Genomic DNA, 224,653 nt, shown 5'->3' with positions numbered 1-224,653 from the left:
CAAGCCACAAGGTGACAAGGGGACATAAAGACCAAGGAAAGGGGAATGAAAAGAAGTCACAGACACCGGATGTCAAAAACACATCCTAACACATGTGTGGAAGGAAACAGTGGTAGAGCCTCATTGCCATGAGGACACTGGTTGAGTCAGAGGAAATGTGAAATCCTGAGCAGATTATCCCAAAGGAAGAACTCGTGTCTCATCCTTACATCCCCAGGGTCTGGTACAGTGTATGCCAAGCTGCTGGGGAGTTCTAAGCAGGAGTGACTAAAGGGCTGCTCTTTTATCTAAGGGGAGATGTCAAGCTCTCTTGTTTCAGTCTCACGCATACAGCCCAGGTCTAATCAGCATATTCACTGAAAGTCTATGGCCCAAACACACACAGAGGTCATGTGCACACAGAGGTCATGCACACACAGAGATCATGTGCACACAGAGGTCCTTCACACATAGAGGTCATGTGCACACAGAGGTCATATGCACACACAGGTCTTACACACACAGAGGTCATGCACACACAGAGGTCATGTGCACACAGAGGTCATTCACATATAGAGGTCATGTACACACAGAGGTCATATGCACACACAGTTCTTACACACACAGAGGTCATGAACACAGAGAAGTCATGTACACAGAGAGGTCATGCACACACAGAGGTCATGCACACACACAGGTCATACACACAGAGGTCATGCACACACACAGGTCATGCACACACACAGGTCATGCACACACAGGTCATGCACACACACAGGTCATGCACACACACAGGTCATGCACACACACAGGTCATGCACACACACAGGTCATGCACACACAGGTCATGCACACACACAGGTCATGCACACACACAGGTCATGCACACACAGGTCATGCACAGAGTTTGGGCTGTCTTACCCGAAGAGCATGCTTGCTGGCACAGTACCCACTGGAAAGGGGCACAGAAGCAATTCCCGCAATGCTGTTCACAGTAACAATCTTCCCTTGTTTCCTCTCTACCATGTGAGGCAGAACACACTTGGTCAAGGACACCGTCCCTAAGTAGTTCAGATTGATCAACTCCTTGAAGACATCCAGGTTGGTTTCTAGAACTAACGAACGTTGGCTTCTTCCACTATTGTTGACCAAAATGTCAATCTAAAAATCAGAAAATGGGTACTTAAAGATAGTCTAAGAAAATGATTGTGTCATTAACTTGAATAGTAAAATGGGACAGTGATGTGGTTCTAGTGGCAGCTATAAAAATAAAATAAGCGCCGGGCGGTGGCGGTGCACGCCTGTAATCCCAGCACTCAGGAGGCAGAGGCAGGTGGATCTCTGTGAGTTCAAGGCTAGCCTGGTCTACAGAGTGAGTTCCAGGACAGGCTCCAAAGCTACAGAGAAACCCTGTCTCGAAAAACTAACAATAAATAAATTAATTAATTAATTAATTAATTAATTAATTAATTAATAAAATAAGCAAAGCCAAGTGTGGTGGTGCACACCTTTGATCTCAGCACTTGGGAGGGAGAAGCAGGCAGATCTCTGAGTTCAAGGCCAGCTTGGTCTACAGAGTGGGTTCCAGAACAGAGGTACATCAAGCCTGTGTCAAGGCGGGTGGAGAGAGGAAGGAATGGAGGGAGGGAGGGAGGGAGGGAGGGAGGGAGGGAGGGAGGGAGGGAGGGAGGGAAAAGCAAGAATTCACCTATAGAATCTGCATTTGAAGACACCAAGTGGCAGGAAAAAGAAAAGCCTCAGCAGATGTTAACTTCTCTCATTCTTCATAGAGAACTCGTTCTTGGGAAGGGAGAAGTACTAAGGAGCTGAAGCGGAACAGCCTAGGCCTGACCTCACCGCATGCGCTCCGTCTGTCTCCTTCCCTTTGAAGGGGATCCACAGTTGGACATCTCTTTGGCTGTTTGTTTGTTTGTTTGTTTTTGTTTTTGTTTTTTGATAACAGGTTTCTCTGTGTAGCTTTGTGCCTTTCCTGGAACTCACTCTGTAGACCAGGCTGGCCTCGAACTCACAGAGATCCGCCTGGCTCTGCCTCCCAAGTGCTGGGATTAAAGGCGTGCGCCACCAACACCCGGCTGGTTTGTTTTATTTTCAAAGACAGATAAGCAATGCCATTCATGCTTCATGGATATAAAATGCAACTTACTTTACCAAACTCCTGCAGAACAGCTTTGGTAGCTGCCTCGTGGGAACTCGTGTCGGTCAGGTCAAGGGGCAACACCAATATTTCTTTTTCTTTTAAATTGCTGTTCTCTGAAAAAGACACACGAACAGTAAGCAAGACATTCTCCCGTTCCACTGAACTCAACTTTCCAGTTCAATTAAACTTCTATCCCACAAAAAGGTGGCAATGAACTCATTCTAGGCGACTCTGCCAAAGCACCCCTCACTGAGCAGGAAAGAGGACCAGTGATGTTACAATTTAGCTGGCTGGAAGCAGTACAGCATGCTTCCCCTTGTCTATACACAGTGGGACTTTGTAAAGAACAAATTGGATGTGACGACGCAGCTAGAGTCCCAGCACTTGGAAGGCAGAGGCAGGACTGCAGAAATGAGTTTATTCTGGTCTACACAGCAAGTTCCAGATGAGCACAGGCTATGTGGCAGGACCTTGTCTCAATTAATAATAATAATAATAATAATAATAATAATAATAATAATTATTATTATTATTATTATTATTATTATTATTAAGAAACCAAGGAAATTCAGCCAATCGCACATAGTGGTCCACAATTGCAATGTACTCAGAGCACGGAGCCAGGTAGACCAGGTCATGAGGCCAGCATAGGCTGCACATCAAAAAGAAACAGTAACTCCCCCCACAAAAAAAAAAAAAAAAAAGGAAAAATTATACAACAGGGTTTTGGGTTTTTTGTTTTTTTTTTTTTTTTACAAGTATAGAGCTACTTTTCTTTTATCAATAGACTGGTCAAGTTCAGTAGCTCATGCACCCACATTTAAAACAACAGTTTAGAGCTAGAGAGATGGCTCAGTGGTTAAGATCAATTCCTAGCACCCAAAAGCCGGGCGGTGGTGGCGCACACCTGTAATCCCAGCACTCGAGAGGCAGAAGCAGGTGGATCTCTGTGAGTTCGAGGCCAGCCTGGTCTACAGAGCTAGTCCAGGACAGGCTCCAAAGCTACAGAGAGAAACCCTGTCTCGAAAAACCAAACAAAAACAAACGAATAAACAAAAACAAACAAACAGACAATTCCTAGCACCCATCTCACAACCATCGATAATTACAGCTCCAGGGAGAGGGGGCACCTCCAAGAGCCCCTGCACTCACATGTACAGACTGACACATGTGCATGTAATTAAAACGAAATCTCTTCTTTTAAGCTCGTAGTATAAACCTATAAGAAGCCGAGAAGACCAGTGTGATGGGAGGTAGAAGCTTCTCTCTCTAAGCCAAGGGTCCCAAGAGGTAAATAAGGAAAAATACTCAGTCCTTCATACAATTCCTACCCAAAAACGCTCGGAGACTGTGACAGTTTGAATGTAACTGGCCCCCAGAAGCTCACAAGGAGTGGCACTGTTAGGAGGTGTGGTTTGTTGGAGGAAGTGTGTCACTGCGGGGGTGGGGTTTAAGGTCTCCTATGCTCAGGACACTGCTCAATGTCTTAGTCAACTTCCTGTTGCCTGCAAGAGGTAGAATTCTCAGCTGCTACTCCAGCACCACGTCTGCCTGCATGCCATCATTCTCCCCGATATGATAATGGACTGAACCTCTGAAGCTGTAATCAAGCCAGCCCAATGAAATGTTTTCCTTTATAAGAGTTGCCGTGGTCACAGTGTCTCATCACAGCGATAGAGACCCTAACTAAGTCAGGGACATAATTGATCTTTGTATTTCTGGTCACCAGTGGAATAGTTGAAATAAATTATTCTGGACTTTTACTTGAACCTAAAGTAATAAATGCCAGTAAGAAAAAGTAGCAAGTACATAGAACGTGAGAGGAACAGAAGTCTTGTGGGCAAGGAGATGAAAAAACATCATGAAACTTTTTAAAAAATGGAAAGGCTTGTACCAGTGACCACACAGAGAAAAGGGGCCCGTGGTCCTCACATCAGCTCAGCATTGCTGCCATGATTTATCCTCTCTGCTAGGGCAGGCCTTACAAGTCACAGAGGCGGAGGACCAATGAAATAAATAAAATTAAAAAAAAAAAAAAAAGCACAGAACTAAAACACAAGAGACTTTTGAAAATAACGTCATGAAAAGAACCATGTGGCGTTATTTACTGGGGCAGCGAACCCTTTGGGTGAGTGCGGTCAGCAAAATGAAAGAAAAATAGTGAAAGAGTGACAGGCAGAGAACACACACGCACACGCACGCGCACACGCACACGCACACGCACACGCACACACACACACACCTGCCCATGACTTTACTATCTGACATAAAGCAAAACCTAATAAGGATCATTCCTGACTATGTTTCTTTGGATGCACACAGGAACACTGTGGACAAGAGCCTATGGTGATATTTTATTTGTACTGAAATGTGATTTTATTTGTATGTTAATAAAGTTGCCTTGGGGTCAGAGCAAGCCAGAGCAGAAGCTGGGCAGTGATGGTGCCACGCCTTTAATCCCAGCACTTGGGAGGCAGAGCTAGGCGGATCTCTGTGAGTTCAAGGACACAGCCAGCATGGAGACACACGCCTTTAATCTCAATACCAACCATAGAAGACCTGGAGGTCTGTACAGACAGGCAGTGACGAGGTCATGTGGCTGGGTTTACAACCAATGAGAAGGCAGAACAGAAAGTCTATATAAAAGACAGGACAAGGGCTGGAGAGATGGCTCAGAGGTTAAGAGCACCGACTGCTCTTCCAGAGGTCCTGAGTTCAATTCCCAGCAACGACATGCGTTCACAGCCGGTTGGGTGTGTTGCTAACGGTGGATGTTTCTCCTGGACAACCCTGTTACCATTTTTCCTTCTGTCTTCCAAGGATACCATCGAAGGAAGCCTCCTCGTCGAGATATCAAGCCTTGCCAGCCTCAGCCCCCGCTTCTGGGTATACCCGATGGCTGGTGTTTAAATAAAATTAGAATGAGTTCTTTCTTGGGAAAAAAATAAAGAAAAAAAACAAAAAGAAAAAAAAAAAAAAGCAAAAAACCAAATAAAAAATAATAATAACCACAAACAACCATATTAAAAGAGACAAAAAAAAAACAAAATATAGAGAAGAGAGGAACCTGAATAGGGAACTACTGCAGATACCAGGAAGGAAGCATGAGGTAGTATGAGATCTCTTTAACAAGAGAAGGGAACGGAAAAGGAAAAGACAATCAGAAGCACATCCTATCTATGGGTTGACTCCAAAGAGTAGCAAAGTCTCGTACTTTTTGAGGCTGTTTTTCCAGACAAGAGGCTTATAAATGCCCTTCAGTCTGCTCCAGTCCAGCTATTGCTCTGACCTCTTGGCTTTTAACTCTGCAATAGATGGGCTCGTGTGCTTTCCTTATTTAAGTAGACAGTTACAATATCTAAATACAATAAACGGAGAAGAGCCTCTTTCTCCTAAAGCAACGCAGTCTCTCAATTATAAGTTTTCATTCTCATCTCGCATCCATTTTTTAAACCCAGTCGAGCACTTGGAAGAACTGTGCGGGGAGATATGATTTCTCACTCCACCCCCTCGACATTTTCAAAAAGTTGGGATAATAAAAGCAACAGTTGTGAGCAGCATAGGAGGTAACCAAGCATGTGTGCATAGGTGGCTTGCACGGCCTTAATTACCCGGGGAGCACTCAGGCACTAAGTGGCGAACAGAAGATAGCTGTTTGGATCTCTTTGCTGTGTTTGTGCATGCGGCTCAACCCTTGGCTCAAAATATCAGTAATCCGGTAATAGAGTGGTGCCGTAGAAGCTTCCTGGAAAAAGGCGGCCAAAGCAGACAACAGGAGAAAACGCCGCTTGGTTATCTCAATATATATTTAACTAAAATCAATAACAAAAAAAGGAAGCGGAATCAGTTCGTTTGCCTTTTTTGAACCTCTTATTCTAAAAGAAATTTTTTTTTTGTGTGCAGTCTAGGTGTAATTTAGAAAGGGGGTAAGCAAGACTGGCCTGATTCTCAGTAGCCCTAAGAGGTGATGAGTGGACTGGTGTTGCACACGGGACACCTCTGGATGGCAGTACGAGCTGCGGTCAGGACAGGAGTCCCACCCTTCCCTTGACCTTCACCTTTCCCGTAGTAGCTGCACTTTGGAGTTGATCCCACTTCCGTGCGCGCGCGCACGGTCGTGGGGTTTGGGACGTCAGGTGTAGCGAGATTTGCACATTTCCCCCCTTTCAAGGACCAACCTATCTGTTCACCCTCCCTTTTCTTCAAGACACCGAATCCCATTCTTTCACTTCTACCATCCGCGTCTTCGCTGAAAAGGCAGGGCTGCGCGTGCACCCTTGCTGGCTGACTCATGTGTTCCCTCCCAACAGGTCACCAGAGAGACGCCCAAGTATTCGATAACTGCAGTAGGGAGTCCGTCAAAGGTTGCGCTTTTTCTCAATCCCCCTCACAATCGCTCCTGCCACTGGTATGCGCCAGTTCACTCCACTTACTGTACTAACCAAATACGCGCCCAGTACGAGTGCGTCCTCATGTTTCTTCTGGCTTCCGTCCAGCCAAAGGGGGAAACCTTCACTTTCTGAGTGAAGAGTTCGAGTTGTGAGGGGGAATGGTTCCAGGGGTAGGCCCATGTAGGGAAAATAATGGTAGAAGCTTGAATAGCAGATTACAACCTATATGCACATGATTGACTTCTATGGAAGTTAAAACATGAATGAAATAAGTAAACTTTTTTTTTGGGCGGGGGGGGGGATTGCGAGACAGGAGTTCTCATTAGCTTTGGAGCCTATCTGGACTAGCTCTCCGTGAGACCACCCGAACTCACAGAGATCCACCTGCCTCTGCCTCCCGAGTGCTGGGATTGACAAGCTAGCCAGCCGCCCGGCACGTGAGAGACAGGTCCTGCAGCCGGGTGGTCAGTCCTGGTCAGGTCTCTATTGGGGAGCATGTGACTCTATTTCTTATGGTCTCTTTGGAAGAAGACCATCTGATCAGGGCAGTGACAAGCTTGATTTGTGTTATATATCTGATGAGGCATAAACAGTGGAACTGAATGAATTTTTAATTTCGGCTTAAGAGTAAATGTGAAGAAGTATGACAATAAGGCAACTCTAAACGTATAGCTCATGTCTCAGAAGGAGAGTTTTAGTGGCACATTCTACCATTGGCCGAATGAGAGACAGTGACGCAGGTCATCATGCTTTCATGGAAACTGAAGTTGTGGCTCAGCAGGACCCATCTCTACTGTACAGAACAGGTAGCGTCAAGTAATGAAGGGCTGCATCTGGGATGCTTTCCTCAGACTTAGTAGGGGGCTGTCAATCAACCTCCCCTAGAGACAGTCCCATCTCAGACAGGCAGATGCAGCGGAGAACAGACCCCATCTGTTGGTTGTTGGCACTTGGTCTAAGACCTGCAGGAGGCTGTCAGTAGAACACAGCTGGAGCTGTCTGCTCTGCCCACTGAGACTCTCTGTTTTGAGTTCTGGGTTGAATTCTCTGACAAAATGCAGGCAGGTAGTGCGGTAGCTCCGTAACTGAGAGCTGAGACTAGGAGGCTTTTTTGTTTGTTTGTTTTGAGACTGTCTCTTGTAGCACAGGCTGATCTCGAGCTGTATACCCTGCCTTTATAACCCAAGAGCTGGGATCACGGGTGCACACCACCATGTCCCAGGAGGCATTTTTAAAGAACACATTTCCTTCTCATATTCCTGGACGTTACAGTGAGCTTTTTCTTTTCTCTTTCCTTCTTTCCTTCTTTCCTTCTCTCTCTTTCTTCTCTCTCTCTCTCTCTCTCTCTCTCTCTCTTTCTCTCTCTCTCCTTCCTTCTCTCTCTCTTTCTCTCTCTCTCCTTCCTTCTCTCTCTCTCTCTCTCTGTCTCTCTCTCTGTCTCTCTCTCCCTCCCTCCCTCCCTCCCTCCCTCTCTTCCTTCCTTTTATTTTTTTTTTGAAGAATGTATTTTTATTTTATGTCTATGCACCACATCATGCAGTACCCAAGGAAACCAGAAGAGGGCACTGGATTTCCCTGGAACTGCAGTTTCGCACAGCTCTAAGTGTTGTGCTCAGGTCGCAGGACCCCCAAGCAAGACCACCACAGAGTCAATATCCGATACAAGCACACAGAGGTTTTTAATAACAAGACAAGCAAGCTTGGTCCGGGTCCAACATCCAACACAGCGGGTGGAGGAGAACAGCCCCGAGCACTCACTTTAAGGGGTCTATATAGGAAAGGTTTACATGCAGTTTGGGATTGGATGAGGGGCTAGAGGTGAGGTAGTTCTTTGACGTTACTGGCTGAACTATAAGCGTGAGGTTACTGATGGCTAACAGGATGCAGGGTATCTACAGAGTCATAAATTTTTACTCCCTATGTCCTGCTTTTGCTGAACCCGGGATATATACATTCAGATTTATTGTTCCAGTCCCACTCTCCTCTGAGGTCAACTTCTGGTCAGTTCAGCCCGTTACTCCCCATGTCTTGTTTTTCCAAGTCCAGGATATATAGATTTATTGTCCCAGACTTATAAGTTCAACTTCTGGTCACTTCTAAAACTGCTGGTCAGCAAATACCTTTGGGGAGGGGAGGGGGAAGTATCTCTCAAGATGGCTACTGCCTTTTCCCTTTCATAAGCTGCCATGTAGGTGCTGGGGACCAGACCCACAAGAGCAGCAAGTGCTCTTCACCGCTGAGCTATCTCTCTCTCCCTCTCTAACAATGAACTTTTTTTTTGGTTTTTCGAGACATGGTTTCTCTGTGTAGCTTTGCGCCTTTTCCTGGAACTCACTTGGTAGCCAGGCTGGCCTCGAACTCACAGAGATCCACCTGGCTCTGCCTCCCAAGTGCTGGGATTAAAGGCGTGCGCCGCCACCACCACCACCACCACCACCGCCCGGCTTAACAGTGAACTTTTAACCACTGTGTGTCCATGATATACTAGAAGATTCAGTGTCTGTGCTGGTTGCTGGGTCCCCTCTGTCTTGCTACAGAGGGAAAATATTAAATGTACAGGAGTTCTTCATTCATTTACCAAGCATTTTGTTTTGGAGCCTCTCTGTGTGAGTGTTGTATGATACCATTTCTGGGAAGACATGAACAACATCTGCTCATCCCAGATAGGGATCCTGTGACAGACCAACGATAGATACTATCAAAGTCCAGCTTGGTGAACCAATGAGATTTATTGGAGTGACTTCCAGGAATATGGGTGAGGGGTTACTTCCAGGAGCAGAAATGACCAAAGACAGCTGCATCATGAAGTCCACCCCAGCATGGGCGACAGCTCACAACAGCTGGGACCCTGGTGCACACTGCACAGCCTGCAGGCAGATCAGCAGGTTGGAGGGTTTCTTCTCCAGGGAGCTCAGTTGGTCTGAGCCTTTCCTAGACAACTTGGCTTGTCTGAGAATGACTCCCAACAGTCCCGACAGCTTATATATGCTTAGGGTGGGAGGGGCCTAGTGAATCTGGTCAATTTCAGGGACTTCCTGAAGCTATTTTGAGTTGTTTGCTTTCTGAATTTAAGGAGCTTTGCTGTGGGATGGAATGCGTCATTTCCCCCTTAGACCATTCTGTTTCACCTCCTTTCAAACATTCTACATCTGAAGGGGCTTCCCTCCAAAGTGGAAGGTTTTAATCCCACCTTCCTGTGTAACAACCAGTCTGTCAGCAGGAACCCCCTTCACTTCTGTGCTTGTTAGGAGTCAGTGCTTAGGAGCTGACAGATATTTAATGTTGTTTGATTGTGCAGGAATGGATCACAATTTTTTCCTTCTTTTTTTTTTTTTGGTTTTTCGAGACAGGGTTTCTCTGGGTAGTTTTGTGCCTTTTCTGGAACTCAGTTTGTACACAAGGCTGGCCTTGAACTCACAGAGATCCGCCAGCCTCTGCCTCCCGAGTGCTGGGATTAAAGGTGTGCGCCACCACTGCCCAGCACAATTTTTCTTTTTAGGGTCATTAGTACTGTTTCATTTGTTTGTTTGTTTTGTTCCCCCCTCCAACTCCCCCTCCCCCCCTCCCGCCTCAGCCCGACCAGTCTCCTGGGGCACATGTTGGCCTCTAACTCTCTTATTGGCTGAGGAGAGCTTTGAACATCTGATCCTCCTGCTCTCCCTTTCTGCTGAGGGGTAACAAGTGTGAGCCACCATACCCAACATCTGGTCTTTTAAAAATAATTCAGGAACTTTGCCTAATTAAGGAAAAGAAAAAAGGGGGGGCAAATATCTGCTTGTTTCTGTTGCTTTGGAAATAACCTGTATCATTGAGTACAGATTTATCTTGGTCCTTGGAAGGTCCTGCAGTGGGTGGTCACATCATATCTGTACTAGTCATATACTAGTCATTGGCTAGAGAATGACTAATTCTACACTAAAATTGAAGTCGATCCCTCTGCCCTGCCCTTTGAACACTGGGGGCTTCCTCCCAGAATCTGGATTAGGCACAAAACATACCCAAATACCTGTTTCCACAGATAGATTCTTTATAAAGGGGGGAAGAAAAGTTCAAGTGGCCACTTTCTGACTCAGGCAGAAAACAGCAGCAGATGACCTTGCAGGTGTATTTTTAGTTTAGTTTAGTTTTTCGAGACAAGGTTTCTCTGTGTAGTTTTGGTGCCTGTCCTGGATCTCACTCTGTAGACCAGGCTGGCCTCGAACTCACAGAGATCTGCCTAGCTCTGCCTCCTGAATGTTGGGATTTAAGGCATGTGCCACCACGGCAAAAAGGGATGTCTGTGTTAGAATAGACAGGATGGAGGTCTGTGTTAGAATAGACAGGATGGAGGTCTGTGTTAGAATGGACAGGATGGAGGTCTGTGTTAGAATGGACAGGATGGAGGTCTGTGTTAGAATGGATAGGATGGAGGTCTGTGTTAGAATAGACAGGATGGAGGTCTGTGTTAGAATGGACAGGATGGAGGTCTGTGTTAGAATGGATAGGATGGAGGTCTGTGTTAGAATGGATAGGATGGAGGTCTGTGTTAGAATAGACAGGATGGAGGTCTGTGTTAGAATAGACAGGATGGAGGTCTGTGTTAGAATGGACAGGATGGAGGTCTGTGTTAGAATAGACAGGATGGAGGTCTGTGTTAGAATGGACTAGGATGCAGTGGTAAAAGATAAGGGATGAAGGAGGAGGGAAATTTGTCCCTAAGGGACAAAGGACTGCCTCTGGATAGAGGGAAGACAGATGTGGCCCATAGAAAATAGGCTGTTTATAAAGGTAAGGGAGAACCCCTGTATTAGGAGTGTTTAATTTCAATTGGACATGTATTTGAATAACATATTATACTTCCTTTTTTTCTTTACTTTATCCTTTCTTTTTTTTTTCTTATGTTCTTGCTTTGTGGTCCTCAGGGGTTTTTCAATGCTCTCCAATGTGAGCTTATCAAATATCCAGGAATAACATTTTGCAACGTTTACCCTGGGCCTGTGCAGTCCGACATTGTGAAGAATGCCCTAACTGAAGAAGTAACTAAGGTAAAAATTCTAGAAGGGAAAAATTGAGTCCTACACTAGCCACGTTTGCTGTATCTTAAAAATCTGGTGCCTATTCAGAGCTACTTATGAATTGTTCACAGAAAGTGACGGCATTAAGAAAAGTGTTCAAGGGGTTGGGGATTTAGCTCAGTGGTAGAGCGCTCGCCTAGCAAACAAAAGGCCCTGGGTTCGGTCCTCAGCTCTGGGGGCTGGGGGTGGGGACTACAAAAACAACAACAACAACAAACAAGAAAAACAACAAAAAAGAGAAAAGCATTCAAGTTACTTGGTAGTACTTCCGTGTCTCATTTTAACAATGGCTAGTGACATTACCAGAGTGTCGTTGATAAGTAGTTCACCATTACAGACCCACCACTCTTATTAAGAAAGTCCTTTTATCTTTTTCTATTTCTTCCCTATTATGCCACTAGTTAAATATAAGTTATTTTTATGTTGTGTGGTGCTGGGGATTGAAGCCAGGATCTTATACATTCTAGATAATCATTTTTATCTCTGGACTGTACATCCTTAGCCCCTAATGGAAATCTTGGTAATTTGATATTTCTAAAAATGCGATAATAAAGTAGACTTTGGTGCCCTATTCTGAGATAATTATAATTAAACGCAAAGAGCCTTTAGCATGTGCAATCTTATCTGATGAATGCATGACTTAGGCTCTTTGAAATCATAAATTATAAACCTCCAGTACCTCCTGTGAAGACTCTCAGTTGACAGGTCACATCCTGAAAGAGTCTCACCGATAGATGGCCTCTGGGTCCTTCCGGGTAAACATTCACATGGAATCTCATGGAATGGTTTGGAATCCTCAGCACCCACTTTCCTTTGACTTGCAGCCCATGAAAAACGGCATAGATCAGTCTTACAAGATGTCCACGAGCCGCTGTGTCCGGCTGATGCTGATCTCCATGGCCAACGATTTGAAGGAAGTCTGGATCTCTGATCACCCTGTCTTATTGGGGGCATACATATGGCAGTATATGCCAACCTGGGCCTTATGGCTAACCTCCAAATTGGGGAAGAAAAGAATACAAAACTTTAAGGATGGTCTGGTAAGAGCAATTTATATCTGTCTTCACAATACGTATGAATCCTGTGAAAATCCAGTGTTCCGAGTTCTTAAAGATTTTTTTTTTCTGACTCCATACCAGTCTCATGATTAAAATAGAGAGAACGTGGAAATATATTCTGTACCCACACAGCATATATGATGGTTTACCACACGGTTTCTAATCTGGAAGAGTCAAATTTTTATAAGGTGAAAGTAAAAACCAAGGCTGTCAACTGTCTCTCTTCCTCACTCATCAAGGTCATGTTTCAAAAAGTCCCTCACCCTGCCTGCTTCATGATTTTACTTGCTTTATGACTATTTCTAAATAAGCTGAGCACTTCTTATTTCCAGGCACCGTTTCCGGGTGATAATAACATCCAGGGCAGTAGCCACACTCCATCTTAGAGTATCATTTTTTTTGTCTGTCTTTTGTGCCAATTCTTGGATGAACAAATGCTTACCCTTCCCAAATAAAAGCCACATTTAGGGGTTAACAAATTGCCTTGTTTTATCTTGTAAACAGTGTATTAGAAGTTCATAAATGATTTTAGAGTAACACCCAAATATTTCTTTTCTTTTACCTTTCTTCATTTTTTCTCTCTCTCCCTCCCTCCCTCCCTCCCTCCCTCCCTCCCTCCCTCCTTCCTTCCTTCCTTCCTTCCTTCCTCATTACATATTTCTGGCTACCCTTAGGATCCCTACATAAACCAAAACTGTCCTTGAACTCACAGAGACCTGCCTGTCTCTGCCTCCCAAGTGCTGGGATTAAAGGCGTGCGCCAGCACAATCAGCCAGATATTTAAATTCTAGACACTCTGACCTATTTTGCACATGGTTAGGCTATCTATCAGTAGGTGTGATCCAGAGGAGTAACAACAAGAATACTCATTATTTAAGTAATTCTTGCCACGTGGAGCAGATAAAAATACTAAGCCATCGGGCAATATTTGCATGCAGATCAAGAGTTTGGGCTGTGATATTTTACTTCTAATTAAAGTGTTTGCCCAAGGATTGCAAAGATCACTGTTGGTGAGTGATGATACAGTACATACAGCTGATTAAACAGAGGAGCTTGGTTGTCAAAAATAGGTACAGAAGAAGAAGGTCTAGTTCATGTTACCGTCATTCTTTTACAGGACCCAGACTTGTCTTATATACTGCGGAAGACAAAGACGGATTGAAACAACCCCTTGGGATGGATGTCTGAGCCACTTATTGAGAATGACGGGCGGTCTAAGTAAGCGTCACGTAGAAGGCGGGTCAGTGACTGCTTTCTGGGTTAATGTTTTTATACAAACATCTATTCACTATGTAATGAATAATAAATATACCTTGTCCTGTATCTTGCAAATGTGTGTGAACACGCGTTACCTGCTTGAATAAAGGAATATTCACAGTATTTTAGCACGCAGACTTAGAATCCTGGTTAGCAAACCTAACCCAGGAATTATAGCTGTATGGTCAACATTGTCTTAATTCACTTGTGCTTCTAAATGAAATTACCACTGATTGGCTCCCTGTAGACCGTATTAATTTGCTTTTCACATTTCTGGGGCCTGGGAAGTCCACAATCAAGACATCAGCAGCACCAGAGCCCTGTGATTCTGACTCATTCTAGCTCCAAGGTGGTGGTATGCTGCTGTGTCCTCCAGAAGTGCTGCGTCCTGATCTGGTAGAAGATTTGGAAAGGCAGGGCAACTCCCTTCACCAAGCTCATTGCTTTGTTTGTCTCTTTTTCATTTTTTAGAACTGAGGGCTGAATCTCGGGCCTTTACACATGCTAGGCATACACTCTACCACTGAGCTGGACCTTTAGCCCATTAAAAAAAAAATCTTGTGTGTATGATATATGTGTGAGTACAGGTATGTGCATACCACCAGGTGCATGTGGAGGTCAGAAGACAACCTGAGTATCAGCCTCCAACCTTCCACCTTGTTTCAGAAGGGACTTCCTGTTTCCTGCTGCATACAATAGCTTAGCTGGGCTGAAAACTTCCAGGAATTCTTTCTCAGGCTCTCATTTCCCCATCAGAGCACTGAGACAACACGTTCACTGATGAGGCTGGTTTTACATGAGCTCCATAGATCTAAGCTCAGGTTCTCATGCCTCCGTGACAGTGTCTCAGGGTCTCATGCCTCCATGGCAAGCTGTTTCCCCAGTCCTACTACTCATTCACTTTTCACTTTTATCTTGAGTGTCACTAATTTGTTGGAACTGGCCTTGACCTTGACCTGTATCATACTCAACAGTCAAGCTGGCACTCTTCCTGCCATAGCTTATCATGGGGCTAGGATTAGAAGCCAGGGCCATCAGGTCCTGTCACTAAGCCCTTTTTATAAAAGCAACGAATCCCACTCATGACTCAGTCTGCTCTGACAGGCCATGCCTTTTGGTTTTTGTTTTTTGAGAAAGGGTTTCTCTGTGTAGTTTTGCGCCTCTCCTGGAACTCACTCTGTAGCTCAGGCTGGCCTCGAACTCACAGAAACCCACCTGGCTCTGCCTCCTGAGTGCTGGGATTAAAGGCGTGCACCACCACCGCCCGGCTGCCATGCTTTTTGCTATATCGTTGGGATTTTCAACGTTAATTTTGAAGAGAACAAACGTGATTCAAAACATAGCAATGTGAGTTATTGTACACAAAGTAGGCTGCTAGGCAGTGAGTGGAGGTAAAGAATTATTTGGAACAGTCCTTCATCCAAAATGCTTCCAGTGTCTTAAGGAAAGTTGGGAGGGACAAATGACTAGCTTGTAGCAGCCAGTAGGATGTATAGTGGCCTGGGATATGCATCCTTATTAAACATCTGTGATATACCATTTGGTACACTGGACCGCTTCCCTCACTCCACATAGCATTCACTAAGGTAGGTGATGTTTCTACCTGTTATATCCGCAAGAGATGCTTAAGGCAATGGCGTGTAACTTTTTCAAGATCCCAAAGCTATTTAGGCACAAGTAAACATCCCAGGAAGAACCCACTGGCAACTCCTCATTGGGATTACCATCAATTTTGTTTTAGCGTTCAGCACCATACAGTCCAAAGTAAAACCAGGCTAGGATTGAAAGGCTGCAGAAAACCACAGCTGTTTCCAAGCACTTTGCTGTTTAGCTGGGATTGAATAGCACACACCCAACAACTATAGAATAGTTGTTAAGGCATGTGGCAGGCTACTCCAGGGTTATCCTTGGGAAAGGGAGAAGGTGACACATGGATATACTCCACAAAGTACAGTCGATAGAAACATGGAATAAACATACACACAGAGTTCATCCTAGAAACATAAAACAATGCAGTTTGCCAGAACATGAGCAGAACACAGGCTCATCTCCTGAGAGAACGTGCAGTAGCAGAATCCCCATATTCCTACTGCAGCTGTGTTATTAGTTGCTTAGGATGGGGATGGGAATGAGGTGTGCCATGTGTACACAAGTAAGAAATGAGAGAGGACTGTTGTATGACCAGTGATAAAAATGGGAGACATGATTTATTGCACATACCACATCTTAGGTTAAAAAAAAAAAAAATGAGCCGGGTGGTGGTGGTGCACGCCTTTAATCCTAGCACTTGGGAGGCAGAGCCAGGCGGATCTCTGTGAGTTCAAGGCCAGCCTGGGCTACCAAGTGAGTTCCAGGAAAGGCGCAAAGCTACACAGAGAAATCCTGTCTCGAAAAACCAAAAAAAAAAAAAAAAAAAGAGAACAACACTACCATGTATGTAGTTGTTTGCTTCCTCCCTCCCTCCCTCCCCTCTCTTTCTTCCTTCCTTCCTTCCTTCCTTCCTTCCTTTCTTTCTTTCTTTCTTTCTTTCTTTCTTTCTTTCTTTCTTTCTTTCTTTCTTTCTTTCTTTCTTTTTCCTCTTTGGAGGCCCACCACCCAGCTCCCAAATAAATACACAGAGACTTATCATTACTTATGAATGCCCACCCTTAGATTGGCTTGTTTCTAGCCAGCTTTTCTCACTTAAATCATCCCATTTCTCTTTAACCACGTCTTGCCTCTGGGCTTTTTGCCTTTCTTTATTATGTATATCTTTCTTTCCTTCTTAGTCTGTGATTGGCTGTGTGGCTCAGTGGCCGGCCCCTGGCTGGCATCTTCCTTCCTTCTCCTTTTCCCACTCCTCCTTTTCTTATATTTATTCCCTCTGCCTGCCCACCTATCCTTTCTCTTGCCTAGCTACTGGTTGTTCAACTCTTTATTAGACCAATCAGGAGTTTTAGGCAGGCAAAGTAACACAGCTTCACAGAGTTAAACAAATGCAACATAAAAGAATGCAACATGGCCAGGCGGTGGTGGCACACGTCTTTAATCCCAGCACTTGGGAGGCAGAACCAGGTGGATCTCTGTGAGTTCGAGGCCAGCCTGATCTCCAAAGCAAGTTCCAGGAAAGGCACAAAGCTACACAGAGAAACCCTGTCTCAAAAAACAAAAAAAACCCACCACCACCACCAACAACAAAGAATGCAACACACCTTTGAATCATTAATCATTAAACAAATATTCCACAGCATTAACAAATGTAACACATCTTAAACTAATATTCCATAACACTAGCATGCAAGAAATAATAGCACATATGTCATATGTTAGGAAAATCCATCATGGTGGAATAATTGAAGTTGTGGCATGATTGTCCCATGATCTTGAAGGAAGGGAATAGAAACAGATAAAGAGCAGTTGCTTCATCTTATTTCCAGTTTAGCATCCCTCTCTGAAGGAAGTCAGGGCAGGAACTGAAGTAGAGAGTATGAAGAACTATTGCTTACTGGCCCACCCTCTGGCTCATGCCCAGTTAGCTTTCTTACACAGCCCAGGCCCACCTGCTCAGGGATGGTGCTGCTCACAGTATCCTGGGCCCTTCCATGTTGATCATTAATCAAGGCAGTCTCTTACAGACATGACCCCAGGCTAATTTTATGGAGGCAGTTCTTCAGTGGAGAGTCCCTCTTCCCAGAGTTGTATGTAGGTTGATGATAGGTTGTATCAAGTGAAAACAAAACAAAACAAAACAAAACGAAACAAAAAAAAAAAAAAACTAAAATAAAGCAAAAACAAGCAATACAGCAAACAGAAACAAAACAAACAAAACCTAACCAGGACAGGAGGATTATGTTGTCCACAGTGCTTGGCTGGTATTGTGCCGATGTATTTGCAGTGTGTGAAGCAGATGTTGGGCAGGCATTCCTTGCCTCCAGAGAACAGACCAAGTAGGAGAGGCTTGAAAAGAAAACACGGTTGTCAGTTTGCAGCACTCCTCTTTCTAGGAATGTACATACAAACCAACTCGAAGAGTTTGTGCACTTTCCCATGGTTTATGATTTGCAAACCCGAGTGCTTGGCATGCTCCTCCCTTCTCCCTGCCAGGTGTTCATGCTGCACATTTACGGATCATTACCATTTAAAAAATAGTTTCCCTTACCCAGCTGAGGGTCAACCCCAAGGTCTAGCTCATGCCAGCAAGTGCTTCAGGACTGTGTCGCCCAGCCGCCCAAAGCCCCAACAATTACCTTTCATGGCCCTTTGAAATGAAGGAAAGGACTCACTGGGCCATCCGTGAAAGGGAGGCATAATTGTTTTTATGCAACGGGACAAACACGGGACAAACTGGACAAATGGGCACCATGTGAGACTTACAAGTTGCCACTTTTAGGATTAGTCTGCATAACACTGGCTACACCAGTTAGTGATTGGAGACCACAGTTTATAATCACTACCAATTATTTCTACCCCCTGTACCAAGGAACAATGAATACACGACACAGAAAATACATAAGTGTCCATTTGGGAAGATCTGACCTATACGTACACTCGCTGGCCTGGAAAGATGGTTCAGTAGTTAAAAATACTGGCTGTTCTTCCACAGAACCTGGTTCAGATCCCATCACCCCCGTGGCAGCTCACCACAGTCTGTGACTCCAGTTCCAGGGGATCAGATGCCCTCTTCTGGATTCTGTGAGTATGTGGTGCACTTACCTTCAGGCAAAACACCCAAGCACATAAAATAAAAACAAATCTTTAAAGGCTACTGACAAGGCTATCACTATATCAAGAGGACTAACTTATCCATCCATCAACCTGTGAAGCTCTGCTTGTGTCCTTGTGAATGGCTTCCAGTTGGAGGGTCTGCTGTGTGTGTGTGGGGGGGGAGGGTGGACACCGAAGCCTATTGTTATTTGGGTAAGAAATTTATTAAAAGCATTATTCACTCTATAAACAGCACAATGTCAAAGGCTCTTTGAAAAAAAAAAATAAAGCCAATATGGTACAGTCTTATCTTATACATTTAAGAGAAGGGAGGAAAAAAAATATATATCACATGACTGATGGGCAGTCCATAGTATGTGCTTTGTGGTCAGGTTACCTGCCATTCTTGTCTGGTGGGGGGTTGAGGGTGTATAAAAGGGTGTTGAGTGGAAGTAGGGTTTGTTAGCCTGCAGCCCATATCAGCCAGGAAGATGAGGAGAGTAGGAATCTAGAGGGGAAAAATTAATGGAATTGCTTTCCAATTGCTGTGCCCAGATTGTGACCCCCAGAGAGACCACCAAAGATGCACCCCAGAATGCAAAAGCAAGGCTTTATTGGAGAGCAATACAAGCCTAGGCAGGAGCCCAGTCAAGCACATCCAACACCAACCTGGCTGTCACCCTCACCACGCTGTAAAGCCTCCATTCCATGACTCCCTGAGTGAGCAGGGTCCTGGCTCTGAACCCGCCACACCTGCCAGACTTACTGCAGTGCATCCTGCCCGATGCCTGCAGAGAGCGAGGAAACAATGGGGGAACAAAGCAGTTCTGTTAATCTGTCCCAGTTCAATCAAAGGGACCTCCTTCTGCTGGCCATCCAGCCCAGGAGCTGCAATGCACACCCAAGCTTAGGCATAAAACACGCATACATGCGGCCACACTTTTTACACACTCGTACATTTATATAGGTAGGACATTCCAACAGAAAGGTAAACAAAACTTTTTACAACGTAAGACAAGACAACAAAACAGCTCTCCTGGCACCTGCAGACAAAACCAAAAAGATGACAGCCTCATGCTGGTCCATGGGAGTGACCCATGGCATCTATATTACAGATGTGGGGTTCTACTACAGATGTGGGATTCTCTGCCCCCACTAAGCCCACTAATGGGGTCTGAAACATCTTTCAGTTCCTTTGTGATCACGGTCTGCAATACCTCAGGGAATGAATGATGAGCAGAAATATAAGAAATCACAATGACGAACAAGACAGTCAGGCAGAAAGGAAGAACAAGGGCCCTTAAAAAAGTTCCAAGGCTGACAAATGGTCCAAGCAGACGGGTATATGGAGAAGGAGCGTCGGTTATGCCAAAGACCATACGGATGGAATGGGGACAAGTCAACAGGGTCTACCGATCCCCAGAGTTCTTGCATACACCGACGGGACCTTGTGGGTCCCTGGCAAAGTGGTCTTAACAGATCCCCCAGAGGCCTTCCATGTTAAGATACACAGAGCCAAGGATCGTACAGACGGCACTACAGAACTCTAAAAAGGGTTCCCAGCCCCCTTCACGGGTTTCACAAAACAGACGGATCCCTCACAGGCGTCCTCTAACGAGGGGACCATGGGGACCCCACATCCTGACAAGGGGTCTGGACATCTCCCAACAACTCCAGGGTCACCTTATAGGTGTGTCTACCAAGGTGAGATCCTATCAGATTCAGCTGCCAGCTTCAGATAAGAAAATTAAAGTAAAAAGGAAAGCAAAGGAAAAACAAAAACAAAAATGAGTGCTCTTACTGATTGGTACTGACGGACCTCCGGAGCCCTTAGGGGTCCCAGTAGGGGTCTCTGGGGATCCCGGATGAGCCCCCAAATGTTGTGCCCAGATCATGACCCACACAGACCACCAAAGATGAGCATACCAGAATGCAAAAGCAAGGCTTTATTGGGGAGCAATACAAGCCTAGGCAGGGACCCCGACAAGCACATTCAACACAGTGGAGGCTGGAGGAGGTGCCCACCCCTCTGCAATCTCAGTTTGCAAAGGCAAAATCCACAAGGTTACATCAGTTAGGGGTGCTAGCACGGGTACAATTCTGATTGACTCGCTTCTGGGGACTCTCCAGAAACCTTATCTTTATCTTACTGTTAGGTGGGTGTCTGTTTGTCAGCACTTCTCTTTGGCTGCCTGGGGGTTGGAACATTCTATGGTTAAACAATCACCCTGGAGACCAGGATGGAACATTCCAATGGTCACACACTCACCATCACATAACTAACTTGTTATTCTATACATTGTACTTCCAGGTTCCCGGAACTTGGGTCAACTGTGGGAACTCAAAACCTAAACCTTGAATAGATTCTTACAAACTGGAGGCCTTATTTTAAAAATGGAGGAGCTTTGGTCTCACATTTCCCCCTTCTCGTGTGCCTAATGGCACCCATTCATGGGTTTGGGGCAGTTAGCTTGTAAGTATCCCTTTCTAATATTGGCCATGGATAGTTGGCCATCTTGCCTTTATGCCAGGGAGTTTCCTTTTGACCCAGAATTTCAGCCTTTTCTGAACAGGGAACATGGGATGATGTATTCTCTTCTGGAACTGCTTTGAGCTTTTGTCAGGGTCCCCAAAAGACTGAAAGGCTGGCCAAAGGTTTGGCAATGAGGCATTTGTCAGAGGTGTGTGGCTCTCTGACCCTGTAGAGACAGGGAACAATCACGTTGGGTGGGCTGGTCCACATCAGCTTTTAGTAAGTCCGGAGCTCACAGTCCTCTGGAGGAGTGGAGTCAGCAACTGAAACTTGGAGGTATCTACCAGCCAAGTAGAAATCTGTTGAGACAGACTTAATCTAGGAACAGAAGTTACAATTTATATTTATTTGGAACACTTAGGCCCATATCCTTATTAATTGGAAAAAGCAGGAGTCCCAAGACCAGGAGAGAGAGAGAGAGAGAGAGAGAGAGAGAGAGAGAGAGAGAGCATCCTTAGGAATAAGCTGTATTTATCTGGAGTCCTTATGACCTCTGTGAAGTGGATCCAAGGTTTATGACTCTTTTAATCCTCTGAGGCCTACACAAACTATCTTATAAAATGACATAAAATTTTTTAGATACATTAGTATTACCAAACTGTACTGAAATCCATATCACAGGCAAAGCAGGTAATGGGTATCTGTAAACAGAAGGAGTGGACTCATACCTTTGAGCCCCAACAAGAACTACAAATTACAATAAGCTGTGACCTCTGTTTACATTTTATAATCACTTGCCCAGCAGATGGAACCAATTGTGTGCTTTGCAATAGTATAGATTTGTTTGTGTTGTACCCAGAGTCCACCAAAGACCACCAAGAGACCAAATCCGATGTAAAAACCAAGAGTCTTTGTATTGTTATGAGTTAAACTCAGGATTCTCTATCTATATGATGCAGCAGCAGAGCAGGAAAGACCCTGAGTAGCAATGTTTTTAAAGCAAAGGGGGCTTGGGGGTCTACAGACTACATAGGAACAGACTCAGGATTGGTTGTGGTTACAGTTACCATTTTTGGGCAGGCCTGGACAAGTCCCAAGCTTTGTCCTTGAGCTGCCATGGAGACTGACTGGCCTAGCAATGCACTGACTGTGGGGGCTGATTCAGTAGCCCAGACTCTGTCCTTGAGCTGCCATGGAAGCTGGCTAGCCTAGCACGTACTGACTGTGGGGGCTGACTCAGCGGCCCAGGCTCTGTCCTTGACCCATGCACTGTAGCTCTAAGTTGGTGAGGGGTCCCAGACAGAAAACACCTGGCTGAACCTTGAGCAGTCAGAGAATGTGCAGAAAGGGAGCTACTGCAAGGACTATGTCTTTTGTTCATGGCCCCCCCAGAAACTGCTTGCTTACGTCTCAGGAAACTGAAACTGAGGCCTGATCTCTGAGCGAAGACTAAGCAGCCTGCTATTGCGTCTGCTCTGTCCTTTTACTTGCATCTTATGTAAAATTAGTAACCTAGGGATTATAGGCCTGGAGATTTTCCTTTCTTTCTCTTCTTGGTGTGACAGAGTCTTGCTATATACCTCAGGCCAACCTTGAACTTGTGACAGTCCTCCTGCTTGAGATCTCTGAGCACTGGAATTACAAGCACACACTGTCATGTCTAGCTTTAGAAGTTCCTATTTTCAGAAGATTTAAAACTATTGGTTCAGTTTCTCAAATGACAGCAAGGCATTCAGATTGTCTATTTCATTTTTTAGTTGAATGTTAATCATTTGAAAGAATGAGAAAACAACAAAAAATACTTCAGTATCCATTTACTAATACTAAATCATTAAACACAATTTTCTTCCTTGGCAATTTTTTCAACCAAATGAGGAAGGTGAAAGTAAAGGAAAAGTAGTAAGCCAAGTGGTGGTGGTGGTGCATGCTTTAATCCCAGCACTCGGGAGGCAGAGCCAGGTGGATCTCTGTGAGTTCGAGGCCAGCCTGGTCTACAAAGCGAGATCCAGGGCAGGCACCAAAACTACACAGAGAAACCCTGTCTCAAAAAAGAAAACCAAAACAAAAACAAAAACAAGGAAAAGCAGTGATTTGAATGAGTTGTCTCCTACGAGTCTCATGCATTTGAATTCTTGGTCCCCAAGGGTAGCAGGTAGGAGAGGACTGGGAGGCATGGTCTTTCTGGAGGAGGTATGTCAGTAGGGGTCAACTTTGAGGTTTCAGAAGATTCTAGCAATTCCCAGTGTGATCTTTGCTTCCAGTTTGTGATTGGAAATGTAAGTAAGCTCTTAGATGCTGCTCTGACACTTGCTGCCTGCATCCCACCATCATGGATTACTATCCCTCTGTGTTTAGTTAGGGTTTTATTGCTGTGAAGAGACACCGTGACCATGGCAACTCTGATAAAGGAAAATATTGAACTGGATCTGTCTTACAGTCCACAGGTTTAGTCTATTATCATTGGCAGGTAGCATGGTGGCATCTAGGCAGACATGGTGCTGGAGAGGTAGCTGAAAGTTCTACACTTTGATCAGTAAGCAGCAGGAAGAGGGATACTGAGCCTGGCTTGAGCATTTGAAACTTCAAAAGTCCCCATAGTCTATCACAGTCTCAGCAATGTTTAAAAGTTCAAATCTCTTCTGAGATTCATGCAGTCTTTTAACTGTAATCCCCTGTAAAAATCAAAATCAAAAAGCAGATCACATACTTCCAACAGATAATGGCACAGGATATACATTACCATTCCAAAATGCAGGGAAGGGAGCATAGTGAGGAAATACTGGACCAAAGCAAGACTGAAACCAGCTGGGCAAACTTCAAACTCTGCATCTCCATGTTTGATGTCAAAATGCTCTTTAGATCTCCAACTCCGTTCAGCTTTGCTGACTACAACATACATCTTTCTCTTGGGCTGGTTCCATTCTCTGTTAACAGCTTTCCTTGGCAGGTATCTCATGACTGTGGCATCTCTAACATCTTGGGATGCCCAAGGCAATCCAGGCTTCAACTTCACAGTTTCGTGCAATGACCCCTCTAGGCCTCCATTCAGGGACAGCCCTGACACATGCCTGACCTCATCCTTAGTCTCAGGGGCAAATCCCACAGCCTCATTCTTCTATCCTTAACTCCAGAACTATGTGGATGAAGCTGCCATTTTCTGCTGCTTACTAGGGCTGAAACATGGCCCCCTTGTTCAATTACATCCTCACCAGCTATCTGTCCTTCATTCCCCAGGTTGGCTGTCCTGGCCTTAAACTCAGATCCACCAGCCTCTGCCTTTTCAGTGCTGGGATTAAAGGTGGACACCACCATGCCCAGCCCTAAGCTTTCCCCTAGTTCCTTTTCATAAGTTGGAAGCTTAGCTGGGTGTTTGTCTTGCTCTGAGGTCACCACTCCCTTTATTCCACTTAGCATCAGGCTTTCCTTTAACCTGTTTAGACTTACTGGGGTTCCTTTTCTCCTCAAATGGTCCATTTTGTATTTTTCCTTGCTCGATTTGCTCCTTTTCATTATAGCTCTGCATGAGCATGGCCACTTGCAACCATATGACATAGTCTACACTAGGCTGCTTGGAAATCTCTGCAAACATAATGAACCCAAAACTTGTCAATTTAGTCTTAGGACGTTTTTTGTTGTTGTTGTTTTGACAAGGCCAGAAGGCAACCACATTCTTCACCAAAATACCATGAGAATGATCTCTAAGCTACGTACTAAAATTCTTCTCCTCTGAAAGACTTTGTGTGTGGGGGCCCCATAGTTCAAATCGCCTTCAGTAACACTGTCTTCTGTGCTCCTACTAGAATGGTCCATCAGGTCCTGCTTAAAGTGTCCAATAGCTTTTCCAGTCCAAAGTCCCAAAGTGTTCAGTGTTCATTATGTTTGTTTCCAAACAAAAGCATGATCAGGCCTATCACAGCAGTACTCCAGTCCCTGGTACCAACTTCTGTCTAAGTTAGGGTTTTTATTGCTGTGAAGGGGCACCATGATCATGGAAACTCTTATAAAGGAAAACATTTAATCAGGGCTGGCTTACAGTTCAGAAGTTTAGTCCATTATTGTCATAGAAGGGAGCATGGTGGCATGCAGGCAGACATGGTTCTGGAGAGGTAGCTGAGAGTTCTATACCTGGATCCACAGGCAGAAGGAAAAGAGAGTGACACTGGGCCTAGCTTGAGCATCTGAAACCTCAAAGCCCACCCCTAGTGATACACGTCCTCCCACAAAGCCACACCTACTTCAACAAGGCCACACCTGCTAATAGTACCACTCCCTAAAAGTCTATGGGGGCCATTTTCATCGAAACTGCCACAACCCATAAACCAAAAATAAACTCTTATGTAAGTTGCTTTGGTCTTGATGTTTTATCACAATAATCAGAAAGTAACTGATAAAGAAGGATCTGCAAAATTAATGTTTGTGGGGCTGGAGAGATGGCTTAGTGGTTGAGAACACTGACTGCTCTTCCAGAGGACCCAGGTTCAAGTCCCAGTACCCACATGGCAGCTCATATAACTGTGACTCCACGATCTGACACCCTCACACAGACATCCCAGCAGACAAAACACCAATGCACATAAAATAAAGGTAAATTATTAAAAAAAAAAAAGAAATAAAAAAGTCAATGTTTGTTCTGTATCATACTAAAAAGAGATCTCACTGATAGCAGTGGTTGGCATAGGAGGTAATCAAGAGACACAAGGAGCTCTATAGGACAAAATGGTCCATTAGATGGACAGAGAAAGAAGGAGCTTCAAGCTCCATCATAGTAATTGCAGTTCCCCTACGTCTGGATATTAACTGTACCTAGCTTCAGACAGGTTGCAGCCAGTGATAAAGCCTACTCAAACCAGTTGGTGGGTATAGGTGGATTTTTTCCATCAGAACTGTCAGCTCACCAATAATGACATGGATACTTACTATTAATTACGAAATCTTGGCCGGTAGTTTAGGCTTGTTTCTAACTAGCTCTTATAACTTAAATTAACCCATATCTTTTAATCTACATTCTTTTACGTCTCTCTATCACCCTTTGTAATTCCCATGCTGCTGGCTCTGAGTCCTGGAATCTCTGCCTTTCTTTTTCCAAGCATCCTCTGTACCTGGAAATCCTGCCTAGCTATTGGCCACTTAGCTCTTATTAAAACAATCACAGGGCTGGAGAGATGGCTCAGAGGTTAAGAGCACTGACTGCTCTTCCAGAGGTCCTGAGTTCAATTCCCAGCACCCACATGGTGGCTCACAACCATCTGTAATGATATCTGGCGTCCTCTTCTGTGTACATAATAAATAAATAAAATCTTTTTAAAAAAGGGCAGTATTTATGTCAGGCAGTGGTGGCGCACACCTTTAATCCCAGCACTCAGGAGGCAGAGGCAGGCAGATCTCTGATTTTGAGGCCAGCCTGGTCTACAAAGCAAGTTCTAGGAAAGGCACAAAGCGACACAGAGAAACCCTGTCTCGAAAAAACCAAAACAAAAAAAAGTCACAGTGACATATCTTACACATAGTCAGTGTAAAGGAATATTCCAGAATAGGTGAACACCTCTACATCATGATTTTGTCAGTGCTGCCATTGATTGTGGTAAAGTAATCAACACATTCAGGCTTTGTAATACCATGACTAAGTTCTTATCTAGAGTAAATAATACAGAAATAGGTCTTAGATCTCTCAAACATCAGTGCTGAGAGTTCACCCCACCCACCCCACCTCCTCATTGCTGAGAATTTTAAATGTTAACTTTATTATTGTTTTTACATTTTATTTATCTTGATGTGTTGGGGAAGGAATGTGCCAGTGTGTCTATATGGAGGAGTCTGTTTCTTTTTCCATCATGTGGGTCCCAGGGATCAAACTCAGATTGTCAGGCTTAGTGGCAAGTGTCCTTGCCCCCTGAACAACCTTACCCCCTGAGTCTAACTTTGAAGCAGTAAAGGAACTACAGTTATAACACAAAGATAAATTATTCAGATTGTTTTTCTTAGGGTTTCAACTGTGTGAAGAGACACCATGACCACAGCAACTCTTATAAGGAAAGCATTTAGTTCACATGGATAATTTACATTCAGAGGTTCAGTCCATCATCATCATGGTGGAGAATTTGGCGGTGTACAGGGAGACATGGTGCTGGAGAAGTAGCTGAGAGTCCTACATCTTGCAGGAAGTCAGCTGAGACACTGGACAGTATTCTGAGCACAGAAAACCTCAAAGCCTACCTCCACAATGACACACTTCCTCTAACAAGGCCATACCAACTCCAACAAAGCCATACCTCCTAATAGTGTCACTCACTCCCTATGAGAATATGGGGGCCAATTACACTCAAACGACCACACTGTTTTATTTAAATTTATTAGTAGCTGCAGCCATGCTTTTTTATTTTTGGTCATCATTGATGTTTTGTTTTTTTTTTTTTCACAATACACAACAGAATCCACTAACAAAAATCTTATCAAGACAAAGAGAAAGGGATAGATGTGATCAGGCCTGTGGAAGGACATGTGTGAGAAAGAGGCTGGGGGAACATGGGGCCACCTTATAACGGCCAGGACACACCTGTTCCACACATGCTCATAGATCATGTGGTCACGTCCACAAGACAATGTGACCACATAACCATGAGGCATGGGTCACGCAGGATATATGACCTAGAAATGACTAGGCAGAGATGACTAAGTACAACCATGGGGGCATGGTTGGAATTCCTATCAATCATCATTATTAATTTGTCACTGCTGGTATTTAATGGTTACAACCTAACACTTTCTTTCAACCTATCCTACCAAAAGATTATTTCTTCAAATCATCCTTTGTGTCCCACTACGTTCTTAATATAAAATCACTATTATGTGTTTTGTTTTGTGTCTTTTTAATTCAAAAGGTTACATTTCCCAAATGCACTCTGTGTAAACAAACATGGTCGCAGCTTACCTGTCCCTCCCTCTTCCTGAGATCAATGGGCATAATCATCTCATTTAAGTCTTATATTTTAATCTTGAAACATTTGTGTCTTCTAGGATAGTTAACAATTTTAAACTATGACACTGGCATGCCAGCCAACTCTTATGACTGGAAATCTGAAGCCTCTCCAACTAATGTGTACAATAGGGAAAGCATCTCCCAGTTACCCATTGACTGCACAGAAGCTTGATGGGAAGCTTGATCATTGCTGTTTCAGTCAGAATTTCTATTGCTGTGATGAAACACCATACCAAAAAGCAAGTTGGGGTGGGGGAGGGTTTATTGGCTTACACTTCTAGATCATAGTCCATCAGTGGAGGAAGTAAGAACGGGACCTCAAGCAGGGCTGGAACCTGGAGGCAGGAGCTGATGCAGAGGCCACGGAGGGTGCCGCTTACTGGCTTGCTCCCCCTGGCTTTCTCAGCCTGTTTTCTTACAGAACCCAGGACCACCAGCCCAGGGATCATAGGCTATCCCCCCCCCCAAACTGTTCACTAATTAAGAAAATTCCTCACAGCTGGATCTCATGGAGGCATTTCCTAAACGAGGCTCCTTCCTCTCTGATGACTCTAGCTTGTGTCAAGTTGACAAACAAAGCCAGCCAGTACAATTACCCTCCTGCTCCCTTGAAAGGGATGTTGGACATCAACACTTGATGTCTTAGGGTTTCTGTTGCTGTGAAGAGACACTATGACCACGGCAACTCTTACAAAGGAAAGCATTTTAACTGAGGCTGGCTGACAGTTCAGAGGTTTTCAGTCCATTGTCATCATGGCAGGAAGCATTGGCGGCACATAGGCAGACATGGTGCTGGCGAGGAGGAGCTGAGAGTTCTACATCTGGATTGGAAGGCAGCAGGAAGAGAGACACTGGGCCTGGCTTAAGCATTTGAAACCGCAAAGGCTACCTCCAGTGACACACTTCCTCCAACAAGGCCACACTTATTCCAACTAGGCCACACCACCTAGTGGTACCACTCCCTGGAGACCAGGCATTCAAACTCAGTGGGGGGGGGGCTTCTATTCAAACCACCACATTTGGGGAAGACTTGAGGATGGAGACTAGGAGACTGGGACACAAGGTTCTCGAGATTAACACATAAAAGATGGCAGGAAGATGACCAGCTTCCCTGGGCCAGAGACACAATATGGAGAGAGGAGAATCAAAGGATGGAAGGGCTTCAGGACCCCCATAAAAGGTCAGTCCAGAGTCCATGGATGGAGGGACAGCCCTGTGCCCCGCCCTTCTGGACAGGGAGTTTTGCTCTTTGCTTCTGCTTCAGTAAGTATGTGGTTTTCACCTCTCCTGAGTGAGGCTATGTACTTTGTTTGCCTCTGAAAGAACCTGGAAACATGAAGAGGATCATGGAAATCAAAAAACCCATTCCCCCTGCTGGAGGGCTGGGGGTTTGAACTGATTTTTAGTGGCTTAGGATATGTTTCCCTCCTCTTAGTTCAGATTGATCAGTTTAGACAAAAAACAAGTGGGGTGGGGTGGAGTGTGGGATGTTGGTGACTGATGGGCCCACAGCTTCAGATAAACAAGTCCAGGCCTGACCTTGAAAGTGTCTTACTTGGCTGGATAGGAGGGAAGGAGGCAGGGCAGGCCTTCAGGCAGAGAAAACTTTCACCAGGTCTTTGTATCAGTTAGGAGGGTGAGGGAGAAGTTGAAGTTTGTCATCTGCCCGTGGGGGTCTGTGTAGTTCCTAGACTCTATGCCTTCCTTCCTCCCCCCACCCCCACCCCAATTAGGTGTTATATCTTACACAAAAACACAACAGAAATGGACTACTGAGCAAGAATACCACAAATAGATTCAACGAGACAAATTGTCCTAACCACGTAAGAACGTAATGTGTGTGTGTGTGTGTGTGTGTGTGTGTGTGTGTGTGTGTGTGTGTGTGTGTATTTGGGTCAGGGTTCAGGGATCAGGGAGGGGGAAGCGGGGAAAGGTCTCTTTTTGTAGTCCTGCTGTTCTGGAACTTGCTATGTAGACCAGGCTGGCCTCGAACTCACAGAGATCCGCCTGCCTCCGCCTCACAAGTGCTGGAATTAAAGGCGTGCGCCGCCCTGCTGCCACCACCACCCAGCTAAGAAAGTAGTAGGAGTCTTCACGGTCCCTTAAAAGACAGGCATGAACTGCTCCAGATAATGGTGCCTTTATAACACATGTGCCCATTTGTCTTACATAGATAAATAAAGTCTGCAAGTAAAAAACAAATCCTAAGAGCCTATTTATTCTATTGCTATAGTATTCCAGGAAGTACAACTACACCACCGCCCTTCCCTAACAAAGGACAGGCTCAGTCTGAGAAAAAAGGTTACCACACACCTCCTTGCTATGGATATAAATACCTTCTGTCATTCACCAGCACGTCCACAGGAAAGAAATCTACCCCACCTAGGCTGAACTCCAGTTATCCCCTGGAATAGCGTCTATCTGTCCCTGCTGAATCCTTACAGCCTCCACACCACGCTAAGGATCCTGGGATGCATTCTAACACAGCTTAACCCCCCTGCCTGCTACAAACAAGCAAAAACAAACAAGAAAACCTCTCGAAGGTCTAAGAAATAAAATCTGTTGGTTTGTTTTCAAAACTGCTTGGTGTGCTTTTAATTTCACGTACAGATATTCCTGGACTTCTACTGGAGTCGGATGCTCTGATGACCCCCCACCCCCCAATTACTAAATTCCCAGCCAAACTAGACATTTAGAGTAAAAAATTATTAACCCCCAAACTTGCCTGCAAAGTCCTATGTCTGACAAGCGTTAAAATAAACAGGTTGTAAAATATTTGGACCCCCACACAGTTTTTACTGAGGGAAAAGAAGAAAGGTAAACTAATGGAATGTAAGATTATATAGCCTGATTACTCAATGAGGGAAGGTTTTACTCATGCATTCAGGGTTATTGAGATCATTTCCTGACTCAGTCATTGCCCTTACTTCACATTGTGGTCTGTATCTGACTTTGCAAAGCCAAAACGTAACCCATCTCTAAGGGAGGATGGTTATTCTTGCTAAATGTTTCTTGGCACACATACAAAAAGCACTATAGGACAGAGTCCACTTCTAATTTATGTGTGGCCCTAAGTTTTCTTTGCGGTTTGGTGTGCCTCCTTGCTTCCTTTAGGCACTGACTGTTGCTATGAGACACACCCAGTAATTAGAATCTCACACTATTTTCCTTTAATCTAGTCTGTCACCTGACTCCTTTTAAAATTCATATTTTATGCTTTGCCAAAATTTTGATATTTGGCTCTACATATAACTATCACTACATCTTGGGTGTAGTTTTTAATAGTCCAAGAGATCTCTCTTTAAGAGCTAAATGACATAAGCAACTGTACCACAAGGCTTACTTGCCCTTGCCCTTCTACATTAGCGCAAACAACCCGCGCCATTATTAAAGAACCTCGACGCCTTAACACCTAATGTAGACACCTTGACACCAGGGACAATGAACCCGGCAGTCCTCCAAAGTTTAAATACTGCTCTCTGTCTGTCAGACTCTGACTTACGTTTCCATGATTGAGTAACATTGTAGTCTCTCGCACCCTAGAATAAAGAGGCTCTGCTAGTTTTGGGTGCTAATCTGAGAGAAAGTTCATTTGAGCACTTGATTTGCTTAACAAGTCTTGACCTAACGATGGGTTTGGACATTCCAGCAGGTAGAGAAACCAGAGCTTCACTCTGACAGCTCCAACCTGTTGCTCCACCAGCTGAAGGGAAGATTCCTGCCTCTTTCTGTACCAGGCAGGGTGTCTTTTCCTTCAGTGTACTGAGCTAATTTGTTACTGATAACCAAATAGTTCGCACTTCAGGCAACCAGGAACACCGTCCATCATTCCACGCCTCACTGTCAGTTGTACCCTGGGTTCTAGTGGGGGAAATTACATTGGCTTCAAAAGATCCAGTGGAGCCCTTGTATCTTGATCATACCCAAACCCTACTCTAACCTCCAACATGGGGGTTGTCTGCCTCCCTTCCACATTCTGGGGGTTGGTTAGTTGGTTGGTTGACTGATTTTTTTTTTTTAAATAACCCACTGCCTTCTGGAATGCTGACTGCCCTGTTTGAGTGGACCTTGTGCAGCTCTTACATAAGTAATCAGAGCTGCTGCAGTGAGTTCATGAGTATAATGGCCCTGTCATATAGAGAAGACCCATCATATTTTTTTTTTTTAAAGATCCTGAAGATAGAAAAAAAAAGTCTGTTAGCAAAGTATCCATTTCCCCGAATAACGAATAACATATGTTTTGCTCAGTTCATCTAGTTAAGAAGAAGTCTCTGGCGGGATGGAGGCTGCTGGGAGTACTGGGGTACCTACCTACCCAGCATTGGCAAAACCCTGGCTTCCATCTCCTCCAGGGGGAGGGAATTGAGAAGAATGGAGAGCTCTGGGCCTCTAAAGTTTGGATATTTGTCTTCTACCAAAGTACAGACAAAGCCTTGAAAAGAATTCACCTGCAAAACAACTCTTAAAGTGATCATAGATATTTGTAAATATCTTGTAACCGTTAATCAACAATTTTTTGTAACAAAACGGTTACAAGATATTGACGAACTGTTCATCACTGAGCCAGTAGCAGTATCCTTAAGTCGTTCACGTGATTTTGCTCTCTTTGCAACATTTCATTAGACATCCAGTCAGTGTCTGTGCTTGCTCAGAGCCAGCATCCCTCCTCCTTAGATTCCCTAGGCGGTGCAGTCCAGGACAGAGCCTGCAGTGTGCACCTGGCAAGCCAGGGACACTCACCCCTCCCATCCGCCTGCCCTCTGGGCGGAGCCAGAGCTCAGGCAGTGTACTTAGACTCTGCGGGAGCCAGCGGTCCCCAGAGCTGCCTTCCAATCGCTGCGATGAGCGGGGAGCTCTGGCTGTGGGCGTTGTGCGCCTTGCTGCCAGCCTTGTGGCTGCTGAGCTTCTTGCGCACCGATACTGACCTGATGCTGCTGTGGGCTGCGTGGCTGGGTCGGCGTCCAGGTGAGGACCTTCTATGGTCTCCAGCTTCAAAGCGGGAGTCCTGATCTCTGCTGGGTCCGGGTCCTCCAGGGCCAACTCTGGTTATTGAAGTCTCAGTGATGCCAGCTTGAGGTTTGCCCAGGGTTGGGGGTCAGGGAGGAAGAGACTGCGCAAAGTGGGGCAGTTTGGCGTTCTTATAGCTTGTCTTGATCTAGAGGTGGAAAGTTTTCGCCTTCTAGGCTGGGAAACCTCTCTAGAGGTTGCCAAACTGCTCCCTAAAGAGAACATCCTTATGACCTTGCCTAACCGGAATTCCAGAGATCCAAAGCAGTATCAGACACTGTGGGGAACAGGGAACACTGCCCTGCTAGGGTGCTTCATTGGACAAAGGCTCAGGGTCTCTTCATTCCAAAAGAGTTTGTCTTAGGCTTCTCACTCTGCGAAGTTTTGAAGTGGAATCTTAGACAACTCACCCTTTGGCTGCTTATAAGCCTAGAAGCTCAACGTAAAGGATCCAGGCACTTTTTCTGAAGTAACATGATTTTTGCGCGCTAGTGGGGATTCTGCCTGTTGCCTTTTGGTCTATGTCTTGCTTCATGTTCCATGGGACTCTACACCTGTGGGTTAAACACCTATTCGGGGTGGCTAAACACATGCTGTGTGCTCTGTAGGCAGTGTGCTCAGCGTTTCCCAGCCTCCATCTCCACTCAATTCAGCACAACTCTCCAGAAGCTGCTTGGCAAACCAGGGGATCACATCCCAATGAATGACATGGCATGCCCACAGGTAGACTTCGAATCCTAAGAATTCAACCAAATTTTCCTAGTCTCTTATACAGTACCCAAAGTATGTTGTGACATTTGTTTTGGAAGTGATAGCTCAGATGACACTGTTTTCTATGCTAAGTGGGTGAAGATTGGCTGGGGGCTCTGGGGGAGGGCAGCACACAACTGATGAGATGTTTTTGTCTTCCTGTCTTCCTGCCAAACTCACCCTACAGGCCAAAATCTTACTACTGGATGTTTCATTTGGGGGTCATAACTTGTGCAGACTTGGCAGCCAGAAAAGCTTAGGGGCACAGATGGCTGTGCTAGGTGAACTTTCTCTGTCAAATGGAAAGATCGACACCCCTTTCTTATTTGATAATAGAACCTTCTCTTGATCAATCGCTTTGATTAATAAGTTCTGCTGCCAAAGGCTCATGGGTGTTTCATGTTGGGTGATTTTGTGTACACTTGGACTTAGAGAAGGAAACAAAATCATTTTTTTTAAATTATGTAACTCTCAAAAGTCATTCAACCCATCAAAAGAAAAACTGTTGATTAACGGTTACAAGATCAAGAAAAATGAATTATAAGACATTAGTTTAATTATAATATATATTAATTATATAGTGTCAGGAGTCATTTAGAAACAAGTCACAAAATATTAATAGCTTTTAAAATTTAATTCAGCCAGGCAGTGGTGGTGCACACCTTTAATCCCAGCACTTCGGAGGCAGAGCCATATCTCTGTGAGTTCGTGGCCAGCCTGGGCTACAGAGTGAGTTCCAGGAAAGGCGCAAAGCTACACAGAGAAACCCTGTCTCGGAAAACCAATTAAAAAAAAATTAGTCATTCATAAATGTACATTGATAACAGAGTAAGTTTCATCAAATTTCCTACACACACACACACACACATATATGAAAACATAGTTCTATGTATAGAATATAGGTGAATAGATCATGCATTTGTGGGATTAAAATTTCATGGAGACAGTTTTAGGGAAAAATGTCTCAAGTAAACTCAGGGTGGGATGAAGGTTGAAGAAAATAATACAAAGAACACAGAAAGAGACACAGATTCCTAAAGCAGCATAGACTGGGGTATGGACATGGTTTATGAAGATTTTAAAAGTAAAATACGAAATTCTAGAATACAAAAGGATAAACAGTAAAAAGCCCAACACTCTCCCGCCCTGGCCTCCTACCTCTCAGTATGCCCTCTCTAGTGGTAAACTTCATTTCTGCCTCTTTTGAAACCTTCTGGAAAGAGTTTCTGCATCCCCAAGCCTGAATCTCACCGGTAAAATTGAAGATTTGTTTTTAATGATAAATACAGTTGGCATTTCTTCAGTGCCAGCCTAATGCTCTGAGAGTTTTGCAGCTTAAATTTATTCTGCCAGCAGTCCTGTGAGGGATAATTTATTATTTGCTCTGCAGTTGTGAGAACTGGAGAGCCCGAGCATACACTCAGGACAGGTAAACTGCTGTGCCCTGCCATGGAGCTGGAAGGTGAACCTTGAGCAGGCTCCGGAGATATTCTGTTCACAAGGCAGAATTTATTAAAACTCCTTTGGTGAGTCAGTTCCAAACAGCACACTAGATCCCAGATTTCAACGCCTCTAAACCCAAATCAGAATTGGAGTATATGTGACTTTTTTTTTGTTGATTTGGGTCAAATCCCACTTGGTTTAAAAATACTTTTATTAATTTTTTTTAGGAATTCCATGCACACAATGTATTTTTTATCATATCCATCTTCCATCCCTTAGGTTCTCCCAGATCCACCCCATCCTTCCCCAACATGATGTTATCTTTTTCTTTGCCTTTTGTTTGTTCTCTCTCCTCCCAGCCCTGCTCCCAACCCACTGAAGCCAAAATCTGTGCTTCTCATATATTTATGGGTATAGGGCCACTCACTTAAGCCTGGTTGACCTCCCATGGGGCCATATCTTTAAAGCACACTGACTGACCCTTCCCCAGAAGCCATCAGCTGTCACTAGCATGTAGACAAATTTCTAAACAATCTTATTAAATAAGAAACACAGAGCCAAATACAGGGAGAATAGCTGAAGAGATCAGAGAAATAGCATATAGCCACTGTAGGGCCTGCCAACAGTCAGCTGGGTAGCTGGGTAGAAGCATGTGGATTGAAGAGACAAGACAGAAAAGCATTGAGAGGTCTGCCTGTCAATGCCGGACAGCCCCGAGTTGATTTCACAGCCGGCTTATATACAGATTTGAAGGACAGAGGTAGAACAATGCACAGCACGGGCATTCAACCACTATCTATTCTGCCTTGCACCAAGGAACTGATAGTTTCATTTTCTATCTCAATGTACCTCTGGAAGGCATCAACAGCTTGCATCTAGCTAGATAGTGTGTTCCCTCTTATGGACTAATCAGAACTTTCTCACAGCCCTTCAAGGAGACTCTGTGGGCTAATCAGGACTTTCCCACAGCCCTGGAGCAAACAAGCTTGAACTCTGTATTGATTCAGAATAGACTTCAGATTCAACTGGTAAACTGAGTCAGTTGTGGGCTCCTACAGTTCCTCCTTTTTTATTTATTTCAAGACTCCCCTGAGTCTCTCAGATGACTGTGCCTGACTTAGGTGTTTCCTTATCACACTCCAATCTTACCCATCATGGGAGCATGAATTCCATCATCCACGTCCTGTTTTAGGTTGAGAGGAGGCAAAGAAAACGTACCCGTCTTTGGCTACCAGCCTCTGGTGTCAAGTCAGAGGAATGTGTGTAGTTTTACTCTGTGGAGTTCCAAACCCAATCTCCATAATGAGTTCAAAATCAGCTTGAGAATCAGAAGCAAACAGATTGTGCCTACTCAGACACATGCTCCAATAGCTACAATACGACTCAAGAGTGAAGTAAATGATGACCATAATGGGATAGCCCCTTTAAATTGTTCTAGAATATCTTCTGCTGTTTTAGCTGCATCCAAATCCAATTTGACCTTTCTCATTTCTAATATCTCTTGATGTAATTTAGCCAAATCTAAGGATTCATTAGAATCATGCCAAATTCCTTTAAGATGTGCCTTAACCCTTTCCCATCCAATAGCACTTTCATTATACACAGAAGATGTAACACAAATCCATTCATAATTAGCATGACATTTCTAATGCACTCTAGCTTTGGAGTTCATCTCCCCAAAATTGTACCGTATCATATAAAGCATTCAATTTATGCTACATTTTTACATCAATGCCTTCTTGAATCTCTAATGTCAGAGACATGCATAGACAATTGATTAACAAACCCTGCTGTCTGAATGGATTGAGACAAAGCCACTGAAGCAACCGTAGTAGTAGTAAGCAAGCATAGTAACAAGAGCTGCATTTCCTGTTATAACTAATCCAGCAACACATTTCTGCCTGCTTAAACCTTTCTTAATTTCTTCAATCACTTGTAGCCCTTTATCATCAAACCATGGATCATTCATATATACTGGCAATATAACAAAAGAAGCTTGTTTTAACACTATTACACGAACATGATTATCCATTTTGGAAATACAATTGGTCAAAATACAATTAAGACATGATACTTTAAACACAGAACCATTCATAGAAATACTTGCTTTACCAACTAAATGAACATAGGGCATTTTTAACACAAGCAAAACAATTCCTTTCAAAGGACAAAAGGTTTCGAAGGACTGGAATGTCCTGCTAGTGTTCCCATGGCAGCAGCAAGTTTCCACAAACATAAGTTTGTGGAGATCCAGTACTGGAATACCAAATTCCAGCTGAAAGTCCTTGGTCACAAGATTCTGCTGTAGACACTGTATAAGTCACTATAATCTTCCTGATTTCTGGACCAGTCAAGAATGTGCTGTTGTCTCCCTGTGATGTTGTGCCTTAAAGGAACAATGCCAGTACATTATCTCCAAAACAAAGTTCTGTTAGACTTTCACAGTTCTTTTGTGCATGGAGGAAATCATTGAGGGCGTGAAGTATTATTTATCCAGTCATCTTGAGGAAGCAATCCAAGACATCCCTCCAAAGTAATATATATATATATATATATATTACAAAACATACAGGAATCCCTTTACCAATATCCAATATAAGAAAATGGTGAGCAATCTGGAACTCCTGGGTGGTAGGTTTATCTAAAAGCCTGGTATCTTGCAACCACAATTTCTTTTCCTTCCCAAGTTGCAGGACGTAAAATTTATGTATTAGGAACATAGGCCCAATAGGTTTTACTCTGGCATCTCTGGATGGTCATCAGCAACATCAGGATCAGCATCTCTCTGCTCCATACACTGCAACAAACTTTCAGACAACCAACAAATTTTGTTTTCATTCTGTGAGGAAACATAAACATGCCTTCATTCCCATATTAGACAGGGTCGGGGTCCTTCCATAAGTCAGTACAAGGATCTTTACGTTTAACTTGAGAAGATTTTGTGGTGGTGCCTTCATGCCAAAATTGATCAGCTGCAGATTTTCCAGCAGCATCCACATTTAAGTAATTTAAAGCAAACAAGGCATGACTTAAAGCACTGTGTGGTGACTGGGGGTATAACTCCCCCTTCTTTAATTTTCTAAGATGTATTTTGAGGCTGCTGTGAGCTCTCTCAACAATGCCCGTTTTATGTTCAATTTGCCATTGAAAACAAAATTGATAAAAAGCTTTACTAACATATCCAGTTCCATTATCAGTTTTAATAACTTTGGTATCCCCATATAGGAGAAACATTTCAGGCAATGAGCAATTACATACTTAGTAGCCTCACCAGTTTAAGCAGTAACCATTAAAAATCCCGAATAAGTATCAATTGTCACATGCATATATTTCAATTTTCCAAATTCTATAATGTGATGACATCCATTTGCCATAAATGAAAAGGAAGAAGACATCGAGGATTTACTCCAAAATGAGGTACAGTTGAATATTGAGGACATGTAGCACATTTCTTAACAATTTGGTGAGCAGTTTCTCTTGTTAAACCAAATCGTTTTCTTAAGCTTTTACTATTCTGATGATGTAAAGCATGTGCTCCCTGAGCAAGTTCAACTTGAGATAAAGCAATCAACTGAGTAAATTTATCAGCTAAAGCATTACCTTCAGCCAACGGACCAGGAAGATTTAAATGTGCTCTTATATGTCCCACAAAATACGGCGTTTTTTTTTTTTTTTAATGAATGGTATCCTGAATTTGTTGAAATAATATTCTTAATTGCTCATTAATAGTTTTAATATAAGAAACAGTTTCTATATTGAAGAGCTCTATAAATATATTGACTATCTGTATATAAATAAAATAAATTCTCTTTTTTAAGAACTTGAAAAACCAACAGCTCAACTCAACAACTTGAGCTGAATCAGTAGTTTGAAATACATATCCTTCACCATTAATCACCATTAATAAGCTGCTTTCCTGTTAGAAGAACCATCAGTAAAAGCCAAAGCAGCATCTTTCACTGGAGTATGCATTAATACTTTAGGAAAAGTAAAAGAATGCATCTGAGCAAACTGTAATAGTTGATCAGCAGGATAATGATTATCAATTTCACCCAAAAACTGAGCAAAAGCAACTGCCCAAGAATCATTATTTTGAAATAGTCAGGTTGTTGTTTAGTAAATGGAACATTTATTACATTTGGTTCCTTTTCAAAATACCTTCTAGAATCAAGCCTATTCCATTTTTTTTTTCTGTAGCTCCTGCTTCTCATAGCCAACATCTGGCAAAACTGCTAAGATAAATGCCCCTCAGCTGTTTCCCATGATCACTTCATATCTTTAAAACCATTATCATCTGGGATCCTCTTAAATCGCGAAGTTTACCTGTCAGAGTAAAATGCATTCTTGTGTATAAAAGCATTATAATATTTTATAAAATAAATGTTGTTTTAAATCCTATGTTATTAAACCTTATATTTATGACGTGAAATATCAGATAGAAATCTATCCTAATCCAAAATATTTGAGGATTGTTGCATCTTTAGTCTAAAAGGAGATACAATGAATAGATTCTTTAACTTTATTTAAAGACTGTTGCCAGCCATGTGGCTGCCTACTTCATGATGAGGTCACCAGCCAAGATGGAGGAAGACCATGTGATTGCTGTTTAAAATTAAACAATAGTTACATGCACACATACACACAGTTGGACCCAACTTTCATTCATACCCATAAGTCACATACATGTCCACATACATACACATGTATATATTTCCACTTTTAACATAAACATTTATCAGTGAAGAATCATCAGCTATATTTAAAATGAAGAAAACCAGAGTTAACATAATATGGTTAAATTCCAAATATATCTTACAGTTTTTCTTCACATTCACATTCACATCCCCTCTGACCTTTTACAACTTACCTACAGGTCAGGCCCTTCCCTATATTTGCTCTTCTGGTTCAGCCAGACAAAGACAAATTCTTTTTTTCCCTTTCCTATCATTATTTCAATCTTTCCCCTTCTCTTGCTTTTCAGACAACATGCAAATTTCCACCAAAGTTCTTTTTCTTGTAGTTTCTTCCCAGAAGTTTAGAACATTGCATAGGTATAACATTTTAAACAAGAATAGAAACATATAGATATATGCATATATCATAACAAAAAACTTATTTTTGCATTAATATATTAAAAACCTGTATCAATGTGAAACATTTCAGATTAGCAACAGTTTTTCTTATCTTAACCAATAAAAGTTTGTAATCAATTCTCTTAAATGATGACAAGTATTTGTAACCCATTGAACTCAAATGATCATAATCCATGTATTTTTTTTCTTTTCCTGTGGAGGCAAAAGAATAATTTTTTCCAAAACATCAGAGTATGCAGGCTGGTAATTCAACATTTTTTTTCTCAAGCAGTATAAGGAGAGAGAAGGCTTAAAGTGGGTTAAAGTTGGAAGTTGTTGGCCAGCAGAAGAGACCTTGAGTTTATCATAGTGAAGAACTTGGCTTAGAAAGGAAAGGAGGTACAGAGTGTGTCCTTGGCTGCCAGTGTTCCTTAAAAAAAAAATAAAATTAACTTTTCTGAGTATAGTAATTAACAATTAACATCAGATTCTCTTTTCATCATTTGTTCAGCTTGCCAGTTGTAGGAACGAACTCCCTGCCACTTTGTCTGCAGCTTCCGTCTCTGCTCTTTCTGCTCCAAGAACGCATACCCTCACCCTCTGAGAGCTGCTGGCAGGCTGCAGGCTTCTCCTGCTGGCCAAGACCAGCTCCACTCATGCTGCCGGCCTCATAGCAAGACAGAAGGAGGCGGCCCTTGCCATGCCTCTCTCTCCTTCTGTTCCAGGAAAATGAGGGAGATTAGTAGACAGAAACAAGTAACAGTGACCTAGACATAAGAACCGGTACATCAGCACTGAGACAATGGCCTCACTTGCTGTTAAAGAGTCCGGTCTAATAGATGACTTCTCTTGCAATGCATAAGCCACACCTGGCAGGAGCTGCCTGCTTATCTCAGTTCAGTGGGGGACCCAGTCCCCTTCAACACATGGAACAGAACAGTAACATAGTAACAGTCAGAACACAGACCAAGACAAAAAGTGTTTGCATTGACATTTATCAGCTGCAGTGAACAGATCTGAAAGTGAGACACTGGGCTAATGCTTTGTGGTCACGACCTGCTTAATCTCTCCAGATGGACCACTCATAGTCAGGAATGGAGGTGGGGGAGAATCTTGAGGTGTGAGAGAATCTTTATTATAACACTTAGCAGGTCATTGTCATCAAATAACTTTGTAAAAGCATCTGCATAAAGCGGTCTCTCTGACAGAGCAGAATGTTTAGTTTCAGTTACTACTTCATTCAGGAAACACTTTACGCTTTTCAGGATGGAGGTCTAAGTTATCCTGAATGTCCAGAGACTGAAAATATCTATTAGAAGTTTTTCTGGACCATGTTATCATAATACTGCTGTATCTTAACTCCAATATGTTCTACAAATTCTAAAAATTTACACAATTGCTTACAACCTACTTTTAGTATCTCTAACCTTTAAGATATCTTTAAGTAAATGGACAAACAGTTGTTTTCTATTTCCTTGGCCCATACTTATTTTTACACTTGTTCACGAATTTTTTACCGTGCATCTGCTTATTTACACATTACTTTTACTCTCGAGTTAACTCACACAGCTTCCACTTTCATCGAGTGCTCTCCTTTTTCATCTGTGCTGTCTGTCATGGACTCCTCTGAACCGGCCCCCTCGCTGGGCGCCACTTGTCGGGCCTGCCGACAGTCAGCTGGGTAGCTGGGGAGAGGCGTGTGGATCGAAGAGACAATGAAGACAGAAACGCATTGAGAGGTCTGCCTGTCAATGCCGGACAGCCCCGAGTTGATTTCACAGCCAGCTTATATACAGTTTTGAAGGACAGAGGTAGAACAATGCACAGCACGCGCATTCAACCACTATCTATCCTGCCTTGCGTCAAGGAACCGGCAGTTTCGTTTTCTATATCAATGTACCTCTGGAAGGCACCAGCAGCCTGCATCTAGCTAGCTAGTGTGTTCCCTCTTATGGGCTAATCAGGACTTTCTCACAGCCTTGGAGCAAATAAGTTTGAACTCTATTGACTCAGAATGACTTCAGATTCAAACTGGTAAACGGAGTCAATTGTGGGCTCCCACAAGCCACGACTAGCTTTAGCTTACCACCGCGCAGTAGCTTGCCAAGAGAGAGCTTCTTCCTGTTTATCTGCGGCTTTTACTGCTTTCCTGTTCTGCCTTCTCATTGGTTCTAAGCCCAGCCACATGACTTCCTCATCACTGCCTGTCTGAACAGACCTCCAGGTCTCTATGGTTGGTACTAGGATTAAAGGCACATGTCACCATGCTTGGCTGTGTCCTTGACCACACAGAGACTCTACCTGCCATGTGATTGGATTAAGGGCGTGGGCTACCACCACCTGACTTCTGCTTAATGGCTCGATGACTCTGATCTCCAGGCAAACTTTATTATCGTACAAATAAAATATCACATTGCAGCACAAATAAAATATCAGCACACTAGCACCCCAGGATGGAGGCACATGAACCCCTTCCATGCTCTAATGCTGATTGATCTTGTTGTTCAGGTCCTGTGCAGTCAACCTCCGATGCTGTGAGTTCCTGAGTGCACAGGTTCTGCCACACATAGAAGACAGCTTCTGTTCAGGTCTTCTGAGACCTCTGTTTCCTACAATCTTTGTCTCCTCTTCCTTCATGGTCCCTGAACCATGTGCACAGGGTTTTGTTTTGTTTTGTTTTGTTTTGTTTTTGTTTTTCTTTAAGCTGGGGTCTCATGTAGCTCAGCCTAACCTCAAGCTTGCTCTGTATCTAAGGAAGGTAAGCTTTGATTTCCTGATGTTTCTGACTTCACCCAGAGTGCTGGGATTGTAGGTGTGTGCCACCACAACCAGCTTATATAGTGCTGGGAGTTGACACCATGGACCTAGTACATGCTAGAGGAGAATTCTGCTGTCTGAGGCACTAGTGCCCCCACAACTCTGACTTGTTTAAAGACAAGCACTGCACACCACTGTGTATTGTTTGGATGCTGCATCGCAGATGCTTCAGTAGAGAGAGAAGCTCACCAAGATGCTAAGCCTTCATTTTCCTACACAGCAGAGGGGTACAGCCTTCTTGGAAAAGACTGACACCCAGCTAGCTTACTCCAGTTACTTTATTACTATATATACAAGGTTAATAGGGCCTGGGAAAGGTTCCAACTACCAAAGTCACCTTCCTCTTGCTGCCCGCGAGAGCAGACAACCCAAATAAAATTATGGCAGTGCTGTGGAATGTCTTTCTGTATGCTGTGAATATGTGTTGCTCTGGTTGCTAAATAAAGCTGCATTGGCCTGTGGCAAGACAGCTTAGAGGCAAGCTGGAAATCCTGGGGGAGAGACAGGAAAGAGAAAGGCAGAGGCGGGCGGAACGCCAGCCTGCTGCCCAAGGAACAACATGCCAGCAGACCGGTAAGCCTCAGCACATGTGGCAAAACATAGATGAATAGAAATGAATTAATTTAAGACATAAGAGCTATATGGCAAGAGGCCTGCCATAGATCATACAGTTTGTAAGTAATATAAGCCTCTGTGTGTTTACTTGGGTCTGAGCAGCTGTGGGACCACAGGTGAGACTTATTTGTCTGGACCGTGGGGAGCAGGCAGGACTGGAGAAAACTTCCAGCTACAAGGCAAGCCATAATCAAAAGTAAAAACTCCAGGTCTGCCAGGCGTGTCTTAGGACCCAGGTCGGTGCACCTGCAAGCTCTCAAGTAGCACCAAGTTCACACTCTCCAGAGAGACAATTCTTTAAGGTTTAAATAGTTTCAAAACAATTTCTCAGACTCTACTGATTAACCCAAACATAGCAAAGGCTTCACTGAAACATTTCTTTCAAAGCCTGACACAAGTCTCTACTGTGCATTTCAGTTAAAGGTGTAATAAAGGCTTTACTTACATATCACTACAATTGTGGTCTAAGTTTCAGAAGGAAGTTTCCTCCCCCACCCCCCACCCCCCGCCTTTTGTGTGGCTACTGTATTATTTTGGCAGTCTTTCTAGGGACAGAAAGGCTTGGGGAACGTGTATCACATTTCTACCCCATATAATACATCTTATATGAACTATTACAACCTCCTAAGGTGACAGCATGTACATTGGGGACTTGTTTATAATATGATATTGCCTGAAAGATATCAGATATGATTAGCAAAAAAAGAAAATACTACTTTTAAGTGCAGGATGATTGTATCATACCATTAACTAGAATTTGGTAAATCCAGATCCTTACCAACAGCCCTACCACAAAAATTTGGAATAACAGAACTGAAAACTGGATAGAAGTCAATTATGTAATCTGAATCTCTCATTAAAAGGGTAAGACAATTGAGTCCAGGCAATTAGTTTCTACTTAGCAGCTTTAATTTTATCAAATATATACTGAGAAATAGAGTCTTAGTTAAATGAAACTATTGGAGTTAGAATAAAGTCTGAAAAACCAAGAATTTTGAAATATACAAAATATTGGATGGGTAGGAAACATATTTGGCTTTTTAAGAAATCGTAGGAGATTTGAAATTTTAAGTTCTGCATAATAGGTTGTCATATTTAATAACATGGTTTAAAGTTTCTTTATTCATTTTTTGTTTGTTTTTATTTTTTGAGACAAGTTTTCTCTACATATCCCTGGCTTTTCTGGAGTTCACTATGTAGACCAGGCTGGCCTTGAACTCACAGAGATCCATCTGCTTCTGCCTCTCAGGTGCTGAGGTTAAAAGTGTATACCACCAACCAAGCAGTGGTGGTGCATGCCTTTAATCTCGGTACTCAGGAGGCAGAGGTATGCGGTCTACAAAGCGAGATCCAGGACAGACACCAAAACTACACAGAGATACCCTGTCTCAACAAAACAAAACAAAACAAAAAGAAAGGAAAAAAATAAAATGTGCACCCCCCCCCCCACCACCACCACCCAGCTAGCTTATGTTTTGCTTCTCTTTGATGTATGAGTATCACTATCCCAGGCATGTTCCTGGAACTCTCCTTTTTCCTCCACAGAACAGGTGCTGACTTGTGGCATGGTAGTGTGGGTGACTGGTGCATCCAGTGGCATTGGTGAGGAGCTGGCTTTCCAGTTATCGAAACTGGGCGTCTCTCTGGTGCTGTCAGCCAGAAGGGTGCAGGAGCTGGAGCGGGTGAAGAGACGGTGCCTGGGTGAGTCAATTCCCGACGACAGCCGTGCGCCCCGGAAGTGGGAATCCAAACTCAAGTGCAGCTTCGGGAAGTGAGGGGAGGTGGGACTGTCCTGCGCAGCTCGTACTGCCTCCAGAGTGTCGTGTGCACAGTCCATCTCCTCTTCTGTCACCTCTTAAGCAGCTGCGCTTGCCTGCGTTTCCTTCTTTTCGGCCATCTTTCTGCCCTCATTTTTGCACAGATTCTTGCCAGTTCTCTCAATGCTGGTTAATGATCAAATGACTTAAAACTTGCTCGAGGGGGAAAACAGTGACCACTGGAGTACAGCTCAAGGGGCAACCATACTATTTTTGCTGTCTTTGAATTTTAAGGTGATCGTGTTCAACTAGAGAGGAGACCCAAGTACAAAAGTTATTGTTACCTACAGAGCATCTTGTCCCCAAATTGAAATAATTTTGAATTTTTCCCCAGAATATATTTTTGGATGACTCCTTTTTCTTTTCATTGTTGACTTTTCTGGCTGAGCTATCTACCCAGCAATTTGATTTTGCTGTCCTGTCACTGCTCAAGGAGGTCACACACTTCTCTCCTGATCCTGCTTTCAAGGCCCTGGCACCCCTGGCCAGTGCCGGTTCTTGTGATGATCTGCCTTACCTTGTACTTCCTGCTCTGCTGGAACAAAGGATATATTTTGGCCGTTCTTAGCTGGCTTTGGGGTGAATCAGGAGGTATAGCCTTTTGGTTGCTTTTAAAAAATGTTTTACATTTTTGAAAGGTTTCATACAACTGTATTGTATGTTGCATGTATTCCCTATGTCCCCACACCGTTCCTTCCTCCGCCCCCACTTTCCCGTTAGTTCACTTTCTGTCCCTAGACAGTTTTACATCTACTTTCATGTCACACACACACACACACACACACACACACACACACACACACACACACACCCCTTTATATCAGTTCCTTATTTCTAGTTTTATTTCGTTATGTTCTGTAAAAATACAAGTTCTTCTGAGTTTTTAATATCAGTTAAGAGCATTTTAATGGTCTAAAATGTTGTCGGCATTTAGAGAAAGTATGATGGGAATCTAATAAGCATGCGTATTCCACAGCTAGTAGGTGGAATGGCCTGCAGACGCACATCAGTTTTATCTGAGGTTTTGTTGCAGTTTCTTTCTTGTCTTGTCTTTTCTTTGGGGTATTAAAGTCTCCACTATTATTTTATCTGGACCTAGCTTCCCTTTTATGTCCTGTTATATAAGATTATATACCCCCTTATTCAGTTCGTAGATATTTATACTGCTCTTTGTGTTGTATCATCCCTTTTAGATTATAGTAATCTTCTTCTTAAATTCTAATTTTGGCTCAAGGATCCTTTATCAGATACATATTGTCTTAGTATTCTATGCTGTGAACAGGCAGCTGGTCCCATGCTACATAGACTCTCCAATCAGTTCACTTTGGAGTGACTTTATATGCAGGGCATGTCTCCTGGCTTGTGTGGGGCTTGAGGAAGGGAACAGAACACTGGCATCTGTTCAGGCTGTCTAGTCTCCATGCTTCATTAATCACTTCCTTAAAGGCTTGGGAGAGAGGTCTGTGGTAGAACACCTGCTTAGCATGAGTGAGGCCATAGGTTTAATCTCTAATTCTGCAACATAACAAAATGCACTTCCTAGTGTCTGGCTGTTTTATGTATAATTCAGAAAAGGGGCTCTGAACTTCTACCTAATCTAAATGTAACTCACTGACTTTGGAACTGTGTGAAAGAGCAATGAAGTGTTGAGGGGTGGGGATTGAGTACTGTTGTAATGTGCTTCTTGGCTGGTATGAAGTTCTGGGTTCAGCTGCCAGACCAAAGAAAACAGAAGACTAGCAATGATACTTTGTGAGAGTGTTTCAAAACAAATATGACTCTATACTTCTAAATGCACTGTGGTGTTTTTACTTTTCTTTTTTTCCCCTTTGGTTTTGTTTTGCTTTGTTTGCTGTGGGATAATCTTTATTTTGCTGGCGTTCTTTTACAAGCTTCCCTAGATCCATCCACCCCTTTTGGAAGGTTCAGGGATAGATGTGGAAAGCAGGAAAGAGCTTGATTGAATTGTAGCCTGGCTTTCTCACTAAAGTGTTGATGTGTCTTAATTTAGAGAATGGCAATTTAAAAGACAAAGACATACTGGTTTTGGCCCTTGACCTGGCTGACAGAAGTTCCCATGACACGGCTGTGAAGGCTGTTCTCCAGGAGTTTGGTAGAGTAAGTAGCAGTTTGTGTTGATAGAGTACGCATGGTATCACTTTTCCCAGCTTGGTTAAAATTGTCAGAGATTCTTGTCTGTGGAGTCTCATTCGAAGAGATCCAGGCACAGGGGATGCACTAGTGGGACAGGGCTGTCACTTGGACTTACGTCATTAGCATGTTTCTTGCCTTTTAAACTCTCAATTCCTATTGAAGGCAAAAAGAGCTAAAAATTCACCACAACTTTGATATTTATGAATTTTGCTATACTTTGTGAAATATTAATTAAACTGAAGAGGTGAATTGTGTTTATTTATCTTCTTTTTTTGTTTGCTTGTGTTTTATTTTGTTTCAAGACAGGGTCTCAGTATACAGCTCTGACTGTCCTGGAACACACCATGTAGACCAGGCTGCCTTTGAACTCATAGAGCTCTGTCTGCCTCTGCCTCCCCAGTGCTGGGATATAAGGCTTGAGTCACTACACCTGGCTTGATTTTATCTTTTTATCGTTGACTTTAGAAATGTAGTATTGCTCTACTGAAAGATCAAGTTAACAACATAACTACTATCTCTAGGAATTCCGTCAGTCCATTTGTAGACCATCTCTAAAAAGTTCTCTTTCTGATTTTATTGAACTAGATTGACGTTCTGGTCAACAATGGTGGAATAGCACATTGTTGCTTTGCTGTAGATACCAACGTGGATGTCTTCAAGATGCTAATAGAGGTGAACTACTTAGGGACGGTGTCCTTGACCAAGTATGTTCTACCTCACATGATGAAGAGAAAGCAGGGAAAGATCGTGACTATAAATAGCCTTGTGGGAATTGGACCTTTACCACTCTGCAGTGCGTACGCTGCCAGCAAACATGCTCTTCGGGTAAGGCTACTTGAACCCAACTCTGTTAGTATTGACCACGATGTACATGAGGGAAGTGTCCATCACTGGGTGAGGTCTGTGGCACTAAGAGAAGACCTTTGAGAGGACAGCACCAGCAAATGACCAAAAATATTTGAGCTGCACATGCTTATTACTTATTCAACAGATTTTTATTGTGCGCCTGCATGATGCTGCACTCTGAGATGAATTCTGGGGAGAAAGATTACTTCTGCTCCAGCAGGCATATATTGTATATTGCTTGACCTCTTTCTCCACTGCATTTTTCAAGGCAAACTGTGAGTCTGGTCTAATTCTGTCTGCATGACTACCGGATGATTGATCCCAGGCTCCATATCCCTCCTAGGGAAACATGGACTCTATTCATTCTGGTTTCATGGAAAGAAGAAAAATCTGATCAGGGCAAAGACTAGGAGAAAAGCCTGACCCGTTTTATCTTAAGAGTAATAAATATCAGAACGGAATGATTCTTACATTGGCTTAAGAGTAAAACTAAAGACATGATAAGGCCAGTGTTTAATGAAACATAAAATTTAATTCATCCCATTAAAAGTTAACCCTTCTCCCCCTGCTCTTTAATTAATTATTTGTTTATTAAGTCAGGATCTCATTCAGCACCTGTTAGCCTCAAATTCTCTATGTATACAAGGTTGACCTTGAACTCCTGGTCCTTCTGCCTTCAGCTCCCAAATGCTGGGATTATAGGCGAAGGCCAACACTTGTGACTGGAAAGTAAGTTTCAGTGGAACATTCTACCATTGGAATTGTATGATGGAGTGGTTCAGGTCACCATAGTTCCATAGAAATTGAAGGTGTGGTCCAATAGGAATCTCTGTCACACAGGGCAGACAAGTGCCTAATGATGAAGGGCTGTGGCTGGGATGCTCTCCTCAGATTCAGTAAAGGGATGCCAGGCAACCTCCTGTAGAGTTAGACAGGCAGGTGTGGGGGAGTGTGTATCCTGTCTGTTGAGACCCAGGCTTATAAGACATGTAGAATACCTTTTGTTAAGAAAGAAAGAAAGAGAGAGGGAGAGAGAGAGAGAGAGAGAGAGAGAGAGAGAGAGAGAGAGCTGCCTCACCTGTTCCCAAGGCTCTGTTTTAATTGAATTTAATCAACTGGCAAAATGTGCCCAGTTGACAGGCCTATGAGCTGGTGTAGCTGATAAAAGCACTTGCCCTGCAGGTTTGATTGGGTCACCTGAGTTTAATTCCTCAGTGGTCAAGGTAGAGGAGAGAACCAACTACCCAAACCTGCTTTCTGACCTCCACATGCATGTGGAGACGCGTGCGCGCGCACGCGTGCGCACACACACACACACACACACACACACACACACACACACACACACAATTATAAGTCCAGTTTTTGAAAATGTGACTGAAGAGTTTATTAGCTGTAGCAGAGGTTTGGTGGGTGAACACTGAGGTCAGCAGGCTCGTAAAAAGCACATTTTCCTTCTCAGTTCCCAGGAAGTTTTAGAGTGAATGTATCATTGGAGTTTATACACCATCCTTGATATGGTTTTACACACAGAGAGGGTTCAGTGCTCCTGGGCTGGCTGATTGGTGTTGCTTTCTTTTGCTACAGACCAGCAGAAGCTAAAGGTATGGGGGTTTTCCATACCTCCACAGGTCTTTTGTTTTGGTCCACCTCTGGGTCATCAGTCTCTGAGCACAGACGCCTTCACCATCCCTGAGCTGTGTGGTGGGGGGAGGATGTCACATTTACTGCCATCAAACCTTTTTTTGGGGGTGGGGGGCGTTTCGAGACAGGGTTTCTCTGTGTAGCTTTGGAGCCTGTCGTGGAACTCACTCTGTAGCTCAGGCTGGCCTCGAACTCACAGAGATCCACCTGGCTCTGCCTCCCGAGTGCTGGGCTTAAAGGTATGTGCCACCACTGCCCGGCACCATCAAACCTTTGAATGTTACTGAATCAGATACGGATGCACATTTGGTAAAGAGCAATAGAATGGGCTGGATGTTCATGTTCAGTACAGTTAAGAACAACACACACCTTTGTACCCCTACTCGCTTTGGCTAAAAGCTCCTTCTCTTCTATGGTGAAAAGCAGACACTTGCAAACTATCTTAAGAAAAACAAATACACACAGAAACCACTTGAAACCTTTTTCTGCTCTGCTTCTATAAACATGCCTAACCACAAGGAAGCTGGCCCTGAATTTTCAAGGCCATCTGCAGAAGGTGACATAGATTACACTTGGAATCCAACAACATCACAGCAGTTAAAGTAACCAACACTGGAGACTTCTCAATTCTATGTGCATCTATAAGCCAGGGCTCAGTCTCTCCGAAGATCACAATGAGTTCTCCAAACCCCACAACTGCTGCTTGTATTTTCTAGAACCTGCTTTCCCATACACCTTGAGTAAACAATTTAGTCATTTCATTAGCTGGCCTAGTGTTCAAACAATGCGGCAGTCTGGGAATAATAGTTCCTACTTTAGAAACAGATGAGGAGAAACAGATCTTTGTTTATTCATAGTTGCTTTACAATCTCCAGTATCTTTAAGTCTAGAAGGTCTAGCTAGCTATTCTTTTTTTGCATATAATATTTTTATCAAGTTTTTTTTAAAGAATTTCATGCATGCACACAAATGTATTCTCATCATATGCAGTCCCTGTTCCTCCCTGTGATTCCTCCAAGATTATTGCCACACTCCCCAACTTCCTGTGCTTGATGATTGCTTTTCTTTCTCCTTCCCTCCCTCCCTCCCTCCCTCCCTCCCTCCCTCCCTCCCTTCCTTCCTTCCTTCCTTCCTTTCTTTTTAAAACAACTCACCAAGTCCAATTTGTTATCTACAAGAAGCTTCTCTGCTGAGGTCTGAGAGCTGTATCAATCTATGGATATACAAAATATGCATTGGGCTGGGAGGTGGTGGCACTTGCCTTTAATCTCAGCACTCAGACGGCAGGTGGATCTCTGTGAGTTTGAAGCTAGCCTGATCTACAGAGCTAGTTCCAGGACAGCCAAGGCCACACAATGAAACCCTGTCTTTAAAAAACAAAACAACAACAACAACAACAACAAAACCCTAAAATGTATATTGGTGTGCTTTGCCTGAATGTATATCTATGGACCAGGTGTATGCCCAGTGCTTGCAGAGGCCAAAAGAGGATGTCAGGTCCTTTGGACTGGAGTTACAGATGGTTATGAGGTACAACATGGGTACTGGGAATCCAACCAGGATCCTCTGGAGGAGCAGCTAGTGCTCTTAACCACTGAACTGTCTCTCCAGCCCCTAGAGATACACATTTAGAGGGCAATTTGATACTATGTCCCTATAGCAAAATAATATTAGTGGGTTCATTCCTGGTCTAGCCTTTTTAAAGAGTCAGTCAGAAGGCAATCACATTGTAATCATGACTAGCTATGCACTAGGCCTCAGACAACATTTGCTTCATGTAAATTAATTCACCAGTTAAAATGGTGATATAAATTGAAAACTGGATTTAGCTATGGTAGTTATTGTAAGGTTCTATTCCTGTTTTTTGCCTTTTGCCCCAGCTTCTTTTTAGCCTCGTCTTTTATGCTAATCTATCCCTGGAATAAAGAGATGCCCTCTGCTCCTCCCAGGGATCCTCTGTAAACCTACATATTTTTGGAGTGGGAAAATGAAGATTGCTATGAGGAGGGTATACGGGGTCTTCAGAGAAAAGTCTAGTTCCTGCTAAATGCTTGTCTGCTGTAGAAGCTCTGATGTCAAAAGCTACTGCTAGCATCCTTTGAAACCCTGGGATCTGATAGCCGGCTTTGGTTGTTTATGGTCCGTGGCCTGTGTGTATACTACCTGTCCCTTATCCAAGCATTTTAGAATATAGTCCCTCAAATCATGAGGCTATGAAATGAGACCTGTATCTATGTTTAATTTCCTTTTTCTTTCCTTTTCTTGCCTTCTAGGGGTTTTTCAATACCCTCCAAACTGAACTTTTCAACTATCCAGGTATAACAGTGTCTACCATTTACCCAGGACCTGTGCACTCAAATATTTTTGAGAATTCTTTTACTTCAGATGTCACTAAGGTAAATGGTTAAGAAATAGTTGGAATGTTTTACTATTTATCCCACAGTGTTGAATCATATAGGTCAGGGTCTCTGCTAGAAGGACTTACAAATTAGCTGCATAACTTAGATTGTTATGAAACATGCTAAATTTAGCTGGCAATGTCTGGCTTCCAGTTTTTATAAGGCTAATGAGATTGTTACAGTATCAGTTCTAAGTTGGCTGTCCACTGCTGTGCAATAACCTTGTAGTCGGCAATAAAATCCCCTTTACCTTCTTCTCTCTCACCACAAATTGGGGAGGGGGTTTCATATGCTTTTTGAGGTGATAACAATCGTTAGCCACGGTTACGGTGATTTTTTATTTGTACTGGAATGTGATTTTATTTGTATGTTAATAAAGTTGCCTTGGGGTCAGAGCAAGCTATAGCAGAAGCTGGGCAGTGGTGGTTGCACGCCTTTAATCCTAGCATTGCAGAGGCAGAAATCCATCTGTTCAAGGATAAAGCCAAGCATGGTGAATCACGCCTTTAATCCCTGGGAGTGACCGCAGAAAGAGAAAGATATATAAGGCGTGAAGACCAGAAACTAGAAGCATTTGGCTGGCTAAACTTTCAGGCTTTGAGCAGCACAGTTCAGCTGAGATTCATTCCGGATGAGGACACAGAGGTTTCCAGTCTGAGGAAATAGTTTAGGTGAGGTAGCTGTGGCTTGTTCTGTCTCTCTGATCTTCCAGCATTCACCCCAATACCTGGCTCAGGTTTGATTTTATTAATAAGAACTTTTTAAGATTCCTGCTACACGTGGTAGTAAAGAAAACGGAGGAACTTTGACTTTTCAATTAGCCAGAACAATCTCAGCCAGTTCGTACATGATTCCTATGAGGGATGGTGGAGTACCATGGAGGCTTATGACTCCCGCTAACACCTGGAGAGACTTGTAACAGGTGCAAGGCTCCACAATTGCATGGGCCTCACTGGCACCTGGACTTTGGCTCCTTCTTAACATTTCTGTAAAATAGCTTGATACATCTTCAGCATCCATTTTATTTTCAATATTTAGGTTTTAGGGAATAAAGCAGATGATCTTTCCAAGATGGCAACAAGCCGCTGTGCCCGGCTTATACTAATCTCCATGGTCAATGATTTGAAGGAAGTCTGGATGGCTAAGCAGCCTGTCTTGTTTATGACATATGTGTGGCAGTACGTGCCAATCCGGGACTGGATATTTTCAAGGAAGACATGGAAGAAAGTTGTTGAAGGCTATAGTATGGAAGTGGTAAGTGACTTGCTTTTTTTTTTTTTTTCTTCTAGCAGCATGTATTCATCTTACATGAAAACACAGTCTTCAAAGACTTTAGAATAGTTTTTGCTGACTTCCAGACTAAGCTCATAATACAAATACCCAAAAACATGTAAGAAGTATTCTATCACCACACATAGCTGATGAGTTTCCATAAACTGCCAGTGGTCTAAGTGCTCCAGAAGGTTCTGCAGGGCAAGCCAAGGCTGCCATGTTTTCTTCTATACTTACTGCTTGGGAGAGTAAGTTTCAGGAAACTTCCTTCTCTGTTCCCTCCCATCAGCTCCTACCCAGCTTCCCCATCTTAGCTCAGGAGTCACTTTCTTGAAGAGATGCCTTCTCCTCCCCACCACTTCTCCTGGGGCAGGTGCTCTCAGCCCCGAGTTTTCCACTTTCAAAACAACCCACTACACTAAGACAGATACACACACACACACATACACACACACACACACACACACACACACACATACACATGCACATACACACACATACACACACATACACATGCAATACACACACGTGTGCACACACACATATACACACTCACACACTGACACACACTGTGCAGTTATTTCTTTCGTCTCAGCTTGGAAGCACTCTGCACACCCCAGATTTGTAGGGAACAAGGCTGGTTTCTCCTTCTTTCCACATCATTCCTACAACACTGAGAGGGGAATATTAACTGTTTCTTTCAAAAAGGAAAAAAAAGAGAAGAGTTTCATGGATACACATCACAGCAACTATAATGAGTTAAGCTTAAAATCTCTAATTACAGTTACACATAAGAGGCTATGGTCGCAGGTTGTTTTCATTTTTCTTCTGTATGCTTTGTTACAAGAATTTTTTTTAAGATTTGTTTTTATTTATGTTTGTATATTTGTATGTGTATGTATTTGTTACATGTATGTGATGGCCAGAAGAGAGTATCAGAACCCCTGGGAATGGCTGTGAGCCTCCTGCTCAGATTCAAATTCAGGTCCTCTAGAAGAGCAACAAATGCTCTTAACTGATAAACTATCTCTTCAGCCCTTGTTACAAACCATTAAAAAAAAACTTAGTTACTACATAGGTGGGTATGGTGGCACACCCCTTTAATTCCAACATTTGGGAGGCAGAGGCAGATGGATCTCTGTGAATTTGAAGCCAGCCTGGTCTATGTGAACTAGCTTGTTCTTCATAGTGAGTTGTGAGTTCTGGGATAGCCAGGGCTACATAATGAAGAAACTCTGTTTAAAACAAACAATCAAAACAAAGCAAACTAATCAAACAGGCAAACAACAACAAGCCAGGTAAATAAACAGCACTATAAAAGAGGGTTATACCTTTCAGAGTGTATCTGTCAGTCATAAAACAATCTAACAGCTAGTTACTTCTATTTTTCTATGTTGTAGTAAAAATGAATCAGGTGACAGCGAGCCAAGAGAAAACTTTAAGAGAATGCTTAAAGATATTAAGATTATAAAGCATTTACATGGTGTCCTAAAATGTAGAGGTTGAAATGTCCTGATTCGTTTTGGGTCTTGGTGACATGAGATGGTTCCAATGACAGGCTTCACGGAAAGCTGCCTGTGCTTTAAATCAGGAGGATGGTTGAGGAAGTGGCCTGGAGCTCAGTGACAGAGAAGCCCTGGGTCAGAGCTGGGGCCTGGTGCTGGGATGTTTGGGTTCAAATACCAGGTCTAAGGCCTATTTGCCCATGACCTTAGGCAGGTGACCCCTCTGACTTAAGTGGCTCCCCTACACAATGGGTGGTGGATGGCCGTAACAAGTCACAGGGTCATGATGGGCATTAAGTAAGAACAGAGGGCAGAGGCACTTTCTAAGCACAGCCTGGAGTGTTGTCCAGGCTGCTGTCTTTTTAGTCTCCATTTCAAGCTGGGTTTGGGAGTAGCCAGGGTGGATGCTTAGGTTGTTTCTCTGTTCTGACTCTTATGAACCGTGACAAGAAGATGGTAGTGTCACATTGCTTCACTATCCTGGTTTCAATTCCTTTCAGTATGTGCCCTGATACCCTTCAGATAGGGTTTATCCTTCAAAGCTTTGTTCCCATGCTGAACCTCCTTTAAGAGGCATCATCTGATATGAGGCCATGAAGGCATCACCCTTGGAAGGCATTTATGTTTTTGTTTGTTTGTTTTCCACGGGATTCTGGCAGTTCTAGAGAGAGTGAGTTGTCATACAGCATGGCTATCTAACATGCCTGGTTTCTTTTCCAATTCTCTACAGGATGACCTAGATGACAATTGCCACAAGGGGCTGAGTGAATGAGGCTGCCTAATCTTGCACTTTTAGCCATCAAATTGGTGAGATGAAAACTAATTTGCCTACAACCACAGGACTAATAGACGAGTGTGATTACTGAAATGTTATGTCACACCATTCCCAGTTTGAACAGTTGGGAGGAATTAACATACTGTTCACACAATCTTGATACCAGTTAATGTTTTCAGTGCATTGTGATAAGACGGAGAAAGGAGACATTGAAAAGACTGCCCATCAGAGGGAAGAGGGGCCAAGCACGGTGCTTTCAGGTGCACAGTCTTTCAGCAAGGTGCTCCTCAAGGCTATTCAGAGCATCTGTTGTAGTTGCTTACTTTTTACTCTTCACTCTTTGGGTCTCGGCTCTTTGCTCTTAGGGGGCCAGCCACCCAGCTCTCAAACACACACACACACTCAGAGACTTTTTTCTTACTTATAAAAATGCCCGGCCTTAGCTTGGCTTATTTCTAGCCAGCTTTTCTTAAATTATCTCATCTTATCTTTTTCCTCTGGGCTTTTACCTTTCTCTATTTTTGTATACCTTTCTTTACTTCTTCCTTCATGGCGGGCTGTGTAGCTGGGTGGCTGGACCCTTGAGTCCCCCTCCTTCCCTTGCTCCTCTATCTTTTCTTCCCAGATACCTCCTCCCTTTTATTCTCTCTGCCTGCCATCCTGGCCTATCCTTTCTCTTGCCTAGCTACTGGCTATTCAGGTCTTTATTAGACCAATCAGGTGTTTTAGACAGGCACACTAACACAGCTTCACAGAGTTAAACAAATGCAACATAAAAGAATGCAACACATCTTTGCATCATTAAACAAATGTTCCACAGCATAAACAAATGTGACACACCTTAAAATAATATTCTACAACAATCTGTCTATAAAACATAAACATCACACAGAATACTTTGCTTTGGGTTTTATTTAGTGATTTCAAAGGATATAGTCTTTTCTTACCCAGATCAACTCTTTCTTTTTTTTTTCTTTTTCTTTTTCTTTTCCTTTTTTTTTTTCTTTTGGTTTTCAAGACAGAGTTTCTCTGTGTAGTTTTGGTGTCTGTCCTGGATCTTGCTTGTAGACCAGGCTGGCCTCGAACTCACAGAGATCTGCTTGGCTCTGCCTCCCAAGTGCTGGGATCAAAGGCATGTGCCACCACCACCCAGCTTTATTTTTATTTTTTTAGAGAGGGTCTCACTATGCAACCCTGGCTGGCCTGGAACTCAGTATGTAGACCAGACTGGCCTCCAACTCACAGTGATCTTCCTGCTTCTGCCTCTGCCTCTAGAGTGCTAAGATCAAAGGCATACACCACAGTTTTAAACAGAAGAAAAAAGACAAAAATCTCAGATTATAAAACCCATCCCCTAAGAACAAATTTTGTTTTTAAAAAGTCAATTTTCCCAAGTGGTCAATGAGACAAATGTATTCTGTGTCAACATTATCGTCAATAAATGTATTGAATAAATGAATGTTTCTTATCCTTCATCACTGCTTTTTATGACACACTGGACATTTTCTCATTTCTCAGTATCATTTCCTGGGTATGATGCCTCATTTTAACCCAGCACCAAAGAACAATAGTCACAAGGATTTTTATTTTGCATGATTTTTAAATTGTAGCTTTTCTTGGAGCATATTTTTGGGGAAGGCAAATGGTGTTATTGCCCCAAAATACAGTCACATCATGGGCACATGATCAAAATTGATTGTTTTGCTCTTTACATAATATATGAAAAACTTACACATGTTTTATTATTTTTATTTACATTTGAAACATTAAAGTATAATTACATTTCCTTCTTTCAACTCCTCCCCTGCAATCCCCTTTGTTCCTCTCAAACTTTTTTTTACCTCCTCTTCTTTGGTTATTATTGTTAAATACATTTACATGTAAAATTGTTATTATTGCATGTATATATACATAAATATATAGGTATATTCTGCTGACCATTTGGTATTGGATAACCAATCAGAGGACTCCTCCCTGGAGGAAGACTGCCTTTCCCTTGGTGGCTGTAATTCTTTGTTTTAGGGTAGGACCCTGTAATTTTCCTCTTCTACATCACCATGTATACAGGTGCTGTCCTTGTTCAGGTAGACTTATTTTTTAAAATATTCCAATTCTAAAGACTCAAAATCATTGCATGTATTTAGAAGGGCAGTCAGCATGGATGTGATGTACAAACTAGAACAAAAAGAATAAGAGAATGCTTGAAATGTCGTGCATAGACACTAATCAATAGTGTTTATGCCACATACAGATTATAGTGATGCTAAGCCCAGGGGTGATATTTGTGTGCCAATCCACAGTTTTGAATGTGGTTTTAAAAATCCAGTGTAAGCATTTGAGCAGTGTTTTAAATATTCTTGTTGTTTTTAAATTTTTTTTTGGCTGCATGTATGTCTGTCTGTGTGAGGATATTATATTCCCTGAAACTGGAGTTACAGACAGTTGTGAACTTTTATGTGGGTGCTGGGAATTGAACCCAGGTCCCTTGTAAGAGCAACCAGAGTGGTCAGTGATCTTAACTGCTGAGCCTTCTCTCCAGTCCCAGTTTAAGTATTCTTAACAGAGAATGTTAATGATGTAGATCAACTGGGCAGGGTTACATTTCAAACACTGGGTGAACAGGAGGGTCTTAGTCATCTTACCGTCAATATTTTACAGATTACAGACTCCTCTTGAAGTCTGGAAGACAAAGGATGATTGACAGGAGCCCTAGCCATTTCCAAACCACCAGAAAGGAAGCTGGGAAACATAAATATATTGTTCTCATGCATAGAAGACTGACGGAGGACTGAAGTATAATTTTATGTTTGTTATCCTTCAAAGGAAGTTTGGCCAGGTAGCCCAGGCTGGCTTCTAAGTCAGATACTCCAGCCTCAGCCTCCTGAATGCTGGGACTGTTAGCATCCTCTTACGTGCTTCATTTTGATTTTTGACCTAACTTCTTCAACGTGTAATAAATAAAAAGTAAAATGTCACTATGAAGATTGAAAAAAATGATGATGTATACTACAAAATCGAATAAAGTAACAATTAATTAATATATGTGTATGTGTCCATTTACGTTTGTAGGCCTGAGGTCAATCTCAGTTGCCATTCTTCAAACACTATTCACCTTTTTGTTTCTGTTGCCTTTTAATTTTTTAAAAAAATACTTTATTTTATGTATATGGGTGTCTGTGCATCATGTGTATGCCTGATGTCCAAGCAGGCCAGAAAAGGGTGCCAGGTCCCCTGGAACTGGAGTTATAGACGGTTGTGAGCTACCTTGTGCATGTGGGAATTGAACCCAGGTCATCTGGAAGAGTAGCCGGTGATCTAAACCACTGAGCCATCTCACCAGCTCCCACCTTGGTTTTTGACCTGAAGCTATTGTCTAGGCTCGGCTGGCCGGCCATAAGCCTTAGGGGTCCACTGTCTCAGTTCCCTTGCACTGGGATTACAAGCATGTACCGTGTTTGGCTGTTTTTTTACATTAGTTCCTGTGGTGATTCCCCACTGCTGGCTTTGCGGCAGGCAGGGGAAAACAATCAGGATGAGGGAAGACTGAAACTCGGCTCGGCCCAGCTTTATTGTAACCAGTGCTGGACCAGGACTTCTAGAGTCTGGCCCAGGTCATTCTACTTTAGTTATTTTTAAGCACAGCATAATTTTGGAAAAAGTATTTAGGCAACAATTAACTCAGTTCCAAGTGCACAACACTTTAAGACATGTTTATACTGAGATTCCTTACAATGTACATCTGGCTTCCTTCGAAAGAATGGGTACTGTTGACTCAGAGACAGTGCCCACGATTAAGGGTCTAGGGAGCTTGACGGAGGTAAACAATGCCTGTGGGTGTCAGGGTTGGTCTGGCCCTCAGATAACACAGAAGTCACTTAGGCTGTTGTAAAGCACAGGTGACATCACACCTAAGAATGAGTATATGGTCTAGAAATAATACTCAAGGTTTTCAGGGGAAAGATAAGTAAAAACAAAAATTCTGGAAGATGCAGGCAGTGTAAGCGAGTGTTGCAGCTCTGGGGGAAAGGTATCCTGACTGCTCAGGGAGCTGCTAGGACAGCTCTCGCAGCTGGAGCTGCAATGGGACCAGCTCAGCTCTGGAAGGAAACGTATCCTGACTGCTGGGGGAGTCATGCTATACCTGTAATTGGGGTGCAGTAGGGGATGGTCTCCCCTCAGAATATAGCAATCCTGCTTTGTTGTGGTCACATTGCGAGACCCCCGAGCAAGACCACCACAGAGCTGATGTCTGATGCAAAATACACAGAGGTTTATTGATAATAAGCAAGCCCCAGCTTGGTCTGCATCCAACACTCCACACAGTGGGTGGAGGAGGATGGCCCTGAGCTCTCAGGGTGAGGGGTTTTTAAAGGGAAAAACTGCAAACAGGGTGGTACAAGCCTTGGCGTCATATGATTGTTTGAGGGTATGTAACCTTTGAATGTACAGGTTGGGGATTACAGTTACCATTTTTGGGCAGGCCTGGACAAGTCCCAGGCTTTGTCCTGGAGCTGCCGTGGAGGCTGGCTGGCCTTGCACATACTGACTGTGGGGGCTGACTCAGTGGCCCAGGCTCTGTCCTTGAGCTGCCATGGAGGCTGGCTGGCCTCACACTTTCTCATTGACCCGTGCACATAGCTCAAAGTTGGTGAGGGGTCCCAGACAGTAAATAACTGGCTGAATCTTGAGCAGTCAGAGTACATGCAGAAAGGGAGCTACTGCAAGAACTATGTCGTAGCCCTCCCAGAAACTGCTTGCTTAAGTCTCAGGGAACTGAAATTGAGGCCTGATCTCTGAGAGAAGACTGAGCAGCCTGTTATGGCGTCTGCTTGGTCCTTTCAGCTTCTCCCTTGGAGAGCCGCTACAGCTGAGCTTTGCTCAGTTCCCACTTAGGGGGCCTTCCCTGCAGAGCTCTGCTTCTTTGCCAGGCCAATATGTTGCTTCTTTTGCTTCACTTGCTAAAGGGGAGAATTGTTACTTGTCTGCTCCGCCTTGCTCAACCTGCTCAGGGAACATCTCTGCAAGGATTTTTCTCCTCAGTCCCCTAAGGGATGTCTTAGCAAGGTTCTTCTTCTTTGCCCCGGTGAATGAAGATCTTCACATTCAAGACTCTTTGGAGAAAGAGATTTTTTTTGGGAAGGAGGAGTCCAGAAGCCACTATCTCACAACAGTCTTGCACAACCTCACCTACATTCTCTCCACTCTCACTTCCAAGATGACCCCTGAGCCCTAGGAGGAGAGGATGAAAGAGATGTCCTATTTTGGTACAACTCAGCAATCTCTTATTCTCTGCACTTCACCAGTTAGGAGTCTCTGCATTAACTGACATCTTCTGCAAAAAGGCGTTTCTCTAATGAAGGTCGAGAACTGCACCAACCTTTGGATATAAAAATAAGTGCTTAGGGCAGTGGTTCTCAACCTGTGAGTCGTGATTCCTTTGGGGGTCAAATGACCCTTTTACCGGAGTCGCATATCAGATATCCTGCATATCAGATATTTACAATTCTTTTTTTTTTTATTTTGAGACAGAGTTTCTCTGTGTAGTTTTGGTACCTGTCCTGGATCTCGATCTGTAGACTGGGCTGGCCTCGAACTCACAGAGATCCGCCTGGCTCTGCCTCCTGAGTGCTGAGATTAAAGGCGTGCACCACCATGGCCTGGCTACATTACAATTCTTAGTAGTAGCAAAATTACAGTTATAAAGTAGTAGTGAAAATAATTTTATGGTTGGGGGCCACCACAACATGAGGAACTGTATGAAAGGGTCCCAGCATTAGGAAGGTTGAGAACCATTGGTTTAGGGGGTGGTTTAATGCCATGTTTATTTAGCAGAATAATACTAATGGGTTCTTCCCTAGGGCCTACAACTTAATCCACCATGGATTCTTGGCCCAGTTACTAGTACCGTGCATGAATTCTGTCTTGTGGAACAGGCCTTGAATTAAATTAGAAAGCTTTTAGTTTCTTTCATAATATTTATGCCACTATTGCAACTATGGCCATAGCATGCCAGGTCAGTTGTTATTATAGTTCACAAGGTTCACAGCTGGGTAAGACATTGACTTCTCTTCTCCCCCACGTGGTATTCATAGTACCTGCTGGCACTATGAAACTAGCCAGTAGGGATGAAGCATCCAGGCCAATACCAGCTTAATTTTTCCATGTCCCAAGACTCTAGTATATGGTGTCTTCAACGATAGGGTCTTAGCTGGGTGTGGTGGCATGTACATTTAGTCTCAGCACTCAGGAAGAAGAGTCAGGATCTCTGTGAGTTCAGGGTCATCCTGGTCTACAAAGCAAGTTCCAGGCCAGCCAGGGCCACATGGTGAGACCTTGTCTCAAAAAAAAGGGGGGGATGCGAGGGGTGTCTTATCAAGTTTTGAGGAAAACCAAGAGCCAGTGAAAGAAACACTTTATCCCTGAACCCAGAACCAAAGAAATATGCTCTGGCTCTGAAACACATGCCAAAGAAACACATTTTGTTCCTATAATCAGAGCCAGTGAAAGAAATATGCCCTGGCTTTGGACTTAGAGCCAAAAAGCCAAGAAAGGCCAGTGAAAGAAACACAGTTTGGCTCTGAAATCAGGGCCATCTCCAATTTATTGTTGGAGCCCGTCTGGGTTTCCTGGTGGCTTTGCCCAGCAGGTCTGCATAAATAGGATGATTGGACCATGGGCCTGAGTTTAGGTGTTTGGAAGGGTCTACACTTGACTGTATCTCTCGAGGGGGAGGTCTTTGCTCCTCCCCCTTGGTATTGTGATAAAAGGCCCTTTGGAATAAAGTTCAGGGCTGGTGGGTTGAGACCCAGGCCCTCCCGAGGCTGTTGTGTGTTTCTGTCTTTCCTCTCGTGGTCTAGGTCTCTCTAGCTAATATTTCTCACTTCTCCCTACTCAAGACTACCCTGGGTAGTAAAAGTGGTGGCTGGTCCGCCACAGTTTGTTTCTTTTTAAACCTTCACGGTATAAAGAATGAGCTTTTTAGCATCCCTTTTGTACATAATAATGCACAGGCATGTGTGGGTACACACATGCATTATACAGTGTATCTATGGGCTTAAAGTTTAACAGGGGAGTCTAAAGGGTGAAATCATTTCTACCAGGGAGTCTTAGTTGGGGAAAGTTTCTCCAAAGACTCATAGTTGGGTGAAAGATGAGGAAATACTGTGAAAGGGCCACAGATTCTCCTCAAAAGCACACACCAGAAGTTTGAAACCCTCCTTCACGTGCACTCCCAGCCACTTTTTATTATATACATTTTATATTTTTATCCTATATAAAATTCGATTATATATAAATATTTTATTTATTTATAAGTATGTATTTGGTCAAGTTAAAAAAAACTAGACTGCATACTCATGTAAAATCTAAAAATACAAATGATATGTAGTGTTTTTAAAGCGCCTTCCTCCTCACAGTATGCCTGTCTGGAAGGAACCACAGCTCCATCCTCTCCTGTGCCTTCTGTGGAATTCTCCACCATTCCAAGCAGAGGTCTTGCACGGGAAACTGAAAGGTGCCTGATTTTCCCTATTGTTCTCAGGTTCAGCACAGCCTGTGGGACAAGTCCTGAGTCTTGCAAAGAGCAGGGAACGACCACCTCGGTGACAGCCGGATGAGTGGCTGACAGAAAGGACAAGGAAATTCACCCGAGGCTACAACCGCCTTGGCCTAGATTGGGCCCTCATGGACTATGCCATCTGAGTGACAAGAGAAATGTGAGGCATCTTACCCTGCAGTGCCCTGTTCAGGCCCCTCTGGCACCCCGTGCCCTGTGCTGGCTGGCTCCAGTCACTTGGAGATTTGACCAACCTGACTTAGGCAGAGGGGTGTGAGAGGAGTTTGGAAACCTGATGCCATGTGATGTGAGGACAGCTAGCAGAAAGTGGATTATGTTTAGCCGTACAGAAGCCAGAGGTGACAGGACTTAGGGAGGATATGTCAGCTGTCTTCAAGTCTATGAGGGATTGCCATGGGAATGACAGGCTGCTTTGTTCTCTCTAAGGCCAGCAGGCAGAGCTACCATCTGCTGCTTCCAGAATTAAAGGCCTATCGCATGAACAGGACAGAGGGAAGACAGAACCCTTGAAAATGCAAAGGTCACTATTTCCCACGTCTGCAGAGGAAGGTGGTAGGAAATAGCCAAGGCCCAAGCAGAGAATCCCTGAGGGCACTGGCTCTAGATCTCCTTTCAGCTCTTAAGAATCTGCTTCCAGAGGAGCCTGTGAGGCAGCCCTTGCTTACGCTGGCCTCAGTGGAACTGGTAAACAAGTCGATGCTGAAGAAAGACATTTCTGCTCCAGGGTTGGAAGAGAGGTGGCATGTCTGTAACCATTCCAGGGCAAACAGGAGCATGGAGACGTACAATAGCTGCTTACTGATGAGGACATGAAGAAATCTTTGTGAGCTGGAGGCAAGATAGGAAATAATTTGAAAACTTTAGTCACTGCAGTTTTGGGGACTTGTAAAACTTTGGGATAATGAGTCACTGATAAGTTAATAAACAGCCTTCTGATTTCACTCCATAATTGCTGTAAAAGCCTCTCTCTAGCATGCTTGGATACAGAAGTATATTACAGGAAGGACAGGTTTGTACCCTAGACCTTGGATTTGGGATAGCTCCCTTAGTTCTTTTTTTTATTTTTATTTATTATTATTATTATATTTGTGTTTTAATTTTACACATCAGCCATGGGTTCCCCGGTCCTCTCCCCTCCCGCCCCCGCCCTCACTTTCCCCCCCTCCCCTCCCCTCCAATCCCATCTCCTCCAGGGCCAAGACTCCCCTGGGGATTCATTTAAACCTGGTGGATTCAGTGCAGGCAGGTCCAGTCCCCTCCTTCCAGGCTGAGCAAAGTATCCCTGTGTAAGCCCAAGGTTCCAAACAGCCAGCTCATGCACTAAGGACAGGTCCCGGTCCCACAGCCTGGGTGCCTCCCAAACAGATCAAGCTATTCAATTGTCTCACTTATCCAGAGGGCCTGATTCAGCTGGGGGCTCCACAGCCTTTGGTTCATAATTCATGTGTTTCCATTCGTTTGGCTATTTCTCCCTGTGCTTTTTCCAATCTTGGTCTCAACAATTCACGCTCTTACAGTCTCTCCTCTTTCTCAACAATTGGACACCTGGAGCTCCACCTGGGGCCTGGCTGAGGATCTCTGCATCCACTTCCATCAGTTATTGGATGAGAGTTCCAGCTTGACTGTTAGGGTGTTTGGCCATCTGATCACCAGACTAGGTCAGATCAAGCTTTCTCTCAACCATTGCCAACAGTCTACAGAGGATGTATCATTGTGGATTTCTGGGGACCTCTCGAGCACTCTGCCTATTCCTGTTCTCATGTGGTCTTCATTTATCATGGTCTATTATTCCTTGTTTTCTCTTTCTGTTTTTGATCCAGCTGGGATCTCCTGCTCCCCTTAGCTTTCTTTCCTTCGAACCTTGCCCTTCATTACTCCCACTGTCATCCAGGTTGTTCATGTAGATCTCATCCATTTCTCTGTCATTGGGTGATCCCTGGGTCTTTCCTAGGGTCCCGTTTTCTAGGTAGCCTCCCTGGAGTTGTGTAGCAGTCTAGTCATCTTTGTTTTACATCTAGTATCCTCCTATGAGTGAGTACATACCATGTTTGTCCTTCTGAGTGGGTTACCTCACTCAGGATGAATTTTTCTAGATCCATCCATTTGCCTGCAAACCTCATGATGTCATTGTATTTCTCTGCTGAGTAGTACTCCATTGTGTATATGTACCATATTTCCTTTATCCATTCTTCAGTTGAAGGGCATCTAGGTTGTTTCCAGGTCCTGGCTATTACAAACAATGCTGACATGAACATAGCTGAGCAAATGCCCTTGTGGTATGATTGAACATTCCTTGGGTATATGCCCAAGAGTGCTATAGCTGGGTCTTGGGGGAGATTGATTCCCAATTTTCTAAGGAAGCGCCATATTGATTTCCAAAGTGGCTGTACAAGCTTGCATTCCCACCAGCAGTGGAGGAGAGTTCCCCTTGCTCCACATCCTCTCCAGCATAAGCTGTCTTCTGTGTTTTTGATCTTAGCCATTCTAACAGGTGTAAGGTGGTATCTCAGAGTTGTTTTGATTTGCATTTCCCAGATAATTAGGGATGTTGAGCAATTCCTTAAATGTCTTTCAGCCATTTGAACTTCCTCTGTTAAGAATTCTCTGTTTAGCTCTATAGCCCATTTCTTAATTGGACTGTTGGGCATTTTGATGTCTAATTTCTTGAGTTCTTTATATATTCTGGATATCATCCCTCTGTCAGATGTGGGGTTGGTGAAGACCTTTTCCCATTCTGTAGGCTGTCGTTTTTTTGTTGACCATGTCCTTTGCTCTACAAAAGCTTCTGAGGTCTTCCCCAGAGTGGCTGGTGCCCTGGGCTGTGACCCAGGTGTGGGCCTCTCTGGATGTGACCCCAGGCACTCATCTCTGGTCCAGGTGGGAGTTCCAGGGCAGGATGGAAGCTGGGGCTGGTCTCTGAGTCTCAGGAAGTGGCTGGGGTCTCAGGCAAATGGGCGTGGGGTCAGGGTGTGGAGACTGCAGGGTCTGCCTGCAGTCTTGGAAAAGGGGAGCTTTCCCGCAGGGCCCCCCTTAGTTCTTTACATGTGTTTTTCTCCTTCTCTCTAAGGACAAGTTCTGTCTCTTCAAGTCTAAGATACAGTAGAGCTGTAAGACTCTGTCAGATGTGGGGTTGGTGAAGACCTTTTCCCATTCTGTAGGCTGTCGCTTTGTCTTGTTGACCGTGTCCTTTGCTCTACAAAAGCTTCTCAGGTCTTCCCCGGAGTGGCTGGTGCCCTGGGCTGTGACCCAGGTGTGGGCCTCTCTGGATGTGACCCCAGGCACTCACCTCTGGTCCAGGTGGGAGTTCCAGGGCAGGATGGAAGCTGGGGCTGGTCTGAGTCTCAGGAAGTGGCTGGGGTCTCAGGCAAATGGGCGTGGGGGCAGGGTGTGGAGACTGCAGGGTCTGCCTGCAGTCTTGGAAAAGGGGAGCCTTCCCGCAGGGCCCCCCTTATTTCTTTACATGTGTTTTTTCCCCTTCTCTCTAAGGACAAGTTCTGTTTATTTAAGTCTAAGATACAGTAGAGCTGTAAGACACTGACTTTAGGGTTAGGAGTGTAGCTCAGTGGTCAAGTGCTTGCTCAGTGGACATGGAGCCCCGAGTTTTTGACTTGCAGCAAGAAAAGGTGACCATATTTGAATGTGTGCACCGTAGAGTTCTGGACAGTGGATATGCTGGGATTCAGCTCTCAGCCTCCAGGGCACTTGGGTGTATGGAGTCCTTTCCATGTGCCATTCTCTTTGCTAGGGACAGAGACCACAGCACGTGCAAGTAGAAAGATTCTCCCCCTTGATGGAATTTATCGGGTGCTGCAGCAAATTAATCTCTGTGAAACCATTTCCTTTTTCTGCAAACCTAAGATAATATCACAAGAGCTCTATGAGAATTTTAATCAAGTCTATGTTAAGTACATAGGAAGTGATGAAGAGAACATTAGACCGTGAGTGTTAGGAACTTTCCCATTTCTGGCTGGAGGAAAAAGAGGTTACCGCCATTGACTGTCCCAAGTGCTGTGGGATGGCTTTCTGTATGCTGTGAATATGTGTTGCTCTGATTGGTTGATAGATAAAGCTGCATTGTCCTATGGCAAGGCAGCTTAGAGGCAGGTGGGAAATCTCAGCAGATATATGGAGAGGAAGGAGAGATGCCAGCCGCTGCCCAAGGAGAAGCAAGATGCCAGCAGACTGGTATTGCCCAGCCACATGGCAACTTATAGATGAATAGAAATGGGTTAAGTTATAGTAGCTAGCTATCAAGAAGCCTGCCATAGGCCATACAATTAGTAATTAATGAATTATTTTATAAGCGGCTGTGGGACTGTGGGGCCGGGTGGGACCAGAGAAACCTTCCCACTATAGCAAGGTTTTCTTTTTCCTCCAGTTGTGGTAGTTTTTCTAGGTATCATATCTGGAATGTCAGCTGTGGTTTCTCAGAACTTGAAATGCACTCTTCCGTTCCCTTCTGGCTTTCAGGGTTTCCATTGGAAAAGCAGCTGCTACTCTGATGGGCCTGTCTGCCTATGTGACTCTGTCCTTCTCTTTTGACACTTTAATTTCCCCTTTTTATTTAACTACTACTACTTTGTGTAAATGTATGTGTGTGGTGTCTATGGTGCCTATGTGCACATGTGTGTGGATGCATGTGCCCATGTGTGTGGACAAGGAAGCCAGAGGAGGATGTCAGGTGTCCTGCCCTGTCACTGTCCTTCTATCCCCTTCAGACATGTGCTCACATTGATTCTGGAGCTAGGTTGGCAACTACTAAACCTCTGTGATGCTCTGCCCAGCCCCCCCCCCCAACACACACACACACACACACACACACACACACACACACACACACTGTTAGAGTGACAGGCTTACGTGGCCATGCCTGGCTTTTTATGTAGGTTCTGGGGATTTGAACTTGGGTCTTTATTCTTGTACAACTCTATAAGTCAGTTGTGAGGACATTTGGTGCTGATTCATGGAGAGGGTAACTGAGGTGGGCCCAGCTGGGAAGCCAGAATCTGTTCTGTGAAGCCAGGGGTATGCGAGCATGAGACAGGTGGTCACATGCTCTGATCACATACGCCAGGATGCTTCGGATAAATAAGTGTGTGCTGGAGGCAAAGGGGAAGGCCATGTCCTCTAACTTAATGAGTCAGAGTGAACTCTCTGTGGCAGGACTCGGGGCTGGGGGTGTTGGGTGTTAATGCATCCTCTGACTTCACCCACTAGGTGCTCAAGTTGCTGTGGGATTATAGGTCAGGGACAGATGGTTGGGAGTGCTCTGATCTCAGGAACCAGAGCATACACAGTGCCAGGGATGGAGGGGTTTAGGCATCCTCTAACTTCACCAGCTGGGGTGCAGAATGTGGGAGGAAACTGGGTCCTCTGACCTAAGCAGCTGACATATGAGACATGGCTGAAGTGTACACCAGGGACTGGGTATATGTAGGTACTCTGGGTCCAGTCCTCTCACCTCAGCAGTTTGCTGCAGGTATGCCAGAAGCAAGCACGAGGGCGGAAGAGTTGCATGCTGGTTGACTTGACCAGGAGGGTTAATGTGGGGTGATGAGAGTGTATGCTGGGGAGGGGCCTGGGGAGTTGGTGGGGTGTCTCACATTCTCTGGTTTCACAGCCAAGGTGTGTGCAGTGTGGCAATGGTGTGTGCAATGGTGTGGGAAGTATAGCCTCTGACTTGGACAGCCTGGCTGTGTGTGTGGCATATGGTATATGGGGTAGGAGTGTGTGGGTGTTCCCGGTGTGGCAGACATGTGCCTGGAGCGGGGTGGAGCGTGTTGTTGGTGTGACTTGCACACTGATAGGCTTTTCTATGGGGACCCCTGTCCCTGCAAGCTCTATGGCCAAACTGTTCAATATGACTTCAGTTAGCTGGCACCGGTCCAAACTTCTGGAGTCCGACATCATAATTTTGGAAAAAAGTTTGCTGATGACAATGAACTCAGTCCAGGTTGTACAATGAAACTTAAGGCATGTTTACACTGAAATTCTTTACCAAGTACATATGGCCTCTTCCATAAAGACGGGTCCTGTTGACTCAGAAACAACACTTCAGATAAGGAACTAGGAGCATTGACCGGGGTATACACAATGGCTGTGGGAGTTGGGATTGGCCTGGCCCGAAGATAACACGGAAGTCACCTGTGAAGTACAAGTGGCATCTCTCACAAGGAAGGGCTTTATGGACTGAGAAGCAATGCTCAAGATTTGGGGTCAGGAGAGTCTGGGTAAACAAACATAATAATCTGGGGGATTGTGTGAATACTGGCCCTCTGGACAGCAAGAGATCATCAAGTTGTCAATTACATCTTTCCCCAGAGTTCTGGGTGGAAGACAGACAAGAATCTCCTTCCTTTGAAGAGACAAGCCTGCATGTTTAACTTTCCTGGCTTTAGTGCTTGTGTGGTGCACAAGGACCTCTTATCCTCTACATTTTCCCTTAGAGAATAGCAATTTCAAAGAAAAAGAAGGACCTGACCAAAGTTCCCACAATGCAGTTACCGTAAGTTACCTTAAGTAACACTTTGTATCAATAGAGCATTGTCTGCTTTCTCTGAGCTAAATGCTGCGGAGTATCTATTCTGTCCGTCTCCCTCAAAGGGATTTAGGAGTGCAGGCAGTAAGGTCCGCTCTATGACTTGGCTCTTGGCCATTAGGTTATTCATATTTTCAGACCTTTATAAGTAATTCTTCAATGTAGGACAAAAAACTCCTCAAATTTGTTGCTACTTTTATTTCCATGACATTTGTACTTCTCACAAAAAGTTACTAAACTAATATGACTTTTGTAGATAAATTTTGATTTTTCTCTCTGTCTGCCCATCTTTCTTGAAGGTCAATTGCCCTCTATTATCTGAGACAGGGTCTCTCATGGACCCTGGAGCTTGATTTTCTCCTGGACCAGCTAGCTAGCAAGACCCTGGGATCTGCCCGTCTCCACTGGACCCTGGAGCTGGGGTTACGAACACACAAGGCTGTACCCAGCTTTTAAGTGGGTGTTGGAGATCTGAACTCAGATATTCATGCTGGTAAATCAAGTGCTTTACCCTCTGAGCCATCTCCTTAACTCCATTATGTATTTTTATTATTGTCTTCTAGAAATATAACAATGGTCACCAAAGTTAACAATATGACTAGCCATCACTAAGAATTCTATCACTCATTCCACAGACTATCTCCCCAGGAGCTCTTTCTGATTTTATTTAACTGGATTGATGTGTTGGTCAACAATGATGAAAAGATCCCAGATTTCCTTGGCTTTAGATACCAACCTGGATATCTTCAAGGAGCTGATAGAGATGAACTTAGGGACGGTGTCCTTGACTGAATGTGTTCTACATCACATGATAGAAACAAGGGAAGTGTGTCACTGTGGGAATTGTATCTCTGTCCCTTTCCAGCGTGTACTGTGCCAGCAAACATGATCTTTAGGTAAGGCGGCCCAAACTCTGAAGAAACCAATCTGAGTGTATACGAGGCATGTTGACCATGAGTGGGAGAGGTAGTGGTCTCCATCCTTATCCATATTTGTCATACCTTTACAGAGGATTCATGGTCTGTCCCTACTGTCTCCTACACACACCTCAGTCCCCACATCTGTGACTTCTTTTATTTTCCCTGACCATAAACAGGTATTTCCTACTTGATGACTGATCCCAGGCCCCATTACTCTATTGGGAAATACACTGACTCTATTCACTCCGGTTTCATAGGAAGAAGAAATCCAGTCAAAGACTAGAAGAAAGCTTGATTTGGGTCACCCATCTTATAAAGTTGTAAATATTAGAATGGAATCAACTTTTATTATTTCTGCAATGCTTTCAGTGAATATCACTATAAGCCTACCACACTCCCCCAATCTCTTACTTTTGGAATTCTACACTGAAATTTTTCCTTTCTTTCTTTCTTTCTTTTTCTTCTTCTTCTTTTTTTTTTTTTAAATCTTCCAGCCTTCTGTATTTGTTGGAGCCCACTAGGTTTCCTAGTGGCTTTACCCAGCAGGACTGCAGAAGAGGTTGGTTGGACCACGGACCTGAGTACCAGGTGTTTGGAAGGGTCTACACAAGGCTGTATCTAGCAAGGAGGAGGTCTTTTGCCCCCGCCCCCATTGTTATAAAAAGCCCTTTGGAGTGAAGTTCTGGGCCAGTGGATAAGGATCCAGGCCCACCCGAGGCTACCCTGCATTTCTATCTTTTTCTCTCCCCTCTATTTCTATCTAAGTCTCTTATTCCTCACTACTCAATAGTCCTTGGGGTAAATATATATATTCCTCTATTTTCATGTCTCTTACAAAGAGCAGTTGTAAGTTTTGTTTCTTACTTCTTCAATCTGATGATCGTTGCCTTTAATTAGTTAATTCATACCTGATTCCTACTTGTCCTTGTTATTTTTTTTCAATCTTTGTTCTTGCCTAATTGTTACCCCACCCTGCTCCTCCACAGGATTTGAAGTTATACACTCATTAATGTTAGTTTTGCCTTCTGACAATCTTTTGTTACTCTGCAGATAACGCAAGAAATTGTTATTACTTGATAATTTCAACTTCTCTGGATAATGTAAAAGGAGCTTTAAACTCTAATACCAACTTATATACTGCCACTGCCATACAGTTCCAGCTAGGCACTTAACGTTTGTTATCATTTCTTTTATCTGAGATTGGTGGAGGCTCGTTCCCTCTGAAGAATTTCCTGCACTATTTTCTTTAGTGAAAACCTATTGAACTTACTATGTTTAGAAGTAACTATCTTAATTTTTGAATTGTTCGGAGGACTAGGCATAACATCCCATGTTTGCAGTGGTCTTCTTTTAGGACTGCAAACAGCTTTCTGGTGTTATTCCGTTGCCCCTTTATGTTGAGAAGTTAGCCATCATTTTCATGAAATTCCTGCTCCTTGGATGTCTTTTATGTCTTCTGGGCTGTTCTGGTGACACCCCCTCTTGCCACTGTGTCCATATGTTTACGGCACACAGGGCTGTGGTTTTATTTTTATTTCTCATGCTTAGTTCTTGTGGGCCTTGGTATTCCTTCAGGGTTTGGATCTGGGTGTATAGTGTTGTGGTAGACAGCCAGTGTGCACAAAGTTCTAGGTTCAATACTCGGGAATGCAGAAGAGCTCCGTTCCCTGACTCCTGAAGCTTAGTTAACGTCATTTTTATCTGGGAACTTGCCCACTGATTCTTCTTTGTAGTTTCTCCTTCTTCGCTAACATTCTCAGCCCTGTTTTCCATCTTTAAACATACTACACATCGCCATTTTAGAGCCCGATCTTGTAACTATTGTTTGGGTTCTGTCTAAGTTTTGAAATGTGTATTTCCTCTGCTGAGATCATCAACCTATAAAGAGAAAGCTTCACTTTGGCCCATAGCTTTGGAGTCTACAGTCCATGGCTGACTGGCTTGGCTGTGCTGGGCTTATCTGTGGTGGTATTGTGTTCCCCAAAATAAACTTATCTGGGGTCAGAGAGCAGGACGGCCACAATATTAAACATGAGGATAGGCAGTGGTAGAACACGCCTTTAATCCTAGCATTCCAGAGACAGAAATACCTCTGGATCTGAGTTCAAGGCCACATTAGAAACAGCCAGGCATGGTGACACCCGCCTTTAATCCCAGAAATCCAGCCTTTAATCCCAGGGAGTGACGGCAGAAACTAGAAAGATATATAAGGCGTGAAGACCAGAAACTAGCAGCATTTGGCTGGTTAAGTTTATAGGCTTTGGAGCAACACAGTTCAGCTGAGATTCTTTTGGATGAGGACTCAGAAGCTTGCAGTCTGAGGAACTGGTGGGGTAAGGTAGCTGTGGCTTGTTCTGTCTCTCTGATCTTCCAGCAGTCACCCCAATAATTGGCCTCGGGTTTGATTTTATTAATAGGACCTTCTAAGATTCATGCTACACTTATCCTGGCACATCTGGTGGAAGAATGCAATGGAGTAAGGTGTTTTTGTCTTAGTTGAGGTTACAGGGAGAAGGGAAGGTGTGGGGGATAAGGAGAAACTGGGTTCCTCCAATCCTCTGTGAGGACCCATCCCCCAAACTTCTCACTAGGCTCCACCCACCTATTAGAAGTTCCTTCACTTGCCAATGGTGCCACTGTGGGGAACAAGCAGTTCGTACATGGGAGGTGATGGCAGACTGGAATTCTGCCAGGTGCTCTATTTTGAATGGATGGTCCAACATTGTGGTGGTTTGGATGAAAATGGCCCCCATAGGTTCATCTATTTGCCTGCTCAGTCCCCAGCTGATGAACTGTTTGGAAAGGTTTACATGGGCCTTGTTGGAGGAGGTGTGCCACTGGGGTGGGCTTTGAGGTTTCAAAAGCTCAGCCAGGCCCAGTCTCTCTCTGCATGCTGCCCGTGGATCAGGATGTAAAAGTCTCAACTACTTCTCCAGCACCATGCCTGCGTGAGTGACGCTGCTACCATGCTCCCGCCATGGTGATGGACTAACTTTCCGAAACTGTAAACAAGCTCCCAATGAAATACTTCCACATTTGTAAGTTACCTTGGTGATGGTGTCTCTTCATGGCCACAGAACACCCACGAAGGCAAATATTAAATATAAAATATTGTAAAAACAACTTTTAAAAGTAAGTCTAGAGAGGACTTACATTCCCTGTGTGGTGACAAAAGAATCTAGGGCCACCTTGACCAGTTTACAGGAGTCAGGATTGAAACTGCACTGCCTTGTTCCCGTCAACTTTGAATGTCATCTCAGCCCCATGTGTGCTCAGTTATTCGTATGCCCCACTTCACTCCTGCCTCCTTGGAAAGCCCTGAGCTCCAATTCTTGTCCCAAAAGTATTTCCTGGCGCCTTGACTTCCAACTACCATTTCCCGAGCTGTCGCAGCGTCCAGGAGGAGGCAGCCCACCCACAGCAGAGCACATGGTGTGGGGACAGCCCACAGGCAGGCGCCTTAGGGGCTGCAGGAAGGACTCACATGTGCTCAGGCGCCATTCAGAGGAAAGCAAGGTGAAGACAGGGCAGAAGACAGCCAGATGTTTGACACACAGGTCCGTAACAACCTCAACCTTTGTTTTTGGGGAAATCAGAGATGGAATCTAGACTGGAATGGATTAATAAATGATGAAATGGGGAAATGTGATCATTTTAGGATAAGGTCAAGGGAAGGCAAGGCTTGGCATTATGTTAATGATGAAAACCTTCTCATTTCCAACTGCTATCTTTGGGGATAAAGTCCAATGCAGCCTGTTAATGCAGTCCTTATAAGTGACCATTACGCCAGGCAGTGATGGCGCACGCCTGTAATCCCAGCACTCGGGAGGCAGAGGCAGGTGGATCTCTGTGAGTTCGAGGCCAGCCTGGTCTACAAAGCAAGTTCTAGGACAGGCTCCAAAGCTACAGAGAAAACCCTGTCTCGAAAAACCAAAAAAAAAAAAAAAAAAGGGGGGGGGGACCATTACAAAAAGAGTTTTTAACCGCATAAGAACATTTTTCTGCATGAAAAAAGTTATAATATTGTCCATCTAATAAATTGAATCAGATAAACCACAGCCAGATGTCTAAACTAGTTTAGGGTGTAACCTAAAACTCCATTTTACTACACTGTAACACCTGCACAAATTCAACTCAGAAATTCCTTGGATTTTATTAACTAAAATTAGTCCCCAAATAATCTTTTTAACACAGATGGAATAAACTGGTCCATATGCTAAGTAACTGGGCTAATAGCAGACTACAATCAACACACTTTAATAAGCTGAGCCATTTCTAAAGGTAACTACTGTCTTAGGGTTCCAGGAGTTCCTGTACAGTTAGTTAGAAATCAAGTATGGAATACAGCAAATTCCCATCTGAAGGGTACATGTACATTGTCCTTTTAAGAGTCTGTAAAGCATCCCTGAGCAGCAAGACAATGAAAATGAATCTGATCACTTTATGGGAATTTCCTCTGACCTTCAATTTTGAGTTCATATACCTAAGACACTAGGAGCTGGTGGCCCCATTGGGTTGCAAGGGTTGTGTAAGGAGTCAGAACTATGGGATGGCCTCTGGTTGTGAGAACACCCATGGTGAATGAAGAGTACCGTTTTATTTAGACATAATAAAAGATATTTGGAAAGATTGATAAGATTTTACTGGAGCGAGACTGGGATGGTATCTCAGTTGGTAAAGTGTTTGCCATCCAAGCATGCTGACCTGAGTTTGATACCCAGTACCCATGTAAAAAGCCAGACAGGTGGCATGGACTTCTAGCTCCCCTCCTGGGGAGGTGGACACAGATGGGGCTCATTGGCTGGCCAGCTTAGCCAACTCAGCAAGCCCCAAGTCTCTGAGAAAGACACTGCCCCAGGCTGACCTCTGGTCTCCACAAGCATGGGTAGGCACCTACACACATGCAAACCCCTTTCCCAACACAAAGAACAAGATTTTACTGGTTATATTTTATTTCAAGTGCTTACGGTTTCTAAACTGAAATATATGAAAAATGAATACACTGTATGGGACTGTTCACACCATGTTAAATGTTAAAACAGTATGACATTTGAAAATACTAAAAAATTAACTACATTTCAAATAAATATATGTATTTGTTGTTAACCATTAAAAGAATTATTATTTAAAAACACTGATATGAATGTCTTTTAAATATGTAATTATACACCTGTTGACTTTTAAAAAGACAAACTACTTTTCAGACATTTAACAAAGCAGTAAAAAACCACCTAATCTTGTACAAATGTCTTTAGCTACCAAAACCTATACAAAACTCATACAGCACAAATATTGGCCAACTACTTCTACCCGTGTTAGGCACAGAGGAGCTGCTGTTTGAGTCATTCAGACGGCTGAGAATCAGCTTGACAGACCTCAGTGTTTCTCTTGGGCATCCCTGGGGCAAGAAGAAAGTCTAGAGAGGTTATACAACTTAGACTCTTACTATTGTGCCTCCCCTGATGTCCTCACATTGAGATGTAAAAACGGACTAACACAAATGTATATATATAGGGAGAGGTTTTGAAGAGAAAATTGGATACCCTAAGGGAGGGTCAGCAGCTTGTACAGTGAGGTTCCTCAAAAGGAGTGGGTGAGCCTGGATACTGTACCGCTCCTCATCATCGTTGGTGGCATAGAGCAGTTCCCATGAAAGATTGGCCCACTGGCCTCGAACAGCCTCAGCATTCAGCTTCCCGATGTGGACCAGGAGCTCCTGAAGCACCAGGACCCTCGCAGTGTAAACACCCTGGAAGTGTAAAAGGGGAGGGAAGGTCACCGAACACAAAGCAAAGCTGCCCACCACACAACAATAGAGACTGGCCTTTTAAGACGCACACGAGTTGCTTAGCTTTTGAATCAAGAGTCACCTTTGTTTTCTTAGCACTCTAAATATAAGAAAAATTTCACTTAATTACTATGACAACATTTCAGGTACTTAGTGTCTTTTAACTTTGACCCATCACTTCACGTGGCCTTGGCAATGCACAGCTGTAAATGTTAGTGGATAGATCTGTTACTTTCTCATTGATGAGACAAAAGACTAGACAAAAACACCTTAAGAAAGGAAGGGCTGGAGCTGGAGAGATGGCTCAGTGGTTAAGAGCACTTCAATCGGGTTATGTTTTTATTAGAGTCTATATTCTTTACATATTATAGTAACAAATCTTTTATGAGATAGGTAGTTATTTTTCCCATGCTGGTTTGTGTTTTCACTTTCTGATGCTATCTTTTGAAACACAAGGTTATTTTTTCAACACTGTTTTGCTTTGAGGCAGGACCTCAGATAGCCCAGGCTAGATTCAAATTCTGCACTCTGTGTAGCAGAGGATGACCACGGAGTCTTGATCCTCCTGAGGATAGAATATATGAAAGCCCCCCCCTTTTCTCCTCCTCTTCATAAATCTTTTTTTGCTGTATTATTTGGGTTCTTTTTCAACATTTTTAAGATTTACTTTATTTTACATGTCTACTATTTTACCTGCATGTGCCCAAGGAGGCCAGAAGAGGGATCTGGACCCCAGACTAGAGTTACAGATGGCTGTGAGCTACCACATGGGTGCTGGGGCTTGAACCCATGTCCTCTGAGCCATCCCTCCCCTCCCTTGTGCTATTGTTGAGGTGGGCTCTTACGTGGCCACAGATGTGGACTGTGAAGTCCTCTGGAACCAAGAAGGACTCTGAAGTCTTGAGCCTCTGCTGAGATTACTTATGTGTGACATTTCAAAGAATGTTATTTTTGGTTAGCTGGCTTTTTTTTTTTTTTAAGACAAGGACTGGCTTTGTAGCCCAGGTTGGCCTCAAACTTGTGGCAATCTTCCTCCCTCAGGCTTAGGAAGCCACTAGACCAGCAAATATAGGACCTTTCTGTTCATCTGTTTTTCTTTTCTGATACAGGGGTTCAACTTGTACGAGGCAAACATTCTATCAGTGAACCATTTCCACACTGCTGGTTAACCTATTGACTTTCTTTCTTTTTGACACAGGCCTCACACAGTCAGGATGAACGAGAATCTGTGTTATAGCCATGGATAACCTTGAACGTCTGATCCCCTTGCCTCTACTTTCCGAGTAACTAAGTTACCCTGCTGGTTTTATGTAGGGCCTATAGTTCGGAACCTAGGGTTTCAAGCATCCTACGCGAGCATTTCAACAACTGAGCTGCATCTCTAGCCTCAAGGTTTCACTTCAGTTCTTTTCATTCTCATTTTTTAATGTGTGTGTGGATGTTTTTTGCTTGGTGTATATCTGTACACTATATGCATACAGTGCCTGAGAAGACCGGAAGAGAGTGCTGGGTCTCCTGGGAGTTCCAGATGGTTGAGAGGTGCCACGTGGTTGCTGGAATTGAACCTCGGACCTCTGGAAAATCAGGCAGTGCTCTTCACTGTTGAGCTATTGCTCTATCCCTTAAACATTTTTATTTTTGATGATGTATATCAATGTAGTTTCATTTGTTCCTCATACTTCTGTTATCACGTCTAAGAATTATTTTCAAGTTTGAGGTTATGAAAATTACGCTCACATTTTCTCCATGTTTTTAGCTGTAACATTTAATTTTAGCTGTAACATTTAGTTTTTTTATGCAATGAGGTCAGTTATTTAATATGGCATTAGCTGAGATCTTTAGTAGACAGAACAGCATCTTCAAATAAGATGAATGTATTCCTAACCCACAGTACCTGTGAATATGACCTTTATTGGAATGGGTACTTGCCAATGTAACTTTGCTTACAATGGATACTTTGCAAATGTAACTAAGGATTTGGAGATGCGATCATCCTGGATTTACATGGATCATAAGCCAATGTCTGGTTTCCTTATAACAGAAGGGAGCAAGAGGTCACCTCGGGATACAGAAAAGGCCCCCTGAAGATGGAGACTGGCGTTACAGCGAGACAGGCTGAGGAGACAGCAGAAGCAGGAAAGGTTAAGGGAAGCACTCTTCTCTAGAGCCTTCAGAGGGAGCATGGCCTCCTGACTCCCAATTTGCAGAACTGGGAGACAAGAAATTTGTTTTTTGAAGTCATCCAGTCTGTAGGAATGGCTTTGTGTAGCAGCCATGGGGAAATGGCATCCACAATCTATGCTTCTCTTAATGGAGGGCACTCCACTGTCTCAGCTGCCTTGTTGGAAATCAGTTGGACAGGACTATTCTTATGTCTGTTTCTCACACTTACACGCTACCTTTATGCAGAACCACACAGGATCAGATAGCTTTCTGGAGTATTTTGAAATTCACAGGTCACCAATTTTCTTTTTAAAAGACTTTCCTGGCTCTTCAGAGTCTCTTGACATTCCATGAGTTGTAGAAAACCACTCTGCCAATGTTCACAACAGGCAGACGGAACTTAAATGGAGCTGTGTTAAGTCTATAGATTAATTGGAAGAGTATTGCCATTTTAAACTTAGAACAATTTTTTTTATGTGCATCAGTGTTTAGCCTGCATGTAGGTATGTGCACTATTTGCATGTCTACTGCCCATGGAGGTTAGAAGAAGGTATTGGACCCTCTGGAGCTGGAGCTGCAGGTGATTGTGAGCCATGGGAGTGGTGGTGGGAATTGAACCTGGGTCTTCTAGAACTGCCAGTGCTCTTAACTGCTGAGTCATCTCTGCAGTCCCAGGTAATTACCATTTCAACAATATAGTTTGATCATAAACGTGGGTATTTTATAAACATGAGTCGTTTTACTTAGGTTTTTCATTCCTTCTTTCAACGGTGGTTTACAGTTTTCAGAGTAAGTACATGTTTTATACTTATTACGTTACTGTTTGTTTGTTTGTTTTGGAGACAGGGTCTTACTATACTAGATAGCTGAGAATTCACGGATCCTCTGGCCTTAGCCTTCTGCATGTAGAGATTCAAGGCATGAGCTACTATGCCTGTCTTGCATTTTGTTCTTCAATTTTATTTATTCATGTGTGTACACAGACACATGTCACGGTGGACACACGGAGGTCAGAGGGCAACTTTTGGAAGTTGACCTCTTTCACAACACGGGTCCTGAAGAGGGGACTCAAGTCATCAGATTTGGTGGCAGGCGTGCCCCACCTGCTAAGCCATGTCATTGGCTCTCTATTCTTTTTGGTGTAATATAGTGGGATTTTGGTTTGTTCATTGCTAGTATATAAAAATACAAAAGATTTTTATACTGCTCAACCTCGTATCTCCTACAGTTACCCTGAGCCGTTTTAAATGGACTCCTTACATTCTGAACGCAGACTGCACCACCTGCAATAGTGTCCTTCTGCTGTTCTGCTCCAGATGCGTTTCCTTCTTTTCTCCGCCTCATTACTGTGTCGTCATAGCTCAGTGTTACAGTGGATTTATGCTAAGTACGGCGGTACAGGCCTCCAGTCCTTGCAACCTGAGTGATGGAGCAGGATGATCACAGAGCTTGGGTTTTTATAAATCCCACAACTAGCTGGGCAAACTAGTGAGACCTTGCTGAATGGTGGGCAGAGAAGAGAGGGAGGAGAGAGAGATGAATCGGGGTTTGTTCTCTCACTGTAGAGGTGGGGAGGCTGTGGTCAGAGTCCACCATGGTTAGGCTGCAGCGAGGCCTTTTGGTAGCTCTTCCTCTGTCTTTAATGTACGCAGACAGAAGGTCCAAGGTCACCTCGTGTTACAAGGCCCTAGTCACACCACATAGTTCAAGATTTATAACCTCATGAAATTGTAATTACTTCCTAATACACTGAGGCGAGGGTTTCAATATGAATTTGGGACAGAAACAATCAGTTCATTACATATAGACATAAATTCCAGCACAATATTATGATTGTAATTATATTTAATAACTAATAACCAATTGCATATCTCAGTGTATCTATACTGTGGCTAATGAATCATTTCTTTGGGGGAGCACTTCAGAGCTCAACTTTTACTTGATTTTTTTTTTTTTCTGATTTGCTTCTCTTGCTATATATTTTAATAACAAATTCAACTGTTAGAAAAATGTTTTTACTATGAAAGGGTATTGGATTTTGTTAAATGAGGTTTTTTTTTTTCTTTTTTAATCTACTGAGATAATTATGGAGCATTTGTTTCTTATTCTGTTGTTACTGTGTATGACATTAATTGGCTTTTTTTACATATTAAACAAATATTATATACTATTCTGGCACAAAAGTTATTTTTATAGGTTGTTGGATCAGTTTGCTAATATATTGTTGAGAATTTTGTACCCATAATGATGGAGTTAGTTCTTTGCCCAGTACAGCTTGCTCTGCTGATTTCTTTTGTGTAATTCCTAGAAAGCACTTTGCCTTCTGTTACAAGCCCACATCTTAGTGTATCCACACCCTGGCTAATGAATTATTTCTTTTGGGGAGTTCTTCAGAGCTCAACTTACACTTGATTTTCATTTATTATTTTTTTTTTTTCTGATTTGCTTTTCTCACGGGGCAGGATTCCTGAGGCGGAACTCTGGATCTGGAGATGTAGCCATCATAGGTTGCTCCCTCAGACACAGTCGGGACAACACTGTGGTGGGCAGAGGGAACCACAGGTCTTTTCAGCTCATCTCTTTCCATGTATAGCCTCCATCCAAGGAACAGGCAAGCATGGTCAAGGGGTCGAAGATAAAGCCTCCCGTGAGGAGGGCAGGCCAGAAAGGACCCCACTTCCTGACTGCGTCTGGAGTCTGGCCTCAGCACTTACTGTGGGGAAGAGAATAAGAACACTCACGTCCTGGTCCCACTGCCTGGGGATGTGAGTGTCTTTAGTCTCTTCCCCACTGTAAGTGCTGAGGCCACACTCTAGACGTCCTCGTGCATGAGCTGGTGTTTTGGAACCTGGGGCCTATGCTGAGACATTTTGCTCAGCCTGGGTGAAGGGAGGAGGGGACTGAACTTCCCTCAACTGAATCTACCAGGCTGAGCTGAATCCCCAGGGTAGACCTTGCCCTGGAGGAGGTGGGAATGGGGAGTGGATTGGGGCAGGGAAGCTGAGGGGTGGGAGGAGGGAGGACAGGGGAATCCATGGCTGATATATAAAATTAAATTAATTATACAATTTAAAAAAATTAGAAAGAAAAGAACACTCACGTTCTAGCTTCCAGAGACACTTCTCCTTTCCCTGGGAGTGGAGGGGCGAGCCTTGTATCCTGAGTGGTGGCCCTCTAATTCTGTCTCCATTAGAGGAAGGAGGTAACAGCAGAGCTTCAGTACCTGGCTTCCTGCTGTGCTTGAATGTTGGTGTTTAGGAGACTTTTCTAAACTAATATTTCTTTATTTGCTATATGCCTTAGGGTTATAACCTTTCAAGGTAATCTCCCCCACCCCCCCCTTGTGCTAGTTAAGCACTCTACCACTGAGTTAAATCCCCAATCCCTCAAGGTCATTTAAAAATTTTTTTGTTGGCAGAAAATGATGAATTCCTTTTATTCTTGCCATAATGCTAGATAGACCTGAAACCCCAACTAGGCTAATTCCATTTTTCATATTGTGTTCAACCAAGGATTTTTTTTTCCTGAGACAGGGTTTCTCCGTGTAGTTTTGGTGTCTGTCCTGGATCTTGCTCTGTAGACCAGGCTGGCCTCGAACTCAGAGATCCGCCTGCCTCTGCCTTCTGAGTGCTGGGATCAAAGACATGCCACCACCGCCTGGCCCAATCAAGGATATTTTTAAATGTAACAAGAACACATCCTAAGTGTTTTTAAAAAAGTCCTCTATTTGAAGAATCTCCGAATTCTCAAAGGTTAGGTTTGATTTAAATGAAGCATATATGTCGGCAGAAGTAGTAATTTGCCACTTACAAATTAATTTCTCTTTTTGGAGTTAGCACTAATGTAGTAATTCTTACACTTGAACAGGGCATAAAAACCCAGAGTATTTCATCAACTATGCTATACAGCAGATTGCATACACTGGCTTTCTTACAGACCAGCTGCTGTACAGTAATTCCACAACAGTTTCCACTGTGCACTATTTGGCTGACAAAAGGAACTCAACCAGCTATTCTAGATGTCACTGCCTGATCATACAGCCGTGATTATAAATGCCTTGCAACTGCCATTAACACGTCATTAACAGCTAGATTGCACACCACTTACCAGTTCAAAGATTGTACATTTCCCAATCTTTGCGGTTTAGTCATGAAAATGCCTTACCATACTAGACTCGTAGCCCAGGGAAAACAGGCATGGCTTTTCTTCTAGAATTGCTTCTTTCCACTGCTCTTCAGACACTAAACCAATGTACCAGTCCCTCTCGTATTCTGTGAGGCAGTTGGTCAGCTCTTCAAAGTCTTCTATTGGACCCAAACTTGCTTTATCAACCATCAGTTTCAGTGTATACCTAAAAAACGGAACCCAAACAATTTCAGAATAATTCATAATACACTTTAAAGATGAGAGATATCTCTTGACTATTTTTAAGACTCTGAAGTGAAACTTCTCATTTCAAGAAAACTCTAGTGGTACATGTGTACCAACCAGCAGGGAAAAGGTGAGAGCACAGTGACCAGGCATCCCTGGCTCTCCAGAATGAGCTCCAGGGCAGCCTGGGATCATGTCTCAACAGCCAGCCTCCCCTAAAATGAAATCATCCACTGCAGATAAAAACTGAGGGAAATGGGGCTGGAGATACAGACCAGCCGCTGTGGACTGGCCTACCATGCACAACTAAGCCCTGGATTTGATCCCTAGCATCATGTAAACTAGGTGGTAGTGTCTCATACCTATATGCACTCTGGAGGTGGAGGCAGGCTATGCAGGTTCCATCCCCAACACTGAGAGAAAAAAAAAATCAGCAAAACCCTCAACAAACAAAATGAGGGAGAAATGAAAACAGCTGAAATGAAGAAATCAAATAAGTCATATTAAAAATATCTTCTATACAGCTAGGCACTCAGAAGGCAAAGGCAGGTGGATCTCTGTGAGCTTGAGGCTAGCCTAGTCTACAGAGTGATTTCCAGGACAGCCAGGGCTATTACACAGAGATACTTTGTCTGGAAAAAAAAAAATCCTCTCCACAAATATAAAAATTGTAGAAATTAATCTGTTTCCAATCAAATCATGCTATAGACAAGCCTTTTCTTTATATTTATGAAAGCAATAAAAAAAACTATAAATGAAAGAATCTTCTAGTGATTAAAAAAAAAGAAGAAGAACCTGTGTATAATAAAAATGAGTTACCTGAATGCTTTCTGAACTAGTTGGAAGAGTTCGGGTTTTTCTGAGAGCCAATCCAAGGTACCAGAGCAGGGTAAGCCACCACTGTAGACTCTTAGTATTTGACCAGGGCTAGGCCCCATGTTGTCTATTCCAAATAAACCAATATAACACGCCATCACTGTATGGACATACACGGCTTTTAAAGCTTTATCCTTTGCGATTTCTTCCAGTACACCTGACTTTTCCTCTGAGTGGAAACACTCCAACCGCCTGAGAACGAACTGATACCAGTCTTCTGGAAACAAGGGGCTTGCCTCCGTTATTCTGGAATGGGGTGTACAGTTAGACCTCCACTCTTCGGGTACACTCAACAAGTGTGACTGTGAACAACTGAACTCCACGAGAGGGATGGATGCCATGTCTTCTCGATGGCCCTTGTCAACAGCAGGGAATCCCAACAACATCGTCCTGTACAGGTCATTCTGGGCATCTGTGCTTGTGGAACCGGCATCTGCACTCTGGGAGTCAACTGACCCTGGGATGGGCAGATTGGTACCTGGTCGATCTTTGAACTGAAGTTTTTCTTTTTTGTTTTTGATAGTTGGTTCATCATCAAAAATACAATCATCAGACCAGTCATGGAAAGTGTCTGAATTTAAACTATCTGAGTCTTCCAGGGATTTGGGGCACGGTGATGTGTTCAAGGCAGGCAGGACCACTGGTAAGGTGTCTCTGTTAATTTCAGTTTTGTGACTATTCTCCTGAAGGCTGGGCCTTTTAGAGCAGTGCTGAATAAGCACCCATATGAGCACTTTGACAAGGTCATCTTTAAATTCCTTCAAGTTTTCATGAGAATCGATTATGCCAGTTAGGACACTCTTGGCATCAGAGTACAGTTTCACAGGCAAAACAGTACATGGTGTCAAGACATTGCCCAAGTGCTCATTCAGGGACCACGTGCGTGGGGGTTCTTGCTGAAAAGCACTTTCAAACACTTCGTCTACTCGCTGGGCTTCAGCAGTGTGGCAGGAGGTCTCCTGTAATTCTAACCCCTAAAGAGGAAAGAGAAGCACTTGGGTTCACAGCTGTCTCTTAGCCAGGGAACAGAAACCAATCTCCTGAGTGCAATGGAGTATCTCCTCACACAGATATGGAAGAAACAAAAGCAGACTCCACCCAAGTCCGGAGCAGCTCCCACTTCAATTCTGTCATCTGACACATCTGATGTTGCATAAAGAGAGTAAAATCAAGGCTACTTCGATTTTAAAAGACATTATAGAAAATCCCACAAGAAGTTGGTCACTGAGTATGGCCATACTTTCATAAGATTATCTGTTGTCAAGGTGGAGTCACATATGAAAAACTTTTAAGCCAGACTTGCTTAGTGGGAGGGGAAGTAAAAGCATGACTGTAAAATGTGTGCTAATAGTTCTGTATTTTTTCACCTTACTTTTTTATGAGACTAAGATAATTATTCTAATGTATGGAAGTACCATAATTTATCAAATCATTATTTTAATTTTTAATAACATTCATTTGATTACTGTCTGTCTCAACCAAATGCAGCATAAATTTCTTAGAGCAGCTGTCTGTGGTTATGATTGTATTCCCAGTGTCTAAACCAGTCCCTATGAGGAGATGATTTGCATAAGCAAGTGCTGAACGAATGTGTTCTTATCTCAATTTTAGACACATTGATTACATCTTGAAGAGGACGTATCAGTTCACTCTTCACTATTAGAGCTGTTAGCTTTTTATGTATGTTACAAAACCACTAGTACCTTTGTAACCCATTTCTAAACCATGGCTCCACACCACACCATGGGCTACATAAGGCCTCAAGCAATCTGCCGAATTCTCCAAGGTTCTTAATATTTCAGAGGAAAAAAGCCAACTCTAGAAGGTAAGTGAGTGTGGAGTGTTCAACCCTAAGTGGGCATCTATATCACACCCACTTCTCCCACAGCTTAAGAGACTATCAGCAAGACAGAGCAGAGGGATTTTAGGAACCCACGCTGGGAAGGACTGCTGCAAACCAGTGTCTTCTGGACACGACAAAGCTGCTGCTCTCCCGGATCCACAGGTTGTGGTTGGTGGCCCACGACCAAGCAGTCAACGTGGACTGCATGGACAGAGGGAAGGGCTCATGATGCCCACCCCCCGCTGAGGAGCTTTTGGTAACTGATGATTGCCAGGGGAGGGAGGATCAGCTTTCTGTGGGGTGTGGCCCACACAGGTTGTCAATGCTCCAGCACATGGCCTATACCCATGCATATTTAGCACACTAGCAGCACTGACTGGACTCAGAGAGTTATTTAAAAAAAAAAAAAAAAAAGACAGATGTTGGTTGGGGTTCTTGATGGAGGAGGGTCTGCAAAGAGTTGGGGGATGGAGTGGGTGTGGATATGATCTAAAAACATTGTCTGCATATATGAAGTTACCAAAGTGGGGAAATAATTCTAGCAAATAGGTTGATGAAGATTAAGTTTTGTAACCTCCAAAGTAACACAATGTTAGTAAGTGGTAAATCCTAATCAGTTTGGTAAAAAAAAAAACAAACCTAAAAAAAAACCAAACAAACCAAAAGGGTACCTATAAATATTTATGTGAGAAAATCACGAAAGACCATTAAAAGGATTTATGTAAACCGTGACTTAAAATGTAATAAGGTAAAGGAAAAATACTCATGATAATCTGCGAGTACTTTCTTTCCTTCTCGGCTGTGCACAGATGACACCAGAGCAAACTTCGGGTGAGTCGGAATGACGTCAGGGCACTTTAAAGTACACCACCAGACTGGCCTGCGGCACCCAGCTTTGGATTTGGTAGGTCCAGAGTTGAATCAGGCACTGCCTCTGGCAGTTAACGTCCTCGGCTGGGGACTGAATTCTGGGAGCCACTGTTGTAAAGGGACAGCTTTTTGGTCACTAGCACTTTCATCCAATCTCTGTTAAGACAAGGAATGGACCCTTTCACTCCAGACTCCCGACTATTTATTAGAGGTCTGCTCTGTGTTAGGAACTATTCCAGGGCCTTGGATAAAAGCATCAGCACTGTGTCCCTGTGATATTACATTAGTGAAGGACACAGACAATCAATAAGAAGCAATCATTTCTTTATTTCTAGAAGGTGTAACGCAGGCCAGGCAAGGGCTGGGACTGCGGGGTGGAGTGGCCGTAGTTTTAAACACAACAGCTACAACACCTAGATGAAGTCTCGAAGGTGTAAGGGATTCAGCACCATGACTGATTACCTGAAGGGAAAGGAGACAGGCAGGGCGCTGGAACAGACGTTAAAGTAGCACCCGAGGTCAAAGGAGAAATGAAAGCCTGGCTATTCAGGGCCTTGGCTTCAAATGAACTACAGCAGCAGCAGTTCTCAGCCTTCCGAAAGCTGCAACCCTTTAACACAGTTCCTCATGGTGTGGGGACCCCACCATAAAATCATTTCACTGCTACTCCATAACTGTAATTTTGCTACTGTATTAATCATTCTATAAATAAATAGCTGATATGCAGGGTATCTGATATGCGACCCCCAAAGGGGTCACAACAGATTGAGACCCGCTGCACTGACTGATGGGTTTCCAATAGAGAAGTGACCTGACCGATCTCATTTTCAAGGTCATTTTGGTTGACAATGGATTAAGAAGCTGCTCCAATCCTCTGGGGTGGGTAAGGGATAAGCAGGGTGGTGAAAAGTGATGGAAACAGATACAGTTCACCAGGACAGGGAGTCTCTGCAGACAGCATGTAGGAAGCACAGAGGTATGCATTACTTTAGACCTGAGCAACCACAAGAACAGTTGTCTTGGAGGTCTGCCAGGCTCTGGGACTCTGATGTGAAGAGGTCACATTAAAGACAACTCATGAAACAAGAGCCTCATGTCAACTGCTGCTGACTGGCCGAGTGGGGCGGGTCTGAGGATAAACACAGGAGTTAGCTAAGTAAGTCACTGAGGAAGCTGACAAGGGCAGGTTTGGTAATAGAGTCAAAGGCCTAAGTAAGGTGAAGACAGATGGGAAGAAGGGAATTGGAGACTTAGAGTAAACAATCTGAATAAGGCACTTGGCCCTTAAAAGGAAGAAGAATGGTGTAGCACATAGGGTAGTGGGGTGCAGGGAAGATCATTTTTAGTAATCCAAAAATGTTTATATTGATACATGTGAATTTAAGAAACCAGTGGTTCATGTTTTTGAGATGCTCAACTAGACAGATGACAAGAACAAGACTAGATGTGGCTGGGGAGATGCACAGCCATTGAGAACACTGGCGGCTCTGCCAGAGGATGCAGGTTCGATTCCCAGCACCCACATGGTGGCCCATAACCATCTGTAACTCCAGTTCCAGGGGTTCTGATGCCCTCTTCTGACCTCCACAAGCATCAGGCATGCACGTGCTCACACATGCAGGTAACACACCCATACACATAATAAAATGATAGCAATAAATTTGTAAAAAGACTAGAAAAAAAGTCAGTTTTGTTCCTGTGCTCTAGGATGAAATCAGCATGAGTCAGCTACCGATATGTGCTTATTGAAATATACCTTTAAAAATCATCAGGTGTTTTCATCAACCAAGATCGGCTTCTTTCAAGCTAAGTAATGCTTTGATGTGTACACAACAGGTACATTTTAGGTATGCTCTATAAAAAGCACTGGGGAAGGTTCCAGTGATACTGACCTTCACATTAATGCAGCAGTAAGAATAGCCATGCTCGAGGACCATTATCCATATTAGCCGATCCTCAAAACGGCCCACGTAATGAGAGCCAGGGAGGAGGGGGCCTAAAAGAAATCAGAAAAGGGAGGGAAAAGTAAGAAATAACTCTCGCCAGGCGGTGGTTGTGCATGCCTTTGATCCCAGCACTCGGGAAGCAGAGCCAGGTGGATCTCTGTGAGTTCAAGGTCAGCCTGGTCTACAGAGCGAGATCCAGGACAGGCACCAAAGCTACACAGAGAAACCCTGTCTTGAAAAACAAAAACAAACAAACAAAAAAGAAAAGAACTAGCTCTCTGAGCTTGTTTCAGTTCGTTCTATGAATATTTAAAATTAAGTATCTAGAAGGCTATTTCAATGACTTGGCCATCAATAGAAAGAAGGACCTGCTGCATATCGTGAGGTGTGAGGCTCTTCAGGAGTACTCAGAAGAGACAACATATTGGTGACAATACAGGAAAACTTGGATATGTTTGTCAGAAAAAGGACAGGTGTAAACTACTGAATAGAATGCCAGACGCATGCGTCAGACATATTAGGGAAAGTATGATAGGAATGCAAGCCAATTTCACACTGATCCAAAAGACAAAATATAACAATGTTTTATGGTTTTGAGATTTTGTATAATTTATACAAAATATATAAATGTATACCATTCATATATTGTAACATATAAACGTAACGTATATCATTCATGATGCATGAATATTTTGAAAGCTTAGGTCCTCTTTCAACACAGTAACTCTGTTGCCTGCAACCAGTTCAAGTTCATTCACAGCTGTTAGAATTCACTATGTGAATACAGTTGAATCTGAGTACTCCTTTCCTGGCTGATAAACAATTCAGGGTTTTCATTTCTTTGTTATTAGAAGTAGCAGTTGTAGGAGTTGGTTTTTCTAAGTGTCTTTATTCAGCTGTGGCGCTGATGAGTACACTCAGCAGGACTGGCTGCCATCCTCTGCTGAGTGGACCTTTCATTGTCGCTCATTGTTTGTACTCAGTACACCTGCTCTCCTGTGCAGGTCTCCTTGCTGGGATGTTCTACACAGGGTGACCCACACAGCATTTTTATGGATGGAACCTATGGTATCATCTGACAGAAATTCACTAGAAGTTCGTGGAAGTTATGAGCAGAAAAGTGTTTTTATGTTTCAATGGTGAGCCTGTCATCTGAGTTTATTTAAGCAAATGTTTTCCTTTTCAAGCTGTCAAATCATGCTAATGAAATTTTCCCTAAATATTTTTATTTTATAATTTTATCTCCAAATAAGCAGCAGAGATATTTCTATTTCATAGTTAGTCTCTGCCTATACATCAAAGTACTGGAACCTGTTTTATGGCTGGATCAAAAGGATTTTGTGGTTTTTTTGGTACCTCAAATGCATCGGTAAGAACTTTTGGGGCCCAGCTCACCACTCACCCAAACTCCCAGCTGCCATTGCAGTCTGTAGGGCCGCGGTCAACCGGGGGACCATCTGCTGGTAGAACGCCGTGTCTGTGCACATGCAGGCTGTGGTGCCCACTGCTCCCGGCCAGCTCTGAACCGGACGAGGAAACCCCACCAGGAAGACAGGAAGAGTGAAGAGGGGTAGCAGAGGGGATGACAACAGCGCTGAGAGAGCTACAATGATCAACACAAAGGGGGCGAATACAGTGTTGAGGACACACAAAGTGGTTGTTGTTTTTCTGTGCTGTTTTTTTTCCGTCCACGATGCCAAGAGTACAGTCATGGCAAACTGCAATTTAGTGATGAACTGAAGCACACGGTCTCGCACGACACCAATCTGTGGATACACAAAAATCATTATTTATCTCAGCAAATGCCTTATGAGTTTTCAAAAGTCACATAAAGGAAAAAAATCACATAATAATTATATTACTGCCTCAGTATTTTGAGGAAATAGCCCTAACATGCAATTCCTTGTTATAATTTTCTGCAACCTCAAAATTAATAAACAAGAAACGACATTTAGGATTTCTATTGCTGTGAAGAGACACCATGACCATGGCTACTCTTATATTGAAGAAAAGTAAAACATTTCATTGGGACCTGGCTTATAGGTTCAGAGGTTTAGTCCATTATCATCATGGCGAGAAGCATGGAGGCATGCAGGCAGACATGGTGCTGGAGAAGGAGCCAAGAGTTCTACATCCAGACTGGCAGGCAGCAGGAAAAGAGTGAGACACTAGGCCTGACTTGAATATCTGAGACCTCGAAGCCCACTCCTAATGACATACTTCCTCCAACAAAGACACACCTAATAGTGCCACTCTATGGGCCTATGCGGACCATCTTCATTCACACCGCCACTGTAAGTTCTTGTTCTCTCTTCTCTCTCTCTCTCTCTCTCTCTCTCTCTCTCTCTCTCTCTCTCTCCTTCTCCTCCTTCTCCTTCTTCTTCTTCTCTCTCTCTCTTCCTCTCCCTCTCCCCCCCCCCCCGCCCTCTCTCTGGGGCAGGATCTTATGTAGCCCAAGCTGGCCTTAAACTTGCTATGTAGTTGAAGATGACCTCCTGAGCAGTCAGGAATACAGACCCCTGCTGGTGCTGGCAGGTTCTGGGCATGCGTGGGATCTTTCATTCACACTCATTACTCCACCAAGTAGGCTACATACTCAAGCCAAGTTTGGTCTTTCCAAAAACAAAACCAAAAAAACCTAAGTTACACTACACCACTTAAATCTTATGGGTAAATAATTAATCGTAAGCTATAAAGTTAGGTGACTAGGCTAATCTCTAGGAGAACACACTTACTGAAGCTAAATAAAGAAGGAAAAAAGACTAGCTTGATAACAAGAGTGAATTAGACGACACTGAATTAACTAAGATCAAACTAGTAGTTTTATATTTAAAGTATAGATGTACTAGTTAGATATATTTCATTTCTAAAATGTAGTGCAATAACTAAAATTTATGACTCAACATGCATTCAGCTAAGTAGTATTTTGTGTTACTGCTATTTTTTCTTTTTCAATAATTAATTTTCTTTCTGACAATTTTATACATGTGTACAATGCATTCTGATTTCACTCCCACAATCCTCTCTTACCTCCTCTACCCTGTCAGGCCCCATTCTTCACTACAAATCTTTCCCCCATATTCATGACTTTTGGTTTTGTTACCTGAGTTTAAGCTGGGGCATCTGTGTGACGCTGGGTTTGGAACTGTCCACTGGAGCCTGATGGGCTTGCCAATGGGCACACAACTGAAAATAATGACTCCCCAAACTACTCACACAGAACAGCTAAGATTTGGATGCCTTCAATATTATGAAATACTATAAACTGTAAAACACCTAAATATTAATATTTACTGGATGTTATAAAACATTAGGAATGATCAATACCAATCTTTTTCCAGAGAACAAAAGTGTATGGAATATTGTTAAACTCACTTTATGTGGTCCTGATATGTAAACCAGACACTATCACAAGGAAAGGTAGCCACAAATACACATATACACCTGGCTTAGACACACATCTTGAAAATATAGATAATACCACCACAACATATGAAAAATGTTGGACTGCATGGCCAAGTAGGTCATTTGGGAATAGAAAGTTGGTTTAACAATCAAAGCTCAACACATCACACTATGTTAAACACAGAAAAAACCAACTGATAAACTTAGCACCCTTCATGATACAAACACTTAGCAGTGAAGGATACTTTATAAGGTAGAGAATATCTATGCAGAATATTTAAGACTGACATATTAATAGAGGTTGGACACTTTCTGCATGAAATGCCTGCTTTTTCTCTTCAAGTGAACATGCTTCTCAACATGAAACAAAACAACAATAACAATAACAAAAAAAATCACTGCAGATGGCACTTCACACGAGTATATAAAATAAAATAAGTAATAAAAACATCAGGTAATTAATGTTGAACATTAGTTCTCTAGAATGGAGAACAGCTGGGGAAACCTCATATAATGCTAACTGTGTATTCCAAATGGTATAGTTAGGATGGAAAGCAATGTGCCAGTAGCCTGAAGCATGAAATGTGGATGACTAGATTTCTACAAATACACCTGTCTGCCTGTCTGTCTCTCCATCCATCCATCCATCCGTCTGTCCATCTACCTACCTACCTATCTCCATGGGAAATAAAAAATACATTTGTACAAAAATATGTACACAAATGCTCACAGTAATATTCCTGTCAACAGTGAAAAGCAGAAACCTAAATATCTGTCATCTGATGGGTGTATGGACCAGAATGGGGTATACGGACACACTGGAATTTACTTGACAATAAAGCAGTACTCAAATACGCTACATGAATGAACCTTGACAGCATATTAAAAGGTTGAAGAAAACAGATGCAAAGGACCACGCATCCTCTGACACCACTCAGGTAATTCATCCAGAAGGTGAAAATCAGTACAGAGAAAAGCAGATACATGGGGGCTGGGTGTGGAACACAGAGGATAGGGAGGGCGTGATGGAGAATGAATGGCTGATAATGCCATTCATTTGGAATGCTGAAAATGTTAGATGGCAATGATGGCTGCACTACTCTGAATAAAAAGCCTTCCAATGGGTGAGTTTTATTGTCTGTAAAAACCCAAATACCTCTCGACAGAACTGTTAAAAACATACTCACCAATAACAGTCTGACGCCTGTATTAAGGCTCCTGTTCCACCAGCAGTCTGGGTGGGATACCATGCAGACTGCCCACACAATCACAGTCTCTAGTAAAGCATTTTCTGTGTTCTGCCACACCTACAGTATATAAATTATCCACTTTTATCAGGCAGAATTCAATAATCAAAGCAAACTGTTGAATAAATACCACAAGGACACACCGCCACAGGAAGGGCTGTGCAATGCATGCTGGGATTACCATTCTGAAAGCCCTGGAGAATCCAATGGAGACAGTCACAGAGTGTAGCCCATGTAAGGAGCTATCCAGTGCGAGGAAGGCCACCATAGCCAAAGGAGACACTGAAGCAAAACAGACAAACTTGGAGTGAATTTGATTACTGCAGAACCCTCTCCTGCCACAGTTTATCTTGGTAAATAGCTTTCATGAGCACACTTAAGCAATTAACTGAAAAACTAATGAATAACAACAAAACCAAAACTCAAACATAACAAGCAGTAGGTATACAACATACATGCGAGGATTCTTTCCTGACTATCATTTGTAAGAGCCAGTAGATTGAAACCTCCTACCTATAGTTAGCAACATCCATCTGACTGCCCCAATCTTCAGGAGCTTGTTCTGCTTTTCAAGGAATATAGACACAGCTTGTATATTCTTTGGATAAAAAGGGTTTCGAAAAATTCCAAAGATGTAGATGCTTTGAGTTTCTCCCAGTAGCCACAGTATTGAAAGTAACGCCATCAGAACATAGCCCAAGATGGACTGAGAGCTGCTTCTGGAAACCTGTGAGACGCTGGCGTAGTGATGCAGCAGCCCGGCCTCTAGGAGAGCCACACCCAGCACAAGGATGCACAGAAGGCATCCCTTCCTCCCGAACCGCTGTCCACAGCTGCCTGGGGAAGCCTCGTGACCCCTTTCTACTCTGTGCCTGGCCACACCACGCCTGAAGAGCAAACTCAGGTCACTTAGGTTAAGACTCAGTAAGAATCCAAGTCCAGTCATGAAAAGCACCACACCAACGGTGCTGGGAATGAAGTAGGACATGACTGGTGTTCCAGCAGAAGTGATGAACATTGCCAATAACCTGTAGGGAAAAGAGGAGAGAAGATTTACTTGAAAGGCCAGCAGGACGGCTCAGTGGGTACCTGAGTTCCATCTGGAAAGCCCACAGGGCAGAAGGAGGGAAAAACAGACTCCTGTAAGTGTCATGGCAGCACATGAACACTTACCCCCACGCCACAATAAATAAAGAATGAAAAAGTAAAAACAGAAGTTCCATGGAACTTCAAAAATCAAAACCAAACAACTTACCGTAGGTGAGATGACATGGATGAGCCTCCAAGACCAAACTCTAAAACCTGCTCCACTGCCCAGAAGAAAAGGGCGTCGGGTGGGGGGAGAGTCCCAAGTGCCCAGAGGAAAGGCAATAACACAAACAAGATGTGCAGAATCTGATTCACTTGCTCTAGAGCTGGAATATTTACAATAAACCTGTAAGAAAGAGAAAGTACTTAAATCATAAAAAGTACCAAGTAGATCTACAAGATAGCACATACCACAAAAAAGCAAGCTTACAGTAAAGGCCAACTCCCAGATATCTGTGTGTATTGTGTCCACTGTCCCAAAGCAGGAATGACCTCACTTGTGTACAAGCTTTACAGATATCTGGATTCAAATATGCCAAGAGAGAAACTAATACAGGCATCTGCAACACCGAATGCAGAGATGTAAAAAACTGAGTAAATGAGCCTGGGACATTCTCCCCCTAAACCTACACTGGCTGAAATCCCACCAACGATTCTTCAGACTTTACAACTGTAAGTAACCCCGGGGAGCCAAAGCTGTAGTAACATGCATTTACCAGCAGCCTCTCTGCTCTCCATCACTGTCCTTCTCGGAGGTCTCAGATTTGAAGTAGATAATAGCATTAATAGTCCACTTCTATTTTAGACCAGCAATGTTATGGGCTGAAGACATATCTGTATAATACAGTCTCCTCAGAGCAGGGGCAGCCCCTCTTTAAATGGAGATATTGATATTCAGTAAAACATTTGGAGTTAAACATAACAAAACAGATTTAAATGGTTGAATAAAAATTCAAAACATAGGAAAACATTCTCAACCATATGTTAATTTTTCAGAATAAACTTAATCAAACACTATGTCAAGGGGCTAAAATGGTAATAGTATTAATGGAGTACTAGAGATTTTGAAGAGAAAAAAAAAAAAAAAACAAGACTCAGATTTATAGCAGAATTGCACTTGAATACCTGAGCTGTTGAGAATCAAAATACAACTGTCATACTTCACCTTTAAGTTTCCAAAGTCTGAATGCAACCATACTTTAACTATGGCTATAACAATAGTCTACACATATTTGCTCATGGGCATGCCTGGCCTACCCCACTCAGCATACTACTTCACACTCTCTGCCCTTCTTTTGAACTGTTGTAAGCAGGGAGCAAATGAGCTCAAGATTAATATGCTCAATTAGAGGGCACTCTTTCCAGTGGTGGAATTTGAAATAAAATATACTCCATACTGAGAAGAAATGTCCAATGAACAAAAAGAATTAAGCAACACATAACAACCTACAGGGGGTAACGGACACCAGGTTAGTCTCAAAACCACCTTCCTCTTCAAAATAGACTCACAAGCAGAACTGCATGAGAATAACCATGCTCGGCAAATGTTTAACAAAATAAAGTTCTATTTTGAAATACTTTCCTTAATAAGCAACGTCTTAGCAACAGTACTTACCAGATATTATAAACAAATATAAGGATATTATATAAGTAAAATTAACCAAATACAGATTATTTTATGCCACATATAAATTGACCTCCAAAAGATGGTTACTGTAGTTAATTACTTTATATGGGAAGATACTTAATGTTTCTGATAACGTAACAGATATTTCCTAGGATTAAAAACATCAGGTATTAAGAAAACAAGGTTTTGAAATTAACAACTATAAAAAATATTTTGAATTCTATGTATCAGAAGATCCACATGCCAGGAAATAAAACATGCCCATACAGTGGCTAAGAGGCTATAAATGTATATCATTTCTACCGATAATCTCAAGTCTCTAAGGTGAGTACTATAGATTTAACACTTGCTTTTCATAATCTAAAGCCCATAGAAAGAAAGCTATTTACCCTTATCACAACCCAACTGTACTCCAGAGAATGGGGGAGAGAAGTTACTATGGGTTGCATCTCTTCAGCCTTCTTTGCTAAAACTTTAGAGATAAAACTAAGAAACAGTTTGGTATTTCTGTCCAGCATGGGAGAGCATACACACTTTATATACAAGCTAGCTGTGTCGTCATACCTACTAATCAAAGACTCAGTGTCTTTGTTATCTCTAAGGTATTGTTTTAAAAATGAAAGGTTAATTGTTTCGCATTGAAACTGTCATTTTATTCTTTAAAAACAAATGTGAGGCTTTCTTTGCCTTATGCTTTAGTCCTAGTTAAAAAAAAAACTGTAATTATGAAACCTTTAAACATTGAAACAATACATTAAATCCAACAAGAATTTAGCAAGAAATATTTTATTCACTTCTATTTATAAATGAATAATGCTGTTTTTAAGAAAATGCAACAAAATAACAAGATTATTTAAAATGCAGAGAGATACTACAGCAGGCATTAGTTTCTGACTTCAGAATTTATTTATTTATTTATTTATTTATTTATTTACTTATTCATTCATTCTGAGACAGGGTTTCTCTGTGCAGTTTTGGTGCCTGTCCTGGAGCTTGCTCTGTAGTCCAAGCTGGCCTTGAACTCAGAGATCTGCCTGACTCTGCCTCCCAAGTGCTGGGATTAAAGGCATGAGCTACCGCTGCCCGGCCTGACTTCAGAAATTTATAATAGTGGGATAGTAATTTACAAATTTGTATTCTGACTCGGGAGGTGTTATTCCCATAGATGTGAAGAGAAAGGCCACCAAACCAAATATGGCTAAATTAATTTTAAAAAGCTTTATTCATATACACAGGCTGTTGCTAAGGTGGAGTTCAAGATATCAGCATTGAGTGTGGGGAAGATAAGTTTTTTAAAGCTCAGGAGTATGGAGTTTTCCAAAATGGGGATTTGGTAGGTGAATAAATGGGGGGTCCCAGAAGCTGAGCATAAGCATGACAAGGTCATAAAAACCTTTATTTCAGAAGGTTTAGAAAGTTGCCATTTCCTGGAACAGGCAGTACAGACCATGTGCAGTTAAAATTATAGGTAGGGCATAGCCCAATCCTTGAGAAACAGATTTAATCACAGAGAGCAATGAACCGAGTTTGCCTTTACTATAAAATCGCTTTCAAGCCTAAGATAAAGGCAGGCTGGTTTATCAGAGGCAGAAAGATTTCTGTGAGTTTGAGGCCAGCCTGGTCTACATAGCAAGTTCCAGAACAGCCAGGATTACTTTGAGAGACTCTGTCTCAAAAAACAAAAACAACAACAACAACAACAAAAAATATATTCTGAAAATTCTGAGTCTTATAAACTTGGGGTTTTAAAAAAGGTTGTATACATGCACTCAATTTTATAGCTAACTTTTAAAAACCAAGCATTTAATTGTAACTTGTTAGTAAATGATGCTACCAGAATTCAGCTAAACTTCCCATTTATGCTCCTCTTAAATATCTGATTAGATAAAGAACTACATAGGTCTTACATTGTCCTCTGATCTATAAATGTAGATTAAGAGTTAAGGATATCTGAGGTCAAGTTCAGCACATAAACTGTCCTTGTATTTTCCAAAATCAACTTAGACAATACAATACAACTTACACACAATACAATAGACTAGATGGCTTAAAGTAGTATAAATTTATATTCTAAAGGTTGAGAGAGTGGAGGATGCGGACACCCAAGATCCCAGTAAAAATGAGAATGAGCGATTTTCTGCACACTGCAGATGAAGCGGCTCTGCTGTGCCCCTTCTAAGGGGCCTCATCCATCAGATCAGGGTGCATGTTCCGACCTGGTCACTCTCAAAGGCCTTCCTCCTAACTGCATTACACTCAGGGTTGTGCAACACACAACTCAGTCTACACTGCACACCTGCCCAGTCCACAACGTAGGCTCTTCTTGAAGGATAAAAACCAGCACAAGACTGCTCTGTGGTAGAGAAGTTTATTGTAGTTACGAGGGAATAAACAGCCAGAGGTATCTGGAATGGTCTATGGAGGACAGGGGAAATGGAGAGAAGAAAGGAGGAGGCCAAGAGAAGAACCAGCAGCCAAGAGCCTAGAGAACCATGAGGGCATGTAGCCAAGATGGCTGAGTTACACAGGAAAGAGAGGCTGGGTAAAGGGAGGTGCAGCTCAGGGGCCAGGGAGGTTTAGGGTAGGAAGCAGGGTATGCCAGCCAGGATGACTCTGTAACAGGTCTGCAGCCAGTGTCTGCTCGGATTTGTTAAAGAGACACCCCAGTTAGCCATTTGTCCTGAGTTTCTTTAAGACCTCACACTTCTCACAGACAAAAGTACATTTGTGTCCCAATGGTTCCCAAAGTCTTAACCTTTTCTAGCATTGATTCTAAAACCTCATCTAGGTATTACTCAAATGACCACCCTAAATGTGCCTAATCTATGTACCACCTACATTTAGCTATGGGTGATGCTCAAGGTACAATCCATTCATCCCATTCCAACTGTGAACCTGAAGAACTAGGTTGAGGACTTTCCACAGAGGATGGGCAGACAGGCTAGGATACTCTCAACAGCAAACGGTGAAAGGGAAACAGAATGGGTGCCTGGACCCAAGGAACTTCAAACACCGCAAGACAAATGGCATTATCTTTTAGCTTAGGGGTAATTCTTTCTGGATCTGTACTTGGCCTTCTCACACCCTGGAGTGGCTGTAACCTGCATAGCTCCAGGCAGAGATCATTTTCCTGGCTCTGAGGAGTGACCCTGTCCACGTGGCTCTACACAGAGGCTATTTGGTCTGAAGCTGAAACAATGGTCCTGATGATTTCAGAATCACTCTGCACATTCCACACCGCACATCCACAGTTGAGTAATTCTGTCAATCTAGGCTGCAAATTCTAAGCTCAGTAGCTTTCCTTTACTTTATTATCATGTTTCCATTCCTTTAATTCAAACTGGCCACTTCTGGGGATGCAATCTGTACTAACTGACTAAGAGACGCTGCAGCCTCACCCTAGGGTTCACATCAGAATTTGTTACAAAACAGATTGGGAATTTGCCAAATTTCAAGTTCTAGCTTTTTTTTCCTGATTAACGTTTTCTTTACCTCTTTCCTTTTGCATTTTAAAGTAAGAAGTCAGGGTGAACATTGTTTCTTCTGACATTTGTTTCAAAATTTCCTTTCACAGATACCCTATTATTATATCACTTACAAGTTTTGCCTTCCACAAAATGCGGGCAGTTGGCCAAGTTCTTTGCCAATTTATAAAAAAGGATTACTTTTCTTCTGGTTTCCAAGAATATGCACCCCATTTCCATTTACAATCCCATCAGAATTAGCCTTAATGTCTCAATTTCTGGCCTGCACACCCCAATCTTCCAGCTTCTACCAACTGCTAAGTAACCTCCATTTTCTACTTAGGAGTTTGTTATAACAACTATCCACTACCTCTGTCTGCTTGGGCAGCTACAACAAGACAGCACGGACTGGGTAACCAAGGCAACAGAAATGGGTTTTCTCATAAGAGCTGGAAGTCCAAAATCAGGGTGCCAGAGTGGCGTGTGGTGAGGGCTCCTTTTCTGGCTTACTGATAGTTATTGCTGTTGCTCACAAGTTCTCCCTTTCAAAGGTACCAGTTCTACCAGACCAAAGCCCACCTTCATGACATCATCATCTTTCAAAGGCTCCATCATGAAACACCACCACATAGTTTAAGGCTTTAGTAAATGAATTGCTTTCACACACAAGTATTTGCTCCATCACATGTCCGTACATTTCCATCTGTCCACTAACCTGGTAGAGAAAGCTTTGATCTACAGAAATAGAAACTAGATGTAGAAAAGACAAGCAAATTTATAAACTGTTTGCTTCAAAACAGTCTCATTTTCCTTCTAGAACTAATTTAAAAACCATCATTCTGTCTACATTCTGTTACAAAGATTACAAATTTTCTATTCATTAAATTTGCTCTTTATATAATAGTAAGTGTATAAATTTTAAATTCTCCTCTCCCTGATTTAAAGTTTCTCTTCTTTCCCAGGTTATCACATTAAAAAAAATTAATAATCTTGATTTAAAGTGAAACACCGGACTCAAAAAATTACATACAGAATTTCTACAAATCTTTCAATACAGAATTTCTCTGTGTAGCTCTGGTTGTGCTGGATCTGTAGACCAGCCTGGATCAACACTTTGAACTCCATCTGCCTCTGCCTCTAGAGCTGGGATTAAAAGTGTGCCCCCTCCACCACCCAGCAAAGTTATGTATCTTAAAAAGTATTTTTGTGGGGCTGGAGAGATGGCTCAGAGGTTAAGAGCACTGACTGTTTTTTCAGAGGTCCTGAGTTCAATTCCCAGCAACCACATGGTGGCTCACAACCATCTGTAATGAGATCTGGTGCCCCCTTCTGGGGTGCAGGCATACATGGAGGCAGAATGTTGAATATATAATAAATAAATAAATCTTAAAAGTATTTTTGTTATGTTTTGATTCTTCATTAAGATTTAGCTACTTCTTTATAATATGAAAATTTTATAGAGATCATTCCAAAAAGATTAATCATCAAAATAACCTAAGTATCCCAATGGTTTGGTCTGACTTTTTAATTCACTGGTTAATCACTTGTAAACACTAAGAAAAGTTCTCTTGCCAGGTACATGTAGAAACAAAGCAAGTTATTAAGTATTCTCTAAGTTTTTACCTGTGTGCAAGGTCCATAGAAACAAAGAAAAAAATATAAAGTGGTCGCAGGAGAGGAGTGATTTCGTAGGTATCCTGGGTCTGAAATGTTGCGGTCTCTGTGGCGGTGTTTACAATTAGTGAATATTCTGCTATGCAAAGTGTTATCCACCCAAAGACAAAAAGAGCAGCAGTTGCCCCAGGGCTGCCATACAGCAAGGTAATTCTGTTTGGGAGCAGATACCATGTTCCAAGACCACACACCAATCCAGCCAGAACAGAATGGAAAACTGTATTGGCTACGTATTTTTTGCCAGGAATCAGAAATCTGACAGTCTCAGCACCAGCACAACTTGTAAATTCATGCTCGTCTTCCTCCGCTAAGATGTTCCTGGCTGTCATCCTTTTGACCACCACAGACTTGCTCTTGGCGTGAGCACTTGTTAGCTGGATGACAGCCGCCGTGATCACCATCAGTCCTCCTGAGAGAGCTGCTGCCGAGTAGTCTCTCAGGATGTCCAGCTGGTGCAGAAGCGTTCCTGTTCCACCTAAGGCCCATGGCATCAGGAAGAGGACAATCTGATTAACGTATATGTAAGGAGGGGCACAATAGCCTAATTTGAGTCGAAGGCCTCCAAGAACAGTCTGTGGAAAGCGTTTCAGCAGGAAGTCCTGTTTGTAATCATTTAGCAGAGGAACATCTGGACTCATACTTCCCATTCAGGACTGGTCAAAAGTCACATCCTTTTCATAACCAGCAGTATCTGTGAAAAAGAAAAAACAAATCACCGTTCAAAAATACGACACTACAGACCTGGAGGAAACAGTCCATATTTCCACTTGATTTCCTTAGTCCCTTTACAGGCAGGATTTCTAACCTTGGTTCCTAGTCAACCTTCACAATATAATTGGTACTAAGCTTGTTCTTTTCCCAAAATAAGCATGCTAACTGATTTTTCTTAAGAAATCAAATTCTTGGGCTGCAGGATGGCCAGCACTCGGGAGGCAGAGGCAGGCGAATCTCTGAATTCGAGACCAGCCTGGTCTACAGAGCGAGCTCCAGGACAGCCAAGGCTACACAGAGAAACCCTGTGTGGGGGGAAGAAATATTCTTTATTAATGTACCTAGCATATCACTGTTGCCATGAGATTGAACTCTCAGTTTCGATTCTAGGCCAAAGGAAAGGACTCTCCTCAGCTTGCTGGCAGCCCTACTGTTACCAATGAACTGTTCTGTTAGTCTTTTCCTTCTGCTACTGGGTCAGCCAACTCTCTCTAAAATGCCAGACAGTAAATACTGTCAGCTTGTTGAGTTCTGTTATAACAATCCTATCTTGTTGCTATACCATAAAAGCATCCATAGACAATACACTATGTAAATTGACGTGAGTGGTTGTATTTTCTTAAATGCACAGTATGTATCCAAATAGGCAATTATAGACTGTCAATCACTACTGTCTAAATAATGATATTTCTCTGTTATTCTCTGGGAAACAAAGTAGAAAATATAACAAGCCAGGCGTTGGTGGCACACGCCATTAATCCCAGCACTCAGGAGGCAGAGGCAGGTGGATCTCTGTGAGTTCGAGGCCAGCCTGGTCTACAAAGCGAGTTCCAGGAAAGGCGCAAAGCTACACAGAGAAACCCTGCCTCGAAAAACCAAAATAAATAAATAAATAAATAGATAAATAAATAAAAATTAAAAAAAGAAAAGAAAATACAACAACTAAATGTTCTGTATATCACTTAATAATGATAAGATTTTCAAATATTTTAAAAAGTCAAATCTTATAAAATTAGTAGCAATTCAATAAAAACCTATCTAGAAACTGGGAGCTCAAATGTAGTCGGGAGCCAGGCCTTTAATCCCAGGATTCAGGAGGCAGGGGCAGGGGCAGGTGGGCCTCTGAGTTCAAGGCCAGTGTGATCATCCAGGGCTAGTTGTGAGGACTTGTCTTAACATCGTCTTCATCACCAACAACTGCAACCCATAAGATAGAGTAGAAGAAAAACCAAGATGGAAACGAAGTCAAAGTAGATGCTTATTTTTAACAGCTATCTTATCACAGGCAAGCTACTTCATAACTCAAGTTTTAGTCTTTCTAGTGCCAGTTTCTAAATATGCCAGAAATAACCTGTGCATCCTTTACATCCTTAAATGTAGGTTATTTCTACTCAGAGGTCATAAAAACCTTAAGTATCAAGTACAGTGGATTCTATTTACTTTTCCACAATATCTTATTCAGAAAGTAAAACAAAAATAAAAATCAAACAACAACAAAACCAGTTGCCTGATACAAGATTAGCTGGAAAAATATTACCACAGTGCATCATTTGTTGGTTTAGAAAACTTAAATACCTTAAAACAGCCCTTTAAACTAGTCTGGCTAATCTGTGGCAGGCAACACCTGTTTGCTACACAGTTAGCTTGCTCTTTAGACTGCAAATATCTGCTCTTACACCTTCAGTCAACTGTCCTGAGTTCAGTGCAGAACTAAGCGCAGATTTTACTTAAGTAGCAGCCTGGTACAGTCACAAGGAAACAGGGCAGGAGAGACACCGTAGTGATGGGAATGAAAATGGCCACACAGGCCCCTAGGGAGTGGCACTATTAGAAGGGATGGCCTTGTTGGAGTAGATGTGGCCTTGTTGGATGGGCTCTGAGGTCTCAGATGCTCAAGCCAGACCAGTGCTACTCTTTCTTCCTGTTGCCTGCTGATCTGGATACTGACCTCTCAGCTCCTCTCCAGCACACTGTCTGCCTGTGTGCCGCCGTGCTTCCCACCTTGATGATAATGGATTAAACTTCAGAACCTGTAAGCCAGCCCCAATGAAATCTTTTCCCTTATAAGAACTGCTGTGGTCATTATGTCTCTTCACAGCAAAGAAACCTTAACTAAGGACAGAAATCAGGGACTGGGGTATTGCTGTAAAAGGCCTGACCATGTTTCTGCCTGGAGGAATATGGAACACTATAGCACGAATCCTAATTGGTCTTTTTTTTTTTTGTTTTTTTTTTCGAGACAGGGTTTCTCTGTGTAGCTTTGCGCCTGTCCTGGAACTCACTTGGTAGCCCGGGCTGGCCTCGAACTCACAGAGATCCGCCTGGCTCTGCCTCCCAAGTCCTGGGAAAAAAGGCGTGCGCCACCACCACCCGGCTCTAATTGGTCTTAATTAAAAACCCAGAGTCAGATATCAGGGTGAAAGCTGAAAGATCAGAGAAGCCGAGTAGCCAGCCGCTAGAGTTCTTACCTCAGCCTGAAAGGACTCTAAGTTCCTGTCTCTTCCTACCTTGTATTCCTTTCCCTGCCCAGCCATATCACTTCCTGTCTCAACCTCCCTAGTGCTGGGATCAAAGGAGTGAGCCACCACTGCCTGCTCTGTTTCTCTTTTAGACTAGATCAATCTTGTATAGTCCAGGCTGACCTTGAACTCACCAAGATCCGTCTGCCTCTGCCTCCTAAGTGCTGCGATTAAAAGTGTGTGCTGCCACGGCCTGGACTCTGATCTTCAGGCAAGCTTTATTTGTTAGATCACACACAAAACATCACCACAGAACACTTTGGGACTTTAGACTAGAAAAGTGATTGGACATCTTAAGTGAGATTTAATGGGACTTACTAGTAGGAGTATGGAAGACAGTAGTGGTGAGTGTGATTTGAACTGTGGGGGCCTGGTCAAGAGATTTCAGAGGAGAAGAATATTAATGTGTGGTCTAGAGATTGTTCTGGTTATATTTTGACTGCTTTCTGCCCTTGTCCAAGAAAATCTGTCTGAGGCTAAACTGAAAAGTTATGGATGAACAGCTTTGGCAGAGGCAACTTCCAGACAGCCTAGTCTTGACTGTTGCTTGGTTATTAGTGGCCACGCTTATGCAGATCTACAATGAAAAGGAGCAAGCTGAGCAAGCAAGCAAGCAATCTGAGGAGAAAAGGAGCACCAGGAAGTGTAAACAGGTCAAAGAAAAGCTTGATTCTGAGTGGAATAAAGGGAGTGGTAACCTCAGAACAAGACCCTACACAGCTAAGTTTTCAATCTGTGAAAAGGAATGAAAGAAAAATTTAGGGCTGGGCATGGTGATGCACACCTTTAATCCTAGTACTCAAAGGCAAATATGGGGACTTCTGAAGTTGGACTATGATATGGCTACAAGTCTGTGGGGGCCAGAGAGTAGAATGTGGTGATGTGAATGAAAATTGATGGGGGAATGTCTTTCTGTATGCTGGGAATGTGTTGCCCTAACTGACTGATAAATAAAGCCATTTTGCCTGTGGCAAGGCAGCTTAGAGGCAGGCGGGAAATTCAAAGAGAGAGCCAGGAAGAAGGCAGAGAGAGACCCCAGTGAGCTGCCCAAGGAACAACATGTAATGGGATGCAGGAAAAGCCACGGAACATGTGGCGATACATAGATTAATAGTTATGGGCTAATTTAAAATAGAAGAGCTAGCTAGCAAAAGGCTTGACCCATGGCTATGCAGTTATAATTAATATAAGCCTCTGTGTGTTTACTTGGGGGAGGCAAGTGAAAAAGATTTGTCTTAACCACTGGCAGGCCGGGACACAGGAAATCTTCCGACTACAGAAAACGGCCCCCATAGGCCCACAGGGAATGGCACTGTTAGGAGGTGTAGCCTTGCTGAAGGTGGTGTGTCACTTGGAGTGGGTTATGAGGTTTCAGACAACCAAGCTGGGCCCAGTGTCACTCGCTCTTCCTGCTGCCTGCCACAATACTCAGTTCCTCTCAAGTGTCATGTCTGCCCACAAGCTGTCCTGCTATCCATCATGATGATAATGGACTAAACCTCTGAACTGTAAGTGAGCCATCCCAATGACATGTTTTTCTTTATACGAGTGTGGTCACGGCATCTATTCACAGCAACAGAACAGACTACGACAGGGATTCTAATACTCTAAGGTTCTTTTTGTACCTTTCCCTCTGTAAAGCCTTATGTGCCCCAGTGATGTTAAGCTTGCTGTTCTGAAACAGTCTCCTAGTGTCACAGGGTCAGAAGGTCACACTGGTGAGATGGGGGTAAACATGCCAGTATGAGTTATCTATGGCAGATGCCATTAGTCAAGACAATGCACTTCACTGGATGGTCAGGATTTTAAAGTCTGAAGCACCTAAGTTTTCTCCATGGAGTTGAGTAAACTCTCCTCTTGCCCCAAGAGAGAAGTCAGCAAACAGAATAGAGAAAGGGAGACAGAAAAGTGATACCATATAAAGCTGATTATTTACGATACTAACCACATCCATTTTCCTTCTGTAGTTCTGAACCTTTTAGAATACTAGATTGTCAATAGGGAAACATGGAAAGACACTTATGAAATGCCAAAGAATAAAATAAATAAATTGTTGATGGCATCTATATTAAAAGTATACATACCTGTATATTAGAAGGCTGGATATTAATTGCATATGTATTAAAAGTGTGGTTAAGGATACTAATTTTTATAACATTTGGTAGTTCTTCAAATTATTAAATGTCCTTCAAGCTCTCAATGCCACATCCTGGGAATACATCCTGTGCATTTCCTCCTAGATGCCTCTTCTTACACCCTTTGCTTATGATCTTCTCTTTTCCTTCCTCTAGTCGGTAATTTTAGTCAGCTTTCATGACTCAATCTAATCATTTCTAAACTCCTGGCAAGCACTCTGGCTGAACTGTGTCTCCCTTCTCTCTGCACCTAGAACAGCTGGTTCTGCACCACTCCTACCATCCACCAGCTCAGAGGCAACCTCGGAGTAGGCGCTCACACTGTTCAGCTATTCACACATTATCTGCACATATGTATTTCTTTTCTTTACTTGTTATCTGTGGCGAGGGGCCCAATCTGGAGATTCATTTAATTCCTCAAACTCAGCAGAACACCTTGGTATACAGAAGCATGTAGTTAGTATGTTAATGGCATAGCTTAAGATGGTCACGTTGAAAAACAAGATGCCTTCCTATTTTAAGGGAGGAATTCAGAGTCACCATTTTTGAGCTTTCTCACACTGTATTTTGTTCCAATCAAAATATTAAATCCATAAATTGCTTGTTCCCTGTTTTGGAAGATGGAAGGCAAATCCCATTTATCTTTATTACGGAATAAGTTATGGCTGTTATTGACAATATCCTTGGCTCAGGGAAGACTCTGCCTAAGAAGGTTATCCCACAATAACAAAAGAACAGGACTGGGTGTGATGGGGATTACACAGTAGTTTTCTCTTGCGGGCAAGGAAACAGCAGGAGTAATATGCTAGAAAGAAATGCAATGTGAATTCCTTCCTTGTACTATGTTACAGTTTAATCTCTCATCAGGACAGTGCAGACTTCAGACTGAGAAACCAGTCAAGGAGAAATGCCATGCAGATGTACACAAAGAAAAAATTATGAAACCTGATAGGCAGAATGTCAGACATAAACGCTGATTGAAATCATAAATACTTTTAAATAATATTGTGAAGATTTTAAAAACTGCTGTTCATTTCCTAACAATTCACTAATGATCACTATGGCAGAAAGGATATAATAAGCAGGTCCACTAACTTCTAATTTTCATTCTAGACCATAGAAGCTTAAAAAGATTTAAGTATTTAAAATATATATTGAGGTACCACCAATTACGTTTATGTGGAGAAATATATTCTACATGCTAACCTGGATTATTCATAAATATAATCAGAACAACTAAACTCATTCCCCAAAAACCCAGCATATGCTTCTGAAGGACTGTTGGTCCCTGGAAGGACAGATGACGTTTATATGGTCCCCACCTCTAGCATGCTCAAATGAAGATAGCTCCTGCCTGAGGAAACAGAAGCTGTGATGAAGACTGCACCACAACACTGGGTTGGGCCATATGCTCTCCTCATATGCTACTCTGAAACTGAGCCAACCAAACAGACTCTGAGAGGTTGCTATATTTGGAATCTGAGTCACAAAATTCCCACAGGGGTAAGAAATGGTACAAACTGGCAATCTGCTGGGAGGGAATTCTTAGTTACCAAAACTACAGCTCATCAATCATATGATAGTGACTAAAATCCCTTGAAACAAAGAAAAACACAACAAAAAGTAGTAGTTTGAATATATGCATGTGCACATCTATATACAGTTCTCTAAGGTCAGAAGAAAGAATTTTCTAAATAGCACTTTTGGCAATTGTCTGGATTTTATTTAGGTTTATTTTTTTTAATGTGTCATATTATTATTCTATGAATACAACATATTCATCCATGCCCCTACAATATATTTCATAAAATTTGAAAAATATACAAAAGTTTTACTTTTTCAAGCATCACTGCACTTACTAATTTTCAAAACAAATACTTTATAATCAGTACAGAAATAAAATGACCTATACCACTGTACTCAAAAAACATGAAACAACTCAATTCTCCATAGATAAAAATCAGTTGTTACCACTACAGCAGTTCCAAAAGCATACAGATGTGGAGAACCAGCTTGTTTTGGAGATAGTTAAGTGTAAACTGCTAAATGCAACAGCTGGAATCCAGAGATACAATGCCAGCTGCCACTCTATATACTCTAGGGATCTTAACTGAATGCCACATCATGAACAAATAGTACATTCTTGAAGAGCCTTTTAAAAGACATTTGATGCGGAAGTATAACACACACACACATAGTGCATAACACACACATAGTGCATGCTGTGGCTCAGAGTACATGTGGCTTCCTCCTCCATCCACCACAGAAAGAAAATTGGTCCAAGCCCCTGCAGAGTAATCATATCTCCTTGAATCTATAAAACGACATTTATTAAGACTTTAGGAAGGTCTTTGAAGAGGTGTTTTCCCCCCAGTAAATTCATAGGTGTGGTCTATAAAAATAACTGTAAGCCAAGTAGCATAGACCTCTAATTTCTGCTACTCAGGAGGCTAATGCATGAGGATCTCAGGTTCAAGGCCAGCCTGGGTAATACTGAGACCTTCTTTCAAATTTTTGAAAAGTAAAAAAGAGGTCTGGGAACAGGGCTCAGTTGCAGAGCACTTACTAAGCATGTAGGAGGCCTTAGGTTTAACCCTTAGTACCCCATCCCCTCCCCCAAGGGAAAAAGAAAAACCTAAAGTGGTTAGAGGAGACCAGACAGTTCAAACTGGCAATGCTTCACAAGCAGTACAATGAGTTTAACATTCTGTTTCATTTTTCCCAATGTACAACACCAGAACATAAATTAACAGCTGTCTTGGTTAGGGTTACTATTGCGGGGATGAAACATGACCAAAGCAATTTGGGAAGGAAAGGGTTCATTTGGTTTACACCTCCATATCACTGTTTATCATGGATGGAAGTCAGGCCAGGAACTCAGACAGGCAGGAAGAACCTGGAGGCAGGAGCTGATGCAGAGAGTTGGGCCTGTAACAGGGATTCAGACATCAGTAGGCCCCAGACCTTGGCACAATTGACTCCATGATGAAAGTACCATTTAGGCTGTAAAACTCAGAAGGTAGGCAGCACCACCTGCCAAAACTAAAACAAAGACCTGATCCATCAAGTCCATAGTTATGGGAAAGTCTCCAAATGTAAAGCAAGGTCAGTACCTTGCTTTTTGGCTTCTGTAGTTCGGCTTCTCGCTAACTCTTCTAGTTAACTGAAGTGTGTCAACTCAGGACACGGATTTTGTACTTAAAAGCTCACCTTGAGAAAGGTTGTAGTCACTGGCTGGCTATTGGCTCACACCCATGTCCAAACAGTCTTCTCTGGTGGATACCCCACAACAAGCACCCCCATTCAATCACTTACTAAAAAAAGCTCTACAGGGTTATCCACAGGCCAGCCTTACCCAGGCATTTGGGGCCCCTCCTCTCTGATGACTCTAGCCTGTGTCACGTGGACACAAAATGAAAGCAGCATTCTACTACTCCCGGAAACCAAAAATGGAAAGAAATGGCTGAAAATTCCAACCACCCTCCCGTCTCTCACTCATTCTAACAAACTCAATTGGTTTGACAACGCTTTCTTTCATAATGAGGTATCATCAGAGTCAACCCTGACACTATACAAATCACTAGAAATAATTGTACTAAAAAGCAAGAACCACCAATATCAACAACTAAGATATAAAGTGGCAAACTAGGTTTCTGAATCATACCAACTTATTGTCGAACAAAAGTGAAGTTTGTTTTGAGGATTCTTGAATGGTGGACTTGGAAGGACTATACAGAGTGTAAAAAGGTAAAACCTGATACCTAAGCTCGCATGAAAGTGTTCAAGAGTCCTCACCAGCAAGGAAGTGAAACAATCCACAGAATAGTAAAAGGCTGTATTTAGAGATTTGTATTTAGAATACATAATGAATTCTCCTAATTCAATGATGAAAATACAACTTGGTTTTTAAAAGATGAACTAAGGATAAGAACTGACAATTTCCAGGTGATGGGCCGGAGGAACGAAGGATGAAGCCTGACACAAGGAAATGGAAACCAAACCTACCATGAGAGACTTTCAGTTCCCTTGATTGGCTAAAACAAAAATGAAAGAAAAAAAAAAGTATTGGTGAGGTTAATTTAAAACCTTCAAACGCATCTGGTGGGGATATAAAGGGGGTGTAATGCCTTGGGAAAACCTGCCAGTTTCTCAACAGTCTAATCAAGAGAATTAGCATATGACCCACCTATTCCATTACCAGGTGTTATATCCAAGAGAAATGAAAACATGCATACACAAAAATGTATACAAAATGTCCACAGCATATTATTACTGCCAAAAAAGGGGGGAACTCCATGTCTATCAATGGCTAAATGGATAAATAAAGCACATCTGCATAACAGACTTTTATAAGATAACAAACAATAATGAAGCTCTGACACGGGTGAGCTTGAGAGCATCCCTCTAAGGTGAAAGAAGCTAGATGCGTGCATTCAAACCACGTATTTTATTTTATGGTTCTGTAGAATAAATCTGGAGAGACAAAAAGATTTGTGGTTGCCTAGGACTATTGTGGGCAGGAATATTGGGGAAAGGTGAGAAAAACAGCTAAAAACACACAGGTTTTGGGGAGGTAATCAAATTGTTCCAAACCTGACTGTAGTGATAGTTGTGCAATTCTGTCCAGATACTTGAAACCAAAGAGCTGTCCACTTCCAGACAGCTGTATCTCAAGAAAGCTCCTAGATGGGCTGGAGAGATGGCTCAGAGGTTAAGTTCTAACTAAAATAAGAAAAACTGTATACAAAAGTACAATAACTATATACCATATATGCAAGCAATAAATACCTAAAAAATGTCTCGTCCATTCGTATTTGACAAATTTGGAGAAAATAATTCCATTATCTATCCTATTTTGGTAAGTCCAAAATGTACCTGATTCACTTTCTATCCTAACTTATATTACTAACGGAACTGTCTTATAACATCTTTCAAATTTATACACTTACACCTCTTAGTGAGTTTCTTTTCTGAAATTCTTAACAAGGAAAACTATAACTCTAACTAACTGATCTTCAACTCCCTTAGAGACCCAAGAAGTAAATAATATTACCTAATCAAAAATAAAAACAGGAAGTACATGCAAGCAGCTTCCAAAAAAAAAAAAAAAAAAAAAAAAAGTGAGTTGACAGAAACAGCCAGCTGCCTGGAGAGTCACCTGAGGTTTCTCCGCAGTGTTGGGGCATCATCTTCAGCCTATAGGCTTAGCGTATCTGACAGACTCATTTGTGAACTAGGATGTACAGAAGGTCAACAGTTCGACCTCACATTTGATGAGAGCAGTCCATGTACCAGAAACACCTGAATTCCATTAGTGTCATGTCATGATTCAGGATTTTAAATTCTGGAAATTATTGATGTTTCTTCAATTCAGCTGTCTATTTTTCTTGGCTGTGTATATGTGGCTTCATCTCGGCATCCTGTTCTTCTCCACATCCCTCTATTAAATGCCAGTCTACTATTGAGAGGGGTGAGTTTAGTTATTCTTCAAGAATAACTGTTTCATCTGCTGTTCCATTGCACATCAGAAGCCATCAGCCCACTGCCTGTTCGGCTGCCTTTGAAGAAAAGGGCTGTTCTTCCAGAGGTCCTGAGTTCAATTCCCAGCAACCACGCGTGGTGGCTCACAACCATCTAGAATGAGATCTGGTGCCCTCTTCTGGCGTGCAGGCATACATACAGGCACAACACTGTATACATAATAAATAAATAAATCTTTAAAAAAAAAGAAAAAGAAAAAAAAAGAAAAAGAAAAAAAAGAAAAAGAAAAGAAAGCTCCTATAGAGAAACATGAAAAGGTTTCCTGTCCAACATTTTCCACAGCAGTTAACAATCAATAGGCATCTCTTTAGGTAGGAAAGGAAAACTTGTACACAGCATGGGCCTCAAACTGTTAAATTAGTAAAACGGCAATATCTGAATTGGATGCTGTGAGAAATGATGGGTGAATGGGCAAGATGGAAGCTGAGAGAAATATGAATGTTCTTTCTAAATGCAGAAACTTAATGAAACAAAACAATAACGAAAAATGAGTCATGAGAGGCACAGAGCAGATGATTCAGAGGCCTAAAAAATAACAAACAGGAATGGAATTCATTTAAACAAATTCTGGTCTTTGACATGCAAAAGATTAAGTGGAGACAGAAAACCTGGGAAGTGAGCTATGCGTATCCAGGCGGCCAATGAACAACTTTGGGGGAGGAGGGCTTGAGATGGAGAAAACCAAGAAATAGTGAACTCTACCTAAGGGACATAGACCTTGTCCTTGATTAGGGTAACATGCTCATCCCTCATCAGGGCCAAAGAGCCGCTCTCCAATTCACAAAGGCCTGCAAAACACTCTCAGTCAAGTTAAAAGCCACACTGGATCACTACCTCTACCAATTCAGTTCACCCTGTACGTTAGAATGAGCAACCATTGCATTTAAAAGCTTTCTAACGGAGAACGGAAGACGTTTGTGGTCGGTAATAAAAGCCGAAAGAAGAAGCGGGCAGTGCCCAGGCGTGGAAACTAAGGCAGCCACGAAGTCCCAGGTGTTTCTGGTACAGACATTACCTGGGGTCATCCGAAGGGAAAGGCGACGCGAGGGCGTCCCGGGACCACATCTCCCCTGGGGAGGTCGGTTGGGAGCTCCAGCCCCACGATGGATGCGGCGACGCCAGCAGCTGACCCGGGGCCTCCAGGACCGCTCGCGTTTCCATGGCTAACATCAACTGCGCTCGCGCCTCCCAGGAGGCAGTGCGCACGCGCGCTCGGAGGCGGGGCTGCGCGTCTCGCCCCGCCCCTGTCGCCATGACTCCGCCGGGTGGGCGTTGTTTCCTCCGCGAAGGGGCCCGGCGGGCTTAGAGCTGTGGGCTTTGCGGGGACCCAACTGCCGCTCAGGATGCTTGATGACCCACCTCTGAACTCTCATCCGGACCACGCCCAGACGCAAGAACGTGGTTGCCTTGGTGACGAGGCGTTCCTGCTCTGGGAGCCTCAAAACTGGATAGATGCTTGACCATCACCGTTTTGGGAGCCTAGGATCTCTAAGATTGGCAGACTCGTGATTCAAGAGTGTGATAGGAATCCAATCCCCTAGGGTCTTGAGACCTCCGTTAATGACCACAGAACTATGGCCATCCAACAGCCTCAGGGTTCTGAATGATTTTAAATGGTATCACGTGCCCTATTCTACTTAGATTTGAAACCAAATACCTGTTTTCTTGCACTACTAGATACTGCCTTTTCCTGTTTACAAAATGAAGTTTCATGACCACAGCAAGTCTTGGTACCATTTTTTCCAACTACATGCGCCTACTTTTGCATTACATATTGATAATTCTCAAAACATTTCAAACTTAATGTGTGTATTTGTTACATACATGATCTCAACTCAAATGTTTCCACTCTTTTGTTTTTCGAGACAGGGTTTCACTGTGTTGTATAGCCCTGGCTGTCTGTCCTGGATCTCACTCTGTAGACCAGGCTGGCCTTGAACACACAGAGATTCACCTGCCTCTGCCTCCTGAGTGCTGGCATTAAAAGTGTATACCACCACTGTCCGGCTTGTTTTAACTCTTAATAGTATACTACTTTGGGAGCGTTATAAACTATAGCCATATAACAGTGAACTTAGCAGTGGCTGTGGCCAGGGACCAGGGCACAGGTTGTGCATAGCCACCTTAGCAACGGAGCTGAATTTGCCACTAGAAAAGAATTCTAGGGTGGGCCTGTATGAAGCAGAGTTGAGAGTTTGCTAATGATTTTAACATAAAAGTAATAGTTAATAGGTATGCTCAATGTCAGGGTAAGACACATGAAAGTGCAGGTGCTTTTCTCTGCATAGTCACATAGACAGTTTTGGTGGCATCTGAGGTTACACAGAAAGCTTTGCTAAGCTCTTGGAGTGATATCAGGAGGTTCCTGATGTCCACTGGATCCAATTACAGCTGATAAGGTAAAAAGGGTTTTAAAAGATATGTTTATAGTCTTGTTTGTGAGAGTCCCAGAACTTTTCAGGTTTATATATATTTGGAAAAGAGTGAGGTCATAAATACTCAGGCCCTAAGCATGACTCCTAGATATTTAAACATTCTTATTTGAAATGCTTCTACATAAAAGGAGTATTGTCTCTCTGTAGGCAACCTTCACAGAAAATTTTAACTGCTGGGACTCTTTACTTGCCGGGCTCTCTCACTTCAAATGTCAAAACAACTTTTTCAGATTCTGAACTCATATAAAAGTTTTACCTATAATCAATGGGTTATTAAGTGTTATATCTTAAAAATCAACATGTATATCTTAATTACAAAACATTCCCTTAGGGGGCTGTAGAGGTGGCTCAGCAGAATTCGTGTTTTGGCAGTTCTACAGATTTGGTGATTTCATTTTCCTTCCACATCTCCAGCGTCTTTATTTCTTGAAACAAAACAGTGTTGGATTTGAGCCAGTTGATAACTCTGGAATACTCTCTAGGTGGGCAGTGGAAGGGAAGAGCTGGGGAACTCTCACTTTAAATCAAAAGCTAGAATGACGAAGCTTGGTGAGACAGGCATGGCAAAAGCCAAGACAGGCTGAAAGCTAGGCCTCCTGTGTGTGTGCTGGGGGGGTGGTGGTGCCCAAAACAGCTGACCACACAGCTGCCATGACAGGCTTAGAAACTCAGACACAGCTTCCGGCAGGCGACACCTGGATCCAGGAAAAGCCATAAGCTGACCCCACCCAGGGAAGGCCTGCATCTAAGAGGAAATACCTGACATTCCAAATATTCCCTATATCCCTAGACAAATGTCAGCCAATCAGGGTCCTGAACCCTGGAAATCCCCTCACCCCAACCTCTGCTTGTTAGCTCATTTAAAAGAAAATGTTCTAAGGTATGAAAGTTTAAATAAGTCATAAAGGTTAAATATGGGTCTGAAAAAAAAGGTCTGAAGATATGAAAGTCTATGCAAGTTTTGAAGGTCTAAGAATGTTTTAAGATATATATATATATATATATATATATATATATATATATAAGTCTGAGTGTATCTGACTTTTGAGGATCTCAGAAAATGATTTAGATTAGGAGAAATGTTTCAGATTGTTCTCTCCTTCTATGATATAAAAGTTCAGAGCTTAACATTTAATAGAGTTCTGATAAGCTTCTAGAACAGTGACTACTTACTGTTCAATCACAAGCTCAACATTTTAGACTGATTTTGGTTGTCATCTAAATATAAACTTAAAATGATTCTCATCAGGCAAAAAAAAAAAATCCTCTGTCTAATTTATACCTGACTTTCTAGACAGAAGGAAAATGCACATGTTTTTAACCCCAAATCTATAGTTCTTGCTAGGACTCAAAGGTGTGAGTCCACTTCTGCTGTTTTGCAGATACCTATCACCTGCTTTGTCTGTGAGTACCAATTGGTAATACTAATGTATCTAAAACTTTTATGTCATTTTGTAAGATAATTCATATAGGCCTCAGAGAATTAAAAGAGTCATAAAACTTGGATCCACTTCACAGAGGTTGGAAGGACTCCGGATAAGTAAGTCCAGCTTTCATTTTCCCAACTTGTTTATTCCTAAAGATGGTATTTTTTTTTTCTCTCTCCTGGACTTAGGACTCCTGCTCTTCCCAATTACTAAGAATATGGGCCTAGTAATTCCAAATAAGTTCATGAATTTTAACTTCTGTTCCTAGTTCAAATTTGTTTCAAAAGGTTTCCACTTGGCTAGCAGACACCTCTAAGCTTCAGTTGCTGACTACACTGCTCTGGATGACTATGAGCTCTGGACCTGCTGGAGACTGACATGGACCAGCTCAGCCAATGGGATTGTTCCCTGTCTCTACAGCTAGGTCTGATAGCCATATGCTCTGACAAATGTCCCATTGCCAAGCCTTTGACTAGCCTTTCAGTATTTTGGGGGGCCCTGACAGCCACACCCCAGTGCCAGCTCGAAGCAGTTGCAGAAGAGAATATATTGGCCCATGTGCCCTGCCCAGAATAGACTGAAATGTTGGGTCAAAAGGAAACTCCCTGGCATAGGGGACAAAGTGGCTAACTATAATGCCCATTAACATACCAGAGAAATAGGTTCAGAGTTGTCAACTGACTCAAAGACCAGAACTACAGGGTTTTAAGAATGACAATAGACACAGATGCCACTGTCCTAGAAAAATCTGTTAGCTAATAGTTCTTAGATCCCAATACCCTTGAACCACTGGACAGGTAGGACTCATGATTACGTCCTGTCATTGGTACTTGTGAAGAGGGGGATGTGAGGGAGCCAAAACAGCTTGACCAGTCAGCTGCCGTGACAGGCTTAGAAGCCCAGACACAGCTTCTGGCAGGCAGCACCTAGACCCAGGAAAAGCCATAAGCTGACCCTACCCAGAGAGGGCCTGCATCTAAGAGGAAATACCTAACATCCCAAACGCCCCCTATACCCCTAGACAAATGTCAGCCAATCAGGGTCCTGAACCCTGAAAATCCCCTCACCCCAACCTCTGCTATGATAAAAACCCCACCCTGCCTGGGCTCGGGGCTCTCTGTTCTCACTGCTGTGTTAGACAGGAAGACCAAGCTCCAAGCTTGAAAATAAAGGCTCTTTGCTTTTACATACAGGATTCGGTCTCGGTGGTGGTCTTTTGGGGGTCCCCATGATCTGGGCATAACACCTGGAGCAACCAACTAAGTTGTAAATGAAAAGTTCTTAAAGGGAATTAAAAGTGATGCTAAGAAAACACACAGATGAAAAGAAATAGCTGTTTACCTCTAACGTGGAGAAAACCTTAGTGGTCCGGATGGAAAACCAAACCAGTTACACTCCGTTCAGTTCTATGAAGGCTGAGAGAGGTAATGAAATTACAGAAGCAAAGGTTGAAGCTAGACTAGGCCAGTTCAAGATGTTTAAAAAAAATGATTCTGTAACACCGCCTGGCAGGGGGGAGCTGCAAGGACTAATAACACAGTGGCAGGGAGTAACCTGGAAGAGCTAGTGTAAGGAACATGTAAGGCCTAGGATGAACAAGCCTGGTCAGGAGTGATAAGCAATAGAATGACGTAAGAAAACCACAAATGGAGTAGTGATAAGCTATAAGCTATGTGTGGAAGTAGGGATAAGACTAGAAACCTAGCCAGGAAAGAATATAAAAGATGAAGCCCCAGACCCGACCAACGGAGTTCGTCAGGCCCTTGCGTGAGATGACTCTCCGCCAGAGATGTGAGATCCTGTCCCCAGTGCAGACGTGGCTGACCAGGGGAAGGCTGACCCAAGATCCAGAGGAACAGACGTGGCAAGTCCGGATCTGTACACCTGGAGAGTTACTGCTGCTTCCATTTGGAAGACAGGATAAATATTGCTTGTAATCTTACTGTGTGAATAAATGAGTGTTATACCAAGTCTGAATCAAGAGTGATTATTCCTCCCCCGTAACCGGGGTATGTGTTCACTATATCTAGTTAAGATATGGAAGGTGGTCACACGAAACAGCTGATCTTAAGTTTAGAAGCAGAACCTGGAGATGTGACCAAATTACTTTAATCCCATGGTAGATTTCAATGATGAGGAGCTGCATCTTAGGAAAGAGCAGGAAGGAGTAATTTTAAGACAGGACCCACTTCTGGAAAAGACACTAATGTGTGCTGAAATGACAGCAAAGGATTCAGAATATGTAAGTGTGCTTGAACAGTAGTCACAAGGTTTGAAAGAGTCAACTCCAATTTTGGAAGAAGTTCTACTGTGGCTAAAATGTTATCAAATAGCATTTCATGAAACCTTTTGTGAAAGCAATGTATCAGTGCCGAAAACAGTTGTCTGAAGAAATTGCTCCAGCCACTCCCCAACTTTAGTGGCCACCACTCTGAACCAATCAGCACTGAGATAAGATTCTCTGCTAGCAGAGATGGTTCTGAAGGATCACATAGTTATTAGCAATTCATTACCAGTAAAATATATTACATTTTATTTTAATTTTAATTATGTGTTTATGTGTATTTCTGAGTATGGATTTTTGCATTTCAGTGTAGTTTCCTGCTGAGGCCAGAGGAGGGTGTTATGTCCTTTGGCACTGGAGTTACAGGTCTTTGTCAGCTGTGCAGTGTGGGAACTAACTGTGAGAAGCTAGTTGTGAGGAACTCAACCCAGGTCCTCTAGACGAGTAGCAAGTGCTCATAACTGCTTAGTCACCTCTCTTGTCGCCCAAGGAAGTATTTTGTAATTAAGGTACATATTTTGGTTTTAGATACAATGCTATTATACATTTAATAAGCTATAATATAATCAGATAAAACTTTTTTGGGGGGGGAGCTGAGGATTGAACCCAGGGCCTTGTGCTTGCTAGGCAAGCACTCTACCACTGAGCTAAATCCCCAACCCTAAAACTTTTATATGTATTGAGAAACTGAAAAATCTGTGACTCTGTTTTGACATTTGATTTACAGAAATGGGCCATGTAGGGTAATAGGACCAGCCAAAGAAACACACCCTGACACTGAAACCAGAGCCAAAGAAACACACTCTGGCCCTGACACCAGAGCCAGCCAAAGCAACACACCCTGGCCCTGAAACCAGACCCAGTGAAGAAAACACACCCTGGCCCTGAAACCAGAGCCAGTGAAGGAAACACACCCTGGCCCTGAAACCTGAGCTAAAAGGTTAAAAAGGACCAGTGAAAGAAACATGCATTGGTCCTGAAACCAGAGCTAAAGAAACACACTCTGGCCTGACCAGTTGAGCACAAAACTAACCAATCCCTGAGCAGCAAAACCAACCAGTCCCTGACCATGAAACCAACCAATTCCTGGGCACAAAATCCAGCCAAAATCTCTGAGCTTGTCTAATCTCAGGGACTGAATTCTCACGGTAAAATCTTCACCCTGGAAAAACCCCATCCCTACGAAGCCCTATTGAACCCTGTGCCTGTTCTGTTGGGAGCTACCCTTTCCACCCTGGTAAAGGCAGTCACTCTCCTGGATTCCTCACTCTCAATACATCTGTTGAATGAGGTTTGGGTGATGACCTTTCCCTGGAGTGGAACAGAGGCAGAGAAGCAATGGACAGCTCTGGGGTTGGGGGGCTTTGGCAGGGGGAAGTGTTCCCCCTCAGCAGAGTGAAGCAAAGAAATAACAATGTTTGCCAGAGCAGAGAAGCAGTGGACATCGCTGCTGGGAAAGTCTCTTAGCAGAGTGGAGCAGAGCTGAACTGCAACCTTTCTCTTGGAGAGGAGCAGGATTGTTACATCCTGCAGGGAAACCATCCACCACTGCAACACAGTCAGTATAGCCTGACTCCCAACAGTCAGGATACCTTTGTTTTCAGAGCTGTAGGTATATAGGATACCTTTCCTTCATAGCTATAGGTATAGCCTAGCTCCCGACAGTCAGGATACCTCTCCCTTCACAGCTGTAGGTATCCAAGATACTTTCCCTTCACAACTATAGGTATAGCCTGGCTCCTGACAGTCAGGGTACCTTTCCCTTTGGAGCTGTAATATTTGCAGGCCAGAACTAAACATGAAGTATGTACAAGGTATGCTTTATATGTGGAATCTTCTCTTTATTATATTTCTTTTTTTTTTTCCATGAGTAGTTTGTAGCTGCATTCTTAGGTATAGAGAATGGTCATAACCAAAACATATTACTAGCATGCTTGTTTTGTTAATAAAGGAAAAGTTCTTATCTTCCAACTATTTCCTAAAAGCAGTGGATAATTTTTTAGTGCGGCACTCATTTCAGATGCAGGAATCTTTAAGACCCACTATTCTTGTTAAAATTTTACCTGTACCTTCAACATCTACCACACGGATTCTTCTTCAGCCTTATTTCAAGTTGTGGACATAACCCGGACACATTCCAGCTTGCCAGTTGGGAGTCCTCAAGGTAGCTCCTGAGAGGTTTCATGTTCATCTCAACGGACTCATTATTCAAGGGAACTCTGAAGCCAAGTTGTTGTTAGTGTAAGGGCACTTGTCTTTCTTTGTGTCAATGATAGTCTGCCACTTTTATACATTTGACACTCCCAAGTGGCTTCAGAACTGACATATTTGGAACTTAACCCAAAAATTATAAATGGAAATTAAATTTTTCCCTCTAACTTATACAGCCATTGAACCTTTAGGCTTTCAAAATATAATGAGCTAAAAAAATTTGTGTTAATAGTGAAAAATAAAGCATGACTTACTTTAAATGTAAATTGTAGTCACTGAAAGCACATGGAAGAAACCTGTGAGATAGCACTGATATGCAAATGATGTGCAAAGTAAAGACACAGTTTGCTGAGAGACTTACAGTTCAGTGTCTTCATAGTTTGAGAGGCTATAAGGAGATACAGTCCTGGTCTACCCACATGACTCCCTCTTTGTTGGGGAAGACAAGCTCCATCACTCCTGGTCGGAGAACCAAGTTAAGTATCTTTGAAACTGCAGTCACCACTAAGAAGTCCAAGGACAATGTGGTTAAGAGGAGATACGCCAGAGTCAGGAAGCCTAGACCAGAACTCTGACATTATCATTCATTGCTCATGTGATTTGGAGGTTGCTTCCTTTCTTTGGTCTACAGTCTCCATGTCTTATAAAATAGAAACAATAGGTGGTTTAACCCACAGAAGGCTACACAGATTGAGTTAAATCATTTACCATAGTAACTGGCAAAATTTAAGTACTTATTAAGAGTGAACGCCTGGGTTTTTAATTTTTTAATTTTATTTTTTAATAAAGAGGCTTTAAAATGCTCTTTATTCTCAGGAGTACTCACTGAGACCCAACTGTTATTGGTGTTGAAACACCTGCTACTGATACGTTTTTGTTTTTCCAATCTCTCTAAATATTGCACTGTCTTACAATAAACTTAGTAGTATATGGTACAAAGCTGTTAGCTACTATTTGTAAATACAATAGCCATCCAATGGTTATTAAAGTCACGGTTCTTATTTACCAGGAGCCACACTGCTTCTTGTAGCTAAGAAGTCAAATAAAATAAAATAATTTTTAAGGGTCTAACCAAAATGTATCTTGGGAGATGAACAAGGTCATTGATAGTTACAGGAATTCAGAAGTAGGACACAAAATATTCTGAGCAAATAAAGGATGGCTGTAGTCCAGTTATGAAAGGCAAGTTGAATTAGTGGGATCATGATGTGACAAAGGATATACTCCCAGGTAATACTTCATTCTTAACAAGATTGAGGTAATATAGAGGTAAGTGCTTCTATGTACTTCACTTACTGGTAACCCCACAAGGTATCTGTTGTTAATCTAATTTCAAATACAGGAGTCTGGATTTCAGAGAAGTCAAACAAATGAAGTCTGGAACTGAGTCCATGTCTGTATGGGCTTCATGATTCATCTATTTTTCTTTTTTTACTACCTTGATGATTCATATAAAATAAACGGGTGATGAACAATATGGAACAGCTGCACTGCCGAAGAAAATGTGTAGACATCTGTAATCAGGGTACAGGTTTTGTGTGATGGTACAATGGCAATGCCTGTTTTCAGTTCACACCAAAGAGGCATACCGTATGGAAAATAATGCAGAGCTGCAGAACCAGGGGTAGTGGGATAAAGGCAAAAAACAAAAAAACTGACAGTTCATGGAGTGTATTAAGAAACAGCTTCTCAGTTAGAGGTACAATCAGTTAGGACGGTTAATGATTGGGTTGGGTGGGAATAAGAAGACTCAAGAAGAGAGAGTGAAGATGGGTCCAGACGTCAAGTTCAGGGTCCACACCAAGTCTGAAGTAACATAAAACACACAAGTAAATAAATAAATACAGCAATGAGTAAGTAAATGAAGAAGAGCCATCTTGAGAAGAAAGATAACAAAATCAATCTGAGATGTTTCTGAAAGGCTTGTGGGCTATTCAGGTACATAAAAAGTAGCTAGAAATATCTATATCTATATCTACATCTATCTATCTATCTATCTATCTATCTATCTATCTATCTATCTATCTAAACCAGTTGAAATCATGAGATTGGGAAAGTTTAGGTAACCAAGGAAGAAAAGCATCAGAAAAATAAGTGACAGTGTGACAATTTCTTGGTTTGTTGAAATTTATTCACTTCTTTATATCACAGATCATGACATGCTCATTTGTTTTTGAGACAGGTTCTTACATGTTATACTGTCTGATCCCAACTCCCTGTGTGGCTAAAAATGACCTTGAACTTATCCTCTTGTTCTAATGCCTGTGTGTGGGTTACAGACATACACCACCATACCTGGTTAATGTGGTGCTAGGGATCACGTTCAGGCATTGTGCATGCTAGGTGAACACTCTACCAACTGAGCTACACCTCTGATACACATACTTTTAAAGTGATCATGTGATAGGTAGAATTTTACATCATCTCGTCATGTTGACAGGCATGAGAGGATGTTACATGACATGGAGTTAACAAGGGTTTCATATTGAAACACCTTTCAAAATAGAACATTTCATTTCCCCCAACACACATATGACTGTGAAGTAAACAATGACTAATACAATTATAGCTCTGACTTATTTGGTTTTTAGCATTCTTGTAAGATATATTTTATTGTTCTGAAATTTACAGTAATTCTTGATGGGGAATGTTACAGGGTTAAAAGGATAGCTTCTGGATTTTGTTATCAAGAATTTAAAATCTTTCCCAGGGTTAGTGGTGCATGTCTTTGATCCCAGCACTCAGGAGGTTGAGGCAGGCAGATCTCTATGAGTTTGAAACCAGTCTGGTCCATACAGAGACTTCTAGATCAGCCAGGGTTCAAATATTGGTTGTAGTATTAAGGCAACTCCATGTAGTTAAAAGGGAGGTTTATTTTGAGGGGTAACTTACAAGTAAAGGGGTAGGTTACAGAGTCTGGGAAAGGTGTAGCACAGTCCAGTGGTGTTCTCTGGAGAACTCTGCTCGGTCTACCTCCAGCGTCCAGGATCCAGGAACCAAGAGCGCCGGCACATCTGGATCTCAGGTCTTAAGGGCTCCTGTCTCGGCCGCACCTTGTAGGCATGACGGTTACTGAAGCCTCAGTGGGGGTAGTACTTCCAGGTCAAAGCTGGAACAGCTACCCATTACATTCAAAGTGAGATTTTTTTTTTTCAAAGGAATTAAATTTCTTGGATAGTTCTTACATTTCGCTGTCATTTGCCATCAATAACTTTTTTGTGGTTGTTGATATTGTTCTTGCTTTTATGACAGGCTATGGTACAGATGGTCTGAGCCCCTAGCAGTCTTCATATGTCTGCCTCTCAGGTGCGAGGGCTACAGGTGTGAGCCACACATGCAGCTTCATTTTTTAAAGGGTATTTATTGTTTTGAATGATCGCTACTGGAAATTTGAGGGATATAGTGGTTCAGAAAGAGAACACAGAACTATTTGTATACTGAAAGCAATGACTGGTTTGTTTATTTATTTAAGAGTGTCTCATTGTGAAGCTCTAACTGACCTGGCATTCACTATGTAGACCTCAGATTCACAGAGGCCCATCTGCCTCCTGCCTCCTGCATGCTGGAATTTAAAGTTGTGTGTCACTATGTCTGGCCAGCGTTGTTTCACTTTTAAATTATGGTACATTTAATTTTTAAAAATGTGAAGGTAAGTTCCCTGGACCTTCAAATTTTAATAGTATACTATTTCCTTAAGTATCGATGTATTTGCAATTTATGTCTATAAAATTAAGTCACACACATCTGGATTACAGAGATACCCCTTTATTCTGCCATCTGCAGTGGAGTTGATTATGCAGATTTCAGTCCTTACCCCATCATCAGAGACTGAGATTGGAGCACAGCAGCTTCTGTTGACAGGGATATCAAGGATATAACTAATGTGTAGTGGATAGCCATCCCAGCATTGGCCTGGAAGTTCCAACCCCCATTGAGGCTTCAGTAATGGTCACGCCTACAAGGCGGGGCGGAGGAGGAAGAGAAAGACCGAGGATTGAGAGGAGGACTCTCTCTTGGTGCTGGGACCCTGGACGCTGGAGGTAGACTGAGCAGAGTTCTCCAGAGAACACCGCTGGACTGCACTATACCTTTGCCAGACCCTGCAACCTACCCCTTCATTTGTAAGTTACCCCACAAAATAAACCCCCCTTTTAACTATGTGGAGTGACCTTAATAATTTCACCAATACTAATGCCTTGTTATTAATGTTAATCTCTAGAATTAGAGCTATGGTGACTTGAAATAGCTATTCTTCTGTAACTGGTTTGCTCCAGTCCTGCCCAGCCCCACGGACCCCGCAGCCACTTATAAAATAATCACTCAGAAGCTTATATTAATTAAAACTGCTCAGCCATTAGCTCAGGCCTACCACTGACTAGCTCTTACACTTAAACTCAGCCCATTTCTGTTAATCTGTATGTTGCCACGTGTTCTGTGGCTTTACCTGTGTGCCATTACATGCTGCTCCCTGGACGGCAGGCTGGTGTCTACTGACTCAGCCTTCCTCTTCCCAGAATTCTCTTTGTCTGTTTATCCTGCCTATACTTCCTGCCTGTCTACTAACCAATCAGCTTTTTATTTATCAACCAATGAGAGCAACACATTCACAGCATACAGAACATCCCACAGCATCTTTCCCTTGGTATTTGCCTTCTAAATTCTGATTATAAATGTAATTAGAGTCCTGTAAACATTATCTCCTCTTTTTTTAAAGACCTATCTTCACTTGCCTGGAAAAGCCCACATTAGTTTGAATTACTTCTTATAGTTTATATGGTGGTGATGTCTTCAGGATAATATAAACATTAAAAATTAGAGGTTGCTCATACAGTTATTTTGAGGAAGGGAAACCACACTTAAAAAAGAAATTTTATACATAAAATATAAGTTGTAGGTCAAAAGATCAATTATTGAAATTTACCTTGGCTGCAACAAAATTTAAAATACCTTTCTACTTAGAAATTTCATCTCTGGAAATCTGCTTAACAGCTACCTCACCTAAGTGTGTAATGATTTTACAAAGATATGCTTAAAACATTTGTAAGCAAAAAACATAAACATTCCTTCATTGGGGAATGGGTTAAATTAGATGTTTTTCTAAAAGTAGACCTTCAGGTAGTCCCATACAGAGATATCCAACTTGTGTTAAGTTAAAAAAAATCAATTTGTACAGTATGTTTAGATCTAGGTAAAGTGGATATAAGCCTGTATGTGCTTGGTATGTGTTTATTTCTGGAGGATAAAAAGAAACAGGTAGAATTTAGCCTCAAAAGGTGAAGTGGGTCTTGATGAGAAGAGGAAGATGTACTTCATTACCTTTTGTGTTGTTAATAATAGTTTTAACCAAAAATTAGCAATCTTTAACTCATAAAATTGCTAACAAGGATTAGCAAAAATACACTAAAAAAAAAATCCCTGCAAGCTATTAAATGATTTGTCTATTGTGCCTTTGATAATAAGTCATAACGGGCTGGGCAGTGATGGCTCACACTTTTAATCCCAGCACTCAGGAAACAGAGGTAGGCAGATCTCTGTGAATTCTAGGCCAACCTGATCTATTGAGCAAGTTCCAGGACAGTCAGGGTTACACAGAGAAACACTTTCTATAAAAACCATATGTATATATCCACAGTGGAATTTCATTTCCATAATGGTACTTTCATACAGAAAGCAATTTGGAAAGTAGCTTCTGTAGCATGAATCTTAACAGTTCTTATTAATGAAATCAAACCTGAAGCCAGGTATTGGGGTGAATACTGGAAGATCAGAGAAGCAGAACAAGCCACAGCTATCTCACCTCACCAATTCCTCAGCTGATCCTGCTTCCTCAGACTGGAAGCCTCTGGATTTCAGCTGACTGCTGCTAAAAGCCTAAAAGCTTAACCAACCTAATTCCTGCCTTCTATACCTTTCTGCTTTCTGCCATTGCTTCCTGGGACTAAAGGCGCTTGTTACCATGCCTGGCTGTCTCCAGTGTGGCTTTGAACTCACAGAGATCTCTGCCTCTGGAATGCTAGGATTAAAGGCGTGTGTGCCACCATTTCCTGGCCTCTATATCTAGTGGCTGTTCTGTTCTCTGACCCCAGATAAATTTATTAGGGTGAACAATATTTTGGGGAACACAATATCCCCCTTTTTGTCTAAGATTTAAAAAAACTTATAACTAATACAAGAAAAACTATATCCAAAAAGTATATACAATATATACACTCAAGAATTACAGTAACAATGTCTAGTCCATTATCATTAGACAGATTCAGACAAAAAAAACCCTCTCCATTATATATATTAACAATGTCCAGTCCAGTAACATTTGATAAACTCAGACAAAAAGTTTTTCATTACTTATCCTATTTAAAACAAGTAGTTCCTTTTAAAAAGTAGATTTAATAATCTTCCTTCTTATCTTACCAAGCTTCCCTGAATAAAGAAATAATTATAGCATTGATAATTCCATAGGAAGAGGAATTCTATATTTTTGGTGCCATATATTAATGTTGAAAATTACTATAAATCATTGGTATACCAGTAATTTGGGGCCTGATGATCAAGATCGCTTAGATCCTGGACCAGTGTACAATGTAGTGTTGTATCAGCAGGTTATCCTCTGAACTCCTAAAAATTAGTATCGAAAAATGAGAATAATTCTGACTTATTAGTTTTCAAATGTTGCATACCCAGAGTTTTAGCACATATGCAAAATATGTATATTATTGTATATACACAGATACAGATGTAAAACATTTGCACATATGTAAATATATGTTATCTATAACATAAAAAGTAAAATACACGGAAGTCTTGTTAAACCAAAAATGACTAAGTATCACTAAGATAAATTTCCATATACAGCTTCTCTTTAGCAATGCAATTTTAAATATAACAATTTTAATTAATTTCTGCCAAGATTTTATTTTATTAGAGTGCCTTTTTAGGGTCTTAATTTCAATAAAAATCGAAGATAGAAATGAATATTGGGATGAGCATTTTAACTAACTTTATTATTTATTTGCCAACAGGAACTTGTACTAAAAACATGTCAAGAGCCAGTACAAGGGAGACAGTTCATGCGCCCTGTAGATGGCCAGGCTCCGCCCTAAGTGCGCCATGAGGGTCAGCTCACCAACAGCTGGAGCCATGCAGGGCGCTGCCAGTGCTGCTGCATCTACAAGGGCTTTCTGCTGGGCTTGGAGATGCCAGCCTCCCACTCGCTCACAGGGTTGGAGACTTGGATATATCGTGGGGCCAGAAGTCATTACAGTGGGGGCAGTGTGGTTCAGAGGAGGACTGGGCACACTTGGCCATGCAAGGGAAATGCATACTAATAATACCCATGCCTCTCAGCTTTGACCATGTATGAGGGTGCTGTGGCAGATCATTGCATATCTTCACTGCATCCAGGCAGGTCTCTTGGGCGAACTGCTCCATCTCCAGGATGGCCGGGCCACGCGGGGTGAACTCCCCTTCCTTCTCAATCAGCTACTTGCTCTGTACGAACTTCTGCAGCACCAGCTCTGCTTTCTTCTTCCTCATCTTTTTGCCTTTGAGTTAGTTGATCAACCAGATTCAAAATGTTTGTAGAAGAAGCAAAGGCAGTTTCTGAGTCAATGATCAGTTCCAAGATCTTTCCAAACAGATCCAGCCTGTTCTCTACAAAACCCGTGGCCATTTTGGAAAATGAAGTTGTAACAAGATTCACCAGTGCATAAATAAATGGGTCTCCTTTATCCCAACATACAAAGACTCCAAGACACTGTTGGTACTGTTGATGAAGTCCTCCAGCTTATCTACAGTAACATTTAGGTCATGGATCTTGTCACAGGGGTTCTGCAGGTGCCTAACTTCCCATTCCTCCAGCCCACGTGAGTCAGCGGTGCTGACACATATGATGGACATCCGTCAGGGCACCCACTCTTCTGTGCTGCCCTGCATGTCCCAGGGAGCCCATGCCTGGAAGCTGGCCAGTGGCTTAACTAACTTTAACACTAAGTAATTCCAGCACATTTCCCCCAAACTCAGGCTTTCATCTGCCTCATTTATGTGTAGTTTACAAAATTTACAAATTAGTTTGCTGATAAAAAAATCTATTTTTAAACTCAAAAAACCTTTATTGATTTCAAGCTAAATACTAGATACTTGTTTTTACACAGACATTTGCTTCTTAATATTTAGTAGAAATTGTGTATACAATTAAAGAAGAGCACATACAGAAAATGCATTTACTTATATAGATGACTGTGTATTAAGAAATAATGGATCATTTTTATTTGTGGCTTTTATATAAAACAAGCCCATGGACTTATTTCCCCTATAAACTTTTTCTTATGGCATTATAATAATGAAAAGAAGAGCATTTTAGAAAGAAAGCTTCTTTTTTTTCTTTAAAGATGTATTTATTATGTATACAATGTTCTGCCTGCATATATGCCTACATGCTAGACGAGGGCACCAGATCTCATTACAGATGATTATGAGCCACCATGTGGTTGCTGGGAATTTAATTCAGACCTCTGGAAGAACAGCCAATGCTCTTAACCTCTCCAGCCCAACAAAGCTTCTTTCAAGGGCATATATGCATTGCTTTAACATAAAATAAAAACACTCATTTCCATACTGCAAATGCCAAATGAAAATTTTAGTCTCAGTATAGAAGCATATACTCTGTATAAGCATATACTCATATAGAAGCGTATACTCTGAAATTCACAGCTTGCCCCCGAGTCAGCTTGTTACTATGTTATTTGTTTTCCCAATGGTGCTCTAGAAGAGAACAGAGGGGCTGCGAAAACATTAGTTATATTTCTTCTTATTAAAACTCTGTTTCATCAAGCCCCTTCTCAACAAATTGTTTTAACGCGTGATGTTTTTAAAATACGTATCAGGTGAGCTCATCCAGAGGGAGTTTTTATTACCTTTTCTACTGATGCACAGAAGGCAAAGCTCCATGAGAAGCACCTCAGAACAGGAAGAGCCTGAGGTGATCGTCTCCCTTTTGCATGATGTCTGTATGCTATCACTGCCTCCTCCTGAGGAAAATTGCTGTTCCCATTCATGCACCAAGCACCCCTTCCTGAGCATCTGGAACCTCATCCTCTCTGCACAATCGCCATTTACTGGACCAGTATTTCCTTATTTCTTATCAAGCATGAACTAAGTAACTGATTTTTTTTTGGGGGGGGGTGTTGTTTAATTAATGATCATGGGTACTTTATTGAATTTTAAAATGATGAAAATTTTAGAAAAACATTATTCTTAACTGGAGGAAAATATTGACTTTCACAGGGCTATGGAAAACATTTTTGGTAAGTACTGCTGTCTGAGTTCTAGTTTACTATCTACTGCAGATTTGATCATTTGACCCTGGGAAACCTCCAGACTCTCCAGTCTCCAGGCCAGGGTAACACCCAGTGGTGAGAAGAGATTGAGGTACAGGGCTGAGTTTCCAAGTAACTCTGTTTCTGCTCTTTTATTTATTTATTTTTGTTAAATGGATCATATTTATGGGTACAAATAAAGGTGAATTTATAAAACGTTTAGTGAAAGTAATCTTTTTCCCAGAAGGACAAACATGGTATGTGCTCACTCATAAGTGGGTTCTAGATATAAAGCAAAGAATAATCAGACTGCCACCCACAGAACCAGAGAGGCTATATAGCAGAGGGGACCCTAGGATGACTGTGGCTTATAATATTGGTTTTACTCAATTACTGGGCAAGCCTCAATGAAACATTTCACTATTAGGATAAGAATTTGTACTGTAACAAGCTGATAATAGGAAAAAAATAAATAAAAAAAAAAACAGAAAAAATGCGTAGCTTTTCTAAATAGCATAGTTTAAGAATGAGCTTTATCTATTGCTATACAGACCAAAATCAGAGGAGATCGGGCGCATTCAGGGTGGCATGGCTGTAGACCAGACCGAAATCAAAACAGGACTTGTTTATAACTCTGCTAACTTTCTCTGAAACAGTGACCTCAGTCTTTATTAACACTGGGTAATATGCCAGTCAATCAGAATTCATTAAGAACCAACAGTTTACCCACTGAGAGCTTTTTCTTTAAGGTCAATGGAATAAAAATGTTAAAGCTGGCCTTGTGACTATTTACCCCTTGTAATGGTGAAGTTACTTTATTTTTAGCCTCCTTTTGATTAAAACTAGTGGTCAAAGATGACAAAGCCCCCACAAGGGATTCTGAGGGTAAAGTGCCGGGGCTACCCAGGCTGCAATCACAAACAATTAGGAAAAACGTACCAAACACTTCAGTTCTTTCTCCAGGCTGCATGGCAAATTGCATTTCACATTTCAGGCTTGTTGCATTTTAAAATAAGGTCTCAAACTAAGCAATTTTCAAGACAACTTCAATCAAGAGATATTGCTTAAATTTTGTTATTGCTATAGAAATGAAAAGACTGATTGTCTGTGTGATTAGCCTTGAAGATTGCTTTGGGAAGAGTTTGACAGTCCTTATAACATGTCTATTATCATTTACAATCTGTGTAGAATTGAATACTACATTGACTCTCAAAGACAGATTTATAAGGCTTCCTCTTTATCTGCTAATTTTAATTCCACAATTTTAACACGAATCAATCCTTGTGGTGTTAATGTGTAGATAATGTACTTTTAATCATGAGTAAAATTTTTTCCCAGTCATTAAAAAAATAAACATACAGTGGAATAAACTTAACCCAATTGATGCCTCCTATGTGCAAAAATTTGTGCTAAAGAGTTTGGCAGACAGATATATCCAACGTGAAGAAGTTGTGGTTTAATGACTAAAATTTACAAAAAAGAAAAAAAATGAACAAAATGAGTTAAGAAAAAAATTGGTGCTTTTGTGTTCTTACGGCTTCTTTGTGTATGTGTGTTTCTTATAATTTTTGTTTCTTTTTCTTAAATCTTGAATTTTAAAAACTTTGCTTATTTTCTAGAGAGAGAGAAAGAAGGCATGGAGCTGGATGGGTGGGCAGTTGGGGAGCTTCTGGAAGGAGATGAGGAAGGGCAAACTGCTCAGAATATATTGTATGAAAATTATTTTCGATGGTAAAAAAAAGAAAAGAAAAACAGCACCAGCACCAACTGCAAGTAAGTTGTGTTGAATATTGCCTGCACTACCTCATTTGCTATATATAAAGTAAATCATATATGGATTAAATTGGCCTTATGCTGCACAACCACAGAGGTCACTGCACGCCCACTTATTTTGTGTTTCTTAGGTGATAGATAATGGGTTAGAGGCGTAGTGCTTCACAGAAGAATAGCAGCACCTCCTGACGTGGGCTCTTCCGTTTAGGATAGTGGGATAATAGAGATGAATAAAACAACTTTGGAAAGAAATTTAGTATTAGCAATGGTCAAAAATGCATATCTTTTAACTGATTAATATTTTCCTATGGGAATTATTGAAAGGGAGTATTTATCCAAAAATATGTTTTTATATACTTAGAAGCCAGAAAATAATTTTAACAGCTGGATGGTGGTGGCACACAACTTTAATCCCAGCACTCAGAAGGCAGAGGCAGGCACTCAAACTCTCCGTGAGTTTGAGGCTAGCCTGGTCTACAGGGCAAGTTCTAGGACAGCCAGGGCCACACAGAGAAATCCTGTCTCAAAAAATAAAACAAAACAAAAAATTTAGCAACTTGAATGTTGCATCCTTTTATAATTGAGAAAACCACAGTATTTTTTTTTGGTTGAACATAATAGACCCATTAAAATCATAATCACTGCCAGGTGTGGTGGTGTACTCCTTTGGTCCCAGAATTTGAAAGGCAGAAGCAGGTTGGTCTCTGTGTGTTTAAGGTCAGTCTAGTCTCTGTCACACACACATAAAAGATGGTTATGTTGTCTTTGTAATATCATGGAAATATTTATATAAATAGTATAAAAAGTTGTATGCAGTATTCTAATTCTGTAAAAATATGCAAATAAAGAAACTTGGAAAAATTTTTAACTGACAATTTTGCTAACATCATGTGGTGATATGTTGTGTCCCCCAATATACTGTGCACCCTAATAAACTTTATCTGAGGATCAGAGGAAAAAGCCAGTCACTATGGATAAACATAGAAGTCAGGAAATGGTAGCACATGCCTTTAATCCTAGCGTTCGGGAGGCAGAGATCCGTCTGAATCTCTGTGAGTCCAAGGCCACAATGGGGAACAGAGCCAGGCATGATGACACATGCCTTTAATCCCAACACTAAGAGGTCTGGAGTAAGTAGCTGGGCAGAGAGAGGAAGTGAGATGCAGAACAGAAAGGCATATAGGCGTGGGTAGACAGGAAGTAGGTCTCTCTTTGGCTGAGGATCTCCAAGTGGTAAGAACGTGGCTGGCTTCTTTCTGCTTTTCTGGTCTCTCAGTTTTTACCCCAATATCTGGCTCTGGGTTTTTTTTTTTTATTAATAAGCCTGTTTAACAATTCATCTTAAAACATCATGATGATGTCTTGATGTCACTTTGAACAATCATTTAATGTTTTTTTTCTAGGCATCACATATTATTTTGATAAAGTAAACTATTGTGCAACAGCCTTTGTGTGCATTGCTGTGGGGATGTAAAGGGATACAGCTGCTGTGGAAAGAATGATGGCTCTTCAAAAAAATTAGAGCTACCATATGATAGCAATTCTGCTCTGAGTATGTACTAACAGAACTGAAAACAAGGACTCAAGCAGATATTTGTACACATAGTCATGGAAAGGTCACTTAAATAACCCAGAGGTAGATGAATTGCTAAACCAAATGTGGTGTATGCACACAATGGATTCTTAGCCATCTCTAAGGAGGAGGAAGACTGTGACACACACTGCAGTATGGATAAACCTCCAGAGCATGCCTGGTGAAACAGTCCACTCACACATTCGTTACACCGATATTATATAACTACACTTATAGAAGTTATTTATAGTAGTCAGATCCATAAAGACAAATAGCAAAATGGCAGCAGATACTCTTGCCTAGAGGAGAGGAATTTATTTCATGGGGACAAGGTTTGGAGCTTTTCAAGATAAAATGATTTTAAAGATGAATTACGATAATGATGATGATTGGAAGTGAACTGTATGCACACTTAAGATAATTTTAAATGGTAAACTTGGTGTGCGTTTCAATCTACAATCTATAAAGACAAAATGGCTAAGATGGGAGGAGAGCTGTGCTCGGTGGTTGAGTGCTTATCTGCATTCAGGAGGACCTGGGTGCTATAACCCAGACATGGTAGCACACACTTACTTAGCACTCAGGAAGTGGAGGTGGTAGGAGTCCAAGTTCAAGGTCATCCTCTACCTAAAGAATTGGAGACCTGCCTAGGCTTCTTGAGACGCTATCTCATAATACATACATACATACATACATACATACATACATACATACATACATAATTATGTAACATGTAAATTATATATAATATTATCAAAAATGAAAAAAATGTTCTATGTATTTCATTGCAATATTTTCAGAAAGGGATCAAAAGCAGGGTCTTTTCTGATAGAAATAAAAAAGGGGTCTAGTTTACAAAATAAGAGCACACTACAATTAAAATTTTTTTATTTATAGAGCAGCTTGACAAAGAATCTTACATGTCACCAAATTATATTCTGTATAAACTGAAATTTGTCATTTTAAACCTGTTCTACTTGAGTATTTTCTATGCCTTTCTTTTCCTTAGTCCATAGGTAGTAGCAGAAAATGTAAATGTCAGTAGGGAGTATCGAAAAATGTAGTTGTGAGACTAAAATGAACTTTGAGCATTCAGTTACAACTTTAGAGGTGAAAGATGCTTACATGAGAGGAAAGGAGCTGGAGGTCCAAAGCAGTAAAGACTACATAAAGACACAATTACATAAACTTCTTATATAGTTGCCTGTTTCTATGGCTCTGTTTTGGGGATGTTATTTTTATATTCTCATAAGTTTTTTTTTTTTCTTATCGTTTTGAACCTAAGAGAGGTTGTATTCTCTTTACTTTTAGGAATAATACATTCGATAAATTTGTTTTACATGCCTACTACCACATTCTTGTCTTAGACAACATTCTTCAAAGTATCTGAGATTCAAAATGAAAGTGATACTTTGTACCCCAGACTGAAGTTAGGCATCACACTAAAATCATTTTGGTCTCAAACCACAGCAGTTTAATTGCCCCAGAGGAACTTACTAGCTATCTAATTGGGAAGTCAAATGGCACATCTAAGACATTTGGAGACTCAAATACTACTGCCAACAATATACTTTGTTTTCATTGCCTTATTCTTCAAACAAGCTCTTCAAGTGGCAGGCAAATGGCTACCAGAGACTTATGTCACTTCCTCACAGTTAGCCATTGTCGTGAAGGACATAAACTGAGGAAATCACTCCCTAAGTCCAGATCCCAGCTGCAGGCTGTGTGTGCCCACTCCTGTGACTGGTAATCCCAATGTTCACTCATAGAACAGGGATAGAGTTTCAAAGAAGAATGTGGAGAGGGGCTGGGAAAATTAGGCACAACAAAAGAACAGTTTCACTGTCCACTGAGCCAGTGTTTCCTCACTTTATCATGGACGCTTCTTTATTTAGACCACTGACCACTCCTGCTCCTGTCCAGTCCACATCTCAACCAACCGACTGCACAGTTGTCTTCCTAACATTTGAGTTCCTTTCCTTCATGGAACTTGCTTCCAGTGGGAAGGCCAACCCCATGTCCTGTTAGGGAAGGTGGAAAGTGCAAAGGCTTTTCTTAAGGTCCTGGGATTTTCGATGGAGACAGGCTAGGCAGCATGGAGGCAGACACAGTTCCAGTTCTTTTTGATGGCAGCCAGTACTGCTGGGGCCAGGAGCACTCAGGCAGGATGCACTTTGTCTGGGACAGAGAGCAAGGCGCTGGCAACCTAATTAACAAACAACTTAATCCTGATTGTGTCACTCAGTTCCTGAGGGCTCATACGAAAATCCAAGTTTTCCAGCCTTTCTGTTATGAGAGCTACACAATGACATCTATAAAGTAATTTTTTTTTTTCTTTCAGCCAAAACCACTGCTTGGTATACAGCTAATTCTTAGTAGTTATTTTGAAGAATAATTATTTTCTTCAAGATGCTAATGATGGGCGAATGATCATGTTTCTCATATATTTAACAACTTCAAATTCTAGAGTTTATTATTTCATGGCACCTCTTTTATGATGATATTAAATTTATTAAAGCAGGAAAGCATATCAATACATTTAAGAAACATTTTTTAAAAATATAGACGGATACAACTCTTCTTTCAACTAACTAAAGCCAGTCAATATTAATACTTCCATGTTCTATCAGTAATGTGTGACATCTAGTTTGATTCTCTGTTTCAAGCTTGTTTAACTGTACACTTGCACCTTTACCATTAATATAAATTAGCATCTTTTTCTTTTGAGTGGGAAGGGCTTGACATAAGTACAATGATTGTTATAAGGCTGTAGAATTTTCTAGATTTATATGAGCTATGTTTTCCCTTATACATAGAAATGCGTATACATGTTTATAAAATACCAGGTGTGGGCTATGTTCTTTCAAAATTCTAGTGGTGGCAGTTTAAACACTGTTTTTGTTGTTAATAATGGCTCAATACCTAAAGTGTCCTTCTAAGGTAAATTAACCAGGGAAATGCGCCAATTTTGACTTCACTGTTGAATGACTGCATTCATCCCTTTTAGACTTAGCTCTCCATTTGCTGCTCCTCCGCACTCTATAGAATTCCAGCTTGCTCCGCTTTTCACCTACTTTTTAACAGTTTAACATAGACGGTTGGATCAAGTCCATTGCTCCAATTGTGTGGAGCTTTAAAAGCTCTGCAGTGCCTCCCTCCTCTTCCCATTGTGTCTGGCTTCCCTGAGTGCTCTGCGCGCTGCGTTTTGCTTGGGCATTCTCTTTTCTAAACCTATTTACGTCCATTCTTTCAGAAGACACTTGTTCATCTGCGATCTCAAATTGACTTCTCCCTATTCTCTGTCCTTAACTAAAAATGCACCATTAACGGTGATTGAGCTCTTGCAAAGCTCTCCATAAAGTGTGAAAGGCTGTGTGAGACGAGGCCACAGTGTTTGCAAATACCTGTCTGAGCCAAATTGAGAGGAAGAAATGAGAAATAATTGGAAATGTATAAATGCTGTTGATATATATATATATATCACAAACAGATTAGTCTTTTTTGGCTGTTCATAGAAAGAGACAGTTGTAAAACATTTTGGAGGGAAGAGAGGGAGCCCCATGTTACACTTAAAGATGGAATAAAGAATAAAGGCAAGTCAGTAAAACTATCACAAGAGTTTATGGGGAAAAAAAACCCTCATTTTACAGCAAGGAAGGTGTAAAGAGCACATAGGTCATGGATAATATCTAAATGTCATCAACTTGATTTTTTTCAAATAAAGTATAACTGTTGCAGTTATGACTTATACAATAGTAAGATTGTTGTCTTTTTTCCTTTTAAAAACAATTGCTGTTAAGGCCGGGACACTTTGCTCAGCCTTGTTGTAGGGAGGGGCCTGGACCTACCTCGGCTGAGTCTACCAGGCTGGACTGACTCCCCAGGGGAGACCTTGCCTTGGAGGGGGTGGGAATGGGGGGGTGGATTGGGGGGAGGGCTGGGGGGTGGGAGATGGGAGGACAGGGGACTCCGTCGCTGATATGTGAAATTAAGTTAATTATAAAATAAAAATATTAAAAAGGAATATTTTTACACATTTAGAAACTAATCAGAATCATAAAATTCAAATGTAGAAGAAAATTTAGAATTATGGGTTTACATTTACATAACTGTAAAATCATACATTTTAATACTCGTGAAAAGCACTCACACTTGTTTATGGTCTTTTGTTTGGTAAAAATGTAGTACACTTTAATGTAGTGCCAAGATGTTTTATTCTGGTGCACTTTTCCCTCAGGACCAGGAATGAGAGGCCCTTTTACGCTTTTAGGCCATTCAGCAGCAGTTCAGCTGAGATCCATTCAGGTGAGGACTCAGAGGCTTCCAATCTGAGGAAACCAGATCAGCTGAGAAATTGGCGAGGTGAGGTTAGCTGTGGCTGGTTCTGTTTCTCTGATCTTTCAGAACTTACCCCAATATCTGCCTCCGGGTTTGTTTTTATTAATAAGACCTTTTAAGATTCATGCTAGAGAGAGGTACATTTTAAATAGTTTACAAAACTAAGTTAAATTAAAAATTTAAAGGTTAATGATACGATGGTATAATTAATATTTTTATGAAATAAAAATGTGTAGAAGCAGATTATTTTCAATAAAATAACTATGTGTTCCTAGCCAGTCTAGTTTTAAAAAGCAGCTATGAACTTAAATAGCAATTTAGTATTGATTTTCTTAGAAATATTTTAATGATGAAAGAAAGTCTAGAAAGATGAACAAGAAAATAGTTAAATGCTCCAAGGCTCTTTGGAATCTCTAGGGTTTCTGCAGAGGCAACTTTTTTTGATGAAAAATCAGTTTCTAGTCCATAAACAAACTGACTTGATTAGATCCACTTAATAACCAAAGGAATTTGACCATAGGTGCTGTCGCTACTCATAACTATGAATAATTTATTTCCTTTTATGTCAGTGACATTTAACTGAAGCTGTAATTAAGATCTAATATTATAAAACATTGAATGCTTCTTATAATGCGTGATAGCTTATGGGTAGGAACATAATGCACATTGCAAGTCTAGGATTACTTTAAAGACAGTTGTTAGTGGCTATAAACATATATGCACTGTACACCTGTACAACAGGATATCATGCATATTTTAGACAAAAATATTTACAATCATAGTTAATTCAGTAGAAGACTCTAGTGTTGTAAATTAGAGTGAGCGATAAGATCCTTACTGAACAATTATAATTACAGTTAATTGTCATCTGTAGATAGCAGAAGATTGACTTACCATCATCTACTTTCAATTCAGCAAAGTAGGCTCCTGCTTTGTAATTAAAATGTGTTAATTTCTCACATTCCCGATTGCTTGTGGGATTGAAAATCAAGTCATAATACATTTGATCGATTGCATGTAAAAATATGTCCACCAAGGTATTTACTGAGAACAAACAAATAATACTTGCAATGTAGAAGTTATACTTTTTATTCAAGCCAAATATATTGGAGGAGAACGAAATAGTTTGTAGTCTTTATGTACATTAGCTATTACAGAAAGCTTGCACAAGGTGCTGGATAAATAGCATGTAATTATTAATTACTAATTCATGTGTATTTGAAAAAGCAATGGATTTGGAGTTGAAAAATCTAAGATTAGACATATTACATACCATCCTTTTTGAATGCCACACATTCTTTAAAGAGATAGTTCATACCATGCCTATCTAATAAGAGTATTAGAATACGTCATTCAAAACGTGTGCCAGGAATAGAAGACATCTACAATCACTCCTATAAAAACATCAGTTACATTCCTATAAAAACATCAGATATTTTTTTTTGTTGTTGTTTTGTTAAACAGGAATGGGATGGAGACAAGTGGATTGCCTATGAATAACATGTAGCTTTGCCTACTCGATAGTCCCAGAGGAGTTGTACATCCCATCAGTGACATCTGCTATCATGGCAGGAAAAAAGTATGATCTGCTGTGCCGAATCATGTTCAGAATCACCCCCTTATTGCTTTCATATAAAATCACCATAATTTATATGAAAGGCTACTGAAGGCTGGCTATGTGTTCACTGTACTCTGTACAGTGCCTGGCAATACCTAAACTCATGTTCATTATTATTCTTTGTATCACCATTAAGTTATGTATTAATTATTTTATGTTCAATAAGAAATTCAGGTGTAGTTAAAATAGCATTTATAAAATATCCCCGAATTAAAAAATAAACATAAAAATAAAACACAACATTTATGAAAAATCCATAGGAGAAAAAGAATCCCAGAATGTTAAATAGATGTGGTGTAAATTATTCTTTTTTGTTTTATATTTCTCTGTTCTTGAACACTTTTCACCAGTGAAAACCTATTACACATATTTGTCCTAGTATTTTAAAAAGGCACATTTTATAAAAGTTTGATATTCGTTTTTATCATAAAAGGAAACAAAGAGCATGGAGTCCTAATTTCATAGTGGGTGTGCACACCATCAGACATTGCAATGTTGGAACTGCAGTGTAATCCAGACACCTTCTGGACATCTTCAGAACTGCACAGTTATTCTCCGAACAAAGGCCCTGAATGCAATAACTATTTAAAAACCACACATCAAGAAGTGCAAAATCAATCAGTAATTAGGTTTAAAATTTAACACATTACATGATTAATTTACAAAAGCTAGTATTTAAAGGATTAAAAAGCACAAAGTTTTTGCATGTACATTGGAATGATAGTTTTCAAAATACCTTTGGAACTATTTTCAGGTAGATTATAGGGTATGCACAGTCGGATAAAGATGCCTTATGTTTATACAAGTAACATTGCAGTACTAGGAAATTATATGCAATGTAGAGTCAATACTTTGAATATAGGGTACTTTCTAAATTGTGCAGCCTACTTATATCAAAATATGACTGGCAACTTTTTTATCGTTTTTTTTTTTTTTTTTTTTCTGAGACAGGGTCTCTTGTAGCTCAGGTGGGCATCAACCTCACTATATAACCAAGGATGACCTTGAACGTTTCATCTTTCTGCCTCACTTCCCTGATAACTGTTTGCCACCATGCCTGGTTTATGCTGGGACACGGATTGAACCCAGGGCTTTGCTCATGCTAGGCTAGGCAAGCACTCTGGCACCTGAGTCACACCCCCAGTCTGTTAGTCATCAACTTAAAAAACTTTATTTAACAACCAAAGTCAAACCCATATTTGATTGTTTTGTGTTATTTTAGACAATATAAAAGTTTAGCAAAATTTCAAATGAAATGTAATTATTAAAGGTCAAAACTTAGTTTTGAATGTGTATTCTTTTAGCCTGAAACTGCTTGTAAAATCATATCACTACAGACACAATTGTTAAATAGGAATTAAGCCTCAACTGTAACTCTGAGTGCCCAGAGCTGGCTACATTTAGGAGCTAGCAAATATGCCCACTTTTTACATTGATCTCTACACGGGTTTGACAGCTGTCCTGGTTTAAGGGTCTTTCTTTCCTCCCCTTGCAAAGAATAGCACTAAAGAGTGGCAAAACTCAGCTAGCAAGGGTTGGGGATTTAGCTCAGTGCTTGCCTAGCAAGCGCAAGGCCCTGGGTTCGAACCTCAGCTCAAAAAAAAAAAAAAAACCCAAAAAACAAAAACCAAAAAAACAAACAAAAAACCAAAACAAAACAAAAAACAACCAAAAAAAAAAAACAAAACAAACAAACAAAAAAACAAAACACCTCAGCTAGCAAAACTCTCCTTGCTTTAGCAATGGTTCACAGTGTTTGCTTTGCTGGCTCCTGCTCTCAGAGTTACAGCAAGCTTATTTCCTGTACAAACAGTTGTGTTTGCAGTGGTATATGATTGGACAAGCAGTCTCAGGCTGAAAAAGACACGTTCAAACTGAGTTTTGACCTTTAATAATTAATCAAAATTCCAATGAAATGGAGTTTCATGTAATTCTAATTGAGTATCGATTCAACAGTGAGTCTTCATAGTACAGACCACAATGAGATTTCAAAACGAACTGCTTCTAATACTGGAAGCAAATGTAGATTTCTAGAATTTGTTTCATGTCCTATCACTTTTATCTTCTGAGATTGTTGTATACTATAATAAGTAGCTCATGACTGTTACAGAAATTGGGGGCAAGTGCCTAAAATACTCATAAAGTTTAAGGCCAATGGTATGAAATCAGATTAACCAAGGGCAACATCTTCATATGGAACTGAAGTGCCTCAGCTATATCAGTAACGTAAGTTTTTTGTTTTTGTTTTTGTTTTTGGAGACAGGGTTTCTCTGTGTAGCTTTGCGCCTTTCCTGGAACTCGCTTTGTAGACCAGGCTGGCCTCGAATTCACAGAGATCCACCTGGCTCTGCCTCCTGAGTGCTGGGATTAAAGGCGTGCGCCACCACCGCCCGGCCAATAATGTAAGTAGCTGACTACTGCCTGCTAGCTTTTTCGTGACAGCTAATATAAATGTTTACTGGTTCATGCTCATTTTATTTAGGTAGTTATACCTGATTTGATCTGAGAAAGTTACTCCCAGGAATTTAAAAGCAAGGTAGGTATCAAATCACACAATGGCCGCTTACCAACTTAACGATTCAGATAACTGGAGGTAACTCTGCAGTCAGTGGCTTCTGCACTGTCTATGCATCCAGTTCCCAGAAGACAATGTGAAGGACAGAACCTCATTTTGATTCTTTAGAAACTATGTCAGCCTGGAGATTCACTCAGACAACTGCAGCCAGGGAGTGAGTGCAGCAAGCTGGAGCTGTGGGGTGGAGCTGTGAAGAGGCTGGAGGGTGGGCAGCTCTTGGAAATTCAGACAGGGAGGTGTTGCACAGTGGAGCCCACTCCAAGCGAGCATGAAGTGGGGACATTCTTATGATGGAGTTGGGCTGGGGTGGTGGGTCAACACTGGAGACAAGGTGAGAGGGAATTTTAAAGAAAGCTTGGAATATTTACAAAATTCTCTGCCTTCACAGTTTCAGAGTGTCGAATTTATTTGCTGTTTAAAATGTACGTGAGCTGCATTCCACACTCCTTGGGTGTGGTGAGTGGAGAGACAACCCAACAGTGACTGCTCTGGAGTTATTTTGATGTGCTCTCATTAGTGACTACTTCCTCTGTTTGGATCATTGTTCATTCTTAACTGTCATTTTAACCCTTTGAATTGTTATACAAAACTATAACAAAGTTATATAAAAACCTTTTGACAAAGGTTTCATGTATGTGGGAAGGAGGTCCTATGCTAAGAGATTTTTCCCAAGTGAGCAAAGTAAGCTATAACAATAGCCACTATTTTTATACATGGCTATCGAGTTTGGAGAGTTTTTACACAGAGAAAAATGCTAACAACACACAGATAGCTTTCCCCTCCTTCATCTTGATGGATCTGGTACATTCTTGCAGTTGGAGATGTAATGTTCTGATGTGATAAGAGAGGAGAGAGATTATTTCTCTGAGTTGTCACAAAACTGTTTCTCTATGGAAGCTTCAAAGATTATTTTTCAGGATGTTTCTGGTTTTTGTTTTGTTTTGTTTTTGTTTTTTGTTTTTGTCTGAAATCAGGAATTCAGATAGTTAGGTTATAAAATAGTAAGGAGCATTAAGCAGTAAGTTAGGTCACCCTTAAGTTCAATACATGCTATATGAGTTTTATAATATGAATTCCAAATTTCAAATAAAAATATGAAATTGGGTTGGGAATGGAGACAAAGCGAGGCAGGAGGATGGAGAGGTTACAAGCTAGTTTGTACTACACAGCTTCAAAAACATACACAAGCCATGAGTGGTGCCTCTCGCCTTTAATCCCAGCACTCAGGAGGCAGAAGCAAGTGGATCTCCATGAGTTTGAGATCAGCCTGGGCTACAGAGTTCCAGGACAATCAGAGGTATGTAAAGAGACATTGTTTCAAAAACCAAACAAACATCCCCCCAAAGAAAAACAAAAAACCTTCTAACAATGTCATAATTACTAATACTCAGTGTAGCTTACATTTTTGCAAACTAATCAATTTGATGTTTTGTTTTTTTTTTTTTTCTTTTTCTTTTTGGTCTTTTGAGACAGGGTTTTTCTGTGTAGCTTTGCACCTTTCCTGGAACTCGCTCTGTAGCCCAGGCTGGCCTCGAATTCACAGAGATCCGCCTGACTCTGCCTCCTGAGTGCTGGGATTAAAGGCGTGAGCCGCTGCCACTGCCGCCACCACCACCACCACGACCTGACTCAATTAGATTTTTTTAAATTCAAAGATATCCAGAATTGTGTGCTGTCGTAGGAAGTATACACAGAACTTGGCCATGCTTTTCAAACTAAGAATTTGAGCAGTATAATTGGAAAATAGCAGAGTAAGGAGTTTTCCAGAAAATTCTAAAGAACTGCTGCATGACAAATCTTGAAGAACAAAGACAGAGTCAGGGCTGAACTCATTCAGAAGATAAATCAGCATCCCCAAAGATGACATTATACGCTCAAAGAGACTGAGAACAATTTGACAGGTCCAACTGTGTGTAAGCAGAATCTTTTGAATAAAAACATAATAAGCCTCATTATGACTAAAATGTTAATGTCATAAAGATATAGAAATATGAAAACTAAGATAAATGCCACAATGATAAATTATTCTGAGTCTCTCTATTACATTTATTTCTGAGTGTGTGTGTGTAGGTAGGGGTGTGGGTGGTGCATTCAACAATGAGTGTGTGGTGTTCAGAGGACAACGTTCAGGAGTGGTTTTCTTGCTCCATCATGTGCGTTCTGGTCCTCAGGGTTGGTTTTGCCCATTGAGCCAGCTCACCAACACTTGGTTTCTTTTAACAAGCTCTTCTTTAAATGTTACAGCCATGTACAGTAATCTCTTGCTCTTAGTAGGCTCCTAGATAATTTTGTCATTATTGTGAACAAAGGGGGAACCTAAAAGGAATGTGAGAGAATCTCTCTCAAGCAGGGACACTATCCCCAGCTGTTCAAAAACAGAGTGAGTGAGGATCTGCAGTTCGGGAACAGGCTTCTTCTAAACCCTAACTAAAACGAATATCCTCAAATATTTTCCATGCCCTGTTCTTTTACTCTAGTCCATCCTTAAAGCCCTGGTTCTCAAACTCTTCCCTCTTGCCAGCCTCATGAGGCCCTGATAATCCCGAGGGAAATGCGCTCTCTTTGGACGACACTGTGTCTCTTTGAAAGACACTCTGTGACTACAAGGTTCTGTTATGTTTTAAATTCTCTGATTTCTGCTTTTAGCAGAATTCTCTGCTGGACTGATTTTGGTGGTTGTTTACTATGACATGCATGAAATATAAAATCGTGGGGAAGAAGTCAGGGGGTTCTTGTCCACACTGTGAGAGCAGTTCAGTCTCAACCCATTCGTAGTAATGTAGAATATAAAAAAAAAATGGCATGGTATTTGAAATCGGCATGACCACAGACAACCTGCCAAAATGTGTACTACCAAGACTGCAAATTAAACCATGTAATTTTAAGTTACATTAGAAGCCAAATGAGATTGCTTTTTCAAATTTTTTTTAAAGTTTTTTATTGTTGTTGCTGCTGTTGTTGTTTGTTTGTTTTTACATTCTCTCTGAAACTCTTTGTAAAAATACCTTCAACTTCAGGAGTTAAGGTGAAGTCAGGTCCCAAGAAATGGCTAAATCCAGCAGGCAGAATAACATTGGTTATTTTAATGGGAGAGGCTTTAACGTGGCAGAGGGATCCACCATCTGTAGGAGAGCTGGTAACAGGCACGAGCTACATAATAAAATAAAACAGTTAAGAGCATCTTACCACTGAAGTGGAGATAAAAAGGCATCCTTATCACAAGACACACTGCACAATCAACTTAAAAACTTTTAAATGCTTGCCTCAGCTCAGGACTGGTACCTCTGTAAATAGGGACTGAGTAGAGCCCTGCAGGCATGGGGCTGACATCCCTCAGATATTTTATATAGTCTGCTTTTTCAGACTACGTTGTCCTCATCACTAGGAACCAGTGTTTGATGGCCTATCCTACTTCCAAAGCTCTTTTCAGGGAAGAGCAAAGCTGTGGACACAAGAATGTGTTTCCTTTGTAACGGTTCTTTTTCTTTCTTCAAATATGTATTTTTTTTCTTTTGTGTGTATGAGTGTCTCGCTTGCTTGCATGTATGTATGTGCACCACATGCATGCTGGTACCAGCAGAGGTCAGAAAAAAGTGGTGAATCCTTTGGAACTATAAACAGGTATAAGCCACCATGTGGGTGCTGGAAATGGAACTGCTTTCTGCATAATGTATGGCTGCTCTATTTCCTCAGTGCTGTGAGCTTGTTTAAAGAGATGAAGTCTGAACATATGGTTTGATTTATTTAGAGATACAGGCCTTTGCTATTTGTGGGAAGTAACCAACTTGACTTCAGCAAGCACTACCAAGAATGTAGCTTTGGGTGGGCACCTAGGCCCTTTAACTAACGCCATGCAGTCCTCAGTGGGCCAACAGCTCACTCATGGGAGTTCCTTTCTGTCACTAACTTGGCATGCTGTCAACTTTTCTATTAAAGCCAAACCCCTAAAATTCTGAGGTGTAAGTGTTTAGACTGTACTTCTTTGCCCTTCTGCTGTTAAAAAGAAACAGCCATAACCAAAATAAAAAAAATCCGAACTGAGAAACTTGAAATCTTTTCTATTCTTGTTTATTCTAAATACCTGAAAGAAATAATAGCTCAGTTTTGTTCTAGCCATGAAATAAAGAATTATTATTAAATTTTAAAATACATTCTTTGTAAGACAAATATTTTAAACACTTCACTTATTTTGCTGTGTATAGATGGATCAAAAATAATTTTAAATAAGATGTTTGCTTATGTAACAAAAGTAGATATTTTTATAGCACTATTCAAAAGGCAAGAATAGTTATGTTGAATAAATCATTATAATGCTAGAATAATGGAAAATAGAAATTCATGAGAGAAAATACACAAGTAAACACTAATGAAATGAAATGCTGAAGGTTGAGTCTACATATTTTTTGATAAACTAAGCCAATTTCAAAATTATATATTAAGAAAAGGGTGTCTTAAAGTTATTGTAAGTGATGATTTGCTTTAAAATTTAACAATACAACTTTAAAATAGAGCTTACACATTTTGACTAAACAATAGTTCTTCTGCGGGCCCCTGTGGGACCTCACATATGCAGTGTGGTAGAGGCATCTTCCCCTAGATGACCACTAGCCTCATCTCTAAGCCTATGAAGACCTTACCTTACATGGTAAAGGAGCTTGCAGGTATGACTGAGGTAAGGACTTTGAAGTGGGGAGATTACTCTGGATTATCTAAAAAGAGGGAGACAGAGGGTCAGGGTGTGAGAAGAGCCGGGAGGATGGAAGCAGAGGGTGAGGGAGGCCACGGCTGGCGGAGGGCACGGAGCCGTAGTCAGCTAGAAGCTGGGAAGAATGCCAACTGAGTTCCTTTCCAGAGCTTCCAGAAGAAACGCAGCTCAGCCCATGCTTCCCTCGAAGGCCCCATCTCAGATTTCTGAGTCAGTCACCGCCTGCTACGTCAAGCAGTGAATTTGTGATAATTGGAGGCAAGAACAATAGAAAAGTATTTCACCGGGCATGTGTTTTTTCAAGAGGTGGCTTGAAGATCAAGGAAGAGGGCTTACTCACTGAACTAAAGTTCACCTGATCTGCTCTCTTTTGAAAGAGTGGCATCTACAGCAGGAAATTGAGTGCATGGCATTAGACAGCACTATTAGCTACATGGGTTGTTAGAAGTTAGAACTTCAAGTTTTTTTTAACCTATAGATCAATCTCTTTTTTTAAAAATGGTTTTTCATTAACACTGAACAATTGTGAGCCTCAACGTCCCTATATGTCTAACTCTAACTTGTCCTAGAAATGCCTTTATCAAAATCTGTCAAGATGAATTTTTAAAAATTGGAGTTAAAAAGTCAAGGAATCATTAAAAATTCCAAGAAGGGGTAAAGTTGTTACTGAGTGGTAGGACACTTGCCTAGCATGACCTGTGTTTGTTCCTCAGCACCACAAAAAAAGATTAAAAAAAAAAAAAAACCAATATAATTCATATTTGTCTTTTAACAAAATTTCAAATGTGCATATGTTTGATGAAGAAGAAATCTCCGCCTCTTTGGAGGCAAGCTCTCAGGTAGCCCGTGCCAAGGATGGCTTTGAACTTCTGATCTTCTTGTCTCCCAAGGGCTGTGGCCCTACCTGTGCCCCACCATGCCTGGTGAAGGTCATCTTCTAAGCGAGGGTCTATGACTGATGTGTTGCCTAGCTGGCCTTTAAGATTTTGCTTATAGTTTCTTCTGCTGGGTTCTTTAAGACAGCACAAATTTAAAGACATGGAGAAAATTTGGAGACAATTCTCTAGATTTAAAATTAGTGTTCTTACATAGTTTCTCTAAATTTGTATCTTTTCTCCTGCATTTTATAGCTTTTTAAAACCCCATACCCAGTTTGACTCTGTGTGTGTGTGTGTGCATGTGTGTGTGTGTGTGTGTGTATGTGTGTGATTACTCTTTATCTAGACTTTCCAAAGTATTGAAGTTTTCATATGAACATAGAAGTCATAATTTAAAGTTTGAACTTGTGTTTCATCTGTCGACTTAATATAAACCGCACAGCGGGTTTTTGAAGAAACCGAGCCACCTCTCCAGGAGTGTGTGATTCTACTGCGGATGGGAGAAGTAAAGCCAGGAATGGTGAGTAGGATCAGAAGCGCCATTGTTTTATGAAGGGGCTGAGGAGGACCTGTCCGTCAGCACATATTCATCCCGCACTTGAGCAAGAGCCCAGTAGGAGGGTATCTGTCTGGAACAACCTCACCTGTTCCTCCTTCAAGGTCCTGTTCTCTCTCTCTCTCTCTCTCTCTCTCTCTCTCTCTCTCTCTCTCTCTCTCTCTGTGGCTTGACAGAATTTTTCTGATACTCTGGCTGTCCTGGAACTCATTCTGTAGACCAGGCTAGCCGCGAACTCAGAAATCCTCTTGCCTCTGCCTCCCAAGTGAAGATCTTGTTCTTAAGGAAACCTTGGATCCGTGACTCCACTGTCCTTGGATTTTTGCTTCTAGGTACATTAAAGGTTCGATTGTACCCCTTCCCCACCTGCTCCAGGTCTTTGTAACATCTCCTTGATTGCCTTACAAGTTTCAACTGGTCCCCCTTCCTCCTCCATTTCTTCTTCAAGCTTTGCAAAAGTTCAACTCTGGGAATTCTACGTGTCTGTTAAAAAGCATCATCCACTACGCTAAATTTGGTCTTTCGAGGATGATCATGAGCAAACAGAAGTGGCTATTGATTCAATTCCTAAAGAGCCTGTTTTTACTGTTTCTTCATTCTATATTTTTGTTCCTGTCATGGTCAGGTACATTTTAGGGCTCATGGGTAAAGAGCCCAGCACTCTTACAAATCTGTCAGAATAGCAGCACACATCTCTATTAGGTGAACTACACAGTCCAGAAAGTTGAGATCAAAATGCCCCTTCTTCCTCTCTGCCTAAAGTGAAGCAATTTTATGGTTAGTTCTATAAAAATAGCATGTCCCAGTTTCTTAACTTCTAGTATCATCTGAGTACTGAACAAACAAATATTAAATAATATGTCTCATATTAATGCATTAATATAAGGAAAAAGAGCTGTCTTTGATAGTAGTCACTAAGTAAATACTATAATTTACAAAAACACATATGCCTAAACATTTAAGTCAAAATGTACATGGTGTAATGTTCATTTACAATAATCTATAATAAACAGAAAAGTGTAAATAGTGTAGTTACCGAATTTTTCTTTGCTTGTAGTTCAGAGAGATGAAACTCAGCCTTTGCCCTATCTTCTGCATTTATAGGAATTCCATCCAACATCTGTAGATTAGGCAGGCGGAATATGACCATGTGGCGGTGTACCATTTTTCTACAAATCTAAAGAAAGGTAAAATAATAGTTTATTCCCCCAATCCCTTTCATTAAAAAATTAACCTTCAAAAGAAGGCAGTTTGGGAAAGGTCACAAAGATGATGCATAACAGCTACTTTACAGTCTTAGGCCAGGAGGTGGTGGTGTACACCTTTAATCTCAGCACTCGGGAGGCAGAGGCTGATGGATCTCTGATTCTGAGGCCAGCCTGGTCTACAGAGGGAGTTCCAGGACAGTCAGGGCTACACAGAGAAACCCTGTCTTGAAAACAAAAACAAAAACAAAAACAAAAACAAAAACAAAAACAAAAACAAAAACAAACAACCAAACCAACAATATTAGAAGCTACAGGTAGAGACTTTTTCCTGAAGGTTTCTCAATCCTCTGTGATGTCCAGTGAAGACAGAAAGTATTTCTAAACTAAGACTGCTCTTAAGAGGTTTCGTCTTTCTCCTCTGCTTCTTCCTCCTTTTCTTCCCCCTCACTTTCTCCCCCTTCCTCTTGTCTTTCCTCACCCCCTCCATGGATCCAGGGCTGGTTTGAACTAACTGTCCTCTGGCCTCAGACTCCAGGTGCTGGAATCACAGGTGTGTGCCCCCAGAATCACAGGTGTGTGCCCCCAGAATCACAGGTGTGTGCCCCCAGAATTACAGGTGTGTGTCCCCAGAATCACAGGTGTGTGCCCCCAGAATCACAGGTGTGTGCCCCCAGAATCACAGGTGTGTTCCCACAGAATCACAGGTGTGTTTCCACAGAATCACAGGTGTGTGCCCCCACACTCAGACTGCCATCCCTCTTAAGTCTGTAGCATTGCCCATTAGCTAGAGAAAAATCTCAGCTTATGGATAGAACTCTATGAAAGTTCATTTATAAAGAATTAGTTTATGTGAGATTTTTCCAAAAGGCCCTATTCCATCCATTTAATTCAACATCTTCTGGTTGGTATGATTGGTCTTTTCAAAGCGTTAACCTGCTTTAAAAATATTGCATATATGCAAAAAAGGTAGGTGGAAATCTTCAGTAGAGTGGTCTGTTGGCGTTGACTTTAGAAGGCTCTGCTGGCAAGGATGGCTCTTACTGGGGGTTTGGGACCTGCACCTGGGAACGTGCTTATTATTCCTTGGATGATAAGGGTAGGTGACTATGTCTTGATAATTACTAAAAATAGTAGGATTTGTACTCAACCTTCCCCATCTGGAGTTCGCAATTTCAGTTCCTGATTGGGAAAGGGTGCCTATGTAATCAGTTATTGGAATGCTGAGTCTCTAAGGGGCTCCCTTGAATAAAAACGTAACACCTAAGAGAAGCCATCTTTGTGGCTGAGTGAAGAGTATGCTCTGTGTCCCCTGCCATGGGACAGAAAGCACAAGGAAGAACACACGCAGAAACTTCCAGACTCGACCTGTCTCTTCCTCAGACCCTGTGGCTGTGGATCCTTACTACGCCATTGCTGCCGATCTTGGCCACAAGGAAAACATGATGCTGACTGAGTCTCTCTAGAAAATCTCGGAAATGGTGGTGATCTTGGGGACCCCTAACATAGAAAGAATACAGCACTGTCTGTAATAGCAAAGACCAACAAACTCTTGGAGACGGATGACTAAGCTGGGGCCCGGTGGCTCATGCCTATCATCATAGCAGGTTACAGCAGGAAGATTGCCATGAGTTAGAGGCCAGCTTGGTTTCTATGGTGAGTCCAGAGCAAGCTAAAATAGAAAGAAAACAATAAAACAGAAAGGAAAATGAACAAACTGCTTGAAATGTGGTAGGGGCATGCTCAGTGATGGAGAAAGACCTCTAACTCATATAACAGCCAAACCAATCACTGACCACATTCTAGGTTACAAAGCAATTTTCTTAAATACCAAAGAATACAGAGCCTGCTTCATCTGACTGAAATACTCCAGAACTGGAGGAAAAGGATGAAGATACAACTAGGAACTGGAAAGAATAGATTTAAGATGAATAAAAACGTATGCACAGCCCTCAACAATTTACACATGAAAATGAAGGCTTTTGAAGAGAAGATTTTGAGATATGCAGATCAGTGAAAGCAACAAACATAAAAACTTTCAGGACATTGTTAGAGCAGCACTGTGTACCTACAACTTACTGAATAGAAACATATTGAAAATTAATATTAAGTTAAAATGATGATTGAGAAATATGAAAACTAAAACTTCCTTTGAAAAATTTCAAGAAACAAAAAGAAGAACACGAGAAAGAGTAGATGTTGATGAAATGGAAAGCAAACAATGCCCCTGATAAGGAAAACTACGGAACTCTAAAGAAGCAAGCAAGGCTCCAGCAAGATTTATCAAGAATAAAACGCAAAAGCAGAAATTGACAACCTTAGGTAGAGAGGGATGACAAGCTATGTAGAGTGGAGAATTAAAAGGACATTGCGAGCTTACTGTGATAGCAATACATTAAGAGTCTAAAGAATAATATCCAAACAAAATTAACTTCCCAATGTGAGCTTCTGAGGAAGTAGAAAATATTATGGGATTTATACTCGTGGAGGAATTAGAGTAAGCAAGTTAAAGTTTAGATTAACAAATAACTTGGGTCAAGCTGTTTTAGAGATAAGACCCAGTTACTTTTTAAGGTCTTTAAACTATTCATAGACTAGGAATAGAAGGAGTGTTCCCAAATAAATCTCATAAAGAAAAAGACATTATGCCAGATTTAAAAGTATGGTATAAAAAGACAGAATCATAGCTTTTATCTGCATAGATGCAGATATGCTACATCAAATACTATCAGATTGAATCCAGTAAGATTTAAAACATGAACAAATTATATTCACACTAAGAATTTAAGGAGCTGGGCAGTGGTCACACACCTTTAAACCCAGCACTCGGAAGGCAGAGCCAACTGGATCTCTGTGAGTTCGAGGCCAGCCTGGTCTACAGAGCAAGATCCAGGACAGGCAACAAAACTACACAGAGAAACCTTGAAAAACAAACAAACAAACAAAAATATTAATCTAAAAATATTACAGAAAGAATATTTACTTCCACACAGAAAAAGATTTATATTTTTCCATAAAGGTTTGAATCATATTTGATAAGATTTATTCTGTTGTTTTAATAGCTGTTCTAATTAATTCCTTTTTTATAGTCTTCTAATTATTTATTGTAGGAGTAAAGAAATTATGACTTTTGTATATTTTTCTTTGTCTAGGCAGTTTGCCAAGCCCTGATTTTAGTTCTAATGGTTTGTAAAAACCTTTGACATTTTTTCTATATACTATCACACTATCTGTAAATAACAGCTTGTCTTTTCAATCTTCATATGTTTATTTCCTATACTTCTCAGTGTGCTGATTAAGACCTCTAATGTAGTATTAAATAGAAGCACTGGATAGTAATTTAATAATTTCAAAAGAATGCTTCCAAGTTGTCTCTATTAGAGATGATGTTTACAATGAATTATGGGAAAGCAACTTTCAATAGTTTAAGGAAGTGCCTTTCTAGTTCCAAATGCCTGTTTCATAACAAATGGACATTGGGTTTTGACTGATGGATAATATAGTTTCCTTTTTATTTTGCTGGTATACTAAATTGCATTAACAAACAGTAGATTAAAACTATCCTTAAATTCTTTTGTTTGTTTGTTTGTTTCCCCACAAACTTTCCCAGCACTATAAATTAAAAAACAAACAAACAAAACCCCCAAACAAAACATTAGAGCAGCGTGTGAAGCTTTCCAACTGGATCTGGATGCCACCACTAACAGGAATGAACCTGACCTCTTTGATCCCAGCTAGAAATGAACTGTTCTGGCATAGACGAAACACCCTTTGTCCTAACCATCATATGACCCTCCCTCTCTGGCTCACAGTCCTGCTGCCCTTGACGGCCTTCTGGGAAACCCTGGATCTGTCTGCCCCGTGGCCTTTTCAGTCTTACGCCTTCTGCTGTCTGTTCTTTTTGACGGATTTTGCTGGAACACTCGGCACACTACACATCAGGCCATCGATCGCTCAGTTGCCATGTTTCCCAGTTTGCTTAGAAGTTAAACGGGCATGGGTGCTGTTTATTGGATCCCTTCAAAGACTCCAATAGGAAAAGCAACAAATTTTTCCCAAATTAACTTAAAACAAGTGCAATTCGAATTAAAACATCAACAAATTTTTCCCTTAACTTAATTTGCTTCTTAAATTTCACAGGAAAGTGAAAGGGTCAAGAATAGTGAAGAGCCGGGTGGTGGTGGTGCACGCCTTTTTTCCCCTGGGAGGCAGAGGCAGGTGGATCTCTGTGAGTTCGAGGCCAGCATGGTCTACAGAGTGAGTTGCAGGAAAGTTGCAAAGCTTCACAGAGAAACCCTGTCTCAAAAAAACAAAAACAATAGTGAAGACAGTGAAGGCTCTAATTAGAGAAAAGACGGAAGAGGAGATAAGGAACAATACTCTCCAAAAATTTAGATAATACAAAATGTTAGTAACTAACACAACATAATATTATGGGCACAGCAACAGGCAGGTAAGTCAAAGGGTGTAGTGCAGAATGGGACACACACATGCTTCCATTGGACAGTAATGGTTGGCAGTGCCATCTTGTGGAGACAACACTAAGCTCCACACTGTGTTGCGTTAACTAGCTATGTATGTAGAAATAGAAAAAGCAAATCACTTTCTCATATCTTATACAAATTTACATATGATAATCAGGAAATTACTAAGTTTTAAAAGTAAATACTCACTGGATTGCCATAGACAGTAAGCTCTCTGAGAGAAGGGATGACATCAAGTTTTTCCAGTTCTGTGATTTCCTGTGTAAAAGGTAAGGAATTATCATTTGGTTGGCTCACCTCTCCTAACGTAAACCTCTCTGAAGTAGTTTTACGCAAATTTTAGATTTCAAGTAGCTCCAATTGGATCCTCTGAGTGAACCCAAGTGAAGACTGTGGACTCCCAACACATGACTTGCAAAGAGCACTGTGATGTGGAAAATGAGCCACACAGCAGAACTTGCAAGAGAACAGCAAATTTCCTCGAAGAGGCATGAGCCACCCTAGGGCTTAGATGATGACCTTAATAATAGAAGAACGTGTGATACTGGCTATACTCTGATACACCAGCTGTGAAAGACAGAACAGATTACAACTGTTTCTCTGGTTAAATGTTCTGCCCTCCACAACGCCTAGGACTACTTATTAGTATCCACTTAACATCACTGTAAATTTCTAACAGTGTAGCTTTGGCAAACTTTTAAGAAATACTTATTTTTATTTAATGTGCAATGAGTAAACGGGCTAGAAGAAGGCTTCAGCTGGGCCTCAGAGCCCGCCTAGACCAAGAGCATTGAGAACTGAGTGCACACTCAGAGAGAGAATTGGTGAGACCAGCTTTAGAACTAAAGTAAACTAAACTAAACTAACATCAGTGGGTGGGTGCGTACTGTCTGGGTTGTAAGTCTAGACGTGGCGAAAACGTCTTTGTATCAGAGTACACAGTGCACGCCTTGTGATATGCCTGAGACAGACTTCACAAACAGTGGTTACAGCATTCTCACTGGTGTACTTGGGAGCTTTATGTTCACACCACAGAGGATTTCAGCTACATAAACCTCAAAACCACAACACCCCCAAAGAATGTTACCTGGATTTTATTGTATCCTAGGAAGAGTCTCTCCAGTTTGACCAAGGACTGCAACTTGCCCAGATCTCTCAGTCTGTTTTCCTCTAGATGGAGGGTCAGCAGGGAACTCGGCTTGGCGAAAGCGCTGTCATTAAATGCTCGGATGCGGTTATGGTCGACAACCAGCTCCTGGAGGACGATCAAGTTGTCCAGCCCTTCCACCTGGCTGATCTCATTTCCTAAACAGTTATGACATGCTGCATGAGCCCCGACTTCCAGAACCAAAGTCTATGTACCCGTCTTTATTTCAACTTTATCAAATGACTTCTAAAACTAAAAGAGAACATTTATTTTGATGTCTCAAAATTGTAACACACACTGGTCTTTCCCTAACCTCTAATGAGCAGCCTTTCCCCCAAAAAACTATCTAGCCTTAGCAATCCAATTTATCAGTCTGTTTATTCAGTTACAAAATAATCTTAGACTAGTTTTCCTCTCTTCTTGAAATACCTAATTAGTCATTTAATCATAATATTTACTCCTTTACAACTGACTTTTAGACTTACCATTTCTATTGATACCACTGTGGGCCAGGTCATTATTGGTGTATGTTAATGCAACTCTGAATCTAAACTGCATATGTTTTCAAGTCAAACAAACCTAATTACCGTAACACATTGGTGCAAACTTGGGTACATTATTTAACCACATCAAACCTCAATTATTTCTTCTTCCCCACTCCAGGTGTCCAAGAGCAGGGAAATAGCTAAGAAAGTATGATAGATAAATATACAATAGATTTTTTTCAGTCATAAAGAAGAACAATATTATACTCTTTGCAAGGGAATGCATTCAACTGGATATAATCACATTAACCAGATTGCAAACTTCATATAGGAAGTGGAACTATCTAAAGGAACAAAGGGGACTGACTAATGAGGGCCAGAAGGGAGAGGCAAGGGAGGTAGAGAAAACACTCAGCCTACAACGTAGAGTTGTATGAAAATTTCCCTATAGACTAGTACCAGGTTCAATGAGTATATGCAATCAATTGTTTAAAACAATCTTATTGGATAAATTTTTGTTGTCAGTGATCATTAGAGTAATTGATAATGCTTACACTTGCTTGTTAAAGCAAGATGATAATCCAGTCAGTTTACAGAATTTATCAACGCATGTCCACTCACCCTGTAGAAAGAGGAATTTTAAGTTTCTCAGTCGGTTAAGTTGTAGCTGGACTAAGTTACAAATTCCATTGTATCCCAAATGAAGAACCTCTAAACTTTGCATTATTGGAGGCAAATTTTCATTGCTTATTGAATCTCTGAAACACACAGTTATGTCTGAGGTCATAAACTTGATTTGAAAGCATTTTTATCATAAAAGAAGGTCTGAAGCATACTTACTACAAAGTAGAAGTAAGATAAAAATTTGCATGAACTTTTGTTATACGGTAGTTGAGTAGTGCTTTTATAATAACAATAATTTTTTTTTTTTTTTTGAGACAGGGTTTCTCTATGTAGCTTTGTGCCTTTCCTGGAACTCACTCTGTAGCCCAGCCTGGCCTCAAACTCACAGAGATCCACCTGGCTCTGCCTAATAATAATTTTTATCTCTTAAAAATGTTTATAGGGAAAAGAGTAAAGTACAGAAAGCCACAATGAAAAGTGAAGTCAATATAATCAGGCAAGAAAAAGAAAAATGTTGTATTCCATTAGAAAGGAATAAGTACATTTACCTTTTTTCTTAAAGGACATAATCCCCATATGTGTTAAACTCTAACAGATCTACCAAAAATGCTAATTGAGCTAATAAATTACTTCATTAAAGCTACAAGATAAAATAATAAAAGTGTTCTGAAGTTCCAATGCCAATAAAAGATTTAAAAATGAAATAAAAAAACAATTCTTACACTTTTTACAACCGTGTAAGAGAAAATAATTTCAGAACACTTAAAAATAAATTTGAGAAAAGAAGCACAAAATTTATATATAGATTAAATACACACAAGTGAATGAAACCCATGTATCAGTAAGTAAAAACTTATTTCATGTTTATGGATTAGAAGTCTGAATATTATTAAGATGGCAATTCTTTCAAATTGATGAGTAAATACACACTCTATCAAAAGCTCTCTAGGAGAAAATGAACTGTCTTAAAATTTATAAAGAACTCAGAGAACTCTGAACATCCAAAACAATATTGAAAGAAATAAGCTAGGTGGCTTGCACTCTTATAATCTATATATTGAAACAGTGCACAGCAGGGTGTGAAATTAATCACTGGCCCTGTAGTGACAAGGGATAGGTCTCAAAGGCAAGCTAAGTGAAAGGAACTACACACAAAATGAAAGCAAAAGGAGGGCTTGGAGGTGGAAGAAGTGAGCAGTGGGATGGAGCAGGATATGATAATAGGGGGATGGAAATAACCAAAGTATGTTATGTACACATAGGAAACGCCATAATGAAACTCATTATTATTATTATTATTATTATTATTATTATTATTATTATTATTGGTTTTTCGGAACAGGGTTTCTTTGTGTAGCTTTGTGCCTTTCCTGGAACTCGCTTTGGAGACCAGGCTGGCCTTGAACTCACAGAGATCCGCTCTGCTTCCCAAGTGCTGGGATTAAAGGTGTGCGCTACCACCACCTGGCAAAACCCATTATTTTTTACAATTAATAACTGATAATGAAGTGAAAAAAGTATGCTGTGGGATAATGCTTTTCTACACTGGTTTAATAAAATGCTGATTGGCCAGTAGCCAGGCAGGAAGTATAGGCAGGATAAGCAGACAAGAAGAAATCGGGGAGAGGAAGGCTGAGTCAGGGAGCAGCATGTAACGGCACACAGGTAAAGCCACAGAATATGTGGCGACATATAGATGAACAGAAATGGGCTGAGTTTAAATGTAAGAGCTGGCCAGTGGTAGGCCTGAGCTAATGGCTGAGCAGTTTTAATTAGTATAAGCCTGTGTGTATTTACTTGGGTCTGAGCAGCTGCAGACCAGCCAGGACACAGGAAAACTTCCAGCTACAAAAGTACTTACTATGTAATTCCAATCTTACACAATTCTAGAAAAAGGCAAAGTAATAGGGAAAGAAAGCAGATCAGTGGCCATTGCCAAAGGCTGGGATGTGGGGAGCGGGTTGCAAAGAAAAATGAGGGTGTTTTGAGGGACAGTTACTTCACACTGTGGTGTCAGCTGTAGTTACAGGGCTGAATACATTTGTCAAAAACCATTAAATGGCACACTGAAGGTGGTAACTTTGTTATATGCAAACTACCTCAATAAAGATAGCAAACACAAGGAATGTTCTTCATTGAGAAAAATGAAAATGAAAAATTTTGACTTGGTGATACACACACACATTTCACATACGCATGCACACACATCTCTGTCAATCTTCCCATCTATCTATCTGTCCATCTGTCTATCTGTCTAGCCACCCATCCATCCTTTTATAGATGTATAGGAAAGCAAGACATATGTCTTGATCTTCACAAGTGATATCTTTTCCATTAATGTTAGAATTGGGGAAAAATGACAAAGACTCCCTTTTTATTTATGAAGTTTATTTTTGGTATATAGTTTGTTAAAATAATTCTTTAAATCAGCCAAATATGTGTATTAGATTGTGTTACTTCTTTGGTTGTTTTTAAGTGTGACAAACTAGAGAATTTTAGAATGTACCTGTTTAGTTTTGAGGCTCCTTGCTGTCCATAGCCACTTGAAGGCACTTTCTGGTAGAGTAGCTGTCTGTTGCTTAAGTGAGTCTGAGGTTTCAGTCTAGGTATGATTGATTCAATATGATTATAGTTGAGGCATAAGACCTACAGAAAGAACTTCTTATTAATTAAATGTCCGTGATACATTGAAGTGGCATGACTAATACTTGGAACAGAGAACATAATTCATAATATATTATTGTGAAAAATAAAAAAAATATCCCAAAGTATTTAGATTTGGCTTTAGATTGTTTTTTAACAATCTTACATGTTGGAGAATCACTACAAATAAAATATCCAAGACACTAGCCAGCCATTCGGCTTTCTCAAACTGCACTCCTGGTGTGTCTAAGGCTGATACAGATGAAATAATTACTGAGGAAGTATTTTTGGCTTGTGTTTAGATGCTGAGAATCACCTCATTCTCAAGTTCATTTCCTAAGTGCTCACTAGAGACATGGCCTCTCCTCCCATCTCCTACTGAAGAGTAAGATCTGTTTGTAAGTCAATGGTGTAAGATAGATGGTTAAAAAATAAACACTCTGGAAGGTAGGACTAAGATTTTTTTTTTTTTTTTGATTAGTGAGAAACAAAATAAAATACGGTTTAGGGACTAATTTCGACACCTTAATAAGGAAATACATTTTAGTGTAAAATGAAGACTAAAACTTGTGCGGAAGTCTGTGAGAGCAAAGACAGCTTTGCAGCAACATGCCTTCACACTGGGCAGGTAGATGAGGCCGCTGAACGAGGTGAGGTTGTTGTTCTGCAGGTTCACGTTGCACACATTCCTAAAGTGGTCAACTGGAATCAGATCCACAGTCCTGAATTAGAAAGCAAATACAGTCATTATTTTAACAGGACAGGGTGAGCTCCACCGTAAACGACTCCCAAGTTCTATGCAATGTCAAATACTAGAAATCCATGTCCAGCTAAGTGTATATTTTTGTTGCACAGGTATGAAGAAATTGACATAGAAAGTTGATTACTTAAAAAATACCATATCTATAACCATTAAACAATTACTGTAGAAGACACTTATACAATAAACATTTCCAGTTGATTCACGAATTAACATACAAGTTCATGAAATCACAGCAGACTTGATAAAGTAAGTCTATCAAGTACGTAAGATAAGCAGGTCGTAAGCGTCCACAGACATATGTGAAGTAGGTGGTTCCCGAAGTGGCAAAAAGTGGCAGGAGTGGACAGGAGTGGACAGTAGTAAGGGCGTGGAAACCAGACTTTTCTGAGATCTGTGGAAGACCTGCAAAGCATTGGTGTTGACACTCCATTGAGAATGGTGATTGCGGCCCACGGTCATTGAGAGGCTCTGGAGCCACGTGCCTGAAAAGTCGGAGCCTGAACATAATAATTCCACATTCGTATTCTGTCATGCATCTAAGGATCCCATTAGAATTAACAAGATGTAATTAAAAGTGTTAACAGTTTTTTGGTTTTTTTTTAAACTAATTTTGATTTTCATGATTTTCTTCAGATGTAATTATGTTTTTGCTATTCCTTAAAACAAACAAACAAACAAAATAACCAATATATAAGTAGTAAACCTAATATGACTAGTGGTAAAAGAAATAGGTGAAACAAAATCAGATGAAAAACAACCCTTCATGATAACTTTTTAACCATAATTTCTGATAATAAGATTTATTGCATCATTTCAAGTGGTGTCTGAGATAGACTAGGATAATTACTGAGTGTATTTGGAAAGGAGAGTCAGAAAATGTGGTGATAATTATACTTGTAATTATAATGACAAATGGACCCAATAAAGCGATTGTACCTGATGGATGATGAAGTCCAGTTTAGCTCTTGCATTTGGACAAAGTTGGAGTGTCCTTGGCGTTCAGCAATCATGTCAGACGTAAGCCTGCCACCAAACAGATCCTTTGCATTCTCGATCTCCGGAGGTTCCTTGAGGGACATTGAGAAAGTGATGGCCTCCCTACAGTAGACGACCTCTGGATACAGATGTAAATGGCCTAGACACTATTACTCTCTTTGGCAGAAACAGCTGCTTCCACCCACCTAGCACACTGAATGGGTAAAATACACACACAAGATGACCAGGGCCCTAGGGACCTTGGGGCCTGAGGAATGACACCTTGATTTTTTATTTTTTATTTTTTATTTATTTATTTATTTTGCCTCATATATGTCCGACTGGGTGCTGGGGAGCCAGAAAATACAAGAAAGCCCATAACCATCCAACTTCCTCTAGTCGGCAGACAAGCAAAGGGGAGCCTGGCATGACAATAATTGTGAAACCTTTAGATACTAATAGACCTGTTCCATCCAGCACCAGAAACTAAACTTGGCCCGACCCAAAATTGCCCACTGAATAATAGAAAAGTCTTCTCTCATCATATTAAAAACCAAGAAAGCTCTCAGTGCGAAAAGACAATCAGCAGATCCTCCGGAATGGCATAGATATGAGTCATTACTGACAATTAGGCCTCACCAAAAGGCTTCAGCAGTTATGAACGCACTTACATCAAATGAAAACACAAACTATCAGCAAGGAAATAAAATAAAAGGTATGAAAAAGTGAAAGAAATTTCCATATCCAAAGTTAGTCCCATGATTTCAACTGCCTGCATTATATTCCTAGTCAGATAACCTAATGTCTCATCAAACGTGCTATGTCTGAAAGTGGCCATCTCCTCCCGCAATGCTGCTTTTCTTCTGTCCATATTGCAGTATGAGGTCTTTGGCTACAGTCATCTTGGAGAACATCAGGGCTCTGTTGAGGCTCATTAGGGGAAAGCTATTTCCTCCTGGTCAAAAGCATGGAATCTACCTCTGGCCAGAGTGGAGACATGAGATACCATTATTTCCTCCCCTAAGAGCTAATTCACAGAGATCTGCCTGGGCCGGGCGGTGGTGGCGCATGCCTGTAATCCCAGCACTCGGGAGGCAGAGCCAGGTGGATCTCTGTGAGTTCGAGGCCAGCCTGGTCTATAGAGCAAGATCCAGGAAAAGGCACAAAGCTACACAGAGACACCCTGTCTAAAAAAGAAAAAAAAGAGATCTGCCTGGCTCTGCCTCCTGAATGCTGGGATTAAAGATGTGCGCCACCACCACCTGGCAACCACGTTGATCTTTTAAAATCTTTCCACCAGAAAAGTGAAACTTTCTCTTTTCCGTTTCTACCACTTTCTTTTGGATACTAACCAAAGCCTAAGCATGTTTCCTCTGGCATTTTGGGTTTTCTTACTCCCGTTCTGAAGCTGGTTGTCATGTGACTGGTTGTTGACCTCCATTGCTGAAGGTGTCAACCTAACTCAGAAGGCATGGCTTTCTCTCTTCCTACATTTCATAAGCCTCCCAATGGCTGCCAAGGCCTATAATTTGCTTGCTATGCTGTTTTCTCTTCAATGTTAGTAGTATTGACCTTGAGCATCCTAGTGAGGCTCTTTTAAGATTCTCTTTGGAAGGCTAAGAACCCAAAGAGGTCACCCCAACTTCCCCATAACACTTTTATTGTAGTTGTGAACTTTGTAGCCACCTTTCCGAGTTTGCTGCCCAGGAATAATCAATTCTGTTAATTTTCTCTAGTATTTCTCTCAAGTTTCAGCTTTCTGTTTCTGTTTGTTTGTTTGTTTACTTTTTGAGACAGGTCTCTTTACATAGCCCTGGCTGCCCTGGAACTCACTATGCCAACCAGGCTGGCCTCTAGCTCACAGCCATCTGCCTGCCTTTGCCTCTGTCTCCTGAGTGCTAGGATTAAGGTGTGCACCCCCACACCCAGCCAGCTTTCTGAGTCACCTCCTTCTGCTTCAGTGTCTCATTATTTTGCTCCTGGAATATTTTAGTAATTGAAAAAAAAAACAGTTATTTCCTCTACTTCCATTAATACTGTTATTAGATGAAAGTTCTTATTATATGGTTCTGGATATATAATCACTCTTCTGAAAAATATTCAGTGTATTCCCATTCTCTTTAATTTGAAGTCCAATTCTGAAGCCCTTTCTTCATGTTCCATTATTAATTCATAGATTTTTGACCTACCCCATTCTACAAAGGACATTTAGCAGCTTATAGGAAACACAATACATAAGAAAACAATAAAAGAAAAAAAAATAATAGCGAATATCAAGACTAAGAACAGCATAAGTTAGAAGAGATAAAAATAGAATCAGAGAGAATACAAGTGTCTATATTGAATCATAAAATTGGCTCTGAGCTTTTGAGATGCTAAAGTGAGAAAAGAAAAACTTACATAATACCCATCCTCAGTGAATAGAACAAGACTTTCCCCCTACATTTATCTCTAAAAGTATTTTCCCATGACACCCTTCAAATGAGGGCATGTAAATAAGAGGCATAAGAGCTCCAACACATTTAGAGCAAATGCAATATCAGTTATATAAGACTGTACATAACGAATCCACCCCTGGTGAAAGCTAGTGCCTGAATAAGCCAACATACACAGTTCTGGAGAATTTGCATTGATTGGAATGAAGATGCTTTATTCAGTGGAACCCTGAAAAATGTGGGGCTAGAATTAGTAATCGTTTCAGAGTGTTTCAGAGAACTAAACTGTCAAGAGTTGTCTCTCAATTTTCTAGAATATCTGATGCATGTTTTTGTTTGATGAGAGCTAGGTAACATTACACTAGGAAACTGTGTTCTTCCCATGTTTCCATGTTTGTCAAGCACTTATCCTATTACATGGAGCTTGGGAGACCTGCATGAACTTGCTTGTTATAGAACCTGGTGTAGTATGAAGCTTAAAGGTACTTATTAATAAGATCAAACCCAAGGCCAGTTATTGGAGTGAATGCTGGAAGATCAGAGAAGCAGAACAAGCCACAGCTACCTCACCTTGCCAGTTCCTCAGCTGATCCTGTTTCCTCAGACTGGATGCCTCTCAGCTGAACTGTGCTGCTCAAAAGCCTGAATGCTTATCCAGTGAAAAGCATCTACTTTCTGGTCTTCACGCCTTATATATCTTTCTGCTTTCTGCTATCACTCCCTGGGATTAAAGGTTCACTTTCTGGGATTAAAGGCGTGAGTCACCATGCCTGGCTGTTTCCAATGTGGCCTTGAACTCACAGAGATCCAGAGGGATTTCTGCCTCTGGAATGTTAGGATTAAAGGCGTGTGCTACCACTGCCTATCCTCATGTTTAATGTTGTGGCTGTCCTGTTCTCTGACCCCAGATAATTTTATTTGCGTGCACAATATTTTGGGGAACCCAGTACCGCTACAACCTGGGTCTTCAGATAAGGAGTTTGTGTTTATCCCTAAGTCCTGTGTTCCCCATTTACTGTTTGTAAGTAATCTTGCCATACTACATTTGTTGGTTCAAATATATGTTCCATAATTGTTAACCACTGTATTTTTCCAAGAACTAAGAAGCAGTTCTTAAGCCTAGGGAGCGATGGTGCTCTGGCGTATGCTTTTCCTACTCTGCTTCATGGGACTGTGCCTTGCCTTTTGCAGTGTTTACTAGAAATTTAACCCAGGACATCACACATTATGAAGTTACCAATCACTAAGCTGCACCTCTAGCCCTTACTCTTCATTCTTTTGGAGTGTGTGTTTGTGCCATGACATGTGTACATGGAGGTCACTGGGCCTTGCCTTATGTCCACTACTGAGCACACCAGGCTAGCTGGACCATGAGCTTCTGAGGATTCTTCTGTCTCTACCCCCATCTCACTATGGGAACAACTGGGGTTACATTGTTTAGCTGTACATGGGAACTGGGGATCCCAGCTCAGTGCCTCATGCTTGTGCGATGGGGTCTCTGCCTGCTGAACACACTCTTCACTTTGGAGGCACTGAATTCACTGTACAAAAAGGTAAGCACCCTCTTTCTTCTCTGTCTCATGTAAGACAATTAAGAATTGGCCAGGTGAGAGAACTGTGAAATCCAGATCCCAAAAGAGCTTTAGAGATGTGGATTATAATGAGCACGGTGAGGTTTAGTATAATACCAGAGGTAAAGCAATGTTCAAGATGCTTATGACCTATGAGTATGCAAATACATGCACTGTGGATCAAATGTTATGATTCACAAAAACAACTTACAATTGAGATTCCATCCAAGGCCTTCAGTTCCGGAAGATGAAATATTACAAATAACCGGTAGTTTTCTTGGTTCCATATAATAATGTTTCCATACATGTCTAGAATGACCAAGTTGCATAAACCCTAGATAATAAGGATACATTCAATTTATGTATATATATATGCAAATCACACTTCAACAAGTTATTTTTCCAGGGGTTAGACAACCTTGAATTTTAATATTTGAATTATCTATAATTTCATAGAATTTGAGTGCTTTTAATCATACTTTAAGTACAAGGGTTTCCCTTTAGACTAGTAAGATGTAATTGTGTGCAACATTTCTGTAGTCTATGCTATGTATCATGATCCCTTTTAGGATATTCGTATTAGATGTATTATCATTGGCAAAGGTGTAGAGAAAATGTTCATATACTTAAAGCTATCTATATACCTTGGTCATGGAGTAATGGCCTATGAGGTGGTATGTTTATGTATTCACTATGTAAAGGGGATGAAAAACAATATCACTTGAAAAGAAGATCATCTTGAAGTGCATCATCAGCTCTCTGAAAAGTTAGGACAGCCAATCTTATGGGAAAATTTGCCTTTACAGTAAAGGAATGGCCCTGAGTAGATATGGAAGGAGGAAATGAAACTTCTCAATACTATGGTGGGCTTGTTTCCTGATGACACTGTGAGTACCCAGTTTGCCTCTGTAGCTTTAGAAATATATTGGGGAAGAGGATGGAGAGAAGGCTGAATTTAGGGAAAGACCGATACAAGTTGTTGGAAGGAAATACTGTCACAGCAATGAACCAACGTGTCATTCCTAGGAAGTGCCCAGGAACTGGAGAGACAATGAAGTCACACGTCGCATTTGAAGCTAATCCCTTCAGTAAAGCCTGTTGTACAGTAGTTTCGAGTTAGTGGTTTCTTTAGGAAAGTTAAAGAGATCAAATCTGAATAAAGGGCTGGGGATACAGCTCATGATAGCACGCTTGCCTAGCATGCTTGAAGCCCTCAGTTTGATCCTCAGCCCAGTACTAGAAAAACAAAAACAAAGCAAAGCAAAATCCAGTAAACAAATAAAACTGGCCAGAAAAGTGCAGAGACACTGATAAAATACCACAGCCAGCTATGGAGAGCTTGTACTGAGAACAGGACTGGTAAAGAATGCCTGGTTTGGGAATCTTAAGAACTGTTGAAGAAAGCATTTGTCTTACTAGGTTACTATTGCTGTGATGAAACACCATGACCCAGAGCAACTTGGGGAGGAAAGGGTGTAGTAGCTTACATATCCCAAGTCACAGACCATTGAGGGAAACCAACACAGGAACTCAAGTAGGGCAGGAACCTGGAGGCAGGAGCTGACCCAGAGGCCATGGAGGGGTGCTGCTTACTGGCTTGCTCCTCATGTCTTTCTCAGCCTGCTTTCTTATAGCACCCAGGACCACCAGCCCAGCGGTGGCCCCACCCACAAAGTGTTAGGCCCTCCCACATTTATTATTAAGTAAAAAATGCCCTACAGGCTTGCCTACAGCCTAATTTTATAGAGGTAATTTCTCAATTGAAGTCTCCTCTTCTCAGATGACTACAGCTTGTGTTAAGTTGACATAAAGCTAGCCAGTACAGAAGATATGGGTTCTTATATTTGAGCATGAAAATGGGATTGATTTCAAACTACTTTGAAGCCATAATGAAAACAAACAACGGAACAAAAGCTAGTGTGGTTCTCAAATCAAAACAGACATGTAGATTAGTGGACCAGAACAGAAGACCCAAGAATATGCCCGTGTAGATGCAGCACAGCCTTCTGGATCCAACAGATATAGACATTATGTGCTGGGTAGAATGACTTCTTTAATATGTAGTGCTGGGAAAACTGGACACCCGTGTGGAGAAGAGCAAAGTTGATCCCCATTTCTCACTCTGTAAAAACATCAACTCAAGGGCAAAAGAGAAGACTCAGCGGTTAGGAGCTTTGTTGGTCTTGCAGTGGAGCCAGGTTCAATTCTCAGCACCCACATGGTGGCTCACAGCCACCTGTAGTTCCAGTTCCAGGGGTCTGATGCCCTATTCTGGCCTCCACAGGCACCAAGCATGAAGGTAGTACACATACATGCATTTGGGAAAACACTCAAACACAAAATTAAATCAACCTAAAACCCAAAACAAAATAACATCAACTCAAAATGGATCAAAAATCTTAGTGTAATAATAAGAAAAGTTAGAAAACTGCAAAAATGCCCGAGGTAAAGATGCAGGGAGTATTTTAAAAGGTCAGCCCAAAAAATGGCTCTCTAAGAGGAGTCTAGCAGCAGGAGACCGCAGCAAGGTTTGACAATCAGGATCGCAGATGTTAAAAAGACTTCTTCACAGAAAAGAACCATTCACCAGAGTGAAGAGACAGAATGAGAGAGACTCTGGATTAACACCTCAAATATCAAAAATAGTAAAAACCAAAAGGGCAATCGATAAACGGGCACATAAACTGAACAGGCACACACAAATGAAGACATCCAATGGATAACAAAAGTAGGCACACCTGGGCTAGAGAGATAGCTCAGAGGTTAAGAGCGCCGACTGCTCTTCCAGAGGTCCTGAGTTCAATTCCCAGCAACCACATGGTGGCTCACAACCATCTGTAATGAGATCTGGTGCCCTCGTCTGTATACATAATAAATAAATAAATCTTTTTTTAAAAAAAGTAGGCACACCTACAAAATAGAAAAATGCAAATCAAAATGACACTGAGATTCTATCTTATGCCTAGCCCAAAAGGCTGTCAGCAAGAAAGCAAAACAAAAAAAAGAAAAAACAACCACAATAGACATTGGCAGTAGTGTGAGGAGAAAGCAACTCTTCCATGCAATTGAGAGTGATGTAAGGTATTCCAGCCACTGTGGAAATTAGTATAGGGGTTCTTATAAAATGAGAAGATCCACACACTGCTCCTGAGCAGATGGCCCCCAGCTGAAGTCAGCTGATCATGCTGACACCTGAACATCTGTGCTTATTGCATCACATGTCACAGCAGCTAAGCTACAGAATTAGTTCCCATGCCTGTTAATGGATGAACGGATAAAGAAAATATAGTATGTAGTATTCAGCCATAAGGAAGAACAAATACATGCCATTTGCAGGACTGCAGATCACTACATTCAGAGAAAATAAGATACCCTCAAAAAGACAAGGTGTGTGCTTTTGTTCATATACGGTGTTAGTGGGGAGGGTAGAGGGGGGACTATGTGGGGTAGGAGAGGAAAGGAGGAGGGACAGGAGGGAGGGGAGCAGTATAGGGGGATGACCTATATTGTATGTGCCATACAAATGTCACAATGAAACAAAGTACCTTGCACAATTAATACATGTTGATAAAAGTGACCCCATAAATCTACCAGGTTACTGCCATACTGGTGTCATTTGTATATTTGCATTAAACGAAAGCAAATGTTATTTGAGCTTTCTTCTTTATAGTTTTCAACAAACTCTGTTCAGTGAGTGTGGCTTCCATAGCGTACACCAACAGTAAATGCTTGGAAAAGCAGAAACTTGTTAGCCCACGCGGTCACCTTTAAGTTGTAGATCTCTTGATTCACAGCTATGTAGTTATTGCTTAGGTACAACTCTATCAGAGTGAACATCTTCTGTAAAGCGCTCAGCGATGTGATCCTGTTGTTCTCGAGAGAAAGGGAGTGGAGATGAAGCATGTTATCAAAAGTATGCTTCTCCAAGCCAGTGAGGAGGTTGTTGTTCATGCTGAGGCGACTTAATTTAGTCAGCCGGGCGATGCCTAAAATACCAGCAAAATCAAGGAGCAATTCAGACAGTAGGTTAGTTTCAGACAGAACGAGATAGTCACTGCACTGATGCTCTTAACTGTGAATTTAAACAACTTGAAGGACTCTGTGACAATAAACCATTCCATCATTTTTTCTTTGTGTTTCAGAAGGACACAGTCGTGTGCAAAAGGTCCATGCATGCATCCGATTTTGATTTTGATTTTCTAAGTAGATTGGTTTTCTTAGGTGTTAAAGAAAGTCGCTTTGTAAGCTAACAATTTCTCCTTCAAAAATAAAGATAAATACCAGCTCTCATCAAACACTGAAGATTAGAAACCAGCATATAACCCTCTGGAAATGACAGAATCAGCTGCATTAGTGACAACGTCGGCCCAATTCTCATATAGCATGCTTAAAATGATTTTTAGAATGAAGTTTAGAATCTGGCTTAGAAGTTTAGAAGCTGGCTAGTTCCAGCAGGCTCTAACCCTAGTGTTTGCAACGGAGAAGCATGTGGGCAATGGAGAAGCATGCAGTCCATAGAGAAGCATGCAGGCAATGGAGAAGCATGCAGGCCATGGAGAAGCATGCAGGCAATGGAGAAGCATGCAGGCAGGAGAGAACAGTTGAAAGGAGGAACTTTTTTTTTTTTTTTTTTTTAAAGATAAGGTTTCAATATGTAGCTCAGATTGGCTTCAAATTCACAGTTCCTAATCCTCCTGACTCAGACACTGGAGTGCTGGGATTACTGGCGTGTATCACCACACACCTGGCAGATAGATGAGAACTTTGTAGTCATAGTTTACTACAGGTAAGTGATATAAATACTCCTCCATTTCCTCAGCCATACAAAGGGCATGTCAAACCTACTTCTAAGGGGCTATGAGATTAAATAGAATCGTTTTTAGAAAGGGAGAATAGAGACAGTTTTTTAACAGGTCACAGAAGATTTCTTTCAATTCTTGCCATTAAAGGCTTCAAGTGAGGGTCAGGAGAGAATCTGAGATAGTCACAAGAATATTTAATTTAGAATATTTTAGAACATGCCATCTAAATGTTGGACTTTAGTTGCAGGTAAGCACAGACTAAAGTGACTTGGAGAATCTAGGATACTGGGTGGGGGAAGGCAATTTCGCTTCACTCTCTGGTATAGGATAAGTGTTTCTACTTTAAACTTAAAGTAGTCAGAACATACTCATCTCATTATGAATGAGGCTTATTAATGCAGAGTAATTGGTTTGTAAGTGAAGTCATAGAAAATGTATACAGATTTTCCATTTTTAATTTCAAGTAAGTATAATTTTCATTTTTGTTCTTCTTTACATTTCTAAATATAACCTTAATTCCTTGCAAAAGGTAATGGACTGTTTGATCTTTTTCAAAGTAAGCCTCATTCATACATTTCTTCACTGTTACAAATGTTAATGGCCACCTTGTTTCTACTCTCTGAGTTTGCCAATAGATGGTAATTCCCTGCATTAGGAAAGAAAAGAGCCCTAGGGATGATAGTCTGCTGCCGCAGCTCATGATGCTCAGAAGTTCATCACCAGTAATGCCAACAGATATTCCGAAGACCCGGACCCAGGCCTTATCGAAGCCTCTCTAGACACCCTCCCCTTTGGAAACTCTGTCCTTAGCAGCACTGAGTTACTGGAGACTTGGTGGCGCTCACCAAGTTCCTGTCTCACCTTCTATTTTTGAGATGCAGTTACCATCCAATATGAGCTCTTCCAGGTTGACACACGACTCCAAGCCTTCCATTTTGGAGAGGTTATTATTGCTGAATGATGCCCATTTCAAATTCTCCAATTTTTCTAGATTTGTGATTTCAAAGAGATGTTGTCCATCTAAATTTAAGGCAGTTATCTATACAATAATTCATATTACGTGTTACTTCTGAAACTTGCAAACAAATTCAAAATCATTAGATTAAAGAAATTAACAGAACAGTCCAAATGTGACAAGTAAATGCTAGAATTCCCTTAGGAACTGGAAACTCTTTATTTATGGGGAAAAGTAAAGCTTGAGAGGACTCTAACAGGGATGTTTATTGTGTTATGGACACAATGGTGTGGCAGCTGAGCTCCGGCTGCAGCTACAGGGGACATCTGCTGGCAAAGAGCTCAGTCCCTTCAGGGACAGCCTCAGCTGCAGAGCCACTTTCCCTGGGGGACTCCTCCTTCTGAGCTTGGCCCATTGTTAGTGGTAGGTATAAAAACCTGGCCATCTCGGCCTCATTTGGGACACATTTAAAGTATCATTCTGATTCCAGAACTTGGGAGCACCAAGGCTTTCACTCAGCCTGCACTGCAGCCCAATATTATCATTTTTATTATACAATAAAAATGTCACCAATAGTTCCCATTTTCATGAGTCCTATTAGCTTCATTGCCACCCTTCATTCTAGAAAGGACTCTAAGATGGTCAGGTGGCCTTATACAGCAAGAAGCTGTGGGGGTTGTGACTTGTCCCTGGCTAAGGCCTGGATAACTCTCTGATTCTCTTGCCAAAGTTCCTGCTCCTTCGTCTTTAAAATGTTGGCTTGATCTCTGGCTCTGAGGCTCTGAGTATTAAGTTGGCTAAAACTTAGTATAAAAATCCACCCTATCCAATTCTGTAATAGCCACAGTTGAAGACGAGGTCCTGTAACATTTAGAACTTGGTCTTAGCATTTCATGTTTTATACATACATATAGTACATTTATTATCTTAAAAGTGATAAATTGCCTTATATGTTTTCTTAACTTTATTGAAGCGTAATTGACCACTAAAATGATAAATATTTAAGGTATGTCATTGAATTTGATAGCCTTGTATTATAAATTAAATTGTGGTCTCAATTAGATGTGGAATCTAAATATTCAACCTCATGGAGGTAGAGAGAAGACAGGTGGTTTCTGGAGATGAAGATGGGAGCCCGTAGGAATGGAGTTGAAGGACACAAAGTTTCAACTTTTCAAGAAAAATGAGTTCTGAGGGGTTAAAATATGTAATGACTACCTTTCAAAATAGTGTATTGTACAGTTGACATTTGCTAGGAAGGAACATCTTAACTCTTCCTTTCCTATTTTACTTTATCTCTTAAGTTTTTGGCCCTCATCTGTCTGTATCCTCTTTGTGGTTCACACCAACGCTGGATACAAAGATCCGTTTAAGATGGTATAAGGTTTAGTAGAATGAGCTGTTACCTTCGAGTACCAGTTCCCAGTCAGATGAAAATGTGGTCCTAACTTGTAAATCTGTGTCAGAATTTTGGCAGAAGGCCATATACTAAGCATCCGAGGTCTTTCCTCCTTAGAACTAGAGTTCTGTAAGAGAGTTAACTAATAAAATAGAAAATATGATTAGTAAAAGTAATAGCACACTGATGTTCATTTATACATAGCTAAGAAGTTTTGTTTCCCAGGAAAGATGAATAGCCTAATAAACGATTTTAAATCATTTCCTATCTCTTATTCTCCAAATCCATGTAAGTTTTAACTTTCAATTTTTCTTGTTTTGCAAATGTTGAGGCATTCTAAGATAACACACAACTTCAAGAATGCTTATACTCCACAACCCATATGATGACCTCAAGACCTCAAGGCCTTACGATCTAGAACAGTACCGCTGTCAGGCAAGCTCCTATGGTCCCATCCCAAGCCCCTTTGCACCTGTCCCTATGGCAACATTTTTGTCTACCATTCACTTGCTTTCTTCTCTCTAGTCTTGTTTGTGTCCATCACAACATGTCATTATACCTTACAGTGTTTGAACTACTTGGAAACCAACAGTACGTTTTCTGCTACACTGCTCCTTCTCAACATTAGGAGATTTATACTTCACCATTTAGCTGGAGTTCATTGGTAGTCAGTAGCATGTAAGCTCCCTCTTTGTGACTCTTTCTCTCTCTCTTCCTCAATCTCATTTCCAGACAAGGTCTCATGTAGCCCAGGCTGTCCTTGAACTTTCTATGTAGTTTAGGATGACCTTGAACTTCTGATTCACCTGCCTTCACCTGCCTCCACCTCCCGAGTGCTGGAGATATTGATGTGCACACCATGCCTGGTTTATGCAATGCTGAGGATTGAACCCAAGGCTTTTTTGCATGCTAGGCAAGCACTTCAATACTAACTGAGCTACATCTCTTGCCTTGTGTAGTATTCTCTTAATGACTCTGCTGACTGTGAATACTGATGTTTTGTCCCAAGCTTTTGTTATTAAGAACACTACCATGGTGGCTATCCTTGTGCCCTTGTGCATAGCTCCTCTACAAATACAAGGGTTTCTTCAGAGAATATGATCCCAAGCAAAATTGCTGGGATATAGAAGTGTGTGTGTGTGTGTGTGTGTGTGTGTGTGTGTGTGAGTGAGAGAGAGAGAGAGAGAGAGAGAGAGAGAGAGAGAGAGAGAGAGAGAGACAGAGAGAGAGACAGAGAGACAGAGAGAGTCAGAGAAAGAGAAAAAAGAGAGACAGAGACAGAGAGACAGAGAAGATAGACAGAGACAGAGGCAGGAAGTGAAGAGAGGTGTGGGGAGTCAAACAATTTTTCTAAAGTGATTGTAACAATTATAATTACTATTTCATATTCTGGCTGAAACTTACAATTTTCACCAATCTGTAAGATTAAGGATAATTGACTGATTACTGTGGTTTGAACTTCATTTTTTAATTCTAATGTGGTAAAGAATCTTTTTTTTTTCTAAATTAACTGACTGTTCTGATATCCTATCTAGTAAAATGCCTTTTCAAACCCCTTCCTCCCCACACCCCACTTAGTTGGTCGTTTTTTCTGTACATACTCTGGATATTGATAGAGAGACTATATTTTGACACTTGGGTTATACATTTCCTTCCCTGTCATATTACCTATTTTTTCTTCCCTATAGTATCCTTTAAGGAAAGGCTGTGCCAGTTTTATTGTAGACAAACTCTATCTTTCATGGTTATGCCTGTTGCTTCCTTCCTTGTGAATAATTTCTTAAGCCATGGTCACAAGAACAAATCACAAGTACATTTTCTTCTAAACCATTCTTGGTTTTGCCTTTGGCAGTGGAGTTTTAATGTGCTTGCCCTAACACTTTCTACTGAGCAGCCAAGTTGGTCTGCAAAGGTGCATCTGTTGTCTGTCAAGCTCTCCCAGAGGTTTGGGTTTCTATTGGGTCTATATCCAAGCTGTTGATCTGTCTTTGAATTTGGTGCCAATATCACACCTTAAAATTTTTTAGTGGTCTTTGATTTCTATTGGGACAAATCTAAGTCTTTCTCAATACATTAATTATAATTTTATCAATAAAAGTTCTCTTCCCTTCATTTTGAGTGGATCCCGAACTAACTGTTGTGTTGTTAAGAAATTAACATTCAAGTTTTCCACAAAAATTAAGGCAAAAGAACTAGCATCTTTTTTTTTTTTTTTTTCCTTTTTTTTTTTCTGGAGCTGAGGACCGAACCCAGGGCCTTGCACTTGCTAGGCAAGGGCTCCACCACTGAGCTAAATCCCCAACCTCAGAGCTAGCATCTTTTTTGAGTGTTGAGGATCAAGTCCAGGGCCTAACCCGAGCTGAGTAAATGCTTTGTCACTAATCTACAAGCCCAACACCCAGAGCTCAGGATACTTTATCCATATAGTATAGGTATTTCTTTCTCCACAGGCTAACAGCCTAGATTTTTTTCAGCCAGTTACACATAATACTGGTACTAAGCAGATACTGCACTAACTACTTTCTCAAAGCCTTCTAAGCTTACTGAATATACAAAAACTGCTATTTTTGTACAGGCTCTAAAAAGTTCATGAGACTAGAAAATAGATGCCATGGAGATATTGGGGGGAAGGGGGAGGGGAGTGGCATTTGGGGCTGTTCCAAGGTAACATTTATTTGGAGAGGTATGGTGGGGGTACATTGAAGTGGAAACATCGTCAAGTGATAAGCTCTCTATATGTTGATTTTTATTAATGTTAGGAGAGAATGTCAAACTTAATGAAAGAAAATAAGCACAAAAAGTATTTGTAGGGGTAGTTGTCTGTGCTCCAACCCCGAAGTAGTAGGCAGCAGGTAACTGCCCAGGGCAGAGACAGGGACCCCTTAAGACCTGACATGCCTACGTGCTCGCTCTCTTGGCTACCTCATGATCCTGGATGATGGATGCTGGACTGCAGACCAAGTCCGAGTTCTCCAGAGAACCATGTTGGACTGAGCCTCACCTCCCCTGGATCCCATAAATGACTCCTTTGCTTGCTGTAAATTTTCCCAAAATAAACCTGACTATCGGATAAACTATGTGGAATTGCCTCATTAATTTCCACTAGAAGTATTATTTGTGGGTTCCACCTAATGCAAGAATTGCCTCATTAATTTCCACTAGAAGTATTATTTGTGGGTTCCACCTAACGCAAGGAATAGTAACCTACTACTCCAACCTGAGTAATCTTTGCTCCATTAATGAACTTCAGAGCTGCTCTGGTTTCTTCTTCAGAGATGAGGAGTCCATCTAAGTGCGTAAGAGTCTTCAGTCTGCCAATAACACTCAGCCTCAATGTGGTTGGCTTGGGAAAAAAAAATATCAAAAAGTTAATTTAGATAAAATATCATGTGTATTAATGCATGGGAGAGTAGTTCTTCCTTCCTTTCCATATAATTGAGAACTGTACATCTCTCTTCTTACTATATACTTATAAAATTTAGACTTAATTTAATTCTTTAAATAATAGTTGGAATTAAATTATGTAAGGATAAACGTGTTTGATTTTTCGGGTGTGAGTCTACCACTCTGGGAGAGAGGTGCAGGAGCTGTTGCAAAGTGTCTGTGGTGAAAAGGATGATGGGAACCACGGTGGTGATTCCTGCTTATGAAGCAGGGCAGTAAGCCAGGGAGCTCCGTGCTGGATTCGGCATGGATCTCCTGCCTTTGATGCCCAACTTGACTACAGAGAGACAGTGACCATTCAAGAAGTCTGCTTTGGCCAAAGAAAAAACATTGTTCATTTTTACTTAGCTTAAAAGAAGAATTTCAATGATATAAATTTAGTAATATAGTCCATTTAATGGAATTGGTCATTTTGCTAGTACTTTTAAAATAATAAACATAGCCTTACGAATGTCATTTAGTTATTTATTCTTGAGATGGGGTCTCACTACAGAACATAGGCTAGCCTTGAACTCACAATTCTGCTTCTGCTTCTCAAGTGCAGTGTCTGGCTCTATGTATATTTTAGAAGCAACGAAGATATTTAAAATTATAAATTTGGGTTCATTTAAAATACTCGGAGATAACCTTAAATGTATACCATGAACAATAATAAAATAATGTTCAAATGTTCTTTCTATAACAGAATATGATTTTATAATCCCAGTTTAATAGGGGACATGATTGCTGCATTTAAAAGAGAATAAATAATGAAAATTGCAAAGTAAACTTATATGTTTGCCATCCAGGGTTTAGGGCACATTGTAAAACGCTGTTCCCTTCTTAACAGTGTGCTTCTCTCACTGTATCATATTCTCCTCGGCTCCTGTCCTGTGTGTCATCACAAAAGCATTCTAGCACTCTGACACAGGAATTCTCTAGAAGTTTGCAAATGGCTATGACGTCAATCACTCTTAGAGCAATAATGCATTCCAACTGTCACAGGTTACAAGATACCTGGCATGACATCACATTCGATTCATTCGTCACCACCCCAAACTCACTTATGAAGGACTTTAAAGGAAACACAAGACACAGGCGTGGCTTGCCTATGTCTGGCTGCCGTTGGCCAGCAAGGCAGAGGAACGGCTCTGAACGAGAGCATCGGCTTCCCTGACGGTGTCTGCCACGTACCTTCTGCCAGGGGTTGTGCTGAATGTCAAGGGTGAGCAGGCTCGTGGTGTGCTTGCACAACACGTTGATCTCCTCGCTAGTCTTCTTCAGCTGGTTCCAGCTCAAGTCCAAATGCTTCAGTTTCATCAGGCCTCTGAATCCCTCCAGAGTGATCACGTGGTTATGGCTGGCGTCCAGATACTCAAGGTTGTACTGCGGCACATACAGAGAGGAGTCTGTATTCACCAAGGGCTTTTCTCCACTTCTTTTAACACATCCCATGCTTTCTTCTAATGCTCACGGAAACCTACACAAGAGTCACTCTGTCATAGCGTAACAATACTCTAGGTCATTCCAGTAATTCTTTCTCAGCTCAGGCTTTCCTCTTGTAACATGAAAAGATCCCAGGGCAGATTAGAAACTTGGAGGAAGACAGGGATTGTAGGCGAATTATTCAGTTAGATTATGGCTTTGACAATGGTGGGTTACTAGCAAACACACACTCAAAGCCAATCCTTCTCGGAGGCTACAGCTTAGGTTTCCCATCTCTCTGAACACAGAACTGCAGGGTCTTTCTGCACAAGAGGGCAGGCAAATGGTGACTTGCAGGACAAGTGGTTACCCACAATAAAATACGTCTTTACACCCAGACTTCTGGTTATGGTTTTGAAACAGCTTCATTCACAGAGTACATCCTTGGAGACAGAAATGCAATTTTATTCTATATGTTTCTTTCTTTCTTTCTTTTTTGTTTGTTTGTTTTTTTGAGGTGCACATGTCTCTAAAGCTGGGCCTCATGGTATAGGCCCATGATCCCTGCTTCTTAAGAGGCAAAGCAAGAGGATAAGAAGTTCGAGGCCTGTCTGCTCTACAGAGAGAACTCAAGGCTAGTGTGAGACACTGGTTGAGAACCTATCTGAAATAAAAAGGTGGGGCAGTGCTAGCATGTTTACGTAGCATGCACAAGGCCCTACTTTGAGTCCCCATCGGCACAGTTAAAAATCACACAGTTTTAAATAATTTCTCAATAATAAAACGAACACATTATTTATTGAAAATTTGGAAAAATAAAAGATAAATGACAGGAAGAAAACTGGAAAGCATTTGTAAGTCTATTGCTAGGAAGAAGTGAGAGCTGTTTTTGTTATCTTCACATATTTACTTTCCTATCATTTTGTCCAAAATGATTTTTCATAGCTGCATGTCATAGTGTTTAGTGTGTTGATATTTCTAAGAGTCTTGCACATTACACTAGGCTGTTCCATTTCTAGTTGCTCACAACACAACAGACAGTGCCAAGAAGGACACTAACTGCTGTGCTGTGAGCTCTTAGAGCCAAAATTTCTCCAGGTAAACAATGGGGAATGTTACAGGATCCGAAGGAAATCTTTAAAAGGGACCTGAAAGGTATGATGCAAAGATACAGTCTTTACATGGTGGTGATAACACGTTTTCTGCTATTCCAGACTGTGCACTGCCTCTGAAGTCAATGATTAGAAATCAGATAACTGGCTGCCAACAATAAAATATGCCTTTCCTAAGATGACAAAGCCAAACTATCACGGGAGCAATGTGCACTTGGGTGGCTGCATTCCCGGGGCCAAGTGCAGGGAGAGGATCTAGGCAGAGGGATCTAGGAAGCTGCACAGGTGCCTTTGGCCCCAGGTAGCAACTCCCCTCTCTTTCTATGAGGGCTGCTTATGAGCAAGCTCTCCTTTAGGAGAACTCTAAGTCGCACATCTGCATGGTTTATTTTAATGTATCTTAATTTTATTTGTAGTAAATAATAAGGCCACCTAACTAACACAGTGACCACCTGTGCTGTACATTAGATTCCCCAAAACATGTTTGTCTTATAATTGAAAATTTCTCCCCTTTTACCTACATTTCCTCTCCCCCAGGTCCAGACCATCATCCTGCCTCTAAGCATTTGATTTTGCATTTGCATTTCAAAAGAGCAGCTCTTACCAAATGGTATACATCATCTAAGCAAGTAAATTCGTTAAAGCTAATATTCAGTTTTCGAAGTCCGGTTAACTTGGAAAGATCTCTCAGTTTACTCAAGCTATTCCCGTGTAGATTCAGATTCTGAAGCAAAATAAAATGTAAATTAAAAAACAAAATATGTTACTTTCTGCAACACAATCTAGGTGTTAATATCTAACATATTTAGAATAATTATCACTTCTTGGCCTTTTGGCTAAGATAAAGTGTAGAATAATTAAATCATGTACAATAATGCAAAATGAGAACACAGTTGTTTTGAATAACAGCCAGAGAATGCTAATACCGTAAATAAGTATGTTGTGTGATGTTGAAAGTTAAAAATAGTTTATAACAACATCAATGGGCCTGGTAGGTGATTAACATGACTTCCTACTTGGTCTAAGTCTGTTAATAATTGGCAAAAATTATTTTTAGTGAATAAATATTTTTGATTAAGGTATTTATTAGAAAAGATCTGCTTCTCAGGTTAGCCAGTGAACTCCTGATTTAAGACATCAGGCAGAAAACCTCACAGGAAAGAGATGACAGGGTGCACCCTGGCTAAGCCACTGGACCAAGGAAGAAATTCTGAGAGTCTTGAAACAGTGGGACAGAATGTCAAAGAAGGAGATGACAGGCCACCTAAGACCAAGCCTACACCAGAAGGAGGCCCAGATGTTCTCTGCACATCTCAACCTCAGATACACAAAATGAACATTACTGCAGTTTTATATTTAGAAGTTCTCATGACGCATACATAGTTCTCTGTCTTCAAAACTTCCTGTTATGAATAGTATCAAGTGAAGAGGTATTTTTGGGTAGACCACAAAGTTAAAAAAATGGCACAAGGAAATGTACTGTACAATGAACCGATTACAGTAGGCACACGTGGCATTGTGGGATAAATTCGGATGTGTCATGGTTATGCACTGCATGTCCTCTCAGGAAGAAACAACTCAAATTCTAATAGTGTTCAAAAATTGGCTAAATCTATAAGAAAGGCTAAGTTGTGCAGAAGATTCTGAAAATCAATGACAGTTGGTACTTCACATTTAATACATCTCAAATGAAATTCATCTTCTCCACAAGGCTGTCTGGCTTAAGAGTTTCACTATCTATTGATTACCCTTCCCTTCTTTTCCATATACATTTGACTATAGAAATATTTTTCAAGCCAGCTGTCTATTTTTTTACCCATACCAGTGCTTTGTACTGACTGATTCCTCTTTGGACCACAGCTACAGTTCCTACTGGATCTTTATACCACAAGTCTGACTGTGCCGTTAAGACCACCCACAAGCTACCAAAGTTAGGATCTTTAGAAGTGAGATTCTGTTCCTTGAATTATGAAAACATTTGAATTTGGCTTTCAAAACCTATCCTATAATGTGGCTCCAATCTCCTAAATTTCCTGCCTTGGCTTCACACATCTTCCTTGAATTCCAACACATGCATCCATCTTGCACCATCACAACCCTGTACTTGAGTTAGACTGAAGTTGTCAGTGTTCCTGCAAGATATTAGTATCTTTCAAAACCATGTTCCTATAAGACAGAGTCTTTTCTCTGTTTGGCAGCTATAAACAAGTAGATTTTTTTATATCCTTAAAAAATCCATATAAAACTCATCTCTATAAAGCTTGTCCAGGATTCCCATCTTCTTTCATTATTTATATATCTATTCACTAAATGAAACTGATGTTGTTGAGGTGAGGAGAGTAGTTTATTCATTGTCAGTACTGTCCGGGTTAGCTTTTGTCAACTTGACACAGGCTAGAGTCATCTGGAAAGATCGACCTTGGTGGGGAAAATGCCTCCATCAGATGGGCTACAGGCAAGTCTATGAAGCATTGTCTTGATTGATTATTGATGTGGGTGGATCCATCTCACTTCTAGGCCAGGGGAGGCCACTCTGGGTTGGTGGTTCTGGGTGGTATAAGAAAGCAAGCTAAGCAAGCCATGAAAGCAAGCCTATATGCAGCATGCCTCCATGGCTTCTGCATCAGCTCCTGCCTCCAGGTTCCTGCCGTGACTTCCTTCACGATGGACGGTAAAGCTTAAGTGGAAATATATGCCTCCCTCCCCAAGTTGCTTTTGGTCAGTTGTTTGTCAAAACAATAGAAGTCTAATTAGAACAGGCAACTAACAGTTAATTCGCTGCCTTTGATATAGCTAATTCTGAACAAATTACAGGTGGAATAAAATGAACTTAGGAGTCAAGTTTACAACTAACAACTCTATTTTTAACACTTGATTGTCTATAAGAGAATATAAAATTCAGTGTCATAAGATACAGGGGTATATTTTTATTTTATTTTTGTAAATTTTGTTTTCTGATGCCATAATAAAACTAGTGTTTAAAAGGAAAATGAGAAATGCACTCTGAATTTCTCTTATCATACTAAGACACACACACACACACACACACACACACACACACACACACAGGACAGAGAAGTAAAAATGTCTATGTATTCCTACAATGATAGTGAGGACTTCCTAGCAGGTCTAGAAATCCCTGATTTTTGTGCAGTGTAGTTGAATCTGAAGTGAAAAAATCTAGCTGTTTAAGTGTCTACTAAGTGTGAAGAAATCCCCAGCAGGCCAAGTGCCATGAAATCTTATTTGCTCCTATTTTTATTTTTACTCACAACACTCACTTTTTGTGGATGTTTTCCTGGTTTTTATTTAATCCCTTTAAGTTTAGAGAAACACATGCTGCCAGGCTCAGTCTAATCAAGTACATTCATCTTTTAGAGACTTTTCATTACTAAACTTTATCATAAAAGTTTCTCGTTCTTATGTGGAAATCTCAGCATTGTAGTTCAAATTATTTTTCTCAACCCATTAACCGAGAAGACCATTTCTGTAATTATCATTCTGTACTTTGACAGCTCAAGAGACGATGAGGCCATGAAGCCCCCATCAGTAATGACAATGAACTAAGACAGACTTAACCTCATCTAGACTTAAATATCCAGTGGATGGTGGCAGCCCAGTTCCATGAACACTCTGAAAGCTGTGTTTACCGAAATTAGTAATTTAGGACATAGTCTTAGAACTGTCACATTCTCTTATTTTCAACTTTGCACTCCGTCCCTTTAGGATTTTCTTCTTGAACCATGAATCTAGAAATGTGGCACTGGAGTCATGCAATTAAGTTCAAAGATCAAAATCATTTCTGTGTCTTTACCTGTATTTCAGCTCCCATGGTATCTACAGTGAGATACTGCAATGTGGGAAAAAACCTGGTTTCTCAAAGTGCATCCATTTACTACTTCTGCAGGTTCAAACAAGCACCCCAGTGTCTCTGGTTTGTGTGTGTGTGTGTGTGTGTGTGTGTGTGTGTGTGTATGTGTGTGTATGCACAGACAAGCATTTTGAACTAATAACTAAAGACCATCTAGTGTGTGCCACGTACTGTACTGGGTATTGCTGGAGTTGATGACAGTCCATGGGGTTATTATGGGTAATTTAAGAAGAAGCCACCTGCCCTTTCCTCAAGATACCTTTGTGTCTAACTTTTAATTTTTTTTAAAGATAACACTGGGTTCATAAGAAATTGTGTCAACAGCTTTAACTTGGCCAAGTTAAAGACTTTGGGACCGTTTTAGAGTAATGGCAAAACATTTGAGGATTTTAAGTAGGAGTATCTGAGATGGGAGGGAACTAACAAGATCAGATTGACGTTTTGAGAAGATTACACAAGGTTGAATGAAGCAGGCATTGGGGCAGGGCTTTGTTGCACCTCCAAGAACCTCCCTCCTAGTGATTTTTGAAATAAGATACCATGCCTATTTGATCTATCCAACCCACTTAGTTATTTATATGTATATGTGTGTGCCATGGCACACATGTGGCGGTCAGAGGACATCTTGCAGAAGGTTTATTCTTCTACATGTGGTTCTGGAGTTCTGACACAGGTCATCAGGTTTGGTGGCAAGCACCTTACCGGCTGAGCCACCTTTCCTGCCCTGAATTTTATTTAGTGATATGTTGACTAGCAGACCACAAGGAGAATGGTAATTCCTGGAGTTCAGAATTAGCATGATAGAGTTTAGAAGGCCTGGTTAGAAGGCCGTGACTTTAGAGTAGGTCAGAGATGGTAGTAGTTTGGAAATCATGGTAGCAGCACATCTGAAACTGGTAAGTCTCAAAGTCAGAAACACAGGAAGGTTACCATCTCAAGTAGAGTCAACTCAATGTACATATGTCACTTTAATCAGTAGCTCAAATTCTGCTGACACATATATAAAGACAAAGCTTTCCTGTACCCACTGATTAATACCAGACATTGATTGGAAACTTTTTGTTTTGTTGATCATTCAGAATAAAAGCACTGGATGCCTGGAAAACCACCAATGTGGCTACTGAACATCCAACAGGTGGCTAGGCTGAATTAAGACATGGTATTGATAGAAAATATACTCCAAAATTAAGACTTAATACTAATATGTCTCCTTAATAAATTTTAATAATGATGGCATGTTGAAATATTTTATATATTTGGGTTAAATAAAATGTATCATTAAAATGAGTTTTGCCTTAACAAAATTGTGACAAAGTCATTGGAGAACTTAAAATGACACATGTGGTTCTCACTTGGTCACTACTGGAGAACTACACACAAGGTCTAGTCTACACACAAGGAGGGGCTGGGCACTTTTCAATCAAATTATACGATTCCTGGCAACAGGAGATAGTAACCTAGTAACTTTAGACTCCATAAACTAGATCCAAACTTCAAATTCAAGTTTCTTTTTTCCAATTTTATTCTCATAATACTCACCACAATATGGCTGTAAACGTTAGTCTTAGCAAGGGAAATTATCGTCTTATCGTCCAAACTAATGAGTTTTGGCCGGGGTTTAATCTTGGGCTCCATCTTCATAACCTCATCATCAAATTTCAAATCCTGCGAGAATACTAATCCTTCAGAATATTTTTTGCCTTCTTCTAGAATAACAGTGTTTAATGTAGAAAATAAAGAGTGAACTTTGACCTAAAAAATATTTCAAATGTTGAAAAATTCAGTTGCTTATTTGTTACTTTAAAAACCAAACAGGCTATATAGAAAAGAATTGACTTTTGCAGTTATACAGTAATATCCAGGATAATAAAAATCTCGTTATAATATATATAAGCATAGCTCAAGATTATGAGCTAAGCATGGATGTGTCTATTCTCACTCATAAAGATTTCTTAAAACAGAGGATAAATTTAAAAATATTTTATGACAAAGAACACAAACAAGGGCTGAGAAATGATCAGACATGAAGCAGAAGGGATTGACGTGGCAGATAAGAGCAGAAATGCAGCTTCTTAGCAGAAACATGCGGAAGATAACATTGAAGAAATGGAGTGTTTGGAATTAATAGGTAAAGCAGGAAACTACCCTCTGTAGTTACTGGGTAAGAAATTACAGTAAGAACTGTGAATGAGCAAGTAAGAACTGCATGAACAAATGGACCTGACCCTAGAAGAACACACAATAATTAACCAAAGTGTATTTTTTAAACCGAGGAGAATACGGAATCTATAATAAAATAAGACACTATACAAAAGAACAGGATAAATACTACAATAAATACATAAACAACCACTAAAATAAAAATACTTAGTAAATACTAAGAAGCCAAGTGAATATAACAACAGATTAAATTGTCAGCTTGGAAGCCAGTACTGAGGAAATATTTCAGAGCAAAGAATTAAGAGGTGCAATATGAGAGAAAAACAGAAAGTCACCTCCACATCTTTTAAACACCAGTTCAGAGGCCCTCCCCCAGTGAGGATTTCAGAAGACTTAACAGAGAACTGAAAAGAAGAAATAATCAAAGGAACTAAGAGAAGACAACTTCTCAGAAGTAAAGATGAAACTCAGTTATCACAGAGCTCTTCAAGGGGTGACCAGGCAAGCATAATGCCTTGCTGGCATCGTTGACCTGGGCTACCCTTCTCTTGGCTTCTTCACTATGTGAGTTAATGAAAGACTGCTTATTATTTGTCCGTGGTTCTTGACTGGTAGAATCCCCTTGTGAGAACAGTAAAAAATATATATATATATATATATATATATATATATATATATATATATATATATAAAATGCCCAGAATATATAGAGAGGAAAATATAAGAGCATACTCAAATGAGTGAAGTAAGCCATCATTTTTCTAGACAAGAAGATAAATGATTCAAAATAATTAATTCAGGGCTAGAGAAGAACACTTGCTGTGCTGGCACACGGACCTGAGTTACAATCCCCAGCACCCATGTAAAAGCTGAGCATGGCTATGTGTGCCTGGAACTCCAGCACCGGGAGGCTGAGGCTGGGCTACCCCCAGAGCTTGCTAGCTAGCCTGCCTAGCCCAAGTGCTGAGTGAGCTTCTGTCAGTGAGAGATCCTATCTCAAAGTAGCAAGGTGGATTTAATAGAAGAAAACACCTGACGATGTCCTGCGCTAGCCTCCATATACACACACACTCATGTATGTACAATACACACACATCTATCATACAACCAACACACACACACACACACACACACACACACACACACACTTCATCCTAAATGAAGCTTCAGACTTAATACAATTTCAATCAAATCTTAAAACAGAACTGATAAACTGAGAGTTTGGGAAAAATGGTCAAGAATTTTTTTAAAAGATGTTTTTAACAGAAACTGCTGAGCTGATTCTAATTTTTCTTAGGAAATAAAATATTCAAGAATAGGTAAGAAAAGTTCTTAAAAGATGGGGCAAGAAATTTATCCTATCCTATATTAAAACACATTATCAAGGTTATATTTAACCAAAACAAATGTCTTCAGAGTCCAAAGTTAGATAAATCAATCAATGAACAGAACAGAGATTGAACATGGATTCCTTAAATTTTAAAATAGTTATAATGAGAGAAAATATTTCAAAACATAGCAAAAAGGACAATGAGTAGATAGTATCCATTAATATTTAAGAAAACAAATGGATTAATCCTTCAAATCACACAATGCAAGGTAATTTCTAGGTAATATTTGAAAAGCTGAAAGTTTTAAAATAAGCTAAATAAGCACTAAAGGAAAAACATATTTGTTATAAGACTTTTGAAAAAGATACAAAATTAAGAATCCACACAGGGGAAGATTAAGAGAACCGAAATTTGAGAAATTCACAAATTACAAACTAAAATGTTAATTTTTTGTTATAAGTAAAATTAAAAGACAACAGAAAATATTTGCACTATAAAGTATTAATATCCACAGTATAATTGTAAAAATCAGTATGAAAATAAGTTTCATAGAAGTGACCCAAGAATTTAACAGATGACTTGTAATATTGTGAATAACTTTAAGCATATGAAGTTTGAAATATTCTGCTTTTTGCTTAAGAAAAATGGAAAAAAGTTGATATTGTACCATGCTGGCAAGGATGCAAGAGAACAGGGTTTGCCACACATGTAAAATGATCAAACCTCTGTGGAGGAAATGGGGCAACGTCAAAATTTTAAATGTGCATATCTGCTGACTTTCCATTTTTTTCTCAATAGATCTCTCTTGCATAGGAACTTCTATAGTCATACACACACACACACACACACACACACACACACATATATACATATATATCCACTCAAATATTATTTTAAATAGTTAAAACTACATACAACTTATATTTGTTATCAACACAGGAGAATTTGAAACAGAGTTTTACTGGATAGTATACAGCCATAGGAAGAAGAAATTATACATCCATGTAACAACGTATGTTCACCATGTACTGTGAAAAGCAAGGCACAGAGCTTGATTCTACTAGCTAAGACTGTGTATTGTCATATATGTCAACAGAAAAGGACTGCAGACAAACCCACAGAACTGCTAGGTGGGTCAAGAAGAGGCATGAGGTTAAGATGGAGGTAGCTTCCCGTGTTTACTCTATAGGCATCCATGGGCTTTGGATCTTTCCCAGTGATATTACCGCTGTATAATACTCCTATAATATGCTCCCGTAACAAAAGCATTCAGGTGCCATAATGATATGCTTTGGAAATGCACTCCTTCACAGAACAGCCATTACACACACACACACACACACACACACACACACACACACAGCATGAATAAGCACATATGATACAAGCTCGGCATAACATTACTGTTCTGTTGTTCAACTCCCAGTTAAGGAATCCCTGCTTGTGAAAATGGACAACAATGCGTACCACTGTGAGATACTCAAATTCAACGATGTACTCTGGCAAAACAAGGTCATGGTCAAAGACAAACCACTTGTACTGCCGATAGCCACAATCGCAATGTCTTTGTCCCAGGATAGAATCTAGAGTAAAAACGAAAATCAAGCAAGACAAACATTCAAAATACAGTAAACCTTTTGACCCCAGGACAGGTGAAGGAGTAACAGCAAGGCCTTACTAACAATTTCCCACAGTCATAAAAACCCTCTGGTACCCCAACATGGATGTCAGAACCATTACAGCCCTTTCTCAAGAGCAGGGTTGATGTTTATGCTTATCATTTTACCAATGAATAAAGGACCATGGAGTTTTGATAAATATAGCACTCTAAGACCTTTATTAAAGGTTCCTATTTTAATCATCTGAAAACTAATACACACATGCATCTGTGTGTACACACACTCACACATGAAAACCCCGTCTCCACAGCTTCTGCAACTATAGATTCAGAAACTGCTGAGCAGAAAATATTTTTTTTTATAAGAATGTCTGTAGTGAACATGTACAGATTTTTTTTTCTTGTCATACTCCTGGAACAATAAACACAACCATGATTTACAGCCTTTCATTTGTACTGTATTGGGTATTAAAGCAATACTGAGATGGTATAATGTACCCAGGAAGACTGTAGGTGACATGCATACACTACACTATGCTGTGGATATCGCTCTGTATAAATAAAATGCTGTTTGGCCAGTGGCCAGGCAGGAAGTATAGGCAGGACAAGAGAGAAGAGAATTCTGGGAAGTGGAAGGCTGGGGGAGAGACACTGCCAGCCACTGCCGTGAGAAGCAACATGTAAAGACACCGGTAAGCCACAAGCCATGTGGCAAAGTATAGACTAACAGAAATGGGTTAATTTAAGATAGAAGAAGTAGATAACAAGAAGCCTGCCATGGCCACACAGTTTGTAAGCAATATAACTTTCTGTGTGTTTACTTGGTTGGTTCTGAGCGTCTATGGGCCTGGCGAGTGAGAGAGATTTGTCCTGACTGTGGGCCAGTCAGGAAAACTCCTAACTACAACACTATGTGATATGGGCTTGAAAATCAATGAGGATTGGTATCTATAGGTGGTGTGTGTGTGTGTGTGTGTGTGTGTGTGTGTGTGTGTGTGTGTGCAAACTCTAGAACTAATTCCTCAGATACTGAGAGTTGAGTGTAGGTATGTAAAAATAATTGAAATTGGTGAAATAAATCACACACACACCTCATTGATGTAACAGAAAAATCATTAATATCCAGAATAGGTTTTTGTAGAAAAGTTTATAGATAGGTCTTGTTAGGTAGAGGTTAGATCATTAGCTATGTTATAAACTATTGTGTTAAGTAGAGATGTTTTGTATTGAGAGGTATGAAACCACACATTTTTCTTCTTGACAGACATACCTAGCAAATGTCTCTGAGGCATGAACACTGAGTTAACCGTGGGGTAGTTGGCTTTACTGATGGGCTCCTGTTCACGAGCCTGAACACTCTGGCCAAGGAAAACCTTTGAAATGAGGATGGTGCCTAAATAGGAAAAAGTAGACAAAATTGAGCAAATATGACCTTAACAAATCTCCAATGTAATCTTTACTAACCTCGAGCATGACTTAACATCCTGTAAAGGCAGAGGTCATGGCTATCTTGCTTGCTACTATGTAGGACACAGCACAGAACTTGATTCAAAATAGGAGCTAAGGCGTATCTGTTAAAGAAAAGAACTGGTCACAAAAGGAGCATCACGACTCAGCTTTAAGTGCCGGGCATGGTGGCTCACACTTACAATCCTGGCACTTAGAAGGCAGAAACAGGACTCTTACAATTGTAGGCCAAGCTTAGCTACATACTGAATAGTTATATATAGGCCACTGGGCTATAGAATAAAAAAAAAAGTCCAAATAAACAAATAAAACTATAAAGAAACTAGAATGAACACAATGATTTAGCAGTGCCTCTGGTGTGTGTGTGTGTGTGTGTGTGTGTGTGTGTGTGTACGTGCGTGTGTGTGCGTGCGTGTGCGTGCGTGTGTGTTCTCTCCTTCTATCATGCAGGTTCCAGGGATTGAACTCAGGTACCTGCTGAGACATCTTGTTTTCTCCTGTTCCTGAGACCTAATGGGTATTAAATACATATCTACTGAATGGAAAGACATTTCTTTTCTCATAGATTCTTGCAATTTGCTGAATACTAAGGACTTCTATGAGTCAACAAAGCTGAAAAAATAATTTCTAATTGTTTCATAGAAACTGCCTATAAATAAATGATTATTTTTCAATATTTTATCCTTATTTATGTGTATATGTATGTGTCTGAGTGTGGGTTGTGTACATGAGTGCAGTGTCTGTTCCAGAAGAGGGTTTTGGATTCCCTGCAACTTGAGTTATAAGGTGGTTCTGAACCACTCACTGTGGATGCTGGAACTGAACTCTGGTCCTCTGGAAGAGCAGCCAGTGCTCTTATCCACTCAGCCATCTCTCCAGCCCTGTTTCTTTTTAATTTCACCATATACAAGATACAAAATGTAAATCAGGAGAACCTGCTTTAGAAAATGCATTTTTGGAAGGATTAAGTAACTAGGAAAGATGAGGTTTTTCTAATAATGGGAATGGAAAAGAATGGTTTAAAAGTGTCAGAGTTTTTCAAGGAAGGAGTTCTTGATTTCATGATCAGCTGGAGTTTCTGGTGCTATTTAACTACATGAAGGGCTGGAAATCAGGCACACTTTACAGTTGGCCAGGAAGCATCCCCGAGGAACTGTGGGCTGGATCCTGGAACGCTAGCCTCAAAGACTCAGTAAGTTCATGAGTGCTGCTAGGCCAGGGCTTAAACCTGTGGCTTGAGGTGTGCCGGGCCAGGCAGGCACTCTACTACCATGCCACAGCTCCAACCACAGCGGGTCTCCTGACTGAGCACAAACCAAAGTTCTGCCTATCCAATGCTCAGGCAGTTTGGTGATTGAGAGAGAAAAGAAATAGGTGCCCTTAATCCCTAGCCTGATTATCTATTCTCTTTATTGTATGCATCAATACTTCATATTTATACTTATTATGGCAACTGTAACTTTCTATTTGATTACATGACTATTGGTATTTGTAGGCATGACATAGCAACTGGTTTAGACAAACCAAGCAGTGCCTAGCATACAATAAACACTAAATTAGTTCATATGGAACTAAGGATAAATGGTGGAAGGTGGGGCAAGAGAAGGTTTGATAATGTGGCATTTTCTCCCAACCTGGAAAAAAAACCTTTCAGAGGCGTCTTGCAAGTTGGTTCTTGTACTTACCCTGTGTTGTTGGAATTGAGCAGCGTGGCTGTATCTGGGATAGACACCAGAATGAACAGTTGTTTTCTAGAAGTACTTTGACCATGAAGGATCAGTGTGGTAACCAGTAAAGAATCTTTGTGGAAAACAGTGATTGTTTTCTGTGATTTGTAGAATTATTTTACTGAAGGGGCATTGCAGCCTCTGTATGGCTAAAAAGACACTCTGATACACCTGAGGCTTTTGGATTATTGTGTATTGCAAATGATACATAATAAAGGACTAAAGTCACAAGGGCATGTGATGCCTTTAGTGAGACATATAGATTAGATTAGGGACCCTGCTATGGGAAATACTTTACCCAAAAAACAACTTCATGTAATAATCAATAAATATGCTTTTGTATGGTTGTTCAGGGTTCAGTCCATTAGAAAGGCTGGACCTTCCTGTCACATAGGCTTAAGATTTCATCTCGGAGTGACTTCTTTCTTCAACTGACCCATGCTACACAGAACACCCCGACAATGCTGCCATCTACTTAAGTGCCAGGATAGCATTTAGTAACTGAATACATTAGCACGCAGCTTGCCTTCTAGAGAACAATGTCTAGTCCACATGCCTCCCAGCCTGTCTCCTGCCGACAGCAAGTCAATCAGGTTTTCTTACCACCTTAGAGTGATGACTCAGATCAGGAGAGTCCAACCTTCCTCACTACTTCATCTGATTATTTCACACACAAGCCAATTCTTTTCTCTTTCTTGTAAAGGTAGTGTGTGTAAAGAAATGTACGTACAGACCTCTGGGTTCATTCTTATGACGCAACATAGCATGAACAAACACAGACGCTGAAAAGCATGTGTAAGTTGGATGAAATATCTGAGTAACAAAGACTTTCTTCTTCCTAAGGCTGATACACAATGAACACTGAGTGTTAGCTGACAGTGCCGTTAACAGGATAGAAACAGGGCACTATATTGTGAGAATGACATAAAACAATTTGGACAGACTCTCTTGGCTAACACCGAGAACGAAGACAATTTGGAAGAGTCTGAGGAAGCAGGGGCTAGCGACTTCAGAAGCACTGTCTGTATTACCGTATCTGAAGAGGTCACAATCTGCCAGACTTCTCATCTCCTCCTTACACTTCTGCTGGAGGAACTCAATTCGGGGGCCCTCACACATACTGAGGCTGTTCACAAGGGTAACGGCTTCGTTTCTGAGAGGGGGCTGTAAAGGGGAAAACAAATCTGAGGACTTTTTTTTTTTTTTTTAACAAAACTGACAACATTCCTACTTCAATGCAGATGGCTTCTCATTTTATGTTTCTGTGTCTGCCAAAGCAATCTGCAGAGAAACAGATAACCTCCAGGTGCAGCTTCATTATGCAAAACCATTTAAATATTCAAAATTCACATGCAAACAGGTCTACAAAGAAGTGATAAGGAACAAAATTTGCTTCCAGGAAGCCAGCCAGAGTCAAGAGCAGCCACAGTACCATGTGGTGCAGGGCTCAACAGCTTTCAACATGGACTTGTGGAAAACTCTTATTAACTTCAGAAAGAAGACCCCATGGAGGTGGGGGCCTCCATCAGCGAAGGATCCCGTTCATCTCCGTGTATGCCATACAGTCGACAAGATTTTCCAGAAACAAAACGTTTCTAATTGTGCACGAACATCAGCTTTTGTGTGACAAACTTCACTTCTTCCAAATTGTATCAGGAATAATTACAGACCACGCTAAAGAGTAAACAGATCACTGTTTTGAGTAAGAAAATTAGAGCGGTAAGCGATTATGTGAGTATCCAAAGATGCGTGCAGAAATTGGCAAAGCCATGACTTGAACTCAGATCTACTTGTCCTTGTCACAACCTCAGAGTTTTAAATTTATCATTAGTTTTTGAGTAACAGCCAAAATTATTTAGAATTATGTCTTTTCTGAAACATCACACACACACACACACACACACACACACACACAGAGAGAGAGAGAGAGAGAGAGAGAGAGAGAGAGAGAGAGGTTTCTTTTTTCTTTTTTTCTAATTGAAACAAAGCTACCTAAAGAAGTTCTTTAAAAAACCAAGCACTTAAAGCGTCATTCCGGGGACTACAAATTGCACACTTGAGCAAATGATCTTCTCACCCTGCGGTGAACATGGATACGTGCTTCGGTGCACAGCATTGGGAAGCTTCACTATAACCTTGGCTCTCAGGAGACAGGGAGAAGACAGGAACTATGAACAGGAACTAAAAATAGAAGACATCTCAAGATACATCAAACAAGGTACCCTTCTTAAATGAGTAAAAAGCAACAGAGGAATGGTGGCTTGGGCTTTAAGACAGAAGGGAATCCAAAGAGAAATTTAAAGGGAAATTATTGAAGAGCAGAAAATGTACTAAGGTACATACATACACAGGAGAGATGACCTTGGTCCACTCATTCAGTACAATTTTATTGAGAGCTTGGTCTATAAACATAGACCTTGCCCTTACACACTAGCAGAGAAAGGTTTACAAATGATGACATCGCAGCACATTGAAAGTTCTGGAGAAACAAGTGATCGCTACTCAACGAACCCAGTTCTTAGCAATTTGGAGGGTTAGCTAGAGTTTTCCATTCCTGCTCTTTAACCCGCAGCACAGGGTGGTTCAAAGATAAGATGCTCCCTTTAAAAGCAGGGAGGAACTTCATCCTATCTAGCCTGCTGCATGTGGACCAAGAGCCAAACGATTTTATTCTTAAACTTGTCAAGCAGTTGTACTTATTCTAGAAACCATGCACAACATAGAAAGCAATGAAATAAAAAGTAGGAAACTGGTTTCTTTGAAAACTAAGTGGAAAATTGAGTGAAATTTGTTGTATGAGTTTTGTTTGTGTTCTGACAAATAAAGATGCCTGGAGATCAGAGAAGCAGAGTAACAGCCACTAGAGACTTCTTACCTCTATGAATCCTCAGACCGAATTGGGGGAGATCCTGTCTCCACCTCCTGATTGTGCTGTGATTAAAGGTGTGAGCCTCCCAAGTGCTGAGAACAAAGTCATGAGCCTCCCAAGTGCTGGGATCAAAAGTGTGAGCCTCCCAGGTGCTTTATTTGTCAGAACACAAACAAAATATGACACAACAGAAAATCGGTGAAGGTTAGTAGTTTTAAACTGCTGCCAAAAATGTTTGGGCAAAGCCAAGCCTAAGTTAGTGGGAACCAAAAAGTCTCCTACAAGCTAGGTAGCTCTGGGGCTGAAGATGATGTTTAAGAACTTAAGGACCATCCAAAGTAGAATGAGATGTGGTTATGGCCAGGGCCAAGACTACTAAGAGGGATGATTTCATTGTCCAAGATTTATGCCCTACACACAGGGCTGACAAGTGTATGTAAATCTACATTTGAAGTTCAAGGATTTGTTGAGTTGTATACAGTTTGCCATCTCTCCCCCACTTACTTGGGACCAAACCTATTTGCCTCCCGATGGAACTGTAATCCCAGGATTCCTTTTATTTTTTGTTTTGAGACAAGGTCTCAGGTAGTTGTCCAAGTGGCCTTGGACTTGCTCTGAAACCTAGGCATGTCTTGAAATTGCAATCCTCCTGTCTCAGACTTGCAGGCAGCTGGAATGAGAGGCTTGGTTGTTCTTTTTTTGTCTAGTTCTTCATTTTAATTGACTTAAAAAAATTTAACTGCAAACTAGGAAAGAGTGTTCCAACTGTTTGAGAATCAGCAAAAGCTACAGAGAGAAAAACACCCTCAGCTGAGTCTTGAAAGATGAGAAGGTTGGCCCAGGAAATGAGGATTCATTATTTTACCAGAGAAAAAATTGGTGCTGAGTTAGGAGACTCTCAAGCACAGCCCACACTTCATTTGGCCATCTGCTGTATCTGGTAACAGGAACATAGACTGAAGCCAGGTTCTTCTTCTCTGCTCCAGCCCTCTAATGTATAAAACACAAGCAACCAAAGACATGCTTCTTGTCCAAACTACTTATCAGAGCCTGTCTCCTGATGCAGAACCCAAGCACTTATCTCTATTCACTGGGTGCCATTGTGGCATAGACATCTAGCTCATCTGGTTTTTTGGGTGCTTCACAATGGCTGTGCTCTCATTTCCCAGATCTTCTCAAGGTGAGTAACTGATTTGGAGAGAGAAGATTGTAAACTTTAACCTCATAGTATTCCCGTGTGTAGAGGCAAGGAACGAAAAGAAAATGATGGCGGAACAGCCGAGTGTGAGAAGGATGAGTCTGGAGAGATGGCTCAGTGGTTAAGAGAAATTGCCAGTCTTCTGGGGAACCTGGGTTTGGTTCCTAACACCCACATTCCAGATCAAAACTGCCTGTAACTTCAACCCCTGAGGGCACCTGAATGCACATACACACACTTAAGTTAGAAGGACAGAAAAAGTGTAGTATGAGTGTCTTAGTTACTATCACTGTGATGAAACACCATGACCAAAATCAACTTCCACTTCCACATCACTCTTCATCACCAAAAGAAGTCAGGACAGGAACTCAAGCAGGGACAGGAACCTAGAACAGGAGCTGATGCAGAGGCCACGGAGGTGTGCTACTTACTGGTTTGCTCCCCATGGCTTTTCTCAGTCTACTTTCTAATAGAACCCAGGACCACCGGCCCAGGGATGGCACTACTCACAATGGGCTGGACCCTCCTCCATCAATCACTAGTTAAGAAAATGCCCTACAGGCTTGCCTATAGCCCCATCTTATGGCAGTATTTTCTTAATTGAGGTTCCTACCTTTCTGCTGACGTTAGCTTGTGTCAAGTTGACATAAAACTAGCCAGCACAATCATGGATGCCAAAAGAGGGCTTGAAAAAGGACCCAGAAGGAGGAACTGATGTGTCTTATGGTCCAGATGATAATGGTAAAATATCAGAAACTATCTACGTTCTAAGCAGTAATCCAATGACTTTTCATATAAACCTTAATAACACAGTTTGTTGACTTAGGATATCCAAAATAGTGTCATTTCAACACATAATCAACCCAAGAAATGAGAGCCATTTTTTCATACTAGGAAAGCTGGTGTTGAAACTTTCGGCACGTGGGTTTAGACTAGCCTTGCTTCCACTGCTCAGCATTCATAGGAAGATGGGGGTTGCCCCAGTTAGCAGAACAGCACAGACAGCTATCTGGAGAGTTAAAGGAGACAGTTTGTCTCTCAGGAGAGGCAGGGGATTAACCACTCAGCACAGTGTTTGGAGGGCAGTGAGCACATGGAGGGTATGAGCATCCGCACCCCACCTTCTGTGCCCATGATAGCTCAGAGTTTCCTGGAGTGAATGTGAGCATTCACTCTGCCTTCTAAAACCTTAAATTCTTCACTTCCTTCTTATTTCCTTTCAAGAAGTCACCATGAGGACACTCACTAACCTGCCAGAATCACTTCCTCTTGCGGCCTGGGCTGTCACAGTTGTTCTCTAAGTCAGTGGCCTGCCATCTGTTCCTACTTCCTCTAATCCATTCCCCAGAGTTCTCTCCAACCCCTGTGTGTGTGTGTGTGTGTGTGTGTGTGTGTGTGTGTGTGTGTGTGTGTGTGTTCTGTATGTGGAGGACATAGGCTGACAATAGAGGTATCCCCCTATCACTCTTGACATTATTTTTTGAGGCAGGATCTGTCTTACTTGCCAACTTGCCTAGACTGGAGGCCAGCAAGCTCCTGGAACTCTCTTGTTTTCCAGAGCTGGGTTGACAGGCATTTGCCACCATGCCCAGGGTTTACTCAGGTGAAGGAGGTAGAATTCAGAACCTTGCAAAGCAAAGACTTTACCAGTTGAACTGTCTTCCCAATTCCAGAATACATTTTTTTGGTCATTCTTTTTTATTATGGTAAAATACACACAAGATAAAACTGACCAGAGAATACAGTGTCATTGGTTATTTACATTATTGTGATGCCATCATCCCCATCCATGGCCAAAACTCATTCCTTAACTCGACCTGAAACTCTGTACATAATAAATAGTAAGTCTTTGTCCCTCACCTACCCCAGGACCTAGCGATATCTATTCTTTATTTTATCTCTGCCTTTGCGTAGTGTAGTACTTAAACAATACTTTTCCCTTGGCTTATTTCACTTAACATGGTGATTTCAAAGTTCTTCTATGTTGTATGGATTCATATCGCAGAATCTCATCTCTTTTCATATCTCTCTTTATAATTTACTGTAAATTAATGGCAGTTTTTATCTAATCTCTCACCCAGCACTGCATAGACTAGGTATGGTGGTGCATGCCTTTCACTCCAGCACTTGGAAAGTGGAGATGGAGAGATCAGGAGTTCAAAGTCATCTGTGGCTACACAGTGAAAAAAGACGTAGGCAGAGGCAGGTGACATGGTAGGTCGGGAAAGGAGTGACGTCAGGGTTCAAACACAGCAGTGTCCACGCTGTGAGGTGGGTTGGAAGCAGTGCCCTGTAGCAGTGGGCTACAGCAGCCTCATCCGGGCAGTGCAGGGAAGTGGGCTGGGTGTGTTGGAGCTCAGGGGCTCAGTGATGAGGACAGAAAAGTAGAAAGGGAAGAAACAGTGGCAGGAAAAGGAAAAAGAAACCTAGATGGCAATTAAAAAGCACAAAGTCAGCAAATGGGATGCTTTCAACATGGAGAGTTTACAGTGGTATTGGAGGTTCCTAATAGTTTTAGAGCCAATTAAATAAGGAGATTTCAAAGTCACCAGTAAAAGTAAGACTCCAAGAAGAATGAAGTCAAGTCAGGCAAACAAAGCCATGGTGGACTTCCTGTGCTGTCCTTCTCTGTGCCTGTCTACCATGTCACCAAGCTTCCAGCAAAACAGGAGCAGAAGCGTGTTATCACCAGGGACGCAGGGATGGGGAGACACGCTGGAAGGGTGGCAGACCATGGGCTCTAGCAAGATTACTCACAGTGTCGGACACTACCTTGCTTGTCTCACTCTCCTGGAATCCCTTTTCAAGGATTTGCAGCAGGTGCTTCTTCTTCACTGTTACTTCAGGATCAAAAACATAAAACAGACACTCCAGCATCTTCCGATAGCTCCTCAGAACAATGGAGACAGAAAGAGGTAAGTTAACTGTACACCCATGGTGAGTCTCCTGTTTGCAATAGGTAGTCCAGTCATTTAAACCTCCACCGCCCCTACCCCACTCTCAAAAATCAGGCCCAGTGTGGACAAATCATGAAGCTGTCTGAGCCATGGACGACTCGGAACCAGAACAAATTTACTAGCTGGGTGTGTTTTTCTTACGGTTAACTTTTAAAACAGGCTATTCATGGTCTCTCCCCCCACCACCACCCCCAAACAAAACAGATCAAAGGCAGGCTCTTTACAGCCACTGGTTACAGAAACGATTCTTACTCCAAATCATGCATGTCTTCATGATCCAAACACTTTTGGAATTTCTCTTCAAATTTCAGTCTCAGCATACGGTTGTTAACTTTAATGACGCGGTTGACTTTCACCCCTGTGATACCATATGCTCTGAAGTCCCAGGTACAGAATCGTGAGAGAATTAGTTCATAGCAGGAATTAAACCTGTGTGGGGATACAAACACACACACATGCATGCAACAGAAGACGCTGAAGGACACAGAGCACGTGTAATAAGAGCTACAGCTCCTATTTTGTGATTGTTTTGCTAAACATACTTCATCAGATCATAACTGTATTTTTGTTCCAATTGGCATATTTAACCAATAAAAGGTGCTAAAACTTGAAACACAGTAAGATGTTTCTTTTATTATCTATTATCTGGTTCTTCCACTTCAAGGCTATGGTGACCGAATGCTCTTTCCTTCCTAAGTTTGTTTGATTGCCTTCGGCATGACCTTATTTTCCTGGCTGCCTTCCTACCGCATATGCCTGTCACTTCCCCCCTGGCTCCCTGAAATGATTCTTTCTTAAAATTTTCATTTACTTTTCATTTTTAATGGTGCTGAGGACTGAACCTAGGACCTTCTGTAAGTAGGAAAGCCTTTTGCCACTGAGCTACATGCCTCCAACAGACTTGGAAAGGTTGCATTTCCCCGGGAACCAGAATGTGGCCCTCTTGTTTCCAGTCTTCTTAGGTGATTTCATTGGCATGTAGTGATATGCAAATATTCATTCTACCCAGACCTGAATACCCAGCTCTGAATACCCAGATCTGAATATCTGACAGTTTTCTAAAATGCCCGCTAGAGAATGTGAAGCCTTTCAACGCTGACTTACTCAGCATCCGGCCCCATCCTGCATTTAAAACCACAGAAGTGACTCTCCACTCTCCCTCATTCCCCTCATCTCATTCTTCAGCAGCCTGCCATCACATCTAAAATGCATGCTGAACCAGATCCCAGGTCATCAACACTGCCGGTGCTGTCCTTGTTGGAATCATCATCTCTGTGTCTATTACAAGAGCCTCCTAATTAAGTTAGGACACATGAGTGAGAGAGGGCAGTGTCTCTGCTTTCTCTCCTAAGGCCTATATTTCAAAGGGAGTGGATATACATTAACTATATAGAACCATAAATATAGCAGATTCTAAACTGATGAAGACTTGGAAGAGAAGCCGTGGGTGAGGAGTGCACAGGGTGTCTTTCTGAACTCTTAGGGAAGATCTTCCAGGAAGACATGCCATCTGAGAACCAGAGATTCGGCAGCTTTGTGACTTCAAGAACAAGGAAGGCTCCACTGAGGACTGGTCGGCTCTCTGCTGCCCTCATCTGGCCATTCGCATAAAATTACAATTTTGTCTCAAAATTGTACAGAATGGAGATTAAGATGAGATTTCAAAACAGGAAGCAAGTAACCCTATATGGGATACGTTTACCTCATAATCATTTGGATGTGTCTGAGAGCTAAAGCCACAGAGGGATGCTTCCTGATGGGTGGTTTGTGAGCCCAATAGCTGAACTCCTAGCTTAGAGAACCCCACTTTCTCACCACTAAAGGCTTAATCTGCATAGGCTGGGGCCGCCGGCCACTGTTCTAAAGTCAAAAAACTGAACTTGCCAAGTCTAGCTAATCCTGTGGGAGCACTGGTGGTTCAGTGGCAGAATCCTGCCTCCAAATCTAGTAGAGCAGACAGATGGGCATAGTGTCACGGTCTAGCACAATGTTTGCCCTGAGTTCAAAGGTCCCACTAAGTATCCACATTAACATCTAGGGCGAGAAACCCACTGGCCCTTCCTATAAAGGAACCGTTTGCTGGATCTATGTTCTTCAAGTCTCCTCTAAATAATATGTCAGGAATTGCCCAGACTCTCAGTAGTTCATTTCCTATACTCCAAAAGGAGCTAGTGCTCCAGGCATTGCAGAGACGTTTCTTATTATTCAGTGGGCATCTTAGCAGAGGACCAGCATTCTCAAGAATGGTGGCAGCGATGGACAGACTATCAACCTTCTAGATCAGTTCCTCAGAAATGTATGAACCAGAAACAGACAGAAAGCCTCATGAAGTAGAATCCTCTCACAGATCATATGTGTGTGCGTGCGTGCATGTGGTGTGTGTGTGTGTGTGCAAGTATGTGTGTGTAGCAAAGATAAAGCGAGGTTGAAGGACCCAAAGGCATTCAATTTGGGTGAAGGGAGCCCATGGCCTTGCTCCCAAAACAATGAGGCACATAGATCAGCCACAAAGAGTGACAATAGTTAAGAGATAGTTAACACTCCACCTCAGACGAAAGGTATAAAGGGAATCTGGAAACTCACAGGCAAGGACTTTCATTTGGTTTTGTCTCTAATGAGGTGCTTTCTGAGTAAAAGCCAGCTAGCAAGGGTCATTTTACAGAATGCCCAGGAGCTTTCCTGGTTGGCCAACACCGCATCACAGGGCAGACGCCATGCTGGGTTTTGTGGTCCAGGCAGGATGCTGTGAGAACCGGTGTGCAGGTAGGTTAAATAGCATTACAGCATGTGTACCTGACTGGAGATGGAAACCGAGGGAAAGAAGGAAGGCAAGAATGGCTTCAATGTTTGTGCAGCCTGGATTAACAAGAAAGTGCTGAACTCAGAACTGTAACGTTGAACGCTAAGTAGTTTTGTATCATTGTGTCTAATCCATTCTGATTGTTTTCTCATTTCCCACATGAGGCTCAAGGGGCTAATGGTATTTCAAGATCACACAAGCAGTTTGGATGAAAGGTCTATTATCTCAACGTGGATTCCTTCTGTATTTGTTGAAGTTGCATCATCAATTGAACATCCAGATGGAAATGTCCAACAGATAGGAATGCAGGAGAGAGAGAGAGAGAGAGAGAGAGAGAGAGAGAGAGGAAGTAAGGAATCATTTGTTTGTAAAGGTCCAGGAAGACACTGTCAAGGAAAAACATGAAAAAAAAATGGTACCAAGTATTTCAATACCAAGGAAACTGAAGACTCCTCACTGCCCATGACCCTCACTCATTCAATGTGGCCTGAATATGTAAGCCGTCACACTAATACACACCACAGACTAAGATATTCCATTAAAACATACATACACATAATTTTTAATGGATGTTAAATGCATACTCTTTTAAATGGCCCAAAGAAACTCAATCTCATCTGTGAAAATTCACTTCATGACTCTAGACAAATCTTTAGTGGATGGCAGACTTGAAGTGCTGTCTTATGAGTGTAGAGCATGGCATCCCACTGCCATAGTTCCGTTAATACTATAGCCAAATATCTTAATATAGACTTGGGAAGTGGGAGGGTAATGTGAGATGCAGGTATGATCAAAGTGCACTACATATGTGTGTGGAGGAGTACCCCCAAATCATCATTTTTCATTAACAGTATACTTTAATAAAAATGAATATAAAGAGATCAGTTACTGAAAGTCATTATATGTCAAAAAGTGAGATTGTTAAATATGCACCTATGAAATGATAGAGAGATTTCAATTAGTATATACTGGGCTGTGAACCCAGCCCTGTGGCAGAGGTTTGACTTAAAGGCATGTGAAGCCTGTCTTCCCCCAGGAGCTCACAGGGCCACTTATCCATTGTTTCATGGCGCTTTCAGGTTATTTTTATTCTAAATAGACTACCTCTGTAATGATGTTGAAAGCGTCTCAAGGGCAAGGACCATGTCTTTCATGCTTCTGAGCCCCCACTTGCTGAATGTCACATGAAACAAATGAGTTACTCAATGGGCAATACATAGAGGAATAATTTGCTTCTAAAATGCCAGCGCTACCAATAGCAACATGCCATTTGACTAGCATGTATCAGTAAAATAAGAAGCTTTTGGAAACTGAAAAACATGGCCAATGTACTTCATGAAAGAAAGATGCTGAGAAACAGCAAATGGCATTCAACTAGAAATCTGCAGGGATTTTTTTTTCTCTTCTGCTGAAGAAATACAAGTTATTCTAACAGAAAATCTAGCTCCACTCAAGGACTTCCTATTTAAGGAGAGATCCTTGGCCTTAGATGGAAGAGAAGTCAATGTCTAAATTAAAATGCCAGAAATGAGGCACCTGGATATTTAAAGCATTTTTGTTGTGATTTTTCTTTTCTTTTCTTTTTTTTTTTAATCATACATAAGAGAGCAGACCTTGAATGGCCAAGCATGTGGAATGCTGAAAGCAAGTAACTGGCCTTGAAATTCTGCCAATATACATTTGATTACCTCCTTAAGATGGGTCAAGCTGATCCTTATTAAATCCAAATGAATGCTTTGTAGATACCCATTAAAAGCCATCCAAAACTCTCCAACTTACTATCAGGCTGACATAACAGAAACGGTATTTTAGTGATTTTATATTTAAAATTTTTTTTACTGTTTTGTTTTGTTAAGAGGTTAAACAGAAGCAGAATTACATTATTATCTCTAATGAAAGTTCTATTGTTAAGTTCTACTCTTAAGTAGGCTGAATGAATATAAGTAAAGACTATATCTTACAACCTATAGAACTGTTGAGTTCGTGCATTTGAAAAACCAAGACCTGTCTGTCTATGTGGGAAGTGGTGTGAATGTCTTTCATGACCTTGTACATAAAAACCAAGTATTGCGGTTAAATAAACATAATTACAGGGCAAATTCACTGGTAGAAAAGATCCACTGGTATAGAAGAATATATTTTAAAAAGCCCTCTTTCTCCCTTGGGGAAAGCTCCTTATACTTCTCAACCAAGGATCCAAGCTTTTACTCAGGAGGGTAAAGACCCCTCCTGAAAGCAGTTGTTGATCTAAGTGATACCTGGCAATCACATGTTGTTTCTAAAAGTTGGCGAGACCTTGGCATCATGTGCCATAAACATAAGAACCTGCCTTGCTGCTGATGTCAGGTAACACTGCACTCTAGGGCCAGGTATGAGCCCATCCTGTGGTTCCACACATCTGACTCTGCACATATCCAGGTCTCCAATATGGTTCCAGAGCAACCTTTGGTTGTGTCAAAGGTGTTTTGGTTTGAGAAAATGACTTCAGAAATGTGAAACTCATAATTAATAATAGTTTTCATCAAGGCTTTCTTTTTCTTTAAGGCTTATTTCTAATCATGTCCTCTAGTTGAGACAACACGCCTGCTTGCTTATCTCACTGACAGAAAGGCCATGGTTCTGAGGTGTGGATGACCGGGCTCTACTTCTGTCTCTGCTGGTCCTCTCCAACTTTGTGTGGCATTTTCACTTGGCCTTGGGAGCACAAAGGTCTTGCACCCACAGATCATTGGGGAAACCAGGAGTGTCAAGCATCCAGGGTTGTCTTTTCAAAGAAACGATGTATAATCTATTCTCCCACCCAGAAGGCTGGGAATTGAAGGTGGTCAATAGTCTAGGTGATCTGCATTATCTGAAGGGCCAGGCTATATCAAGCTCCCACAACCAGGGCCAGAGGTATTTAATAGTCTAGATGATCCTTACACTATTTGTATAGCCAGCTCCCCCACCACCAAAAACCAAAAAACCCTCTCAAAACCAAGGTTGGAAGTGGCTAATAGCCCAAATGACCTCTGTGCTATCTGTATGGCCAAGATCGTGGCAGATCATTTCCTGGGCCCATAAGATAATACATGCAGCCTATCTCTAGAACCCATCTTCTTAGAAGAAATGACACGTACTTTTAATTAAGATTTGATATAACTGTGCCTCCTTGTGCATTGGGGATTGTATTACATCAAGAAGCTCTTTTTCCAAATTGTACTGTGTTTAAATATGTTACAATAAACTGCCTGGTATCAGACTCCAGAAGTTTGATCCAGCCTGGCTGCCTGAATCAGGCTGAACCAAGTGTCATTCTTTTATTTTATTATTATTATTATTATTATTATTATTATTTATTTATTTATTTATTTATTTATTTATTTTTGGTTTTTCGAGACAAGGTGTCCCTGTGTAGCTTTGCGCCTTTCCTGGAACTCACTTGGTAGCCTAGGCTGGCCTCGAACTCACAGAGATCCGCCTGGCTCTACCTCCCGAGTGCTGGGGTTAAAGGCGTGCACCACCACTGCCCGGCCCCGAGTGTCATTCTTACCTCACCTGCCGGCTGTGACACTTGTGGGGAACCCCACAGCCTGAAGTCTGGCTTTGCCTGCCTTCTCCTGACACACAGTGACCATGTGCTCACTGACTGCTTAGCTCCCAGCAACGGCTCCCACTCTGCCTACAGGCCTGCAGGGCAGCCATGAGATGGCCTTCCCTTGGGGCAACCTGCTGTTGCCAATTCTGCTGCAGCCTTTCTGCTCTGTTCTGATTTTCAGCCAGGATTCAGAATCCAGGGTTACAGCCACCCAGCAACGGTATAAACATGCAAGAGGACGATATTGGAATGTAACCCTTTTCTTCAAATTTCTATAAACTTCCCACAAGCGTTTTCCTGCTGTCTGGCTAAGAAAAAATGTGTAAAGAGTAGCTCTTGTTGAGGTATCCAGAGTTTGGCTCACTACAATAAAGCAATGGGACAAATGTATAGATGGGAAATACGTAACAGCAAATTTTCAACAGATGACTGTTTTGATAAAAACTATTTTGAAAGGAGATACTCTTTAAGTGGATCATCTGGCTCAGGGTCCTAAGTACAATTATCTTTAAAGCTACACTCAAAGCTCAGATTTACCAGTCATCAGCTCGAGTGCCTTCTTCAAAATGGATGTTCCCCACAGTCTCCAGCTCGGTCAGCAGAAATGGGGTCAATAAGCCATGGCTCTTCTTCTTCTGCTTTACTTCAATATGATAAATTGCTTCAATCCTACCAGAGACAAAATACACATGCAGATGTTCATATGATACTGAAAACTCACGGCATTAAAGCACAGCAGTTTATTTATGTCTGAAACATGTGTACAATTCATTCATGTACTGTAATGTGTACAATTCACTCATGTATTGTAACATGTATTCAGTTTGTGTACTGTAACATGTATACAATTCATTTATGTACTACAACATGTATTCAGTTTGTTCATGTACTGTAAAATGTATACAGTTTGTTCATGTACTTTAACATGTATATAGTTCGTTCATGCACTGTAAAATGTATACAGTTTGTTCATGTACTGCAACATGTATTCAGTTCATTTATGTACTATAACAAGTATTTAGTTCATTCATGTATTGCAACATGCATTTTAATATCAGTTACTTTTTGCTTTCCAGTGGATGAGTAGAGTTAATGTTAGCAGCTAAACCAGGAACGAAAATACTCTGTTTCTGGCAGAGAAAATCACCCCAGATTTTGTTACCCTCACTCAGAGTATGGAAAGCTAAGGAGACTGTCTGGATCTAAGAGGATAGCTACCAAGTCCTAGACAGGCTGAGACAGTACACAGTATCCTCAATTCCATGTCAATATCAATGGTACTTACGTCTAAACAGCTAGTTTGAGGGTCACTTGGCATGGAGCAAACCCCTACCTCTAAACGTTACAATCCTGTTCTTTTTTTTCAGAGCTGAGGACCGAACCCAGGGTCTTGCGCTTGCTAGGCAAGCACTCTACCACTGAGCTAAATCCCCAACCCCACAATACTGTTCTTATCATTACAGGGGCCAGTCAACTTCTTTCCTTGAGGGCCCGGTGAGTGAAAGCACACTGTGAACTGCTGTGGGATGTTCTGTATGTCAAATGTGTTGCTCTGATTGGTTAAAATAAAGTGCTGATTGGCCAGTAGCCAGGCAGGAAGGATAGGGTAGGCGGGACAAGGAGGAGGAGAATTGTGGGAAGTGGAAGGCAGGGTAGAGAGACACTGCCAGCCGCTGCCATGACAAGGAAGATGTAAGGTACTGGTAAGCCACGAGCCACATGGCAACTTATAGACTAACAGAAATGGGTTAATTTAAGATAGAAGAACTAGATAACAAGAAGCCTGCCACGGCCATACGGTTTGTAAACAATATAAGTCTATGTGTGCTTACTTGGTTGGGTCTGAGCAACTGTGGGACTGGCAGGTAAGAGAGATTTGTCCTGACTGTGGGCCAGGCAGGAAAACTCTACCAGCAGTGAACCAAGCAAGGGCCGTGGCTGTGCCTGGCTGGGTCTTGTCTGCTTGCTGAGTTTCTGAACTAAGGAAAGCCCAATTGCTTAGCTGTGTGAAGGAAGCTCACTGTGCTTACCTGAAAATGGCCTCAGCTAGAGCCCAGCCTTGAGCAGATGGGGACCCCAGGAGCCCAAGTGCCAACACAGGCCATGTTTTGTTGCCTCCCGTTTCTCAAGGGAATTGAGTTCAACTCTTGCCCCCCCCCCAATATGGTTACTCTTTTATATTTGCAATCTGAATGACCAGACAGTTCACCACACATACTCATTTAGTTTCTTGTTCCAGAATGTGACCCTTTCGTCCAGGGCAGTCAGTTTGGTGAGGATCTTCTGCTGAAGACCTGATTCTTGTGCGGCAGTCTCTCTATTCTTGGGTTTCTCGGCCTCCAGGGCATTATCATTTTGCCCTTTAGCAGGTCCCTTGAGTTCAGCCAATTCCCGTTCTAACTGTTTTCAACAACATACCAGAGAGCAAATTAAAAATAAGGCAAAGCCTCAATTCAGATATTCACTTTGTAGTGAGATTTATTAGTCAGTTTAGATGATCAAAGTAGAAATCTAGGTAATAGGAAGTTCTGGTTTATAACGGTCAAAGCGTGACTTCAGCCTTGTGCAAGTTCATCTAGCGTCTATTGAACAATTGATGGTTTGGAAAGAGGATGATTGGTAGTCGCTTAGCTGAGAGCAAGAACGTTAATAGACCACGGAATGTTGAGCTTGCTTGTTAAGGCCAAAGTGAAATTACAATCAGTGATGGTTTGGATGTGAATAAAACCTTAAACTTCAAATAATGAGATTTTAAAAACATACTTACTTTTCAGTGTTTTTTTCAACATTCCTGGAGAGTTATAAACCATGGAAAACACACAAAGGGGAGAAAAAGTTTTCCTTTTGTTTTACTATCCGACTAGCAAAAAAAAATACTCATTGTGCTGGGCAGCAGTGGTGCACACCTTTAATCCCAGCACTCGGGAGGCAGAGGCATGTGGATCTCTGTGAGTTCCAGGCCAGCCTGGGCTACAGAGCGAGATCCAGGATAAGCACCAAAACTACACAGAGAAACCCTGTCTTGAAAACCAAAAAACAACAACAACAGCAAAAATACACATTGTATCAGATTTCAATATTTTGGGATTTGTTGTCCATAATAGGGATTTTGGTATTAATTGGGATATTTAAAATATTTACTTATCTTGATTACTTAGCCTTTGAATCACACCCATAAAGTTTGGGTCCAGGGCAAATCTTGTGTACAGTTTAAAGCTAAATTATAATGCACAAAACTTATAAAAAGAAATTTACTAGTTGGCTACATTTCTTCACAGTTACAGCTATAATTGGCTGCTAAAATCAAATTATATACTTAAATATGTGTGCGGTTTATATGACATATATTCCTTCTTTTGCTTGCAGATTTTAAGTAATATAGTTGAGTACCCTTAAGCTGAAATTTGAAGTGCACCCAAATTTGAAGCTTTGGACATGTTTTAGATACTTAGCTAAGGGATGCTCAGCTAATAGTGTACATGTAAATATTCCAACATGTGAGAAACTCCAAACTCTGAAATCTATTTGGTTGTAAAGCATTCTAGATAAGGGATTCTGAACCTACATGCATGAAATGGCACATTATAAAATGATTTTCACATCTTGGTCTTTCTGTGGTTTTTAATCAAATAATTTAAATTTAATTAACATTTTACTTTAAGAATATCCTTCTGATGATAAAATAAAAACATGCCCATTTGTAGAAAAGACCATTAGATATATTTCAAGCCTCTTTTTAAAAAAAAAAATAAGTGTCATTTTTTTTTCTAACTTTTAAATGTATGGATATGTGGGTTTGTGTAATGAGTGAATATGTCTATGAGGGCCAAAGAAGGTGCTGGATCTCCTGAAGCCAGAGTTACAGGTGGTCGTTAGTGACCTGGTATGGGTGCTGGGAACCAACTGGAGTCCTCTGCAAGAGCAGCAGATCCATGCTCCAGCCCTAGCAGTGTACTATAAAAGTGATTGACTTGTTCTCTTGTTAAATATTTATGTAACATCTAATGTTTTGTTACTATTGATGGGATGGTGATAAATATCCATAGAATCAAGTACACATGTAGACTTACTGAGCTGAAGGCTAGGAGCTCTCTGAAGCTGTGTGACCACTTTCATGAGCACAGGAGAGTGTATGATGCTCATCTGAACCACCTACTGCTGTGGTATGCTGCTTTTTGAGAGTTTCATAGGTAAACATGGATTCACACTGCATTAACATTTGAAAATTCACAAGGGAGTGCTACATTCAGGTGTTCATCAGTCATTGTAATTTATTCATTTGTAAAGTGCTGATTTATATATTTCCTTCATTTTTTCTATTTGTACATCTACTTTTAACCATATCTTATGGACACATTTGTACTAAGGATAAAATCTCTTTGTGCACACATCATGTTTCTTTAGGATAGTTTAACTTTCTCAGACATGTTTTTCCTTAATGTGTATGTGGAGGGCATGTGCTTGTATATATACAAGCGTGTGGAAGCCAGAGGTCAAAGATGGCATCGTTCCTCAGGGACTGTCCACATAACAATAAGGTATGATAATAATAAGCCTGGAGTCTGCTAAGTACCTAGGCTGCCTGGCTAGTGAGCATCAAGGGCCACCACCCTCCACTTCCCCAGCTCTAAGATAACTAGCACATGTCACCGTGCCCACCTTCTTATATGGATTCTTGGGACTGAGCCCAGGTCCTCATGCTGTGTGGCAAGGACTTTATCTACTGAGCCACCTCCCTAGCCCATGTTCTTACCTTTATGAATAATGCCTTTTAGCACAAAATAATCTTACTTTTTGGTTTTGCAACTGAATCTATGTTTCTTTGCAATTTATAGCATTTCTTTTATTTGTCAAGTTGAGACCAGCTAAATCAATTCATCTACATATTTATTCTTGATTTTTGTTTTCATTTAATTTTTAACCCCACTGATACTTAGTTTGGTAAAGTGTAAAACCTACTCCTAAATACCTTGGCTCTTTTCTAACACTATGTGCTGGACAATCCATTGTTTCTTCATGTTTTTGAGAAGTTACAGAAAATTTCACACATGCTAGGTTCTATTTTCAAGATCTAGTAACTTTTCAAGATCTACTTTTAATAAAAGGAATCTAATTATTCTGAATAAAAAGCACACATACTACTAAAACAGAGTTTGATTTGAGGTTCCCCCATTGTATACCTCTGTGTGTGTGTGTGTGTGTGTGTGTGTGTGTGTGTGTGTGTGCGTGCACGCACATCTGTCTGTGTGAGTACAGGTATATGCATGCCACAGGACATCTGTGGAGCACGGTCCCAGGTTTTGGTCCTCGAATTCCACCCTGTTGGAGACAGGGTCTTTTTGTTCTGCATTGCCTTGTCTCCACCCCTCAGTCTCACCTTAGGAACACCGTGATTGCAGACACAGACTACCAAGCCTGGAATCAAAATACTGTTAGAGTAAACCTGACTTGATCTTGATCTTCAGTATTAATCACACACACACACACACACACACACACACACACACACACACACACTCACACTCGAGGGCAGGGATGGGGGAGTTAAGAATGTACTATTTGGTCTGATGATGCTCCTACAATGTAGCCATTGGAATTTTACATGATTAAATCTTACGGTTTTCTTTGCGAAGTTGAATAATTTTATCCGTTCTTCTGGGAGCTTTTGTAACTTGCATTTTTTGTCATTCAGTTTTTCAAGCTCTTCATTCAGATGTCTCTGAACAGTTTTTATTCGCATGTTATAATACATTATTTTCTTCATCGCTGTGGTCTGAATGCAAGAGAGTAAATAGCACGGGATTAGATCAAACACATTACAGATCGCTCTGCTGGCTAGTGTTATGTCAGTTTGACACAACCTAGAGTCATTTGGGGAACTTCAACTGAGAAAATGCCCCATCAGACTAGCCTGTGATGCATTTTCTTGGTTGATAATTGACAGAGGAGGGCCCAGCTCACTGTGTTTGGCCCTGGGTTCCATAGGAAAGTAGACAGAGCAAGACATGACGAGCAAGCCAGTAAGCAGCACTCTTCTATCAGCTCCAGCCTCCAGGTTCCAGCCCCGACTTCTCTGGATGATGGAGAAGTAGACTGAAATAAACTCTTTCCTCCCCAGGAGCTTTTGGCCACAGCAACAGAAATCTGACTAAGACATCAGTGGTACTGTAGGAGCATCACAAGTTCTTTATGAAATTGGAAGCTGGCCAGCTCCATTAGAAATGCTGATGACGACAGCAGATGTGTTGATGCTGTAGGGATTTATTTAATTTAATATATAAGTCATAAAATCTCAATGAACATCTTTGTGTTTAACATGTGAGTATGTGGCATACGCACATCTATTTCCAGAACTTCCACTCAAGAAACTGCAGACATAATTTAATTTATAAAACAGTATATTTAGCTAATAGGACATAGGACTGGAGCAAATATTAAACCACTATTCCTAGTTCATTAATCAGGGAAAGCAAACAAATTAAAAGGGGTTAAAAGAAAATGTAAAATTGAGTATAATTTTAACCCTGACCCCCCCACACACAAAAATAGATTTACCCTGCCCCTCAGTCTGCAAAATGATGCTCTATGTGAACTATCTTCAGACTGAGTAGGTCATTAAATTATCACTCTGCTGCAATTATCTCAAACCTTATATTTAACACTAGTATACCATTTAGTTACTAATCAGCTAATAATAGCAGATTGATTAAAAAGACCGTTATGAACTATACAAGCTGAATGATGCCTGAGAATTAGATTAGTCAGAAAGAACTGACCAGACAGTCTACCTAGAGGATCAGTTCGAGGTTCAGTGAATGAGTCCCTCTTGAAAAATAAGGTAGAGAGCCAGAGAGCGAAACACCTGACACCCGCCTTTGGCCGCCACATGAGCATACACAGGTGTACACACACACCCCCACACATGTGTACACACAAGCATACAATTCAATACAAGCACAAACACACATATTAAGAAAAAAAGGAAGAAACAAAGAAAGGAAAGAAAATTGGGAAATGATGTTTGTTGTTATTTTGAATATTTGGGGTAAATGGAAAATCCAAAACAAATATACTTGAGTCACTGAGAACTAAAAGGATTTCAAATAAATCCTTAAATCTAAAACACCATGTGTTGTGGAGTAAACTGTTTATTTTTCCAGACAAAATAGTGGCTGCTAAGTTAAATTTCAAATAAACAATGAAGTATTCACTAAACTTACTTGTATTTATTGAGTTATACCAAGACATTCTTTAGTATTTATATGAAATTCAAATTTAACTCAGATTTCTTCCATGTGGGAAAAAAGATTTTAAAAATACTAAATTTAATTTGTTCTAAAATAATTTTAATAACCATGTATCAAAAATTCTATTCCCAACAGACATGTGTTTCCCATTTTTGCTATGATCACCAAATTCCAGCATTAATGTTATTATCTGCATACATTTAGGTGAAACACCTGCTCTTGGGGCAAGAGCAGACAGGAGATAAGAGCTGACTGTCTAATACCACATGAGGACTCAGGCAGAGAAGGCCACTAACCAGGCAACCTTGAGCCACAGACACCTGACTGTGGATCCACTTACATCTGCTAGCTCCTTGATCTGCTTTGCTGAGACATCAAACGTGTCCAGTCGTTGAAGAGAAGGCAAGTGATACAGCACGTGAGTGGAGTAGTTACACAGTTGGCACACTGGATTCGTTTTGTACTGAGGGTCATTCAGAGATAGATCCTGTAAGCGAGGCAGCCTGGTCAAGTTCGTAAGGTCCTAAAACAGCAACATCAGTGGTAAGTCGGTTATGAATCCTGTCTTTGGATGGAGGTGTTTTAGCACATAAGGTCACCCACAATCTTATGTAACACATTCTAATCGAACACCTAAGTACGTGCGTTAAGTGATCTAGATGGCTGTTTCTCGTTAGTGAAAACTCATGTTAAACTCTAGAAGAAATGATCGGCCTTTGCTGTATAGATGGCAGACTACACAGCCATGCATTTTCTGTACCAGCTGCTGCTCCAAACCAAAAAACACTAACTCTGCTTTACGGTTCCCTAGGGAGATCTGTGATCATATTATAATGGCCCCTTGCTGGAAAGCAGTGACAGCTCTGTGCTGTCTATCAAACACGGCCACCAATGGAGATCTGATTAGCCCTGTGGTCGCAGCCTCCATGCTCTCATGAGTACTCTGTATTTGAGCGAGATGATAATGCTGCCGCTACTCAAATGGGCCCACGGCTTCTCATTTCCTCACTCTTACGAATATTCATCTTTGGACGTCCATTCCCATGGCTCGGAGGAACCTCCTCCAATGCCTGTTACAATGCTCCAGCCTTTCCTATTGGTTCACTCCTTCGCAATTTGACTAATCAGGTAATATTTTACTCAAATTTCTTTTAAATTTATTCATTCTGCTGCTTTGCACACCCTTTTGTTTTTCTCTGGGTTAAAGAGTACCCATTTACATTGGGGGATTCGGAATTGTTCCTCACTCCTCTTTCTCTAATATTTCCATCAGGTGTGCTTGAACATGTGCCCTTGACCTCACCTTGTCAGAATTATATTGCGAACACAATGAGAAAGCAAGGAGAGGTTTTGACAGGAGAGATTTATCATAGCATCTTTAAAAGGGCTCCAGCGAGCCTTGCTGTATGGAAAACAGATTGAGACTAGAGAAAAGAAAAAGGGTTGGCAAGGTGGCTCAGCAGATAAGGGCACCCACTGCATGTCTGACAGCCCGACCTTGACCCCTAGGGCCCAACGTTCAAATGAGAGAACCGAATTCTCCTTCAAGGTGTCCTCCACATGTGTGCCATGGCGCGTGCACACACATACACACACTCTGAAAAATGGGGGGAATTGTGAGGAATTGGGTTTTCATTTTTCCTCGCAGTAATGCAGATTGGTACCCATAGTCATAGTGATCCAGGCAGTAAGACTCCGGGCATGTTCCAAATGGGCACTAGCAGGATTTGCTCATGGATTGAAGGTGGGATATGAAGGAATAAAGGAGTAAAACAGAGCTGTAAGGATTGTTGCTTCATTAACTGGAAGAGGAGAAATACCATTTAGAGAATCAGAGATGTCTGCAGGGAAAGGGGTTGGGGAACAGACATCAGTGTGAAGTCAGTTGAGGTCTATAGTTCAGAGATGTCGTCAGGGTAAGTAGAGGGACCAATTTAGCAGTAATTAGATTAGGTGTATTTGCAGTCATAAGGTATGACGGGATTATTTAGAGAATGAATATAGGCAGAAATGAGGAAGAGACCCCAGGACTGAGAAGGGGCAGTCCACTTTTCAGAGGTTATCAGAGGATGAACCTCCTGCAAAATGGATGTAGCCAGAAGGCCTAGGAGAAAGTTCAGAGAAAGTAGCACCCTACCAGCTGACTAAGTAGTTATTTTTTTGGTTCTAAAAGGATCCAATCATTATGGCTAATTGAACAGATGCCTTTCAAACTCCCTAGAGAAGTGGTTCTCAACCTTCCTCATGCTGCGATCCTTTCATACAGTTGCTCATGTTGTAGTGACCCCACACATAAAATTACTTCATTGCTATTTCATAACTGTACTTTTGCTACTGTTATGAAACGTAATGTAAATAATGATACACAGGATATCTGATATGAGACCCTCAAAGGAGTCACGACCCACAGCCTGAGAACCACTGCCTTGGAGCATTAGGAAGCTGCTCCTTGAAGGAAGACTGCTGGCTGCATTTTTTGGTCTATACCGTTTGTAACTCAGGTTGATAAACAGAAACCAGTCATTTAATTGAACATACCTTGAAAGAAGTAATTTGGTTTCCAGAAAGGTTTAGTTTTTCCAGTTGTTCATTGGGGTCAAGACATGGACCTTTAATTTAAAAACAAGATCAAAGAAACATTAGGGATGAGGATATAGCTCAGTGGCAGAGTCCTTGCCTGGCATGCCCAGTTCAATCCTCAATGTCACAAAAATAATTAAGTTTCTTGTTCTACCTTTATGATATATCCTGGCATCCTTGTGAGTTAAAGATGGCCATTATTTCCTGCATAGCAATAGAATTCATGATACCACTGTATAATCAGCAATAGTTATTACTGACTGATAGTTACATATTTGAATCATAGATTTCAAAATAGGTAGGGAAGTGGAGGTGGATCCAGAAAGAGTTGGATGGGTGTAAATATGATCAAAACCCATTGTGAGAAACTCTCAAAGAAGCACTATCTAAGGACCACAATCTAAGATAAAAATGTATGCAAAAGTAAAAATGCTTTTCAATGACATAAAGTCTAAAAGAAACGACTCTAAGCATGTACTTTGAAAACACATTAGCCCAGAGTCCAGAGGAAACAGTACATACCAATGCTGCTTATCAGGTTTCCTGCAAGATTGAGGTCTTTTAAGTTCTTCAGTGTCTGTAAGCCCTAGAAGTGTAGACAAGATGTTATCTTAAAAACCATTAACTCTGATCACTCTGGTTATTTCCTTGGATGTTCTACAGAGGAAAACAGGTACAGTGAAGCCACCCCCTCTCACTTTAATGGAACCTGGAGAGAATTTGAAGAAGGAGCAGAAAGGAGTGGAGGGAAGAAAAGTGGAGTGAGCAGAGAAACAATGTATCTCTCAGCATGTTTATAATTCGGGGCAAGTCACACAGCTTCTCTAAACTTCCTCCTTGAAAACCTTCTAACTCCAAATATTCCCTTACTTCTCAGGCCTGTGGTGAATAACTGAGACAATGGTTCCTTCTAACATGCAACCTATACATTAGTCTTTCTTTTTACTTTATTAAAAAAAAAATTGTGCGTGAGTGTTTTGCCTGCATGCATGTCTGTGTACCATGTGTGTGTCTGGTGTCTAGAGAACAGCAGAGGGCTTTGAGTTCCCTAGACCTGGAGCTACAGACAGTTGTGAGCTGCCATGTGGTTGCTGGGGATGGAACCCAGGTCCTCTCGAAGAACAGACAGTGTTCTTAACCGCTGAGCCATCTCTCTGTAGCCCCACTTCAGTTCTTTTTGACAACAATAACTATGCTATTTATAAATATTTTGCCCTCAACACCGACTGTATGATCTTGGACACCATGGTTTAAATGCCATAACAGTGTGAACTGCCCTTACATGCAAATTATCAAAATTACCTCACCTCAATATTACTTATCATATTGTGGTTCAGCCAAAGAACTTCCAGTTTTATTAATTTCTCTAAATTTTGTATTCTGGAAATTTTATTGTAATATAAATATAATTTTTCCAAATTTCTACATTCTTGAAGACCTTCAATTTTCTGTGGAAAAGGAGATTGGAGACTGTCATTTATTTTGTCATCAGGTTCAATTTATCAGATAAAGTAGGTTTCTGAGTCTTTTTTCTTTTAAACACCACTTCATTGCAATATCAACACTCGAAAATATTAACTAAAAATTTAAAACATACAACTTCTTTGTCTAAATACAGCTATATTTAATTTTGTACACTTCCTTTAAATTTTAATCCACTACATGAGCTTTATATTAATAAAATCACATACATCTGATTTTATAGGTGGTTTTCTTTTTGCCCAAGACCATCTAACAAATTTTCATAAATTTTCAAAGTATAATATTTAATGATTACAAAATATTTTGTGAAATTTATAATAGTTTTCTTTAAAATTACCCTATGTGCAGAATTTTCATGTTAACTATTGTGAAAATGAAGAAGTAACAAATACCTCACGCATGTAACTCTTCTCTGCTGTTGAATTACTTCTCTAGGATAAAATTCTTAGGATAAGCATTTCTGAGTTAAAGGGTGTGTACATTTCTATTGCTCATGATGCATTTTGTAGTGTTGCTTTCTAAGATACATGTCTAACCACTTAGTACCTAGCTGAGTCAATTTTACTAGTAAGCAAATATTGGCTGTGATCTGATTTGATATGTTTAACAAACACATTTATGTTTTGATTCCTTATTTCTGCTTTCACGTTGTACACATTTTTTATCTTTGCCCATTTATCAGTTTTGATCCACACATACTGCACATATTTTAATGAATTATTTTTCCAAAGCCAAGAATTCAGTATTAGATGCACCTCATCATTTATCTTTTTAAACTTACCTCTATGCAGCATTCAGCAATCCAAAGTTCTTTAAGTTGTGAACAAGTCTCCAACCCTGAAATTTCCTTTATATCTTGAGCAACAATTGTAAGACTCGATAAGGTAGGAAACAATGATAATCCAACTATCCGGGGATACCCTGTGAAAAACATCTCCAGTTTTGAAGTATCTGATCCTTCTTGTCCAAGCATCTCATAAGATAAACCATTGCACAAACACTGTTTTAAAAGAAAGAATTTCAATTATTATCTGTTCTTAATAGTTAAAAAATTGTATTTTGACATCACAATCTATAAACTGCCCATTGAACTACACCACTCTTGTACTCCCACAAAAGAGAAAGTTGTGTCACATACATGACTTCTGTGCTTCCAAAAGTCATACACGAGAAGGAATAGCCCTCCTGTTAGTCCTCACAGCTCCATGAAGGAGTGTCAAAATGTTCTACTTAATATTCTTGCAAATATTAGTGAAAAGAAATCGGGCTTGGACTCACCAGTTCTTTAATGATGTCACTTGCAGTTAAATTTTCACTTTCAATCATCTTCCTTTAAAAACAATGGTCATACTAATATATCTGTTAAGGAAAGTGCAAGATTGACATTAGTCCTAGAGTCATGGCGGTCCAAATGGAGAGTCATCTGAAAGCTACCAACTGTGGCATTTCCAGGTCTCCACACAGACCTCCTTCCATCTCTGAAGTTTCCATCTACAAACTTTTTTAGTATTTTGAACTTAATTCTGCATCTCCATAACTCTTTCTATTTTGTTTAGTCCAAGTAAAACAAATACAGTTTTTCCTCTAAACAATAAACCTTCAGAATGCTTGAAGAAGTCACCCCCCCACAAGACTTTGAATTGTTACTGGGTCTTCCTGCTTCTTTCTTGGGGCTGTGGTGCCCCAAGCTGAATTCAGTTCTCTAAGCTGCAAAAGAAGGACGTCTGGAATGTGGATATAGTTTCTGATCTATATGCTAGCTAAAAAACTGAAATTAGATACCTAAGGGCTATGTAATTTCTATATATATATATATATATGGCAATAAATATTCATTAAAATGAGTTTACTGGTATCTCTTTTGATACAATTGCTCAATTAGTATCTAAATGGCTTTAATACAATTTAATTAAATGTTCATAATTTTTAAATATTTTCATTAAGTAATTCATATACTAAAAAATGGAGGGCTCTTGTTTTTAATACAATGCTATAACAAGATGTGAGAAACATTGTATAATTTCATTAACCATAACTCCTTTCTAGAAGTGTGTATCTATAAATAAATGTGTGCATATGCATGATTATTGTAAGCATTACAGCTTGGAAGGTAAGGTATGCTGGCAGCCAGGAACCAAGAAATACCACAAAGTCACACCACACAACGAACTTCACAGAGAGATTTATTGGGAGGGGAAAAACCAGGAGATGGCTGCCTCTGCTAGGGTGAGAAACAGCAGCAAACTGAACAGGATGCAGGGCTTATCTAGAGTTTCTTGGGAAGGGGGTAGAACTTTTGAGGGTGGAGCTTTCCAGGTGGAGATTGGTAAGATTTCATGTTCAGAGATTGGGCTTTTTACTTTGTAGGGTGGGGCAGAGTCCAGCATTCAGGGCTGTTAGAGTATTCTGTGGGTGGAACCTGGCAGTTGGAGGTCCTGGGCCACTCCTGTGGTTTGAGGGGTTTCCGATTATGTACTTTTGTTTGTTTGTTTGTTTGTTTTTTGTTTTTCGAGACAGGGTTTCTCTGTGCAGCTTTGCACCCTCCTGGAACTCACTCTGTAGCCCAGGATGGCCTCGAACTCACAGAAATCTGCCTGCCTCTGCTTCCCGAGTGCTGGGATTAAAGGCATGCACCACCACTGTCCGGCTAAGGGGTTTCCAATTACGTAAAGAGAAAGTGTGGAAATGTACTTTCTAAGTCACCAGCATGAGTTAGGAAGCCAATGAGAATAGGTTAAGAGTAAAAGGTAAGACGAAGAGAGAGCCAAAAGAGAAAAAGAAAGACAACAATGTTATTTTTGAAAAATATGTTTACTATTATAGAGTCTGAGTGTCTAATTGTATTTTAATTTATTGTACTGTTGATACACATCTGGACTGTTTTCCACTGAGGGCCAGTAACGCGAGTGCTTCTCTGCGTGTTTTATCATGCGGGACAAAGTTCAACACTTCTGTTGGTTTTATGCACAGGAGTGAAGAGACAGACAACTTTTTATATGCAATGTTGATGGTTTTCATAGGCACGATTTGAAGCAGAAAATGTACACATATGATGATCATGTTTTCTACACCAATTCACATGCAGATTGGAAACAAGCTATGGTACCAGAACCCTGAAAAACAGTGGTTCAGTCACAGGTGGGTTAGCAGCAGGGAGGAAAAGAGGAGCTTTGGGGATACAGATAAAGGCACCGGAGAAGAATTTGTGTGCTATCTGTATATACGTTTACTTGAATAAAGTTTCACTTAAGTTTTATTAGGGCCCCTCATTCAATTATGTTTATATCCATGCTCAGATACTTACACAAATTAAGATTTTAACAAAGTGGCGATTTGAATCCCGTGTTTACAGCCTTTGCTCCCTGGTTACAAGTAGAAGACCTACGGCAAGATAAGAAATGTATACCTGTGCCAGGGAAAAGATGGACCACTAGGAAGACTGATGAAGGTACTCACATTAGATTGGGAGAAAAGCTGTTTGTACAAACCATGCCAAAATTCAAGACACCAGAAAGAGAAGCTTTACTAAGCTATTAAAAAAAATTTTTTAAGCTATTTTCAAACCCAGAGCAGCAACTGTTGGTAAAGGGAAGCTATGGAGCATTCACGATGCAGCAGTGTTACAGTAGCGTACAGCTGTCTGTCTTTGTACTCAGGCTTTGTGAACTGGAGACACTCCCACCATGATGAAGGTGTGGCTTGGACAAGGACCCTCCAAAGTTCAGGTGCTGTCAACACAATGTCATTAAGAGAAAAGGTCTCTAAGAGATCAAGAGGGTTCCTTCCCTCAAGAATGGGACCTAGGGCCCTAATCACAGCCTGATGGAGGGAGTCTGGTTCCCTTTTCCTCTTCCAACTTCTGTCACATGAAGATATCACCAGATACCAGAAGCCGGCGCCTTGAGCCGGGACTTCCCAGCACGCAGAACTGTAGGAAACAAATGCCTACTGTTTCTATTTGGCTCTGGGTATTTTGTTATAGCAATATGAAATGGACTAAGGCACTGAGCCAAGAAGAAGAGCAGGGGCCCTAACCAGTGTCATAGAGCAGAATGCAACCAGAAAATTACCCCAGCCATTAATCGCGTCACTAACTTATACACCATGGACCTAACAGGTACAAGAAAAATGGCCGAGGAGGGGAAAGAGAAGCCAGCTTCCGATATGGTGGAATTTGAGCAAAGAACTAAATACATAAGGTAAGCCATGAAGGAACTTAGATCACATGCATGCAGGCAGAGGGAACAGCAGTCAGACGGACAGAGTGAGCATATGCTTGGCATATGTGCAGAACAAGGCAGATGGGTGTGATGGACCACACTGAAGAAAATGGAGATGGACAGGACCTGGAGCCAGCACCCCTGCTGCCTCATGGGCCCTTTCTGAGGACTGGAGTTTTGGACGGCAAGAAATAAGACTTTGAGTGTGGCATCAGCTGTGTCGATATTGAAAAGGGACCCTCTGGCTACTCCATTGAACATAACACTGTAGGGATGAGGTGATTGATTCTGTGATGGCTAATCTTGGTTGCCAACTTGGCTACATCTGGAGTCAACTCTAACCTAAGCAGCTGGGCACGCCTGTGAGGGATTCTTTTCTTGATCAGATCATTTGAGGTGGGAAGACCAAGCCTAAATCTGGACCACACCTTCTGCTGCAGCCCACACAAAAAGGCATGGAGGAAGGAAGCTTTTGCTTTTTGCCTGCTTGCCCTCACTCTCATGGAAAAGCCCATTTTTCCCGCTGCCGAGACACCACTTTGCTGGTATTAGAACCCTACTTCCTCAGAATTCCAACATAGACTAAAGACTAGCTAAGACATCCAGTCTTGTCTCTAGTTAGAGACTGCCGTTCTTGGACTAGCCAGACCACACCCACAGCCTGTAGTCATTCTAATAATTTCCCTTTTCACACACACACACATACACACACACACACACACACACACACACACACACACACACACACAGAGAGAGAGAGAGAGAGAGAGAGAGAGAGAGAGAGAGAGAGAGAGAGAGTTCTCTTCTTCTAGAGAACCCTGACTAATACAGATTCTTAAGCCTCTGATACCACAAGCCCAGAGTAACACTTTCTTCTATAACTTACAATGGTTGCCTTGGCCATTTTGATCATAACAACAGAAAAGAGACCAATACAATTCCCTTCTCATTTTTTTATGTTCTTGGTTAGTCTTTCTTATTCATTTTTTAAAAGATTTATTTATTTATTTGTACACAGAAGAGGGTGCAAGATCTCATTACAGATGGTTGTGAGCCACCATGTGGGTGCTGGGAATTGAAGTCAGGACCTCTTGAAGGACAGTAGGTGCTCTTAACCTCTGAGCCATCTCTCCAGCCCTCTTATTCATTTTTTATGTCTAAGACTTAACATTTTGTTGTTGTTGTTTAAGAAACTCTGTCCTGGGGTGGGAGAGATGGTTCAGAGGTTAAGAGCATTTGCTGTTCTTCCAGAAGGACCCACACTCCATTCCCAGCACCCACATTAGGGGGCTAATAACTGCCCCTGCTCCATAGATCCTATTCCTCTGGCCTAAGTGCCTGTGCACCTTGATCATACCCACACGCCTAATTAAATCTTAAAAAAAAGAATTTTAAAAGTCCAGCTGTAATTCTGATTTGATAGTACATCACAAACATTGATATAGGAGGGTGTTCACCTTCACAGTGCAGAATCTTCTTATAAACAAAGCCCCAAATCTCTGCATTTAGTCAAGGAGATATTTTCTGGGTATACAATGTGGATTATCTCTCAACTTGCATTATTCTGTGCTCATCAATGCCCCAAATAATCCTATTAAAACTCAGTAGTTAACTGACAATACAAAATTCACTGACAACTCCAACTATGTTTGAGCTATGAGACGCTATGCCCCAGTTACAGAGGGGACTATTTCTGTTTCTCATTAGCTTCCTTTCCTATAGGGAGGATTAAAGGCGAAATCCTAGGACACAAGATAGTGTTCTAACGTTCACCACCCCTTTCAAGCTTTTTCCTTCTCTCCCTTCACTCTTCCCTCTTCCTTCCATACCCCCTTCATATCTCCTACCCCATCTCTGGTCAGATGAATTTGTCCTTGTCCTCATCGTCAAAGAAAACAGGGCTGTCTTAGGATGTGCTCCCTTTAAATTTCTTTTCTCTTTAAAGACACGTTCTTTCCCTTAGGACTTTTGGCTCAGTGGAAACACTCATTTTGGGGCTAGGGAGGGTGACTCAGTGGGTAAAGTGTTTGTGTTTGCTGTGCAAGCATGAGGACCTGAGTTTGGATTCCCAGCACCCATGTGAAAGCTAGACATCCCAGCCTGGGAGTGGAGACAGAAAGAACCCAAGAAGTTGTGGGGTAGGGGGTTGGGAGTGGGGAAGGCTTGCCAAGTCAGACAATTTGGCTGAATTGGTTTACCTAAAAAAATAAGGTGGAGGCTGGGCGGTGGTGGCACACGCCTTTAATCCCAGCACTCGGGAGGCAGAGACAGGTGGATCTCTATGAGTTCAAGGCCATCCTGGTCTCCAAAGCGGGTTCCAGGACAGGCGCAAAGCTACACAGAAAAACCCTGTCTCAAAAAAAACAAAACAAAACAAAACAAAAAAAATAAGGTGGAGAGCAATGGAGGAACATTCTTGTATGGGTATGCACACTCTCAATACACGTGCACATGTATCACATACAATAAATAAATAATAAATATAAATAAATAAATTCATTTTGTCTGAAATGAATCTCTTTTTCTGTGCACTGATCCACCCTTTGCTACCTCTGTTAGAGCATTGTTCTGTGAGTCTTTCATCTTTCTTTCCATAAGATGTCCTTTCCGGCCAGGCGGTGGTGGCACACGCCTTTAATCCCAGCACTCAGGAGGCAGAGCCAGGCGGATCTCTGTGAGTTCGAGGCCAGCCTGGTCTCCAGTGTGAGTTCCAGGAAAGGAGCAAAGCTACACAGAGAAATCCTGTCTCAACCAACCCCCCCCCCCCCCCCCCCCGCCGCCGCAAAAAAAAAAAAAAAAAAATAGTCTCCTTTCCGTAAGGTCTCCTTTCTATTTAGAAAAGTCCTTTCTATCTATAGCCTTTTTTTTTTTTTAATGAAGAGCTATTTTTGATACTTTGCAGACAATCACTGCCTCCATTCAGTCCTCAGCCCACTGTCATATGAGAGAAAACACTTCAAACCACCACAGCTTCTGCTTACTGTTAAACAAGACTGACAACAGCCTTCACATTGTCAGAGGCAGAGGACAAGTGTGAGCTCTCAACTTGACCTTGACGTGACATTGAACAAAGCTGATAACACTGAGCAATGTTGTTAACTTTCCTGCCGGTTTCTTTCTATCCCCTCCCTCTTACCCTCCCTCTCTGTGTATGCACATGCAGGTATAAATGCTGGTGTATGCACGCTAAGTATGGAGGCCATCCACCAGGTTCCGTCCACCTTGATTTTCTTTAGAGAGTGTCTCCCTAGCCCCCTACTTGTTACTTTGCACTAATAGCAGCTTCCTTCTTTGTAAAAATCACTCACCTTTATTTTACTCTTCCCTGGGCAATAAATCCCAAAGCCCATGTGGAAAGCTCCACGTGGACCTGTCACAAGCATCACAAATTCACTGTGGCCCAAACTGAGCTCATTTCCCAACTCATGGGGTATTCCTTAATGAATGCTTTCTTGTGATAAAGGACGCCACCATCCCCTCTTCATCCAAGTTGGAAACCTGAGACTTACCGCCATGTTTTCCCAGGTTCATTCCTCATCAAATCCTTTTTCATGTGTACCCTAAAGTTTATCAGGGCTCTCATGCTTCCTCTCTACCCTCTATCATCATGCCCCCTTCTCTGGACGCCCTTCCTACTGTTTTATTTCTACCTTCCCCATTCCCCTGGGGCACCCCTGGGGCAGCCAGCCTCCTGAAGTGGGCATTTGCTTATGCCACTCCTCTTGGAAGGTGTTTATGGCTACCACACCAATCTCTCAAGCTCCTGTCCAACCAAAATAGCATTACAACATTCCAGGACTGGCCGAAACTCCAGTCCTGTGATGGCTGACATAGCTGTACTTCTAAAGATGCTTCTTTCTCTCCTTGAAATGTCTATCTCCTTGACTTTCTCCATACATCTTTAAGATTATGCTGAGTCTTCTCCGAAGACTTGAGTTTTCTTTGGTCTTACTATAAATGGTCTCTTTCGTGTGATTGGGTTAGTCTAGCACATACCCGGTGGATAGCACTGTTTATCACGTTGTATTGGGATGCTTGCAGGTCTTTTCTCCCAACATGCTCACTGAGGACCGGAGCTACGTCTGACCCCTGGTGGGTGTTCAATGTAATTACAAAAGAAGATAGAAAAGTTCCAGTGGTTCCAATTAACTGTCACACCACAGATCCTATTCAATATAATATTGAACATTGTTCTGCATGACAATTCAGAACACAGTTCTACCTGGCCTGTAAAGAACTGTTTTTGTCTGCCAGAAGAGCTGAGTAAGCATCCATTCTAGGAAACTACATTTTTCCACAGAGCAGAAGCCCTATATGGTCCAACTGTTTTCTCCACTGAGTATAAAGGGGTCAGGATCCGACAGTTCTTACTGATGGCCCATGTAAACGCCCTTCTCTCTAGATGATCAGTATCCGGTTGACCAGTGAACACCCGAGTCTTCCAGTCCAGTAACCCAACCGAGACTGTGACATACCTTTCCTTCTTCATTTCTCTGGGGCCTTCCTCTAAATTATTATTATTCCTTTATTATTACAACTATTATCATAATATTACTATAATCTCCATTGCACCATTACATAGGTCCCTTGACCCGTGTGCTGCTGGTAGATTCCTCCACGTGTTGAGTAAAGCGAACTCCCTGGTCTTTCCTGTAGGGAAGAGACGCCTGGAGGCCATGGGCGGACGGATACCCACCTTATTCCAGAGAGAGAATGGATTCCGGGGCTGTCCGAGACAGGTCAGAGTGCACTCCGACCTCCCAATCCCTGTGTGCAGCTGATACCACACGCTTTCCAGCCCCGGGCCTGCTGTGTACTGACCGCCCACTGGGGTTGCCTAGGAAACCCGCTCTCCGCCTCCCCTGACCTCTGGGTCACGAAGGGGATGAAGAGGGCGGGGAAATCAGCCGCCCAGTCTTGTCTGCATCACGTGGTGGTAACTTCCAACCAATCAACATAGACAGGGAAGACACTCGCTCCCGCCCCCCGTCCCCCAAGACTCTACCCCCACCCCTCGCTAGTGCTCCTGGAGAAGCGGTGGGAGCCGGTCGCTACCTATAGTTCTCTTAGTCTTGGGTGTATCTTACACCTTGTTTGGTTCCGAGGACCGAGTGACAGTTTGTGGGCTAGCCGGTGGGGACCCGGTCCAGGCGTTTTCACGGTGGAGTCTCGAAGACAGTAGTGTTAACCGGTCTTGATCCCCACCATGGCATAGAGCAGTGATGTCACCAGACGGTCCCCAGATCCGCCCCATTCCTCAGCGGACGACTCACCCCCAGCTGAGGTGCGCCCCTGCAGCCTTCGGAGCCCTGTAAGTCCCGGGGGTGCAACTCCAAGAGCCGCCAGACATAGGGAAGTGTGGATGCACTTTCTTCAAGAGATAGATCCCCTTGGGTCTTCTAGGAGTTCTCAGGCAGGCTTTTGAGTGTCTTTTAAGTTTGACAGAATGCTCAGGAGGCAATAATTATTTACAAAATAGAGTAGAAGTTAGGGAGAAAGTAAGAGACTGGCTGAGAAAACAATGAACTTAGAAAACAACCCAAATCACCCACAGCCAGCCCTCTCCGGTCTTGAGATTCACGCTGTCCACTGGAGTTAGCCACTAGCCACAAACGTGTAGGCGCCCTCAAAATGTGGTAGTTCAAACCGGTGTGCAATAAAAATACACTTTGTACTTTGAATGCTTATTATGCAAAGAAGCAATGGAAATGATTTCATTAATGGCTTTTACATTAGCCACATGTTGAAATATTTGCGGTGCATTGGGTTAAATAAGAACTTTTTTTTTTTTAACGTTGAAAATGTGGCTACCAGGGCAATCAATAATTGCTTGGGAACTTGCATTGGGTTATTTTGGACAGAGAATGCCATTGTTTGCTGTCTATTGCAAGTGATAAACACCGTGACTGACCACAACTTGAGGTGAGGGTTTATTTGACTTATATGGCCAGGTCACAGTCCTTCGA

At 41.4% G+C, this 224,653-nt stretch overlaps 5 protein-coding genes and 1 pseudogene across 8 annotated transcripts; 2 read left to right on the top strand and 4 right to left on the bottom strand.

The window, feature by feature from the left end:
- Positions 1-873: 873 nt before the first annotated feature.
- Positions 874-6,430, bottom strand: LOC118595258 (dehydrogenase/reductase SDR family member 7-like). The gene is made up of 3 exons (XM_036205632.1): positions 6,316-6,430; positions 2,144-2,250; positions 874-1,140 (listed from the first exon to the last, which is right to left on the bottom strand). The coding sequence occupies exons 1-3, from the start codon at positions 6,428-6,430 to the stop codon at positions 874-876; spliced, it is 489 nt and encodes a 162-aa protein (XP_036061525.1).
- A 4,957-nt stretch (positions 6,431-11,387) lies between these two features.
- LOC118595649 (dehydrogenase/reductase SDR family member 7-like) lies at positions 11,388-14,025 on the top strand. The gene is made up of 3 exons (XM_036206372.1): positions 11,388-11,552; positions 12,407-12,622; positions 13,758-14,025. The coding sequence occupies exons 1-3, from the start codon at positions 11,406-11,408 to the stop codon at positions 13,800-13,802; spliced, it is 408 nt and encodes a 135-aa protein (XP_036062265.1). The 5' UTR covers positions 11,388-11,405; the 3' UTR covers positions 13,803-14,025.
- An 18,818-nt stretch (positions 14,026-32,843) lies between these two features.
- On the top strand, positions 32,844-59,183 carry LOC118595590 (dehydrogenase/reductase SDR family member 7-like). 2 transcript variants are annotated; one of them, XM_036206308.1, is made up of 8 exons: positions 32,844-32,994; positions 45,279-45,434; positions 47,562-47,668; positions 48,290-48,529; positions 52,468-52,590; positions 53,632-53,847; positions 56,101-56,177; positions 58,804-59,183. In XM_036206308.1, the coding sequence occupies exons 1-7, from the start codon at positions 32,871-32,873 to the stop codon at positions 56,140-56,142; spliced, it is 1,008 nt and encodes a 335-aa protein (XP_036062201.1). In that variant the 5' UTR covers positions 32,844-32,870; the 3' UTR covers positions 56,143-56,177; positions 58,804-59,183. The 2 variants fall into 2 exon arrangements, with proteins under 2 accessions (XP_036062201.1, XP_036062202.1); XM_036206309.1 differs by lacking the exon at positions 56,101-56,177.
- A 16,841-nt stretch (positions 59,184-76,024) lies between these two features.
- Positions 76,025-113,767, bottom strand: Pcnx4 (pecanex 4). Of its 3 annotated transcripts, XM_036205977.1 has the most exons (11): positions 113,464-113,766; positions 101,492-102,233; positions 94,944-95,123; positions 94,202-94,716; positions 93,870-93,970; positions 93,629-93,748; positions 90,439-90,802; positions 88,983-89,086; positions 84,321-85,351; positions 83,295-83,481; positions 76,025-76,928 (listed from the first exon to the last, which is right to left on the bottom strand). In XM_036205977.1, exons 2-11 carry the CDS (start codon positions 102,187-102,189, stop codon positions 76,671-76,673), a joined length of 3,558 nt encoding a protein of 1,185 aa, XP_036061870.1. In that variant the 5' UTR covers positions 102,190-102,233; positions 113,464-113,766; the 3' UTR covers positions 76,025-76,670. The 3 variants fall into 3 exon arrangements, with proteins under 3 accessions (XP_036061870.1, XP_036061871.1, XP_036061872.1); XM_036205978.1 differs by lacking the exon at positions 93,629-93,748 and having other exon boundaries at positions 76,323-76,928; positions 93,819-93,970; positions 113,464-113,767; XM_036205979.1 differs by lacking the exon at positions 93,629-93,748 and having other exon boundaries at positions 76,323-76,928.
- Positions 113,618-128,701, bottom strand: LOC118595257 (annotated as a pseudogene).
- A 7,709-nt stretch (positions 128,702-136,410) lies between these two features.
- Positions 136,411-223,498, bottom strand: Lrrc9 (leucine rich repeat containing 9). Its single transcript, XM_036205631.1, has 34 exons — positions 223,384-223,498; positions 215,746-215,826; positions 215,249-215,467; positions 214,293-214,433; positions 213,508-213,571; positions 212,944-213,014; positions 210,746-210,928; positions 208,776-208,931; positions 205,377-205,558; positions 203,696-203,827; positions 197,034-197,210; positions 196,582-196,711; positions 190,789-190,921; positions 187,834-187,956; positions 186,413-186,528; positions 182,994-183,206; positions 178,188-178,307; positions 176,241-176,432; positions 174,841-174,966; positions 171,631-171,765; positions 170,131-170,308; positions 168,233-168,453; positions 164,679-164,801; positions 160,423-160,553; positions 159,337-159,445; positions 158,587-158,726; positions 156,078-156,214; positions 154,912-155,129; positions 154,014-154,082; positions 149,172-149,312; positions 146,634-146,705; positions 144,948-145,146; positions 138,698-138,847; positions 136,411-136,535 (listed from the first exon to the last, which is right to left on the bottom strand). Exons 2-34 carry the CDS (start codon positions 215,791-215,793, stop codon positions 136,411-136,413), a joined length of 4,674 nt encoding a protein of 1,557 aa, XP_036061524.1. The 5' UTR covers positions 215,794-215,826; positions 223,384-223,498.
- Positions 223,499-224,653: the final 1,155 nt, after the last annotated feature.

Source organism: Onychomys torridus, chromosome 14 (genome assembly GCF_903995425.1).
Source record: "Onychomys torridus chromosome 14, mOncTor1.1, whole genome shotgun sequence".
Lineage (NCBI taxonomy): Eukaryota > Metazoa > Chordata > Mammalia > Rodentia > Cricetidae > Onychomys > Onychomys torridus.
Note: the sequence above shows the minus strand (reverse complement) of the source record. Positions and strands in the feature narration are given on the sequence as shown.

Bases quoted from the DNA above. Each gene is read 5' to 3' on its own strand.
- LOC118595258 (XM_036205632.1), bottom strand. From the start codon at position 6,430: ATGAGTCAGCCAGCAAGGGTGCACGCGCAGCCCTGCCTTTTCAGCGAA. The intron at 2,251-6,315 runs GTTGGTCCTTGA...TGTCTTTTTCAG, and splicing joins AAGGGAGGGTGAACAGATAG to AGAACAGCAATTTAAAAGAA. The intron at 1,141-2,143 runs GTAAGTTGCATT...TCTGATTTTTAG, and splicing joins TTCTGCAGGAGTTTGGTAAA to ATTGACATTTTGGTCAACAA.
- LOC118595649 (XM_036206372.1), top strand. From the start codon at position 11,406: ATGTTCTTGCTTTGTGGTCCTCAGGGGTTTTTCAATGCTCTCCAATGT. The intron at 11,553-12,406 runs GTAAAAATTCTA...TTTGACTTGCAG, and splicing joins TAACTGAAGAAGTAACTAAG to CCCATGAAAAACGGCATAGA. The intron at 12,623-13,757 runs GTAAGAGCAATT...ATTCTTTTACAG, and splicing joins AAAACTTTAAGGATGGTCTG to GACCCAGACTTGTCTTATAT.
- LOC118595590 (XM_036206308.1), top strand. From the start codon at position 32,871: ATGAGCGGGGAGCTCTGGCTGTGGGCGTTGTGCGCCTTGCTGCCAGCC. The intron at 47,669-48,289 runs GTAAGTAGCAGT...TTATTGAACTAG, and splicing joins TTCTCCAGGAGTTTGGTAGA to ATTGACGTTCTGGTCAACAA. The intron at 53,848-56,100 runs GTAAGTGACTTG...AATTCTCTACAG, and splicing joins AAGGCTATAGTATGGAAGTG to GATGACCTAGATGACAATTG.
- Pcnx4 (XM_036205977.1), bottom strand. From the start codon at position 102,189: ATGGGAAGTATGAGTCCAGATGTTCCTCTGCTAAATGATTACAAACAG. The intron at 89,087-90,438 runs GTGAGTGGTGAG...GATTTCTTTTAG, and splicing joins AATGGCAGCTGGGAGTTTGG to GCCCCCTCCTCCCTGGCTCT. The intron at 76,929-83,294 runs GTAAGGCATTTT...TTACACTTCCAG, and splicing joins TGGGCTACGAGTCTAGTATG to GGTGTTTACACTGCGAGGGT.
- Lrrc9 (XM_036205631.1), bottom strand. From the start codon at position 215,793: ATGATTGAAAGTGAAAATTTAACTGCAAGTGACATCATTAAAGAACTG. The intron at 154,083-154,911 runs GTAACATTCTTT...CCTTTTACACAG, and splicing joins TAGGATACAATAAAATCCAG to GAAATCACAGAACTGGAAAA. The intron at 145,147-146,633 runs GTAAGGTCTTCA...TTTATTATGTAG, and splicing joins AAGCTCCTTTACCATGTAAG to CTCGTGCCTGTTACCAGCTC.